At 38.7% G+C, this 288358-nt stretch overlaps 1 protein-coding gene and 1 non-coding gene across 3 annotated transcripts; both read left to right on the top strand.

The window, feature by feature from the left end:
- The first annotated feature begins 65213 nt into the window (after positions 1 to 65213).
- Sntb1 (syntrophin beta 1) lies at positions 65214 to 288122 on the top strand. Of its 2 annotated transcripts, none has more exons than XM_074069136.1 (7): positions 65214 to 66181; positions 162657 to 162873; positions 200768 to 200975; positions 253916 to 254055; positions 281428 to 281624; positions 284233 to 284423; positions 285034 to 287200. In XM_074069136.1, the coding sequence occupies exons 1-7, from the start codon at positions 65608 to 65610 to the stop codon at positions 285040 to 285042; spliced, it is 1536 nt and encodes a 511-aa protein (XP_073925237.1). In that variant the 5' UTR covers positions 65214 to 65607; the 3' UTR covers positions 285043 to 287200. The 2 variants fall into 2 exon arrangements, with proteins under 2 accessions (XP_073925237.1, XP_020025163.2); XM_020169574.2 differs by lacking the exon at positions 285034 to 287200 and adding an exon at positions 287298 to 288122 and having other exon boundaries at positions 65218 to 66181.
- On the top strand, positions 203402 to 203565 carry LOC141421910 (U1 spliceosomal RNA). The gene has a single exon (XR_012446600.1). It is a non-coding gene; the product is annotated as a U1 spliceosomal RNA (small nuclear RNA).
- Positions 288123 to 288358: the final 236 nt, after the last annotated feature.

Here is a 288358-nt window from a genome sequence, read left to right as displayed (position 1 = left end):
TTCTTCAAATAGTTTTGTTTTCCTTTCTCTCCTACTTATAAAATTCAAATTACACACAAGTTAACACTTGGCCTTGAGATTCTGTCCATTTTGTTCAGTCTTTTCTTCCCCCATGCTTTAGTTTGCATAATCTCTTTTACAATGCTTTCAAGTTTAAACACTTTTCCTTGTTATTCAGTTGTTAATTTTGCATTTCATGTATAGTTCCACTTTTAAATCCTTCACTTCTTTCATTAGGCTTTTACTTTCCTTTTAAATCTTGAAGGTGATTTGTAGTACACATTTCCAGATCCTAGTCTGCAACTTCCATTATCTTTTGTCATTTTGAGTCAGTTTCTGGTGAGGGTGGTTCTATTTGTAGTAGGTTAAATTTTTCTATTTGTTCACATGTTTATTATTTTATATTAGATCCAAGAAATTATGTACTTCACATTGTTGAATGTTGTATTTTTTAAGTATAGATGGCTTTTAAAAAAGGACTTCATTCTGGCAAACATGGAAGTTACTTTCCAATAAGCATAAGCTTTTCAGTTTTTTAATATATTCTTCACGAGGGCAAGTTTAGAGTGTTTTTTACTCTAGAGCTGGTTTCTTCCTCTTGTGAGGCATGGCCATCTAGTGTCTCCACTGAACACCCCAGCACTTCAACAAGGACTCTTCACTGTGGATGAAGAAAAACACCTCCCAGCCCTGTGTGTACTCTGGAAACTCTTCAGAGTTGTTCTTCAGCCTTGGTTGTTCTTGGCCCAGCCTCAGGGAGTCTTAGCCTTCAAATATGAGGGTTTGAATTGGACACAATACTCACAGGGGTATTTATTAAGGTTTTGGAGCTTTCTCTTGGCAGTTCCCCTCCTCTACTATTCCATTACTCAGATTCCAGATATCTCACTTTCTAAATCCTTATCTATCTCTTTCTAAGTAAGTTCCCCTCTCCCCACCTGCACTACTCTCCCTGCACTACAATTTGGAGTGCTTCCAGACAGAAAGTCAAGATGAACAAGAAGTTCACTTTGTTTAATTTTCCTTGGTTTTTGAGTCCTGCACTGCCTATTGTCTAGTAACCAGAAACAGTTGCCTCATACATTTCATTCAATCCTCTGTTTACTGAGAGATAAATCCCATCACAATTACTCCATCATCAGAAGCTTATATGAAATTGAGCAATTTATATAAATAAAAATGTTTCCTTTTTAAATGTAAATGGGCACCCCATAGAAGAAACCTCTAGTCACAGATTTTTTTCAAACTTGGCTGCACACTGGAATAATCAGGAGCTTCATTTCCACAATTTCTTATTTAAATGATCTGGGATGTCACTTGGGCATTAATAATTTTAAAAGACCCTTGTGATTATATTATTCATGCTTGAAAGCCATAGATTAATATGGCAATGTCCTTAGTGACTGACATTACACTATGGGGTGGATGAGATTTGTTTGTGGTACACGTGTGTTTGTGTGCACATGCAACTGAGTATACATATATACTCAGACCATACATTACTGTTGGAGACACGTTGCTCAAGATAAATACCTAGCATAAGACATTTTCCAGCTTGGGACATACCTAGCCAGCACTAAGAAAAGAATTGAGAATGTTGTTCAAAGGACTGAAGACGGTTAGAAGCAGCTGTTTGTAAGCGAGTAAGGGCCTACATTTTATGGATTAACCATTTGGTTATCTGTATTACATGAGTCTCAGTGGTTATCACTAAATCCCACCAGAGAAGGCACATGCCTGACATGCCAAGGCTTACAACTGAACACATATCCCTCTTCTCCACCCTCCAGTTGTTGCGGTGTTTCAGAACAAAGCCACATTTGGGGAGCTATTGGTTGTTAACCAAACTGTACTACATGCATAAAACTTAATGCATTTTTTTTCCTCTCTGGATAGTCTCACAAAGAATCATGTTTTTTATATGTTCAATCTCAATGATATTCACAACAATCCTATAGGATAGGTTAGCCTCATTTTAAAGGAGAAACCAAGATATTATGGTTTGACTATGAAATGTCCCCCAAAAAATTATGTGTTGAGGGCTTGGTCCCCAGCTGGTGGTGCTATTTTGAGAGGTGGTAGAAACATTAGGAGATGAGGCCTAGCTGAAGAAAGTAAGTCACTGAGGGTGTGTCTTTAAAGGGTATATCTTGCCTGGGTCTCTTCCTGTCTCTCTGTTATTTCCAGATGCCATGAGGTGAGCAACTTAGCTCTTATACAGCCTCCTGCCTCCATGAGATTCTGCCTCATCATGGCCCAGAAACAGGGACTAAAACCTCTGAAACTGTGAGACAAAATCAAGTTTTCTTCCTTAAACTCCTTATCTCAGGCACTTGTCACAGTGGCAAAAAGTCTGACAAAACACAAAAGGAAAACTTTGGGGACTTAACTCTTGTAATTTTGTTTGGTGAACATAAGAGGAAAAAAAATGATCAAACTAAAGTATAGTGGCTCTTGATGAAGCAGATAGGAAAATGTGAAATCATCCCAATATCCCATTTGTTCCTCACAGAAATTCTAAGCACAATGTGAAAACTGCCTACAGATAAAGGCTTTAAAGCCAGGTGGAACATTCCAAGATACTATCAGCACAGCATCTTGCCCAGGGTAGGCAGTAAATATTGATAAAATATAACTTTTTCTTACTTCATCTCTATCTTAGCCTGTTCTCACTTGCTATAACAGAACACTAAAGACTGAATAATTTATTTTAAAAAGGAGATGTTTTTGCCTCTCTCTTCTGGAGGTAAAAAAGTCCCAGAGCAGGCAGTTGTATCTGGTGAAGGCCACTTACTTCTTCATCTCAGGGTAGAAGAATGGAATCAGATGCATGCAAAACCAGCAAAATACTTAGGAGGAGCCTCCTTTATTACCAACCCATCCTTACAGCAACTAATTTGGCTCGAAGAGAGCAAAAACTCACTCCCAGAGAAAGACATAAATTGTGCTTTATGTCTCAATCATCTCTTTTTTTAAAAGGATTTTTTATGAGTGCATATTAATTATATAGGATAATAAATTTCATTGTGATATTGTCATGCATGCATATAATGTACTTTCATCATATCAACCCCCATTACCTACTTTACCCTCTCCTTCCCTTGATCTCATCCTTATTCTCTAACAGTCCCCCTTCTACTTTCATGCCATCTTTTCTGCCCCACTTCCTTCAGATTCCACATATGAGAGAAAGCATGTGATATATGTCTTTCTGAGCCTGGCTTATTTCACTTAATATGATGGTCTCCAGTTCCATCCATTTTTCTGTAAATAAGATGATTTCACCCTTCTTTATGGCTGTGAATGTCCCATCACCTTTAAAACTTGACCTATTTTTTTGCTGGTACAAACCATATCCAACACTCCAATCAACAGTGGTATTCCTCACAGCTACAAAATATTAGCCCACGAACTTTCCCATGAACTTTCACACAGATTGGTGTTATGCAAAGGACACAGGCATTGAACCCACCTGGATTAAAATCCCAGAGCCATGTTACATAAAAATCTCTAAAACTCACTTATTCCATTTATAAAAGGAAAATAAAATATAGTTCTTGGATCAGTCAAGGTAACAGTGGGATCCTGATTCGTAATTGAGCAGAATTGAATACAATGGCTATTCACCAAATACATGGACATGGTTTAAGAAACCAACAATATAAAACAATGGCCACATCTAGGCCTACAGAGCAGAGGAGGGAGCAATTAGTAGAACCACGTTGTTTGGAGAAGGCAGGCTGACAGGAGATGAGCCTTTTGGGAGAGGATGCAGCCAACATCAGTGACCCAGAGAAAGAAATATTCAGACCTCACTCCTCTCTCAACTTTCACTTGCCTGCCAGTGCTCCACACCAACCAATCCTAACAGCAGTCAGAGGACAGGGCGGAGAGAAAAGGGAGAGTAAAGCGTGAGCGAAGTGCAGAGAGGGCATATAAATAACATTATAACTACATAATGGTACTCTGAGGACTAAATGAAATAGCCTAGCTATTGTGGCTGTGTCTATGGCTACTCATTTCCTTTTGGTCTCTGATATTTACTCCAGCTCCCTTTCAGGCTTTGGCTCCTATCACCCTCCTCTTCAGCTCAAACTCCAGATTTCCCCTCCTAACTCTTCAGTCCTGACCACCAGCTTTTAGTAGTTCTACCTGTCCTTAAAAGCTGCCTTTCTTGACGAGTAGAAAGGTGAAAAGTAGAGAAGGTAAGCCAATTCTGGTTATAATACATATATACATGGAAAAGGCACAAGGAAACTCCCTGAATAGCTATCTTAAGCAAACAAAAATGTCCTTTTTTTTTTACAAAATCAGAGAACAGGAGGAGCATTGGTACCAGTGAGAAGGGGGAGATGTGGGGAAAGGGTATACTGTGTATACACGTATGTAAATGGAAAAATGAGATCTGTTGAAACTATTCCAGGAATGAGGGCAGGGAGGATAAAGAGAATGATGGAAGTGGTGAATTCAAGTATGATATATTGTAAGAACTTTTGTAAATGCCACAATGTACCCCAGCATAGCAATAAAAAAAATAAAAGAATAGATGCTGGATAATAAAATTCATCTCAGAGTTGAAAAAATTACCTTTCTTAAAAAATTCTAGTGTCACATTCACTCACACAGAGGTGGCTAGCCCTGATCAACAGCCCCACTTCCCTACCTTTTAAAACACACACAGTTTCAATAAACGGAAAAAGCCATAAACTCAGGCAAAATAGAAATAAATGACACACTTACTAAAATTTGTACTTTATTCTCTGGACATGGGGCCTTTTAACTCATTCAGACACCTGATTTTTAGGTCAGAAAGATTAGCATCAGGAAAAGAAAAGAATAAGCCAAAAAAAGAAAAGGGAGAAAAAGGAAAGGGGAAATAAAGGAAACCACTAGCATGGCAGAAGTGATGGTCGAGGACCAGGCTTAGAGGACAGAGAGAGACAGAAAAAACAAAGTCCTAAAAGGATAATCATTCAACAAAATACTGATGTCCCAATTCTTGAACAAAGGCAAGAATTCTTGACCTTCAAAGAGGTCTGGTTAAGAATGCAGAAAATAATATTGTCAGAATATATGATGAAAATCCAAATTGCATTGAATATTGCAGAGCACAATGTCAATTGCTTAGAAAATTCACTTACGTGATGTGTCTCATTCTTGTGAGGGGAAATACTTATGGAATTAATATATTATCTCACATTGGCCACTATTATTTCTTGTACTTGATTCTGTATCATCTTCTCACTGAATATTGAGTTCAAAGATTTACTTTTATTATGCCCCTTCCTAGGCTATCATAGAGGTGAATGCATGGTAGGTCTTTATAGCAAGAGAAGAAACAGATATGAGTCAGGCAAACTTGAGTTCAAGTTGCAGGGCTAAATAATTATCAGCTGAGTTTAAATGTGAGGGTTTTTTTTTTTTTTTTTTGCAGGTTGGTTCAAATTTAAGAGCAGAATGAGAAAAAAAGAAGATAAAAAATTGATTTCGTCATATCACTTACAACATACCAAAGTCAACACCATTCACAGATTGACAAACTATTCTTAAAAGTCTATTTTAATAAGGCCATCCCCCCTAGCATTTAGATGGTTTCCTGGCATATAATAATTATTCAGTAAATGTTTGAGTGCTGAAGGTTCAAAGACAATAATGTTAAGTCATTGGTGTCTAAAGGTCTTTGGAACAATGGAAAAGTCTTCATCCCTTCTCCTACCATAGTCCTATGTTCTTATCTCTCCTTGTTTACAAGGGTAAGAGTGAAGCTTAATGCTCTGAGATCCCTACTTTAAAGGGTCTCCAATTGACCTGGCTATTTCTCAGCAACATCTTCACCAGAGGTTTATGCCTTCTTTAGTGTAAGTCTGCTTTCTCCTACAAACCTGTGTTGAGTATTTTCTATCAGTTATCAGTGTAAGGTGCAATACAGGTATCATTATATTCAAACTTCATGAAATAATATTATATGCTAAGAGATAATATTATTTCCATTTTAATGATCATCAATCTAGGGATCTGAAAGATTAAGTAATTTTTCATACAACTAGAAATGATAGAACAAAAGTTGCAAGCAATACATCTGCCTTTCACATATCCAAAGGTTCATATTTCAGGCACTTCGGAATAAGCCAGCTAACTTCATTGAGAACCCCTGAGCTTAACTCTGCTTCCAAAACTTCATTGGCTAATACCAGTCCAGATGCCACACAAGATGACTATGACAATGTGGCAAGGGATGAGTTCACAAGAGTATTTGTAGCCAACCAAATCCCAAGGGTACAATGCTGAAGTAATAGAAAACACATTGGCAGTGAAGCTCATCTTGGTTTTGGCCTTGACTCTATCAATTAATGTTATAGGGTAATACAACTACTGCTGATTATATTTGTTAGAATAGTCACATAAAACAATGCAGAACAAATCACAATAACCACATAATTTCTTTTCAAAAAATAACAATGATAGAAATTAAAAGGTGTTTCTTTAGCCTTTTCTGAAAAGGTTTATTAGAAGAACTTGAACCGTTGAATTAAAATGAAAGTTTTGATCTTTGATTTTCATTTATCCCAGCTTTTGTTTTCAGCCATTCATTACCATGAATCATTAAAGTCTAGTCCAGTGTCCTAAACAAACTTGCATATTCACCACTATGTAAAAACCAAATGATTCATTTTTTAAAGACACTGGGAGGAAATATATTTGAATATTAATAGTGAACAGTGGTGATCACTTGAGTAATTCAAATTTTTTCATATTACTGATTTTTTTCAAGAATTTTTTATATTAAACATGTATTATTTTCTAAATGAAAAAATGGTCATTTTATATCCTACTAGAACTCACCCAAGTGTGTAACTTTAAAAAAGTTATAATGAATGAATAAGTAAGGGATATCTTGGAAAGTTCTTACTCATAAACGTATGATCTACTTGAAGATAACTCAAAGATGAAGGACAAAATACTATTATACACAATGTAGATTTTATAACTACATTTTATACTTATATTACAGTAATCAATATCCAGGGTTGGCACTCATATCTGATTATAAATATAGAGAACTCTCCATAGATTACTTCAACACTGTAAAATACTCAAACTATTACCACACAGAATCTTGACAATAGAACAGAATAAACCATAATAAGCACAAGTTACCTGGGTGCACAGTGTTGACAGCTAAAGATCTACTTAGCCTGGGTTTTCTCATGGATGCTCATTGAGTTGGATAACACTGAACTGGAAGTACATATGTTTGAAAAAACAATGTATGTACTTCAGTTTCTTGAAATACAGGAAGTATTTAGTGTACCAAGTTCAAGGTGCCAAAGTACACCCCTCTCCCCAACACACACACACACACACACACACACACGTACTTTAAATACTCAACATCCACTGATGCCCTGACAATCTTGTTGAAGGCTAACTGGTGTTCTGCACCTACTCACCACTCTTTCATCAGCTTCAAATATTTGTTCAGCTGCTACCTTGAGCTCAAGCCATTTTTCTAGAAAAGCACACAAAAGTACTTAGATTTCAACCTAATTACCACATATCCTGAGCACTGTAGCTGACCTTAAAAAAAAAAAAAAAGCAAACCCCCCAAAACAGGTAGTCACAGGTGACTGGGAACATTCTTAAATGATGCCACCAAATTTACAAACAATTCACCTTTCGACTAGAAATTTAGTGCCAACATATTACTTTAGGGGACATTAAAAATCAGCTGTCACTTTTTCAGTTTGGTACTAGTTTATTATTTCCCCTTGACTGTTGTATTCTTCTTGATTGAATATCGTTTTCCAGCAAATGTTTTGAGCAAAGCACTGTCATCTGTTGTAGTAAAGAGAATTAGGGCTAATTCAATGACACTTCTGTCTTTATTTCAGCTTCCTAAGGGAATGTGAGGCATGTGTGATTCTTCTTTTAGAAAGTTAGCTTCACTGGTTGTTACAACAGTCCACTCCTATCATTCCTTAATAATGACATGGATATAAAAAATGTTTAAATATTTCACATAATTTTCTCATTTAATATGATAAGATTGCTAGAAGTTATGTTTCATGATGTAGATTTACTAAATATGGCCTATGTTTTTCATTTGTTCTACAAACATGTCTAATACTGGGAAGTTAAAGTCCTAGAGATGAACTTTGACCAGTGGGAGACAGGAGACAAGAAGGAGCTAGTATGTAAATGACCCCACAGACACGTAGTAAACACCTAATATATTCCAGCCATTATACTTGTTTTATAAAATTAATGGATCTTTCACATAATTCATATCATTTTATTTCTTTTAACAGTGAAAAGGAAGTTTTTCCTTCCTTCTTCTAGGGTTAGTAAAAGTTGGAGTTAACTGCAATAAAATAAAAGGACTTGTATGCATGGTGTCTTTCAAAAACAGTCGTTTTCTCTAAAGATAGTCTTGGACACTTTGCTGGGAGCTACATGAGTCTTACAGAGTAAAAAAGATTTCATCTTTTTCTAATATTAAATGAAGAAGAAATCTCAGAGATGAGGTGGCCAGGGACATTTTTAAACACTAGGAACAAACACGGAGACACAATTGTCTTTTGTTTCTCTTTTCTTGTCAGTGGAAACATTCAAAAATATGCTCACCTTATGTTACTATAACTTCATAACATAAAGGATACTTGAACTCTGGTATAATGGAAATTATCCCAGAATTCTAAAATTATATCATAATTATAACTATATTTAGTATGGAAAACTCATTAAATATTCTCATATTTCTGATTTCATTCTCATTGTAATTTCCCTAATATTGGACCTTTTAAAGTTTTAATACATGAGTGTTGTCATAGACTCTGTTTTCTAAGAATCACATGCTTAAATAATAATGTCCTTTTATTCTGAAGATTAAGACAAATAAGACAAATTTGTTGAAGGTTACATAGCCAGTAAACTATATGATTAGGATTCAACTGCATTTTGCCTAATATTTCTGGTAGTTACACTATTTCTCACTGCCCTAATTATTTGTTCTAATACGGTAGAACCATTTCACTTCAAACAATGGCATATAACACATTTGGTTTTTTGTTGAGTAATTATAAGTTTTGAGAGACAACCAAGATGAAGGCTCAAATCAAATGTGTTAAGATAAAAATAAGAAAAATTTTGGTGGCCACTACTACGTATATACCCAATATTTCTTTTCCCCTTTTTCATTAGTAAGAAAATCTGATATGGTTTAGGAGAGCTAGGTGTTTCTCGGCATCTCCTGCAACTAACTGTACATATGTCACAGTTTTGACTGGAAAGATACAGCTGGAAGTCACCAAGAGTGGAATCTGTGAAAGTTATTTAAAAGGAGAATTGTGTAGCTTATACGTAACCTTTGCCCTTCACCTTCTCCCATCATTCCACCTACATTATGATGTTGGATAATCAGCATTCATCTTCCAACCACAAAACAACATTTTTGAAACTGAAACTATATTCCAAAACTGTATTCCAAAAAAAGATAAGAAACTGAGCTTGCTGTCAGTTTTGTTAGGTCACCCAATTAGGTCTCCACTGTTCATATCAGGATGTCTATTCATAGGGGAAAAAAGATTCTCTCATTGTTGAAGAACCATTGTGGGGGGATTCTTACTATCTGGAGCAGAATGTAATCCCAAACTAATGTTTGATGTGGATGTGTCTTTTTAAAAAATCAAAATGGTTGGAAATATGGCTGTACATTAAGAATTATAAGGGTATCAAGTAAGGAATTTGTATTCTCAAATGTAGGAAGTAGGAATTGTTGAGGGATGTGGGTAAAATTCCTTCCAAAGTGGAAACATGTAACAAAGAGAAAATAAAAAGATATTGTGCAATAAATGAAAGATCAAGAGTTGAGCTAGGTGGTAGGTATTAGAAGCAGAAAACACAGAACCCCATCCATCAATGGCTAGACTGAATTAGCAGGGGCTGGTGGACCACGGGCAGGTGGAGGCTTCTCATCCAAGCTGAGTTTCATGGGACACCTTGAACTCTACTGACAGTACTCTTCCAAAAAGTGGAAACAAACCCTCTGGGTAGCTGATGTGACATGAAATGATTGCATCTAAAGTTGTTAATGAAGAAATTAGAGAAGAGGTGGGGTCAGGACTCCAGGTCCACTCAATCTTCCACTTGTATTTCATGCCATAGTTTATTTATTCACTCATCTTTTTTAATAAGCCCATGCTGAGTGTTGAGTAAGTTCTAAGTATTATTAAACAAAGGTATAGAACTCCAATTACTATCAAAGTATGACTTTTAAAAGTTAAAGACATAACTCATATATGATATAAAAAGATCAATTTATTTAACTAATGTTAGAGAGAATCAGCAGAATCATAAAATATCATCAAAGAACATTCAAGGAACTGAAAATTTATAGAGATTAAAGAGAGAAAATTCCAGTAAAATTTCTAGGTTACATATAAAACTAGTAATCTGCCTTCTCCAGTTAAATTTTCTACTAGCCAGATACTATCTGCATCTCTTTTAAACAAAAATTCACAAATTAGAACATAACACCTCAGAATTGGGCACTCATGTGTAATAAATAGTATAGCTCACAGAGGCATATTCTCAACTGCTTAGTAGTCATTGGGTAGGTCTATTATACAGTGCTCTAGAACAACACTGGAAGGATGTATAGTCCTCTTTGCCTTGTTCTTAATATGCAAAAATTTTGAGAACAAGAAGCAGATTCTATGGGCTGTTCTACTATAATTCTTTCCCAACTCCAGGAAAGGAAAAAAGGGACTAAAGAGAATGAGATCCTCAATATTAATACACACCCAGAACTCTCATAAGACATTTCACTTAATTCTCACCCAACTGAGCAAAGTGGTTATTAAACAAACTCTTAAAATTAAAAAAACAGAAGTTAAAAGCATTGAGATCACACAAGAAGAAGGAGAACACCTCTCAAAGCTGCAACAGCCTGTTTCTAAACTTTAAGCTCTTTCTACTTAGACCACATGGCCAACACAAAATTCACAGATGTCTTGAGCCATTCACACTTTGGTTAATTCAGCAATCTATAGTGAACACTTCCTCATACCCAGCAGTCTTTCAAGCCCTGGCGTTATAGGAGGGATGGTCTCTGCCTTCAGGTAATTCACATTCTCAGGGACTCCAGCCTTTCATTTTAGTCAGCTGTCATGGCAAGCATTTCCCTCGGAAATATCGTTACATGCATGCTAATTTGAAGTGGTTCTCTTTTCTTTATTAAAATATATATGTTCCTCTTTCTGCCATCTCAGACCGTGGATGCCTGCCCTTCTTTTAACCATTGGCCTCTACTGTTTCCCTATCTAGTCCTACCCTTCCAAAACTATTTCATTGCCTGAGTTCATACCTTCAGAGTCTGAACTTCCCTCGTAAATCAGACAGACAATCCCACATGCTCTCTTCAAAAATTTCAGATGCCTCAATAACAAGCAGCTTCTCATGGGAAACCTGAACCAGGAGCCCTGGTTCAGGGCTGCATGTCTGCTGCATGAATGTCCCTCTTCACTGGTGAGTGGAATGTGCTAGGTCTGGGATGGACAGTCAGCCCAGAATGAACTTGGTTTTCACCAAGGACACATGACCCAGGAAGTTGTTCCTGACTGCAAAAATGTCCTAGCTTCATCTAGTCTGAGAATAATTCAGGCAGGGCTTCTTAATGGCTTTCCCACAATGAATCCTGTCCCTGGTAAAAGAGAACTTCAGCCCCAGCACATCCCCCACCCCTGCCACTGTTCCGGTGGTGCAGGTGTTAGGATGCTTCCTTAAGCATTCAGCAAAACTACAAAACAGCAAGAGCCCTCTGCTTTACAATGCATGCTGACCATTTCCTTACTTGCTTTCAAATTGTGATAAAACTCATTTCCTGCTTTTGAAGGGCAGTTATGTGTGATTGTGCAGTGATTAAGCAGCAGGCCATGGAATCTTTACCTTCTAGAACTGTAAAGATTATTCATAATCATATGCCTTGTTCCTCTGCCTTCAGACAGGACTACATCTGAGCCATTAAATTCAAATCAGAGAAATCCAACCTTAATGAGAGGAGACAGAGGCTCCCACAATTTTCCTCAATCAACCATTGCAAGACTTAAGAATACTCTGTTGCCGAATACATATTTCATGGGGCAAATATGAAATCTCTCAAATCACAGCTCAATAGTCTCTCTTTCTGCTTTCCCTGTGTTTGTTGAAGTGACATGAGACTGGTTAATGTCTACAAAAATATAACCCATTGCAAACAAACGCCATCTTTCCTACTCTGAATATTGTCAACTCCCAATGTTTGGGACTACATGGTTGTGTGTGTGAGCCATGAAATCGAACTGGAATCCAGTGCATTTATCTCAGGGAGTTTCCTGAGATACAACAAGCTATAGCTATCCTTTAGAAAATGGTATTTTTACTTTCTCCACGATAGTCAAGTTAGGTTCACTCATCATTCCTAAACCAAATGCCAAGTGAAAAATTGAGGCCCATGTACTATATATCAGTATATTTTAGAGAAATAAATCAAGGTAACAAACTATTGAAACATGGTCTACCTTCCTTCCTTGAAAAATATCCTTCATAGTACAAAAATGAAAAATATTTCTAGCACCATCTATTTTAAACAACTGGAAGTCAGCATAATACCAAAGAAAACTGAATTTCACTCAAGTCAAAGTGTTCAGTTGGTAAGTTGCCAATGTTAGAATTTGTTCTAGAGACACAATTTATAAATCATTATACTTTTCTCCAATAAAATACTTCCTTGTCTTTATTTCAGCACCTTTCTGATTATGTTGTTAAAGATTTTCATATAAGTTGTGTTTAACTGACAACAAAGCCAAATTAGAAAAACTTTTCTTGAGTCATTATAGTTCTTAGTTTTTTTTTTAAATTAATTCTCATTTAGAAGAAATTTCTCCTTTGAGGCAATAGCAATTGGAGTTGTCAAAGAATTCTTCAAGCACTATTTAGATTCAGAAATTAAGATTATTTTACATACCATGTTGAAACATTTTAATGTGGTCTCATGTAATCAATCATCATCCCATAAATATAAAAATCTCAATTTTCTCAAATAAGGCACAAGTGTATTGTACTTTTATCATTTCTTTATAAAATATTGAAATTCATATAGTACTTCTTAAGAACAATGTTTTATTTCTTTCTTATGTTTTGTGTGAATTTAGTTTCATAGCAGCATTTGGTTAACATCCCCAAGTGTGCCTCTGACTGTGGTTATGACCTCAGACTTGATCTCTGCCTCACCAAGATGTCCCTCCTTTGACTAGATCCAAAAAACAGCATACATAATCTCAGAATTGATGTCAGTGTCATTGCTACAGTCATAGAACATTCTCCTAGTGACAAACTCCAACTATGGACATTACACAGCTCACAATGCCTTTCTGCATTGCAGCAAACATCCTAATTTGCTCAGTTTTTCCTTTACCCACCACATTCATGCCATTATTGGAGGCTTGCTGTCAGTGATCTTGTAATTACTTCAATAAAACTGAATGTTTTCTACTGCATTTTGAGATATTACTAAGTTGTATTAAATAGTTTCATTAAAAAACAAAAACATACTGGTTTGCAATTCTAGATTTGGTACCAATCTAATAGCTGGGGAAAAGAACCAACATCATGATTCACAGGTGTTATATCTAAACCAGTATGTCCAGTAGGAAGGAGCCCTGCAGGCCCTGGGGAGGGATCTACTGCAGGTCTTGGCTTGGGGTAGCATAACTCTAGCTGTGTCCTTCTCCCTGTGGTTTTGTCTCTGTGTAAATTGTCCCTTGTTATTAAGATATCTTGGATTAGGGCCTCACCCTACTCCAGGAGGCCTCATCTTAGCTAACTACATCTGCAGAGGCCCCATTTTCAAATGATCCTTCTGAATAAGCACATTATTTTACTTTGAATTTGCTGGGGGAAGGGGTTACAATTCAGCATATAGCACATACTTTGCAGATTCATCTATTTTTAAGTATATTGCATTCGCATGGTATTTTTATCCTTTTCTAAAACTTCATAAATTTTCCAGATAGATTACATATCATGGCCATTTTATAACTACGTGTCAAGTGGAGTGAAAGGACATAACTGGTATTCTTAGACTGACACGATTATTTCCCATACTAGTTTCTCAGCATTCTAATTTCTACACTAGTGATTCACCCCAAGACTAGATGGTGTTGTCCTTTCTTCAAACATGATTTGTTTTTCTAAAGATACTTTATTGCTATTTCTCTAATTCCTATCCAAACTGAATGTTTAAAAACCACTTAGTCTTGTCTATTTTCTGTGCCCATAGAAATTCTAATGTGATCCTTTTTTTATCACTTGATCTGAAGAACTCTTCAGAGACACTGACAAGGGGTTCTCAGCCTTCCTGGAGGCTTGGTTACCCTAAGCCTCAAGGCGTGGATTCCTCAGTCACAGGAATATCCCTTGGCACCTGGCTAAAGGAATCTCTGCACCCATAGGGACTAATCAGAGAGGCCATAGGAAAGCTTAGGCATAGAAGTCAGGCAGAACCTGGCTGATGTTCCATCCTGGGCACTCACTGTCCATAAGTAATATCTCAGATTTAATCATATAACATTGAAAATATAATGAGCCATATAAAGCATTTTATAAATCATAAGATGCTACATAAATGTTATTTCTTCATGTAGTGGTGGAGTTATTATAGCCCACTGTTCCACTGAACACTTGAGCTAGTTGTTCTAGCCCCACCACCGTCTCCAACCACCTAATGCTTGGATCTCCACCTATTTGCTCAGCATCGTGACCATGGGAAGTGGGTTGTCCACACACCGTGCATCAGAAGAAAACTAAGTAAATCTGAGGCGCAGCTGAGTACCACTCTGCCGGATGACCAGCATATAGGATGTGGGACATCCAGAGTGGATAGTCTAAGAGCAATCTTACCCTGTCCTGCTTTCTGGGAAAGCTCTGGATATCCCTGGCTTAGACCCGGCATCATGACTACCTCATTCATGGCACCCTTACCTGTTCTCTCTCCTCCACCTCATGAAATCCTTATCTAGTCTGAAGTTGGAAAGATTTCAGTATGAGCTGAAGGAATTACACTGGATCATGTAATTTTCCAGTTTTAGACTTCTGGCCTCTAGAACTGTTAGAGAGTAAGTTCTTTGTATTAGTTTGTGGCAACTTGTTACATCAGCCCCAGGTAACAAATACAGTACTTCTGAGTCCAAATTTCCCCATCTACTGAATTGGGGAGGAGGAGCAGAATAGATCAGTAGTTCTCAAATTGAATCTGCATAAATGAAGTTATTCTGATATTGCCCCTCTCCAGAAATTCTGATTTCATAGTCCAGAATGAGAGCTGAGTATCTGAATTTCTAAAAACTCTCCAAGTAGTTATAAGGTACAGACAGGCTTAGGAGACAGGGGCCCTAGATTATCTAGTCTTTTCCAAATCTAACACACTGAACTTTCTCATTATGAGATGAGCAGTTCCTAGGGAAGAAAGGAGAAAAGAAACTAAAGAAAGACCGAATGGTCTGTGAAAAAGCCAGAGGGACACCATGCACTTGGTCTTTAATAGCTCTCCTGGGGAGGGTAAAATCATCACCCCAACTAAGAAGAAACACGTTAGAAGTTTGTGACTTTCAAAAAGTTTACATCAAATGGCAGGCCAATATACCTCTGTGCTCTACCATTATAAAAATCAAAAGACTAGCGTTCTAATGAGGGCAGATCTTTCTGGGCTTTGTTTACTATGAGATTTCAAGTTCCTAGCAGCACAGTGCCTGATACCAGTATGTAACCCACACGTTTGTTGAATAACTGAATATTGAATGTGCTGTAAGCACTCCAATAAACATTTCATGACTGGATGAATGAATTATTAAAAGGGGTTTTTTGAATTTCTGCTGGTCTTTTGACCAGTTCCCTAGGAACTGCTTATCCCATAATGAGAAAGTTCAGTGTGTTAGATTTGGGAAAGACTAGATAGTCTAGGGCCCCTGTCTCCTAAGCCTGTCTGTACCTTATAACTACTTGAAGAGTTTTTAGAAATACAGATACTCAGCTCTCATCCTGGACTATGAAATCAGAATTTCTGGAGAGGGGCAATATCAGAATAACTTCATTTATGCAGATTCAATTTGAGAACTACTGATCTATTCTGCTCCTCTCCCCAATTCGGCAGATGGGGAAATTTGGACTCAGAAGTACTGTATTTGTTATCTGGGGCTGATGTAACAAGTTGCCACAAACTAATACAAAGAACTTACTCTCTAACAGTTCTAGAGGCCAGAAGTCTAAAACTGGAAAATTATATGATCCAGTGTAATTCCTTCAGATCACATTAGAAAGCAATATTCTGTGAAATAAATAACATTCTGGGAAATAAATCAGGGTGTAGAATCAGGAATGAACTGGAGGTGGGGATGCTAGTGATGTTTGGACAGGGAAGGGTTGACTGGGGATAAATTTGAGCACAGACTTAAATGGATGAGGACAAGAGCCATGGGTACCTGTGTGAGAGCGTCAAAGCACAAAAGGAAAACCAAGCACCAGTGCCACATTTTCAGGAAATTACAACTTGATCATTTGATTGAAGAATAAATGTATTCTCATCTGCTTTCCCCTATTTCAACATTATTTGGAAGTGGAAAATAGAGCCTGTTTGAGGAAAGCTGGAATGTAGGGGATGCTTTGGGGAAGAATTGGTTCTGTCAACATGACCCTTTTTACCCATTTTCCCAGTTAAAAGAGCAAAGGGAGTCTTTTCAAGCTAATATCCCCAAAGTACAAGTTAAGCCATTGTAGGATTTTACTCTCTAAGGGCAAATTCCTCAGCAAGACATACAAGGAAGAAACAGCAACCAGGATGGCAGAAGCCTCAAAGCTGCGTGCTGATTTTCAGGACTATGATGTGATTTCTCTTTTATCATTTTTGGACCAGTCCCCTTTCCAATTAGGCATCACAGCTGCTAAGAATAAAGTGGTGTCTGTTTAGCTGACAAAAGGCACAATGGCCCACTCACACCATCAATGGGAGTCATTGTTCAGAAAATATTGCTATTGAGATTTTTTAAATGCTAATGGAATTAATTTCTCTTTTGCTATTGATTGTCACCCAACTCCTTTTTTTAAAAAATGGAAGAGGGGTTTTTATTTTCATTGCAATGGACTAAAAACATTTCTCATGAACACACAGATTCAGAATTTTAGAACTGCCAGGAACTTTTGATGTTATTTATTTAACCAACTCATTGATAGAGGAGAATGCAGAAAGGCTGAACCACTTGGTTCAGAAAACACTTCTACATTAATAGCAGAGCTGGAACTAGAATCCAGCCTCTTCAATCCCCATCCTGCAGTGTTTTCAATCAAGTACATAGTACCATCAGAAATATTTCTGTTAGAGAGATCTGTAATTCTCCATTAAATTTTCCTTGCCATGAATAAGTGCCAAATGAGTATCTTCCCTCAGCTATTTTTTTCTTAAGTTCTTAAAATAAAAAATTCAGGAAGATTTCTTATTGCCTTTCTCTTGTTAAATCAATGCTAGCTTTTCCATGCCAGGAGAGGGGGTCCTTATTCACTGGATAGCCTGGGGTTATGATGGGAATATCTTTCAGACAGCTGTATGGTTCCTGCTGCAGTATGTTCAGATGTGGTAGACTTCAGGTCTCAAGACTCATGGATTCATGGGTTGGTCCTCTTCAGGTGACCTGATCAGCACTGTGTTGCTGCTAAGTCATCCTCTCCAGGTGACTTAAGGGACAGCCATCTGAATGCAGTGCCCAAACAATGCATACACAATCAGCCTCAAAATGGCTTTGACATTCTGGAAAATAGCAGTGTGATCCAGTTCAAGAATAAACTACTAGGGCTGGTGGAGTGGCTCGAGTGGAGAACACCTGCCTAGCAGCATGAGGCCCTGAGTTCAAACCTCATCCACAATTCTGCTATCATTTCTAGTGTACATGATTCTGATTAAGATACGTTACCATAATAAAAATAATAATATTAATGAACTTGAAATTTAAAGAATTTTTGTTTTTAAGTTCTTCATTCTGCCATTTAGTCAACAAAGATATTAATACTTACTAAAAGCTAAACGGCATACTAGGCAAAAAGGAATAATATTCAGATGAGAACAGGCTTCCTGCTTTGCCATGATTTGCAATATGATTTTTGAAAACTTCATTTTGTATCTCTTAGACTTAGCTTTCTCAATCTTAACATGGACATTTTAATATTTTCCTTGAGATCTTCAGACACAGACGGTAATACTTTATACTGTGAGTGTTTCCAATGCAAACATTTTAAATGCAATCCTTTTGGGGGATATTTGTTAAATAACAGCAATATTTCAGGCACTGAAGCAGTGTCATGGTCAACTGAGGCTGCTGTAATAAAGTACCATAGACCAGGTGGTTTAAAAAATGGACATTCATTTCTTATAGTGGGAGACTGAGAAATTCCCTGGTATCAAAAAAAGAGAAAAAGCTCTGGAAAGTCCAAGATCAAGGTGGTAGTCAGTTTGGTTCTTGCTGAAGACCTGCTGTCTACCTTACAAAAGTCTAGCTCCTTGAATGTCCTCACATGGTAGAAAGAGAGAGTGCTCTGGTCTGTCTTCCTCTTCTTACAAAGGCTCTATTCCCGGCATGGCAGCCCTGAAGATATGGTTGTATCTAAACCTAGACACCTCCCAAAGGTCTGCCCTCCAAATACCATCACAATGGGGAATAAGACTTCCATATGGGAATTTGGTGGGGGGACACAATTCAGTCCTTAGCAAACAGGATCACTTGCTCATCCCAGCACCCTTCCAGGCATGCAGAATTACTGCCTTACAATTAGCAGTAACCAAGGTCAGCAAGGTGTTTGCCCAGGTTCCCATGGCCAAGACGGGGATGGTCTGGGATTCAAGCTATGTCCGCTGATTCTAAAGGCTCTGACATGAAGACCATGCATACGTGACTGGTACAAAACAGACCCAAATTCCATTGCGCAGGGACAGAAATGGCTAGACACTGAGCAAACTAACCAAATTGGTTTGTAAGATTTCATACACCTACAAAGATGTGCATCCTTTGCCCTCAACAAAAGAAATTGTTTCTGAAGGCCAAATGCCTTATCTCCTGACACAAATTCCAAAACCATCAAAAGCAATAATTGAAATCATATCTCCAGGTCAATCAGTCTACAAATTTGACAGCGTAATCAAAAGATGTGTGGTCTCCACTCTCAACAAAAAAAAATTTTTTGTCTAGAGCCAGGCAATTTTAGAATGATAAACTCAGATAAATAGTTTACCTGAGGCTCATACAAAAAATTCCAAGAACTGACCTTCTTTGCAGGCTTAGACATCATTTTTTAAATTATTATTGCAAGCAAAACACAAAAAAGAAAGAAAGGTCTGAAAAACTAGCAACAAAAACTTCTAATTCAAACTTCTTTATAGCACCAAATATCCTAGAGGAAATATCAGGAGCCACTCTTTCTGGGTTTCATCTCATCTTTCCTTTAAGGTGTCACCAGTGGTGTTAAAAGCAAACACAGATGGAAATTAACCTTGCAATCAGCTTTGCCTTCAGCCAGCAAGATGTTTGGTTCGGTCCCTGACTGACAGATATGCAGCTACACACACTGCAGTTCCCAGGTGATAATCCCCAGCCTACCCCCAGGTGACCTTGAAAAGCTACTTCCATTATGGCTCCTGCAGAAGAAGTGACCTAGGGGAGAGAAATAAACTGCTTGGGTGTGATTCTTCTGGAAGCTGGCTTTGTCTGGGAGACCAAAACAAGACCATCAAGTTAGAAATACACCAAATGAAAAGAGAAAACAACTAACAAAGAAGTCCAAATCCAAGGTCATAAGGTAATCATTGAACTCAGTTCCAAAAATCTGTCTAGAACCAATACTAACATCACTCTTTGTCAACTCTGTAATTGGCTTTTATTTAATTCATTAAATAATTCGATTATGCTAATTTTTTAAATTCTGTTTATTTTTTAAAAATTCTATTTATGTGCTTTACATAGTCCATGTGACAAACTCCTCTCCTGGGCACAAACCCCCACTTGGCCCATATACATCAAACAGATGTGCTGTTTTTGTCACGCTACATAGTCCAAAGTTAGATATGAAAATTTGTGAAATATATAACATTACTGGACTGTGAAATTCTGTATTCTTTTTTTAATCACAGCAAATCCCATACTCAGCCTGTCTTTTTATTTAGCCTTAAAACAACCCTGTGAAGTAACTGAGAAAGGAACTATCACTTCCATTTTACAAATGAAAAAACTAAAACTTTGCTCAGTTGTGGTTGTGCACACCTATAATCTTAGCTGCTTGGGAGGTGGAGACAGGAGGATATAAATTAGAGCTTGGGCAAAAAAAGAAAAAAAAGCTGGAGTCACCCTATCTCATAAAACAAGCCAAGCATGATTGTATACAGCTGTAATTCCATTGTAGTTACTTAGGAGTCAGAAGGAGAGGGTCTTTGTCTAAGGTGGGTCCACACCAAGGGTGAGATCCTATCTGAAAAATTACTAAAGCAAAAAGAGTTGGGGGTGTGGCTCGAGCGGTAGAGAGCCTGCCTAGCAAATGTGAGTGAAGCCCTGAGTTCAAACACTAATACTGCAAAACAAACAAAAAAATAATAAACCATAAGACTTCAAAAGGTTAAATGACTTGCATGCCGAGGACTAATAAACTTAGTGTTGTGTTGTAGAACTGAGCAGACCTTGTACCTACTACTTCTCCTTTCATTCTTCCTCTGTCCCCTGCTTCTTTTCTTTCCAGTAGTCAATAACTATTGAACTTCTGCAGTTAAGCCAGGCTGACATAAGATTGAGTCCTTGACTGGCAAATTTGTAGCTGTACTCCTGTTCCAATAACCCAGAAACAATAACCCCAACCTGACCCCAAGGGTCAAACTTGAAATTTTATCTTGGTGTCATCTCCCAAACCTGATCCTATCTTATATTTTAGCTCTCAAAGACATCCTTGTTGGATATTATAGATAAGGGTGTCTAGTGTTCAAGGGTGTTCAGTCATAATTTGCATCATAACTGTGTCTGTTGTGATCAGATAAGTATTTCTTTGTCTCTAAGTACCCTAGAGAACAATGATGCAAGTCATTAAAGTTTGGGGTTAGTGAAAAACTAAATAGAGCACCACCACTCACTGGAGGTGTCAAGGCAAGCCCACCAGTCTTCAATCCAGCTGCTGTCTTTTGTTTTCAGGACAAATGCCCTCTTAATTGCGGTCCTTAATTACATGGCTCCAGGCAAGCTCTGATCCCTCTACCCTTCATTCAGGAAATGGAGACACATACCTCACTGCTTCATTGTAAGGTCTGAATGGAACTTGTGTCTGACAGCAACCAGAATTTTATGGTTAATGTTATTAGCAGGGTTCATGGGCTAAGGAAATGGGAGACAGAGAGGGAAAGGAGGGGAAGGAGAAGCAGCAGCGTGGGAAAGCTTAAAAAAGCATTTGTAGGTCACTTACCTATTTCCTCTTTTGCTTCCTTCTAGAAAAAAGGAAAGTTAGTGTTTTGCAGCGTATGTGGAAAGACAGGCTAGTTCTGCCGGAGCTAACAAGGGTTACCTGAATGGAGAGAGTGCTGGGGGAGAGTGGGGAGGTCCAATGCTCTGTACTGGGCTAAATCAAATTAGGTTTCTGTATTTATCGTCTGTGATTTGTCAATGGAATTGCTGGGTGACAAGATGAGTAAAGTTACGTTACCCAGTGCATTTGACAGTGGAAACATTTCCTCACAGAAGTCAATGTTTCTCACAGAAAGAAAAATCGACATTTTTTGTTTCACAGAAATAGGAAATGGACAATGAGAACATGATCCCACGACCAATTTCACAGAATTTTCTCTGATGCATATTTTTTTTTACAAAAACAAAGAAACCAGAACTCCAGATAAAATACAGTCGAGTTTCTCATACTCACACAGTGACTTAAAGTTTATCAAGTACTTCACTGACATAATCTCAGCAAAACAAGCTTTGGTCTCATTGTCCCTCATACTTCCTGTTTGTTTCTTGGGTTTTTTGCTATTGTTTGTTCATTTGTTTGTTTTTGGCTTTTGAAACAGGGCTCACTGTGCAACTCAAGCTGCCTCAATGTCATGGTCCTCCTGCCTCAGCCTCCCAAGTGCTGGGATTACAGATGTGTACCACTATGCTAGGCTTGTCTCTTGAATTTTACCTAGTCTCTTAATTAAAATTACTCATGAGTCATGTGAATAACAACAGAATCCCTCCAATTCTTCCCATTCTTTTCCTTCTTGTTATATCTCCTTTTTCTGTAAAGACTGGCTACACACAGGGCTGAAGGGCAAGCTGCCTCCTTCCTGGACCTCATCAGGTCCAATATTTCCTTGTCTTCCAGTAGGATCCTAGATGAGGTGTGTGACAGGAATACAACTAGAATTGGTTCAAGTGATGTTCATCGACTAGGCACCACTCTTGGATTGGGTGGGGGTAGGGGATAAGTCTACATATGAAAGTAAATCCAAGTTAGATTAATATTTCACTTCATTCCAGGCACTGGACAAGGTGGAAACGAAAGAGGAGTTGTCCTCTGCCACTTTATCTTGTGGACACTGCTAGTCCCTGATTGAAGATAAAATAGATAAAAATGATTATCTGGTAACCTCTGAAACCTTTGTACTAATTTGCCATCTGTGTGTAGTAGGCATCAGGGTTTTTACTGCCCTGGCTGAAGGCCTGTCAGATTTCCTCCTTTTGGAGAATCAAGCCTTCTCCCAACTCTTGGTCACTATGGCTTGAAAAGGCTGAGCACTACCCCTTGATCTTGGGAGATAAAATTCAGGGAATTCCATTTTGGGCCTCAAAAAGGGATCAATTGGCATGATGTCAGCAGGTCAAGGATTTGGGCTGAGATTCTCAAGAAAGAGGAGCACTCTGTTCCCTGTCATCGTAACCACCAGTTACCAGGATGAGAAATTCTGTGGACCAAGTTAACCATCACACTAGAAGTACTCCTGAAAATAATCCCTTACTGGGGTAGGTAGGCTGGGGATGCAGCTCAGTCGGTAGAATATGTGACTAGCTTGTATGATGTTCTGGGTTTGATCCCCAGCACTGCAAAATCAAACAAAAAATTAAGGAGGATCTCTCTGTATTAATAAAATAGTTTCAAATACTAAGTGTGGTGGTGCTCATTTATAATCCCAACACTGATGGTAGAAGGCTGAGGCAGGGTTCTACTTACATAGCAAGATGCTGTCTTACAAAAACAAAAACAAACAAACACCTCTGCCCCCTACACATACACACACACACACACACACACACACACAGACAGACAGACACACACACACACACCCCAAAGATGGGGAAGGCAGGGCCAAAATACAGAGAATCCAGCGATTTTGTGATGATATCATTTGCACTAGTGGATCTAGACCTCATGAAGCTAGAAACACTCCCAAGTTCTAAGTTTTATAAAACTCATAAATTCTTTTACACTTAGAGAAGTTTGATTTGCGATTATAGCTAATTGGATTTTGATCACTGTACTTTAGAATTCCAAGTCTCTCATAAAGAAACTGAAATATGTATCATCTTAACCATTTTAGCATAGATGAAAGGGAAAGCTAAGTGTTTTCCTTTTTAAAGAAACTTAACATATTGTGAAATTTTTAGTAAAGTTGCTCCCTTGGAAAAATAATTTGATTTTCATTTTAGAAAGTGTCCATGTCCTGTTGGGCACGGTGGCTCAGTAGGTATTCCTACCTACCTGGGAGGCAGAAATTAGTAAGATCATAGTTCAAGGCCAGCCCTAGCAAAAAGTTAGTGAGATCCCAACTCAACAAATAAACCTGGCATGGTGGCTCACACTGTAATTTCAGCTATTCAGGAGGTACAAAGTCAGCCTGAGCAAAAGTGTGAGACCCTATCTAAAAACAACTAAAGCTGAAAAGGGCAGGCAAAGCATCTCAAGTGGTAGAGTGCAAACACTACTGCCCTCCAATTTAAAAATTTTACGGGCATGAAAATATTTATTATGTAGTTTTTAAAGTATATCTGTAACATACACTTATGTTGTATATCTCTGTATTTGTTTATTCTCTTTTTAAAATTGATTGGGTCATAGATTCATCTGTTTTATCCATCTTCACGGTGAACCAAATTTGAGGTTTCCATTACTAAAACAAATACCTGAGATAATTAACTTACAAAGAGAAAAGGGTGATTATGACTCACAATTTTAAAGGATTAGTCTTCAATTTGTTGGCAGCCCACGGTGGCAAAGCAAAGCTGCTCAACTCATAGCTGGGAAGCAAAATAAAAAAGAGAGGAAGGGACTGGGGTCTCACAGTCCCCCTCCGAGTGCACCCCAATGACCTAAGGACCTGCCGCTAGGCTCCAGCTCCTAAATGCTCCACCACCTTCACATAGGGCTGCCATGAGGAGCCAACCTTTGCCTCATCTTTCGCACTTTGAAAGATGCATAAAACACAAACTGTAGCAAGGCTATTGACTTATGCTTGTTGTCTTCTACTTCACTTATTTCTGCTTTCAAATTTATTATGTCTTCCCATCAGCTTTTTTTTGTGTTTACACTGCTGGCTTTTTTACCCCTGAAGCCAAAAATTACCTTATATTACTATTTTAGATATTTAATATACAAAAAGTTGATGTATTTAGGCTCTAAAATTTTTCTGAACTCCACACTTTCTTAGATTTCCTCAATGGGTAATTAAGATATTTATTTTTTTTTAATTTGCTTAGATTTCCATCTGGTTAGATTTTAGTTTTCCTTTGTGTTTTCTATGTGTTGTGGTTACAAAGAGAATTCAGTGCTGTGAATTATTATTCAGATCTTGATTTCTTCTGAGGGATGCTGTGGAGGCTGATGGGTGATTGGTTTTGACAAGTCATCAATATATTTTCACAAAAAATGTCCCCTTGTTAATTGGTTAAGTATAGACTTTTTTATATACGTTCACTTAATCAAGACTGTTAAGGCTATTTTGAAACTGTTCTCTATTTTTCTTTTTATTACAGCTCAATTCATTCATCCATTCATTCATTTATTCCACAAATGTTTAAGTGACTACTGAATGTCAGGTGCTACTTCAAGACATTGGGATACAGAAAAAACTTCTCTGTCATCAGGAAGCTTGATTTCCCATGGAAGGTATCCTGATACTTTAAGAGGGAAAGAAAGCCAAAGAAGGAAAGAGAGAAGAAAGGAAAGAATGAATAGAGAATGCCTGATAGGGATAGGCAAGGCCTTAATCATTTTAAATGCACTTACTCTAAGGTATTTGTATGCTAATTTTATCACTTAACGTTCCCTTTCCCTTTAAAAGAACTGGGCTTTGAATTCAGGGCCTTGCTGAGCAGGTGATCTCATGCCCCCCAGCCCTTTGGTTTAGTTCTTTTACAAATAGGGTCTCATGTCTTTCCCAGGGTGGGCCTCAGACCATGATACTTCCACTTACAGAGTCCCTCACAGCTGGAATTACAGATACACACCACCACACAAGGATTACGAGTTGAGATGGGGTGTCACTAACTTTTTGCCCAGACTGGCTTTAAATCACAATCCTCCCAATCGCTGCCTTGCAAGTAGCTGGGCTCAAAGGCATGAGCCACTACACCTGGCCTTCATTTGTAGTTCTTACCACTTGTTGTATCTGTTAATTCTCCCTTTGAATTTTTCCTCCACTGTTTTGTAACTGTTCATCCCGAGTTTTTGTTCAGAATTTGTCTACAAAACTCTACATGTCATAATTGAGAATACATCCTTCAGGAGAAAAGTTTGTTCTTTATTTTCTGACAGAGCCATTTTTAAGTTAATTTGTCACCATGGAATTATCAGGCTATGCATAGAATAAGAAGTGCAATCTCTCATCCAAGAGAGACATATCAATTTGCAAATTCATCTGAGGGAGCTGTGTTCCCTCTCAGAATCTAAACCAAGACAGGCAAACTTGCTCGTTGTCTCACTCTGACTTGTGCATCATTTTTTCTAGTTCAGTTTTTCCCTAAAGTTAGAGTCCCTAAAGATCCAGGCTTTGCACAAAGGTCTTGAGTTCAAGCTTTGATTTCATGTGAGCCCATTTTCTTCTGAAGGAATGGTGAACCAAACACTGTCTTTCCACCTGTCTGCCATATCCACTCGCTATTTTGTGGGTCCCCTGGCACCCACTCTCTTCTCTTATTTATTGATAATCTAAGCCAGTTTTGAGAAGAATGTTGTTTATATTTTAACTCTAATTATAAGTCGGTTTTTCTCATCAGAGTTGCAAATAATTCCATCATATTTCTATGGAAATAAAAGTACAACTATGATTTTAAAAATACGTTTTCCACAGTAAAATATAGGTTGTCCTCATTTTGACACAAACAGCTATTAAGAAGCTGTGTTGCGACTGGCACTACCACAGGCAAAGGAGAAATGTAATTTTCCAATTGATCGTTCTTCGTTTCTCAGAGTGCTTCTGTTAACTAAGAGTACTGGAGCAAAGAGCATAGTTTTATTTGAGCCTTCTGAGTCATATTAATTAGTCGATGTTTTCAAAGCACTTTTTGAGATGAAATCTTTATTCATCAGCAAACCAAAGTTTTTTGTTATCATGATGATCCCTCCTTTTATAGATGCTAATTGGCCCACCTGCCATGAAAGAACAATTCCACCTTTGCATTAATAATGAGAAACAATGTACCGATGCACCCTAATTATTAATGCAGAAATTAAAACTTCATAGGCAAGAAATATGTACTTTTACTGTTACAATAGCAATGCAAATTCACAGCAATGCAGAACATTCTGGCAATCCTCTGCAACTCTCAAAAATAGAATGTTGTTTATGTGGGAGCTGCAAGTCAAAACCCACGTGCCCTTTGCTTCTGTATATGAGAAATATTTCCACACTTTCTAGCAGAGTAGTCCTTATGGATGTAGTACATTCTCAACACCTGCCCTGTGAATATGTTTTATGCTATTTCTATTTTGTTTCCATAGACAGGAAGAATTGTCAAATGGCATGCTTAGCATTTAAATAAAAGTTGGTTGTTAAAAACACACATTCAAAAAGGATACCAGAGCCAGCTATATAGAACACTGAAAAACCCTCACCACCCCAAACAACAAGATTTTTTTTTTCAGATTCTTTTCTGACAGGCAAAAGGAGATTTTATGGTCTCTATACTGTTATCCAAATACTATTTCACTTATTTTTCTAAATTATATTTTTATTCATGCTGAATTACACTGAACATCAGATGTTTGATGTGGCATTTGAAGTGATTTTTTTTCTCAAAAACTAAAATGAATTTTTAAAAGTGTTTCCTACAGAATCAAGGTTATTTGGAAAGCAACGTTAATAGCCTTCTCATCTGAGAAAAATATAAAAATCTAGCATGAAGAGCCAAGTACATTACTGCTCTTATAAATCTTAAATCTAAAAATAAACTTTTCCATGCCACTTGTTTGAAAAGAGTTGTTCTAAAAGAATATTCTAGAAATAAATTCAATCCAAATGTCTCTTCTGAAAAATCAGTTTTAAAGCCTGTGTTCCATAATAAAGTAGCTTGGAAAGGAGCAATTTACTCCTGGAAGACATTTGTGGACACTGGGTTGCCTCTTCTGTGGTTCATGGTGTCCTATAATGTGCCAAAATATTCATTTGTTAAAATGGCGTCAGGGATCAGAATGGATAAGGGAACATTATAAAGCACCCAAATTATTGTCAGTAATTAGACTCTGGGATAATCATTTGTAGAATAAATCCAAGTGAAATTTTTGAAAATTTGATGATATATAATGTTGATAATCTGGCTTCTGAACAAGTCTTATTTCTTAATTTAAAAATTAAGCAGGATGGTTTATGACTTTCGTATCACCAAATCTATTCTCTACCATTTATCCTTTGCGGCTAAATAAGGAATTTTAAATAGTGGACAATAAACTGCTGTCAGGAAAGTTTGTTAGGTGAATTTTTGGGGCTGTAGAAATGTTTGTAATTTAAGCCTTGGCTGTTTATATTTTATGTGTTTTACCAGTGGTGGACAAGTGAGAGGAGAATGTGACATGTCCACTGCTCTCAATCCTAATTTTGAGAAGAAACAGAAACATAAGCCTGCAGTTATAAAACGGTGTAATGAGTATGATGACAGACTACTCCTCTGAGTGCCTTGCTGGCAGAAGGAGTAAGAGATTCCTTGTGTGAAATCCAAAGGAAAAGTCCAGAGGAGATGTTTTCAGTATGATTGAAAGGTTATAGGAGTTTTCCAGATAGACAAGAAAAACAAGAGGCATCCCAGCAGAGGCATGAGATATTATGGTTATTTAGCTCCATCTGACTGGAGCATTAACTGCACCCAGGGGAAGTAGGCACTGAGGGCCCAAGATGATACACACACCACAGGCACAACAAACACACCACACACACACATAACACAGTCATTTACAAAAATGTATCCAAAGATCACATTACATTAAGAAAAATGTATTATGTGCCACAAACTCCTACAAATTAATGACTTAACAGAATACATATATATTATCATACTGTCTGTGGATCTGGATCATCTGCTTAGGGTCTCACAACGACACGGTCAAGGTATCAATTAGCTAAGTTCTCATTTGGAAGCTTATCTGAAGAAGAATTCATTTCCAAGATCCTTCAGGTAGTTGACAGAATTAATTCTCTACCTGTTGACTAGATGCTGCACTCACATCCTAGAGGTTGCCAGGGTTTCCAACCATTTGGTTCTCTCCACAGGGAGTTCACAATATGGCAGTTTTCATTTTTCAAAGCTGGAGAATCCTTCTCTCCAGTCTGCTGAGATGTAATCTTAGCTAGCATGGCCTAATAAAGGAGCAGCAGCTCATCACCATTACTATATTGTACTGGTTGTAAGGAAGTCACAAGTTCTGTCTATGCTCAAAGCAAGAGAATGATATAAGCATGTGACTCACTGGTGAATAGTGTCAGCAGGGAGTATGTCACCCTCAGAAACCTTCAGTAGGGAGGATTCCAAGATGTCGGCTAGAGGGAGGAAGCAGAAAGCATGCTTCCTAAAGTAAAATCTTGGAGAGAAGCTGGAGATACACCTTACAGGAAAAACCACTGAGAGGAGGCAAAACTTTGACTCCCCCATACCCCCAGCCCGCATGTAGCATCCCCACTCCACGTTAAACGGAGAAACCAGGAGGGCTCCCGCACCGCCAGACGCCAGTGCCCAGACCACTGCGGAAGATGCACCACAAAGTGTGCTAAGCGGCACACAGTACTCCCACAGACAACCCTGGGCCAGATCAGCATAGCCCCCCGGACAGACAGACCCCCACACAGGGAAAAAAGAGGAACTGAATAATAAACAACAACAAAAAAGACATATAGCAAAGAAGGCAGGGCGCCCCAAGCACTGAAGAGGTGGGGAGGGGCAACCCCTCATGGAACTCTAAATAAACAAGCCTGGCTGGAGAAGGCAGGAGTGGAGGGCCCAGCCCAGCAACCAGAAGCCGGAAAGCTTATAAAAGTGGCAGAGGGAGGAAAACTCCACAGGAGAGGGGGGAAGGCGCACTTCCCACGTGAACTGTAAATAAATGAGACAGCTGGAGACGGCAGGAGTGGCGGCACACGCCCAGCAATCAGGAGCAGGAAAGCTTGTAACAGTGGCGGTGGGAGGAAAACTCCATAGGAGAGAAGGGAAGACCCACTTCCCACATGAACTGTAAATAAACACGCAGACCTGAGAACGCGGGTGCAGTGTCACCTTTCCCAGTGCTTGGAAAGGGGAAAGCTTGTAGCAGAGGCTCACAGGAAAACTCTGAGCAAACAAAGCCTGCAGGGCCAGGTGAGTGCTAAGCTCACCCCAGAGATCTGCATAAATAACGCCTCCAGCAACAGCAGGCTGACAGCAGTGGGCAGGCGAGCCACAGCCGCAGATACCATTCTCAGAACTGTCTCCAGACTCTTTTTTTTTTCCTCTCTTCCTTTGATGAGACAACAACCAAACTACACCTGCATGCTGAAAAACTTACTGAAACTGAATTGCATTTGAACTTGGGACACTTTGTGGTTTTTTGTTTTTTGTTTTTTTTCCCTTTAATGAGACAATGACAGAACTACTTCTGAGATGCCATCTCCAGGAGTGGAGGCTGGATGATCCTGGATAGGGTGAACCAAACTGTGCCGGAGACACTCAAGAAATGCCAAGACAACAAAAACAGAGAATTTGAAAAAGGACAAGAAGAAATAAAAGAAACCATAGAAGCACTGTATAAACACCAAAGTGAAACAAAGAACACAATTAATAAAGAGATAAATGAACTCAGGACAAAAATAGACCTGAAACTTTATTGCATTTGAACTTGGAGATTTTATTTTATTTTTCAATCCTCTCTCTGTCACTCTAATGCTTGTTTAGCTTACTGTTGCTTAGTACACAATCTCTCCCTGCTTATATCTTTAAAACTTTTTTATTTGTTTGTTTGTTTTTTTACTTGTTTGTTTATTTGTTTTTCCCTTTTTTTTACCTTCTTTACTTTCCCTCTCCACTCACACTTCCATTCTAAATATCACTATTGTTACTATTACAAGCTAGAAAATACTTCATAGCACACAGTACAGAAATAATAGCAATACCAAGAGCAATGATGGGAAGACAAAAAACAGGGAAATCAGTTTCCCCACAGCAAAACATTAGTACAGGAACCAGAGGGAAATGAAGAAAACAGATACTCAGATCCAGACTCCAACAAAATGAAGATAAATTATGCCAAAGAAACCAATGAAGCCCATAAGAATAATCTAAAAGAAGACATACTACAGGTAATCAATGAGAATTTTATAGAGATGATACTGGATATGGTCAACCAAAATGTACAGGAGACACTCAAGAAATTCCAAGACAACAAAAATAGAAAATTTGAAAAATCACAAGAAGAGATAAAAGAAACCATAGAAACACTGTAAAAACACCAAAGTGAAACAAAGAATACGATTAATAAAGAGATAAATGAACTCAGGGCAAAAATAGACAACATTAAAGAGGAAACGACTCAGAATAAGGAAAACCTCAGAAAAAAGAGTGAAACAGAATTGCAAAACAAACAGAAGGTCAATCCAGCAGAACAGAACAAACAGAAGACAGAATCTCAGAACTCGAAGATGAAATGGTAATTAAAGGAAAAACCAAAGAACTATTAATTAAACACAAGACCTGTGAAAAGAAAATGAAAGAACTCACTGAATCCATCAAAAGACAAAACCTGAGAATCATGGGTACTGAAGAAGAAGAGGTTCAAGCAAAGGGAATGTGCAATATATTCAACAAAATAATAACAGAAAATTTCCCAAATCTAGAGAAATCTATTCCCATACAGATGCAAGAGGCCTCCAGAACACCAAACAGATCAGACCAAAATAGAACTACCTCAGAGCATATTATCATTAAAACAACTACAGAGACCTGAGAAAGAATATTGAAGGCTATAAGAGAGAAAAAACAAATAACATACAAAGGTAAACCCATCAAAATCACAGCAGACTTCTCAACAGAAACATTAAAAGCAAGAAGAGCTTGGGGTGAGATCTTCTGGGCACTAAATGAAAATAACTTCAACCCTAGGATACTCTGCCCAGCAAAACTATCATTCAAAATAGATGGAGCAATAAAAGTCTTCCATGATAAGCAGAAACTAAAACAATACGTGACCACAAAGCCACCACTACAAAAGATTCTTCAAGGGATTCTGCACACAGAAAGTGAAACCCAACATAACCATGAAAGGGCACACAGCACCAAACTACACAAAAAGAAAAAGCAAGACAGTAGAGAGTAACCTGAACTTAGGTACACACAATCAAACCTTCAAACAACTAAGACAACTAAATGACAGGAATCACCACATACCTATCAGTACTAACACTTAATGTTAATGGACTTAATTCCCCCATCAAAAGACACTGTTTGACAAACTGGATTAAAAGGCAAGATCCAACAATTTGTTGCTTACTAGAGACCCAGCTCACCAATAGAAATAAGCATACACTTAGAATAAAAGGCTGGAAGAAGATTTACCAAGCTAATGGCCCAAGAAAACAGGCAGGAGTAGCAATACTTATCTCTGACAAAGTAGACTTCAAACCTACATTGATCAAAAGAGATAAAGAAGGACATTCCATACTAATAAAAGGGGAAATAGACCAAAAGGAAATAACAATTATCAACCTATATACACCCAATGTCAAAGCACCCAATTTCATCAAACATACCCTGAAGGACCTAAAAGCATATATTAACTCCAACACAGTGGTCGTGGGAGACTTTAACACCCCATTATCATCAATAGATAGATCGTCCAAACAAAAAATCAATAAAGAAATCCTAGATCTAAAAAATACCATAGATCAAATGGACCTAGTTGATGTCTACAGAACATTTCCTCCAACTTCTACACAATATACATTCTTCTCAGCAGCCCACGGAAACATCTCCAAAATAGATCATATTCTAGGGTACAAAGCAAGTCTCAGCAAATATAAGAAAATAGAAATTCTACCATGCATTCCATCTGATCACAATGCAATAAAACTAGAACTCAACAAAAATAAAGACAAAAAACATGTAAACACCTGGAAACTGAGTAACTCATTGCTTAATGAACAATGGGTCATTGATGAAATAAAAGAAGAAATTAAAATGTTCCTGGAAATCAATGAAAATGAAAACACAACCTACCGGAACCTATGGGACACAGCAAAGGCAGTCCTGATAAGAAAGTTTATAGCTATGAGTGCATATATTAAAAAGACTGAAAGATCCCAAATCAATGACCTAATGATACATCTCAAACTCCTAGAAAAACAAGAACAAGCAAATCCCAAAACAAATAGAAGGAGAGAAATAATAAAAATAAGAGCTGAAATCAATGAAATAGAAAACAAATAAAAATTACAAAGAATTTATGAAACAAAAAGTTGGTTCTTTGAGAAAATAAACAAGATTGACAGACCCCTGGCAAACCTGACTAAAATGAGGAGAGAAAAAACCCAAATTAGTAGAATCAGGAATGCAAAAGGGGAGATAACAACAAACACCATGGAAGTCCAGGAAATCATCAGAGACTACTTTGAGAACCTATATTCAAATAAATTTGAAAATCTTAAAGAAATGGGCAGATTTCTAGATACATATGATCATCCAAAACTGAACCAAGAGGAAATTAATCACCTGAATAGATCTATAACACAAAATGAAATTGAAGCAGCAATCAAGAGTCTCCCCAAAAAGAAAAGTCCAGGACCTGATGGATTCTCTGCTGAGTTCTATCAGACCTTTAAAGAAGAACTGATACCAACCCTCCTTAAACTGTTCCACAAAATAGAAAGGGGAGGAAAACTGCCTGACACATTTTATGAAGCCAGTATTACACTTATCCCAAAACCAGGCAAAGACACCTCCAAAAAGGAGAACTATAGGCCAATCTCCTTAATGAACATTGATGCAAAAATCTTCAATAAAATAAAGGCAAACCAAATTCAACAACACATCAAAAAGATTATTCACCACGACCAAGTAGGCTTCATCCCAGGGATGCAGGGGTGGTTCAACATACGAAAATCAATAAACGTAATAAACCACATTAACAGAAGCAAAGACAAAAACCACTTGATCATCTCAATAGATGCAGAAAAAGCCTTTGATAAGATCCAACACCATTTCATGATAAAAGCTCTAAGAAAAGTAGGAATAGAAGGAAAGTACCTCAACATTATAAAAGCTATATATGACAAACCTACAGCCAGCATTATACTTAATGGAGAAAAACTGAAACCATTCCCTCTAAAATCAGGAACCAGACAAGGATGCCCACTATCTCCACTCTTATTCAACATAGTACTGGAATTCCTAGCCAGAGCAATTAGGCAAGAAGAAGGAACAAAGGAATACAAATAGGTAAATAAACTGTCAAATATCCCTATTTGCAGACGATATGATCCTATACCCTAAAGACCCAAAAAACTCTACTCAAAAGCTCCTAGACACCATCAACAGCTATAGCAAGGTAGCAGGATATAAAATCAACATAGAAAAATCATTAGCATTTCTAAACACTAACAATGAGCAAACTGAAAAAGAATGTATGAAAACAATTCCATTTACAATAGCCTCAAAAAAAATCAAATACCTAGGTGTAAACCTAACAAAAGATGTGAAAGACCTCTACAAGGAAAACTATAAACTTCTGAAGAAAGAGATTGAGGAAGACTATAGAAAGTGGAGAGATCTCCCATGCTCATGGATTGGTAGAATCAACATAGTAAAAATGTCAATACTCCCCAAAGTAATCTATATGTTTAATGCAATTCCCATCAAAATTCCAATGACATTCATTAAAGAGATTGAAAAATCTACTGCTAAATTTATATGGAAACACAAGAGGCCATGAATAGCCAAGGCAATACTCAGTGAAAAGAACAATGCAGGAGGTATCACAATACCTGACATCAAACTATATTACAAAGCAATAACAATAAAAACAGCATGGTACTGGCACAAAAACAGACATGAAGACCAGTGGAACAGAATAGAGGACCCAGATATGAAGCCACACAACTATGAGCAACTTATCTTTGACAAAGGAGCTAAAAATATACGATGGAGAAATAGCAGCCTCTTCAACAAAAACTGCTGGGAAAACTGGTTAGCAGTCTGCAAAAAACTGAAACTAGATCCATGTATATCACCCTATACCAACATTAACTCAAAATGGATCAAGGATCTTAATATCAGACCCCAAACTCTAAAGTTGGTACAGGAAAGAGTAGGAAATACTGTGGAATTAATAGGTGTAGGCAAGAACTTTCTCAATTGAACCCCAGCAGCTCAGCAACTAAGAGATAGCATAGATAAATGGGACCTCATAAAACTAAAAAGCTTCTGCTCAACAAAAGAAATGGTCTCTAAACTGAAGAGACCACCCACAGAGTGGGAGAAAATATTTGCCTGCTATACATCAGACAAAGGACTGATAACCAGAATATATAGGGAACTTAAAAAACTAAATTCTTCTAAAATTAATAAACCAATAAAGAAATGGGCAAGTGCATTAAACAGAACTGTCTCAAAAGAAGAAATTCAAATGGCCAAAAAACACATGAAAAGATCCTCACCATCTCTAGCAATAAAGGAAATGCAAATTAAAACCACACTAAGATTCCACCTCACCCCTGTTAGAATAGCCATCATTAGCAACACCACCAACAACAGGTGTTGGTGAGGATGTGGGGAAAAAGGAACCCTCTTACACTGCTGGTGGCAATGTAAACTAGTACAACCACTCTGGAAAAAAATTTGGAGGCTACTTAAAAAGCTAGACATTGATCTTCCATTTGATCCAGCAATACCACTCTTGGGGATATACCCAAAAGACTGTGACACAGGTTACTCCAGAGGCACCTGCACACCCATGTTTATTGCAGCACTATTCACAATAGCCAAGTTATGGAAACAGCCAAGATTCCCCACTAGTGACGAATGGATAAGAAAATGTGGTACTTACACACAATGGAATTTTATGCAGCCATGAAGAAGAATGAAATGTTATCATTCGCTGGTAAATGGATAGAATTGGAGAACATCATTCTGAGTGAAGTTAGCCTGGCCCAAAGGACCAAAAATCATATGTTTCCCTCATATGAGAACATTAGATCAAGGGCAAACAGGACAAGGGGATTGGACTTTGATCACATGTTAAAGGGAGAGCACACAGGGGAGGTATGAGGATAGGGAAGACACCCAAAAAATTAGCTAGCATTTGTTGCCCTCAATGCAGAGAAACTAAAGCAGATACCTTAAAAGCATCTGAGGCCAATAAGAGAAGGGTCCAGGAACTAGATAAAAGGTTAGTTCAAGAAGAATTATCTTAGAAAGTAACACACATGCACAGGAAATCAATGCGAGTCAAATCCCTGTATAGCTATCCTTATCTCAACTAGTAAAAACCCATGGTCCTTCCTATTATTGCTTGTACTCGCTCTTCAACAAAATTAGAGATAAGGGCAAAATAGTTTCTGCCGGGTAGTGAGGGGTAAGAGGTGGGGGGGGTAAGGGAGGTGGTGGGGGGATACTCACATGTATATGCATTGTTTGGAACCACCCCCCCCACTTATGGGCAGAACCTATTCCACCCTCTTGTTCTCCAAATTTTTTGAAGAGAAAACATAACATAAGAGATAAGAAAGACATAGCGTTTTTGCTAGTTGAGATAAGGATAGCTATACAGAGAGATTCCTAGCATTGCTTCCATGCACAAGTGTATTACAACCCAAATTGGTTCATCTCTACCAGACCTCTTCACTACTTCCTGGTCACCTTCCCATAGTGGCCTCTGCCAATTTCAGATTACTCTATGCACTCCTCTACAGTGAGCACATCAGCCACATACAAGTTTTACATTTCCTTCCCTTTCCCTATTCTTCCCATGTGTGGTCTCCCCTTAGTGTGTGACCCATGTCCAATAATATTACTGCATTTGTTTTAGGTCTCTAATCTGCATATGAGGGAGAACATGCGATTTTTGGTTTTCTGAGCCTGACTAACTTTCCTTAAGATGATTGTTCTCCAGTTCCATCCATTTACTTGCGAATGACAAAATTTCATTCTACTCATGATTGTTTTTAATTCCTAGGTTTCTAATTACTGGTGTTTTAAAAAAAATGGAAGCATATTCTTTTGGAAAGTGATTGGCCCTTAGATACAATAACATGACACATGAAAACAGAGCAGACATTCCTAGATTAAAATAATAGGAAGAAAAATAAAGACTTGATGAACAAATAATGCTCAAAACAAGCCACAAAAACTTAACACAGCAGTGTTTGATGTAACAGCAGAAAGCTTGAAAGAAAGCAAGTGACAGTGGGAATGGATTCCATGACCTTGACCTCTCCTCCTGGTCAAAGCAGAATAGAACAACTATCCAGCACTTTGTGGGAACTGTTTGGCCTCCGATTTTTCTTTCTCTTTCACAAATCTAGTTTTAAAAGCTATCATTAGAAATTTTGCGTTGACAGCAAGCAAAAATAGTATTTTGCTACATTAAGTTGTCATAAAAATATATGAATAATAGATATGTTACAAGAATCAACGTCACCTAGTTTTTTAATATGGCTCACATTTTTGGCAGATATTATATTTTTATGTATTTTAATTGGATAGTGCTGTAGATTATGACTTCTCATTTCTGTTTGCTTTGCACCTAAGATGGTGTCCATTACATTGCTCACAAAACATCCATCAAAAAAAAAAAATAGGAAACCTGGTACTGTGTGAGATAGTAAAGGATTGCTTGTTATCAAATGGTATCTCTCTGAACCCTGGTGTTCTTGGAACTAGATTGTGACCATCCACCAAAGGGGTGTAATCATAATGCTCTCTTTTCTATTTTGAGGGGGAGGGAAGGGGCTAAGTAAAAGGATTTTCTTAAGTTAGCATTGTTTTCTTAAAGGATTCTTCTTAAAGCTTTGTTACCACTTGCTGCTTTTGTACTGTGATATAAGCAAATAGCAAGTTAGTATCAACCATCTAAAATCTGGAAACAGCTCCATCCACCAAACACTGACAGCTTCCTGGAAAGCAGTTTTCCAAATCCCTCTGCAACTTTTTTCAAACTTCTTCCATTGCAATCCAGTTTACTCTTAGCTTCTGACCTTTGATTGCATGTCCTGTTTTGGATCTTCTTCTGCTCTTTGGACAGAAGTCAATATTTGGCTTTGTTAGCCTTGATGTTTGATGCTGCTATAGATTTTGCTTGTCTTCCCCCTTCGGTCTTGAGTAGAGGAATCATACCTAGTTTCGGACTCTTACCCTTCCTAGACAATTCTAAATTGCACCCACTTAAACATAAAATGTTACATTAAGAACACATTGCTCTGAGCTCTTTGCCTTTGAGCAGTGTGAATTATTCTAAACAAAAAGAGCTTTAGTTCCTAAAGTCCATTTGATACCCCTGATGACATTATCAGAGAGCTTCTGCCCAGAAGTCCATGATAGTTAGGTGCTTTGGGAAGTTATGGAGCATCTAAAGAGTAACCTGATTATTTGTCAAAAGAGTGAGCTATAGAGAAGATTGACATAACCTAGGATGCAAAACTCAAAACTGTAATAAACCATTTCCCTTGTAGTCTATAATTCAATTTAATTCTGCTTCTTTACACCTTGCTACCAGGCTGGCAGAATATTCAATACTGTATACTATGATGGACCTTTCTCGTCTAGGATTGTACAAGAATATGGGATATTTAAGCAATATCTATAAAACAATGCAATAATAACAACAGAGCCAACCAGGGATAGCCTTCTGATCTCCAATCTCTGTGATAACCACTGGTGTCTTAGCCTCAGAGTCCAAGTCCACAATAGACCCCTTGTCTCCATTGATTGTCAAGTTGTCTGCCACTCTTGCAGCCTGGGGTCACTCTCTAAGGCTAGGAACATTCAAGCTACAGGTCCCACACCCAGGCTTTTACCATCGCCTTGACTTCTAAATTCATGTCTCCTCTTCAGGGCAGCTGCAGAAAAGTAAGTAGAACAGAAGTCTCTACTGTCTAGAGACACGTCAATCACTCTCTTTTTGCCTAATCAGGGAGTCTCTCTCCTTTGCCCTTAAACTCTTCATCCCCAGACATGATCTGTTTAAATGCTGATGTGATTTCATAAAGGACACAAAAAACTTTGACTTCAGGGTCCTTTACTAAGACTTCCACTCCTACCAGGCACAAAAGACATAATATAAGAGGACAGAATAGGAAATACAAGGAGTAAAAACATAAATGAGTGCTTTTACCAGGTAACCCAGAACAAGCACCATGGAAACTACACACTTAGACAGTGGTTCTATCTCTACCAACCAGTGCAGTGGTTACTTGATAAACACTGGTCATGCAAGTGAATGGACGAGTATTCGGCAAGATTTTCATTTGTCCTCACCTTTCCCAAAAGTCTGCCAAATTTAAACTATCTCCATCACTTGTTCAGGGTACCCACATTAACTGGTTTGTCAATATGACAGCCATCGCAACAGTAAAGAAATAAATGCTGTAGCTATAGTCTGAACCTTCAGTGGTGCATGCATCAAACTAGAGGCAATCCAGGACATATCAAACACCAAGCAAAAAGTTTGTGGAGCATTTTCTTTCCATCTCTTCATGATGAGTATCCTTGACAAGACAGCTCTATGTTCCCTACCAATTCTAATGTGGAAAGAGTCTGCAAATTGTTATGAGTCCAACAAACTCTGCAAAGTCAGCTTACATCTAAAGAAAAATAAGTGAAAAGATAAGCCTGAGTGTTGGGTGAAGCTCTGATGTCTTCAGTCTGTCTGTAGGTTGACAGAACTCAATTTCTTGCTTTACCCTCTGAATTGTATCTATCCATTACTATCTTTTCCTCCTTGAATTCCTCTTTGGCATAAGAAATATTTTCTTATGTTCCTTTGATTGTTATTAGTCAGCTTTGCTATAATAACAAACCTCAAAAATCTTACTATCTTACAACTTCAAAGTCACTTCTCAGTCACATTATGTGTCATTGGCGGACCCGTTGCGGTTCACTCTAGGTTGCAGCTCTGCTTTACAAGTCTCATTCCAGGACACAGCTACGAGAACAGATCCCAGGGAGAACACATCATCTTTATGGTTAAAAAACGGGAAGAACAGCACAGCATATATGTCAAGACCCACTCAGATTTTATTAAGCAAAGTATGTCAAGTACCAAACCCAAAGTCAGTGGGATGAAGATGTACACTGTTTTACAAGTGGGGAAGGAACTAATTTTGCATGATATTACAATTTGCCATATGATCCCTCTTGCTTCCTTAGGAAGTCTTCTCCATCAATCCCTCCATATCTTCAACTCATCTCTCCACCCACTCTCTTCCTTCCAAATGTAATCAAGCTCGAGTCTTTTACATTAAAATAAATAGCTCATCCTATAAATACAACTTCCCTCGTTACCTAATTAATCCCTTTTCCCCCAAGATGCTGATAAGAGTTACCAATTCATGTTGCCTCTATTCCCTCTTCAACATACTGCATTGTGGCATTTCCCACTCTACCCACAAAACCTTGACGTGGCTGTTGCCAAGGTTACCATTACCCTTTTAGTTGCTAAGTGCGGTAAGCACTTTTTCAATCTTCCTCTTTCTTGACCTCTGTGTCAATGCAGAACACTGTTAACAACTGCTAAGGCTGTTACTCCACTCACTAACTCTAATATATGCTTTTCAAGTGTGCTTTCTCTTCTTATACCTGCAAACTTTAAGTATTCTTTGAAAGCTTTTCCCTCTGTTGTGAATTGGGAGGGCAATAAAAAATGCCCCCTTTTGTACATCAGTTTAGAACCAGCTCAAAGGTACATGGGGAAGTCAGGCAAGTAGAGATAAACTGGAAGCTACATTTACTGAGAAAGTTATTATGGGAGATGTGGTTAGATGTACAGCAATAACGAGCTTCCTAAAACTGAAACCGAGGGGTCAACAGACATGCCCACTGAGTCAAGGCAGTGGTGAATCTCATAGGCCTCCAGGAGGGGACAAACATTTTTTGTTGCTTTCCAAAGTGCCCTCTTAGGAAGGCAGATGCCGGATGAAAAGGGATAGGAAGAACTTAGCCTTTCCTGTTTTAGAAGGACAGTTTGTCCTTCCAAACTCACCAGCCAGGTTAGAAACTTCTCTACCCTCTAATTGATAGGGCAGTGAGAGGTCATTCCTGTTCTTCTAATAGGAGTCCTTCAAAGTAAAACTAAAAGACCGGAGAGAAGATTCTCCCCTCATCACACTCTCTGACCCTAACAGAATTTGTTTAACGTTGGTGTTCCCCATGTGTATTCATTTGTGCAGATGGCATTAAAAAAATGCCACAGAGTGTGTTGCTTACACAACAGAATTTCCTTCTCCCCTCTACCCGACAGTTCTGGGGAGGCTAAAAGTCCAAGATCAAAGTGTGCATGATCAGATTTGGTTTCTCCTAAAGATTTTCTCTTTGATTTACAGATGATGTCTTCTTGCTATGTGTTCACATGGTTTTTGTTTTTGTATGAACAACCTTATATCTTTTTCTTCTTATAAGGATAGTCGCATTGGTTTAAAGCCCACCTAATGGCCTCATTTTAACTTTGTCTACTTGTTTAGCTTCTAAGTCCAAATGCAGCCATGTTCTAAAGGACTAAAGCTTCATTGTATGAATTTGGAAGGGACACAATTTCAATGCATACAGCAAAGTTTCATCTACTTCTTTTTTCTAAACTATATCAACCTGCTTTTTGCAGAATCTAGTCTAGTTACCTAGCTTCAAGCCTCACCTGTTCACTGATAATTCTATTAACATGCATTAATTCTCTTTGGGAGTTAGGGATTTTTAGGGAGAAATATGTATGAGAAGGTACATCCAGGAAAGATGACAATGGAGAGGACCATGATCTTTGAAGTGGATACCCAGTTCACTTCACGCATACAACCTTAGTCTGAAGAAAACGAGAGCTATGAATAAAAAGCAAAGGTGAGGTTTTATGGGCTAGTCAGTGAACCTCAGACACAAGCTGTTTTGGTTACAGTACCATCAGAAAAAGAATGGTTCTAGGCATGACTATATGAGGGACTGTTTAGGGGGCGGGGGTCAGCAGGAGATGGGAGGAGAAAAAGAAAGGATACTGCAGGGTGAAGAGGATGGAAGTATGCTTTTGATATATATGTATATGAGGACAGCATAATGAAACCCACCAAATGCTGTTCAAAAAGGAGGGAAGGAAGGGGAGGGGAAATGGAGATACAATGAAGGGGGTGAACTACATGCATGTGTGGAATCATTACATTGAAATTTCTTTGTGTAATCATGTATGCTAATTCAAAAATAAAATTTAAAAGCTAAAAAATAAATTTAAAAAAAGAAGTGGCATTTGAACTGGCATTTGACAGATGAATAGTTGTCTCTAGGTGGGATGGGGAAGAGGTGGGACTCTTGGGTGTCTCATAGGCACTAGATACTTTGAAGCACTTAATATCACATCAATCATGTTTAAAATATGCCGTGTTCTGACATTAGAGTATGCTTTAGATTACATGAATTTTAAAAAATGATGGTCCTGGTGGGGAAACAGGCAGTCTTCCCATTTTCTCAGGGAGGATGGATTGCCCTGAGTACAGTGAAGAGCATGCTGTCAGTAGAACCTCAGAGCTTTGTGCACACCCAGGGGATATGCAAGATAAAAAAAACAGCATGACCGTGAGTGTGTAATAGGCATAGAGGTGGGTGATGGAGACACAGGGCACGAGAGGAACATTTCTTGTGGCCAATGTAGGGAATATTAGAAAATATGAAAGAGGCTTGGAGGATAGACTTGAGTACTACAGAAATGCAATAAGGTGTCCTGAGCAGGAAATTTTAATGTGACTGTTTCAGTCACTGCTAGAATGAGACCTTAACGGATTACACAGAAATGACACACAGGCCCTGCCTTCCTTTCCTGCTACCTTTAGCCTTTACAGTTGACTAACACCCTAGGACCAATCTCCTGGAATTCCTAGAGCTCACTTCCAAGTCTTTGACACTCTCTTTTGAAATGAATGTTCTTGCCTGCCTGACCCCATGATTACTACTTCTAATTTTCTTTAAAAACTATTTAGACATCACTTAGCATCAGAGACTTTTCCGGAGTCCCCCTGAATTTAATGTTTTCTCTTGATATTGACTTCTATCCATTTGCTTCTCTTACTGTCTTGTAGTGATTCCTCCTGTAGGCAAGATCCCCCTATGAAAAATGGTCATCTTTCTGCTCTTAGCTCTGTATGGCCTGGTCAGCATGTATATAGTAGTCAGGTTTCCAATAAAAATTTGATAAGGCAGACTAAAGAGGATAGAACACAAGAATTTAGAGTGTTTCCTTTCATTTATGTTTTCATATATCATGAATGTAAGAGAATTTAAGCAAAAAAGTAAAAGAAAAATGTAGCGTATACACATACACACAGAGATGCTCATTGACTTAGTATGGGGTTATGTACAGTAAATTCATTGTAAAATATGATAATATTGTAAGTTGAAAGCGTATTTAATGCAACTAACATAGCAAATATTATAGCTTGGCTACACACTGTAGAGTATCAGTGGTTTTCTCTCATGATCACATGGCTGACAGGAAGCTGTGGCTCACTGCCACTGCCGACCACCACAAGAAAGTATTATACTATATATGCTGGCCTAGACAAAGATCAAAATTAAAAATTCACAGTATGATTTCTACTTAGCATGCATTACTTTTGTATTACTGTAATGTCAATAAATCATAAGTCAAATCATTAAGTTTGGGACCTTATGCGTGTTTGTATGTGTGTGTATTTGTGATGTGGAGGGAAGGTTTTTTTTTTTTAAATACATGTGTGTGTGTATGTCCACACACATATTCATGTAGGCAAAGCTCTGGCATTTGAACAGATAAATGTTAGGGAAAAAAAGAACAGGAAGTCTTTCCCAATGTTTTCCATAAACTATGAGGCTTGGGTGACTGCCTAAAGGGCTGTACCGGTTTTCTTGTTGTAAGTATGACCAATTCTAAAGCACAGTGAAAAGAGAGGGAGATGAGGTAAAGATCTTTTGTGTGAGCATCATTTATTTGGATTTTATATCAGGAGTTCCACTGACTAAGGGGGGGGCCATTATCCTCCATTATTTCATGTTTCTATATACAGGTAGCCCCACTAGAGCATCACTACCTTCTCCCCCATCTCACTCACTCCTCCCTGTTGGAGAAGTGATTTATCTAAGTGAAGGGAGTTGGGAAGAAAGGACAGGCCAATTCCATTCTTAAGAACTGTTGGACAAGATCTCCCTAGTGAAGGGAGGCCTGTCTTGGCTAACAGTCCTCATGAGTGAGTAGGGAGGTGTGTTTAATTTCGGAGTTTTGGATATCTTCCAACCAGCTGTGGGAACCTCTACAACCCTAACTATACTATGTCTAGCTTACTGACAGCCATTAGATATACAAATATCAATGTCACAGTCCCTTCACTCAAGAAACTCATGGTTCACAGTACAAACCAGTCACATAAACATGATTACAATACAGTGCAATAATTAAGTGATGGCTGAGATAAACAATGGCTACTATGTGAGCACTGAATAGAGACACCCAATCCAACTTGAGGGATTCAAAGTACAAACAGCAGACTGAGTCTTACATGACCAAAATTAGTCAATAAAATAGTAAATCACAGGTTGGAGGTGTGGCTCAAGTATTACAGCACTTGCCTAGCTAGCATGAAGCTCTGAGTTCAGACCCTAGCACTACCAAAAAAATAGTAAATGACAACTATAATTTATTGACAAGTTATGTTCTTGGATGTATGGTAGAACTTTCCATGAATTATCTCATTTAATCCTCAAAATAGTCTGAAATGGATTATTATTACTTGCATCTGAGCAATGAGGAAATTTAGACTGAAAAAAATTGTTTTTGTAAGGTTGGAGATGTGGTTCAAGTGGTAGAGCACCTGCCTACCAAGCACAAAGGCTCAGAATTCAAATCCAGTACTGCCAAAAAATTTTTTGAACTCATATAACTTTTAAGTGATGAGAATGGAGGCATGCTTGTTAGGCTTTTTGTTTGTTTTTTGGCTTTAAATGAGGATTTAGAAAACATTTTCTGTAAAGGGCCAGATAAATATTTTGGGCTTTGCAAACTATATCCTCTTGGTTGTCACTACTATGAGCTCCATTGCTACAGCATGCAAATGTCCATAAGTCATACATGATTCAGTGGGCTATGGGTATGCTCCAAGAATAGTTTACTTACAAACACTGAAATCTGAATTTCATATAATTTTCCTGAGTCATGAAACATTCTTTTCTTCAGATTTTTCCAATGATTTAAACATCTAAAGAAAGAGCCTCTCCTATCTGTACAAAACCAACTGTATACTAGCAGATTATACAAGCAGGAGAAGGCTAGATTTGGTCCATGGGCCATTGATCACGCTACACCCAAATTCCTTTCCAGTTCTTCTTATGTTTTCTTCATCCTGTGTGATGGCTGGGTCTGCATGGTTTTATTTTGCTTTTCTTAAAGAGTAAGTTGCTGGATTTTCTTTGATGTTTTCTAAAGTATCATAGTTTCTCATCTTCACAGATTCCTACTTAGCTGAAAGTGGGCTTATGGGGTTACCAGTTAGAATCCAGAACAGTCTGTCTGCCCTGCTGAAGCCTGGACACATTTGGCAGAACTTTATTTCTTGTTCTTTCAATCTTGAACTTTACTTTGTTTTCATTTGTTTTTCCCTTGCTATTCTCTGGCACATCTCTGAGTTAAGTTCTTTCCTTTATAGGTCCAAATGGATAAACTGATAATAATCCAACTGATTTCTTCAGAAAGTGACCCTCCAGTTGCTTATGACATGAAGGTACTGGGGAATTCTAGAACAGTCCTTGTGAATTCCAAAGATGACAAGTTAAGGCTGTTGTAGAAATTGTTGTTCAGAAACCTTATAGGAAAGGAACTAATAAAATTGTCAACATTCAATTCTGAGCCTTGTAAAAATTGTGAAGAGAATGATTAATTTCTGAGCACTTCCATCTTTTCTTAGAATAATTTATGACTGCTTGTCATCGACTTACACACCCTGCACTGTTAGCCACCAACCATCCTCAAAAACACCCTTTATCAACTACTTGGATGAAAGTCATGAGTGTAATGACCTTTAGTATTTTAAGTCTATAGGATGAGAACTCTGTCCTCAGCACCCAGAAATGGATTATATTTTGGCAGAATTGCTAGTTGCCTACTCTAAAATCCATTCTACCCTTTTCCTGAGTGCACTAAATTGTTACCCAGAAAAATATCTGTCTGGACTAAATACTAATTTTCCAAGCTTCCTTACTTCTGAGCTTCCATAGCTGTGAGTAGATGTCTAAGTTCTAAGTGACGATGTGCCAAGGGAACTTCCACTGAGCAGCTTTTAAGAAGCACACATAGGTGTCTGGTGTCCAACACTCCTGTCCTTCTTTCTACCCCATCTCTTTAAAATAAGGATGCTATGACTGAATCTCCAATAGCCACCTCAACCATGAATGTGAAGATCCTATATAAGGATAGTGGGTGAAGAGCCAAGAGGATATCAGTCCCTGATTTCATATGTTACCAAATGAGCTTGAGATTACCTCAGGATTTCTTTTACATGAGAAAAAAGTAAATTTTTTATCCTATTTAAGTAATCATTTTATTGAGTTCCCATTACACAACTCTTCCTCTCTTTTTTCTTTTGGTGGGACTGGGCTTGAACTCAGGGCTTCACCCTTGCAAAGCAAGCGCTCTGCTGTTTGAGTCACACCTCCAGTCCTCCTCCTATATCTCTTAACTGACACAGTAATCAAGTTAGTCAAACTCATGTGGGGAGAAATATGGTCTCTCTGGGTTTTTGAGGCAATTTAACTCATATAACCATCAAGTATCCAATGGTTGGTAAATGTGAGTGGGGACTCCTCCTAGGTTATGACAACAATCTCCTGCCCTTTTTCGTCAGTTCCAATCACTTCTCAACTCAGCTCCAACCTTGCAGCCCTTCTTCATACCTCAAGAGACATGCTAGGATAGAGGTCAAGATCAAAACCATAGGCTCCCTTCATCCATACCTGCACAACCACTTCCTAGCTGTATGACTTGAAAGAAGCTAACCTCTTTGTGTCTCAGTTCCTCATCACTGAAATGATAATCTGAACTACAATTAGCTCACAGGATTATTTTAAGTAGTTGATGAGTTAATTAAGTAACACCCTTAAAATACTATCTAGCACAAAGAAAAGCTATCCAAGTGTGTGCTATCATTATTGTTATTATTGCTAGTACCTTTGATGCTTTGGACTAGACATTGATAGGACTTCCTAGTATTGGGGCTTGCTTATTTAACTCCCTTATTTGTTCATTGAAGTAGTATTTTAATTACAAAAGAAATAAAGTTTCACTATTAAAAATATTCAAGTTGTATATAAGTCAGTAAAGCAAAAACTCAAAAGCCCCTTCCCATACTGGTCTTCCGACTCTGACTTCCACTGGCAACCATTATTAATTAACTACATATACATTTTTTCAGATATGTCCCATACCTAAGAAGCATACAGACATGTGGAGGGAGAGGGAGGGAGAGAGAGAGAGAGAGAGAGAGAGAGAGAGAGAGAGAGACTAGCATATACTAACACCTATATTGGTCAGTTACTTAGGCATAATGCTCATAATATACACAATTCAACTACTTCCTTTTTTGCTAAGTATCAGTTGAATATCTTTAAAAATGTTTACCTGATATTCCCTATTTAAGGGCATCTAAATCATTTCCCTTTTTCCTGTTATAAAAAAAGTTGCAATGAATTTCCCTGCCTAGTATATTTGTGCACTTGTGTGAGAATATTTATTAGGAAAATTCTCCAAAATAGGATAGCTGGGTCAAAGCGTACATGCATCAGAGATGTCACTGGAAAACCCTCCAAAAAACTTGTTTTCATGTTTGGTCCCACTCACAGGGAATGAGCGTTCTCACCACATTATTTTTAAGATTGGGTGTTATTGAACTTCCTCAAAAGATGAAAAATAATGCTTTATTGTCTCAATTCTTAGTATGAGTGAGGGTGAGAACCATTTTGGAAATTTATTATTCCTTTTATTTCTTTTTTTCAGTGAAATGTCTTTGGTTTATGCCTTTGCCTTATTTGAATCTTGTTTTTTGCTTGAAGATTCTAGGTTTCTATGCTCTGAGCTGCTTCACATAAGGTACTCCACTGTAATTCACTCCCTTTCTGATTTCTGACATCAGCTTTCCTTTCAACTGGCGTCTTGGCCTGAGTGCCCTGGCTCCAAATGCCCTGATCTAATTAAGTATATGAGACCATTTGGTGGACAAATTTAAACACACACACACACACACACACAGATGCATCCAGGTTCTTTAGGTGACAGAATAAAACACCGAGGCACTACTTTTCTTGGCCATGGCTTCCCCATGAGGAAGGGGGTTGCTCATAAGACTGTCTGAGCTGGCATGCAACCTCAACAGAGGTCCACTGTCCTAAACAATGTGACATGAGGACCATGACAACAGACCAGTAAGTCGTACCATCCTCTGTCATGCTCCCTTATAGCTCGATCTCTGGGAGTGGCTGAGAAGGACCAGGTCCTCCAGGCTGTAAAGGCTCCTGCATGGGCCATCTAGAGCTCACAAGACTAACTCTAAGTGATACATTTCTTAGGGAGTCTGGCATTACCGCCTAGCTTCAACTGCAGCTCTTTATGAAGAAGACATATCGGAGAAGGTGGAGTTCAGAAAACCATATTCTAGTTCCAGTTCTACCATCTTCTGGTGTAAGACCTTGGGCTTAAATTTGCTGATCCTCCATTTCTTCATGTGTAAAATTAAGACAAGATTTGCCTCAGAAATATTGAGGAGACTAATTGAAATAATATATTATGAAATTTTTTTGTAAACTGTAAAGGGCTGCTCAGTCACTATTATTGGTATTGTATATTATAATTATTATTATTTTAGTAGTGATATTCATACCAATAACAGTAACAGCAGTAATAGAGTTCTTTACTACTTCTCTTTAATAATTGCTTTCAAACGTAGAATCTTCATGGAGAGTCTCCTTGGGAGTACTTTCAGTGCTTTTCCCTGAACAAATGTTCAGTGTTTGTTAAATGGCTAATGGAATGTATGTATGAATGAGTGAAAGACATAAGTTGCTTTTCTTGGTTCTCTCTCTGCCTTCCTTGGAGCATCTCTAAGATACATTTATAGTAGAACACCAAAGGTTTCCCCTTACACCCCATCTTTGGAGCAGGAGGGAACACAGACCTCCACACTAAGAGCAAGGTAGCTCTAGTTGAAAATCGGTATAAAAGGCAATACAATTCTTGGTAAATATGTGAGTTTTAGGTCATACGACCTGGTTTTAAATCCCAGTCCTAATAACTCAATTGTGTTATTAACCCCCTCCTTATGCCTTGGTTTTTCCAATCTGAAACATGGGGGTAGCCATTATTCCTACTTATGAGATTGTTGCAAGAATTAAGGAAGCTAATATCCTTAAAACAGTGCCTGGAATATAATAGGTGCTACATACACATAGCCAGGGTTACTTGAGGAATTGTAGACTCAGTATGGATAGGAATTTGATTTTCTTATTCAAAAGAAACTAGAAAACCAATTTTTAGGTATTTCATCAATTTTCAAAATACACCAATCAAGTAAGATGTGTTGACCACGATTTTGATTGGGACAACATTTGAACTGTTTTTTCAAGAACTTGTGCAATCCCCTGGGTTGTGAAACAAATGTGCATAACAGCCCCAACAGGGCAAAAGCCCCTTCCTTCCACAGATGTTGCGAAATCTGGGTATTCATTCATCCCAGGTAGCACTTGAACACAGGAAGCTAAGGCACTTGGCAAAAGCAACAAATTCCTCTTCAGAGCAAAGAGGTACAGTAACAAATTGAGCTCCAAGGACATACCGTGCCATCCTACGGATCTCCAGCCAAGTAAGACACCTGGCCTCTGAGAATAATTTTGTATTCAACAGTGCTAACCAATCCATCCACCATTATTTATGCTTTCCCCACCCATCCCTGCTCTCCTTCCCACCAGCCAGTCTGCACCAACCCATGTCCATCATTTCTTTCAAGTTTCAACACTTTTCTGGCCCTGCCCTTCCCTGAAAGCCCAACTTCCCTATTTCCTGAACACATAAGTGTTCAGTCCCCACCACAATAGGCCCCTGTGTGTGTGTTCAGTGAGTCAGAATGGTGCAGGGAAACTCTCCAGGACTTTGACATCTGGCAGAAGTGGGGTTGAATCCCAGCTCTGCCATTAGCCAGCTATGACCTTGAGCAAGTTATTCAATAATTTTCCTCCACTGTGGAGTGAATAATCACAAGGCCTGGGAGAGTTGTTGTAAGGATTAAATCAGATAAGTACTTCATTCTCTGTTTGACACATGCTATGAGACCTATTATTCTTAGCTTTACCTCCATTTTCTGGTAGTTTTACATAATTCTTTTCTTTTAAAATCCAAATTGCCCATCCCTTGAGAACAGAAATTGAATTCTATGTTTTATTAATCCCATAAAAATGTCTAGCAGAGGCTGCTTACAGATTAGTCAATAATTGTTTCTGAAATTATTGGAATGTTTCCATAATACTAAGGGCAAAGGTGAGAAGGACACGTGAAGCAGGTTGGTGGCCTCGACAGAACTGGTATAGTGTTGTATAAAGCAGATACTCAAGTTTGACTCAAAACACCTGAGTTATAATAACCATAGCAAGGTCTCACAACCTTGCTAAGCTATTGTGTCTCTGTCAGTGAACCATGCTTGCCAACCTCCTACCCACATTTCTAGGGTGTTTTGAGGATCAGTGGTCAGGGTCTTTGTATTACTGTTTGAAATGAAAACATCTTCAAACAGTAACATAATAGAAAAATGAAAGACGTAAGAGTGGTCAAGTAACTTAGACTTCTTGTAATTACCTAGAAAAGGAAGAAAGAGATGAGGTAATTTTCCTAGAAACTCCCCAATCCCAGAGCACTGTTAGGATCTGAAGCCTTGAACTATGTACATAATATCATCCTTCCTGAAATGACCAGAGATGACTGATGATCAGGCTGTACTTCCCAAGGCTGCTTAGAACCAGATCTGCTTGCTCTCTAAATGCTACCCCTCCACCTGAGTTAACCTTCCTATGGCTAAAGATAATTTCTAAAATGCTAGGGGCATATTTGGGGAGCTACTTACCCAGAAAAGTTCTCCTTTAGATAGATTACTTGTGGAAGTATTTAACTCTTCACAACTAGGAGTTTGAGGAGCGATAGAGAATTTCCATCTGATTGCTTTACCTTACTTTTTTTTCGTTGGAAAGAACCTAGTATAAAAAAGCAAATAGTCTGCTGTAGAATATACAGTAGAAAACAAAAGGTCTAGTTATCTTATTTCTATCATTAGGGCACTAGTGTGGGTTGAAGGAATATATCAAGAAACAGAAGGCCGGCTGGATAGTTCCACAAAGCCTACCTCGCAGGCATTTATTATATGTATGAAAGGGCAGGTGGTCCTTGAGGCTCAGAGAAGTTGTTTTCTGAGAACATGAGCTTGTGTCACAGCGCTGAGGAGAGACAAACTCTATACAATCTGGCTGGAAACCCATGTACAAATCCAGACTGCAATTCAGTTACTTATTTGAGATGTACTTAGAGACCAAATCCAGCCTGTGGGAGTCTTTGTAGTTTGCCTGGCTTTTGTCTTATTTGTAGGGAAAAAAAGATGTTTTGTAATTTGAGCAAATTGTTAAAAATCATTTTTAACTGTTTTCTTTATGGTCTTAGAAAGTCACAAAATCCGGCCCCCATGTTTTCTTGAGTAAAAACCACTGGCGCTGAAGAGTGCTGGCTTTTTTACCATGTTTGTGCTTTCCAGCTTTGCACATCTCTCACCATTTCTGCTTATTACCCAACATGGGGCCTTTTATCATGGCATTTGCATTGTTTTTCTTGTAAATAGAGATATATATTCTGTAGTTATATGTCTATCAAAATTTGGAAAATTGAATACAAGACTAGAGGGCAAATTGTTTCCAGAAATTTGAAAGATATATTTCCCTTTGGAAATGAAGAATAAAACATTCTGATACAATCACATATATTACCTATGAATGCATAATATATGTAATATCTATATATAAATCTATATCGTCATTCTTGTCCTATCACAAGCTTCTCCTAATCTCCCCAAAGAAGAATCACAATAACTTTGACCTTGAAAGAGTTTCAGAACTCACTGATTATAATAGACTTTTTGTGACAGAAACTAATTTCACTGAGTTGATTCTATTGGACAAACAAAATGCTCTCTCTTAAAAAATAAGGAAAAAGAAAAAGGTAAAGGAAGATAGGAAGGAATGAAAAAAGAAGGAAGGGAGGGAGGGAGGGAAAAAGGAAGGAAGGAAGGAAAGAATTAATTATAAAACAAAATTTTCCAATAATTATAAAGCAAATTTCTCAGTTACTAGACATCCTGGAATGAAAAATAAAAGACAGCATGGTATTTTTGCATCTTACTGAAGTTTCATCTAAAGTCGCTTTTGCTTGGGTGCATTGGTTTTGACAATGTGGAGAGGAACAGTCACAATTTTTAATCTTGCAGAAAGCCGTGGACAGAGTTTAAGACAATGTTAGGGCTGCCAAGGACTCATTCTTTGGAAGAAAGGTTGATTCTCCTGGAACTTCTCTTTAAAATAATTTTAAAGGTCCTCACTCAGAAGACCAAGGATATAAAATCTGAGTATCAATTAACTGAATGCTGAAATGTGGCAAAAGCAGTAATGTGGCCTAGTACAAAGGGGCAGCGGGATCTGTAAAACCTAAGTCTGAATGCTAATCCTTCCACCCATGATTAATGTGACCTTTATTTTTCTGTGTTCCAAATCCCCATTTATGAGTCTTGGATGACCAATGTTTCATAGACTTGATATGAAAACTGCATGAGAAAAGGTAAACTGGCTCTAGTAGTTACTCTCAATGTGAGGTTCTGATTGTTTTGTTCTTGTTGCTTCCTTTACATGTGATAATGATACCCACCATAAATTGAAATGCTTACTCTTTGCCAGACCAGTATCCCTTACCCAGACTTCCAGTTTTTCCTGCTTTTAAAGTTGCTCCAGGGTTGTGGGTATAGCCCAGTGGTAGTATGTTTGCCTAAACATGTGTAGACCCTGCCTTTAATTGTAGCACTGCAGAAAAATGCAATAATTGTTTAGTGATGATGATTTAACCCTGCTTGCTGTTGTTGCATGAAAGTTACCATAGACAATGTGTAAATGAATCTGTGAATGTGTGTGGCTGAGTTCCAATAAAACTTTATTTAGAAAAACAGACAGCTGGTCCATGAACCATAGTTTGCCAATTAACTATGAATCTTCAGCATCCCAAAGTTCTTTCTATCCTAAGACATTGTTAAAAATTTAGTGTGTTTTAGGAAGGAAAGAAGGAGGCAAAAAGAAAAGAAGAAAAGAAATAACTAAAGAACTCAAACTGAATGTATGTAGTACATTGTTATTTTAACTGAATGCATAGATGTTTCTCTGTCCACCTGTCTTAAGCGATTTACTTTAGCTCAGACTTAGTCAAGTCCAGCTATCATTTATTGATCACTTAATCTGTGTGGGTCTTGTGTCAATCCTTACATGAAATATTTAATCTGTGCAACCATCTTATGAGATAAATTAATTTGTATACACATATTTTACAGATCAATAAGTGGAAAATTAAAAGGGTTTAATACTTTCCCTGGTTTCATAGAACTGGTAAATTGGGGAATTGGGATTTAAATCTAGTGAGTTTGGGTCGTCAATCTATACCTTGCTTGTTTCAATAGTAAAAGTATCTAAAAATGGTTCTGTCATAATCATAGAGCACTAAATCAGTCCTAGTTTTCTCTATCCTACTAAGCACTCATAATTACCCTCAGTTATTAAATATCTAGCTAGTCCTCACTATGTTCTCAGGTTTGACCAAGAATTCCTGATTCTTGGGAGAAGGAAATTTTAGTCCTGGCTCTGCCTCCAACAGACCTTGGGAAGTCTTGACCTTGGGTTTCCTTGGTAAAATCTACTTTTCTTGTCCCTTTCTAAGACCAGAATATTTTGGATGAGAATTGGGTTTTTGTACTATTACCTTCCATGATATTTTCAAAAAAATATTAAACCTACAAAAACTTGAAAGAACTATCAACAAATATTTGTTTACCTTTCACTAATCTCTTATTGCTATTTGAGTTCCTCTCTTTCTCTATTTGAAAGTCAATTACAGATATCATGTCATCCTTAAAAATATCAACACATATCTTCTAAGAGTAAAGATACGCTGCAACCACAATACCAATTGTCATATCTAAGGAACTTAATTGATATTTATGTAATTATATTATTAAAATATAGTCTATTTAAATTTCTTCAATTATCACACAAAAAACTTTTTAATTTCTTCTTAAAAATCGTTCAAGATTTTGCATTTTATTTGGCTTTCATGTCTCTAGTTTTCTTTAATTTAAAGAAATTCCATCCTGTCTCTTGATTTCCACAACTTGATAATTTGGAATAGGCCAAGACCACCTGGTTTTATAGAATGTCCCACAATCTGAATCTAGCTACTTATTTATATTAAAATGGTAGATTAAACCAGAAATGGTGAGGGCATGCCTATGATCCCAGGTACTCTGGAGGTGGAAGCAGCAGGATATCCAGTTCTGAGGCCAAGATAGTGGATTCAATCCCCAGTTTGGCAGGTTAGGTCATGCCTCTATATGATACTGTATGCATTTTTATCAGAATATATTCTAATGACAATATAAAACGCAAAGGAACTTTGAACTTACTCAGTAATTTTGTTGTTAGTATTGCTGTTGGAATAGTAAGTTTGAAACAATTTCCTTTTATATTGTGGACACAGAAAATGAATAAATATATTAACATTTTTGAAACAGATTTCTCACATATTGAGAGATACAAATATGGACAAGGAAAAGAAAGGAAGTACCTTGTGGTATTGGATTTGAATGGGAGATAAGAGTATGAACTTTATCTTTCTTAATTGCAAGTCCCCAGATGCTGGTTTTTAAATGATAGTCCTCACTACAAGAAACCAGAAATCCTTAAAAAAAATGGCTGACCCCAGGGCTAGCCAGATAAAGTGTAAGTTCATCCTGGATTAGTTTGTTATTCCAGAAATGCAGTAGGGAGTACTTAAAGAGAACCTGTTAAAAGGACACAGGAATGAGCTGATATCACTCATATTGGCTAGATTTGGGATCTCTAAATAGCAAACAGAATAATGATATTCAGAGATTACAGCACATTAAATAAGAATCTGTATTGCAGTGAAAGTTGAAAACAATGGCAACAAAAATAACTGCATATGGGAGAAAGTTCTTCCTTAAAGTAGTATAAATGCATGTCCTTCCCCCAAACCTGCATTTATAACATGTTCTCCCAGTGGTTCTAATTTCCTCCAGTTGTTTGGGAACAACTGCTGTATGTTACCTTGCAACTCTTTAAAAAGAGATAATAAAATCTTAAGTTTAGCTTTACCCTGGAAGAAATTAATAACATAAATATACACAAAGTAGAGAACCTAGTTAACCCAGCATGATTTGATTTTCCTTTAAAATGCTTCTGAAAATGTTTTTCTTCACTGCTCTCTAAACCAGTTATTCTGGCTACTCCTAAAACTTGTCATCTTATTCTAGTATGTTCCTAAGAGGATTCTTTTCTTCTACTTTCACCACAGTCCCTTCCCTCAGTAGTGAAAAATATATACAATGATGGGAAATGGAGGCACCTGCCTTGGATTGTCTCCCGGCAATGACTTTCATTTGCTCTGGTTTTTGTTGCCGCTTCACCAGGCACACTAGAACTTTGGGATAACTGATTGCTTCTTGGAATTTAATGCAGAGGACCGTACTGTCATGCGAAATGTAGACATGGCTTTGGAACTGCGTAATGATGGGTAGAGTTTACATTGTATTAGATATGGGCTTATAAGAAGAGTTGTAAACAGAGCCTCAGTGTTTTCAGAGATGGCTTAAATGGTTGTTTTAAGAATGTTGGTTAATGTCTAGGCATTAATGGCAATTCTGATGGTCTCTTAGATTAAAGTGAGGAAAAAGGTATTGGAAACTGGGGAAAGACCATCCTTGCTACAAAGTGACAAAGAACTTGGCTAAGTTGTGTCCATGTCCCAGTGCTATGTAGAAGGCAGAGTGTAAGAGCAGTAAATTAGCATTTTTGAGGAGAAGAAATAGCTATGCAAAGTGAAGGAACACTGTGTGGCTTCTTTTGATGGCTTATAGTAAAATGGGAGAGAGGAGAAATAAAGATAGAATTTATAATCGAAGGGGAAGTAGAACTTAAAAGATTTGGAAAATTCTTGGCTTGTCCATGTAAAGAATGAAAAGGCGTGTTTGGAAGAGAGTACTAAGCGTACAACAAAAGTACTGTTTGACAAAGACCTTAACATGGATGGACTAATGTACGGATGGAAGGCACCAGCAATGCGTGGAGGAGTCATGAGAGTGAGATCCCCATAGAGCCCCCCGTAGAACAATTCTTAGTAGATCCATGAGGCTGGGGCTTCCTACAGTTAGAGCTATCGAGCCAATGTAGAACTCCGGCCCACAAGAGCCAGCCCCTGGGAGCTGCTGCTGGTTTGAATACTGCCAAGGCATGGGATGGGGTTTTCCTGGAGCCTTGATGACCCAAACCCCACCTTAGTTTCTCTGAAAGGTGGTAGATAGAGTAAAAGATGATTATTCTAAAACTTTGAGATTAAATGTTTATCCTGTTGAGTTCTGGACATTCTTGAAACCTGAAATCCCTTTCTTCATTCCCTTTCAGAATGGGAACATCTAGCCTGTGCCTGTCTCACCTTTGTTTTTTGGGAGCTCATAAACCTGCTTGATTTCACAGGTTCACAGCTGGAGAGCACTTTATCTGGGGTTGAATCATGCTTTGAGTTTCGCTTACATCTTATTTAGATGAGACTTTGAACCTAAAACTTTAAAATTTAAATTGAAAAGAGATAAGACTTCAGGGAATTTGGGGATGGAATAAATGTATGTTGTATGAAAAAAGAACATGAATTTGGGGGAATCAGAGGTGAAGCCCTCATGATTGGAATTACACACTTTATAAAAAGACTGGATGGAAACAGAAAGGCTCCTTTGTCTTTCCATTTCTTCTATTTTTATAAGGACACAACATTCATCCCCATTAGAGGACACTGTAACAAGTGGCTATCTTGGAAGCAAAGATTGCGAACTCATCAAACATTAAACCTGCCCATGTCTCAATTTTGGACTTTCAACTTCTAAAACTGTGAAAAAACAAACTTGTGTTCTTTATAAATTATCTGGTGTTAGGTATGTTGTTATATCCACACACATGGACAAAGACAGTGTCATCATTTGTCAGACTAGAGTCTTATGTAATCAAGGGAAAGACTCTAGGGAGTAAATAGCAGTGGTTCCAGGGTAGTGATTAAAAGAAAATAACAAGTCAAAAGACACCAAACCTCCCAGTACTTTGATCTTGAACTAGCTGTTATCACCAACCTTTTGATAAGGTTGTTAATTCTATGCATGAGAAATTCACCCCTATGACTAATTCAATTCCTAAAGGCCCAGCCTCTTAATGCTGTCATACCTAGCCTTAAATTCCAGCACATGAATATCAGAGGGACACATTCAAACCATGTCAGGTACCCAAATGCCCTTGTCTAGGCCCTCATCTTCAATGCTTATAGACAAACACCTATTGCGTATTCCACCATCCCTCAAACTTGACAGATCTCAAATAAATCATATAACTTCCTGACAAATTCTTTCACCTTTCTGGCCACTAGCTTCATACCAGGTATACTATAATAGTTATAAACATAAACTTTGTTGTAAAATAAGCTTAAGAATAGATTTGAATTCCACTTTAAAAAAGAAGTATGACTTTTTGAACTCAACAAAATTTAACCTGCAACAAAAGAGTAATATCACTGTCTGAAGAATATTTACTGTCTGGAATAAATGCTCTATACTTTGTATATAAAAGGTATAACAGTATAAAAGTTTAATAAAAGCTAATTATTATTTCATTTGCCTTCTCCTTCTCTTCCTAGTTTTCTGTCTGGTAAATTATCACAAGCTGTTCAATCTTTCTCTAAGCCTTCTCTCTTATTTCTACACAAACACTAATCCTTACCTATCCTACCAGGATGTTGAACAATCTCCTTATCTTCCTACCTTCAGTTCGTTATAGACTTGTGTTCCTATTCTATGTGATAGATTATCCATTTCACAACTAACCCATTCTTTAGTCTGCCACTGGTATTTTACCTGCTCAGGAGGAGTCAATGAGCTTCCAGCTCTTTCATAGTAAATTCCACAGTAAGTTCTCAGTCTATCTACAGTGGACAGTTATCATTTGGTTTTTCCTAGCCTTTTTTCTAAATTTATTCTGATAAACACATCCTTTTCTTTTGGTGATTGACTTATCATCCCCTCTCTAACCATGGGACTTGAATGGGGGCTGTCAATCACATTATCTTTCAGTGGCCACCAGAACAGACATGTATCCCAACTTGAATCATATGAGTTTTTTTCTTCTTGTGGATTTTTTTTTTTAATTGAGATGAGGAGAAAAGAGTCTTTTCTTTCTGGTAGCCATGCTTTCAGGGCATAGTGAACCTCAGAACTGCCAGTTGCCATCATTTGGCCTATTACAGCCTGAAAGAAGGAAGTGTGCTAGGATCATGTTCCAGTTTTCCTTGAGGTCTGCTTTCCCTTGATCTTGCAGCAGATTGTCTACGCAAACCAATGCCTTTCCCACTTGACATTTACTATCAGTTAGGATGTTAGCATTTGAAGCCAAGCATTCTGATGAATAACTCTTTTTACCAGATCTTGTTTTCGTTCTCAATCTCATTCAAGCAGGTCCTCCATTCATCAATGAAGATGATCTGCACATCCTTTTCTTCTTGGCTTTAACCAAATTGGTCTCTCTGCTAAGAATGTATCTTTCATTTCAAGCTCTGAAGTCTGTATGTCCTTTACACCAAGCTCAAAACTTGGCTCCTCTTCAGGAGGTGTGCCTCAAGCAGTAGAGCATCTGCCAAACAAGCATGAAGTCCTGAGTTCAAATCCCAATACCATGGGAAAAAAAAAAGAGTCTTTCAAGGAGCTCAATTTGTCTTCCACAAGCACAAGACTAGACTTTAGAATCTAGACTTTAGACTGAACATCTAGACTTTAGAATCTAAAGCCTGGAAGTATTGAGATTCTTTCATGCAATTTACTAATTAGATCATTAGATATTTGGGAACTATCAAAGTTTCAGTTCTAGTTATGGAATACAGTAGTCCCCTTTATCTGTAAGGGTTATATTTCAAGTCCCAAAGTATATGCAGGAACCAAACTATGAATGTACCGAATTTTATATGTACTATGTACTATGCTTTTTTCATATATATACCTGCTATAAAGTTTAATCTATAAATTAAGAGTAGTAAGAGATTAGCAAAAATAATAAAATGGAACAATTATAACAATAAACTGTAATAAAATTATAAGTGTGATGTTTCTTTCAGCTGCCATGAGGAGATACCATATACAGAGTGGATACACTGAACAAAAAGATGATTCATGACCAATGCAGGACAGAGCAGGATGGTACAACATTTCCTAACACTACAGCACACCACTCAGAACTTATAAATTATTTATAGCTGAAAACTTCCGTTAATATTTTCAGACTGTGGTAGATTGAAGGTAACTGAAAGCAAATTGTGAATAAGGAGGGACTATTGTAGAAGAAAGAGATGAGAAATCCATCTGGGATAAAAGAGAATTTGCACACAGCCATACTGATGGACTAAGAGTTCAGTATAGAGTTAACAGAGAGAATGTCTGGAAGGAAATTCTGGGGCAGGAAGGAGTGGTTTGGATGAGTTATAAACAGAAGTGGGCTATCAGGCCATGAGGAAGGAAGGAAGTTTGCTGTTTGTCATGGATCAAGGGAGGGGACACAGAAATGCCTCCGTAAAGGAAATGGAGATGGTGGAGAAAGGAGTTAGACCCAGGTTCCTTCACACGTAGGCCCCTGAGGGCAAAGGATCTTTTGGTAACTTAATAACCAGTCTCTTTTGGAATCTGAAGAGTAGTTCAGCAAGGTCCTGGAGAATTACTTTAAATTTTATTTCATATTATTTTAAAGATGTGTGTGGATGAAACATTGATATTTTATTCCTCTCCACCTTTCCACACATAGCCTGCCTACTTCTGCCAAGTTGCTGAAGTTTCTAGTGTGTACTGGAATATCATATCTCCTAGGAGTTCATAGATTTACTATGTTTAACATCTTTAAGATGGACTCTATCTAACACATCATTCTGTACTTTTTAAAAAGGGTAAAATACGTAATCCTATAGAAAAAGTGACTTAAATTTTTATCACGGATATTAGAATGCTAGTATAAAGTTTGTTTCAATAGCAGATTGTTAGTGAAAGGAAAATAAAAGGTGAACTCAAGAAGACAAAAGATAAACAACTAATTACTTCATGATTCTCATTTGAGCCAGCCTGGAAAAGTCCCCACAGTGTACAATCAGATAACTATTAACTCCAAACTCAGTGAGCAACCAAATAGCTCTCACCTGATGGACTGGTTGGCAGAGGGTCTGGGTGGTGGACGATCTAGTTTGCCAAGGACCTGTCCAGATATGTGCAGTTATATGCAATAAAGGGTGTCTCCCAATGCTTTAAAAATGATGATGGACCTGTTAGCCAACTAGGGTGCACCAGAGAAGAGAGACATGCTCAGTTTTCTGTTCATGTGTCATTCCCTACTCTGTTCCACTATGGTCTCAGTGCTTCATCTTTAAAATAAGAATCAGTAACCCAGCATTATAACTTGGAATCTGGAGGAGGGCTGCTTTCATAGTTGTTCACACTCAGCACCACAGTAACCCCTTCTGTTTGTATACTGCTTATGTACGTCTTCCTGGCCTAATCAGCTCTGCATCTCTGGGTGTGCCTACCTCCAGGACCTACTTAGTACTTTGCAGGAGTAGGTACTCAGTGTTTGGCCAATACTTATTTACAAGGTCAGGCCTCACCTTAGGAGTTTTACATTTCAAGAACCCCTCCTTGCTCCTCTTTGATTCTGTTCTTTAATACACCCCGAGATATCAAAAAACTTTACATTTCCTTTTTCTAATGGTGTCCCAGACACTATAGTGGCACCAGGGTATGTGAGCAGACATACTGGCAGACCTGTTCTATGAAATTTGCACTGTAGCACTAGAGACAGACTTTAGATGTAATTTTCCAGTAAAAGTAAATACTGGATGATTTGTATCCACCATCTGTTTGTATACTGGAAAAATCCTCCCAAAGATGCTCATTTCTATTCTTTAGGAAACACTGCCAGGAATGCAGCAATGATATTTTCCAAGCCTAAATATTGCAACATGCATTCAAATAAGTACACATTTACTTAATAGGCAACAGAATGTAATATTTGAAATTAGGACTGTTCCTTAAAATCCAAAATACATAGCTGTTGAGGCTCAAAGAAGACAAGGAAGATGTGTATTTTAGTCCCCAAGGCTCTACTTTGTGATTGGTCCACCCATATCCTCTGCTCTTTTCTGCTACCTCTCTCTTCCTCCCATGTACTGTCCTAGTCACACTGACCTCCTTTTTGTCCCTTGACCTAGACAAGCTCAGCTCTGTCTCAGATGCTTAGCACTGGTCCTTTCTTCTCTCTAACACCCTCTTCCTTAGATCTTTGCAAGATTCCCCACTTCAATCATGTCTCAGTCCAAATGTGACCTTCTCACAAAGGCTTTCCTCGCTTTCACCTCCAGTATCCCCTGCCCCGTTCACTCTTGATTCTATTAGTCTGTTTTATTTTTTCCTAACATTTACATCTACATGGAAATTGTCTTGAGTCTGTCTCCCCTTCCACCCTGCCCCCTGCTACAATGCAAACTTCATGGGGCAGGTCTTTGACAATTTATCTGCTCCCATATCCCAGCACCTACAGTGGTACAGAGCACAATAGGTACAAAACAAAATTCTGTGGAATTGACAATAAGCACAGTTCTTTGGCCATATGATGCTCCTCTGTCATGTTTCTTTGGCTCTTTGGAGTACAGGACTGGGTGACATGCTCTTTCAAGTTTAAGTCTGTCCAAACATCTATAGGAAACTGCACATTTTATGGGAAAAAACAACAGTAAGAACCTAGTTTTGGTTAGAGGGGAAATAGAAGTCAAAGTTTAGGGGGGAAAGTATAAAAAAAAGAACTATGTGAAAGAATCTGGTTAAAAGGGGACTTTGGGTGTCACTTTTGGAGTGCTGAAATTGGACAACAGACTTGACTTTGCCGCAAACTCACTATGTGGCTTTGAGCTTCAAATACCACATTTATAAAATGAGGAAAGAGGAAGTCCCTTCAGTCCTTTCCAGTGACCATTCTTTAAAAGGAGAAACCTATAAGGACCTGGTAGAGCTTAGATCTGGAATGTACTCCCAAAGGCTTATACATTAAAGGCAGGTCCCCAGCTTAGTGCTATTGGGAGCTGGTGAAACTTTTAGTAAGTGGAGCTTAGTGACAGTTATTGGATTGTGCTCTTGAAGGGGATAGTAGGCAGCCCTTTCCTCTTCTGTCTTTTGCCCCCTAGCCATGAAGTGAACAGCTTTGTTCTCCCACATGCTTCTGCTATGATGTGCTGCTTTTCGTGGGCCCAAACCAAGAAGGACAATCTATTATTGAGCAAAACTTCTAAAACCACGATCCAAAATAAGTTGATTGTCTCAAGTATTTGCTATAGTGATGGAAAGGTGGCTAATGCAGGATCTATAGTAGGAAAGTGTACCCTGTCCTAATTATATTATGAAGCTGCTGTGCAATATTCCCACCAAAAACTGCCCCATAAAATGAGGTCAATAAGGTTTACCTTTGAGAGTTAGCATTAATAATCAAAGGCCAGATATGCAGAGCTGTCTAAGAGATAAGACAGGGCTTCTAAGCTAGCAAGAGAAGACCATAAATAACCACCAGTTTCAACACATTAACATGTTTAAAGAAAAAAAATGTGTCAATTAGAGGTGGGCAGAATGTTCTTTAGCAGGGAAAGAAGGAAAGGCCAGAGGCAAACTGCTGGTTCTATCATCCTTCTAGTATGGCAGAAGGGGAGGGCCTTCCTTCTCAGGGTTGCCCTTGCCTAGGAAAGGCTGACCTCAGCGCACAGAGTAGTCCTGGGGCTGTGGCTGATAAATGTGAGTATTTTCAACAAACTATAGGGTGATGGTTAGGAGTCCAGACTTTTCATAGCTGGTTTCAAATCCTAACTCTGTCATTTATTGCGTGACCTGGGTGGATAATTAAACCCAACTTCTTCACCTGTGAAATGGGAGTGATAATAACAACAAGTGTCCCCCAAGAATTGTCAGGAGGATTAGGTTAACATGTGTTAAGTACTTAGAGCAGGAGCTGTAGTTATAATCCCACTGGCAAAACCATCTCTGACTAACATGTGTGCCTCAGGTCTAATGATATCAGTATTTATCTCCTCTCATTTGGATGCAACTTTCAACAAGCATCATAATTCTTCCCATTCAGGTTTGCTCACAGAAAAAAACGAAACAAAACCCCCAAAACCTGCTTCTCAGAAGTTTTGAGAAAGTGTACCCCAAAGCATGTAATTTCTTACCGTTCATCCATAAAGTCTGGGTGTGCCTGACACTCGTATGTTGCTTGGCCACAGAGGCAAGATGCAGGCAAGCTACTGAAGGAAGACTTCTCATCCAGGGCAGATTGATTTTGATTTCCCAGTTTTCACATTGGCATTCTGGTGGCTGTTTCAGTCTCCATGTTTGGGGACTGGAATATGGATACATAAGCTCTGATTTCACTTAAGAGTGTTGTGTGAATGGAAAGGGTGCAATTGTTCAAAGTACACTGTATCCATGTGTGGAATTATCACAATGAAACCTTTGTATTATTAATGTATGTTAATGTATAATAAACTTTTTTTTTAATAAAAGAGCATGATGTGGAGGTCTTCAGCCTCCCAAGCCAAAAGCCATAGCTAACTAGTTTTTCTTTCCAATAGTGATGCCAGCTGTGTTAGTTCCCTGTGTGATTCTGCACAGCAGGCAGGACAGAGGAGGGCCTGATTCCCTGGTGTGCTTCACACGAAAGAACAGAGAACTTTTGGAAAACTGGCAGGTTAAAAAATACAGGGAAGGAGGGAGCTGAAAGCAGAAGCATTAGTCCACAGTCTCTCCATGACCTGCAGTGACTCCCGCTTCCCAGGAAAACCTCCAGATGTTTTCATTTCATTCCATGACCCTCCCTGGGATTCATGTGTGTTTTCAGGCAGTCTTGATTAAAAGTGTAAGTAACTCTGGAACCGGTAGAGAACTTCTGATGAGGATACCCATCAATGAGATGATGCAAATGTGTTCTGTAAGATTTCCTTTCTCCTGACACCCTGCTGGGTTGACTTCACCTTCAGGAATCAGCAGATTTATGAGTTTTGTTTGTTTGGGGAGAGAGGAGAGAGGAGTGAGAAAAGAACTGAAGCTTGAAACACCATGAGATCTGCTAAGGGTTGGGGGAGAACTTGGCAAGTCAAGGGCAGGAGAACTTTGGCATGTCCAGCTAAGAACGTGGGGGGAGAGGGGGTTGGGTAAGGGCAATAGTGTTATGTCTGGATTGGCCCTGGAAGGTAACCAAGAATTATTATATTGTTACCTTGGGGAAAAATTATAGTATTGCTTTGTTGAGATCCAAATAAACAATTTGTCAAGGAACTTCAGAGCTACAACCCACTCTGAGTTCTTAAATGGGGGACTTCCTGTGTGAGATCCGGGGAAGAAGGAGAAAGCCCAGGAAGCATCTGCTGTGTGACAGTGGGGGTGAGGAGGACCTTGAGAGTACATCTGGAAGAATGTACTTGTCTTTGGGCTCTGAGGAGACAATCCCCTGTAGAAAATCCGGGCCAGCAGAGGACCCTCTCCAGAGCAGGGTATAAAAGATGTCTTGCATTTAAGGAGAGGTTTAGGGCGCTCGAAATTTGCTGACCTAGGCTTCATTCTGGGTTCTTGGTACAGCTTTTCCTCTTAACTCTGGGACAGCCCAGGGCCTCGGTCTGTATCTAGCTTCCTTCCCAGAAGGCCCTTGAGGAAAGAAGAGATGGACAAAAACTCAACAAATGCAGCGAAGTCTTGGTTGGAGGAAGACCTCGATCTACACATAGCTGAGGATCAGGACCTGGAGACAGTTCTAAGGGCCAAGTTTTAAGGAAAGGGGGCTCAAGAGGATCCAGGGAGGGCACCGGGGCAGGACACACACACTTGGCAAAGGTGAGATGTAGGGGCCCAGGAGAAGGGGGAGTAGAAAAGAAAAGGGGGTTGCAGAGGGTGGAGAGGAGCGGGATCGGAAGACGCTAGGGAAACTGTCCCTGCGGCAACGTGCACTGAGAGGACGGAGACATCGAGGGTCTGGGAGGGCGGAGACTTGTGGCCGCCCAGGCTGCGGCGGCTGAACAGGTGAGCGGTGGCGGCTGGGCGGCCGCTCCCCGCCCTTCCCTGCGAGCGAGAGCGCCTCCTCCTACGGATTCCCCCCGCACTTATGGTCCGCGGCTCCCCTTGGTTTGGGGTTTTGCAACTGGCAGCTGTTTTTTTTTTTTCCCTCCTCCCCTGTCTCGGTCTCTCCTTCTTCTTTTAGGTTGCTCCACCCCGCCCAGGATCAGGGGAGGGGGAACCAGCTTGGCTGCGGCTGCCAACTGGCGCCGAGTGCGTCTGCGAACTCCGGGAGCGGAGCCCCGCGTGCTGCCTGTGCGCTGCAGGGCGCGCTCCTCTCGCTTCCTCCGGACCCCGCGTCCTCCGTCCCCCGCAACCCTTCTCTACTTTTCCCCCCTTTTGCAATCACATGGCATTTTAAGAATGCCGGAAAGATGGCGGTAGCGGCGGCGGCGGTGGCGGCTGCGCCGGCAGGCGGGGGAGGCGGCCGGGCGCAGCGGAGCGGGCTGCTGGAAGTTTTGGTGCGGGATCGTTGGCATAAAGTTCTGGTGAACTTGAGCGAGGACGCCCTGGTTCTGAGCTGCGAGGAGGGAGTTGCGGCGTACAACGGCATCGGGACTGCCACCAATGGCTCGTTCTGCAGGGGTGCCGGAGCCGGGCACCCGGGGACAGGCGGCGCGCAACCCCCGGACTCGCCCGCAGCCGGGGTCCGCACCGCCTTCACCGACCTGCCGGAGCAGGTGCCCGAATCCATCTCCAACCAGAAGCGCGGCGTGAAGGTGCTGAAGCAGGAGCTGGGAGGGCTGGGCATCAGCATCAAGGGGGGCAAGGAGAACAAGATGCCCATCCTCATCAGCAAGATCTTCAAGGGGCTGGCGGCCGACCAGACCCAAGCCCTGTACGTAGGCGATGCCATCCTGTCGGTGAACGGAGCCGACCTGCGGGACGCCACCCACGACGAGGCGGTGCAAGCGCTGAAGCGCGCTGGCAAGGAAGTGATGCTGGAAGGTAAGGAAGGGGTTAAGGTCGGCGTGCACACCATTGCTCACACTCACACTCACGGCCAGCCACGTGCCCTCACCCCCCACCCCAGGGCCTCCGGATGGTGTGTGTGAGGGTGGCGGCGACATGGAGTTTTGACAACTTTTACCCACCTGGGGGCAACTTGTCTCCACCCAGGAGTCCTTTTACAAGCTTTGGTCCATGGAGAGGTATGAAAAGGCCAAGGCGTGTAGGGTTTTCCTGAGAGGATCTTGTGCTGAGTGCATGTTTCATTTTTTTATCTGCGGCTAATCCAAGTTCAGGGCAGGGACTGAGAGGTGGAACAGGAAGTGAAGAGTAGACTTAACATATGCACCCGGCCACGTTGCGAAGCAGGGCCACTGACTAACTGCAACTCTGATAGTTTTCTGCTTTGGCAAAATTTTCCCCATCTTAGAAACCTAGGCAACCCAGCCAGAAAGAGTTCAATCGCAAAGAAACCACAGAGGTGGCAGTGTTTGAATGCTAAACTCAAGCCATCCTTCCCCACTTCGTCGTGCAGATTGGAGAGTGAGTGGGGCTGTGCCCTGGGAGTCTGTCACCAGCTGGGAACAAGGTTGCCAGTTAGGCACAAGTTCACTTCCCCTCCAGGGTGTTTGGCCCTTCAGTCTGGATTCCAGGTTACTCTGGGAGGAGAGCTGGAGAAGTGCTTTTTATGCCTGTTTTTTCCAAAAAGTGTTTTCAGAGTGGTATAGAATCAACTCTGCATTTGTAAACTGTTTGCCTGTGCACGTGAAAAACCTTAGAAACCATCTCTAATTATTGAATGTGGATAGAATGGAAAACATCATTTTGTACCTGTTCAGGACAGGTAGCTATATCAGCTGGAGAAGAGCAGCCGATAGCAGGGTAGTGAGAGCTTTCTCCCTTCTCCTAGCTGTGGGGTTTCTTGCTTGATATCTACAATTCTTCTCCTTAGCACTTTGTGCACACTGTGGTTGCCACTAATGTCATGTGACAATCTCATCTCTTTTCTCATCTTCCCCTTAACTACAGATTAGGCTGCGTGTGGGGTGGGGAGGAGGTTCAGTTATGGGTCTCTCTTGAGCTTAGGTACTCAATGACACACATGAGAAGTGAGTGAATAAATGAACTCAGGGCTATCAAAGTAATATTTCAACTGAGCTCTTACAATATGGAGACTGATTTAAGCCCTAAACTAAGGACTTGAGTGAGTTTCCTGGTGCTGCTGTGTGACACTGAGAAAGTTCAAAGTTGGGAAACCAACCAACTTTGCCCGTGTATGCCAGCTGATGCAACTCTATGGTATGTGATGGCCTAGCCTCCTGGCCTGGAATACAAAGAAGGTTTTTTTTCCCCTTATTTGTCTAGAGGATTTGTGATGTCTTCATATTTAATTGCCACCCTGGATCCAGAAAGTGGAAGGCTATTTGCATTAGATTGATGATTAACATAAGTAAAGAGAAAAAGAGTATTCTTGATCAAGTGTGTGATGGTTTGGGCAGCAATGGGCAGGTGGAATCTGGAAGAAGTATAGTTTAGGCTATAAGCTGTGGGGCACCTGCTCAGCTTGTAATAATTACTGAAAATATTGGGGAAGGGGGTATGGACAAAAGACAAACCAGTTTTTAATTTTAGGCACTGTCACTTATTATGCCCTTTCCTTTTTTCTTCTCCTTGGATTCGGTTTAATGAATAATGACTTGGCAAAAAGGTAAAAATATCTCTCACCCAAAAAGAGGAAGAAAAGGTGACTCCCTGTAGTTGAAAATAAACTTAGAAAAAGAAAAAAAGTAATAAATCAAGCAGTTATGTGACTCTCTTGAGAGCAGCTGAAAAGTGGAGTTTGGTAAAAAACCTCTAGCATGACATTCTTAGAACACTGTGTCAGATGTTGCAGGCGAGACATCTGGAGAGGACCTCGGGGCCCTGTGGAGTTGAAACACCTTGGCTTGGTGCCACAATCTTATCCCTAGCTCAATTTTTCAGAACTGGCAGCTAATAGGAGGCTCAAGTGTGGGTCCCACCCAAAACAGCATCTCTTATTCTGAGCCCAACTGTTTGTTGGTCCTTGAATGGTCCTGGATGTAGTCGTAGTGGTCAATACCATCAAGTCAGACATCACAGCCCTCCCTTTTGTAGCTTGGCCTGGTGCAGAGATGCTTAAGCTGAAGGGGATTGTTAGAACCACTTCCAAGGCTTTTTAAAAGCACGCACGCCTATTTCTTCAGGTTTTGAAATGCTGTGTTGATTCCAGAATGTCTACCAAAGAGAGGACTTGGAAATGCAATCTGGCTGGACTAGAGACTAAGGGAGATGTTTAAAGATATAGTCTTATGGAAAATACAGTTTTTACTTAAACTGTTTTTGGTGGTGGTGGTGGTAATTTTTGAGTGTGTGATGGACATTAGTTGAGTACCCAAACAAGCAAATTTGCACCCCATTGCTGGACATACGCCCTCTAGTGGACAATTACTGCCTTTACTGGCGGAACACCCTGCAATGGTGAAAAACCTGATCAAATTCCAATGTCCTTACTGTCCTAGAGTCTACCTGAGAATTTTATAATCTCCCTGAGCGTCAGTGTTTTTATCTGCAAAGTGGGAAAAATAAAACTGCCAGACCTGCTTACTTTACAGGGCTACCCTATAAAAGGGCATTCTGAGGATAAAAGTCATACATCAAATGCCTGTTGGGAGTATCGTTTACAATTTAAATGAAACAAAGATGAAATTGCCCCTTTTCTCCTCTTTTACTGCAGATTATATTTCTTAATTTGATTATTTTTGTATTAAAACTGTAATGCAGGGGGACCATTCCTTTGGAGACCGCAGGAGTTGAATAGAATCAGGGAAAGAGAGTTGTGACAATAGGGAACATTTCTTGAACTTAATATGTGCCAGGCTTTTTGTGCATTGTTCAGTAACTCCACGAGGCCAGTTGTTGTTCACTTCACTAATGAGGAAATTCAAAGTGTAACAACACTCGGTTATTTGCTTAAAGTGACAGCAACATAGCTCGAAGGCTTCCCTGTCTACCTGGCTTACTTTGCACACTGGTACACTTAACCTTCAGGCGACACTGATGCCCTGAGGGTCTACACGGAACCGTGTACTTGAGACACGGAACTGTGCACATGGCATTGTTCCCCACTGCTTCAATACGCTGAAGGGCCTAAGACAACCGTGAACAGGAAACAGCAATGGTGTGGTACACTCAAAAGGGAGATGGGACAGGAAGGGGCTGAGTCTTCAAAACCTAAATGCTGTCAAAAGGAAGCTGCTAAGATATGGGTCAACTCTACCAAGAGGCAAAGTTGAACACATGGTCAGCAAGGAGACTGTTGTAATTCAGATTTAAATAGTGAAAAACTACCAGATAAGCTGTTGCTTTAAACCATGTAATCATTAGACTGAAGATCAGAAATGTTCACACTATGAACTCTTTTCTCACCTTAAGGTAGAAAGGGGATGCAAGGGCCTTACATTCAGCTGTGCAGATACTGGGCTCTATAATTCCATGAGACACCATTCAAGTAGACTAGAATGTTCTGAAGTGAGGCAGACACCTGCATAAACACCCTTGGCATCACTGGGATGAGGAGAGAGGGTTTTTTTTGTCCTTACTTATTAGTAAATTAATAATTTGAAATATATCAGCCTTTTTTGTAGCTGAAACAATAATAAAATTAATTCCTGTAATTTTGTTTATATGGAAGAATTTAGAATGTTCTAGAATATTTGTGTTGAAGTGCTGAGGTGGGGGTAGACAGAAGTGTCCCTTGAGTTCTCCTATGGCACTGAACCAAAAAAAGTGGAAACTAAGGAGAAAGTCGAGGACAGTTCTTAACATGGACAGAGTCCATCAGGGCTCCTCTCTCAGCACTGCTTCCAGGAGGGTGCTGAGGTCTTCTGCAGCGACACTTTCACAGTCGTTGTCTCTGGCTGTGGGAATGAAGGTGATGGAGCAGGAAGACAGGGTTTAAGGATTGGAAGAGAATTCGAACTTTAAGGAATCTTATTTTATTTGGGATGTACAGATTCTTAAGGAATACCCCAGAACTCTGAAACCATGAAACTTGGGTTCTTACCTTCTAACAGTTTCACTTTTTATCACTTACTGTATTTCTTTGGACACTGATTTTTTTTTTTCTTCACTGAAAATCTAGAGTGTAGATTAAGCCATCTCCAAACCTTATTCTATCTTAAATCCTATCAATTCAGATCTAGCACATACTTAAATAAAGTTTGTTTATGCACCTTTAAGTATTGTGAAATGGGTTTCATGAATAATACAGTCTCTCTTTGATTTAAGTTTAAAATCAATAGAATTCCCTATTATTACTATAAACAAATGAAGGAAATTGTTTTTTGAAAAGGATTTCGGTTGATAAATCCTACACTAGAGGTCATAAGGAAGGAATTACATGCTAGCACCTCTAGCTAAGTCACCACTCATGCACAACTGAAGATGGGGAGGAGTGTGGGAGCTAGAAAAGTGATTCATTTACAGTGAAAGCACTGTTAAGGACCCCTGCAGGATGTCTAGGACCCATATCTTCCATCTGTGTGAGTATGACCCCTCCCCGTGCTCACTCCATTCCTAAAATACCTCTATATGTTTCTGACCTGCCCCTGGAGAGGGTCTTTTGGTCCTCCACTTTGAGAACCAGTATTTTTTAACAATGCTTATTCTACCTTACCACTACACTGTGCCTAGACTTTCTGAAACTCTATACCTGCAGCAATGGCTAACACTTATACAATATGTTGTACCACACACTGTTCTAAGCACTTCACCTGGGTTAATTCAGATCCTCATGGTAACCCAATACTGTTAATTTCCCTGTTTTGCAATTAAGCATCTTGCCAAAGACACACAGTGAATAAGTGCTGTCAAGCACAGGTCTTACAGTTTTCCATCCTCATAAACAGTCCTAGGAGAAAAAGGAGATTAGGGATGCTTACACAATTTGTTGACTAGGAAAGTAAAATTCCAAGAGGTACAGTGATTTGCCCTATTGAGTCTTGGACTTTGTCTTATGAATTCTTTTTCTACTGCTGCTCTGACAAGTTACCAGAAGAGGTATTAGAAAATCTGATCAGAAGCTGCATGATTTACAAGGTGAATCACTTACTCTCTGGTACTTCCGTTTCCTCCTATGAATCACAGGGGATCATAACACCTGCCTATCCTTGGTATGGAAAACAAATGCCTCAAGGCAGCCCCCAAAAAGAACTCTGGCATCAGCTGCAGCTTGGAGTGTCTAAGAAGGCAGAATGTGACCTTCAGACCTTACTGATGGGCAAGACTAAGGAATTGAACAGAGGCCAAGCCTTGTGTGGCTTGTTATAGATTTAAACTTAATAATGAAGGCAAACGTCATGCTTAGTTTTGCATTTGCATTTCAGGAAGATAAGTATCCAGAGGCATGTTTGTAACATGAGGTTGGCAAGACTTTAGTGGTCTGACTCAGCTTCCTCAGTCCACACATCAGCCCTTGTTCAGCCCTTCACCCTGAACTATACTTAGAAGCACTTTCCCCAGTGAGGCCCAGATTCATAAAGTGGCTTTGCTCGCATATGGTTTTATCATCAAATCAACCCCCTGGTTTCACGATCTCCTTTGATTTCACAAAGAAATAGAAGTTCTACAGACTGGGTGACTTACCCGAGGTTACATTGTAAGTGATGGCTCTTCTGATCAGATCACCTGACACCTACTCAAAGACAGCCTGCTGTGTATCAGACAAACCCTAGACACTGTGCAGTAGAAAAGCGATATTGGGCGTAGACCCTGACTTCAGGGACCCCAAGTAATCAAAAAGGTAGGGTATTAGAGGTCACTGTGAAGTGCTAGAGGTGAATAATAATAAATTGCTGTGACTGTCAGTAAGAATTAGTATAATTCACAGTGTTTGGTACACTCAGGCTGTTAAAATTTATTAGAAAGAAATAATGGAAAGACAGATGGGCTGGAAAGAAGGAGAAAGGGAGAAAATGAAGGAGGGAGAAAAGAAGAAAGGACAAAGGAGAATTTGGGGATTAGTTGTTCTTTTCTTACGACTCCAGTCACTCACCACTTAAACTGCTGTACTGGGGCAACAGACATTTCTCGTCAGGTAGTGAGAACTCTACCTTGTTCTGTAGAGAAGAATAAAGAAGTATCTTTATAGACCTGGGAAGCACTTACTTCACATAGACCAGTCTTAGAAGACAGTTGAAGAGCAGAGCCAGACAAGATTTTAAAAGTTATAGAGAAATGTAATTATCCTTTTAATGTTATATTTATAACTACCTTCCCCCACCCCCTGTGGTGCAGGGCCTACAAGTCTGAATATGTAAGAATGCTTTCTACCTGAGGAGATGAGAAGTGTCTGCTTGGATATTTTAATTGTTTCTTTTTTAAGCTTATACATCAGCATGAGGATTCAGACCATACTCCTTCCGTGAAGCTAATGGGATCAGCCCTTCAATTTCTTATTTCTGTGGTGGTAGGTTAATGCTCTTCGTGTTCAGAGGTGCGTTTTAGCAGTCACCCCATGGAGTATGTATTAAAAATAACTCACTGCACACAGCTCCATATTTGTAAAAGACATCTATCTGAAGCTACCAGGGGTCTGCTTGTTGAAGGAAAATTCATCTCCAGCAGCTTCTGGCCTACTACGTATTCTATTTCAAATGATGCATTTCAAAGCAGTTAATGTTAAAGAAAAGCCAGAAGTTCCCCCTGCATTTATACCATGTGTTTTATATACCAAACCTCATTACCCACTTCACTGGCCTTGATCTATAATAATGCTTGCCTTTAGCTCTGACCTGCAGAGTGAGACTTGAGAGGAAATACATATTACCCACCACGGAGTCAAAGTCCTCACAGAGGCATGCAAATGAGCTTTACTCTCAAAGCGGGCTAGTTAAGATGGAGAAGTTCCTGATTCAGAGTGGTGATAATGGAAATCACAGTGACTACCCACATGTACGTTCAGTGCATCATTCTTGACATGTTGATAGGTATGGGAAGATTTGTCTAAAATATGGCTGCTGAGTGTTTCTGCAGTTGAGAAATCCAGTTTATTTGTGCTAGGGTTCAAAGGACCATAGTTTCTCTCCATCTACATTTCTTCTCTACAGGGCAGTGGTTTAGTGGGTGGGCCGTAGGTTTGCCCTGTCTGGGCTTAAGTTCTTATTCCAGTCTTTCTAGCTGTGTAATCCCACACATGCTACTTAACTATAAGTCTCAATTTCTTAATCAGTAAAGTAAGTGCAAAGAGCAGTTAGCTCATTGCCTGGAGCTTCGTAAGGACTAACTAACTGCTAACTACATAATGCATCACATCGTCCATCATATAAGTTAAAGGGTTTAATCACATGTTAGGTAAAGTCTCTAGCAGGCACAAAGGGCAATTTTGGGTTGTGTCATGTTAGGGGCAATGTAACAGATGCCCAAGGAGAGCCACTGGCTTTAAAGCAGTCACAGTTAAGTTCCCACACGTGTGTATTTCCTTGATGATTTTTAGCAACATTGCATGTTTTCCATTAACCAGACCACAGTGTAGACTGCTGCGATTTTTGGTGGGCAAATGTGAAATCTGTGTTAAAATGCTGATTATACAGAAAATTGTTTTGTAAAGGAAAAGCACAGCAAAATTCAAATTTATTTGAAAAATTACAGAAATGTGAAGATCTCATTAGCTAAACAAAGTCTTTTATTAAAAACTTAATTTTACATAACTTTTAATGTAAATTAACATAGATAGATTTACATAACTACCATTGAACCAGCATTATATTTCAGTTTTCATTCTATTATATAATACTGTATTTTATGGAATCTCAGAGGTCATCATGTAGAAGGTATATCATATGTTGATGTACCTGTAAAAAAGACAAAATTGTCCAACACAAGGAGTCAAACAGGATCACTGCTTAAAGTTAGGACACCAAAGGCTTTCGCTTCTACACCAGGAAAAGTGACAATAAACCCATCAAAATGAGGGACAGAAATGAAACTTGTGAGTCTCAAATTTGACACTGCTAGAGGGAAGTTAAAAAAAAAATCTCCCCTAAGATTTTGAATGGATAATTGTTTCCAATAAATACTTAGGTTTGAGTTTACAGTGTGGTCATGCATTTAAACAAATGTTCAGGCAGATAATTTAAAATGGCTTCAGGTTGGTGGGGCCCTGGGTGAGGGAGAGAAACAGCTATCAATAGGAAGAACTCAGCTCCCACACGTTTCCAGTGTTTTCAAGATGCCAGAGAGTGTAAGGCACAGTCTCACTATCAGAGATGACAAAATATGAAAAAAGAAGCAGTTTGAATTGACTGACTATGATGTATAGTAAATATTATTAAACAGTACTAAATTGATTGAATTTTCTTTAAAGGTTTTAAAGATGGTACCCTTTTGGTAGAATGAAGCAAAAACCTATACTGGAATGAGATGAAACTCCTGTCTTTCCAAAATAAACCAGTAAAGAGAGGAAACAGATGTCAAATGATAAACTGCATTAGTACAACTTACAAATCCGTTTTATAAAATAATAATAAAATAAGCATAGAATTATAAATGCTGCCACAGAAAATGACCAAAATAAGAAGGTATTAAGAATTACTGAAGTTGAAATAAATGTTTCACCAAAGAGGTGACTTAATAGAGCAGGGTTACATGAGCAAAGATACAAAATACAGATAATTATGTGGCTACTTGGAGCCTTGCATTTCAAATGCTTTCATCTGAAACATTCTTTCATCTACAGTGGAAATCAAGGTTAATGACTTCTCCTTTTTGTTTTCAATGTTCCTATCTTTTCCTCTGCTCTCTATTTCATTTTCAGAAGTTTTCAAACTTGAAATAATACTTGCTTATTGCATTCCTTTGTCTACCCTCACACCCTCTGCTTCTCAGAATACTATAGCCTATCCAATTTTACCCAGAATGCAAAACTTAGAATATTAAAATATAAAATTAATAGTATTTTGGGCTGGACAAGGTGGTATATGCCTATAATCCCAAATAACTCAAGAGGTGCAGGTAGGAGGATATTAATTAGAGACCAGCCCAGGCAAAGTTAGCATGAGACCCTATCTGAAAAAGAAACTAAAAGCAAAGGGACTAAGGGCATGGTTAAGTAGTAGAACAATGTACTTACACTGCTATATTTATTGATGTATCAATGTTAGGCATTATTGACCAAATAAGTCTATGTTTATCAAATTATGACCATGCCAGTATAGTTCCATGTTTCTTTCTGAAGCACTGCCACTCTGTTCTGGTTTCTTCTTGGACTGATGTGTAACTGTATTCCATAGGCTGTCCTTAGATTTTTTTCCTGTGTCTGTTTTGCTGGATCTTCTTCCATTTTCACTCTTGGTTTCCTCATACTGTTTGAACACATTCTATAGTAGCTTCTTGAGAACGATGTTTGTGAGGCAAATGTCTGAAAATGTCTTTATTCTATTCTCTCACTGGATTGATATTTCGAGTATGATATTCTAAAGTACCTGTCATGTTTCTTTTAGCATCACCTGTTTCTTCATTCTAGAAACATTAAAAAACTCCTTTTTGTCCTTGGTATTCTAAGTTGTATAGAATGACTTACTTTGGTGTAGACCTTTTACTAATCAACTTGCTAAGTATTCGATAGGTGCCAGTTAGTGAAAGCCATGAGTGGAGAGGTGTCGTTAGGTGCATAGGGTGCCCCAGTGAGCTCACACGTGTGCCATAGAATATCTTAAAATTTCAAGGAAAGCATAGCAATATCCATTAGCCACCAGCCAGACCACTAACTTGAGTTTCCAACATTAGTTTGTTGCATCCCTTCAATGTGTGATGCAAAGTTGGGTTTTCTGCAGTAGCTATGAAGAAGAATTCATGTGAATAGTAGTGTTGAGCAGGAAGTGAAGGTAGTAGTATTGAATGTAATTCCAAGGTTTGAAAGTTGTGTGGTGCTCAACAAGTACCAAAAATTTAGCACATACATACTTACTATATTGTTTGGGCCCAACTACTTTATAAACAGAATTGTTAGATTTGGGGAGGGGCTTAAGGTATTGGAGAAAATAATTCAGATACTAAGGGTGTCATTTACCAAGAAAGTTGGGACTGCTGCTCTGAAGACTTTCATTCAGTTCTGGAACATTCTGTGAATAATTTCTGTGACAATTCCTTTTCATTTTCTTTGCCGTCTGCATGTGGAAATCCTCTTAGTTGGATTTTGGGCTCCCTGTATTGACCACTAATATATTGACTGTTGTTGTCTTACTGGTTTTCTTCCATTTTCCCTTCTTTTTTTATTTCTGTTCTTTTTTTTTTTCCTGGAGAATCACTATATTTTTGTCTACAATTCTTGTATTGATTTTTGTTCATTTTGCCTGCTATACATATCTCTGAGTTCCAAAACTATTTTCTTGTTCTCTAATTGCTCCTTTTCAATATAGTATCCTCTTGTTGTTTTGTGAATGAAATATCTTTTCTTGTCTCTCTGAACATGTTAGTAATAGTTTTTTGAAGATTTTTTTGCACTCAGGTGTCTCAGTACTTTTTTTTCCTCTTCTTTTTTTTGATGATACTAGGAATTAAACTCAGGGCCTCATGCATGAGAGGCAAACACTAAACCACTGAGCTATATCCCCAGCCCTCTTTTTCATTTTTGAGTGTGTTTTTCCTATCTGTTTATTTCTATTTTAAGATTTGTTTCATCTTTGTGCACCCCAAAAAGTAAGCATGGGAGATGAAGATCTAAGTGCAAGAAGTTTGTTTGAGTTATAATCTCAGGAAACACGGGGTTGAAGTAGGGACCTGAGACAGTAGAAGGAATGAACCAATGAAAGCCCCACTGTGAAACACTTAGTCCCTTTGCAGCTCAGCATGGCTCAACTGAAGGCTGAGGAGGTTTGGTAAAACTTAATCAATGCTCCATCCCCCTTTACGGGAAGGGGTACTTCTGGGTCATTAACTTTCTGATACTAATGGCTAGCATCTCTGTGAGGTCATGAGTACTCTCAACAGCTAGATGCCCTTAGACAGAGAGCTACAAGTGTTCCCAGTAAGTAGCTGTCTGCTTGTAGAGCTGAGTACAGAGGAAGGCAACATAGTGACGTTAGGCTTCATCACAATCACATCTCCTAATCTGAAAGAGTTCAGAGGAACTTGTGATGGAGGACATATTCCACACAGCTCTAAACACATTTTCATCTTAAATCTTTTGTAAAAAAGCTGGTTCACACCAAGATTGAGCATATTATCCTCAGCAAACCTTACAAGGCAATGCCTTAGGCCCTCTATACAAGCTTTTAAATTTCTATGAATGTGTGGCCAGCAGAGAATCTTTCGAATCCAGCTGATGGCTGATTGCACATTTCCTATGAATAAGTTATAAAGAAGTCAAACTAATTGAACTGAAAGGGACTATTGTGTACATCAAGATTTTGCAACCTCAGCACTGTGGTCATTTTGGACCAGACATTTCTTTGTTGTGTGGGACTGTCCTTTTTATTCTAGGATGTTTACAGTATCTTTGCAAAGATTATCCACTCCCTTTAGTTGTAATAAAAGTCTCCAAATACTGGCAAATGTTCCCTGGAAGGCAGAAGAGCTTGGGGTACAGCCTCTAGTCCTGGTTCCTAAAGTTGACCAGATCTTAGAGTTCCCTGGAAAGCTCTTCTCTGGATCCTTTCCCAAGAGGTTATGATTTTGATTAGTCTGATTTTCATTCTGAGCATTAGGAGGATCAAAAGCTCCCCAAGTGAGTCCAGTGGATAGTCAGGGCTGAGAACCATTGGCCCAAACTATCTGGTTAGTAACTATATAGTGGTGAAACAGTCCATGTCAGAGAGGAGGGCTGGGCCTGTTGTGAATGGAAGTGACCAGGACTGATTAAGGTGGCCACCTTAATGGCTGGAGGAGTGACTCAAGAGGTAGAGCACCTGCCTAACAAGCATGAGGCCCTGAGTTCAAACCCTAGACCACCAGCAAAAAATAAAAAAAAAAGGTGACCATCTTAAGCAACTTGTTGCCATATGGATGAGATCACCTTTCTCTTTTTCCTAGAGTGTTTGGTTCCTATGGATTGATTTTGCTTTATGTGTGTTTTGAGGCACATATAAGACATTAACAGCATACCTCTCTTTTGCTACTACTATTCTGTTATGGCCATAAGAGTACTACCAGGTCACAGAGTGACCATCAAAAGCTAGGCATGTAGCTAAGTGGACAAAATAGCTTTATGACTTTGTGTAGTCAAGCCACCTGTCTAGGCCTCTGTTTTCTCATTGATAACACAGGAATGGAAATGGTACTTTCCTTTTAGGGTAGGAATAAGAATTAAAGGTACTAATACAGAACTTAGTACAGTATCTAACATGTAGAGCTCCAAGTGTGTTGGATATTACCATGATTTACTTGTCTTCCTTTACTTGGCAGTCTGCTCCACACACAGAGAGGGTCTTTTAACACTTCAGTGTACCCAACAAAATTGACCCATTGATAATGGTCTGTTCATTTTTAAGTATGGCCTTAACACAGCAGGACTTGAGAAAAGTAACAAATAAGTGGATTTGGTTAGTGAAAATTACTGACCATAAAATAGCATAAATGGCTGTAAGTCAACAACTACCCAAGGATATTGTGAAAATACAGGCCTTTGTTTTACCAGTTCTGGTTGCAAAAGGGTCTGAATTAACAAAGTTTGTGAGCCATCCTGATCCTTATTTCTAACTAGAAAAGCAGAATGTTGAAATGGATTTCCTGGCTTTCAAATATTTTAAGCACTTAAAACATTTATATGGATACATTTTATTTAAAATTAGACCTGTGCCATTGAATCAGTATTTCTCATTCTCTACAAATTTATTTTTGCCTCAGTTGTAAATTATAAGTGAACATGTTCCTTGTATGGCATGCTTATTAATTCATATTTATTGGGGGAAAATGAATATAACATTATATAGCACCCATAAGCACTGAGTTAAGTAGATTATCCTTTGAAAATGCCCATAAGACCCGGAAGAAACTTTTCAAAGAGGGAATCTCAAGAAATGGTGTGTAAAATTCTACCCTCAGCCTTCTTTTTTGTAAATGGATATGTCTTTGTATATTTGTGTGCATGTAGTGTAAAATACATATACACAATATACTTTGAGATAATGGAAATTTGGGAAAAGTTGTAGAAGCAGAGCTATGTATGCACACACACACATATTTACAACACTCTATATCGCAGCTTTTCTAAATGAGTGTTACAAAGAGTAAATGCTACACATATACACAGGGAGGTACCCTGAATAGTGGGACCATAAGGAATGCTCTCTTGCAGAGCCAGGCCTAAAATAAATGCAGAATAGTTCATTTTTATGTGCCACTGCCCACTTCCGTGCTGTGTGATAACCAGGATGCTTGCCATCCTAAGAATTTTCAATGTCAGTCCCCTCCAGATTCACATTCTCAGTTTCCATATTCAGACTTACTTTGTTGAGTGTTGGTTCTCCTCTCCAGTCTTTCTACTTGTGCATATTTTATTCCTATTACACATGCCCCCCCATATTCATGTGGTAAAGTCTTAACCTTCAGTACCTCAGAATTTGATCTTATTTGGAAACTGAGTCATTGAAGAAATAACTATTTAACATGAGGCTATACTGATATAGGTGGGCCCCTTGTCTAATATGACTCTTATCCTTGAAAAAAGAGCAAATTTGGGCAAAGGTGCACATATGTAAGATGAAGGCCATGTGAATATGAAAGCAGAGGTAAGGGTGATACATCTACAAGCCAAAGAATACCAAGGACTTCCAGGAAACACCAGAAACTACCAGAAGGGCATGGAAGTGATTCTCACAGCCTTCAGAAGAATCCAACCTAGTTGACCCCTTGATCTTAGACTTCTAGCCTTCAGAACTGTAATAAAAATGAATTCCTGTGAGAAAAGCACCCAGTTTGTAGTACCTTGTTATAGCAGCACAAGGACACTAATACCCACTTTGTGAGATTATAGAATTCATTTCATTGAATTTGACTCAGAGTGGAGAGTAATCAAATTCTAGCAGTTTTTGTCATTGTCAGATGTCCAGTGATACACTAGTCTTTACTACATGCTCAAATAAACTTGTCACCATGTTGTATGGACAGCATGGAGAGATGTGGGCTATGGCAAAGGTTCAGGTTGATCTGTGAACAGGGTTTCTGTGGCTGTGCTTGTCACACCTCTGCATAAATGCTAACCTTACTGTGAGTACTGTTACCTGGGAGCAACTTGTCCACTTTCTGGGTGAGTCAACACCTGAAAGCCATTGATTGCATTTTTATTTATATATCTGACCATCCTCTCTACACAACTTTCAAAATAGCAGCCTTGCAGCTAGTCAATGCAGAAAACCAGGAGTCACTAAAGATAGAATAATCAGAAAGTGGATGGTTTTAAAATGGTTTTGTAAAAATAAAGGTTAACTAAGAAGCTGCTCAGAAGGTATGGCTGAAGTCCTTCCAGGAGAAGATTGAAGAACAGCAGGTGGCTGGCGTGGATCTTTCTCTAAAGCCTCAGGTTCTCATCACAACCTTAGAGGAGCCAGAGCTGAGAGTTGCAGCTAAGAAATGGGGCAGAGGTTAGGAAATAAAATGAAAGTAAACCTAGACTCAGTCCTAACTGAATTACTAATAAAAATGAACACTGTACCACTCACATAGCCTAGAGTAGTTTATCAACTGAAAAATTACAAATTGGCACGTTGATGCTGTAGATATAAATCTAATAAAATGGTCATTAATAACAACCTTTTTTATATCTTTACCCTGCTTTCTTTCTAGCACCTCATAACTCCTACATGTACTACACACGGGAGTATATATTACATATAGTGTATGTTGTTTGTTAGTTTGTTGTGTATCTCCCCCTGTTCACAACTATCTTCCTAATACCTAGTAAATGGAATTTAGTATGCACTCAGTTAATACTTATTGAAGAGTGAATGGCTTTTCTTTAAGTAACCTAAGACTTTACAGAGGGTGCTCTGATTAATTGATTTGAAAGAAGGGGCTTACCCACTGATTTTTCTATGTGAAGATTTGAGAAAAGTCTGTTGTGGTAAATTAACTTAGGCTGGTAGGGTGGGGGCTGGGAACAGTGGTGAGAAGGTTTAAAGAAGGAATCATCATTTAAAAAAAATTTTCAGCACTCCATTCCAACTTACAGACTTGTGTCATCTTTCAGGACATTGTATGGTATAAAGGTCTTCTTGAAGTCTTTCCAGTTTTCTGCTGACTGGTCACAAAGTTCCCCTTCTTAATACTGAATTCATCACATTGTTGTTTATTCTTGCAGTTTGATTCATGAAGGGGAAGGGAGACGTGTGAAAAGAAAGCTTTGTCTCTTGAACTTCACCCTATTACAGTTATATTAAATCAATTGTATGATTATTTTTGCTTCCACACCATAAAAAATTGCCTTGCCTGACCTGTATTAGAAATAAGTTGAAGCAGGGCTGATGTAGCTCGGTGGTAGAATGCTTGCCCAGCATTTCAAGGCCCTGGATTGGATCCCTAGCATTGAAAAAAAAAGACTCAAGCATTGATTTAGCACTGAGAAAGACACAGTAAGCTGGTCATACATACATACATACATACATACATACATACACACACACACATACACATACACACACACACACATAAAGCTCTCATGTAATTTAAATAGCAAAGATATGAAGATTTAAAAACTAATATTTTTTGTTGGCAGCATTAATTTCAGATTAATTCTTTGGTTGTTAATATGTTCTAGAATCTTGTAAGTGGAATTTTTTAAATCACCTTAGAAAACCCTATATTTGACTCATTAAAACAATGTAGGGTTTGAAGTTAAATAGGCTGATTCATAGTTGCATAACTCCTTGGACCCCAATGTAAACTATTTCTAATTCCAGTTCTCAGAAGCCCAGGACACTGGAAGGGAAAAAGGTTTTGAACTGGAGTTGGTCTCTCAAGTGGAACTCTTAATAGATTATACCTGTTGGCTTACCTTGGAGAACAGCATTTCTTCATGGGCAGCCTGTGTCCTGTCTCTTGGATCTCCACTTGTCTTATCTTTTAAGCAGCATGATTAGAAGTGATTATGGCAATTGCTGTGGAAAAATCCACCAGGAGGTTATCGTATTTAATGTTTCAGAAAACTTGCTTTTGAAGGTGATAACAGTATTTATTAATCGTTGTGCCATTGGGCAAGCACAGGTGTGTTGCCTATAGTTAAATCACTCTTTCCTTAGGACATAATGTTGTTCTTTGAAAGTATTTGGCTCTCCTTCCACCTGTCTTCCTCCCACCTTCTCCTTTTGCCAAAGAAGGCACATTTCCCAGTCTTACTCCCCACACCCAACAAGGTATTCTTTCAGATAGCCTGAGTTTGTTCTTTTTAACATATTCCATCCAGTGCATCTCCAAGCTCACGATGCATATTTGCAACAGCTTTTTTAGATTAATATACAATTTCACATTACAGAACTATTAATTAGATAGGCCTAATAGGAGGAAACTCTTCCCTTAAATTTTTGTGAAGAGATGTGTCCTTGTTGTGAAGACCAGTATGTGAAGGGTTGCCTGGAAATCAAAGAGGACCCTGCAATCCCTGTTTTTCTTTTGGAGTGAGAAAGCAAAAAGTAAATATCATAGTTGAATGAAAAAGCAAATTGGATTTTAAATTTTTATGTGTGTTTTCCCACTTTGAGGTGCTCAGACTTCCTTCAGCTGTACAGTTAAAATTGGTAAGACCCCTTCATATGTGACATGTCTACTTGAGAGTTGAATCTTAGTGTACACCTGGAAACAAAACTGTATCAGTGACACAGCCATGCAGGATGCTAGATCCTTCATCTTAGAAGCAGACCTTCATTTTGGAAATTCCAACTCCATACCCAGCTCCTGAAACTTTGTTTGTTCGTTCCTTGCATGCTAGACACTCATAATGTCTAGTGAAACTGAGCTGTGAAATAATTTCAAGGAAGGCCTACAGAATTGATGATTTCCACATAGGAATACATCCATTTTCTGTTTTATGAAATTCACATGGACAAAACACAGACCTAGTAGAGAGGCTGGTTCTCAATTTGACTCTTTGTTCCATAGCCTTGGGTTGCTCACTTAGTTTATCTGATTACCAGTCTTTTTATTTGGAAAATAGGAGATAGTCTATCCTTTTAAGACTCTGTGAGTCTAAATTCAGATGTCTATGTTACATAAGACAAAGTATACATGTAGTAGTAACACTTAATAGTTGTTCTTTCTTTATAATTTTCATTTCGTCCAAGTAAAAATGCCCTTGGTTTAAAACAAAGTTGCAAAGATGTCTTATAATGCAAAGCGCTGTCTCCAGCCTCAGCCATTCCTGCCCTCCTCAACTCCCAGCTCACTTCCCAGAGGAAGTCACTTTTAACAGTTTCCATATTTAGCTCTTCCAATGGTCACCACCCTAACTTTAATGATGTGCTTCTGTTACATTTCCTTGATGACCAACCCTGGACATTATCTCTTCACTCTCTACCACTTACTACTTTTAAAGTGAAGAATCACTGATTCAGCAGACATTCCTGATAGCCTGCAGGTCCAGGGGCCTCATTCAGAGCCTCACTCACTGTGGATCTAATTTGAGCGAAGAGCTTTAGCTTCAGTCAAAGAGAAGCTAAAGATTCAGTGATTTCCATGGGGTATAACAAGACAGGAAGGGATTTGGTTTAATTACTCACGCTCAAATTGGGCCTGAGTTGTTATGTCTTTATACTCATATTTTTGTCTGTCCATATTTATTTTAAAGAATGTAAAAGAAAAGCCAGACTTAAAATATTGTATGTTATTTTTATAAAAGGGAAAAAATATCTGAGAGCTTATCATTTAAAAATTCCACTTATTAAAAAATGCTTAACAGGGAAGACCTTTGTTCTTTAATCTTAACTACTTAACAAACTGTGAAAAAGAAGTCAACTGATGTTCATTTGAGGCACTAGTGTGATTTGTATGTGCAGCTTTCACCTTTCAAAGAGTAAGACATATGAGAGAAAAAACAGAGTTGAAGAGACTGTTACTGTCTCTTGCAGACAAAGCACTGTGTTAGTCTGATAATTCTGAAAAGACTATTACATAAATGACATTGACTTATTATTTGAAATAATTTCTTTACCATCCATAATGGCAATAAAATATATTTTACAAGAGTTTACACGTTGACCACTTTGGGTTTGTTTGAGCTGCATTCAATCTGACACATTGATCGAGACTGAGATAGTCATTCTCTTTCTGGAAACTCTCTCTTGTCTTGTTTTGTTTGTTGATTGTACTCTTTCTAGGTTATCCTGCCTTCAAAAGGTCTTGTTTCACTCCATAATCCTCCATGTGTCCCTAACAGGTGTTTGGTTAAGTTTCATCAGTAATCTATTTCTTTTCTACCTCCACATTTTCAGTTTCTTCTTGTTCATAGACAACTCTAAATCTCTCTCTCTCTAGCCCCAGCCTGTCTGTACCTTAAACTTCAGGCATGTTCATTGCATGATTCCTGCGTGGGTCACCAAAATCATCGTTTTTCTCTCCTGTCACATTCTCTTCTCTCAGTGCCTCACAACTGGCTAACAGACTCATATTCTCTCCACTTCCTGAGTCAGCAGACCACATTCTAGCTCTGCCCTAGCCGTCTCTCAGAGGGCCTTTTACCTTATCCAGTTTTCAAATCCTCATGCCTCTCTCCATGAACACGGTCTTGGTTGGGTCTTGTCATTCTAGTTCTAGACTGTAGCAGTGTCTTCATAGTTGGCTTTATCATCTTCTTTAATCCCCCATTTTACAGTTTTATTTTTGGCCTCAACTAATTTACTTAATAGGCGTTACTATCATGTTGTCTTACCTCTCAAAAATCCTTGGTGAAATCCCTCCTGACTATCAGTATACAACCAAAACTTTATAGCCTGATACCCACCACTTTTTCAACTGTCCCTCTGGGCTTTCATGAATATAATATATCTAGGGCCCCTTGTAGAGTCTGATATACATAGAGGCATGATGAATAATTAAATAACAAGTAAATGAATAACTGAATGGATGAAGAAAAAAAAAAAACCTCAACAGATATTGAACCTGCTTAAAACATAGACATGTCCCATCCTGCCAGTAAATTTATTTCCCTTCTTCCCAAATGAATGAAATCTTATTCAATATGTCACTTTTGTTAAAGTTTTCATGACTGTTTCAGTCTCGATCAATTTCGTCTTGATTTGTGACTCTGGGGCACTTTATTCACAGTACAGTTATAGCAGTTAATACACATCATGGTTATTTATGGGTGTGTTGGGTGTTCACAGAGGCAGAGACCTTTGACAGCAATGAGGACTCAGCTCTAACACACAGCCTGGCACCTGTAGGAAATCAATCCATGTTTGAGTTTCCTCCATCCCTGATTTCATTCTATGAACCATTATATTTCTCTTGAAATACGGCAATAACCACACAAGTGTTTGCCTCTTCTCCACTCTTCATCCTAAAATCTAATCTTCACAACTCTACTTGATGAATCCTTTTGTTCTGAAAACAAGGGTAAACTTTTTCTCAACCAGGAATCCTGATTTAGGAGAGGTCATTGCCTTTTTAAAATCATCTACAATGGGTGGCAGGCATGGTGGTGCACACTCTCATCCCTGCATTTGAGAAGCAAAGACAGGAAGATCTTCAGTTTGAAGCTGATCTGGGGTACATAGCAAGACCCTGACTCAAAAAAAAAAAAAAAAAAAGAAGAATCTGATGTTCTCCCCTTTTTGGTGACTCTGGTCATTTAGGACTTTAGGCATCCTATGTTGCAAAATAGCAATATAATTTCATGGGGTAGGAGATATCATTCAGTAAGTTTTTAACTGCCTAACCATTCCACATTATTTGTACTTTCAGGGTAAATATAGAGTCCGGAAGGAATATTCCTGGAAACAGCAAGAAACCATAGCTAAACCTAAAGGAAACTTAGTAACTGTGTATTTTACCTGCTAACTGGAGTCTTGGAACCCACCTGAGTTGTATGTAAATGAATACAAATATTTAAATTTAACTATATCTTGTTCATGTGCATATGATGTCTGGATGTGGCCAAATGAAATGACAGGATACTCACAGAACTGTAGGTTGCAAAACATCTAAGGAAATTTTAGACTGAGAGAGTTAGTTCAGAGAAACATCAGTCTAACCAAAGCATTTCTGCTGCCTCTGCAAAGGCTCTGTTAATTGGAATCACTTATTATTTCATTTACTTTCAGAGTACTTTGGGGGGATATTGTTGCCTTCATGTTGTTCAAATCTATCCTTGTCACCAGTGACAGGACAATGTGGGGCATTTGAATGGGCATCCTATTACCTGAGACTAGGCATCTAACTTCTTGTATTAGAAGCAGACAGTTCTCATGGGATTTATTCTTCTGTTTAAAGCTGGAACCACCTTGGTAGAAAAAAATGTAGTCCTAATAATGTTTGCTAGTCACCTGTGGTTTGCAAAGTACTTGTGCTTATTATCTCATGAATCCTCCTCCTGAACTCCGTAAAGAAGGTAGATGTCAAGTGTGTTTCCCTTCTTCCAAGGACTGAATCTGAAGTTCAGACGGGCACAGTCTGTTTGGGACAAATCCAGAGAAGAGACCCTGCTATTTTGAGGCATCTAAAGCAAATACTTAGCAGCTGTTTTCTTTGTTTTTCCTTTTATTTCTCCTTTTTCTTTTCGCTGTAACTCTAAGATAAGTCTCCTCTCCATAGCCATCAATTGGAATCCTCATTAGGTAAATCTAGCAGGAGTCATTTGCTGAAAAATAAAACCTTGAGGGCAATAGAACTTGCTCAGTTGAGTGGAGAATGGGTACTTGTATCATCAGTGCTGTAGTGCATGCTGTTGGTATTTTTACAAATTCCACCTTTGTCAGTCTTGTGAGTCTCCTGTTTGTCTGTGGGGTAACCAAGTATTTCTTCCTAATCCTCTCATTAACACTTAGGAACACACAACAGCAGGTAAAACCATGTAGGTGCTCTTTCAAAAGACCCAGTTTCCGGCTTCCAAAAAGTTCTGTTTTTCCACATTCTAAATCTATGTAGTAGAAATCATCCTAGTTAGAGTCTGGTCCTGGATGCTTATGGCTGAAACTGGGACATTGTCTTTACTTCTAATTAAGAATCTTATTTTTGTCCTTTAGATCCATTGACTAGGGGTAATTTCTGGGGATCTGCCCAGCCAAAGGGCCTGACTTTAAGTGGCACATTTCTCAGAGAACATATTGCCATCTTATTGTTTTCCGAATGAAGTATGCAGAGCCCAAGGACATGGGCACTGTGTATTCATCCATGTGTGCATTCATTCATTTAGCAAGTACTTTTTCATTATCTACCATGTGTCAATGATGTGCTCCATTCCTGTGGGCGCTGAAATGACCAGTGACTTAGGAGGGAGCGGCAGCAGGTGGGCCATTTAGCACTAGGCCTCATATTCATGATTCATGTCATGCTTGACATTGTTCCTGAGTGAACTTTCATTCTGGTTGCAAATACAGGTAATTTATGGAATATAAACAGTTAGAAATAGACGAGAATCTTTGTAATTCTACATTAGCATTTCTTAATTTTGCAATGTGCTGGGAATTTTAACAGTGAAGTGGCCTGGGCCCCTTATACACTTCTGAGACTTGTAGAAATGGCTGAAATGCCCTCCCTGTGTCTCATTACCCTGTAACAGATGAGGCATCCTTCTCCCTAGGAAAGAAAGGAGATAGTGTGCTCGGATAGAAGAACATCTCCTGGAAGCAGCCGTGGAATATGCATGTTAACCAGCTCAAGGGTCACAGAAGACTTCTGGTGCTTGCACGTTAGTTGAGGGAGTAGACCTGAAGAGGTGCGGGGATATCCTGAAGCCCCATATGCAATTAAGGGCCCAGTGAGGCTAGAATGCTGGTTTCCTTTTCCTATGTGCCCTGCTTCTTTTTCCATGGTTTGAGGCCTTCAGCAAATGAATGACACTGATATTTTGCTTTACCTTGCTATATGGTCCCTTGCATCTAGGACATACGCTCATTTTAGTTTTCTCTCTTCATTCTCACCTTTTCCTTCCTTCTTTCCTCCTTTTTCTTCATCTTTTTATTCTTTCTTTTTTTTTTTTTTTTTTTGAGCATAGAGGTAGGAAAGTTTATTAAAGAAAAGAATGAAAGCCCTTCTAGGAAGGGAGGGGTCCCGAGTGGGTTGCCCTTATTCTTTCTTTTTTTCTCTCTAGTTACTCATGCCCTCTCTGTCTCTCTGTTTCTCTCTCTCTCTCTCTCTCTCTCTCTCTCTCTTTCTCTCTCTCTCTCTTTCTCTCATTAATGCCAGTCTTTTTTCTATATTCTGCCATTGTTCCTACCAACAATAGAGGATGGCCCACGTCAAAAGCAGAAAGTTTGGTCTTAATCACAACAATATTTGTACTGTGAGCTTTGATTTTGACTTCTCGTGCCAGGGCCAGACAACTTCACCACAACAGTGAACTCAAAGCCTCACATTCTCTGAGCTGGGATTGCCTAGATGTAGTTAGCTCTGTAGTTGCAGAACCAGCATCTCTTGGAATAAGACAGAACCTGGATTCAGTTTTATTCTCAGTAAATCTCAATTGCATGAAGAAGAAGGGGAGAAAAAAAACGCTACACAAACAAGTGGCTCCCTTTTCAGACACAAAGTAGGTCAGAGTGACCTTTTGTGTTTTGTTTTTTATTATTTATTTGAGTTTTAGGGAAATGCAATATAACAAAAATTTAACTCCATATTTTCTCCCAGAGTTCCAGAAGTTTAAGCGCCTCATGGATAGTTCTATTCAGTGTACCAGTGCCTTTTCAAACTCAACACACCAAGGCTGAACTTACTCTTTTCCCTAAGAAAACTGCTCTTTCTCTTCAGTTTTTATAATCTTCCACCAGGCACCCAAGCTAGAAATCTTGGATTCATACTACACTCCTTTCTCTCATTCAGTGTCAGTTCTGCCATTGAATGACATCCAATTACTGTCTCTCCTCCACTCTATATGTCACACAGTCATCTGGAAGATCTTTCTCAAATGCAGATCTCATTGAGCCATTCTCCTTCTTTAAAAGCTTGGAGCATCCTCCAAACTCAGGATCATATCCACACCCTAAGCGTGGAACAGCCACATAGAACTTCACACCCCAGCTGTAGCTTTCCAAGGTTCCAACCCCTGCTACAGCTACACCAGATGTCTGCCCCTGCCTTTCTGAAGTGTGATCTCACATCCCTCTGCATCCTTGCTCCAGTAAATCACACACCTGGACATTGTTTTCTTTTTACAACCAGTCACATTTTACTCTTTCTTTTAGATTCAGCTCAATTCTGTCCACATTTCATAACTCTTCTGAGACTTCCCAGGTAATTAGTTCCTTTGCCCTTTACTTGGGTGATTTACTGGAAAGAACATGAGCTTCAGAGTTAAATAAACATATCCGAAGAAGCCATTCTATTCTAAATCTCAGTTGCTTCATCCATAACATAGGCACAGAGCCAATTTCATAGAATTACTGAGGGAGTTAAACAAAATAACATCAAGTTTTCAATGAACATTAGCTCCCTTTATATAGAAAATAGTACACAGCATCTTGCATAGTGGTTAAAAGAATATGGCTCCAAATCTAGAGGGTGGGACTTTGAAGCTCAGTGCTGCCTTATTTGTTTGGGTGACCTTGAGCAATTACATTTGTTTTTGTAAATTACTCTGCTTTCTCTGTCTTTATCTCTTTAGTAAGAGACCTACTTCATAGGGTGCTTGGGAATATTTGATGAGAGAAAGTCACTGTGTGTGGTACCCAGTGATCACACAATGGACATTGACTGTAATCATTTGTTTCCACACTTGTCCTATGGTATTATAATTGTTTGCTTACATAGTTCTTTCCTGGTGAACTTGAGGATTCCTAAAGAGACCAGGTAGTGCCTTCCTCGTGCATATATCCTCAACTACTACCATGAAACACTGTGCAGGCATTCCAAAGTTGTTTCTTCAAGTGGATAAAGCCTGAAAGAGTCCATCTCAAGTTTTGGTTCTGGACTGTGGTTAACAGTACAGTCACTAACTGCCCCATTCTTAAGTCCATTCCAAAATAGTCTTCTTAAAGGAGCTTTTCCCTATCCTAGCCCAACTCCATTCAGATTGCTTCTTTAGGTGTCATGTTTTGTAAGTTATAATTTCATACAAGAGTCTTAAATGGGTTTGTAGATGTGTGAACCAGAGGACTACCTTCTTCTCTTAGCCCATGAGTGATCGTGTACCATTGCTGGTAGCCTGCTTGGTGTAGATTCTTTGAGTGAATGCTGTCACGTAGTTAAGCTGCCTCAGGTGGCATCTTTTTCCCTGTCCCCCTTTTCTCTCTTCTTATTCTCTCCAAGGGCCCCTCCAGCCTGGAATGAGTATTATTGACCCCTTCTCCAATGAGAATTTCTATTCTTGCTCTAGATCCCAGAGTCTATCAATACAAGACCTATCTTTTATGAGGTGGGCACACATAATTTGGGGATATTCTCCATCCTTATTTCATCTTGTTGATCCCACTGGTATCAGATGCCAGGAGACATTTATCTCCTTCTTTTGTTATGTGTGTATACATATGAATTTTTTTTAAAAAGCATATCCCTAACCTGTGTCTGAGAGGCTATCCAGAGGGCTTTGGACAGATACAGAACAGAGATGAAACATGTATTGAGATATTGTTAACCCAACAGAACTGAGAGGAGCATGTGAACTGGCCATAAATTAAAGATCTACGTTTGAGGTTAAGTTTCAAAGAAAATAAGGCCCGATTTTGTTTCATTGTAAGCATACTTTTCCACTGCTTTCAAGTCAGAGCCTCGAGTTGAAAATGATTCTTGCTGAGGAAGAATACCAAAACCAAAAAAGATTCTGTCCCAGCTGTTTAATAGAAAGAAACATGAGCAGCTCCCACTTGCGTCTATGCAACCTTAACTGCATTTGTTTTCTTAGCAAAGAAATGTAAACACTGTGATAGAATTGTTTACAGCATAAAAAAGAGAAAATATTTTGCATTTTCCCCTCGATCTGTTCTTTTCTTTATTTTGCTAAGAAGCTAGAACATTTTGCTAAAGAATAATTGTTTCTCTACTCTTCAGATGACAGAAATAGCAGAGAGTAAGAGAGAACACGTCTCCCTCATCCCCCACAATTCTTTTGAGCTCTACATCACTTTTCTGGATCTTAAGACTCTAATTATTGACTGGATCCCTGTGCCTTTCTCTTTTCCAAAAACCTTGTTCACCTCCCTCTGGGGCAGAGCAGTTTCCATTCCTGGGGATGTTGGGATGTTGATTTTGTTATGTCCTACATGCAAATCTCTGTGACCTCCCCATACAGGTAACTTCTCTGTCTTCTGTTCAGTGACCAGTCTCCTGGTTAAGAAATGACAATCCAGAAAAACATGATCCAAAGTGACTCTTCCTGTTAGGATTTCAAGATAATTACTCCTGTTCCCTAACCCAATTAAAATGTAGGTAAATTGAGAGCTGAATCAGTAATGTAAATTTAATAATAAAACTTTGGTCTGGAACATTGGTTACTTCTCAAGACCCTATGACAGAAAAACAAATGTAGGTAAAGATTAAAGCCAGAAATAAACTGCATAAGAAAATAAGCATGGTCCATTTAAATTAGATGAGTCCTTTTGTATAGGATTTAAATTCTGTCTTCCTCTCTTTTTATTCTTTATATATTTTTTTCTTTTTGTCATTACTGGGGATTGAACTCAGAGCCTCACCCTTGCTTTATCACTTGAATCACATTCCCAGCTTTCCTTTTGTTTTTAGTTTGTTTTTAAGATAGGGTCACTGGCCAGCCTTGGACTGGGATCCTCCTATCTCTGCTTCCTCAGTAGCTGGGTTTACAGGTGTGCACCACCATGCCCAGCCCTAAAATCTCCTTTTTAATATGGAAGGCTGTAACACTTATAAGTTAAGCACTTGAAATCAGTGAAATAAATGCTCTGTTATTAGGCCTGGCCCATATTATGAAGTCAGGACAGAGAGCCATCATAGGGAATGTGTGGACGTACAAAGGGAATACTGGATGCTCTTCTTGGCTCTTTGAGTGAGTCCTTCCATCAGGATCAGTATGTTTTTTAGGAGGAAATGCTACCCAGCAATACAGGATTCATATGTCAGAGGAGGCAGCTGAGGAAATGACCACTGTGGTGTGTCAGATGTTGAAATAGTTATAAATGTCACCTCACAGGAAGAAATGAATTTCCTGGAGGACAGGACTAGCCTTTTCCTCCATGTCCCTTAGTACCACAGGCTACCTGAACTTGTTCATGTGTTTGCTGTCTTCCCTCACTGAAGTGTGCTCCTACGTAAATCCTGTTGGAGTGAGGGGAGGAACACGAGACATACCACTGTGTCTAGGAGAGTACTCAGAAACCACCTGCCACCTGTAGAGTGTCCTCCCATGAAGCCCTGAGCAAGTGAGCCCCTGGCCTCAGGGTTCTGGCTCACAGCCCTAGTTGTAGTGACTGATGCTAAGTCACTGGAACCTCAGTGAGGACGACACCTTCCATGGGAGACTGTGGTGTGATGTGCAGATGGGACACCTCTGTCCTGGATAAGTTCTTCCTTGTTTCGCTGCTGTTTTCTGAGACAACTTTCACAGACAGAAACAATTGCCTTTCTTTCCAACAATGCACTTAGAACATCACACAATAGTCTGGCTTTTGGGTAGATCAACAAATGCATTGAACAGAGTAACAGTTAAATTTTCTGGGTCATGGAAAGGTACCCTGCATGGTTGGACTGAGGCCATGCAATGACCTCAGGACTTTGGGGAAAGTAGAGAAGTGACATTTTTCTTTTCGTCTGTTAGAATCAAGAATGAGAGGAGAGCTGGGCCTGGTAGTTCATGCCTGTAATCCCAGCACTTGGGAGGCTGAGGCAGGAGGAACTAGGCCAGCCTAGCAATAACAACAGCAAGAAAGCAAAAAAACAAAAGGGAGTTAGAGTTGGAAAGTACAGACAGGTTTAAATGACAATCTTACTATACTGATTAAATACAGCTGTGACAAGGATACAACAGTGCATAATTAAAGCTTCATAATAGAAGGGACTTAGTGTTGAGGCATACGTGTAAAAGCTTTATGTAAAGGGGAACAGGAACTAGAGAAAAGGTGAGATCAAAAAGAATTAACCTAGAAGGTAACACCACGCACAGGAAATCAATGTGAGTCAATGCCCTGTATAGCTATCCTTATCTCAACCAGCAAAACCCCTTGTTCCTTCCTATTATTGCTTATACTCTCTCTTCAACAAAATTAGAGATAAGGGCAAAATAGTTTCTGCTGGGTATTGAGGGGGGGAGAGGGAGGGGGCGGAGTGGGTGGTAAGGGAGGGGGTGGGGGCAGGGGGGAGAAATGAACCAAGCCTTGTATGCACATATGAATAATAAAAGAAAAATGAAAAAAAAAAGTTTTGCTGTGGAATATAGACCTAAAATAAATGCAGAAATATTATGGGACACAGGTCACACAAAGGGGAGGCCGTGCACAGGAGGGATAGGGCAAGAGAAGGAAACTAAAAACTTGAATGAAGTTGATGTGCTCAATGTACAGGAATGAATATAGAAATCTTAAACTGGCTGGGGCCACCATGGGAAGGGGACTAGGGAGGAGTGAAGAGGATTAAAGAGATGAACCAACTGGTGGTGTAACACATACATGCATGGAAATAACACAAGGGAACTCCCTGTGTAGCTATCTTTATCTCAAACTAGCAAAAATGCCATGTTTCTCTTTTTATGTTTTATGGTTTTTCTTCTACAAAATCAAAGAACAGGAGGGCAGAACAGGTTCTGCCAGAGTGGGGTGGGGGGTTGACACCAGTGGGAGTGGGGAAGTGCCTGGGAGAGGGATAGGAGGATGACTATGGTTCATATAATGTGTACACATATATGTAAATGCAGAATGATACATGTTGAAACTGTTCCAGGAACAATGGCCGGGGAGAATAAAGGAGGGGGAGATGAATTCAAATGTGATATATTTCATACACTGTAAGAACCTTTGTAAATGCTACAATGTACCCAGACCCAGCACAATAATAAAAAGTAAAAACTAAAAAGTTTTGTTGCATTTAAGGCTGAGAAGAGCCCTCCTCAGTTACAGACAAGGAGGCAGAGGCACAGAGAAGCTAAGTGGTTAAGCCAATGTCACACAGTGTCAGAGGCCATATTTGAACCAAGAAAATCTGGCTATTGAACCTGAGTTCTTAACAACTATACCACTAGAACCTTCAACTACCTTTTTTGTTGTTGGAATTTTTCAGGTCTAAGGAGTGTATAAGCAAACCAAATAATGCATCTAACCATGCACACTCGTTGTATTATTGCAGTATGCACATATGGTATGTGTGTGAACATTAGATATGTTGTCCACAGTTATAAAATACACTGGGATAGGAAGGATTCTTAGAACCTGCTTATTTTTGCTTCCTTCTCAGTGTGGAGGTCCCCCAGAGAATTGTCTTTCAGCTTTGCTTGAACTTTGAGGTCAGTTGAATGAAAATACTAAGGGCCAGCATAGGAGCTGCTGCTAATAATTACTGTAACCATGGAAACAAACTAGAATGCAAAGGGCAATAACAATGTTGAAAAAGAATTTTAAAGAAGAATCATATACACATAAGACAGTGACTAGACTTGGGAACCCCAAAAAATTAGTAAAAGTTGGATGATGGGGTGAGGTGAGAGATAGCTAAGCGCTAAATTTCCTGCCATCTAAAATCGTAATTGGGCTGGACTCCTGTGACTCACACCTGTAATCCTAGTTACTCAGGAGGCAGAGACCAGGAGGATCATGTTTCGAAGCCAGCCCTGGGCAAGTAGTTCATGAGACCCTAACTTGAAAATACTCAACACAAAATAGAGCTGGCAGAGTGGCTCAAGCTACAGAACTCCTGCCTAGCAAGTGTGAGGCCCTGAGTTCAAATCCTAATGCCACCAAAAAAAAAAGTATAAGTGATAATAAACATACCTTTAAAAAATAAAATAATAATTGGACACTTTTGTTTGCTCATTTGTTTTAATTAGATAAATAAGATTTTGCATTTATGAAAAGCTTTATGATAACCACTCATATAGTTAAAAATTAGATGATTGGTAAAACCATTCATGTAAGTAAAACCAGAAGGCTATCTTCTAAATGAGTATGGAATATAAAATATAGCCTTCACAGGGGAAAAAATAAAACATCGAGAAAGAACAGGGAGGAAGCAAAGGAATAGCAATGAATTCCAACATGTAAGTATGGCAAACACGTAATTTTAAATTCCTCTAGTAAATCATAGGTATTTCAAAGTATATTAAAGAGAAATATGCAATGATTTGCATTCACTACCCAGTGAATAAAATCATCACATTGTATAGTGTTTTATTGGTTAATACCTTCTGGAGGGGGGGAGCGGGAGGGGGCGGAGTGGGTGGTAAGGGAGGGGGTGGGGGCAGGGGGGGAGAAATGAACCAAGCCTTGTATGCACATATGAATAATAAAAGAAAAAAAAAAAACCTTCTGGAATTATCTTGATAGACTTTATATCCTATTCACTTTAGTATTTTCAGTGTGTAACTGGTATAGCTTGGTTTTCAGATCTGTTAAATGGTTTAATGAATTAAAAAAAAAAAAAAGATCATGGGTGAGCACCTGTGGCTCACACCTCCTACTTGAGAGGAGGAATTCTGGAGAATCACAGTTCGAAGCCAGCCCAGGCAAAAACTTCCAGAGGCCCTATTTCAACCAATAAAAAGCTGGGCATGGCACGTGTGCCTGTCATCCTAGCTATGTAAGAGATGTGTGTTGGAGGATCACAGTCCAGGCCAGAAGGGTCAAAAAAATGTGAGACCCTATCTGAAAAATAAGTAAAGCAAAACAGGATAGGTAGCATGGTTCACATGGTTGAGTGCCCGCCTAGTAAGTGCAGGATCCTGAGTTCAAATACCAAATGCTGAAAGAAAATAAAAGGAAAAGAAAGAAAAAACTCAGTGGATAACAGCAAAGCTCAGAAAATAATTTTTAGACAAAAATATTACACACGAGAGAGTAGGAGGTTTCACGCTGATGGTATAACTGTAGTGACGTTATGATAGATTTGAAGCATTATAAAATATATAGCACAAAAGCTACTGGAAACACAAAGTTAATTTGGTGGTCAGAGTGTGGGCTTTGTAAGTCAGTTCTGTTTGGATTTGAGTCATGGCTCTGCTATTTATTAGCTCAAGCCAATTATTTGCCCTTTCTGTCTTATTTTCAACATGTGCAAAAAGTAAGAATAATCTTGTTATTAGGGAACTTAGGTAAAAGGGAGGGAGGGAGAAAGGGAGAGGTCCTGTTCTCAGCGGTTCTGCAGCACTTGTGAATAAATACCCTGAGTGCGAGTGCATGCTCTTCTGGGGTTCACAGAGCCCCAGTGCTGGTAGAATGCCTCATTAATGCGGCATTTCATTGCCTAATACTGAGTAAGTTTTTAAAAGAGTGCATCACTTAAACTCTGCTTTCATAGTAACAGAGATCTGACTATCGTAACTTTCAAATTAGGGACTTCTTTTCTTACATAAAATCCAGACATAAGGTTTTCGGTGGTTCCATGAAGTTACCTAGGACTCAAACTCCTCTCCTTAGTCCCACTGACCTGAGAACTTTATTTCTATGCTTGAGGTTGCAGAATGTCTGCTGAAGCTCTAGCCATCATATTCACAGTGCAGGTCAAAGGAAAGAGAAAGGCAACAACAGTAAAGAAAAATGCTCTCATCTCAGTTATCGCTCTTTAAAAGCTCTCCTAGAATTCCTATCTATTATTTCTGCTTATCTTTCATTCCATCTAACACTCCCTTTAAGGAAGGCAGAGAAATGTATTGTTTTGTTTTTAAGCTAGGCACTTGCCATCCCCCAAAAAAAATAATAATTCTAATATTAGCAAAGAAAGGAAGGATTGACATCAGAGATGTCAATTTGCCCAAAAGACTGATGGTTTTCTTGGATGGGAATTTCATGCTTCACCTGTAAATTTGTATACTTTGTTATTCATTGGTTTGTCTCCAAGTAGCTTTGCTCCACTGGGCAGGGCCTGGGTGGGATCCTGAAGTGACCCATGGGGTTTTCCTGTGTTGTTTACCTGATACATATTCTCTGAGAAATTGAGTGTGAAGGTCAGGGCAAGTAAGGGTGCCTTGGATTATCGAAAGGTATTTATTAATTTATTTGACTGGGTAAAACATATACTAAACAACAGGGGCAAAAGAAGAGAAGTGAGAAGTAAATTTTCTTCCCACTTTGGCTTCCAGTTCATTCAGCTCATTTTCCTAGAAGCAGCCACTGTTACTAACCACTATTGGAATTTTGCACAGACTTCGGGTCTCTGTATAATCATACACTTAGGGTATAGTGTATATTCTAGTTTGTTTTTTAAGTAAATGAGACCATACCAGGCACACTTCTCTGCACGCTTATTATTTCACTTAACAATATTTCTTGGATATCTTTCCAAATCATACTTAAGAAGCTGTCCTTGTGTTTTAATATCTGCCTACTGTGTCACTGCACAGCTGTACCACTACTTATTCTTGATGAGTCTGTGTGTATAATTTACTTGACTATAGTCTTTGGTCTGGTAGAATCCACTATTTTGCTATTATAAACAAGACTGTACTGAATATTCTTGGAAATACTCCATGCATTAGAACTATTCTGAGTCAGAAAGTATGTGTTATTTTAACTTGAGAATATTATCAGCTACATCCTTTCTGTAAGCATTGTGTTAGCATATACTCCACCAGCAATGTGCTAAGAATGTACGTTTTCCTCAGATCCTTGTTACGTTGTGTTATAAAACCTTTTGGTCTTTGCTTATCTAATTGATAAGAATGATGGCAACTGGTAACTTTGATTGACATTTAACTTATTTTGAGAGATTGAGTACTAATGTAGATGTAAGAGCCTTTAAATTCCTTTTCCTGTTTCAGTTCTTCCTCCATGTTATTGAAATAGGTCATCTTTCTTCTGATATTTTGGGGGTTCACTATTTGTTCCATCATTACCTATCTGTAACTTATTTATTTACTTCATTTTGTTACGAGTGTATTTTTAAAAAACCCTACAAATACACTAAAAATATAAGCTGTCCTATTAATACGTCAAATATCAACCAGGTGGTTGTCAAAAAAGAGTGAGTCACTTTATTTCTCCAAAGGGTAGGATGAAGATCATCATAACCACGAGTTACAGGAAGCCAAGCTCAGCTCCTTCAGGAAGAAGAACATTTAAACAATTAGGGAATTGGACCCTTTTTTAGTCTTTAGCCATTTTTTCTGAGTATTCTGGAGAGCCTGAATTCCTTATTTCTGTAGTCCTCTTTTTGCTTTTTAAGAAGGACTTTGCATTTACAATGGGCATCATTACCAAGCAGTTCTTGGAAAATAAGCACAGGTAGTAATAAGATATGCCAGCCTGGTAATGTCTAAATGTCAAAGGAAATTTCATGAGAATCATTTATCTTGTGCTAAAGAAAGAAATTTATGAGATAGTTCAGGCAGAGTCAGAGACTCAGCCTCAGAAGCAGAGGCATGGTCCAGTCCCAGCTGTGTGCCTGGTTCTCTACCTCTGAACCTGTTTTCTCAAATACGCAGTGGGGATTTTAATATGACCGTCAGGTGGGATTATAGTTGTTTAGCACTCTTCAGACTTTCCCATCATTATTTCCATCCACAAAGTGTTTATTTTAAAGGATTAAATATTCAATAAATGTTAGCAATGTTTATTAGTCTGTCTAGATAAAATTTCATTATCTAGTGTTCTTTTTTATTTTTCCCCATCAAGCATGAGTACCTACTATGTACTAAACTCTGTACTGAATTCTGGGGCATAAATAAAAAAGATTAAACAACACACCTATTCCCAAAGACCATAGCCTTAGTTTTTTGCACTAGTATGGAGACAAAATATTAATGAAATCACCATTGGATCAATCAGGCCAGACGCAGTGTACGTCATGACTCGAACCCGGGAATAAACAGAACATATGGCAGGATAACTTAGCTGACAAAGAGCCTATGAATGCACAGCAGCTGGATTGGAAAATTAAGAAGCTTTCCCATCCATCCACCCCAAACAATCCCCTTCTTTCATGCAGGTAACAAGAGATGACAGTGCTGGGATCAGGCTGTAATGCACAGTCTTTCATTGCCACAGTCGCTCTTTTCATCTTGATGAGAGGATAATGGAAATGGGTTTCCTGGCTGTTCTCATCCTGGTAAACATTTTGCCTGCTTTGCAGAATCACCACCCTAGTGAAGTGCAATCTGCTGGACCTACAGTTGGTGAAAACAGCAGGGCTTTTGTCAGTGAATAGAGCTGTAGTGACAGGGAGGACGTTTATAACAACGCTGGTGTGTCCCATGCCTCATGCCAGCTGGTGCTGTTAGTATTTTTTTATGTGCCTCTTGAAATGCACTTTTCTCACTCTGTAAAGTAAATCCTGGACATAGTGAGTAATCAAATTTGGGTCTTCAGAACCCATAGTTGTGGTGGCCTCTAAATGTGGATGTCCCACTGACTATGGAAAACTGAGAAGTTGAGGGAAATAGGTTCTTCCTGAAAATGTATGAGACATTTTTGGTACAGGATCATGTTGGCTCTTGTGTGGTGGTTTTATTTTTATTAAGAACCAGCAATCCATGAGCTGAAGTACATGGATAGCTGGAAGTCAGTCTTGATGTGATTTGTGATCTTCCTTACTATTTTGATAAAAAAAAACACTTCTGTGGAAGGTCTCTGGTTACTCCAGCGAGCATCCTATACCTACTCAAAATTGTCGTAAAGACTGCACAACAGGGGAAGTGAATTGAGAAAGCCAAACTCCCTCTACCGTCTAACTTATGACTGCCTACATGCATATGGACAGAGTTCAGAAGAGACCTCTCCAAGTAAAAATACTGGTATGTTTGAATACTAGAAAGTATTCAAAGGGGTTTTTTTCTTTTTATATTTTATGTGCTGCAAAAAAATAGTTTAAAATGATTAAAAAGAAAAGAACTGCAGTTGGGTTTGTTTGCAGGCTCTTCATTCTTCCTTCTTCTGAGAAGGGTTCAGGTCCAACATCCCATATGAGCCATAGCATCCTATTTGCTGCTATAGAGACTAATATCTGCAACTAGAACAACCAACTTCGAGCTTAGTACAAGGATTACTTAACTAAAGTCTGTGAGCTAATTCAAATTCACTACCTCTTTTTTATTTATCTGCATAGAAGTTAGGCTTTGTTTATTGTTTGCTATAACTGGTAGGCATCAGAGGCTAAAATATCCCCGATGTCCTTGTTTTGGTGTTCCTTGTTGTCATGGGTTTCCCTAGAGACTTCTTTATAAATAGGATCCGAGCCCTGCAGTTCTTTTCATTGATGTGGTAGCTTAGTGGAGGATGGGGGTGGAGAAGAAGCAGTCAATGATCCTATGAGGAGGTCTTGGTCATTAGTGAGCCTCTGTCATTACAGATTCAAGAGGCTTTGAATTTCTTTCCTTGATTATATTCTTTGCTCATTTTTCTGTTAGGTTGACTAACTTGTGAATGTTCTCTGTGGTTTAAGGAAATTAGCATCCTGTTAGTTGCGAATTTGTTTCCCATGGGTCTTTTGACTTTGCTATGATATTTTTTGCAGAAAAATTTAAAATATTAATAAACTTGACTTATAAAATCTCTACAAGTGTTTTCAGATATTTTTATTTATTCCCTGGATGAGACAGGAAGGGTAGAGGAGGCTGAACTGGGTGTTTCTCTACTAAAACCCCACAAATTAGGCTCTGATGGAACAGTCATCCTTGAGCACAGGCCTTGTTAAGGAGAACAGAAATATTTGGGTATGTTTAAAACTTTACTTTGGGGCCGTGGTACATGCCTTATAATCCCAGCTACTTGGGAACCAATTATAGGAGAATCACAGTCCTAGGCCAGTCCCAGGGGTGGGGGAACACAAGATCCTATCCGAAAATAAACTAAAGCAAAAAGGACTGGGTGCATGGTTCAAGTAAAGCACTTGCTTTCTTGATGGGCCTTGCAAGAGTTGTTGATTTTCAGTTTCTGTCTTGTTGTAAGGATGGCAGTGATGACTTCTTAGCTCTTTACATATGAAACCAAAGTCCACCTGCTGTTTTTGTATAGCTTGTGGGCACATAATGCATTTTTCTTTGCATTATTACATGATTGAAGAAAATAATAATTTTATGACATGCAAAATTGTATCAGATTCAAATTTCTATATTCACAAACAAAATTTTATTGAAATTTAGCCACTGTCTTTTATTTATATAGTCTATGGCAGAATTGCATATTTGTACAACCAGGAAAGCCTAAAATATTTACCATCTGGCCTTTTAAGGAAAATTGTTGACCTCTGACTTACTAAGCATCTGTACACAGGACCTGGTTGTTTGAACCCTTGATACTGTGCTGAATTTTGGAGCATTTTGTCAACTGCTGGAGAGCATCTTCACATTTGGATAAGAGTGAGGACATGGCCTGCCCTCACAGGCTCGGGAGAGGAAGTCCAGGGTCAACCAAATAAGTATTTACTGGAGTGGTGAGTCTTGGGCTGGAGTCATTGTAGCTCAGCCTATTCATGGAACAGGGCTGGATCTCCTTAGCAATGCCAACGAAAGGCAGGAGAATGTCACTGTGCTGCACTGACCTCACTGTTGTAGTGCCACTTCCAAATATGGATTCTATGTTCATGTAGTTTTCAGTTTTTTTGAATGTCTTTCTGTGTAGCCCAAGTTGGCCTGGAACTCATGATCCTCCTGTCTCAGCCTCTTAAATGCCGGGATTGCAGGCATGCACCACTGCACCCAGCTTCGTGATTTTCAGTTCTTATTTAACCAAGACATATTTCAGTTTGGGGAGTGAGTGGGTTTATTTATCATAAAAGTATTCAACGCAAACCATCAATCTAATCCTGGGAAGTAATGACTGCGGAGAATTTCCTAAACATTTATAAATTGTTATAAATGCTTGAATATTTCTGAGTTGGTCATTTACCCTGCTGGTTTACCCATTTGCTGTGTTTTCTGAAGCCTGCTTTGGATTTCATTTAAAAAAGAAACTAAATCACAAACACTTTAACTCATGTGTGTCCTATAGTACATGTCTATAGGGAGCAGAAACTTCTGAAGTCTTGTGTGTGGCCTGTATGTAAGCTCTTTTAGTCTTCATTGTGTACGATAGCTATCAGATGTCAGAAATACTTCCTTATATAAAGTGGGTTGATGCTGAGAAGGAGAGTCTGTTCTGGAATTATATAATAGGATGGATGCTGACAATAAGGTGATACACAATCTGGATTTTATTATTTATTAATGAGGACTTTCCTGAGGTACAGCATCCTTTAGCAAATGAGGTAACCACTCTTGGATGCCCCCATCCTCGTGGGGGCGACAGTATTAAGGTTAGCCTTGTTCACAATAGCGTAGTGGCTTTGAGTCTTTCTGGCAATGTCACCACCCTGCAACCTTGATTATACACTATGCAGTGGTTTGGCTTAGAAACAAAGGTATATTCATTTACTGCCTTCTTATGCTTTTTATAAGAGTGATTGTAAAATCCACCCAGGAGGTCTTGTAAGTTGTCCATTGACCAATTACATTTTATATTAATGGAGTTTGAGAAATAATGAAGAAAATGACCCATGCAGAGATAACTAAGGCCAAAAATAAAGAACATGATTTTGACTGTCTTGTAGCTCTTACAGCATTTAAACTAGATGAGGGCCTCCAACTCAGTGTGAAGATCATCTTAACAAACCCTGTGTCTTAGTATCATTATTTAGTTCCTTCCTGGATATATTTCAGGAAGGCAGGAAACTCATATTGTCCCCTTAATCCATGTACATTGGGATTGATTAATGCTACCGTGTTAGTTAAGGATTGTGTGGTTGTAAGTGCCAGAATCCAATTCAAACTTGCTTAATCAAAAAACAATGTTTATTGGCTCTCTTGACAAAACGTGGGAAAGGCAAATTTCACAAGGTTTATATATTGAAAAAAATCAATCCTTTAATTTCTCTCATTACCTCCTTTATTCCTCCTTTCTTCTTTCCATCTCTGATTTTCTCTGCTGTCTTTCATTCTTTCCAGTTGCCTTCTCTACTTAAGTAGCCTCTCAAGTTCATGTGTTCTTGCTTCACAATCGAAAAGGTTGAGATCTGTCCTGTCTGTTTCTGTTTTCTCCATGTGAGGGAGAGATCCGATTAGCTTCGCTTTCATTCGGTGTGTGTACTGCTGTGATCAGGTCCCAGTCACAGTGGCCAGGAATGAAAGATGAGAATGTTATGGTTGGAATAAAGGAAAATTTTTGACAGAAGAAGAGAAGAAACTGGTCACCTGAGGCTCACATTTATAATTCTAGCTACTAAAGACATTGGGAGGATCACAGTTCAAGGTCAGCCCAGGCAAAAAGTTTGTAAGATTCCATCTCAATGGAAAAAGTTGAGCATGGTGGTACACACTTATCATCCCCAGCCATAGGTGCGAAGCTTAAAACAAGAGGATCAAAGTCCATGTAAGGCTTGGGCAAAAAGCAAGACCCTATCTTCACAATAACCAAACCAAAAAGGGCTGGAGGTGTGGCCCAAGCTATAGAGCCCCTGCCTTGTATCCAACCCCTCATAAAAAAGAGGGAGAGAGAGAAGAGAAAGAGAGAGAGAGTATTAGGCCAACCAAAAGACAGTGTTAGAGACATCCTGAGTGATCAGGAATGCTCTCACAAACTAAAATAGCAGGCTAGTGCTTCCTAGTTTTGCTTTTTCTTGAGATACAGAATGAGTCAGCCTCTTTTCTCTGTGACCATTTTCATATTTAAACATAGCTGCCATGTCTGACCATTTGGCTTGTTTCTAGTCTCTTGGCCTAGGTCTCTGGTCTCCATGCTATCTTTCCCTCTGGCTTTTAGCACTAATAGGACCCTCTTAGACTTCTCCCTGCATTTTTTTCTTTAACCTCCTTGACCACCCTACCATCCCACCTCAACTCTGCTCCAGTCCAGTGAGGTCCCCTTAATCATTGCTCAGTTGACCTGGCACCTACACCAGTCACAACTATCATGTAGGAATGCAGTCCTTTCAGTAGAAAACAGGTTTGGGAACCTGATAGATTTGTTTTCACATCTCTCCTACTGAGTAAAAAAAAGTGTGACCTTGAGAAATTGACTAAGGCTTTTGCAGTGAGGTGGTAAAGATTAGGGACCAGTTGTACACAGTACCTAGCCAAAGGCCTGTATGCAGTAGACATATGACAAATAGTAACTGTGGTTACTGATACCATTTTAATCTCAATTCCTGGCATCACACAGGAAGGAGATATGTAATTAGACCTTGTACTTAAGCAGACGTGGTGATGCACACTTGTCGTCCAAGCCCTTGAGAGGCCAAGGGAGGAGGACTGAGAGTTGAAGTCTAGCCTAGGCTACGTAGGGAACACTGTCTAAAACAACAGCAGCAACAATGACAACAACAACAACAACAAAAAGACCTTACACTCCACCCTGTGCCCATGGAAAACAAAAACAAAAACATCAAGTTCTTCCTATTCTGAGAAAAAGAACCTCAAGAGGAAGCTTGACTAAGTAAGGTAAAAGTTGGGCCTTGGTGCTTCAATATCCACCCACCCATCCACCCACCCCCCAAGTCCTGCAGGCTTTCGATTTCAATCTCAGTGCTTAGGCCAAAGTGAAGGTAGCAGTTACTTTTTATTTGTTTTCCACCTCAGATTTTAAGCCCATTGTCTAGAAGGAAATAAAAGTCCCATTATTCCAAGCCAGGGAGTTTGGCAGAATGTGAATTCCATCCAGATCAGCTATTAAAGGTAGAGATGATTCTACTATTGGGCTTTCCTTGAAAGTGCCAACTCAGCTCACTCAATCACCTGAAGACAGATAGTTTTCATATTGCTATTCGGATTACATGTCTTGGCATTTAGGGTTCTTCACATGTTGGCTCTAGCTTACCCTTTCAGCACTAACTACCCTTAGTTATTATGCTCACCTTCTATCTATCTATATCAAATCAATTTACTGTTACCAAAGCCTGCTGTGTGAATAGCACTGCTGACCATTTTCTCACATCGCTGCCCTTGTGAGTGTCCTACTCCAAACTAAATTCTATCCACCTTCAGTATCTTAGACATTTATCCACCCATTCACATCTGTCTATTCGTCCATTGAGCAAAGTTTCCGTTTTAGGCACCGGGGGTACAGAGTTTAAAAAAAAAAAGAAGAGCAAGATCTTGACCTCATGGAATTTACATGCTAGTGTAAGAAAGAGACAACAGACACACAAATCAACATTTTAATGCCAGGTGTGTTAAGTGTTGTATTGAAAATTAAGGCAAAGTAAGGAAACAAAATTATGTTGGGAATAGGTAGGGTAGGACTTGACCATGTAAGACATGTTCATTATGGTTCACAGAATCTTCTTAATTTGGAAGAATAAGACAGGGAAGTTCATCTTTTCCAGAATTCCCCTGATTTAGGTATTCTGTGAAAGATCACAATCCACAGAGGTAACACAACATTGCTGTAAAGGTCATGGGCATTGGAGCTGAACTGACCTGGGTTTGAATTTCAGCTTAACCACTTACTGCCTGTGTAACCTTGGTCATTACTCACCAATTCAAAGACTAAGTATTTATCATCTGTAACGTGGAGGTAAAAATAGAACTACTTCATAGGGTTGTTATGAGGATTGAGCAAAGTTATATATGTAAAGCTACAACAGAAGCCAGAACATAGTAAATGCTTAATGTATGTTATCTGCTGTTGTCCTTATTTCCTTGGATTGTCATGAACAATAATTGAAATAATTCATCTGGCATAATACCTGGTATCACCACCATGACCTGTGCTATTATTATAGTTATTTTTTATTTTTATCTATTGACAGATTTTCAACATGAGAAGTTCATTATATAGTATTTTTTTGATATTCTGTTCACTGAAAATACCCTTTTCCTATCAACCGCAAGCTTACTTTGCATAAACACTTAACTCAAGGTCCCAGTTCTGATTCCTGGATCATGACTTCTGGAGCCCATGTTTTACAGCACAGCACAGTTGACTCTCCCTGACCATGACAGCCTGTGACACACTCTGCTCTTCTGAAGTCTTCACATTGTTTCTGTTAAAATTACTCCCTGACACTCACTGTTTGTTGTTCTGTTGGATGGATCTCTCCCTCCCTCCTTCCTTCCCTCACACACACACTACACACACATACACCACACACAGATACAGCATAGTTTCAAAGTTTGTCCACATGACATTATGAAGAGTGCTCAACGGTGGTAAAGTACATACTTGGAATGCACACACACACACACACACACACACACACACACACAATCCCAAAACACAGCAGTTCAATTTTTATTTAATAAAGCAAAGGGATAAGGAAAGAATGGTGTCCTCAAGTGTCCTAAATTCTTTTGAGGACTTTAGGATTACTTCAGGATCTCAAATTATTGTTTTAAAAAGATTGTGTCTAGTTGAGCTATGGAAACAGCAAAGATGCCCCACTACCAATAAATGGATTAAGAAAATGTGGTATTTAGACACAATGGAATTTTATTCAGCCACAAAGAAGAATGAAACTTTGTCATTTGCAGGTAAATGGATGGAACTCGAGAACATCATCTTAAGTGATGTGAGCCGGGCCCAGAAGGCCAAAACTCTTATATTCTCCCTCATATCCAGCTAGACCTAAAACAAATGCAATAATCTTAGTGTGCATCACACACTAAGAGGAGAACACACACGGGAGGAATAGGGAAAGGGAAGGAAACCTAAAACCTGAATGTGGTTGATATGCTCACTGTAGAGGAGCGAATATAGAAATCTTAAACTGGCTGAGGCCACTATGGGAAGGGACTGAGAAGTAGTGAAGAGGTCTGGCAGAGATGAACTAATGTGGGTTGCAATACACATGTGCATGGAAATAGCACAAGAAATCTCTCTACATCGTTATCTTTATCTCAAACTAGCCAAAACGTTATATCTTTCTTATTATCTCATGCTTTCTCTTCAACAAATCGGATACAAGAAGGCAGAACAGCATGGGGGGTGGGGAGGGGGAGGTGGTCCAAACATTGTATACACATGTGAGTAAATGTAAAAATGATAAAATAAAAAGAATTTAAAAATAAAAGGATTGTGTCAAACAGTGAAAAAAAAAAAAAAAGAGTGCTCAAAGCCATAGCCAAATGTAAGTCCTAGTGAAATGGGAACATCCTCACGGCCTCAGATTGAAATGTTGCTTGTGTTTCGTTAGAGCATCTTTTCTTAGTCCAGCTTCTCCCATGTGCAAGTCAAAATTGTGTCTTTTTTAAAACTTGTTCTTCATATTTCCCCCTCATTTACAACTCTATAGTCTATAATGTGTTCAATGATTCAAGCTTCTGTCCTCGTGTTCAGAGAGTAGAGGTTGAATTGCCATGCTTGCATACCTTTCTGTATCTACTTTGACATTCAGTATAGTGAAGAACAAATAGACTTTCAAACTTGATTGCTTCCATTGTTCCCCTAAGGATAAGCAACACTTAGTAAGCATTCTTTTTGTCTTCATCCACACTTTAACTAATGTACTTTATATGCATGACCTCATTTGATCTTTCCAATCACTTTATTAATTTGGGACAGTTATTATTCCCACATTATGGATGAGAAAATTGAGGCTCAGAGAGATTAAGAATGTCAATCCCAGAATAGATTTCTTGACTACTCCCCTATATGGTTCCACAAGGATATACGTGGCAATGAGCTGATTTTTCAGCCTCTGTTCATTTACTCAATTTCAGTTTTAAACAGGAAGTAAATTACTACTCACAGGCTAGAAGTCAAAGACTTCGCAAAATTTCTTTCAGTTATGCCATTAATCTCCAAATTTAATTTTAGTTGTCTCTTTATGTAAGAATTATGCTCACAAATTTAGGTTCCTGAAGCAAACTAGGGTAAATATATTTGTTTTAGCAGGAGTAATCATAGAGTTTCTACAGTACAGCATGTTCTCCTCTATGTTTTGACATTTAGTTTGATTATAAAAATTATATACCCTAATTTTCAATTTCATAACTACTGCATAAATTATATACCCTAATTTTCAATTTCATAACTATTGCATAAAGTAAGATACATGAGTTGTCCCACTGGCTAAACACACTAACTGGTGACTCATTTCATTGCTGAAGTCCTTGTAATACAGCAGCTATTTTCTGATCTCTTTCTGCCATCCCTGCATACCCTCTTGACCCCCCTGACACTTCTCTGTCTTATCTGCTGCTACTCTCTGCCTGGCTTATTCTTCACAGCCACATGTGTGAATGCAGTCGTCCACAGGGACAGTGGACCTCACAATGGTCAGACCGAAGTACTCTTCCTGCCTTCAATTTCCTATTTAGTTGGGTGGTAAGATTAAGTACACTGGCACATTAGACAGTTCAGAGATATTGAGAATTAGGGAAGGACTTAAGAGAGAACTTGAAGTGGACTTCTCACAGGAAGTGAAGGACTTAAGCTGGAGTTGGATTCAGTGGGTGGAGTGAAGGGTTTGGGGATCCACCATGGGAATGGCAGAAGCCTAAAACAGTGTATGTTGCCTTACTTCTGCCTTACTATGTTCTATGCTATCTTGAAGATATGGTGCTAGAAGGAGCCTAGCATGTGGTGGGACTGGTGTGATATACTTACCATTTTCTTTTGGTGTGTATGGGATGGGCTTCAGAAAGGAGGTTTATGTGATTAAGATTGACAGGAGCTTTCTGTTCTCACATGGACACCAGCTGCCTGAATATGGTGCTTATATAGGGCCACTGAAACACCCATGTGCCATCAGGCTTAGTGACCCCAAAAATGATTTTTAGAAAGGAGCAAATATAATTTTATTTCTTTCCCATAGTAATAACTCCTATTAAGATGTCTAGGGTATTTTCACTTAATTAAAAAGGAAATTAACATTCATATGCTAAGACACAGGATGTGATTTTGAAAAATTATGTAGACATAATATATATGAAGCAATATAAAAATTATACATACATATATATATATATACATTTTATGTATACATACATACATAATATTGTGCTAACTCCAGTGTTTCTGGCTAAGGTGCCAAGATGCTTGACCTGAGATTGAATTGGATTTTTCATTATATTTCGGTCTAATGAACCATGTAAACCTACTTGACTTCTGCTAATTATCTCCTTCAATTTGGTGTTCTTCTTTTCTCACTGCGTGTATCATTTTTTAATGAGACAAATCAGTGTTTGGGGAGGGTTATGGGCAAGAAGAAGACGACCATTATGAACAACCTGTAGCAATTTACAATGCCAAGACTGCGTACAACATTTTAAATGCCATACTGAGCTATGTGCTGATTAGAACCATTTGTGGGCAAGAGCTTTAAGCCAGAACAAGGTGAACAAATGAGAATGGCTTGGGAAGGCTACCTGTCGTCATGTTTCATATTTATTGGGCACCTATTAAGTGCAGACACTGCACTCAGCCCTATGTGATTTTTTTTCCCCTTTAATCCTAATACTATTATTGTCCCCATTTTACAGAAAAAGAAGTGGAAACTTTAGAAGTTAAGTAGGTGGCTCAAGATGGTGTAGCTAGTAATTGATGGAGCTGCTGGCTGAGTTTACGATTTTTTTTTTAATGAAATAGTTCATTGGAAAGAAGCTTTAATCATGAGGCAAATGCATAAGTGTAAAGGAAAATGGGTGCCATCTGTAAGACCAGACGTTTTCTTTTCAGTGCCAATAACAATATTGTCACTATAGCAGGTGCAGACATGATCATAGGGACAGACTTCTTGCACATAAGACATGTCGTTAAAGATTTAAGTTGTAATAGTATCTGAATGTGCTTTAATAAACAGAAGCAGAAATAGACACATAGAAATGACTTCAGTGGTTTCACAAAGTCCTTCTGTCTGCAATGATCTCCTCTACCCAGTTGTCGTGTAAGAAATTCCTTCATTAGTGATTAATAACCTTGTGTAGTGTTTCTAGGTGTCCTCTTAATGTGGGCAAGGCATTCTATCACTCATCAGAATTCATTGAAATTCGAAGTTTGTGATTTCACATTTGCCTTCCCTCTGCTTCCTCCCTGAGATAACTTATACTCTTCACCAGGCTCTTTGCTTATTGTGAAATCTCACCCCATTCTATGATTCCGTCCTCCCCACCTTGTTCTCTACAGCAGTAGGTTTGTTATTAGACGGAGTCTATTAGCCATAGATATGATTGCGCTCCTTCTTAGAAAATTGTAGTGTTAATAGTTAAGCAACATGCCTATTCTGTGAGTTTTCAACATCTGAATTATAGCATTTTGGAGAAGGGGAATCGCTACAGGAAAAGGAAGGGAGGGGTTCTTTTAAATTCGCAGGAAACCTTTCTTATCCTTAAATCAGAATTCCCTTTGCTCATGCACAAATCTGTGTCTACTTGAAAAATGGAATCCAATCTTTCATTTTCCACCTGACACCTCATACAAATGGAAATGTCCCTTCTTCTTCTCCTCCTTATCTCTCAGCATCATCCTTCTCTGAACAAATGAGCATTCGTGACCCTTACTGAGTCAGTTTAATTCAAACAGAAGGCCAGATACACTCCAGTGTACTCCATTATTTTATAATCAATTCTTTTTTCTGCAGCATCATTTTTCTGAGAGTCAGAGAGCATTTTACAAACTGTATTGACAACATTATTACAAGTCAGAGCCGAGGGACCTGCATCTAAGGACATCGATTTAGGAGACAGTGAATATCAAAAGACAAATTTGTATTTGTCTTTTGTGTATGATTTGTCTTTTGTATTTGTGTATGATTTGTGTATGTATTTGTCTTTTGTGTATACACAAAATGTAAGCATTTTGTGTATGATCCAAGCGAGGTGACACCTAGAGAGCCCAGCGCAACAAGTAAATCACTAATGAAGGAATTTCAGGCAAGTCATTTGGTGTTGGGGCAGTGAGGAACCTAGCAAATTGTTTATCATTGTGGACATTTAATAAATCTCTGTTGAATGATTAATTGTATAAATGTATGAATTCAAAGTATTTGTTGAGCTCCTGCTATGTGGCAGACACTGGACTCTGTCAGGGAGATACAGAGATTTGCAGTGGTCAGTGAAGAAAAATTGGGTGTGGTGGTGCATATGACTCCTTACCTCTGTAAGAATTTGAATTTGAAAATGCTATTAGAAGTGTGTAGAGGGCAATAAAGAAGGGAGACCCCGCCAGTTCTATTTTGAGAGGCGTTAGTAACCAAGTGACTCTGGAGTGTTGCTGAAAGTTGAAATGTTAATTAAGTGGAAAGTGGCTGATGGACATGCCATGCAAAGGGATTAGAAAAGGAAAGGCAAATAAATGCATGAACTGCGAGGAGAACTGTTAGTTCTTTGCTTGAAGCTTAATGCTGGGGAAGGGATTGGAGAGAAATGGAAAGGCCAGATCATAGGGGATCTTATTTGGCAAGCTAAGGAATTTATACACATTTACAGCCTCTTTCTCTTTGCAAGACTTTATGCCAAAAGGTACTAATCCAATGAACTAAAGATGAGTGGAAGGTAAAGCCACTTAGTTATTAGGGCCAGAATTCTGAGCCCATCCTTGACCTTTCTGTCTATATCTAGTATAGCCAGGTCACCTTGCAAATATTCCTTGATTTCTACTTCTTTCTTTTGTCACCTTCTCTCTCTCCCTCAGACTTTCGCTCTCTCTCTCTCTCTCTTCAGTCTCTTCATTTCGTCCAAACCCTCTCATACTTCCTACATGTGTTTCTTCTCACCCAGGGCTTCTTACATACTCTGTCCCTGTCCTAATCATTATTTCCCTATGGTAGGTTCCCTGTCTACCCTTCAGGTGCCAGTTAAACTGTCACCATCTGAGGGTGCCTTGCCTTTCTTGACCAGTCCTACTGCCTGCCTCTGCTTAGACAAGTTAGCAATATCCATATTAGTCTAGCAACATTCTTATGCCTCTCCTCCATGGAACGTGTAACAGTTTGATTTCTTGTGTAATTGTCTGCTCAGTGGCTCTGACCATCATTTAATGAATGAGAACATGATCAGGAAGGAAGGAAGGAAGGAAAGAAGGAAAGATGGATTATTAGCCTTACTAATGTAATCTTTGTCTTTGGTAGGGAGGGCCTTAGAAGCTCAATTGAACTTTCTTAACAGTAATCAAAATAATCATGCCATATGATTGAAATTGAAGGTGAAAATGTTTGATATATCCCGTGATGTGTGTGTGTGTGTGTGTGTGTGTATTGTTTTTCCTGGTGGCACTGGAATTTGCTCTCAGGACTTCATACTTGCTAAGGAAACTCTGTTACTGCTTGAGCCACTCCGCCAGCCCTTCCATGATTTCTAGAGGTTTATAAAGTGAAAACTTAAAAGCTTGGGAAAAACCATGCATGGCTTTGATTCAAAGACTCAGATAGTCTTTTCAACCAAAGAAGAAACAGAATCCTGATTCATAAGGAGTTAGGTCAGTTTACAAATGGGCATGCAGCAGACAGGGATTTCAAGACCATCACAGACCTTTCTATCTAATATTTTAGAACAACCCAAGTATTGCAGTTGCTAAGCCACACCTATACTTACAGAGGAAATACAAAGACAAGAAAGATACTTGATTTCTAACTTCCCCTAAGTTCAGTTTCCTTCTTTGTAAACCTTTATCAATATTTGTTCACCAGACTTTCATAATAACAAGAAACTCAACAGGCAACCGCAAGGGAGAGCCTTTTCCCAGCATACAAGCAGCCAGAAGTTACTATCAGAAAAGTAGAATAAAGTATATACATAGAGGGAATTGTAATGACTTTTAAGAGTATATTGATCCAATGCATACACATGAAAAATCAATATATTTAAGACTTCTTGAAAATGAGTTGACTTCTCAGAAAGCAGTTTGATCAACTACTCACAGACAATGAAAAAAATAATTTAAGACTTTACTCTTGGTCACAACTGGATTCTGAAAACATATAGAAGAAAGAGAATTATTTTCTTTTTTCTCTACCACCTCTTATAACCAGTGGACTGTTTAAGGTTTGCCCAAGCAGTTGACTTAAAAAGCTAGGAAAAAAAGAACATTGAAATAACTAACTAGAACTAGGATACAGCCCAGACCTCCTGAAGAGTGTCCTCTAAGTTTTTTGTAGACCTTCCTCAGATTCAATGTTTGAAAAACCAGGCAAACCAGGCAAACTGACTATTATGGTAACCAGTGTTAGGGATAATAATATCTTTTATTTATATTATACCACTTACAATATATTATATATTTAAATTATTACTAGGTAGTCTTCATTATTTCCATATTGAGTGCCAAGCACCATACTACTTGTTAAATAAATTATCACTAACAACAACAAAAATCACACTAAGGCTGCTAGTATTATTTCTCTTATTTGTAGAAATGGAAATTTAGGGTCAGATAGGTGAAAATCCCCAACTCAAAGTCCTGCAGCTGTGAAGGACTTGCATGGCTGAGGACATAAACACTTAAATCTGTCTGTCTCCAAAGTGTGGGCTGTTTCCTCTACATCATGCTTAATGAAACCGGAACACTGCACTACACAGTAAAAAAAGAATATGTCATTAGTGCCATTCTAGTCTTTTGCTGTGCACTAAAATAGTAACTACAGTACTCTCAGAAGAAATGCTCATTTTTTCATTTTTGCTTTGGGATTCTCTACCTTCAGGTACAGGTAAATTGGAAAGCTAATACATTTCCCCTTCTAAGGGCAGCTCCATTGTGGTCCTGCAAAGGCCCCCTGATCCATGAGTCTGACTTTCTCAGGGAGCAGATCACCTCATCGCCTCCTTCCTTCCAGTCTTTATAATTCCTGCCTGTGCCAGATGCATTGTAAAACAGACCCTTTGTATTAAATTTCCAGACCACAATTCCCAGACCACGGAAGGGTGAAGACCAATTTTTTTTATTCCATCATCTCTATTTATGTGGATAGATATATTTTTAGAGCAGGTTAAAAAGGAAGAAAAAATCCACCTTCAAACAAACAACTTCCTGATCTAATACTAAGGATACAGGAGTCTTCCCCATCAGTAGAATGGCAGGATGTCAGCTGTTTGCTACAACAGAGCTTGTTTGAATAGTAATTTATCTGGAAGGATGTCTGATTGCATAGGGAAAGGGAGTGAAAGGTTTGGGTTATTTAGAGAAGCACATAGTTATTCTTTAGTAGGCACCACACATCTAAAACTCTTGCGAGCAAGTCTATTCAAGAGGTCATCAAACATGAAATGGTTAGCAATGTATAAAATACATTTCCTTTGGGGAAAATAGAGGGGGAAAAAACAGGAAGATAGTTTTATCCTTCCACCCAGAGACAACTGTATTTAAAATATATGTGTATTGTTCTGGATTGTTCTGTTTGTACATGTCCATATATGTGCATGGGTATGCTTTTATAAGATTTTTATTTTTTTGAGAAAACAGTAGGACCATGTTACATATCCTGCATTTTCATCCATATTTTTAAAATTCACCGTGGACATCTTTCACTGGAAAAAAAGTCCATCTATTCACATTTTACCTTGAGCAAATCTGTAAGTTATTGGCTACGTATATATTGCTTTCTACTCACCTTTTAAAACTATCCATAATGACATCTTTGTAACTAAATTTTTGTTCAGTGCTTACTCATTTCCTTAGAATAAGTTAATAAAAGTGGTCTTAATGGACTAAAAGCTCTTCACAAATTAAAGATGATTAAACTGGACCTCAGAGAAGTAGTTTCACTTTAACATCTACATGATGGAAATACCACTGCCCCCAACTTTACTAACATAGAATGTTTATGACACAGACTAGTAAAAGGAAACCATTATTTTTAAAGCTGGCCATATAGTCATCTCGATAATGGTAAAATAGAATAATTAATCTTAGGGAAATAATGTAACCTTTTCAGAAAAATACTTTTTCATCAAACAGTTTTTCTTTTTGGCTTTTTGTACCTGTGAAAGACATAAGTGGGGCTTGGCAAACGTTTTTCTGTAAAGAGCGAGATAGTAAATATTTTAAGTTTTGTGAACTTTAATATCTTTGCTGCAATGATTCAACTCCAGAGTAGCAGGAAACTGCTGTAGATAATGGGTATGTCTGTGCTGCAATAAAACTTTATTTACAAACTCAAGGAGATTGGATTTACTAAGCTGTGGGTTTGTGATGCTGTGGCAAACCACATGGTCTTTAAGGATAAGATTGAGAAAAAAAATAGTATAATGGAATATACTCTTGGGAGGAGTAATGCATAACAGAGTCATTACTCCATTACTGAGTAACTCTTAGGAGGAGAGGCAGCATTAGAAGATTCATAAAGATTTGGAAAAGTGAGAGAGGATTTGGGGGTAGGAGGATATGTCTAGTTTCAAGGAAGTTAGCAGGGCCAAAGAAGAAGACTACTGGAAAGAAATTCTGTGTAGTACAGGGTGCCTGAAGAAATCTGGCTAAGGCATTGCACCATATCTAAAATTAACATTAACTTGTTTCCTGTTGGGCTGTGAAGAGGAGGCTTCCTCCATCTTTCCCAACTCTTCAATACAATTTTGCTAAAACTCATTGTGATTTGGAGGGATGAAGGAAAGCGGCATAGTCCATGGGTGGAGTAGGTGGAAAGAAGAGCCCATCCACAAGAGGCACCATGATGAATAGAGAAATAAGCTAGGGATGGGAATCAAGACAAACAGTGATAGGAAAATGCAATTCTGTGTCTCTTCTAAAATCTTCAGAAGTTCTGCTGGAATCCTGGGCATCTCTCCATCTTGGGACTGTATGAGGCAGGGTCTTATAGGAAAGTAGATGGCATGCTGGAGCAGTAGTCTGGCTGGGTTAAGGGAATCAATCAAGATGGTGATAGGCCCAGCCATAGTTGGGAGCCATGGGCAACCCTAGGCGTGGGGACCAAATTTGGGTGAGGGAGCTGTGTAACAGGAGCTAGTGAAAGCTGGAGTCATGGAAGACTGTCCCCCAGCTAGCATGTGTAGTTCTGTGCAGCCAGCACAAGAGAGGATACATGGCTGGTTGGGTCTGTTGAAGTAATCAGTCTGACTTCTTTCTTTTCACCTTTGGTCTGCCTGTGGTTCCAATGTCTGGACCAAATGGAAATCAGAGGGCAAGTGGGACTAGGTTATGGAGTCCGCAAAGGTCAGTCTCCTAGGACACCCAGAAGGACAAAATGACTTTGTGGAGTTGTAATGGAGACTAGCCAGCCATTCCATTTGGTAGCAAAGGAAAGGATATTATCAAGAAACAGGGAGCTCACACTTTAAAAAATCTGTCAAATAAGTTAATGAAAAATGGTATTGTATTATTGTAATTGTATTTTTAAAAAGCTAGGTGTTTGGATGTGAAAGAAAGGGATACTAGATACATGTGTTTTGTACTTGCTGCTTGCTTTTGTTTTGATTTTAGGAGTCTGATATATTCACTAAATTAATCTACATTGGGATCTATGGAATGCTTTCTTTTTCTGGGAAAAGCTACCAACACTAAAAAAAGTAGAATATTAAAAAAGAAGGGAAAACTGTGCCTTCCAAGACTCTGAGCATTTATAGGACTATGTTACATACACTGGTAAAATGGAGTTGAATTTATGCCAGATCAAACATACTAAGGGTAATTGAAAAGTTTCTGTCTGTGTTCTGAGGGAGTGAGACTGATCCGTTTTTTGCAGATAAGTCAGCTTCCAGGGTTGACAGAGGAGCCAAGAAAAGTGATAGTTCAAATTTGTCTTCTTTGTGTATTTTTTTTGTCACAGGGAATTATATTGGTAATGATGACTTTCATTTGTTGCAATGGACCTACTGACTTTTAGAGGGAAGTGAGAAGTGCAAATTGGTTTTTAGTATAAGACATTGCTGCACCATTTTCAAGGCTTTTTTAATCAGATTGGCTTTCAAATGAAAGCAGAAAAAAGGGAGAAAATACATGAATTTCTCAATCCTTTAGCTTCTTGTTTGAGGGACTCCCTGCTTCCCTTCCCCAGGATTTTTTTTAAAGACATGACATTTTCTCTTTTCATTGGGCCCTGGAGTGTAACAGTAGTGTGCTCTGTGTGTTAGTCTGAGATGCACAGATTTAGAAATAGATTTAGGCTATTTCAGTACCATCTGCCAACATGTAATGATGACACTCACAAAAGTCTCACTCTTCTCCAAGCACCTGGATCCTTAGATTACCTGCCATTTATTTGATGTTTTTATTCATAGATTTAAGTGGATCTTGCCTTATCAGTAGATAGAAAATTACTACTTGTTTGCCACAAATAAAACTCTTTTAGATTTTCAACTTCTTTTGCTGACACACACAATCTTTTTAACACAGGCCATTGCATGACCTCTTACTCAACTTTCCATTAATGTGGCTGATTATTCCTGTCTGCAGTACAGCTATCAGATAAAGAGGGTGGCGGCGTTAGTCAGGTATCAGGTATGCAAATCAAGCAGTTCTGGAAAGAATGTTGATCTTGTTTTTGTAGTCACCTCTGTGTTCCATGCAATTACCACACTCCAAGTGATAATGAAACACAGTCAGCCAGTCTATAAGATCTGTATCCTTTGACAACTAAGCATCATTGGGATTGTCCTCACATACTTTGTCCCTATTTTTGAGCAGAAAGACTGGTAAAGAGTTTCTGCTTTCACATGGTACAGTACTGACTCAAAGCCCAAGACTGTCATAGAATTGATGCCAACTCCATACCTTTTTTATTACTCATAAGAGAAAAGGGAACCTATTGATTTGTATTAGGGCTATATTGACAGAATTATCAGAAACCCAACTAGTAGGAACATCACAAACTTTAGCTATCCTATATTGATAGCTACCTAAAGGAAGTCCAAATATCTGCTTATACAATTTTCTTTTGGATTCTGTTGCTCTCAGGACTTAAACATCCATAAGAACTTAGAGGTTTATACACAAAAAGCCATGCAAAATGCTTTGAGAAGTTAATTAGCAATAATTTTGGCCCTTTAGGGCTTTTACTTTGTATTTTTGGAACCAAATGTCAGCTCCTACCAAATGCATTTAAGATCCTTGCTTGACAAAATAATTTCTGTAACTTTGTTGTACATACAATTAAGGGTCTCCAAAATACCTTGATAAATATCTATTGATTATAAACCAAAACCAAACCCAAAAAGCATTTTATTCATTTCATGCCACTTTAGTTACACCATTTTGTTTTGTTTTGTGGTTAAAACATTTTATGGAGTCAGTGAAAAGTGACAAAAAGAGTAAAAGAGATTATTTGCTATACTGAACTTTTTGTCCAGCTTGGGTGGTGTATTTAGGACACGGCATCATTGCTTCCTTCATATTTTTCTGTGTATGCAGAGGAGGGTTCAGTATCCTTTTTCTATATTTATCACCTTTCCCAAATACATTGCCTTGTTTTTGACCTCAGGGAAGCACAGCCCCTTTTTGACTTCCGCGGGGCCTCAAGAGAGCTTCCTGTAGTTGACTCTCACCTCTCTTTACTGTGGTTTGAATATCTTTTTTTTCCACACTTGAAGTCTCTATACAATTTCTCTTAGTAGTCATTTACAAATATGATCATTGAGGTTTGGCTTAGCTGATCCTCATGGATCCCTCTGGGTTTTACCTGTCTCTCCTTCTCCCCACCCTCAAGCTGGGAGTTGTTTTGCCTTCCTGCCTCCTTTCTGCAAGCCCCACAGAGAGCCCTAGTTTGGTTTTCAGAAATGCATGCTGTTTCTAGTGCCTTCTCTGACTTTTGTGTAAATTTTCCCATCTAAAAATTACCTATCAGTCTGATGATTTCTGGAAAGAGGAAGGAAATTTCTAAGAAGAAAATCCGTAATTCTAGTCAACGTCAATGACGGTGTCATTTAAAGCCCCGGAAAGGAGCAGCTTAATGAAATGCCACCCATGTGACTCTCAATGATTAGCAAACATCTGAAAGTTGGGGAACTTCTTGCCGTCACTGTGGCAGGAAGCTCAGTGTAGGAGTCCTGTAGCTTAAAAGCCACCCCATCAATGCATTGCTCTGCATTCTGTAAGAAAGCAAGTTACCTCGATGAACATGATGCTTTAAGTCCCTTACATCCTCCAAAACAGGTGAGCCAGGCACCTCTCTGTCACTTATCCCTCACTCAGTAGTCCTGGATTGGTACATTTGCCCTCACATATTATGAAAACATTGTTTTATTGCTTTTCAAATCAATGGAATACAATCCTCAGGAGAGCTAAGAAACTTTTTTTTGAAGGTATGCTTAAGCCACTTCAGTGAGCAGTCATTGTGTGCTTGGGTGTCATTTTTGTTTCAATTTGAATGTCTTTGGTTATGTTCACTTGTCTCCACCTGCCCTATCATTTCCCATTGTTTTATATCAGGTCACGCACATATGTATTCTTCTTGCCCAGTCTGCAAATATTAGGTTTATGACTGACTTTTGAGTTAAAATCTTTCTTTCTCACCATGGTTAATAGAAGACACTTAATATGGGAGCTTTTGCCTCCTTTACACATACCCTATATCAATGTAGACCCTACAATATTTTTGAAGGAGACATTGTAGGTTTTGTAGGTCACATCCGGTCTTTATGACATACCCTTCCTCTGTCTCATCTTCCTCCTTCTTTCCTATTCCTTTTCACAAACTATAACAATATAAAAATGACTGGACATATGGTTCAGGTGGCTGAGCATTTGCCTAGCAAACACAAGGCCCTGAGTTCAATCCCCAGTACCATGAAAAAAAGAAAAGAATATAACAACTTTTTTTAGCATGGAGACCATTCAACAGCAGATTAAGAGCTAGATTTAGAAAAGTAAAAGTGGGAAAGATTCTCAGATTACTTTTTGTTGTTGTTGTTGTTGTACTGGGGATTGAGCTCAGGGCCTCACATGTACCAGGCAAGCACTCTACCACTTAACTACACACACACACACACACACACACACACCCCTACCTCAGATTCATATTTTTAAAAAATTACAAGGGGGGGTGTAATATTAAAGTTCTAAACATTTTGATGAAATATCAGTGCACAGAACACAAATCCAATCTACCTAGAGATTTTTAATACAAGGAAATAAAATCAATGACTAATTGTCACCATGACGTCATAGACTTGGACATAAATCTGGAATCTGACCATGTAAGGGTAATTCCTAGTGCAAAAGGAAAAGAGCTGTGAGAAGTGGACTTAGATATGTTGAACACTGACGGGATGCATCCTTGTGTTTGGACAGAAGGCTAATGTGGTGTTATTGTGCCTTGTGATATCTGGACTTCAGTTTTCACATCTGCAAAATAAGAGTAACAATTTAAACCCACTTCATACAGCTACTGCAAAGATTGTGATTAAGTAGATTTAAACTGTTTAAGATGTGTATGGCGCATGGTAAATGTTCTGTAACGATTATTCTATTGTGGTATTTATTTTTGTCACATAGCAAAATCAATTGAAAGAAATGGAAGATTCCTTTTTGAGAGGTAACTGTAGAAGATGTTGAATTGAGGAGAACCTGGATACTTTATTCTCTGTAAAATAATGTGTGCCAAGTTCATGACCATGGCAGTTCCATGGTTCAGAGGGAGAGGAAATGACCAGGACCGAGATATGGATTTTGCCTTGTCTTCAGCCATATACATGGGTGGTGCATCACTTTCTTCCCTTTCAGCTTTCCTCATGCCACTAAAGAACTTCAAGTATTCTGCAAAGCAGATCAGTGAAAGGAAGCAGGCCATTGCTTTCCTATTGAATTTCTTTTAGGGTTATTGACTGATTTCCTCTGTGACTGGACTGGTTACTCAAGGCATATGGGTTGTGTATAACTGTTCTGTTTTGTTTTGTTTTTTAAATCATGCCAGCTTCAATTCTTCTATTAACTTTGCAGTTTGAATAAGTCACATGACATTTATGATCGTCTACTTCCTTACCAATAAAATAGGAGTAATAGCAACACTTCCCCATCTGGGCAGAGAGCAAGAATTTAAAGAAGAATTAGAAAGCACTCTGCAAGCCCAAGTGCTTAGTAAATATTTAATACTTTGTAGTTGAGGTAAATGTCAGGAGAGTGTGGAATCTAACATTAGTCTTTTTGTTATGACAGCTCTTTAGATGTGTTTAATTCCCCCAATCCAAACACTGAGGACCCTGAACTTTTCTGACTTGCTCTCCTTTTTTTTTCTTATTCCACTATGTCCAAATATTTCCTATCCAACATCAAATAATTCCATTCTAATTCTGCCATGAAAAGTGATTTTAGTTCATTAGGATCCCCAATGTGCCACTGTCTACTTTGTATTCCTAAATGCTTGATTAGGAAAACTTGGGTTTCTTGGGAAATTCCCTTTTTAAACAAAAGGATCCCTTTGTGTTTGAATGGGACTGAATGTCTTTCTCCCAGAACAATCCTCTTGTTTGATGTCTTCTCTTCTCATTAAGCTAGATTATTTCTATAGTTAGACTCAAGTAATTCCCGCTTAACTTCACAACCCTATGAGTTCTGATTCATCATCTGCTACTTACTGTGAACAAGATTCGCTGATAGATAAGAATACAGGTAAATTGGGTATAGAAAAATAGATGAAAATGAGATTACTTTTTAAATACTTTTAAATAATGCGTGGAGCTCTCTCCAGGTTAGCTTTTTCTTTCTCTTGAAATTGCAAGAGCTTTTCAGTAAACATTGATCTCACAGGGGAGATTTGCCACCATCTACGGATAGCTTTAGCCCTCGTTGTTCATTGCTATGCCCTTGTCACACCCACCTCACTGCCAAACAGAAGAACAATTCTTACAAGCAGTGATGTGCTCTGCAGTAAAAGTCTTTTAGTCGTGTTTTATTGGAACAGAATAAAGAATAGATTCTGGAATTCTTGAGGCTGCAATGAATTTACTGAAAACAAATAAATACCATACCATTTTTGCTTTAAAAAAAGCTTAATGGTGATGCATGCAGTTATCTGAGACTAGTTTATATTTGCATTCAGCTTTGCAGTTTGCGTCAAGACTTTTGTATCCATTATCTTCTTTCCTTTAAAGTGCTGTTCCTAGGTTCTGCCTCGAAGCGAGGGGGGAGGGGGGAGAAGATGGAGGGGGGTGCAGGGGAGAGAAATGATCCAAATAATGTATGCACATGTGAATAAATGAATAATAAAAAATAAATAAATAAATAAAGTGCTGTTCCTGAGTCTTTTGGTTGATGATGTCTTGGGATAACTTTAGAGATGAGGTAGGGTAAAAATGGTAATTACAGGGAGAAACATTTCTATTACATTAAGGAGGAAGGGCTGGATGAAGAGACAGATGGAGGGAAGAAGTCAGTCACTTAGCCTCAAAGATTTGCTCTTCATAGCTAAAAAATGACTTGCTTTCCTTATCTAAATAATGAAGGTAATAATAATCCTTATCCTATCTGTCTCACAATGCCTTAGATCTTCTACAGTGGACTCTGAAACTACTTCATCCAAGAACTTCAGTAGTTCTAATGAGCACCATTGCTTATATTATTATGATTCATGAGAAGTTGGTGTCTTGGCAGGAATGTTTTCACAGTTCTGAAGGCTGGGAAATGCAGTATCAAGGTCTGTGTGCTCAATTTCCTTTTTGCTGTGTCTTCACATAGTAGACGGGGTTATGGGTCTCTGTTTTCATGTGGAAGAGCAGTGAGTCCATTCATGAGGCGTCTGCCTATGACCTCTTCACCTCAATAAGACTTTCACCCTCCTAAAACCATTACTTTGGGAGTTAGGATTTTAGCAAATGAATTTGGGGCCCAGGTGTGTGTGCAGGGGCACAAATGTTCAGACCATGGCAATTGGCCCACCCAATAGTTTGATTTACCTCCCTATGGTACTATAAAGTTCCCATCTTTGGAGGAAATTCAGCACTTACTGACACATCAACTAAGGTAAGTTAGTCACATGTGTGATACCTTCTTAAAAGGAGACCTGGTAAGGATGAAAAATGGGATTACACATTATAATAAATGCAAAGGAGTTGAAAAAAAATTCTGACTTGAGGGAAAAACAAGAAGGAAATGAGGACTGTATTGCAAGGGAAGGTGGAGAGCAGGCTAAAGCCTGACTTTGTGAAGATGATCTTCGACAAGCTGGCCCTGGGTCTGTCCTCAGCCATAGAAAGCAGCAGCTACTCTGCTCCCAGAGTGATTTCTATACTTTAATATCAATCTCAAGATATTTTTTGCAATTAGGTCTGCTTGGGTTTGTTTGGGCTTTCATTTCTTTATAGGATATAATGTCAGATTTGTACACAAATTGCTTTTCTTTCCTTTCTTAGAAAGTACCCGTAGAAGCAACATATACTACATGAGTCCTAAGATTTGTTTAAACTGAAAACAAATGTATAGCTAACATCAATTCTTTGGTGCTTCATAGTTGACAAAGTGTTTTTTCAGATACTCTGTAGTTTATTAAGAGCATTAGCACTGGGAAGTAGACATCCCCCATGTTATGGAAAAAATGAAGGTAATAATACATACCTACCTCACAAGATTGAAAGGATTAACTGAGGCAACATTTGTGAAGGACTTTGCACAGCCCTGTGGCATATAAAGCACTCATTTCTTTTTTTATTTGCATGTTATAGCTGGATGGGGGTACCTTGTGACATTTACATAAGTGCTTACAACGTATCTTAATTAGATTCACCCCCTCCTTCTTTTTCCTTTATTCCCTTGTCCCTTCTTAGAAGAACTTCAACAGATCTCATTGTTCTGTTTTCGTACATGAGTACAAAATACTTCCACCATATTCTATTGCCAATATTTTATGGATAAGGAAACAAAATTTGGAGAGTTTGTGATAGTCAAGGTCAATTGTGGATCCATTCCTCAGACTGTCATTTCACCATGCTGACATGCTGATGAAGACTTAAACCACTGGATGTTTAAGTTTAAATTCCATGTCATAAACTGCTTAGAAAGAGAGAGGGAAGGAGAGAGATTTAGAATGTTGATGGGTTAAGACACAGGAGAGAGATAATGAATACCTCACCCAGGTGTGATTAGCGTATCATGTAAAAATTACATGTGCCTGTAGCTTAGGTATGGCTATGTAATCAACAGCGCTGATGAGAATAAAGTGCTTTTAATTTTGCTCCAGCTTCTGGCTTATAAGGCTTCCCTGTGTTTTAGTCCTGTCACACCAGTCTTTGCATATTAATAGGCAATTGATGATCCCTAGGGAACACAGGTGAAGGAAAGGTCCTCTGTAATAAAACCCAAGCTGGTTCCATCAAAGGTATTTGTGGAGCCTTTTTATATCTACTTTATTCCATCACCTCTCAACATACATCATGGAAATATTTCTACCAATGGGAAGTTTTGCTCTCAAGCAAAACCAGCTCCTGATAAGAGTGCAGAGGTAAGCAGACTGACACCCCCCCTTTTAGTTACCTATCTTCTGGAATATCTACCTATTGCAAAAAACCTGATGGTTATCTTGGTCCTCTTCAGTATACCTATCAACTTTTGTTCTGGGCCTTAGCTATTATATCTCCAGTTATCCATGATTTATCCATGATTTACCATTCAAGGAGCTGCCGTCAGAAGAGCTCAGTTAACAATAACAATATTTGGGGAAATACTGAGAACTACCTTTGGAACTGCTTGAGTTGACTTCTTTCTGCCTCCTGCCAATTCTTCCTCGCAATGGAGAACTCCAAGATGACTCATTTGTTCCTTTATTTATTTACTGGGGCTGCCGTGACAAAATACTGTAGAGTGGGTGATTTAAACAACAGAAATTTCTTTTTTTTATCATTTTGGAGGAGGCTGGAAGTCCAAGATCAAGGTGTCATCAGGTTTGGTTTCTCCCAAGGTCTCTCTCCTTGGCTTGGATATGGCCACCTTATCCCTCTGTCTTCATGCAGTCTTTCTCTGGGCACCTGCATCCTTTGGATCTCTTTCTGTGTGTCCTAACATCTTCTTATTATAAGGACATTAACCACTTATATTGGACTAGGGCCTATCCTAATGGCCACATTCTGAAGCACTGGGTGCTAGAACTTCAACATACAATTTTTTAGAGGGAGGAGGGAATGACACAATTCCACATGTGACACTGTGTCTGCCATTAAATCTCCATGCCTTACTGCTTCTATTTTCTGCTCCTTTGGTACTTGTGCTTCCGTTCTTCCAGTCTCATCTCTGGCTGATCTGGAGGTCTTTGAGCTTGTCTTCTAAGCCCCTCCCCAGGCTCCTGCAAAATTTTCCTGTCTTCCAGGCTGACTCTGGGTTTTGTGGTATCTTTGTAGCATTGATGTCCATTGCTGTCACATGGTCACAGCTACTTACTAGGACTATGGCTGTCTTCTACCAGAGTAGAGACTCTAAAGAAAATGTTACAGACTGATGTACAAAATGTACAGACTGACTCTTAATGCACTAATTATTTCGGTTGCTTCTCCTGGCTCACTCTATTTTGTATAACTCTCCCTCATAGAACCCTATGTTTTTTATGGGCTGGACTGAAAAATAGTTGGGATGTGTTCAACTCCAAAGCTTTCCTGTCAACCTTCAGGTAGTCATTCTTCAACCATCTTCATCAAGTTCTCAGAAATCTCCACACTGAGGGCAAGGCAGTGGGGTGGGTGGGGTGGGAGCCTTCCCAAGCAGTTACAAGGCAGCTGTTGCTCAGAATAATGCTGGCCATGTGTCCAAATGATCCAGTCAAACTCTCTTGTTGGAAGTTATAGCAACCTGTATTACAGAGGGCCCCATTTAGCTTAAGGGATCATCCTTTCAGTTCTGGGATAAATCTCAGTTTGATCCTAGAATTGCCATCTACATGTTTGATAATCCAGCTTTCTTTCCCAAAGTCTCAGCTTCTTCATCTGTAAAGTGGTGATGATGAGAATAACTACTTCTTCATGTTACTGTTACAGCATTAGCTAAAGTGACATAAAGCCTAGCACAAAGCATGTACTCAGTAGATGTTAACTTTCATGATACTTATGCAAATAAAGCTTGGAGACAGACTTGAACTTAGATTATAAGCTTCCTTCCTCCTTCGTGTTCCTCTGTAACTTGCATTCAGCAAAATATTTATTGAATATCTGCTATATTCTCAGCACCGTGCTAAGTTCTTTACATTCACTGATCTTACTTGATTCTTCATAGTAAGCCTTGAGATTGGTATTGTTCATAACAGAACTTCACAGTTCTGGACATACAGTCTTAAACGGTACAGATACAGTCCCTTCCTGCCAAAGCTTATAGTATAGTGGAGAAGTGAGTTGTTAAGCTAGTAATTATGATAAAGTAACTATACCAGCCTTCTCCTCAAGTCAGTGCCTGCTTCTCCGTAGTGATCACCCAATCCTGGCATTTAAGCAGAGTTTGTCTTACTATTGCTAAGTTCTGCATATCGTGACAGTTTCATCACCAACCAGTGCAGTCCTTAGGGTTGTTGTCAATGGGAATCCTAGAAAGGTTAGAGATGGAAAGGAATGGTAGGGAATTGTTATGGTAGAGCTAATTGTTTGTAATTAACCCAGTATACAGAACCATACTTTATTCCTTTTGCAAATAGTTTTGAAATGCCAGGCATCACCCTTCAGAAGTCAGTTGGAGAAAGAGGAACATTACTAAGTTAGCTAAATGGGAATTTAGAAAAGATCTATTGCTTAGAGATACAGGATCACTGAACCTGGCACCTGCAAAGCAGTGTGCTGACTACAAAACCAGTGCCTTATGGAGGAAAATGATGCAGATGCCTCTGTGGGTAGCACCACTTGCCAGACAAGTATACCTTTCTGAGCCCTCGGTGGAAAACCACAGCCAGGTCATTTAACACAGACAGACATTCTCATCCATACAAAGCGATCCGTTGGGTATTATGACTCACCCTAGGAAGAAGAAAGCAACAGGCCACATAATGATTATGAAATACCTTATTGCATTTATTTAGTCATTTTGAGAGTGTTTCTCAGAGAGGCCATTTGTCTACCTCATACTTTGCATACATATAATTTTACTCCCAGTCAGGGCCTGTTACATAAAAGCCCTCTCTGTCACCCCTGTAATGTTTGTCACATGGACTGGCATTTTGGATAGTGGCTAATAGCTATAGTTGTAACAAATAAGCTCTACTAATATTGCTTCTTGAAACAGATGTGTTGCAACCCAAAGTAAAAGCTTCTTAAGGTACAGGCAGACAGTTGATTTATGCCTGTCATGTCAGTTGCCATGCTCTTCCTAGGGGGCCCCCTGCTAGTGTCTCCAAGATATGTTTTATTTGTTACCTATTCCTAAACTATTCCTTTGTTCAAAGTAGAGACAATCAACTCTGAACTGAAGTCAATGGTATAACAATCTGAAGAATGGGAGAAAAATCTTTCATGCTCAAGAACCCTGAACCCACATTCCCTAGAATTAGGCTTCTGTTTTTCTGCTTAAATACAAGGAATAGCCAGAAAAATCTACTTTTAGGACTGTGCTGTTAGTCAGCTAACTGCATTTTGGATGCCTTTGTTTCTTTTATAATCATAAACTGAAATGCTGCCTTTCTTTCAGTGGTTCAAGGTTGCAGAAATGTGTAGAGTTAACATACAAGTCATAGGAAGGCATTTGATAACCAAAGGAGAATTGTAAAAAGGAGCTGCTTTACCCACAAGTCATATCAGCACTTTGAAGAAAAGAACACAGCCGCAGTGCACTATTAAAAGTGTCAGTAATAAAACTTTCCACAAAGCTTTCAAGCTTTCCAACTTTTAATTTTCATACCCTCATGGAGAGATAAGCATCTTGAAAAGAGCCAAATGGCTTCCTAAGGCTGTCAAAGGAAGCTCTAGTTTTGAAACACAGCTCACTGCTTATACAGTCCCCCATTTTCATGAAATAAAATTGTTAGACTAGTCCTCTTTGCAGAAATTACACAGCACAGGGGAATGCTCAGTGTTTTCAGTTGAAGCTCATTTTAGAGGAAATTAAAAATTCAACCAGTCATAATCATAACCCGGAATTAAGCCCATGGTATCTAGTAGCAGCTGGGGTGCTGGATGACAGAGAGGAAAGAGTTCTGCCCTGGGCATCTCCAGGTTTGGCTTTGGCTCCTGTCTGGTATTTACTCCCTGGATAATTCTGGGCCAGACTCCTCCTAGTAGGCACCAGTTTCCTATCCCTGTTCAGTACAGTGAGCCTCATATCTGCTCATCACAGACGGCCTTCCTTGCAGTGGTATTCTATGACTCTTGGCAGGGAAAGGGAGCCAACCTTTTCTAATTAAATATTGAGCAAGCAGGCTTAGACATCTTAGAACTTGTCTCATTCAAACCTCATCTACTCAGGCTTGCATAAAGAGGCCCAGGGAGAGTTTATGAGTCCTTTTGATCCTGTGTCTAATGCACTGTTGTTGCCCATCTTTCACTCTCTCTGGACCAGGACATAAGGAGTTGCTCATTTTTTTGTGGAACACATGTGGCTCCTGTATATTGTGGTTGTTTACTTCCTTTAACTTGTGAAAGAAAACAAGAGAGAGTTAAGCATTCTTTTTTCACTTCCCTCCTTGAATAAGCTAAAATAGGGTATAATTTAACTTGGGCTTATAAAACTGTAATTTATTCATTTAACTGAAAATACCTGTACTTTTTCATCTTCCCCACTATTTATTAAGTCACCTCACGGCAGGTACTGTGCTAAGCTCTATCTCTCTCTAGAGCTATATTATTTGAAATCTTTAAATCACCATGAAAAGAAGGTGTTACTGTTCCTGCTTCACAGATGAAATTGAAGTGCAAAGATAATAAGAAACTTGCTTAGGGTTACCTGACTTATGTTGGAAGTGAGATCTCAACTCATCCCAGCGATCCTAACAGTACCATGCAAGCATATTGTACTTACTTCTGGTAAGTAAAGGGTTATGTTTCTACTTTCAAAACACTTTGTTGTTGAAGAGCTAAACTCATTGTGCAGTCTTTGTAAAGTCATCATTTGGATAATATGAATTCTTTAGAATAGTTCCAGGCATAAGGTAGGTACTCAATTTGGTTGAACAGGCACTTGGGTCTATGAAAATAGGATTTATATATGGAACATCACTATAGACAGGACAGTGCATTTGTTGTATGTTGAGTTGAGAAGATTGCTTTTGCAATCTCTGTGCTGGTGTTTTCATCTGATGCCATAGTCATACAGGGGCAGCAGCCTAGCATTCAGAGTGCTAAAGCACTGACACACATTCTCTGTTAAACATGTGTTAGTGGAAAGGCTGGATCTAACAAACAAAATTTCACTTTAGTTTTTCAAAAGTGCCTCTGTTCTACGAGGTTGGTGATAAATTGGAGATGGCTTCTCCAGCCTGCTCTGAAAGCAATAGGACTTCCATTTTCATTTTGGGGCCCTTTGATAAACATAGACTTAAGTTATATCAACTATAATTATAGCTATGTAGAGAAGTAATCTGAAAATTAATTTTAAATAATTAATTCATGCATAGGGTACATAATTCAAATACCCAATGTCTCAGCCCTAACTCTTACTCCCATTTACTTCATTCCCCACTCAGAACTAACAACAATTACCAATCTCCTCCAGAATATTCCACACATTCTAGACATCTATAAGCACTTGTGTATTTATGCATTCTTTTTTTTTTCCACAAAGGCTAATGTATTTTCAATAATTACATACCTTGCATTGAAAAGAAAATATTCTAAAAAAAATCATCTAACACCTTGGGAACAATTAACAAACATTAATTCACAAAGACAACTGGCAAGAAGGAGGGGCTGGTAGAAGGCATATCTGCATAGTAATGCCACTTGACAGTAAAGCTCAGGAAGATTTGCCCTGGAAGCTAGGGCTGTAATCTCTGTAATTCTCTGTACTTCAGCAGGAAGCTAGGTAGAGTAGCAGAAAGATCACAGAACTTCAGATCAAACTCACACAGAATTTGTTAGCCATTTACTAGTCTTGTGATCAGCACACTGAGAATTCTCATAGGAAACTACTTATCCCAGTGCTGGGCACTTGGTGATTTTTACACAGGAATGGTAAGAACTTCTGCTCTGTCATGCACCTTTTCTATAGTTATCCAGGTTCCCGTCAACCCAGCTCTTGTTGCAGTATTCTGAATACTGTGAAAAACTCTTCTCTGAAATCACAACCTAGCATTTATTGTTATCGTTGCCAGACACTGTACAAAGCACTGTGTATAGTTGATCACATTTAACACTCAGAGCAACTCTTTAAGGTAGTTGCTATTATTACCATGGTTTTAAGCCTGAAAACTGAGCAGAAAGTAAAATAACTTGCTCCCAGTCACTGATCAGTTAAATATCTCTATCTGCCTACCATTAACATGCTTGCTTCTAACACTCCTCACCTGATTCTTGTCTGTACCAATGATTTTATTCTCTGTAGACATAGTCCTTGGACACCACAGAAAAGAAATGGACTTGTTACCACATCAGCCCAGTCCCAGCACAGTCCCAAAGCTTTTTGCAGTCTTTTTCAGGTTTTTATTTTAATTTATTGTAACTGCAAATAATAAGATGAGGTAGATGTGTTCCATGTGTCCCATATTATCCTTCAACCAGCGGTAAAAGATTTTACTGAGATGAATTTTGTAACCTCACCTACTCCTCCCAGTCCACATCTCCTAGCCCCTATCTCCCAGCCCCTTGTATCGTAGGAGAACTTCCATTCTTTTCAATCTCTGCATCACAGCAGGCTCCCTGCAATTCCTGCAGTGTAATGCAAAATAAAGGGAGAAAAGTGTTGACTGAGAATACTGGCAAACATTACTTAAGCTGAAGAGGAGTATGGCAGATTGACTATTAGACATTAGTGCTGGTAATGCCAGGACACTAGCTTGTCAGCATTCCAGTTTCAGATTTTTATGACTGTTTAATTATCAACACTATTCCACATTGCCAAGATGTGCCTCTTCAAAACCCTCCTCCTAGAAGTTCAGCGTCAATTACAACCAGCTATATGTACTCCTACATAGTAGATCTTTAATATCCTTCTTCACTCAGTGGCCCTGCTAGAAATACTCCAGATAATGTCTCTGATTTTCCTCTTTAAAACTCATGTTTTTATCCTTATGTGCCATAAAAAAAAAAAATCCAATAGAATTCTTTTCTTTATGCTGAAGAGCAATTTTCCTTGTAACCATTATTTAAGCAGAGGTCTAGTTCAAAATGTCCACCTTAATCTTCACATGCTATCTGGAATTCATTCATAAGTTTACTTAGCTATTTGAATAATTGTGGGAATTACGTGATGTTGATGCTGAAAGATAAATTTAATCCACAGAGGGTGATTTTATCAAGAAAATAGCTTTCATGTAGAAATAGGTAGCTCTTGTATTTTGCAGAATAGCAAATAGAATCCTTATGCCTTGATCAACAATGTCTCTGAAGATATAAAGGAAATTCAAGAGGAGGAGATATCTGAATACTAAAGTAATATTCAGGGTTTTACATGATAGCTTAGTGATTTATTAGAAATGTAGATGTTCAAAATAAACCTTTCAAAACTGGAAGGACACAGAGTCCTTAAACATAATAATTTTGCTCTACTGCACCAATGAGCAGAAAAAACTTTAGTTCCTAGCAAATATGTAGTGAAATAGAAGCTCTTAAAGCAGGAAGGGAGGAAGGTCATTTCACTATGTTGAATACTGAACTCTCAGGCTCCTCCTTCACAGAGTTGTCTGTCGGATTGAACAGATTAGTTTATAAAAAGTCAACAGGGATTTTTTTTTATGTTTTTGGTGCCAATGGTATAATTTATTATCAGTGTTGATGGTGGGTATGCACTTCATATATTTTGTTAAAAATATTGAGGAATTTTCACAGGGTGACTTTTCAGAAAAACTACTGCCTGAGTATTCACGATAACCAGCCTAGGTGCCTACCAAAAGATGAGTGGATAATAAAAATGTGCTCAATATACATAATGGAGTCTTATTCAGTCATAAAAAAAGCAATGAAATTATGTCATTTGCAGGAAGATGGATGGAGTGGAGATCACCATGTTAAGAGAAATGAACCAGACTCAGAACGACAAAAATCATGTTTTCTCTTATATGTGGAATCTAGATATTTTTTGTTAAAAAATGACATGAAAGTAGAAGAGGAATATTTGGGAAAGAGGAAGGAGACAAGTGGGAGGGTAGATGGGGTAACGAGGTAAATACTAAAAAGACGGCTGTCTGAGATGACAAAGTAGCTGCTTTAAAACAAGAAAACAGATGAGGTAGTGTTTTAAGGTTCCTTTCAGCCCATGGTACCATGATGAATATTGTGTATTGTAGAACCTTCCACTGGCATACCATCTTTTCCTTCTCTGCTGTGGCTACTGCTGCCACCAACTTACTTTCTCCAATCCTATGTTAGTTGGAGTTCCCTCCAAAGTAGTCTGCCTTTTGGACCTAGTTGCAGGTAGTGTATTTGTGAGGTGAGCTCAAGAGGCAGAATGAGGGGCAGAGAGATTGAGATAGCGAAGACTGGCAAGTGCATGAAGACTGTGATACTCAACTGGTTACCACTTAGGGCAATGGGGGCTGACTCTCACTGGGACCCTGGGAAGAACAGTTCAGACTACACCTAAAATAGTATCACACACACACACACACTCACACACACACACACACACACACACACACACACACACAAAAGGCTGGAGTGTTAGCTCAGCCTCATCCCTGCTCTCTCTCCTTTGGATCTCCCCTCCCAATCTCCCGTTAACTCCTCTGTGGAGATCCCAGGGTCTGAAGGAACTGTCTACCACAGAAACAGCCCAAGTTGGATCTAGTTCAAGTCACAAACAGTGGAGGGGCTGTTGAATGGGACACCATTAGTGATTACCACATATTCTAAGTCCTCTTACCCACTGCTCTTCTCCACCTCCTAGTTTACACACTGGGGCTCCCACTCCACCTGTGTGTCTCACCCCCAGGCTTCCGTGGTCCCTCAATGACTCGCTGCTTTTCTTCTCATCCTTACCTCAACCTTCCCACTATGTTCCTAATCCAGCAGTACAGTTCTGCCACCCTGCTTTTCTTTCTTTCCAATTTAAAGACTTTATCTTTCCTACCTGCCTTTCATTTCATCAAAACAACAACAGAAATGGTTTGCAAAGCTGGAGAGTGAGGAGTTAACTTGAATCTGTCTCTTTGAAATGTGGCACTTCCCTTCCATCACATCGCTCAGACCTCATCCTCACTCCCTGTTCCCTAGAAGAGAACCTCACCTAGAAATAGCTTTCCGAGTTTGAAAGCTGGAATGTGGCTGGGCTGAGGAGTTCGGCTCAGTGTGCGTGTGTGGAGAGAACTTTCTGCTGAGAGTTGTGGGAGACGCCTACGCCTGCCTTGCAAGTGATGCAAGATAATGGGACCCCTTGCTCTGTAGCAGTGAAAGCATGGAGGAGATCTAATCAAAGCAGGCCAGCCTGGGGTCATGACAACGCTGACAGATCTTTAAATCCTTTTGCTGTCTTCTCTCTTCCATTGGTTTCACTTCTAGCTTCTGGGACCCAAAAGATCTTGGCAAACCCTGCAGTAGTCTCTTTCCTTCATGGTGGATGAGCACAGTTTCAGACTCCCTAGCTCGAACTCCAGTAAACATCTCTTTTCAGTTTGTCCATGCTTTTGTAGCAGTGATAGGTGAGTTGTAATACAAATTTACCTATTCGCATGTCTGCCACCTTCCCCACTAGACTGGAACATACTGTGGCAGGAGTCATTCCCTAGGAAGAATACCTGCCATTTAATAGACATTTGTTATGTGCTCATTACTAGACATTTATTATGTGTTGGGCGTGGAACCAGGGCTCCATGCTAGTCAGATTTCCATTCCTATAACAAAACACATGAGCTAATCAACTTATAGAGAAAAGGTTTATTTGGGTTCACAGTTTTAGAGGTTCTAGTCCATGAATGGTTGGCCCCATTGCTTCGGGGCTATACTGAGGCAGCACATCATGGTAGGAGTGCATGGAAGAGCTAAGGTACTGAGCTAAGGTACTTACTTCATGGCCAGGAAGCAAAAGAGAGCAAGGAAGAGGGGTAGGTCCCACAGTCTCTTTCAAGGGTATGCTCCCAATGTCTTAAACACCTCCCACTAGGCGCAGTCTCTTAAAGGTTCTGCCACCTCCCAATATTGCCACCAAGCCTTTGACGTTTGTGCCTTTATACAATATATCTAACATAATATATTTAAAATAACATGCTGAGCCAAGTGCCTATGGCTCACACCTGTAATCCTAGCTACTTGGGAGGCTGAGATTTTGAGGATTGAGGTTTGAGGACATCCCAGGAAAATAGTTCACAAGACCCCATCTCCAAAATAACCAGAGCAAGATAAACTAGAGATGTGGCTCAAGCAGCAGAATGCCTGCTTTGTAAGCATGAGGCCTTGATTTTAAACCCCAATCCCACTAAAACAAACAAAGAGATAAATACACACATACATAACATAAAGTAACATATTGTATGCAGCTCATATAAACCTATGTTTTCATTTACCAACATAATACCATGAATATTCTTCCATTTTAAAATATTTTTCTGATACAGTTTAAATAAGTGTGATAATCAGGCTGAAAGGAATTTTGAACTAGTGGTCTCAAAGTTTTAATTTTTTTAAAATCATAACATTTTTTACAAAGAAATCTATATTAAACATCAATAAGTAGCATAAACAAAAATGGCATTAGGGTTGTATTTATATGTGTTTATTTCATAAGGTGTAGCCTTGTCATGCTTCTTAAATAGCTAGCCCACTACAATAATAAGAGATTTCAATTAAACAACAATTTTTAGTTGAAAGTTAAAGATAACATTTGAGATTTCATGTAAGCCTAGCATCTTGTTGGATTTTCTAGGAAAGGGAGGATCATGGTCCACACAGGTAAGTGTTTATAAGTGGTCATTATTGTTTAACAGATGCCACCATAAATTTGCTAAGTATGTGCTGTAGGAGAAACTTAATTTCAAGGTCTGTAAAAAACAAATTAACCTTGGAGCGACAGCCTAGACCTTGTTGCTTCAGTCTGTCAACATTTTAAATAAGACACATTGAAATAAATGAGCACCACTTTTTATTGCCATTTTTTATTACCATTTTTTATAACAATAAAAAGTAAATTTTTATTAAAAAGTAGTATCTTAACCAAATATTTGTAGAATCCTTGAAAACACCCTTCAGAAATCTAGGGTTCCATGACACTCTGGGGTTTTCTGGAACCAGGAACTAGGAAATCAGTGATTTAGCTTCCCTAAAATGTCTAACACATTTTCAAGAGTTGTAAAGCAGGAAGACTACCAAGACTGCCTCAGGAATACACCTAAGAATTTAAATCCCCTAATTATGGTCAAAAAATTCTTCCTCTTGCCTGATTTAAGTCTCTTAATCTGCTGCCTAAACTCAGCGTAGTCTGTCAAAGGATTTTGGAAAACACTTGATGATTGGTAGATTGAAGCTTCTAGAGAGGGGAAAGGTAAATTTGCCACCCCATTCTCACCAAATAAATATGCTATATTCTTCCACCCACTCCTCACTTGGCATTGTGGTTGCTACAATTGGGCAACACCATTTTCTGATTAGCCCAATGTCCTGCCAAAGCAGTAATGACTTCAGTAAGTCATCTCTGCATAGACATTTGATGCAAGATATTTTCAGATTTGGGTTATTAAGATTCTGGGCAAAACCCTTCATAGCACTTATGTGGGTTTCTAATATGTCTTGCTACAACTCAGATGGGATAGAGTTGACTGTAGTGGGTCAGGCAGAAAGGAAAAGCCAGTAATTTGACCTGCCCATTTGTGCCAGTAATCAGCTGTTCCACAGTTGTTTGAAGAGTTGGATTCATTTGCAACAGATAGAAACGGGATGGTAGCTCATCTGAGGACTAAGGCACAGACCTAGTTTTAAGAATGGGGTCAACGAGGTCAGAGTCGGAGAACTTGATGGTGACTGGCTATGTGTTGTCCTGAGGGTGCTTAAATCTGTCTTTCTGGCCCTTGTGTGAGAATTAGGGAGCATGCTGGGGTCAAGTGGGGAAGAACAGCACCAGAGTTTGAGTGCCAGAAAAGGTCTAATACACTCAGGGTCAGGCTACGCCAAGTGAATAAGGGAATTTGTCCCACATTTATGACATGGTTGGGGCTGTCCAGACATAGCAGATGAGGAGGTGATGACCCCTGTGGCTGCTGGCTCTTAGGCCTTCATCTATATAATTTATTTTGTCACCAATCTCCAGAAGGTCTGATGGTAGCCCAGACATCTCTAAGAATTTGAAAGCTACATTCTACTTCTAGTAGTAAGCATAACTTTTTCATTAAAATATATAGATTGCTTGAAGTTGTTTTACAAATAGGAAGGCAAGAGCTTTTGACTTTCTGAGGCTTGGCCACCACCTATGTAACTGGATTTTTGCATGACAGAAAGAATAATGTCAGATACACCCAATGGTTGGAGGAATGATGGGAACCAAGGATAAATCTGGGTGAATAAGTAAACTTAGCGAATAAGAATATGGCAGACACTAGAACTGTCATGGTTTCTCTCCCTTCCTTACCTTTCTTTTCCCTCTCTTGGCATATGTGCTTCTTGGTCTAACCTCCCAAGTAAACCATCTGTACTCTTTGTTTTGGGCTCTGCTTTTAGGGTGAGCCAAAGTAAGACAGTGAATTCAACAATGAGAACACCTTCAACTGAATGTGTCACAGCTTTAGGGGAAAAATTACATGGTGCCATGACAGATGGCAGAAACATAAATCAGCCAACCTGGAAAACAATGTAGAGACTAGGTAGAGCCAGCTGTCCATGCATCCACAAAGCTTGGAGTGTGCCTGGAGCTGTGCAAGGTGCAGGGAAGGAAGGCTGGGAAGAGTAGATAGAAACAGAGCTGTGGAAAATTCGGATACCAATTTAATGAGTTACTTCGCTACTCACTCCTTCTACTGTTAATACTGTTAAACAAGCCTTTCTTTTTTCTTTTTCTTTTCCTTTTTTTTTTTTGTTTTTTTTTTTTTTGTGGGACTGGGGTTTGAACTCAGGGTTTAAGACCTGCAAAGCAGGCAGTCTACTGCTTGAGCCACCTCTCCAGTCCATTTTACTCTGATTATTTTGGAGATGGAGTCTCATGAACTATTTGTCTAGACTGGTCTCAAATTGTGATCCTTCCAATCTCAGCCACCCAGTTAGCTAGGATTACAGGTATGCACCATTGGCATCAGACTGAATAAGCCATTCTTTTGCCCTGTTGTGTGCTTCTATGATAGTGAAGAGTTGGGGTTTGAAGCAGATCCCCATCTGACTTTCATTGAACTTTCCTGGTAACATAAATCAGAGTTGTTCTGGAATCATAAGGTCAAGGCAGAGGGGAGTATACATCCTTCCTTCCTGTGTGCAGTTGAAACTCTTTTGCCTTCATGCTCACAACATTTGGAGTTTATAGGGAACTGTGGGGGAAGGATGTGCTCTATTTTGATTCCTTCCTGATGCTTTTAATTCCTCTTCCCTTCTCCATTGGTCCTAGTAGCTGCAGAGTGTCTCCTCCCTACTTCCCCAACATCCTCACTTCCAACTGCCCAAATCTGAATGACTAAGAAAGTACTTTTTTCCCTTCCTCTCAGTTAGTGGGCTGGAATGTGGTTAGAACCAGGTCCACTTCTAATATTTTCAGAGTTCAGGACATCAGAATGAATGTAAGTCTGTGTACTTTAGGCTTAATTAGGTTAATTGTATTAATCACACGAACATTAAGTAAAATATATTAGGTCACCTCCTTTGTTGGATTATATTGCAATTCCTCAGGTACCTTGAAATTCTACTCTAAAACCAAGTGGAGGGAAAGTTCACAGGCAACCCCAGGGGAGAAATGGCCCTGAACTGAAGCCTGCTCTCTCTTCTCTTCCCACCCTTGATTCCATAGGCACTGGAACACACTTCTTGCCCACATGTGGCCATCCATCCAAGTCCATACAACTCTGTCCATGCCCTGTCTCTTTTGCCCCCCTGGGTCTAGAGGTTGGCCTCTAGAGGGACAGACAGGGAGAAAAGAGCTCACATGCCCTGCATTTCAGCTTAGGACCTATTAAACAAGCAATTCCAGGGTCCTGAAGTACGACACAAGTTCCAATTGGCATATCCCCCTGGCCTGGAGGATTTTTCATGCCACAGGGATGGACGTGATCCAGAGCAGAGCCCTCTAAGAGTAGAGGAGATAAGGCCTGTTTTGCCTGGTTCAAGAAGAAGGACTGCTCAGGGATGTTGGACAGGATGTATCTGTTGCTCTTTCTTTCTGCCGCAAGCCTATTATTGGCACTATTGAAATATTATCTTTGCGCCACTAGAGGAAAGAGATCTTATTTTTGTTTGTCCTAAAAATGCCCTATAGATGCTCCCTTTAAAGGGGTGTGGATTGATAAGCAGTGTCTGGCTGTGTCTGTGTCAAGAGCAATGGGATGGGAAGCTTATCTTTACCTGGCTCCCTTCCACCCTGAATGTCTTTTTGGCCATTTGCCATCTGTGCTGGGGGGAGGTCCCATCTGACAACACAAGTCAGCTGTGTAGACTCCTTCTGGCTTCTGCTGAAGGCCAGCAAACATCCTCGTGATGAAGAAAGGCAAACTCAATGCTCTCAAGCCTTAGCATTATTTGCTAGTCAAAACTCCCCTTCAGTAGAACTGAAATCATAGGGCATATTATAGCAAATTTAGGACAAAAAAGCAACTGGTAAGCAGGAGTTTCAAACTATTCCCTGGGCCATTTACATCCAGCCACAGCTCTGCAAGGGCTCCATGTTTTAGCTCTCAACTTTTGCAGTAGAACACTCTTAATGTAGAGTGGGCCCATTTGACTGGGGTTCAGTGGGCTGCATTCCAGGCTCTGAGATAGCAGGTGATATTTCATATTGTCTAGGCAGAACTAAATGGAACATTAAACTGCATTTCCATTATCAGAAGGTCCTTAGTGGCCTGAGGATCAGAATCCCAGCATTCTAATGAGTCTGCCTAATGTTTCTTTGGGCAGCCTCCTACAGGCTTATGATTAGCTTGAATAGGAAGGCTGAAACACCCTTCTTAGGGAAAACAGGGATCTATAAGAATGCCTGAGGAGCAATAAGCCAGAAAGAGTTTCAGTGGCAAATTAAAGGGCCTTGTGCTGTGAACAAAAGGGTTACTTCTGAAGAAACTAAGGATTTCTGCAGAGGAAACCTCAAGATTTCTACAAGGTTCCCTTGACTGGTGTTTTGGCTTGGATGAGTGTCTCCCCAAGATCCGTGTCTTTTATTTATTTTTATTATTCATATGTGCATACAAGGCTTGGGTCATTTCTCCCCCCTGCCCCCACCCCCTCCCTTACCACCCACTCTGCCCTCTCCCTCTCCCCCTCCACCCCCTCGATACCCGGCAGAAACTATTTTGCCCTTATCTCTAATTTTGTTGAAGAAAGAGTATAAGCAATAATAGGAAGGAACAGGGTTTTTGCTAGTTGAGATAAGGATAGCTATACAGGGAGTTAACTCACATTGATTTCCTGTGCATGTGTGTCACCTTCTAGGTTAATTCTTCTCAAACTAACCTTTTCTCTAGTTCCTGGTCCCCTTCTCCTATTGGCCTCAGTTGCTTTTAAGGTATCTGCTTTACTTTCTCTGTATTGAAGGCAACAAATGCTAGCTAATTTTTTAGGTGTCTTACCTATCCTCATTATCTCCCTTGTGTGCTCTTGCTTTTATCATGTCTTAAAGGCGTGGTCTTTGGGGTGGTTCCTTTAAGAGATAGGGACTAGTAGGAGGACCTTAGATCAATGGGGGCATGCCCTCAAGGAAGATTATAGGATCTGGGCCTTTTCCTCTTTGTTTTCTGACCATGAAGAAAGCACTGAGACTCTGACACACACTTCTATCACGATGTGTTGCCTTACCCACCCAAAACACTGGAGCAAACTGATCGTGTACCATAACTCTAAAATTGTGAGAGAAAATAAACCTTTTTATTTCATAAGTTAATTATCTTAGGTATTTTGTTATAGGGATGGAAAGCTGACTAATACAGCTGGAATATTAAAATCCATGAAAGCGAAAGGTGCTGTGAGAGAGCCAGTGAGGAAAATACTATTTAGAGAAGCCCAGATTCTGGACCTCCTGTCTTTTGACCTTGTAGAGTTATTTAGCCATCCCAAACCAGTAGTTCTAGAGGAATCTTCTATTTCCCATAATAAATCATGATATCTTTGCACTTCAGATTGAAAAGAAGGCCAACGGCATCTAAATTGAATAACAGAATCATGCTTAGTTCCTCTCTAGATGCTGCCAAGAAGATTTCCAGCCTCCGTGGGACTGGGAAATCTCTGATGAGAAGGAACTCACTGCTGGTAGCATTTTTTATTGTTAAAAGTTCTTATTATCTATCAAAATCTTAAGTATTAGCTATCTGAAAACAGAGACTTGTATTTTAACCTAGAGCATCCTTCTATTGGAGGATGTACCTTTGCAAAGTCAGCTGCTGGAACAGATGATAAACTGCAAGTATTGACTTTCACAAAAATAGAATAGTCTGCCTAGAATATTGGATAAGGAATCAGTTTTGTTCTTATGTGAATGGGTAAAGAAAATAATATTTTAATATGTGAGTAATTTAACAGGGATAAAACATTAAGGTTGCTAATGTGAGAAAACACTTTGAAGTATATTTCAAGTGAAAATTGTCAACAAAACAACAACAACAATAATAGATTCTGTACCCTACATAGGCTTTGTCCTCAGAGAGGCAGTGTGTAGCAGGTATGCTTGAGGTGGAAAATTTGTTCTCATAGTCATTCATTTATTTATTTATACATTCATCAAATATTTATTGAATATCAACTATAAACTCAGTCCTAAAACAACAGGGATGGGAGACCTGAGCTTATTCCCTGAAGCATTTGCTCAGATCCTAGTAGGAGGGATGATGATATTACACATTCATTATGATTTATGGAGATCGGGTGCCACAGGGGCTGAGGAGTTGCATCTGGATGAAGCCTGAAGGAATTTCTCAAGGTAGAGGATCATCATGGATCGATATCAGTTGCTTCTCTTCATTGCTTCCTCCAGAATCCTTAGTTCCATGAGAAGTTAGAGGTTTGACTTTTTAATTAACCCAGACACTAGTTCCTTCCTCAAAACATTTCCTCCACTGCTGTGCAAGTAGATTAGTACGGCAAACAAAGGGAGTGTCTGATAAATATGAAAGAAGAGAGGAGAAAGGAGAAGAATGCCACTCCTTTTACCTATCCCTTCATCCTCCGACAGTTGGCTTCTCTGCTCTTTAATAATGAACTCTGACCCAGTGCTTGATATCACATAAAATCCTGTGCAAAAATTTATCTAGGCATCGTCTTTGTTATCACTCCTTTAAAAAGGAATTTTGCCTTTAAATAGTTAAAACCCTATGTATTTTTCTCCTTTTTAACCACTTTTCTCTGTCATACACAGCTCATATGAGGAAAATTAATTTCCTTTTTGGTTCCTTGGGTCTATTGATTAATGACCAGACTCATTTTTTGATGAAAACCAAGAAACTTGAGCATTGGATAAAAATAAAATGTAAGCCATACTTAGATGTAAGCAATTTGTCCTCCATTAACAGTTAGGATAATGAGCCGAATTCCTTGCTTCTCCCACAGGATATTCTATGCTTAATGAGACCAAACAAGCCCATGCTTTGACTTTTGTGCATTTAAGCTAAATTTGTTTTGGAAAAGTATATGAGTGTGTTAAAGTCCAGACTGAGTGACCTTGAATACACCTTATTAAAGGAAATAGAGCAATGCATGTAGAGGGAAATGAAAAGGAAAAAAAGAGAGAAAAGAGAAAGTTAAAGGTTGAATATACATTTTATAACTTCTAAGGTTGTATATTGGAAAAGAATTCAACTGTGATGGGGATTTATGTCTTTTAGATACATGAAATTTCTCCAATTTGCACTGTTACATGGCTCATCTTTTCACAGAAATCCAGGACTGCTGACAGATCAAGAGGTTTAACATTTCAGATCCTTTCAGCATTCAGTAAATGCAATAAATATCAGAGGTGGCTTGAACTGGATGTAAGAACAGATGTAATTTCTACAGGAAGCAGGATGGAAACTTACACCCATAGCCACAGCCTCACAGTAACTTTAAGGAGGTTTTCTTCTACACCTTGCTCTAAATGTGACTTGAAAACTTCCACTGTGATATTTTAATAAGCTTTGTATCTCTTGATGGTTCCTTGAAGGACATCTTCCTTGGCCAAACCTGGACAAGAGGTCATTTCCAAAACTTATCTATTAATTAGTTCAGCTCATGGCAGTTTCTGAAGGTTTTGCTTGAGTAGATGGAATTTCTATTTCCACATCACCCTCTAAGAGTAATTATTGGGAATAACCTTTGGGAATGGTGCCTGCTTCCTATCTAGATTTGATGACTGATTCTAATGAGGAATGTCTCTGCCAGAAAGAAAGGTCTCAAATGTGAATCTCAGTGATTCTGTTTCCTTCTGGCATAAGCATTTATTTACTAGGGTCAACTTCCCCTCTGTGAGAGGCATTGTTGGTAACCTATTTGTAAAGACCAGCTTCCAGTTCTCTTGGAAAAACTGAACCACACAGCTGACGAGGACTGACAGCACAAGTTTTGGCTCCTGCTAGAGATGGCTTTATGATGACTGTTCACACACTGTGCTCCCAGTTGTAACCTCATGCTGGTGGATCTCTGTCTCTGTTGAGGACAAAAGGGAATGTTTCAAAAACACACTTGGAAGGTACCCTCGGTGTCTCTACAGAGCAGAAGAAGGGCTATTTCATTTAGTAGGCTAAATTTAACTCAGTTTAACAATGACAACAAAGCCTAGTATTCATGATTCTGGTGTGGAATGACGTTAAACATAAAGACTGTAATAGGAGAGACATTAATATTGAACACCTTTCTCCAAATACTCTAGCCAGTGACAGATTTAGGTACACCTTCTCCTGGTTCTAGTACTGTTCTTTTTTGGGGTGGGGGGGAGAAGAGAGGTTTGCTTCTTTTGAATAATAATAGTAATTTTTATAGAGCCCTTTACAGGTAATATTTTATATTATCTCAATGCTTCTATCAAGTTGTTGATATTGGTAATTAACTGAAACATAGATGAATCTCAGAAATATCACACTGGGTGGAAGAAACCAGATATACACAAAAAACTACATGTCATGTAATTCCATTTATAGAAAATTCTAGAATAAGCAAATCAGATCAGAAAGTAGGTCAGTGGCTGCTTTGTGGTGTGGTTCGGGGGTGACTGGAAAGAAGCATGAGGGAAATGACTTTTGGTCTAGTAGGCCAATATTCTGCTAAGAGAAATTTTCTGTGTCTTAACATGTGTTCTTCCAAACTGACTGGGAGATATGCTTAAGAGCTGAGTCTGTCACCGAATTAAAAATGTTATTCCTATGGGGGCATTTGTAAATAAGGAAATAGTTAGTCCTTAAAAGATTGAGTTAGCCATCCTCCTACAACTAAAAGATAATAATCCGCTTACTCTAACCCTTGAGTCCAGGATTTTACACTCTAAAATAATTTCCAAGAATGACAATATTTACATTACTGCACTAGGAGGGCAATGTATATGCTATCCTCCCCCAGATAGGGATGGGTTTCTGAAACTGCATGAGTGAATTCTGGACAGCGGAAAGAGGAGAGGACCAACTTCGCAGATCCATAATGTGTGATGGTCCGTGGCTAATGCTGCTTCATAAAGCCCTGGGTTTGAATCCCCATTCCTCAACTCTATGCATATGATGTCTGGCAGGTAATCTGTCTGAGATTCAGCTTCTTCATATGCAAAATAAATTGTAGTTAGGCATCAGTGTAGTCATTCATTATGCATCTAGGCACCTATGAACTTTCTGTGAATGTTTGCTGTTACTAATCTTCACAGTTTTGTTTAAAGGAAAAATAAATATCCTATAGTGCAATTTGTTTACTGTATCATTGCAGTGTCTTACAATGAGAAATCTTGCTACTGTGCTTTTCTGAGTGGCTACATAATTTATCATTATATCAGAGACATGTATATACAACTAAGATTTAGTAGCTCTAGTGCTTTTCTCTCTGACCTGTTTGGCAATAAGAATTGTTGAAAATTTCAGGATTGCATGTACTTTATTCACTGTATGAATAACATTCTGTACTTCTACGTTCTAGCAGAAAATTCATTCCAAGTGCAATTCACTTATAAAGCTGCAATTCCATGAACTCTGAGTATGATTCACTGAAGTATGTCTTAATGTTTGGAAATGATTGCAGACCTGGAAGAAACTGTTTCTTGGAAGTAATTAGAATATTATGTTGTATAATGTGGGTGGACATTCTTAAAGCAGAGATTCTATTTAAAAAATATTTGAACATTACCCAAGGATTTTTTTTTCTTAAAAGAAAGAGAGATGGGAGAATCTTTTCTTTTTGACATTAAACAAAAAAGATAAATTTCTTTGATGATATAAGTATGGTTTGGGGTTCTCCCTTTCCCTCTGTTATTATAGACAGCATATTAGACTGTAAATATCCAATTACTTATCAGCACCATTTTTGAGTCTGCTCAGGTCACAAATCCTGCATGACTTGTAGGCTTGCCCAACAAAGTATCATATTTAGATAAGTTTTATATGTTAAACAAAATATAAGAAGGAGTAAGAGTTTGTACTCTGCTAGAAAGTAAAACACAGATTTTCCAGGCATAAATACTTAATTTTAAAATTTTTAAACATTTTGTTATGTAGAATATTGAACATATTGAAGAGTAAACAGGTCAGAGTGCCTACTATCCTGCTCTAACAACCACCACCAAGTGGCCAATCTTTCAACACCAACATTCTTAACTACCCCTGTCCCATATTATCTTTTTATGATTATTATTATTGTTGTGCTGGGAATGCACTGTGACATATACTAAACTTCTTACAATATTATCATAGTTGAATTCACCCTTCCATCAGTCCCTTTTATCTCCTCTGTCCCCATTCATGGAATAGTTTCAAGGTCTCATTTTTCCATTTCCAAACATGAATACATAATATTTCCATCATATTCACCCTCTACACCCTTTCCTTATGTCCTCCCCACTTCCACTGGTATCAGCCTCCCAGACAGGACCTGTTTTACCTTCCCATTCTCTGTTTTTGAAAAGAAAAAAGACACTTTTGTTTGTATAACATAGCTGTACAGGAAGTTTCATGGTGACATTTCCATATATATATGTATTATAACCCGAATTGGTTCAACCCCTCTATTTTTCTCCTTTTACCTTAGTCCACTTCTTATGGTGATTCTAAGAGGTTTAAAAATTTTATATTCATTCTTGTCTGGAAAGTACATTGACCATGTTCACCTTCTTAACTTCCTTCTTTTACTTTCCTTGCCTGTTAGTGACCTCCCCTTAGCATGACCTGTTTTTCATAACATTGCTGTATTTGTGTTGGTCTATATTCCACATAGAAGAGAAGGCCATTGACCTTCTGAACTTGCTAACTTCACTTAAGATGATGTTCTCGCCTTCTATCCATTTGCCTGCAAGTGACAAAATTTCATTCTTCTTTATGGCTGAATAAAATTCCATTGTATATAAAAACCACATTTTCTTAATCCATTCATCAGTTGTGGGGTATCTTGGCTGTTTCCATAGCTTAGCTGTTGTGAATATTGCTTCAATAAACATGGATGTGCAGGTGCCTTATTGTAACCTGACTTTCTTTGGGTTACTCAGGAGTGATATTGCTGGATCATATGGCAGTTCTATTTTTAGTTTTTTTAAGGGGCTTCCATACTCTTTTCCATAGTGGCTGTATTAATTTACATTCCCACCAACAGTGTATGAGGGTTTCTTTTTCTCTACATCCTCACCAACACTTGTTGTTGTTTGTATTCTTGATGATAGCCATTCTAACAGGAGTGAGGTGGAAACTTAATGTGGATTTGATTTGCATTTCCTTTATGGCCAGGGATGGTGAGCATTTTTTCATGTGTTTTTTGGCCAGGCAGAAATACTTTGAACTCTTTAGTGCAAGTTGCCTAACTGCATCTGTAGCTGCTGTTCACATGACAGATTTGCATGGAGGGAAGCCTGGAAGCAGTGGATGTTAAGAGTATTCAGTCCGTCATTCACTTCCAGGTTGCACACGTAGTAGCTCTTGAATTTCGGTCTGAGGGAGACGTGGAAACTTGTGGTGTTGAGTATACTTTGCCTTAGAGCAATAATATTTAGAATGTATAAAGACTTTGAACACTGATTTTTAATTATATAATATGGAAAGGTGTCAATACATTGAGATAGTTCAAGTCCTCTTTCTGGCTGTAGAAATTATTGAGTTTCATACCTAGAATCAATTTACCAAATCTCCATATTAGTACTTGTCTGCAACAGCAGGGGTAACAAAACTGATTTTTGAGAAATTTTTCAGGCTGTTTTGAGAAATACCAGGCTTCTTAAAATTCTGGTATTGTTCTCTGCTGAGGAATTTCTGGGTTCCGATGTTCTACTATAGACAATGGTGTGTCCTTTGCACAAGCAAAGATTTTTGCTTTGAGTTATTCTCCAAGTATAGGTAGATACGCTCTCAAATATTTTCTGGTGATTGTTTTGAAATCATTTGGATACCTAGGCAAGGTTGATTATTAGGACGTTTCTAAACGTGCACTATTATCTAATGTAATGTTTACAACAAATATGTCAGTTACGTGTTATTTTACTATTTCAGATACTGAAACTTAGGGAGGCCAGGAAATATCCCTTGAAGCCATTTGTGGAGCAATCAGGGGTATAAACCAGTCTTTAGTTTGTTAACTAAGCAACTGATTCTTGAATAATCTAATAGGCTTCTTGTTTAGTTTGAGCTTCCCTTCCCAGCCCTCAAGACCTCCTTTTCTCTTGCTCCAAAATTAGCTCAGAGAACTAATTAACTTAGGAAAGAAGGAAGGATTTCAGTCATCTGTTCAGTTCAACAGCTATCTTCCTTTCCAGCTTTGATCTCTACATTTGCCCTTTTGGTTGGCTCTGGACTGTCTGTAGCACATGAGGGGAATGACATGGGTATGGGTAACTTGGAATGTAAGAAAGTATCACTGAGATTGGAATACCTAATATGGCCCTAAGATGTTGTACATCTACCAGCTCCCACTGTCCTTGCTCTCTGTGGGCTTCTGGAGGCTGGTCTTGAGTGGAAAGAGAAAAGGAGACTGCTATTTATGGTATTTCTTTTTGTGTGTATATCAGATAGTTTACATGTACTATCTGGTTTAATACACACAACAATTCATGACATTAGTGTTATTCCCTTCTTTTACAATAGAAGCAATCTCAGACTTAGGGAGCTTTTGTGACTTGCCCAACATCTCACAGCTCTTTGGGGACAGAAGACGCTAAATCAGAAGAGATTCCAAAAGGCAGATTAGCACAACAAATGAGGAAAGAAAAGACTTGAGTGGAGAACCATGTTTTTGAGGCTGTGGGTCTTAGGGCAGTTTTTGGCTTTCTGTCACCTCATCTGAACCCTATGAATGAGAAGAGAACTATTTAACATGTTGTTGTGAGAATTAAAAGACATCATCTACCTAAAACCCTGAACCTTTAGTTAGCATTCAATGCAGTTTGACTTCAGTTCCAAGACTGAAGCAGAGTTCTTCCCAAAACTTCTTTCATAGTTCTATGTCCATAGATCTCTGTCCCTCAATGTTCCATCTACATCTCAAACTTTACACCCACCAAAGCTGAAAGAGCTCACTGTTATCGCTCAAGTTTGTATGTTTCTCCCTATTTTCTGTTTTTGTTTTAAATGGCATCACTACCTGCTTAACTAACCAAGGTAGTTAAAAAGTCTAATATTATAGATAAGGAATCTTAAGAACAGTGGAAGATTAAGTAATTTGTTAATAACCGCATAGAAAATTAGGACCCCAGCCACGATTAAAATTCAGGTGTAATGAGTGCTCTGTCCTATTCAGTCTACCCTCTTCCCTCACTCTGATTTATTTACCCCTATATCCATTTGTTTAGTTTTTAAACCTTTCTTTCAATCTTTATGCCTTGAATTGCTTCTTCTTGTCTTTTAACATGGCCTGGGACTTCAATGCAGTGGGGCGTAGAGTCCTAGCAGAAGGTGATATTGCTGCAGTCCTGAAGTTCAAGGAGATGCCTACAGGATTTCTCCATTTCAGTGTTTGCTATCATTTTGTTTTCCCTTAGTGGATCCTCTCTATCAAGTTAACAAAAGTTACCTTCTATTTCTGGTCCTGGGTTTATTTTTGGTTTGTTTCATAATAACTGCCTGCTATATTTTATAAAATGTAAAATGAACTTTCCTTACTTAAGTAATCATTCATTTTCTCCTTTTATCTGTTAATCTACTGAATAATAATTAAATATCTTCTAATATTTAACCAATCTTGCATTATTCACATATTCCAAACTTGGTCATGCTGTACCAAGTCTCATATATGTGTATATACATACATATATATAGAGAGAGAAAGTTGGACTTAGTTTATTGATATTTTGTTTAGCGCTTTTGCATTTATATTTATAATGAAATGGGTTGCTAATTGTCTTTGAAATTTTTGTCTACTTTTTAAAATAAAAATTATATTAGATTCATAACTCAATTAGAAAGTTTCTTTGTGTTTTCTTTGAAATAGCTTAAGATCAAATAAGCTATTTTTTTAGTTGGTAAAATTTGGTAATAAATCAAGTTCTGAAGTTTTTTTGTGAGACTGTTATCCAGTGTTTCCATTCCTTTAAGGATTATAGGATTTGTGGGTGTGGTGGCAAAGCTGGGGGACTGTACAGGAGGCTCAGACAAAAGAGTCAAAATCATGAGTTCAAGGCTATCTTGGGCTATATAGCCATACTCTATCTCAAAAATTTTTTTTAATTTTACTCATATGTGCATACAATGTTTGGGTCATTTCTCCCAAAAAATTTTTTTAGTAAAAGAAATGTAGGATTAACTATGCTTTCTATTTCTACCTAGGTCAGTTTGTTTAAATTTATTTTCTGGGAATTTGCACACAACATCAAAGTTTTTGGTTACCATATTGCTATCAGAAGGGTTCTTTTACTTTTTTAGAGATTACTTTTTGTTTTTATCTCTGTTGAGTTTTATTTTGCCTTTCATTAACAATAGTGATTTTTCTCTTCCCATTTTTATTTGATGAAATGTGACAGAGATTTATCTATCTTTTTTTAGTCTTTTCTATATGGTCTTTAAATTTTTCTCCCTTCTGACAGATGTGAAATATTTTGATAATTTAAATTCAAATGTGATCATAGTACAAGGCATGTTTATTAATTATTTAATTATTACCCTTCCACTATCTGGAGATTTTCCTAGTCTCAATCCTGACTCATTGCGCCTTAGCCACAATAACCTAGCCCCCCATCTCCATGTTGCTTGAACGAGTACATTATTATAGCTATGGGCATGGTAAACGGGATTGTCAAATTAGACTCAGAAAATGTAGGATCAAATTCCACTCACTTACTTGAGGTAAGATATTGGTAATATTTAACCAATCTTGCATTATTCACATATTCCAAACTTGGTCATGCTGTACCAAGTCTCATATATGTGTATATACATACGTATATATAGAGAGAGAAAGTTGGACTTAGTTTATTGATATTTTGTTTAGCACTTTTGCGTTTATATTTATAATGAAATGGGTTGCTAATTTGAAATTTTTTGTCTACTTTTTAAAATAAAAATTATATTAGATTCATAACTCAATTAGAAAGTTTCTTTGTGTTTTCTCTGAAATAGCTTAAGATCAAATAAGCTATTTTTTTAGTTGGTAAAATTTGGTAATAATTCTCAGCCTCAACTTGCCTGTATTTTTATTGCTAATTTTCACATCAGTTAATTTATCATAAAAAATTGGACTCATTTATTCATGCTCACCATCATCCCTTTCTTAGCCCCATTAAGAAAAAAAAAAGCCTCTCCTATCTTGTCTGCTCAGGATCAAGTGAAGCTTCTGTGGGCTTAGGTTTAAGTCATGTGAGGTCTTATTCTCTTGGCACTGCTCATCGGATCCAAGAGGGTTGCTTAGGCCTCTCCTATGTCATCCTGATTCAATTCTTAGAAATTGCTCTCCTGAGAGAGTATTAGGCAAGACCAGGCTAAGTTTGACCTTTACGAGAAAACCCTGTGCAGATGCCCAATGAAGTCAGTTCTGGTGAGTCCTGCAGGCAGTAGCTCTGTGGTGCAAACTGTGTTTGTGTGAACACATATGGTTTGGAGAGAGGTAGAATTTATTGGGGGAGGTTGTTAGTCTCTCACATCCTGGGCCATTGAATTCTCAAGCAAATAGATGCCTAGTTAGATTCTAAAACACTTTTAACTTATGTGTATTTCAGATGCAATGAGAATAAACAATAAAATTGTGTTCATGGGAGTGCTATAAGTCCCTTTAAAAATAATAGGTGTTCATCACATTGTTTGATGAACCCCGATGTTACTCTCAACTACCACTTTCTTATCAAATGCGTCTACAGTTACTTTGAATGCACAGTATACCCAGGCTACGGTAGAAAAAATTCTTAGACCTTGCCTAAGTTCCTCTTTGTGGTATTTTGTTTGCTTAATGATGTTTCTGTTGGAAAAGCTTCGTGACTCTGAGCTTCTGCCACTAAAAAGAAACTGCAAGTTTTCTGAGCCTTCAGTTTGATTTTCAGGATGTTATTATCAACCTACACCTGGAATAATAGTTGTCTCTTCCAGAGAAACCCATAAGGGGAAAGTGAGAGAGGCACTTCCTGCCTTTTGATGTAGGACCAGCTCACTTATGATCTTCTGTCTAGCAAAGAGTGAAAACAGAATCAGAGTTCTGCCTGTTACTCACTTCTTTTCTTCTGATGTTAGTGCATAGTTGTTGCAATAGTTACTCTGTTTTCCCAAGGAAGAGAAATTAAGATTATTTGTCATAGTGAGGGCTTGCTGACCAATCATCCAGGATCATTTCTGGAGATGTCATTAATGCATGTCTTCTCAGTACTTACAGCTGAGGAATAAACTTTAGAATTTTTTTTTGTGTTGATTGAACTATGTTTTATAGCATTTCTCAGATTTTAGGTTTGTGTGCCTCTCTTCCCAACATGACTATAAAATCTTCAGAGACAGGAACTTGCATGTTCAACTGATGTATGTCTATTCCACACAATGTACACAATGGGGCTTAATTTAGGTGCAGCAAATGAATGAATGAAATGGTATTTTCTAGCATTTATGACTCTGATAGTTCCTCAGATTAGAAAAGAGATTGGTTTTCTTACGCTGCATTTTCTCACTGAAATCTCCTAACAATGATAACACTAGGATCATAGTAATAATATTTAAATTGAGGGCCAAGTTTGTTCTAGGCCCTGTTTCCAGAGTTTTATATATATATATATATATATATATATATATATATATATATATATTTTAATTTATTTAATCCTTATGATGATACTGTGAGATAATATAGCTATTATTATGATCAAATGAAAAACAGAGTTACAGTACAGAGCCATACCTTGCTCCAAAAAGCTCAGCTTGTAAGTAGAAGACTGGGATTCAAACCCAGACCTTCTGACCCTGGAGCTCATATGTGAAAGTACTACATTGTAGTAGAAGATGTTGTTCTACTCGTTTTATAGATGAGGATTCTAAGTCTCAGAAAACTTTACAAATGGCCTTGCTATTGCACAACTAATAGGAAACTAATAACCATATGATAATGAAGAAGTATACAGCACGATTTTACATGGTAAAACAATTGTGTATTGACCTCACTATATTGTAGTGTTTGGATTAGGCACCTTGATTAACCACATTCCAGAAGGAATCATAGGATGGCACATGACAACTTAAAAGATTTGAGACATAATCTACTCTTCCACAAAGAAGAATTCTTCTCTGCATCATGGCTTGGAGATATCTCATCCAATTTCCGCTTAAATGTTGCTAACAATAGGGGAGTCAACACCCATGGTATTTTTTTATACTAAACCCCAGATTTTACCTCTATAATTTGTGTTCACTGATCATGACTCTACTCTGCAGAGATACATACATGAGTTTGTCCCAACGTTCAGTTATTTAGGTCTCCTAAGCCTTCATCTTTGGAAGCGAAATAACTCCTGATAATGTTAATTGACACAATGTTTGCTATGCCACGTTCCTTATAAATGTTTTACTTACGAGTTCATTTAGTCTCACAACAACCCTGTGGGATAGATAAAATAACTGATGTGGGAAGCCTAAGAATTTGCTCCAGACTACACAGCTGAGCAACAGAAGAATTGAATTCAACACAGCTTGGTTCCTACACTTGTGCTCTCACTACAGTGCCTTCATGTCTCTTATTTAATGTATGGCTTCTTTATTTCTTTTAAAGAACCTGGTCACCCATTTGCCTTCATTTACACTTTGTCTAACCTATTAGGGTTTCAGGTATGGGCTGATCAACAAAGTAGATCTCTGCTTTTCTGAACAGTGGGGTGGAGTTTAATGTTCTATTACCTCATCATGGCAGCCATAGCCCTGGAAAATCCCTGAAACCTTCCTTCACATGAACTGCTTACAGTACAGTTCTCCCTATCATACATGTTACAGTGATTTTTTTGTCTTTTGAATACACAATAACAGAACTTTCTCTCTTATTCCTATTATATTCATCCTCTTAGTGGAAGCCTGGGTAAAACTCTTAAAAATCTTAATTTTTTTTTTTTTTTGGTAAGGCATTAGGTATCCCTCCCAGCAGCTATCCAGTAATACAGAGCCATGAAAGTCACACCCCTTCTTCATATTGTCTGTTACACTCATCTGTTACCACCACCTGTAGGGGTGTAACTTTAGAACTAGACCACCTCATTTCAGACCTCAGGGCTGCCAGGTGCCTCTACTGACTGTGAGCAAGTCACTTCCATTCTCCATGCCATGCTTCTCTTGCATGTAAGATAAGCAAAATAATATTCTTATTTCATAGAATTTCCCTTGATGAACTAATATACTTCACACATTTAGAGCAGTGCCCGATAAGTGGAAACTAATCAATAATTGGTAGTTATAATTATTGTGTTAAAGTGAGAGCTGGAAAACTACTGAAGTCATGACTGGAGTGCTGCCTGTTTTTATAAATGAAGTGTTATTTGGAAAACAGCCACACCCATGTATTTACATGCCATCTACAGCATCTTCTGTGCAACAGGGACAGAGTGGAGTTGTGACAGAGACCCTGAGGCCTACACAGTCAAAAAAAAAAACAATTCCTATTTGGCTCTTTCCAGAAAAGCTTGCCAACCAGCATTGTATAGGATAAAATGTATGAATATCTGATCTTTGTACTCAGTGGACTTGTAACCTTGGAGGAATTACTCTCTGGTCTCTGCTACTTCATCTGGAAGAAAGATCATTTATAACTCTTCCTTGTGAAGAACAAATCTGTGAGAAATTCTATCTCAGAAATCTGATTTGTCATTCAGTTCCTCAGTAATTCTGTGCTTTATACCAGACATTTGTGCTAATTACTGTGATATAGATGTGAAGAGTTTTTATTTTTTCTAAATCTAATGATTATTTCCTGTGTATTAAACACAATTCCAAGCCCTTTGTGCATGTTATTTAATCCTCATAAGAGCTCCCTGAGGTAGGCACTGCTGTTATACTTATTTTACAGATGGAGAAATGGAGATGTTAAGAAAAATTTCCCAAACTGTTGGGCAGATAGCAGAGCTAGAATATGAAACTATGTAGTCTGGCTCAAGAGTTTAGAATTTTAACATCCACTATGGAGTACTCACCCAACTTTGAGGATGGTATGGGTTCCCTAGAGTGACCTGTGTGCAAACAAATAATTGCATATACTTATTTCTTTTCAAATATTTGTATATTGAGCCGTATAGTATAATTTGTGTACTAGTACCTTCTGGTAAGGAAGAAGCCATCATCATGGTCCTGAGGCTGCTGATAACAATGCAAGTCACCACTGAAAGAAGGCTTTTCTGGAGGAGTTGGTAGCACTTCAAAAAAGGAGGACCTACCTAAACTGCAACTTAGAAGATGAGGAGAGGAGTTTTCCAGAAAGAGGAAACTGCATGAGCAAAGGACAGAGGCAGGAGCGAACTTGTTCAGGGAATTAAACAGTACTTCTCTATGGCTTGCACTGGAACTATGAGGACTAAGTAGGTTAAGGACAGGAAGAAGTCAGAGGTCAAATGTTGAATGATTCTGGATGAACTGGGACAGACCCAAGTCTTGATGTGTCCCTTTTAGAGCAGTGCCCTACACTTGTCTGTCTGCTTCATTTCTCTTTCCACCCCCATCCCCCACCATTCATGTGAACACTGGAATATAGACACCTTCAGGGCAGGGAGCCAGGCTGTCTTATTCAATGTGGTAATTCCACACTCAGAGCCCTACCCATCCCAAGACCTCACTAAATGTTTGCTGAATTGATGAGTAATCAATCAATGTGCTCTGGGTGGTACAGTACTACCCATGGAATGAGATACTTTCCCGGATACACTGGCTTAGCCTAGGCAATGATCTTGCTTGAAGAATCAAGGCAGGTCCCACTGAGTAACTAGATTATCTAAAATAAGGTAATTTTGAGATGGCCTTTTACTTAGAGCCAAAGATTACTCAACAAAGTCATAACCACTTCATTTGACTCCTGACTCTGCATATTAAAATTCAGCACCATCACCCTGAGAGTCCTCATGACCTCTTCAGAATCTCTTGGCTGTCCTTCAAATGCCTTTTAAAATCCTACCCTCAGGAACCCACCTGATAGAATGGAAGCAAAATAGATATTGATAAGTGAATGAAAATAATGACTCTTCTAGACAAGGCTGCCAAGCCAAAGAAAAAGTAACTTGAGTATGTAATCTCAACAGAGGCTTATTTTCATGTGTCCAGTGACTGTAAAGCTTCATAGTCAAAAGACACATCTGCCCTAGCCCTTTATCTATAATTTGGCACCCATTTAAAAAAGGTTATTTGTTGGTGATGACACAAATAGGAAGATGAGGTAAAGGTAAGGTATATTCCTTTTTTTTTTTTTTAGTTCAGGCAGCTTCCTAAGGAATCGTAAAATGTTTGAAGGGTAGGGACCTTATTTCCTTCCCTTGACAGGTAATGAAAATGAGATCAGGGGAGGTGAAGTGACTTGCCCAGGGCTGGATAACTAGTTAGCAGCAGAACTGGAACTGTAATCCAGGTCCCTGATTCCCAAGGCCAATTCACTTTCTACTACACCATCAGCCTTCTGAGAGATTAGGTATGGTTTCTGGGAAAGTCATATTGCCTCTTTCATCATTTCTTGTTCTTTTTGGAAATATAAATGACCTCCCTCTGCATCTTTTCATTCTAAGGAGACCTAGGAAAACACCATTAAGGAAATGCCTGATACTATATTTTATCAGCAAATCCCACTGTCAACAATCTGTCTTGGCATGAGTGTCTCACCAACAGTCTGAATACCCACGTTTCAAGCCACCAGCTGATCGCCTTTCCTTCAGTCACATTAGAAAGTTCACATTTTGTGTTCACTACCTCTAGAGTAATGAAGTATTTCTTTTCCTTCCTGTAACCTGAATCCCTTTTGTTGCTGCTGTTGTTTTTTTAAGGCAACTTGAACGTATTAGTTGGGTTTTCAGGATCCTTAGAAACCAGCTTGGTAGGAAAGTTGATTGGATTGGATTTGCCTAAAGCATTTCCTCATTAGGAGCCTGTATGTGCTCTTTCTTTCAAATGTCATCTGGCTGCACCAACAAAGGTTTAATTGTGACAACTCGGGGCTTTAACAAACTTGGCTTTACCTAATGTTCTTTTGAAAGCTTCACAATGGCCTGTCTGCCTCTTGTTCAACTGAAAAACTACAACACAGTCAAAGTGACTGATGGATTGTTGGTTTGATGACCACTTCTTACAAGTTCTCCTCCCTCTTTTTCTTTTCTCTTGCAACTGAGGATTGGAATTTTAATTACTCAACCACAATTTTTAATTCATGATGCCCAGAAAGGGCATGGTTTATTAATTAGTTCTGATTATTAGGTGTCCTGAACTCAGCCTGGCTGCTTCTTGATTGGTTTCAGCAGCTTTTTGCCTGAAATTACTGTGTGTAAGCACATGGAGGTGTAATTATGCAGACACTGGCCATTCAGTTCTGCCAGGTTAAACCCTCTATTATGAATCATATTATAGTGTCTTAAAAGGCATTTATTGAAATGCCATAGTTTAATAGTTCAGGCTTACAAAATCAAGCTCTTTTATATTATAGGCAATAGCCTCTTAATTGGATGTTTTCTCTCAGCACAGAAAAACATTGGCTTAAACACACACTCACACGCATACACACACACACACTTAAAGTAAAAAGAAGTGTGGGAAATAGTATCACTTCACAGTTAAAAGTAAGGAGCTGGTGCCAGTCCCCTTGGATTTGCCTCTTGCTTCTGCCATCTTTTTGCACTATAACTTTAAGCATATGACTTTGACCTTCCCTATTGCACTGTCTTTGGTAAAGCAGAGGTGATTATAATGCTTGTATCATAGGTTGTTGTGAGGTTCAAATGAGTTAGTACATAAAGAACATGGAACCTAGCCATTGTGTTCTTTACTGAATGTTCCAACACTTTGATTCTACTTATTCTAAAATCTAGTTTTTTAAACCCTGACAGAGTTAGGGATGTGGACCGGGTGTGGTGGCCTTTGCCTGTGACCCCAACTAATTATAAGGAAGAGAGAGGAGAATTTCTATTCAAGGTCAGCACAGGCAAAATTTAGAGAGACCCTGTCTCAAAAGCCAATCAGGTGTGATGTGTATGCCCATCATTTAGGTACCTGGGAGGCAGAGCTAGGAGGATTTCAGACCGAGGCAAGCAAGGCAAAAGCACAAAACCTTATCTGAGAAAGAAACTAAAAGAAAAAGGACTGGGGGGTGTGACTTAAGTGGTGATAGAGTTAGTGCTTGAATTAAAACCCCAGTACTGTCAAAAAGAAAAACAATTAGGGTTTTATCCATGTGGTAAAAGCTAAGAGTTGTCTCCTAATATCCATTTTCTTCCAGAAAAATTTAATTCCCTGCCCACCAATTTTCAGCTGAGTGTCCACAGCACTGTTCAGAGTAAAGAATAAAATTCTTTCCCATCTAAAAGTCATCATGTGACTAAGCAGAAATAGTGTCAATTTTTGAAAAGTGGCCTTAAAAGAAGAAGGATAGTGTATTCACTTCTTCCTTCCAACGGATGGGAATTTGGTTAAGATGAGTGGAATTCAAGCAGCCATCTTGGATCATCAGGTGGGCCTACTAGGGATGCAACATAGTAAGAGGGTCCCTGGAGACTTTAGGAGGTAGAGCTCTCCTAGCAGTCTTTTTCTTTCACCCTAGACATTTGGTAAATGAGTAACACACCTTTATGCTATTTCATACAGTAAATTTGCATTCCCTATTGAAAATAAATCCAGTCTTAGGTAACACCTTCCTTTCCCTATGTTAGGCAATACTCAGTATTTTGACTGCAACATGTAGAACTTTCAGGACATTGTCACAAAGAACCAGGGTAAGGTTTCACGAACTCTTTTTTTCATACTACAGGGACCTCTTTACCACCCAAAACATGGTTACATCTTCTCATTCTCTGCTTGAGGTTACTTAGCCTCTGGCCTCAATCAAGAATTGGAGAGGACTCAAAGTGTCTGACCTCAAAATTGCTTATAGCTGACAGGCAAGTCTTATGGAAATTGCATGGAGTCTCTTCCAGCAAGGAGTGACATTCTGGTAGTCTCATTACTTCCTCTGGACCAGAAATCATGGACCCTTGGAGAAATCCAATGGCAATTTTATTTCCTTTCTTTGTTACACACAAGAACAAGTTTCTCCATTTTCAATACCTATCAAAAAAAGAAAGCAGGGCCCCTGAATAAAGGGATCTTAAATAGGGATGTGTATCCTGTTACTTATTCTTACTCAGAACACAAGGAAACAAGTCCCACGACCCCAGCTGTCTTGCTTAGGAACAGTGATGACAACCTCTTTGCCTAACTTTATTTCTTTGAAATGGAAAACATGTTTTCTGCCAGAGTTCTCCTGACTCATTGAGGGATTTTACTGAGTCTTCCTCACAACACTAGTAAAATTCAGAGGTGGTATATAAAGATCTCAAAAGAAACATAGGTTTCAAGTACAATGTTAGCCTACTCAAAGTACAAAGAATAAAGGGTACCTTATTTCTATTTGTCTTGATGGTGAAGCTCATAGGTGTTGTTCAGCAAACCAAGCTAGGTTTCTTGTGATTATAATTTTTTCAAATCTGCCCTATTCTATCTACTCTACTTCTTTACAATTATAGTTAGACGTATGTTAGACTTTTTTACTTCATTCTTTTCATCTCTTAACCTCTATTTCATATTTGCCATCTTTTTGAATGTTTGTGATACATTCTGTAAAATTTCTTATCTACAGTTCAGAAAGTCCTTCTGATGTGTCTCTCTGTTGAAGTTTTAACTGGTAATAGAATTACATAATATTCTGTTGTTTTTGTTTTACTAAGAAGTTAAGCTACTTAAAAAAAATAATCTCTGGAAAATTCTCTCAGGCTTTTGTTTGTTTGTGGCTTTGCAAGTGTTACTGCCATCAGTTGCTTGTGCTAGTTCTCGTTCATGGTACCTTGTTTCCTTGTGCACATTTTCTTTGATTTTTATGCCAACTCATGGCTCTTAAAAATGATTCATAAGAATTAATTGAAGCCTAGAATGAAATTGCCTTCCTCCAGAAAGGATTTGCATTTAATTCTGGGAGGCCACTGGAGATCTGTGGAGTTTAGGATCGCCTCAAATCAATTTTAAGATTTAATACAAGCACTCATGTCACCTACTTTCTTTTCTCCCATTCTAGGCTTAAATTTCATTTAAATCAGGGACTATTTCTTATCTCTCATGAGCAGCACAGTCCTTCACACATAAAATTGACTGAAACATTTTGGCTGAATGAATGACTCTTCAGATTTTAGCACCTACCTGCTTTGTTAATTTATTCTGTCTTTGTCATCAATTGGTCAGTTAAAAGGAATACTCTCCATTGAATATTATTCCTAATGAGGTGTACTTTCTTCAAGGCCTTGCTATGCCATCTCTCTTACATACATTTCCCTAGTTTTGTGCCAAATAGCAAGTAGTTTCTTGGTAAATATTTGCTTCCAGGCTAAAATCTTTGATATCCTGCTCTGTCCATGAGTGGATCAAACCACACATTTTTTTGATCCCTCAAATCTAAAATGATATCTAGAGCATTGCTTAGGTTATCTCTCCTGTAATACTCTGTGGATCCAGAACTGGTTGATGTACTCCTAATATCTTTTTCTTTAGATATATCCAATTTCATTTTCCAGGAGTTCTCTCTAAAGCTGACCATTGATTCTGCTACTATCTTGCTTATAGACTACATTATTATCACCACTGTCTATAGAATATAAAGTTCAAACCTATGAGCCTATCATTGTGCATCCTTCATCTAAGTGGAATATCTAGATTTCATGAAAGGTAGGTCTCTGGTTAATCAACTACAACTGCGCCATAACTAACCATGTGACTCCATGTAAGACAAACTTCCATGCATCAGTATGCTGATGTATACAATAATATTAAACCTTCAAGAACAACCTATGGAAAGCTGCTAGTGTTCAGAAGAATTAGAGTAGCCCTACAAAACATTTCTGAAAAGAATAACAATATATTTTTATTCTTGTATTGCTTATGTGCACATAAACAATAAATGAAAGATACATTAGTATTTCTTCTCTAGACCTTATCATATATAAAGTGGGTTCTGAAGTGGGAATTATGAAGCTTAAATATGAGAATGTAAAGATAAATGAAGAATCTGATTCACTGGTTGACACAAGATTAAGTTTATCACAAGTGTTCCTTCTTTATCCCTCTTCTTTTTTTCTTTTCTATGAAATTGCAATCAAAATTATTAATCTGAGTACCTTACATAAAAAGATTGTTGTTCTTATTCCTACCTTTTGAAGTTCTAGCTACCCTTTAAAGTCAAGTTTGAATGCCACCTTATTCCAAGAAACATCCCTGATTCTACCTCCCAAAACACTCACCTTGTACTTCAGCCAGAAGGATAATAATGCAATCAAAGGAAAATCTTCAAACCATACCAGCTGATGCTTGACTTTCCTGTGTATTAGTAAACAGAAATCTGCAATACGTACAGCTAACTTGTTTTGATGGTACTGAGCTTTGAGTCAGGATTTTAAACTTACCTAGCAGGCACGCTACTGCTTAAACTACACCCCAAGCCCCACTGACAGTTTTAAAGATTAAAAAAGGAAGTATCTTTAAAAGAAGTCTATTGATTTCAGCTTTGTACAACTTAAGTCAGTCCCCCCAAATTTTTTGAATTTGTTCTTAGGTACATACATGCTCCTCTTTAAATACAGTCCCCAGAAATAACAATATTTCTTAAAATACACTGCTTGTGAGTCATCTTTCTCCTGTAACTGAAAACTCTGCTAACGGGTTTGTAGCCGCAATAGAGGCCAGCAGTTCTCTTAATGGTGCTTATATTTTTAAAACCCTGAAATCTTTTTTTAAAAATATGTTAGTGCTAAAGGGCAGCCCCTCTGTCTTTTATTAACATGGCTGTTTTTGATACTTGGGACTGAATCCTCATGGGACTCACACTACATACATCTGAGTGTATCTGATTTGGTTGCTAAGTGTTGTAAACCTAATCTGTCTTTATGCTATTTGATTCATTTTCCCCCCCTTGGTTTTTTGAAGATACTTTATTCCTACTATGAGATTTAGCTCTATTTGTACCATAGTTTGCATATTAATCTTGGGTTCTATCATAGGTGGACTTTCCTTGAAGCAGAAATTCTGCTTGGGGGTTAGGCAACAACTCCGCAGCCTCCTAGGCTCTGCAGCCTCTGTTTGGCCAAGAGCAATTAATTCTATGGAGCAGGGGAGCAGCTAAGAGCTGTTTTCAGTCAATGCACAGCAACTGGGATATAGTAAAAGGGATGCAGATAAGATACCAGGGCACGTACTACAGTCATTCTTGATGTTGCAACTCGTGCGTGTGGAAACCACGTATTGTTCTCTGAAGTCTTGCTCTACATCTTGCAAAGCAAAGGCACTGGTTTGTGAACTGATTCATCAAAGATCTAGTTTGCATTCATTCCAAGCCACGGCCATTTGTAATAAAAGAGATCTCTAAGAGGTTTAGCTACATTCCCCCATACAGCAGGGTACCAGAGTGTGAGTAATAAATAGAAGGATACAGAAGTTTATACTGCCTGTTCCAAGAATCAGGTTCCCCTGTTAACTCAAAAGGACCAAAGGTTTAAATTCAGAACTGGCAAATACTTTCTTAATACTAAGGCAAACATATCAAAGAGCAGAACTTCAGAGTGCTCTGCTTGAGTCTTAAGTTATTTTTTTTTTATTTTATAAAAGTAGTATATGCATATTATTAAAAATGAAAATGCCAGAAAAGGGTAGTAAATGTATAGGGAAGGCTGATTTCTTCATCCTCTCGGCCTTTATTTCCATTCCTCAGAGCAACTATTGTCAATGCTTTTTTGTGCCTATATGTCAAAATAATTGGACACAAGCATATGTGTTTATGGTTTTATACACAAAGGTATTATGGTATAGAGACTGTTGTCTATTTATGTTTCCACTAATAGTAGATTGTGTGTGTCTTATCACACCAACACATTTATCTGTCTCACTTTTCAATGACTGTGGGAATGTCTTACAATTTATTTATACTATCATTTTTTTTAGTTTTCTCTTCTGACAATGTTTGTGCTACTCCAAAATTTTTCCACTATAATATATATTTTCACATGTATTTCTTTGCATACATGCTCTTAATACTATTAAATTGAAAACCCTACCCTTGCATCTGAACTACAACAACAAAAATGGCAGCATGGACAGTGAATGAGTTCACTGGGTTACTTGCATGAACATTAAATAATAAGACTTTTAGCCCAAGTTGTGCTTCCTAACTCTCTGTCCATTTGGTTTCAGCCTTTTTCCCAGACTGTGACTTATAATCAGAAAAAGATAGACATTAGCACAGCTGCAAAAAGCTAGAAACATTCTCAACTGCAGGGCACTGTGATAGCAAGTTCTGAGATCCACACTGGCATATAATATTAGTAATGCGATAACTCTATGTTGAGAGGAACAGTAATTCTGAATCTTGTTCTGAATTTAAGAGGTTCTGTTTTACGAACTCGTCCAATGCAAGTTGTTTTCATACACATAGTCAGACTTTCCAGAAACTCAGCCTTGATGTACTTAACAGCATTTTTTATTGTCTTTTTGCTTGTAGTGAAGTACATGAGAGAAGCCACACCTTATGTGAAGAAAGGATCCCCAGTATCTGAGATAGGATGGGAGACACCTCCGCCTGAATCCCCTCGGTTAGGGAGCAGCTCATCAGAACCTCTGTCATCACAATCCCTCTCCTTCCATAGAGACCGGAAAAGTATCCCCCTCAAAATGTGCTATGTCACTCGGAGCATGGTCTTGGCTGACCCTGAGAACAGGTAAGGAGAGTGGAAACTGCTCCGTGTCTCAGCAGCAACTTGGCCTCTGAGTAAGAGGGACTTTTGCCAGGTTGTGCTCGGGATCTGAAAACACTCCATGGTTCCCAAAGAATAACAAAAAAGGTGGGGGGAGGGGGAAGAGAGAGAGAGACACACAGTATGTGTGTTCCACTCAGATCTTCCTTCCTTTCTTCTTTCTTTCTTTTATCCTCATGTGGAACATGTACACTGATTCTGGAAAGAGTGGAAGAACTGGACTCAGGTTCTCTCCTGAGTGTCTGTCCTGGCTCTACCATTGCCAGTCTGTGAATCTGGACATTTCTCAAACTATTGTACTTCACTTTTGTCATCTGTGAGGGTTAAATGAAGAAATCCATGAGAAGTGCTTAGCACAGGAAAACATTCCATGGATATGAGCTACAGTGATGTATACAATTCAAGTTAGATAGTAATAAGCAAGTCTGCCTCTCTGGGCCTTAGTGACCTCAACTATGTACTTGGAGGGTTAAATGAGAGTAGCTCTTTGCTACTCTAAACCTCTCTATACTTAAGAAAGAAAAGGAGGTGGCTTTAGTCCAAGCCTGGAGTGCAGTTTCCCAAACTCTGCACATGACTTTGCATGCCAGAGGATGGATAGATCACCCAATCCATGACAATTAGGAGTCCAGCCAAAAGGAAGTAAATGTTTGGGGTGTCCTTTCACCCAAAAATCTTATTTTAATTCCTTTGAACAAAAAGTATACATTTTGGAGGAAAATAAGAGATGTAAAGAAGCAGACTCACTAAGCTAGCAAATGAAGACTGTTGGTGACCTTTGCATCCATATTAAAATGCTAAGAATAGAAGCAACTCTAGTGGTTCTTATTTATATCATGTGTTAGACAGCTGCAACCCACCCGAATAGGAAATATTTGGCTAGGTAGAGAGCTGCTGATGGGGAAAAGCCAAATGAACTAGGGGCAGGGAGAAAATTGCATCCCTGGCTCTTAGCCCAATGTCTTTATTTTTTTTTCTTTTGTCCTAATGCCAGTAAGTTCAGTATAAGGAAGCTGCTAGGGTCCTCTAGCTCCCACCAGCTGCAGGATCTCCCTGCCTAGCTCCCCAATACCTCCTATGTCAGTTACATCTGAAAAGAGATTGGCTGGTCATATGAGAAAGCCAGCAAGTAGCAAGACAGGGGTCAGAGCAGGCAGAACCAGCAGGTAGAGTCCTTCCATGATCCACTCCCACTCTGTTCTGTTTTGTTCTCACTTTATTTTTGCTAATCTACTGAGCCTGCAGTTGATGTCTTGGTTACACACCTTATCAACAAGTCCTTTCTCCCAGGAATCTGACATCTAGGTTTCAGATGTGATAAGTTTAGTCTGTTGAGTGCTTGTTTTGTGTTAAGCTTTATGCCAAAACATTTAGAGACTGCAAAGTGGCAGCCTACATACAAGTGCACCCAGAACACAGAATTTTTTAAATAGTTTAGCTGATGTTTTAAAGAAATTTGAATTAGTTGCCATATGGAATAATTGGGAAATTCCACATAAACAAGATTTCTGCTTTTCTGGGAAAATTGGCAGAACTAGTGATATTATTGGGTACACATTGCCTCATGCAGGGCTTTAACCCTCAGGAATCCCTCAGAGTTCTCCTTTGATAAAGGAAAGAACTTTCCTCATCATTCCTATTACCTATACTTGGGGATTCAGTTAATTACCTGTCACTTTATCAACCTACTTAGTACTCTTTACACCTCTTTGAGTTTCCACCATCATCCCCATTCTCCAGATAAAATAATTGAGGCTGAGTGCTTACATAAATTCCAGCGTCATAGCCAGTATATGGCTTGGCTGGTCTTCAAACCCTTGCCTACAGAATGAATGACAATATCAGGCAAACCTTTCTAGAAAATGCAGAGACTGGAAAACTTGCTGGAGTACCTTAGAAGTAATAATAATACCTTGGGGAAAAGGTTCAAGTAGTTTCTATGATTCCTTCCATCAGTAAATTTATATACTATAATGTTACTTTCAGATCAGTCAAGTATATTTTAAAGAATATTTTCAGAAACATCAGGCCTTATTTCAAATATTGGAAACTTTATTCAGTGTGTCAAGCCAGTAGAGAATGGGTTTTTTAACGTTTATACTGGTGCTGTTTGAGTCCGCTGTTGATGAGTATCTGCAGGGCCTCTCATGTGGGAAAGGGGAAGGGAAAAGCCTGCTCAGCTGTGGAGTGAGAACCAGCAGGGCAGAATTGAAAGCGAGGATCCAGCAAAGCCAGATGGCTCAGGAGGAGACCTCAGGTCCAGACATGTCCCAAACTGCTGCTAACAGGGAGATTAAGGGCCTAGGCGAGACTTTCCTTTGGTTGAGGAAAATAAGAAAAGAAAAAGGAAACAAATATTTTATGGAATTCTAATTGTATGCTGGGCAGAGTATAGCATACCAGTCATAAAACCGGCAAAACACAACTCTGCTGAATACAAGAGATACACATAACACGCTATGATTTTTAAGAGAGGGTCATAGGGTCTGGCAAAAGCATACAAGTCAAATACAAACTAAGAACAAAATGCACTAATTTTGATTTTGATACAGACAAGATAAAGTTTTATGTTGAAAAGCATAAAATAAATGAAGGACTGATTCATGCTGAAGATTAGCATTTGCAAAGAACATTCAATAGTTATGAATGTTTCCCAAATAACAAAACAGCAACCTTTATGCAGAAACTGCAGAAAGTTCAAGAAGAAATACACAGAAATATTCTCAGATGATTTAGCAGGCACCACTCTCAGTCCAAAACAAGGCAAGTAAAGGACAAAAGATAAATAAGGATAAAGGAGACCTAAACAACATAATAAGGTAGATCTGAATACATCACAAACTTTCCACTCCAATAATAGAAAATAATTGTCATTTTCAAATCCCCATAGATCATACACAAAAGTAACCATAGTTTAGGGCACAAAGAAAAATGCAGTAAATTCCATAAGGTAGAGGGAACACAAACAACATCTTTTGATGATAATGGAATAAAAAATGATAAAGTAAAACTACAGAATGCCTTTCTTCTTGGATTTTTAAAGATTCTTCATAAAATACCTCTTGGGCGATTAAAGAAAGTTAAACCAAACTTGTGTCATAAGTTAAAAAATAATAATGAAAACAGTACATATATTATATATGGAGAGAAAGTAGGAAGAGTAGACCCATGGTGGAATCTTAATTCCAAAACATATGCACGAATTTTAGCAAGAACCTCATTTAATCCAAATAACCATCCTAAGTAGTAGATACACTAATTACCTCATAGACATTGAACTAACTGATAACTGAGAGATGAAGCAAATAGTAGAACTGGGCTTCTAACCCAGGCCTTGCTGACGCCAAGCCTGGTTTCTGAATCATTACTCCCATTGCCTCCAACTTCTGCATCTGGCAGAACAGCTCACCTGAATTGTCAACCAGGAGTTAATGGTCTCCTGAGTATCAAAACCTGAGAACTAATGACAAATGCCACAGCATCTTGGGGATAATCCCCTCAGTGGGTGACACCCAACTGCTGATAGTTTGCATTAAAACCTGTAATGTTCAGTTTCTCAAATAGAAACAGCCATAGAACAGCAGGCAAGATTGCTACTCTTTCTATGAAAAAGGTCACTCAGCAGGCGTTGAATCCACAAGAAGATTTCAGTGATCACAATGTATCTTTTTATTCTACCTCCCACATACCTCTTGCTTTTCATATTCAGCTCTGCCTTCATAGCCACTGCCCCCTCATCTTTGTCACAGACTCAGTCCTCCAGAGTATTTTTTTCTGGGATGCCTTGTTTCTTGTTTGCTCCTTCTTCATCCTCTACCATCTATCTACTTTATACCTTATTAGTCAAGGGAATGAGAAACACTCAAAATTTACCCACTTGGTTAAAAAGACTGCGTCCCCCCTGTACTAATGTTTAAACTCCTCATCATTGCATAAAATCTCCATTAGGTGTTGGATCTTCCCTAAGGGTCCAGCTCCTCCCCACCCCATCCTTCATGCTCTAGCTGTCCTTAAGCAATTTGTGTGCTCCCTGCAATTGCCTTCCTCACACTTTAAACCTCAGCATAGTAAAGAAAAGTTTGTCAGATCCCATCTCAATGGAAAAAACTGAGCGTGGTGGCTTGTGCCTGTCATCCCAGTGAGATCAGGGTCCAGGCTGGCTTGAGGAGAAAACAAGAACCCATCTTCAAAATAACCAGAGAGAAAAAGGCTGGAAGTGTGTCTCAACACATGCCTCATAAGTGCCCTAGGTTCAAAAACCAGAACCACAAAAAAAAAAAAAAAAAAAGTTTTTATTTATTTTAGAAAAATCTCCCACTAAATAGCCTTGAGGGTAAGAGAATAAATAAAAACATAGTTCTAGGAAACTTAATGAAATCAGGACAAACCATTAGCCAAAGATTGAGAGTAGTGCACCGACTTGGGTGATGTACTAGGCTACAGTCACAACCATGTGCACTGACTGTGACATGACGAAGTCTGCTGTGGACTTTCACTGTTAAAGTATGAAGAGTAATAACTCAACCTGTCTTGGTTTACTTATGGTTCACAAATGAAAAGCTCACCAGAAGGGAAGGTACTGTCCTGGCTTTAAATGCAAATGCTCTACTTAGCATACTCTTGATTCAGAGAGGTGTGATCTGGTAAGGGCAACTGGATACTTTCCCACAAAGTTCTCACACACAGCACAGTGCCTAAACTTCAGCCACAGACGATCTGAAACTTGCTTTAGTGGTACAGTGAGAATGGAACCATCTCTAAGGGGCAGACTCACATTAACCTCATAGCCAGAATCAGTTCTGATGATCAGTGCAGGTGTCAAGCAGAAGAGAGTGCTCACCTGGGAGTAACTGTATGTCTGTGTGGGCAGGCTATATTGGGGACAAATGTAAATACAAAAAGAATAGCTGAACACCAAGTAACTCAAACAATGTGGATTTTCATGGCTACCTAAGCAATGCATTGCCTCCATGCAGGCAAGCTTTGTGAGAAATTTAATTGTCCCAAAAGTTATTTGGGGAGTGTGGAATTAATACAAGACCATGTAGACCACTAATAGGCCTTCAGAAGTCCTTTCAGACTTAGAAAACATACGAAGACTTAGACTAAATACTTCATAGATTTTAAGAAGTAGTTCAGACAAAGAAGCTGAAAGTCTCCCTTCCATTGTGGGCAGAGACTTGCCAAGGTGACCATTATACAAATTTCTGTTTTTTTGGGTAATAAATAAATAATCTGGATGTTCCCATGTGGTTCTCCTTTGTCCTTTCCTGGCTAATTAGCCTCCTTCTCTTCACGCAGTTCTTTATTCTTGATCAGGAGAGTTGGTTTTTTCCTTATCAAATTTAATCACTTTCCTGTCCTGTTCCCTGAATTTGCTCTTATATCACATTGTTTGGAGTTCTAGATAATCCCAAGAACTTCAATTGCACAGTCCTTTAGTGACTATTAACAAAAGAGTAATCATTTTAGTAGTTTCACCTCATTCCTTCCTTTCCCTGTGTTTGGGAGCATGCTATGCCATCTCCTTCTTACTCAGAGTTTACTCATTGAACTCTGAACACCACTGAAAATTTCCTTCCTTAAGTCCTTCCAGAATGAAGATTTATTATTCCTGTCTTTTCTCCTTCTAAATCGGTGAGACTTTTCCTGTTAAGAAGTTCACAAAATATGTATTTTCTTGCTCTGTTTTCTTCGTTCTTGATTGTACTTTAATGGTGACTGCAATTATCACCAAGGAGAATATGATTGATGTTACATTTTAGAAATCAAAAATGTAAAATCAATGCACAACAGTGCTGGAATAAATGTTTACCACAATGGAGGCCCAAATGAATTACATGCTAATATCAGTGAATAAAACTCAAACATGGGTTTAAGTCTCAATGCTGTCACTTATTCTCCTTAATTTTAAGTAAATAATCTCTGATTTCCAGGTTCCTTATCCGCTATGATATGAATGTTTGTGTCCTTCTCAAAGTCAGATGCTGAAACCCAGTCTTCAATGTAGTAGTACTAAGAGGTGGGGCCTTTGGAAGGGGATTAGGTTGTAAAATCCATCCCTCTGGAATAGAAATAGTGCCCTTGTAAAAGAAGCTTAAGTGGAGCCTCTTGGTCACTTCCACCCTAGTGGACACACAAGAGTTGCCATCTATGAGGTGCAGGTCCTCCACCCAACATATAATCTGCTGGTGCCTTGATCCTGACATCCAAAACTGTGAGTGATAAATTTCTGTTGTTTATAAATTACCAGTGGAAGGTATTTTGTTTTAGCAGCCCAAACAGACTGAAACATTACCTATAAAATACAGCTAATAATTCTGGCCATGTATAATTGTGACGATTACACAGTTTAATACTGACATCCTCTAATTCCTGTGAGGATAACCATGCATAAATATTGGTAGACTTCAATAAAAATATCCTCATTACTGGGTCCAAGAGTAAGCAGAGTTGGGTTGTTTTGTTTGTTTGGTTTTTTTTTTTTTTTGTGGGGGGAGTCTCTCTGCATGCTAGTCCAGCAGAGAGAACTTTCCAAGTCATATTTCCAAACCATTGAGCAGAGATTATTTCCTAAAACATCCTTTCACAGAGATTTTTAAGTCAGCTGAGATTTCTGGGGTTTTGCAGGGACCTCAGTTCCAGTTTCCCAACTCATGTCTCCCCAGTTAAGTAACATTTGTGTGTCAAATTTTAAGTCCTCAACCTACTTATTATTTCCTGACCTGATATCTACTGTCGCACCCAATACCTACCCCACTTTCCCAGAGACATCTCATGTTCAGCTTAAATATTCAGTATTTCTTTGACACCTGTGAGTTCCCATTTCTTCCTTGTAAGATCAGCTTTACATTAACTCACAAAGAAGCAATCTTTTCTTATATACTTTAACTAGAAGGTCTAGGTGTTAGTAGCAGAGGGTTTTGAATCCATAGAGACCATCATTTTGCTGGAAATGGAAACTTCCTGAAACACAGCAATGAAATTGTTTGTAAGTAACTAACTATGTAGATGATGAATAAGTCAGTGTTCTGTTTTTCAACCACAAGTAAAAAAATAAGTTAAACATTTACCATCACATTTAAAACTTCAAAACAAGCTAAGTGTGGAGGTACACACCTGCATTCCCAGCTACCAAGGAGGCTAAGGCAGGAGGATCACTTGAGGTCAGGAGTTCAAGACCAGACTGAGCAACATAGTAAGAACCTCATCTCAAAAAAAAAAAAAAATGATTAGTATCTTTTGGATGAGTGACTTCCTCAATTTTGAAATTATGGACTGCCATGGCCACCAAAACTACCATTTTGGTTATGCTTATTCATCTATCTATTTCTGTCAGCTGTCTGCCTATAATCATGTAGCCAATCCAAGTGAAATATTTTTAATGAAGAAAAGGGATGTGGATAAAAAGAGAGATGATCGTGGTGCTTGATTCAACAGTGGTACATTTGAGAAATACAGGAAGTAGAGTATGTAGTAATTTTTCAGCAACAGATTCAAAAGTGATGAGAAAGAATTTCAGGGCAGTTAAGTTGCATTTCTCAATAATTTGAAATAGGGGCTGGGCACAGAGCGATACACCTATAATCCCAGCTACTAGGGAGGTTATAATCAGGAGGATCACAATCCAAGTCCAGCCCAGGCAAAAAGTTAGTAAGACCTCACCTTGACCAATAAAAAACCAGGCGTGGTGGCATACCTGTGATCCCAGCTACATGGGAAGTTTAAATAAGAGGATCACAGCCTGGGCAAAAACATGACACCATATTTGAAAAATAACTAAAGTGTAAAGAAATGGGGGCATGGCTCAAATGGTAGAGTACCTGCCTAGCAAGTGCAAGGACTTCAGTTCAAACCTTACCACTGCCACAAAAAAGAAAGAAAAGAAGAAAGGAGAGAAAGAAAAGGAAAAAGAGAGAGAAGGGAGGGAGGGGAGGCAGAGGAGGGACAGAGGGAGGGAGGAGAAAAGATGAACTAGGAAGCCAGTCCTAAGGAGTTCAGCATATGAATTTCTCATAGTGAGTAAGAGAAAGTAAAGAGGCATAGTCTGGCTACAAGATAACAGACAAACAAAATAGGTCAGACACTCCTTTTTTAAAGCTCTTTTTTTCTTTTCTTGACAATTTAAATGTTATCAAAATGAGAAAGGCAGGTAGTTTTAAAATTCAAATGAAGCCAAAAGATTTTCTTAGACTGGGCATATGGCTGAAGTGGTAGAGCTCCTGCCTATCAAGCATGAGGCCCTGAATTCAATCCTCAGTACCACCAAAAAAATAAAAATAATGATTTTTTTTAAAGCAATGGGTGCTTATCATGTATTTTGCTCCTTATTTGTAGGCCAATCTAGAGTATCACATCTGCGATCTGGGACATTTACTGACATTATTAATTTGATAGTGTCCTCTTTGTTTTCTCACTCAGCTCTTTCTACCTCTCCTGTTAGAGGGACGTTGGGCCTTCTGGATTGGTTTTCTCAGTCTGTTTCTTTCTCTTTTATTTCTGTAACTTTTTTTACTTTATTTTTGACCCCTCTCATGAATATATTTTGGTTACATTCCAGCTATAATATTTTAGTTTTTTGTTGTCTGAATGTTCACTTTCCATAGAATTTTGTTCTTGCCTTTTGGATGCCACATTTTCTGTTAATTTTTAGGGACTATTAATTAGTTTTGTTAGTTTTTATTTGTATTCTTAGTTTCTGTAGTTACCTTTTTTTGTTTATTAATTGGTTCCTTGTTTGAATCTTCATCTTCCCTGCTAGAAGTATTCCTCAAATATCTCATGATTCTTTATAGTTTGTTCATTATTTAGACTTTGTGTGTGGGGGGGTTCAATTGATAAGAATTTCTGTAGAGTTATTGCTTGGAAAGCCTCTTTTATTAAGAGACCCATGTGAAATATCAGTGCAAATGTCAGTGTTTTCCCTGGGTCTATTCATTTACTTAGGAAAGAATCATTCACTCTCCTTCCTTGGGTGTGGATAGAGGTTGGAGAGTGGGTAAACACTTGGCTGTGAGCTTTCCAGAAGTTTGGACGCTTGGCATGTGAAATTTGTACAGAATCCTTATTTCAACCCTAACTCTCTCTCCAGGTTCTGAGCCCCTGCCTGCTGTACACAGGCAAGGGGCTCACACTGCACTGAAATCCTTTCTATGCGCTGTTAGGTTTTAATGCCCTCTACTCTTTCTTCACTCTGCAGATTCAGTTACCTGGCTTCATTGATGTCTGTCCTTCCAATATATATTGAGCAATTGACTTTCCTATTCTTTTGTGGGTTTAAACCTATTTTACTGTCCTTTTACTTATAAGGCAGAGGAGAGTCGCATGAATGGCTAAACCTCACTGTTTTGCTCAGTAAGAACCCTTACATAATTTGCATCTTTATATACAACAGAGTGCTCAAAAGGTTCATTTTAATGAGCTTAAAAATATTTTCATAGCCTTGTTATTTTTAAGAAAATCTATTTCCTTCATAAATAAACTTCAGGATTCACACTAATTATCATACATTTTTAATCAGTGGGATATGAATTAGTAAGGTTTCTGTAGCAACAGTGAGCTAGTTAAAAACTATCTCTGGTTCGCCTTAAGAAGGAGTTGAGAAGCCTCGCCAAGCACGATTCCATGATTTCATCAATATGCAGCTCCATTTGAGTTCATTTTAGTCCATTCCTGTGCCCTTTAGCACAATTCCAGGAAAATTTCACTTCCCCTCTTGAAAAAGCACTTGAAGAAGTTGAACTTGACCATCTCAAGGCTGAAACATTTTTGCTAATGTTGACTCTCAAAATACAGGTCTTAATTCTTTGCTCTTGATACATTATAATTGAACTCCATTTGGTTTGCAAATAGCTGCCCCAGGATTTTCCAGCTGAGATAATGAAGCCACTGAAAATAACCCCAATGCTATCATGCAGGCATCCTCCATTCAAGTGGGTGTCATCTATACTGGCAATTCTATAATGCAAGGTGTTGGTTGCGGGGCGGGGGGTGGGGGGGGTTGCCATAGAGAACCTTGGCCTCCCTTCTTTCCTTCTTTAGACACATGTGGCATTTTGTTTTCCTCAATGGAGAAAGGGTTTGGGTTCTGGAGCACTGCAGATATATTTAGAACTATACCTTTTGAACATGCAAGGCATGTGTCTATTGACAGACACGCCCTTTCTTCCTAAGTAATACTAGGATAGGAATTTTGATGGGTTTGATCCATTAAATCTGACTGTGATGTTTTTGTTTTGTTTTGTTTTGTCATGTTGCCAAGATTGACCTCAAAATTGAAATTCTCCTGTCTCAGTGTCCAAGTGCTGGGATTATAAGGCATGTGCCACCATGCCCAGCACTTTCTGTCCCTTAAATTTCAACTTTTAGACAGTTTCTGTCTTCCTAGCTCTATGCTATGTCTTGTTTTTCTTTTGTGTTTGCCACAATTCTTAGAATAGCACATAGAAATCACTCACTAAATACGTAAGGGTGTTATGACAATATCAGCCTCAGTTCTGGCAAGACACAGTGTCATTCATCCTTGAAGTACTAACTAGACACCATTTAATGTAGGGACTTTTTGCAGAGGAGTAGATTGTGTAAAAAGAACCGACAAGAGGTAGGAAGGACCCAGGACTTCACAACAGCAGGAGGCTGTTCCACCCTTTGGCATGGGAGAGGGTCATGGACCCAGCTGCGGTAAGGCCAATGGGCCAACTTTCTTTCCCTCAGCCTGGTGAAAGGAAAGTGAATAAACTAGAAAGAAAGACATACTGAGAACGAATCTGTGACCATCATAAGCAGTAGATCTTTATTAGGGAGAAGACACCTGAGAGGGACCTGGACTCTCACCCATCAGAGTAATCCTCAGGCTGTGGATTTTAAACATCCTGTGGCAGGAAAAGGGAGTTTGGAGGGGGATGGGCATTAGGTAAGATGCTTGGGAAGGAGGATGGAGGGAAATGCTGGGCATTAGCAGGAATGTCACTGGACTTGGGCATGTATGCGTGTTATTTTCTCGTCATTCCAGCATTTGCATTATTTCAGTGTTTCTCAACATTCCAGCACCTGGAATCTCCTATTGATGCTTCCAATTAGCTGTACACAAATGGAAGCCAGAGGCTAGGGAGCCTGAGTGATGACTTTTAGTTGATAGAATTTGATATCTTAGAGCATTGCACAAGGCAAGGAAAGGCAGGGAATGAATTTGCAGGCCAAAATAGATAAAAATCACAAAAGCATATTTACATTCTGCCTCTTTGAAAAAAAATAGGTCTGATGTGTAAAATACAAGTGATAACTAGTTACAAGAAAAAGTGTTTAGCTCGAACACTTTATTTCTGGACCTTGTTGAAAAAAAAAAGAAGAAAAAAACATCTTGGACAATCCCAAATCAATATGCATAGGTTCCTGTTTAATAAAAGAGTGTTGTTCCCCACCTAGCATTCCAATAAAGATTTCTTTTAACCTATTTGATGTAAGCTCTATAGCAAGGTGACAGTCAAGAGGCTGAGAAGATAACACAGAGTTTATTTTAGTCAAGCCAGAAACTTGGGGTGGTGCGGGGACAATGTAGCCAGGTGTGTTCGGGGCAATTTAGCTCTGGAATGGGCTGGGAGTAGAGAGTTTTAAACTCTTAGAAAAGTGGGAGAGGTCAAGAGGGAACCTCTTCTTCCACAAAGCAATAGGCTGGGGAAGGCACAGGTAAGAATATGCTGTCACCATACCAACCTGGTTTTGACAATGAAATACCCATAAAAAGGCATTGCATAGACAGAGGGAGATGAAAAGAGGGGAAGCAGGTACATTTGAGCAGTAACCATTCATCAGTGGAAACCAAAACTCTAGGCTGCAAAATCTTTATAACATTAATTTGCTTTCATCTAAAATGCCAAATCATTCACCCTTTTATGCGCACACTTTCATTTACAATGTGGCATGGCTTTTTTTCCACCTAGAATAAAGCCCTCTCCACTGTCTCTGTTATGAAACACACCGTAAATACCAAGTAGTGCAATTCGTTTTCCTTGCCGGCATTATTAAACATTCAGACAATTGGAAAATGTTTCCTTGTGTTACCTGGAAACAAAACACCAGATCCAGAAGTTAAAATTCATGGAACTGTTCCTTCAAGCTCTGTGGCAATATTTTGAATTACATTCATTGTGCAGTCATGTAAAGATGATCAACTTGCAGACCCGGCCAGCCTGGTTTGATTACTAGCATTTCTACCTATTATCTGGGTGACTTTGGAGAATTAATTTGTGTGATTTTTTTAAATATATGAAATAAGAGTGATAGTATCTGTATGTATGTACTTCTTCTAGAATTAAAAAATTGATATTTCCCTATAATCTGGGACATAATAAACCCTTAACAAAAACATCTCTTCCAGCTTCCCTTTTTGTTAAAAAACATCCACACCTACAAAGAGTATAAAAAGATTGTTCCAATGTCTTGAAGATATGTTAAGAATTTTAAGATAGTTTTAGCAAGTGCTGGGAAAGCCTGGGTGAAATACTGAGTTGAAGATGATAACACAGCTGTTGCAGTAAATGAAAACCACACCATGATTTTTAAAGTTTCTGACTGATCCTGTATCTATAGTAGCTGACAGTTTGAGGAACTGGGTCAATTTACAAATTGCATCTTTAAATTAATTGCTCCTGGAAACACAGAGACAGGCTTTGAATTACTAAAAAGGTGTGGAATCTTACCAAGGCCACATATGGTTTTATAGAAATACTCCAATAAGTTTTGATGGCACAATTCTCCAGCCTGCTGTCAGAGATGAAAGAGAGAATGATATAGAAAGCAGGGAGCATGAGCCAGAGTGGAAATTTGAACCCAAATATTCCTGCTGATGCCATAGTAATCCCAGGATCCTGTTGGTTTCTATTTGTGTCAGGTGTCCAGGTTCCCCACATCTATATCATTGTGCCTGGGTACAAAGTAATAACATTGTTGTTCGTGTGTAACCAGCAACACAGAACATGTATTTTAGTCATTTTCTTCTAGTTCTTCAGATGTTTCTGTTGTGGTCTGTCCACCTTTTCTTTCTAAATTCTTCATAGGGTGACAAGAACATTATTTTGTATCAGATACTTATAGTGTTTTGTGTTTGTAGAAGAAAAAATAACTAACTGGTACGTCCCAGCACTGAGCTAAAGGAACCATGAAACTCCATTAAAAGTCAGTGTTCATAGCAGTTGAGAATTTTTGCTCTCTTAGAAGTCTATATGTTGTAGAAGAAAGAGAATGTGATTTTGAAAATAAAAGTACATAGGTTTGAATCTTAGCTCTTTGCAATTTTGAACACTCTATTTTATCTCTCTGATCACCAGTTAATCCACAGATAAATTGGTCATAGTAAGGCCTACTGTTCAGAATTGTTACTCTGTTTAAGAGCCTCTCAAAGTGCGTATGTAAGATGGGTTTTACCAGGTTGTATATAAAGCCTCTGAATGAAAAGATTTACCTTTCAGGAATCTGAATTTTATTCTGAATTTTAAGGAAGTTGAATTTTTTAGAGGACTAATTTATATGAAGTTGAAAGCTAAAGCATAGAATTTGAAACAAACATGCTTATACAGATTTTAGTTCAAACCTAGACTCTCCAAAGGTACAAGTTCACTTATTTTAACAAGAGTTCTCAGAAATGTGTTACAACTTATATATAGATCAGTATTTAGTAAAGTTGTCAGCCAGCTTAAAGTGAAAGAAGTAGAATCAAGTCTATGTAATTTAAGCAGAAAGAGATTTAATATAAGGAATTAGTTGCCTAGAAACAATCAGAAGAGCTCAGGGAAAACACTTTGGACTGGGTTACCATTAGTGATGCTCAGAAAGCTGTAAGACAGGTATGATCAGGAAGGTGGAGAACCAAGAGGTTGCTATTGGAACTACCAAAACTATACAACATGAGAACAATGTTCCTGGAGTCCAGAAAATGGGAAGAGAGAATTGGTACTCTCCAGCTGCTTCTTGACATACAGAAAAATGGTGACTGGACATTGGGATTCCAAATCAGCTGCCACTGCCATTCCTGTTCAGATTCATGGCTTTCCTTTCTAGCAAAGTAAGACCTTTCCTTTACTTCTACTTTCCATAGCTCATGGGAATGCACAGAAATATGCCTGGCAGAGCATAAAATGCCTCCTGCAGCCTAGCTGCAAGGGAGTCTGTAAAGATAGACTTTTTGAAGCATCCTATCATCTGCAATACAGTAAAGTGGATGATAAAGAAGATGTAAGGTACTTGAATAAACCCTTTCACAGTATCTATCTCACAGTGTTGGCTACATGATGGAGGTTCAGGAAATGTGAATTCTCTTCCCTTCTCTTCTAAACAATCAAAGTAAGAGTTTAAAGGAAACTCTGTGCCTTGTTTATGGTTTGGGGGAATTGTGGCAAAGATATTCTTCCCCTATGAGACCAGTTTTGCAGCATTCTGGAAATAGATTAATAGTCCATCTTTTCTCCTGCATTTCCAGGCCTTCTTACGGTTATTCTGGGTCTTGTGACTAATTCTGCATAATGAAGCATGAGTAGAAGTGATGTTTGCCCCTTTGGGCTGAGACAGTGATGTATATGTGCATTCCTGGAGGTACAATGTCAAAATGATGGAACTTCCTTTAGCCTGACTTCTCAAATGATCCAAGAGCAGATTCCCTATCCCAACTACCTCGGACCATTTTTGGACACATAGCATGCCATTTTTCTTAAACTTTAATTATGCTAGGTGACTGAGAACTCAGGATAATTTGATACCAAAACATAAATCCACCCTATTATGACTAGCATAGTCATCATGTAGATGTAGTAAGAGTTCAGTCAACCTGATTTTTACTGAGACACCAGTAATTCCCATGAAGCTAAGAATCTTCAGTAAATGATTTTTTCTTTCTTTTCCTCACTTTATATCATTTTCTTACTTTATATACTTCTTCCTTCTTATTTAGAGTCATCCAAGTAAAAGACCACTGCCCAAAGTTACTAGATGAAGGACCACTGGTCTTTTCACACTAAGAGCATGTGAAAAGTATCCCTTGTTATTGCAATTATAGCTGATGCTTTTAAATATCTTTATTATTTGCAACTCAGACTCTTCCCCTCTTGGTCTTGAGGACACCTTTGTTTAAAACAAACCCATGCATTTGTTCACCTAGAAAAACCAGGTGTGACTACAGTATAACCAAATTCTGCTGCAGTTAAAATGTTACGTGTTTGTGTCATTTCTTCTGCCTACCTAATTTATAATTATTTGCATTTGAAGATAAGAGCAGCAATTGTTAATAAAGAAGAGAGACTTGAAAATACTTTGTTCTCTCATTTGTTCTTACACCTTTACCCTTTCTCTCATATTTTCATCTGAATTGGCTTCCACTACAATAACTTTCAAACTTCTTTTTTCTTAAACCTTGTAATTGCAGTACTGATGTGAGAATTGAATGAGAAAATGGGTGTTAGAGTACTTCATAAGCTATGAAAGTATAAGAATGTAAGAAAAAGCATTCCTCATTGATGATATCCATGTATTCTTCTCCCTCCCCATCCCTTCAACAGCAAGAAACCCAGGTTGCTTCAGCAACCATGTGGTATAAGCTTCCACACCTAGGGTCCATGTAGCACCACTTCATAGCTGTTATGAGGTGATAAGTTTACCTTTGTGACTTTATTTGATTGACATCTGTCTCTCTCACTAATTCCTTAGGTATGGCAGCTTTGTTTGATGCTATAGAGTAAACAATGAATATTCATTGGATAAATGGACTGATGAGTGGCAAAAAGAAAGAGAACACAAAGAAGACCCAGGAGACAGAAATGAGCTTCTCAACCTTCCACCCAGCATCCCTCTGGTCTGAATGTTAGCATGGGCAGGTCCAGACAGACGTTGGGAATTTCTTCAGTTGTGATCTTTGCAGTGCCTTGGAAGTTCCCCAAGATAGTCCTAGTCCCCAGATGGAAAAATTCTTCTTTACAATGATTGCCTCAGTCCAGCATATTAATTCGCAAAAACTATGAGACACCATTTATGAGAAAAAATATCCTCCAACTATGACCACAGGGCAAAGTATTTAATTTTATTTTACAAGGGAACTGGAACTGTGACCTTGTTGACCTCTTTGAGAGAGTTGGATAGCTTTAAGATTGTCATGAGTAGCCTCCCTACTTCCATGTGGCAGGGTTTAAAATTGCATTTGTAGCTCTTCAGTTTGGAAGTGTTTGTCCTGAAGAGCCTTAAATTCTAGGCCAGAGGAACTGATGATGAGGAGAAGATGGTATGGAGTTGGTCTATAGAGAGCAGTGTTCATTCCATTCTAGGAAGTTCTGAAGGTGACCAGTTGTAATGCGGCTAGAGGGCTCTTGCTATGGGCAGTTTTGGGAATTTAACAGAGTTTGTGCTGCACCAGTTTGCCCAGCTGTCTTATAGGAGCTGTCATCATGTAGAACTTCCATTCTTTTGGATAAGACTTTCTAATCAGTAGCTTAGATTATCTTGACCCCCACACTACCCTGAAAGTCACTCTTCTAAATGAGATCTTAATGTTTAATGGCTTTAATACAATTCATTTCTTTGGTGGAGTGTGAGAAACCAATATACTTCTGACTGATGGCTCCAGTCCAAATAACTTACATGTTGCTATAGGATATCACTTTAAAATATTTAATGATTTACTCATTTATTTTTCAATAGGTAATACATGTACATGGTTTAATATTCAAAAGATATAAAGAGCCTGCAGTGAAAAATAAGTCTATCTTTAAGTACTGTTCCTAAAATACTTGGTTCTCCTCCCCAAAAGCAAACACAACTACTGGTTTTTTATATTTAAATGTTAATTTAAGTTTATTAACTGACTTTAACCAGTTAATAAATCCCCCCATGCTTCAGTCTTTAATCTGTAGAATAGTAATAATAATAATAGTGGAACCTACCTTTTAGAGTTGCTCAAAGTGAAAAGAATATTGTGTCCATGATCTCTGAATGCTGCAGCACTGTTAGTATACTGATCTGATACTTGAACTCAGAACCTGAGTCCATGTCCTGTGTGAACTTTCCATTGAAACCTGACGACCTTTTGACTTCAAAGAAGAATCCTCCACAGATTCTTTTGAAGAAACAGATTCAACCAGGGAACTTTTTTACTTGCTTATATTTACAAAGCTATAACAAAATACACACTTACTAGAAAGTACTTATGGAATAGATCAGTCTTGTTATTTGACACTCTGATGACCTCTTCTTCGAACCATCTGTCCATCAGTTCCTAACAGATCTACTTCACAAGCCCCAGTCATCCTTCAGTCCTCACTCAGATACCACTGGCTCTGGGAAGCTCTTCTGCTTGCTGCCCTCAAAACAGAATAATTGCTGTTATCATTCTGGAGAAGCCTGATTATCATGTTTCTAGCACTTGCTGTACTAAGACCAAAGCAGTAAGTGTGTTTAGATCCAGTCCTTTCTGACACAGAAGCCCATATGGCACAGACCCATGATATCACACACTCTGTCTTCAATCCTTTCCAAAGTTACCCTTATCCCACTGTGTGGGGTGAGGGAAAGAAAGCCTATTTCTTTCACCAGACTATCACTCCTACTTATCCGACTCAAAGTATAACTGTACCTTTCGTTCATGTTTATGCACAAAAGCTTAGAACAATGCCTGAATGTGGTTCTCAAATGGTGGTCCCAGACCAGTGTCCAAAACATTAGCATCACCGAAAATTTGTTAAAATGTAGGTTTCAGTGGGAGGCCTTGGAGTGGAACCCAGTAATCTGTGTTCTGTTAAGCCCTTCCAGTGGTACTCATGCATTCTACAGATCCAAAAGGATGTCACTTTTCTCCTGCCCTGCCTCCCTGCTATTCAAAACTAGAGTTCAATTTTCAGGCATCTATGTACTCTTAACTATTGCTTAAACAACTTTTTAGCACCCATGACATCACATTATTATTACCTGATTCTCTCGGATTGATTTCTTGGTGCAGGTGTTTGGTTTAGTCTATATTTAATTAGCTGGTACCTGACTCAGTGCCTGACACATAAATGCTTACTAAATGTCTGCCAACGGAATGGGTGAATTCACAAGCAACAGGAATGCTAGACTCTGCTTTTTAAAGCATGACATATTTTTAGGAGCTAGGCAAAACCTTAGAGAATATTTTATACTGGAGAAAACCGAGGTCCAATTGAGAAGGGTTCCCAGGTTTCAAAGTGACTTAGCAGCAAAATGAATGGTGTCTTGTGTTTTCTAGCTCCTTGCTTAAAGGGGGCTACAGGGAAACCCACAACATCACATCATCAAGGAGTTTGTAAGAAATTCTGAATCTCCAGGCCTGTGAAATCAGAATCTGCATTTTGATCTGATTCATCCCATTACAGTTTGACAGGCATTTTCATTTTGACTAGATAATGGAGCTGTCACCAAACTAACCTCTCATTCTTTAGTTGAATGTCCTCTCTTGTTTTCTAGAGAGGACATTCAATTTCCTAGTGTGAGAAATTTACTAAGGAGGCGATGGTGGAGGGAAAAGTAACTAAATTCACTCAGTGCCATGGAAGTAAAGTTTTAACAAATGATCAGAATAAGTTCTTTTGGTGCAGATGGGAAAACGGATTTCTCCTTTAGAAGAGCACCCACCCTGGCCCAGATGCAGATAGAATGTCAGATGCACCAATTGACGAAAAGTCAACAAACTGCTTGAAATGTTTTAGGAAATGCTTGTCTTAACACTGGAACTACTAGAGAAGGTTCTATGTATCCAATGCCATGATATCATCAATCACATACCCTTACCTCAGCCTGCTTCATTCCTTCAGGTCCTAGGGTGGAGTCATTGGAAGCTTCATTTGCTCTTATCTGAAGTTTCTAGTATGGTGTTAGGAGTAGAGTGATAGCAGGTAACGAAGAAACCAACAGCTCATCAGGATAAAGTATTTCCTCTTAGAATTTCAACTCTGTCCCCCAAGTTTTTTGCTAGAGTTTCTTATGATTAGTAAAACCATGTGGGTTTGGTTTTGTATTTCCTTCAGCTGTCCTTGATGTGAAATTAGTGATGGTATTGATAGGTACCAGGAAAAGGGAAGGAATACTAAAAGCATAGATATGCAAGCCTGTAATTGGTCCCTTTTAATTATCTTTGTTTGTAAGCTGATTTCAGTAAGACAGAGACCGTCTGGGGTTGATTGATCTTTATAGACACAGCGTTAGGTATAAAATAGCTCCTCAGTAAATACCTTTGAACTGACTTGAAATTAATACAACTTAGGTGACAAAAATATGCCATAATAACAACTGTCATGCTGAAAGATGGTATCTTTTTTCTCCGTGCTTTGGAGTAACAGCAACTCTCAATTATTGCTGGTAAAAATGCCAAATAATATGACCACTTTGAAAGGAAAAGACTACATCTTAAAGACTTACCTTAAAAGTCAAGATATGAAACTTCCACTCTGACCAAAGTAGAGTAACAGAAACTAGATTTACCTTCCTAACTGAAATAAACAAAAAATAGGCAAAATATATGATATGACAGTGATCAAAACCTTGGATATCATTCAATGATACCTGAGAGATGGGAAACAAATTAGGTGACCCTTAAGTTTGCCCCAGCCTATGGGCCATGGCTCAGAGAGCAGGAACCCCAGTAAAGCCCAGAAGACTCCTTGGGTTGGAAAGACAGAGCTGAGAGTCTGACAAAATAGCTGAGTTCTCAAGGCAGATAACAGAAGAAGAGAATTGCACATAGAGAATTCTGGAGGTTTGAAGAGGGTCCTGTGGAGTTTTGCTGATACCAGTCCCAAAGGATGAGAGGTGACAGTGATAGGCACCCACAAAAGATCAAGAGTAATGCCGATCCTGACAAATGTCATGATTCGTGGAACATTGGCTACAGTACACATGAAGGCCTCAGTTCAGCAAAAAGACAGTGTTACCCCTTACCACAGGGGGAGCTCCACCCTGGTCCCACATACAAGCCATAAAAGCAGCACCTGCAAAGATCAAATGATTCCCAAATAACTGTGTCCTAGACAAGGAAAAAAAAAAAAACTGAAGAATATTTTAGGCATATAAAAATATCTAACACTCAATAAATTAAAATTCTATAAAAACTTATCAGGCATGCAAAAAAAAAGTAGGAAAATATGATTCATGGTATAGAGGAAAACCCATCATTGAAACTGACCCAAAACTGATATGGATGTTAGAATTGTCCAAAATAGATGTTAAAGCAATTAGTATGTACCCCATCTGTTCAAAATAAAAAGATTCAAAACAAAATTCTGGAGATGAAGAATACATGAGAATAAAAAAATTCAGATGAAGATTGGATGAATGGCAGATGAGACCTAATAATAAAGAGCTATCCACAATGAAAGAGAGGAAGGAGAGATTTGGGCAGCTAATATACTTATGGCTAGAGTCTTCAAAGGGGGCACAGAAAAACATTTCAAGAAATAATGGCTGAAAACTGTGCAAATTTTATAAAAACTGTCAATTCATAGGTCCACAGAAGCCCAATAAACCCTATATACAGAAATATGAACCAAATGACACCAAAGTACGTTATAATCACAATGTTGAACAACAGTGATAAAAAAGAACTCTTCAAAAGCTACCAAAGGGGGAAAAAATACATTATATACAGAAGAATAGAATGGCAGATGATTTCCCATTATAAGCAATGCAAATGAGGGATATTTGAGCAACATCTTTCAAATATACAAAAAAGTATCCAGTTAGAATTCTATATGTCTCCCATCCCCTCAAAACCTTCAAAGTGTGAGATAATAAACTTATTCAGACTTAAAAATGCTCAAAAAACTTATCACTTGCAGACCTGCAACCGAGATGTTAAAGGAAGATTTCAGGCAGGAAGAAAATGATATCAAATAAAAGCAGGTATATACAGAAAGGAATGACTGTGTTGTGAAGCATGGTTATTCTTTCCTCGTTGATCTGGATCTGAGGACTATTACCACCTCATTCCAGACCTTTTATAAAGTTAGAGCAATCAAAACAGTGGAGTATTGTCGTCAAAATAGACAAATTGATTGATGGAACATAATTGTAATCCAGACATATGTGGGCAACTGATTTTTGACAGACGTGCAAAGGAAATTTAATGGAGAAAAGAAAGTCTTTTGTTGTACCAAATGGGAAGGAGGCCCTGCGCTCAATCCCCTGTACTGAGAGAGAGAGAAAGAGAAAGACAAAGAAAGAAAAGGAGAAGGAGGAGGAGGAGAGGAAGGAGGGAAGGAAAGAAGGAAGGAAGTATTCAAATGCAAGTAAGTGACGTCAGTCATTTTTTGCACCATGTACAAAATTTACTTCAAATATTTCATCAGCCTAAATGTAAAACCTTAAACTATAAAACCTCTAGGAGAAAATAGAAAAAAACTTGTGAGTTTGAGTGTGGCATCAAGAGTGCAATCCCAATGAAAAGAATTATAAATTAGATTTCATTAAAATATAAAATTTTATTCTTAAGAGAATTAAAACATGGATTGGGAGACAATATTTGCAAACAATATTTATTTATCTGATAGATGGCATGTTTTTTTCAAAAGGGGGAAATTTATGCAGACACTTCATCATAGAAGATAGGAGCCCAACGAGTAAGCACATGCAAAGATATTTTATATCATTAGTCACTACAGACATGCAAATTAGATACAATGACATACCAAATACCCACAAATAACCTAACTTAAATTAAAAAGACTTTGTTGGCAAAGATTTGCAAGAGCTTGAGCTTTCCTACACTTCTGTTTGAAAATAAAAAATGGTGCAAACACTTTGATAAAGTTTGGCAATTCCTTTAAATGTTAAATACATACCTACTGAATGAACCAGCATTCTATCCTGACTGTTTACCCAAGAGAATTGAAGGCATGCATCTAAACAAAAACACAGAATGTTCAAAGCAACATTTTAAATAATCAAAGATTAAAACAACTCACGTTTTCATCAAAAGGTAAATAGGTAAACAGTAGTGTCTCCACTGGTCAGTAATCAAAGGGAATGAGCCATTAATACCTGCAACAATATGGATGACTCTCAAAATAATTACGCAATGTGACAGAAGCCAGATAAAAGGAATTAAGGGTGTATGATTCCATTTATTAAAATTCTAGAAAACAGAAAGTAATTCATGGTAAGAGAAATGGGGAAAGAAAGTGTCATAGAGAATATACATATGTCTAAGATTACACATTTAAAATATGTGCAAGTTATAGTATATCAGTTATCCCTTAATAAGATGGTAAAAATTAAGTGCAGTTGTAGAAGTAGTTTTCCAGATGAACTGGACTATTTGCTCTTCCTAAACCATCTTTCATGCCTTTCAATTTCTAGTATAGTGACCCTATAGACTAGAATGCTTTCTCTCCAGTCTTCCTTCACCTGTCAAAATCCTTTTTTTTTTTTTTTTTTTTTTTTTTGGTAACACTGGGGTCTTTGAACTCAGGTCTCACACTTGCTGGGTAGGGGTTGTACCACTTGAGTCACTCTGTCAGTCCTTTTTTGTGTTGGGTATTTTTTGAGATATGGTCTCATGAACTGTTTGCCCATGCTGACTTCGAAATACTGTCCTCTTCATCTCTGCCTCCTGAGTAGCTAGGATTACAGGAGCTACAGTTGTCTGACTTGTCAAAATCCTCTTATTCTTTAAGCCCTATCTAAAATGTCCTCATCTTCCTGAAGGATTTCCTGATCCTTCCCCTCAGCATGCCTTTCTTTCCTTTGATACCCTATGCTTTTTTAATGGCACACCTGTTTTACCACGAATTGTAATTATTTGGTATCATCCTCCTCACTGGTCTATAAATGACCTGAACTACATATGACCTTATCTTTGTTGACCTTATCTTTGTATCCACTTTCTCCCTATGCCTAGCAGTCCCTTGTGTCCATGGATGGGTATTTCTTTAATTCAATGGGTATTTAGAAGACACAGTTTCAAAGATGCAAGAATTAATTCTGAAATTAAATGGTCATAATATAATATTCTCCTAAGCCTGCTCTAATCTAACTTTTACTATCTACAGTGTTCTCTCCTTTGCATTTACACTGATGTTACTCCAATAACTACAAAGATTTTCTAGAAGTCTCTACCTCCAGTCTCTTTCCCATCTAACCCGTCTTCCCAGGCATGACCTGACTTCAGTATAAGCTTGATCATGTCACTTTGCTTTCATAAATCTGTCAGTGGATCCTGTCAGACTCTCTCCCATGTTTGTGCCTCCGCTTCCCTGCCTGTCTTTTCCTCACACTTCCAAGAACTCCTCACAGATCCCACCACGTACCATGAAGTTTGCCACTTTTTCTCAGACTGCCATATTCCTTTGATGCTCCCTCCTTTGTCTCTTTCCTTGCCTCTGATATAAACAACTTCACTCCCTTCTAGAGTTACAAGATCATCACTGTTCCAGTCATTACCCTTGCTGTAATCCAGCTCATTTCTATTTGTAGATGAGAAACTGAGACACACAGATGTTGAGTTCTTTGCTCAAGGGTGTTTAGCAAATATCCAGTACATGGACCTAGCAAGTCTGGATCCACTAATGACACTGACCACTGTGCCACATGTGGTCATCGTGTTCTTTGGCTGCCCACCTCTTAACCCCCTCCAGCCCCTGTGGACAATAAACTTCTTGAAACCCGTGCTATGCTGTTTGACTCAGTATCTCTAGCACCTAGAGGGCTGCCCAACAGAGGACAGATATTTGATAAATGTTTTTAAATGAATGATTCCAATGTGATTAGAGTTATCTGTACTTGCCCTATCTCAGAATCTGACTTCTTTCAGTTTCTATTTTTGGAGTGGGTAAAAGTAGTCCATACTAATTGATAAGCAGCCCTTTCTCTGTAGCCTGCGGTGCCGTGCTGGATATAAACTTCAGTCACTTGACTCACACATCTGGAGGGAACAAATGCTTGGAATACTGTGAGACAGAGGCAGACATGTGACCAGCCCAGGAGCGAAGGTCTCCCTGGCAGCAAACAGAAGGCGGCATTCGCCTCTCCTCCCCATGTACCTCATGTCAAGAATTAGTAAAGCTTTGAATTAATTTCCTTCATTTGTAACAATTTTTCTGCCTTACTGTTTTCACACATATTTTACTTAAAAAAAAAAAATGAAGTCAAAACAAAACAAATCTAAACCCCCAGCTTTCCTGCTTCAGAGAGACTGACTTACTTGTCTGGCACCTTGGCATTTACCATAAGAATGAGGAAGATTGAATTTCATGTAATGTGACCTTTTAAAACTTGGGATGAAGATTTGCATTATTCTGATTTTCGCCTTCTCTTGCAACCAGCTCTGAAATTCATGACAATTTAAGACTTGTCTAGATAGTTCAGATATAGATTTTAAAGAATAGCAATTTTATGGGTAGCTGATTTATTTGTTTGTGCTTGTTTAAATCCTTCAGGTAATGAAAATTATTATTGCTATCTACAAAAGAGGTCAAAATGTCTTTGAGCAAGGGCTTCTACAGAAGAAATAATTATGAAGCTGTCATTTTCATAAAGACCTTGACAGTGAACTGTCTACAAAATGCTGCAGTGAATGTTTCAAATACAGAAAGAGCTACCAGCCCCAAATTCAGTACCATCCTTCTAGAAAATCTTAAAGAAGTTTATATTTGCTCAACATGAGTTTTCTACTCCTCTAATCACTGAACTTGGATCAACTTTATTGTTAGCAAATATGGACTCTAAACTGCATAATATTACTACCTGCAAGTGTAACCTTGGATAAATCACTTCTCTCCAGCATTGAGGCTTTTCACCTCTACAACGAGTGGATGGACTAAATAACCTCTAATTCTTTCCAGATTGTTAATTCTGACTTAGATCATTCATTCATTCATGCTCGTAACTGAATTGCTTTGGTTTCTTTTTCTCTGTATCTAGATCTCCCAGGCTAATTCAAATTGCTTGTGATCTTTTCAACTTCCTGAATCCAAATCTCCTGGGTCTTTTCATGTGGTAGACTCTCTTCCACTCCTTACTGAGCCACAACTTATGCCTCCTGTTTAACACTCCCTCAGGACCTTCCTCTCTGTGGGTGACAATGCCTAGTAATCCTTGGAAGGATTCATGGAAACTAAACTCTTAATGTGCTGCCTTCCATAGTGTGTTAGTCAACTTTCTGTGACTGTGACAAAATGCCTGAGAAAATAAACTTACTGAAAGGGAAGTTTTTATTTTGCTGCTAGTACATGAGGCAGCTGCCAACTTCATGTAGTTATTTATTGTTTTAGTAATTTATTGAGAGCTGAATGAAAGATTCTCTGCTTCTATGACAGATACAAATTATTTTCTCACATCAGGGAATTCTTATATGTTATTTGAAAATGTAAGAAACTATTTGCTTTTCCCACATGGATGGACTGTAATCTCAGTGATTGTTTCTGTTACAGCTGTTCTGAGTTGTGCTCCCTATAGGCCTTACGTTGTCTGGTAGGTGCTAGGAATTCGAAAAATTGATAACGTAATGAATGAAAAGACATTTTCCTCTCAATTTAGTAAGTGGGTCAGATAGATAATCTCACCATGTTACATAAAACTCTTCCATAAATGAGTTAGATGATATCCACTGATGTTGTTACCTCTTAGATACCAGCACTTTGCATTAATACTCCTAGTTAGTTGCTTTATTTCTGTGTCATCTTCCTGTCCTGCTTTGCACATTTGTAAGGCTGCCTGCCTCTACATCTAGTCTGGTAAAGGCTAAAAAGATCACATACTGGTTATTTTAACCCGAAAAAAATGATGTGTGGTAAATTGTTTGATAAACAATATAATGTTAAGGTAACCATTTTGGAATCAATCAGTATTGGATATTATCTGTGAGAATTAAACTTCTCATGGCACATTAAAATATGTTTAACTTTATTTACTATACTAAGCAGGTTACTTTAGAACTGAAGGAGTTTGTGCTATGGAATTAAATTCCATTATTCAAGACCAAAAGTGTTGAGTGCCAGCAAAAGAACAAGACAAGTGTAGAGGGAGCAATATAGAACATTCACTGGAAAGGAGGCCACCAATACAGATAGGGCAAGCTTTTAATGGTAGATATGGCTTTCTATTCACTTACCCAAGCAAATACTTGCAGACTATGCCCCCACCCCCAGTATTATGCAATGGGTATGATAAGATAATTTTGTTATAAACCATGCTTTCAAGTAGTTACAGTCTAGCAGGAGAGATAAACTATAAAAGGGACATAAGCCTTGAAAAAGAGATGATTAGGTGATTAAAAGCCAGGACTCAGAGTATAGAGTAATCAGGAGAAGTAGAAGTGGTCTATTTCTAGAGAGCTCTATGCCAAAATGCAGTCTACAAATGCTAAACAGGTGTCACAAATGCTGCCAATCCCCACTTCCACGCCCATGACAAAGTCAACAAGTGACTACAACACTTTTCCTAGTTAAGCCTAGAATGAGGCCTCAGTCTCCTTTTTCAAGACATTGTTTCAGGCAACCACTCCCATTTCATCAAAGTTGGCTTAGAAAATAAAATTCACATTGCACACTAGATAAGTGATTGTCTCAGCAGCACTGAAAACACTTGGTAACTTACCTAACTTATATTCAGGCTAGCTCTTTCAAAAAGGAGATACCACCAAGACAATATTGATAAAATTTGGAGACTAGGTACCATTAAAGAGGACAGGAAGCATCAAGGAAGACTGGGTTATCCAGCCTGGAGTATTGACAGGATGTTGCTGTCATTAAAACAAAACCATAATAGGATAAACAGATTCTTGGGGAGGATCTCGTATCTGTATACAGTATAGGTTTGAGGTGATAATAAGACATTTCAATGACAATGGGGATATTTAATCAAATACATATTTCTCTCCAAATGTGGATCATTTAATCTTAGTGAGTGGCACTGTCGCTCATTCTGTATTCTGTTCCAGAAACCTAGGCAACAAACATCTTGGCATTCCCTCTTCCCCACCCATCATAGCTTATGCCACAGAGCCTTATCAGTGTTATCTTTCGTACATTTTTTCATCCATGTACTTTCCACCAGCTGCACTTCACTGCTAGATACTACATGAGACACACTTGCACTAAGAAATCATTCCTTGTTTTTCTGAAATTCAAATTTATCTGGGCATCCTACATTTTGATTTGCTAAATTTGGTCACCCTATCCCAAATAATCTAATTCAAAGTAAAAACAGACTTTCAGACTCCCAGGTCTACACTCTAGATTGGGCTGTGGGACAGACTGTTATCAGTGTCGGGTTCTAAGAGGTTAGAGGCTTGCAAGATCAAGCCATAGAATATTTTGTAAAGTGCAGATGAAGTGTGCAGTGAAAAAACAAAATGTTTTCTCTAGTTTTGACATTAGCTAACTCCTCTTCTAAAACTTTGATAAGGATATCATTCTTCTAGGAAAGGTCAATGTACTGAAATTCTTCACATATTTTATAAATTTACGTGTTGCTGAAAAACTGAAAAGTAGCCAACATGAGAGAGAGTGTCTGAGCTTAGCAGAATACTGTATCATGCATGACCTGTTTTTGGAATAGGATTTTTTACACAAAATCTGGCTTCTTTTCCATTAACTGCTCACACTTGACACATTGCTTAGATGATCTCATTAGCGTTCATCATAGCAACTTGTTTCCTAAATCTACCTTCTTAGCTGAGGACTGTAGTTTCAAGCAGTAGGATCGACTCTGGTTAAGGACAGTAGGGTTCTTGTATATCTCCCAAGGACTTCAGAAACTAGACTAAAAAGCTTAACAGCCAACCACAGGATGAGGGCTGTACTAGGAAAATATCATTGTTACCCCTCTAGGCAACTCTCACAGCTCACACAACTGCCCTAGCTTGCACAGAGGACATGTGACACTGGCCAAGCTCTGCCACTGACAGCTGAATACCTCCACTGCCTTATCTGCCAAGAGATGGATCACATGCACAGCTATGTCCTCACGTTACTTCCTTCAGAAGTATTTTGTCTGAATGGTTCTGTTCTGGAGCAGTAAAGAAGGATAGAACCTTGAATTCTGACACGTACCACGGTAGAGTTCACCTTATAATTTGAAAAATTTTCCAAATGCACAAGAAGGATGTTCAAAAACTATTGAGCAGCAAACGACATGAAAAATGTTCTTTATTGTTTTAAATAACATACCTCATTTTGTAAGAATCCTACTAAATGGAGCAGACATTAGTCACATTCACGACGACTACTGAATGCATGAGTCAACTAACCTATAAGGAGAAAAGATTTACTTAGCTGACAATTTGAAAGTTTAAGTCCAAAATTAGGCAGCCCCATTCATTTGGGCTCTGGTGAGAGTGGCACACCATGGTAGGAGCACTATGAAAGCAACTACTCACATAATAAGTCAGGAAGCAGGGAGAGACTAAGAGACTGGGGTCCCACAGTTCCCGGTGGGGGTAAGCTCCAGTGACTAAAGACCTTCTCATAAGGCCCGCTCACTTAAAGTTTCACAGTACCTCTTAGTATCATCACCCTGGAGACTAAGCCTTTGTACATGGACATTTGCAGGGCATTCTACCATATTGAAACCATAGCAGAACATAATGAATAAGATGATGAACTTGGGTTCCAGTCCTAGTTTTTTCTATTACTGACTAGAGGAGACTGGACAAGCTAGCCCCCCAAACAAGGTCATCCACCTCCTACGATGGTTGTGAGGACAAAATGAGAAAAGTGAATACTTTTTCGGATGAAGTTTGTATCCCTATGGGCAAGTCCTCATTCTCATTATGAATGTTGTTACTACCAATTTTCCTTTATCTCTTTCAAGTCTTTTATTTACAACCCACTTTAGGGTTTTTAAAGAATCTGTTCTTCCTCAAATGCTATCTTTTTCACATAAGTATATTTTTTTCTTAATGGATTATTTCATCCATGAAACATCTGCTAAAGGCTTATAAACATCTATTTTACAAAAGGGACTTTTTCTTTTTTTTCCAATTGCATTGCAGAAATTTTGGAAAATGTAGAAAAGCTGAAAGGTAGAAATAAAACATATGTCAAAATTCCACTACCCAGAGATAACAACCATTGTCTGCAGTGTGATATTTGCTTTTCTGCTAGGAGGTACTTTTAATCAGTCATAGAAATCATAGCTGTGTGGAATTAGAAGCAGCCATGATAACCATGCGCTTTGCATCTGTTTGATTCCTGGTTCTGCAAGCCAGCAGGCCTCAGCCTCTCGATTAGCTTCATGTATGTTTTCTCCATCTTCACATTAGAGGGGAAAGTCACCTGCAACCTTTGTGGCCAGGTCACAAGTTTTGTTTTATTTATTAATTTTCTGTTAGGAGGCCTCAAGTTTTATTTGTGAGCATGGTGCTTTGAAACAAGAGAACTAGGGAATGCTGGGAAATGTTCTTCAGCTCTGTGGAAGCCTTTGAGTGAGGGAAAGAAAATCACTCTTTTGTTGTGAGGTTTGCCAAATGATCTCTGAGAAGCTGTGATATCGTTCCTGTGCTGTGCCAAGCTGGATTGAAACTGTTCATCTTAGCAGACATCTAGAGTGAGCATATAATTCCTTGGGGTTGGTATGGGTCTTTATCAGAAATAGTTCCATAGGCAGTATTTACATAACTGTGGTGGAGTGTGAGAATAAACACAGCTGTGGCATTGCCCTAAATACTTCTATTCAGTAGGGAATTAAAAGAGAACTTTATCGCTGAACTACAGATAAACACAATTCATCAAGCAGTGGTCAGTTCAACTGGGGAACAAAATTGGAGTTATAAAAGACTGGCCTGCTGAAAATAGCGCCAATCAGCCATCCTGACTTTATTGCTCCTATACTCCCTCCTCCCTTCTCTTCCCCAGTTCCAGAAATGTAGGACTCATCAGCTAGCAATGGAGTTGCATAGATTTTCTTTACCCCAAGAAAGAAGTCACAGGCTTGCTCATTGACTGAGTGGAGGCCTACCATGAGCCTGCGTGCCTCCAAGGCTTTCTTCATGGCCATTTCAGAATGGTTCCTTTAATTCTTTCTGGGCTATAGGATTGAATGTTGTTTAGAGTAGGACTTTTGGCCAAAGAGGAGACCTTTTAACTCCAAACTGTGTTGAAATGGATGTATGATAGGTACAGTTTTAAGTAACCTATGTCTTAAGAGTTTTTTCAGCATCCATGGATTTTAAACAGCAGTGTAGTCCTGGCCAAGTCATGTGCGAGAAGGTAGTTACAACATGTTTCAGTTTTCTAGGATTGCCATAATAATGTACCAAAAATTAGGTTGCTTAAAACAATAGAAATTTATTTCCCTTTAGTTTTGGAGGCCAGAAATCTGACATAAGGGATTGGCAAGGTTGGTTCCCTCTGGAAGTTTTGAGGGAGAAGCCCAACTTTGCCTACCACTAAATTCTGTGGATGCCTGAAAACCTTGTCTTGTGTCTACATCCTTCCTGTTGCTTCCTCCATATTGACATTGTCTTCTTGCTGTATTTTCTTTGTGTCTTTTCTATCTCTTATAATAACACCATTATTAAAGGTAAGATCCATGCTAATCCAGCAGGTGGATTCATGAGCTAAGACATAAGGATCTAATCTCAACCCTTACCTTACATCTACAAAGATTCCATTTCCAAATAAATCACATTCTGAGGTTCCACATGGACCTCAATTTTGGGGAGACACTACTCAACTCACAATATTTGGTAAGGTTTTTGGAGATAGGGACCATGTAATCCACTTCCTTCTATAGCACCCAGTGCATGCTACAGACCTTATAAGTATACAGAATAGAAGAGTCTTTTAAAGGAAGGAAGGAAAGAGAAAGGAAGGGAGGGAGGAAGGAAGAAAGGAAATATCATATTTATTTCTAACTCCATTTTGTAACCCAAGACAGTTGCAAAGTTGCTCTGTTTTACTCTGCATGCCTTGTCTTTTTACTGACAGTGTCACTAAGAGAGAATTAACTTGTTTATATATGTGTCCATAGGTACAGAAAATACAAAAGCATTATGTTCACTAACATAGTTCTTTTTCCCAGTTACTAAGTCATCTTAAAATGCTAAAATCATAAATGACAACTACCGACATGAGAATTTATAGGTCACAAAGCAGTTTCATAATTATTTTCTCATTTGATTCTCTAGTGACCTTCTGTGGGCTATTATTATCTTCGTTGTCATCATCATCATCATCACCACTTTCACCATGATCGCTACATTCCTGCTTTACAGAGGATGAAGAAATGAGAGGCTTATAGGAATTAAGTGACCTGTTTGGGGTCAGCGTATAAGTCAAGGATTTTAGTTGTATTTGACGGTAGCCCAACTCAACTGGCTTTATAGGAAAGTCCAAGGGTATATGGAATGTCAGTTGCGAATGGATTTCTTGTCTCAGTTCAGTTTTCCTCTGTTGCTTCCTATCCTAATGCCAAGATTATATCTAACCCAGATAAGTTCAACCACCAATAGCCCAATTCCTGACATGCTTCCCGCTTTAATGATTGGAGCTTTAAGTCACTCAGTTTTGGAGGGATTTGTTACTTAGCAGTACATAACTAACACTCTGTCCATGAGGAGTCTCCTCTGTTGCCCCTCTGGCGACAACCACCCACAGGCAACACAGTGCTTTAGGGGGCTTGACCCTGGCCCGTGGCCTTAGTCTATATAATTTGTGAAATATTTGAAGTATGTATCCAGGCTTTAACCACTGCAGAGTCTTACTTGGTAAGGTCTGGATGAGGTCTACGCATCTGCATTTAACTAAATGATTTTTAAGAGAAAATCTATTCAAGGGTTTTTAAGTTATACTTTTGATTGAGAACCTGTGCTGCTTTCTTTCTTTGACTATAAAACACCACAGTCTTCTCTATTCTGCGTCTTCTGTGTTCCTTCTTTGAGGTCTTGGGGGAAACTCAGCTCACCATTCAGCATGTCCAGTGCAGCCACACAGAAGCCTGGCAAATAGCCAAGGTCAGTGCATTTTCTTATGAACCTACAGAATAGCTCTTTGCAAACTAAAGTTGCACTAGGCTTACCTGTTAAGTGATTGCTGGACCCCACCCCTAGGATGTCTAAGTAAGTAGGTCTGGGGAGGAAACCCAAAATGCTTAACTCTACTAAGTTCCCAGTGGCAGAATGCTGCTAGTCTATGACCACACTTGCAGAACCACTGTTGAAAAGGATAGGCTGGTATTTAAACTTTGCCCTGGAAATACTTCAGGCTCTCCCTTACACTTCAGACAAACACAAATGAAAACAAACAAACAAAAACAATTCTCATCCACTTTGCCTACTCCCAAGTCATCCATGGTGACAGAAAGTCTAAGAGTACATTTTGGAGGAGAATCATTGGAAAGACAGGGCAAAGGGAACCTCTGGGATGCCTGTGATTTTTTATTTCCTGATCCAAGTGATGATAACATATTCACTTTGCAAAAATACATTTAAAGGCCAGTCATGGTGATGCATGCATGTAATCCCAGCACTCAGGAAGCGAGGCAGGAGAACTGCGAATTCTAAGGCCAACCTGGGCTACACAGCAAGAGCCAGTCTCCAAATGAAAAATAATGATATATAGATAGGTAGATTGGTAGGTAGAGAGATAGATTGCTGATAGATTCAACCTGTACACCAACAATTTGTGTGCTTTTCTCTGTGCTATGAAGTTTACGTAAATTAATACTAGGGATAAATGCTGTCAAAACCTGGAAGAAATAAGTCTCCATATCACTAGACTGTACCTTTGTTTGCAAGTGTGCTTTCTTCTAGGGATGCACTGATAACCAACAAAATATCCCTTCTTTTTTCCTTCCTTCCTTTCTTTCTTTCTTACTGGTATCATTTTGTGTGTGTGTGTGTGTGTGTGTGTGTGTGTGTGTGTGTGTGTGTGTTGTGTGTGAGAGAGAGAGAGAGAGAGACAAGAGAGAGAGAGAATCTGGAGAGTTGTCATTTTTTTAAAACAAATCCCAATTTTCAAAAGAAACTATCGTAAATTAAGTACTTGCGCATTTTAAATTCTTAGAATAAGATTGATAGAATAAGTTTAAAAACAAGTTGAACGCTCTTCAACACTTTTCAAGAATCCTAGTTTGTGTCCCGCTCTGCAACTTTACTGAAGAATAATGACATTTGGGAGGGAAGGAAAACCTAGACTTACTGCCCAGCTCTTAGAAAAGTACCTAAGAGTCATGATATTTTTAAATTCTGGTGAAGACAAATGTCACCTGCAGGATCCCCCATTTCATCACAGAAAGCCTTCCAACTTTTACTGGGGAGATTTGTTTTGAAAGTTTCATATAAAGACAGCTAATTACTGCTAAAACTCCTCTAGAGACATCCCACTTTCTGAATCATTTCATTTCTACAGTTTATGTGTTAAAAGGTTTGCTCTCAAAGGTTGGTTTCAAATGTTAATGAGGCCAGGGAATCTGCAAAATTGTTATTTTGCAACTCTGGAACTAAGTAGGACTCTTGGAATTTTCTTTTTTGGTAGTAGTCGTGTTGAACTCAGGGCCGTGCACTTCCTAAGCAGGTTCTCTACCACTTGAGCCACACCTCCGTCCCTTTTAGCTCTGGTTACTTTTGAGGTAGGGTTTCATGATTTTATTCAGGCATGCCTGGACCATGATCCCCTGATATCCTTCTCCCAAGTAGCTAGGATTGCAGGAGTGAGGCACCATGCCCAGACCTCACACTGTGCCTACTCTTGATGACAAACACGAGTCTTCAGACTGCTGCAGAAGACAGGGGCTGCCCCCCTATGAAAATTGTCTAACTTAAAGCAGAGACATTGTGATACAGTTTTTGAAATTGTAAGCTTTCTTTCTCTTAATTATGTTTATTGAGGAGCACTTCCAAAGGTATAATAATAACTTTAAAGTTTTTGTTTACTTTCCTAGAGGTAGCATATACTCAAAGCACATGATGACCTTAAAGTCTGGGAGACAATTATTGTTCTTTTAATCTATAGAATGTGTTGTTATGAGTAGTAGAATATGTTTCTTAATTATAAAGGAACACATGAGTTTGTTTTAAAAGAACTCAACTACCACATAAAATCTTTAGGTTCTTTTTTGTTTTGTTTTGGTTTTTTTTTGATTTATCAGGGATTTTATTTTTTATTTTTTTTTTATTATTCTTATGTGCATACAATGCTTGGGTCACTTCTCCCCCCTGCCCCCACTCCCTCCCTTACCACCCACATCACCCCCTCTCACTCCCCCACACCTCCTCAATACCTGGCAGAAACTATTTTGCCCTTATCTCTAATTTTGTTGAAGAGAGAGTATAAGCAATAATAGGAAGGAACAAGGGTTTTTGCTTGTTGAGATAAGGATAGCTATACAGGAAGTTGACTTGCATTGATTTCCTGTGCATGTGTGTTACCTTCTAAGTTAATTCTTCTTGAACTAAACTTTTCTCTAGTTCCTGGTCCCCTCCTCCTATTGGCCTCAGTTGCTTATAATGTATCTGCTTCAGTTTCTCTGCGTTGAGGGCAACAAATGCTAGCTAATTTTTTAGGTGTCTTACCCATCCTCATATCTCTCTTGTGGGCTCTCACTTTTATCTTGTGATCAAAGTCCAATCCCCTTGTTGTGTTTGCCCTTGATCTAATGTCCGCATATGAGGGAGAACATACGATTTTTGGTCTTTTGGGCCAGGCTAACCTCACTCAGAATGATGTTCTCCAACTCCATCCATTTACCAGCAAATGATAACATTTCATTTTTCTTAATGGCTGCATAAAATTCCATTGTGTATAGATACCACATTTTCTTGATCCATTCGTCAGTAGTGGGGCATCTTGGCTGTTTCCATAACTTGGCTATTGTGAATAGTGCTGCAGTAAACATGGATGTGCAGGTGCCTCTGGAGTAGCCTGTGTCACAGTCTTTTGGGTATATCCCCAAGAGTGGTATTGCTGGATCAAATGGTAGATCAATATTTAGCTTTTTAAATAGCCTCCAAATTTTTTTCCAGAGTGATTGTACTAGTTTACATTCCCACCAGCAGTGTAAGAGGGTTCCTTTTTCCTCACATCCTCGCCAACACCTGTTGGTGGTGGTGTTGCTGATGATGGCTATTCTAACAGGGGTGAGGTGGAATCTTAGTGTGGTTTTAATTTGCATTTCCTTTATTGCTAGAGATGGTGAGCATTTTTTCATGTGTTTTTTGGCCATTTGAATTTCTTCTTTTGAGAAAGTTCTGTTTAGTTCACTTGCCCATTTCTTTATTGGTTCATTAGTTCTAGGAGAGTTTAGATTTTTAAGTTCCCTATATATTCTGGTTATCAGTCCTTTGTCTGATGGGTAGCTGGCAAATATTTTCTCCCACTTGTGGGTGTTCTCTTCAGTTTAGAGACCATTTCTTTTGTTGAGCAGAAGCTTTTTAGTTTTATGAGGTCCCATTTATCTATGCTATCTCTTAGTTGCCGTGCTGCTGGGATTCCACTGAGAAAGTTCTTACCTATACCTACTAAGTCCAGAGTTTTTCCTACTCTTTCCTGTATCAACTTTAGAGTTTGTGGTCTGATATTAAGATCCTTGATCCATTTTGAGTTAATATTGGTATAGGGTGATATACATGGCTCTAGTTTCAGTTTTTTGCAGACTGCTAACCAGTTTTCCCAGCAGTTTTTGTTGAAGAGGCTGCTTTTTCTCCATCGTATATTTTTAGCGCTTTTGTCAAAGACAAGTTGGTTATAGTTGTTTCGCTTCATATCTGGGTCCTGTGTTCTGTTCCACTGGTCTTCATGTCTGTTTTTGTGCCAGTACCATGCTGTTTTTATTGTTATTGTATGTAATATAGTTTAAAGTCAGGTATCGTGGCACACTTTCTGCTTCCTCCCTCTAGCCGCCATCTTGGAATCCACTAGGTTCTTAAACTAATTAGAAAATTTCAGACCCTTGAGCCTTATTTTCTCATTGCAGACTGGAAGCAAAGGAGTGCCTTCACATTCCAGTACAAAGCACAGTGTGAGACCACCTTCCTTTCCTCAACAGAAGGAAAATTCTCACTTGACTGTGCTTAGGTGAAGTGCTTTCAAATACACATGTACAAACTTCACAGTGAGATCAGTAGGAACTGCAACACGTAAGCTTAAAACAAACATACCTTATTTAAAGACAGAGTGTCATGGCTTTAAAAAAATTATTTTCATTACTGTATATTAATGGCACAAAGCAAGCAGTTTCTCTGTGATATTTCCATAAACACATTCAATGTCGTTTGATCATAGTTTATTACTCTTTCTTATCCCCCTCCCCACCCGTCCTCATCTTTTCAGCTTTCTTATAATTTAAATGGGTTTCATCGCAGCCTTTTCATATATGCATGCACTGTACTTCAATCATATTTTTATAGGTTTAATCCCCGAATTCCCAGCAGTGTGGCCTTGGAGAAATTATTTCTCTCCTTTTTTCAAATTTCTTTTTTTTTTCTGTTAAATAAAATCTGTTAAACAGGAGTGTTAGGGACATTAGATATAATAATGTAAAAGAATTTAAAACTTTGTGTAGCACATAGTAAATTCACAATGGATGATAGTATAATTATTAAGAGATAAGGAAATTAATAAATGGCTAATGTTATTCAGTTTTTAATTTCTCAATCTTTGTATCTGTCTAATACAAATATGAGTGAATAAATGATACTTGTGTATATGTATACATGAGTAAATAACTAAAATATTTTCTCTGTAATCAGAAGTATCTGTCTAAAAATTACAGCAATGAAGAAGAGGTGGTGATTTGGAATGGTTGTGAGGAAGGGGACATGTGTCTATAATGAGATAGTTGGAGGGCAGTCTTCAAGGTGATGGGCTGTTTCCGTATCTGGATTGCAGTGGTGTTACACAAATCTCCACATGATAAAATGGTGTAGAACTGTACATTCACAGCATATTAATACTAATTTCATAGCATTTCTGTTTGTTTATTTTTGAGGCCAAGTGTTTCTATGTAGCTCAGACTGGCCTGAATTCACAATCCTCCTGCCTCAACTTCCCCAATGCTGGAATTGCAGATATGAGTACCAAACTCTGCTAACTTCGTAGTTTTGATACTGTTCTATAGTATTTAAAATATAGCCCTCAGGGAAAGCTGGGTGGAGGGTGTACCAGACCTCTCCATACTGTTTGTGCAACTCCATGTTAATCTGTAATCACTTTAAAATGAAAAGTTAAAAGCACAAAGATCTGCCTAGAACTTCCTCCTTTTACCATAATTACAGTAATCAGATCTGTCACTCTGGATTTCTGGTGATCCAACTTGAGTTCTGACATAAACTTTGATACTCGATTTTGAATATACTAATCCTTGTCTATCTCTTTTCACACTAATACCCTTTCCTAGGTCAATTCACTCCTTCACTACAGGAGTCCAGTGGTTAATGGATCTAAACGTGCCATGGACAAGGCTTCTAAAGAATACCTAGTTTGATCATTATTTATTCTAAAATATTCTCAATTGATTAACACTGGTAGAAGAATTAAACATGTGTCTAGCTATTTCATTCTACATCCTACTAATAGCGGTGATCTGACTATACCATTAAAATCCTCCATGGATTGAATTAGAATCTGCTAACAATTTGAAAGTCTTGATATGATACTGCTAATCAGCTAACCAGCTGAAAAACAGGAAAACCAAATATCCTTAAGTCAGATGATTTGGTGGTTACACAACCATATTCTTAGATTATAGACTAGTGCCCAGGCAATTGATAAATATTTGTGGATGAATGAATGTATCAGTAAAAGAATAGTGGGACTGTTAAGGTAAATTGTGAAAAAGAGCAGTCCAAAAGAGTAAAGAATTAGTTCACCTTTATGAGGCAAGTCTTGATGAAGGAGTGTCTGCTAGGAAACCTTCTAACTCCTCTCTGCTTCTCTAGGCAGCTTGAAATTCACTCTCCTGATGCCAAGCATACAGTGGTCCTAAGGAGCAAGGACTCAGCCACTGCCCAGGCCTGGTTCAGTGCCATCCACTCCAACGTTAGTGACCTCCTGACTCGAGTGATTGCTGAGGTCAGAGAGCAGCTGGGAAAAACAGGCATTGCTGGGAGCCGAGAGATCAGGCATCTTGGCTGGCTTGCAGAGAAGGTAAGGAAGAGGATTCCCTCCATCATTTTCCCTTTGGCTCCGCCAGCACTGTACCACTGTCATCATGTCACTCCATAGACTGGTTCTCTCTTTCACAGTATACTTGAATGCTAGACCATTCCACCAGACTGGCATGCCTTTTGTATTACATAGAGGATTTTCCTTAATCAACATTCATTTCCCCAATATACAGTCAAATGTGGCAAATTGCATGTGGTCACTAATTATGGAATGGATGAAAGGATAAGTTGATGAAAAGTTTGATTTTCATGGTTATGAATGAAGGGCAGGGAGAATAACACAAACTCAGAGAAGAGCTGTTGCCTGGAAAGCAGGAAAATTGAAATTGTTGCATGAAAAGAGCTTGTGTGGGTTTTGATGAGCATCATTAATTACACAGAGCATTTAAGTTATGCATTTACAAATGACAGCAAGGATTTCTTGAGCAAATACTATGTGCTGATTTAGTCATATACAACCTTTTATTTGTGCTTTTAGGTCAGTAGATTCTAAATGGCATCAGTAATGAGCTATTTTATGTGAGGCAGTGTGAGGTAGGAGTGGGGAGGGTTGCATTTAAAACAAACAAAGACAGTCTCTGTCACAGGGAGGACAGCTGCTTTGGAAAAGACTGTGTATACTAATACTGTCACTCTGATTTCTTTTTTTGAGGTATGTGACATGTTGATGGTAGCAAAGCTTACTTTGTGACATTCTCTTGAGAGTTACCATTCTCTTCATTTCAAAGGATAGAGCCTTTGCCATTGTCCTTACACCCAATTGCTGTCCCTTGAACTTGGCCTTAAGTGCTCAGGAATGCTGGGCTTTGGGACAATTTGACCTCCCAGTGACTCACATTCTAATAGTCGGTAAATAGGAATAATGATTGTTGCAATAACAGCTTTCCTGCCAATGAAGCCTGTCATCTGAGAAGGCCCAGTCAAATGGCACTTGAAAGTAATACTTGAGCACAGCATTCAGCTGTTTTCCACCATTGTCCTTTGTCTGCACCAGCTCATGCATGGGTCTGGGCCACTAAGTTCAACACAAAGTGGGTTGTTTGGTTTGGATTGTCCCATCTCTCACAGATTTCAGAGAACTGAAAGGATAATGCAGGTGTTGGTAGTATTAACATCATAGTAAACACAAAACACAGGTAGTATTTCATGAATTTATGAGTTTGTGTTCTTAATGAGAAAAACATCATAAATCTGGATGTTTGATATATTTTTTTGAAAGTCACAGTTTCTCACATTCCCATGTTTTAGTCTCTCCAAATACATGTTTTTTTTAGAAGGAAGCCTATTATTCAGGGATCTTGCCATCACAAGTTATAGAAAGTGCAACTCAACTTAGCTTGGGCACAAAGAGGCTTCTGATGACTATGATATCCAAATGTAAGCTTCAGGCATGGTGGGATCCAGTGATTCAAATGAGATTAGGTGCACTGCTTCATCTTTTTGTTCTCCTATCCACTTTGTTGGTTTGTTCTCAAGCAAGCTCTTTCTGCTTGACAGCTCAAGTTTGTTTTCCCTTACAACTGGCTGTCTCAGTTATCAGAGACCTCTTTGCCACAAACTTTCCAATACAAGTCTAATAGATTGACCTGGATCATCTGTAGAGTCCCAGTTGATGCTGCGATCACTCTTACCCAAGTCATGTGCACCAAGAGCTGAAGAGGGGTGGATGGTTCTCAACTGTGAAAATGGGGTGCTGTGTAAGAAAAAGAGTGAATGGATAGTGGAGAGGCAAAAGCAATAGACATTCACGATAGAAGGACAAGCATAAAAGCTGATTGTAAGGAAAAATGTCTTCACTTGATTGAGGTCTTGAGTGGTCCTTCAAGTGGAAGTGTACTTTCAACCTTCTGGTAGAAGACAGTTGGGAAATTCAAAAGTGAGGATTACAATAGAATTTGTGCCAGGATAGTTTGTAAGGTGGAGCCAATGTGAGGGAAACCAATAAGAAATGAAGAACTCTATGGCTAACAATAGTGAGAGGCTACTACCATCTCTTGACCTGATATGGGGAGGGGAAGCAACAATTATCTGAAATTAGTGAGCTTTGAAGTGGTAGAAAAAGGCCACCCATTCCCAGCTATGGTCTTTGGGAGAGAAACACAGCTCTTTCTAAACCTTGTCATTGGTGTTCCCCAATGGCTGAGGCTGACTGGAAGCCAGAGGCCAGAATATCCTATTGTTGGACTCTGTTGAGATGAGTGGCCTCCCAGGGCACAGAACAAGATTTAAAAATGTAAAGAGCGGATATGGAGGGCACAAGGAGCTGGCCAGCATGCGCTTGAGCGCACACACACACACACACACACACAGACATCCCCACCCCTTTCAAGTACTGAGATGATCTCCTTTCTCTCATCTCACTGTGCTTAAAACCATTACTATTTGGTGAGTTGAAAACTGCTGTTGATACTTACCTGGAAAGGGAGATACCATGATCATGAAGGTGGTTTTCCCAGGGCTAGGCTTATCCATTGCACTCCAGATGTGCTGACCCCTGCGATTTCCCCAAATGTGGGAAACTCGACTGCATAATTTGTGGTAGTGGGGGACTGCATTCACACTCTCCCCTGAAAAAAGAAAAAGAAAAAGAAAACTGCTGTTGAATCATTTTAAGTATACTGACAGTGTCTCTAAAGGTTCCAGTTTTTTTCAATTATTCTCTATATTATGCTTTGTGCTTATCCCAAGTTGTTAGTAAAACCATTAGTAGGCATTCCCATGAAGCAGTAATAAAAGCATACAAAAAGCTCTTTCTGGTTTTGGAATGTTATTGTTATGATATAATTCCAGATGATCACTATAGATGTCTGTAATTATATTATTTAGCATATCTATAAGAGCAGCAATGACTTATCATGGAAAATTATTAGAAGCAAGAATGTCCTTTACTGCTTTCATCTTCAAACTTCTCAAAAAACTACCATAGATCAAGTCCAAGGGAACAAATTGAAACTGGAATATTTTGAATAGATATTGAATATCAAATACTAGTGTGGAGACAGATGAATGATTTTTAGCCAAATGATACGGTGGCAAATCCTTAAAATTATGCTTTTTTAGATTATCACAAATATCAGTGATTTTGTTTGGTATTTGTAAAGATCGTGTGATCCTATATATACTCAGCTATAATTTATCTTAAATTGGTGTCCTTTGTCCTTCTCTATACTGTTAAGCTTTCATTTTATACTGAATAACAGTAGTTCTGTGACAAGATTGTACTGATTATATTGAATTTCAGTTTTTTAGAAGTAATGTTTACATGAACTAAAATAATAAGAAACAACATCAACTTCCCTTTTAAAATCCTACTCAAGATTTTAAAGCTTCCTTGACACTACACAGGAAAAATACTTAATATTAGCATTATCATTATCTGTGGGAATGACTCCTGAGAAATGATGAGCTTTCCAATGACTGGAGAGAGTTCATTACTCTTGCAAAAAGAAGGAGAGTGAGCAGAGAACCGAGTCTACAGCTTGTGAGGAGAGCAGAGGTCTGGCCAGGAGCCAGGACTTTTCAGTTGGCATGAGCTTTTTCTTGGAGAGAATTCATTGGATACCTTTGATGGCACCCAATTATGAAAGATTTTGAAAACTAAACAGAATGGTTGAAATTTGATTTGGTGGGCTTTGGAGAACCTTCGCATGCAAAATCAGAAGAGAAGAAAACTTAGAGGTGTTCTAACTCTACAGAGGAGAATTTTGGGACTTGGAGAATGGAAGGTGTGTTATCTGAAGTCACACTCAAAACTAAAGAGAGTAGGATAATGCTGGGAAGTTGTTATTTCTTTGCTTTAGTGATTGAAAGAGTCTAATATAGTAACTTCCATTCTCTCAATCAGCTCCAGTATCTTTTCTCTAGACTCTACAGTATCAAGTTCAGTGAATGCTTCCAGCTGGGCCTTTTTCCTTGTTTCCTTGGCCTCTGGGTCCTGTGAACCACTGTAGTGTCAGTCCTAAACTGCTTCCCATATGAGCACTTTCACCCATGGACAAGCCACACACATCAATGTTAAGTCTTCCTGTGATCATATTAGTCCCTAGAGGGCCCTCCCACACAATTCCTACCCTGAGTAATAAAATTCATCAAACCTCAAACATCTTTTTTGATCATTTGTTAAAAAAAATCTTACTTAGTTATCTATACATGGAGGACTTTTCAATGGTCCTCTTTAAAACTAGAGAAAAACAAGCTGCATTCTGACTCTGGCTGCATAGAAAAACAATATGAAGAAGGGACATGGCAGGATTGTGAAAGCTTTACCTTGGTATCTCCATTTTCAAATGATTTCTTGTCAGATAAAAAATGCAAAAACTCAGCACACCAAAACAAGAAACCCATTTGGGAGCTCTGAGAGGCAAGTTCAGTTCTCAGCTCTCCTCACTCCCATTTCAGATTCTTTCAAATGGGAACGTTTATGTAGCTGCACCTCCCCATGGTGTTATTGGAGGGAAGGACATTGGTAATTCATATTTATTATGTGCTTAGTCTGTTTCAGGCAATGTGCTTTAATAATCCTAGTCCTATGAGGTACGCCTGGAGAATCTGTGTAACATTTCTAAGATCATTCCTCTAATACTTGGCAAAGCTAGAGTTTGAGCTTCTCCTTCTAACACCAAAGCTCAGCACTTTCCACTAAGCTGAGCTAATAAAAGGGCCCAGGAAACATCTGCCCATATGAGTAAGGTTTCCCAGAGGCCACTCATAGCAGTATCATAGATCCAAAGCACAGTTTCAGAGCTAAGACATATCAAAATAGTTTAAATCCTCTATCTACAATTGTGAGAACAAGAGAATAGCAACACTTACTAAAATCTATTCTCTCATCAGTATTCATCCTAAATCTTCAACTGATCTCATTCCTTTCTGACACTAAAAGAAGAAAATCAAGAAGTGATTCTCTTTTCTATCTTCCCTTCCATTCTTGACAATGTCATTCAACTACACCTCCCTGCTTAAGCCTTTCCTTTAATTTTCCACATAATCCTTCTACCTTCTCTTCTTTATCATTTTGTACTGAAGAAGTACGAAGTACAGCCTTACAGAGACTGAAATAATTTTTGATAGGAAAGATCAAGGGGAGACAATTTGTATAGACACACATACACACATTTCCATCACTTACAAATTTCAGTTGCCTAATAAGCATGAATAAGTTCCTAAAGTGCAAAGTGCATTGCTGGCTCCACAAATCATTATGTAGATAACATATGTGCATACTGGCCAGTGACCAATCATGTCTCTTCTTTCAAAGTCTGTGGTTGATTGGTCACCACACTTCCGTTACTCCACACAGAGGCAGCAAAGTGCCTAGGTGTGTTTCCTCCTTACCTCCCAGGGATTAGTGTATGTGACATTTTACAAGAATGGGTAATAAAAGAGAAAGCTGTCCATAAGGAATGAAGAGTGACAGTAAGAAGGAGAGGAGAAGGAATAGGAGGAGAGTGAAAAAGTGATAGTGGTGGAAATGTAAGTTGAATCAAACATTAATGGAATTATGGAAAAAGTGGCTGAAAAAGAAGTGTTGACAGGGATACTGTTCAAGAGCCTTGAATACAGCTAGAACTTGGTGTGAAGGTAAACTTGGAACCATAGATGAAGAAAGGATCTGTGCTCACAAGATTAAAGATGCCCCAGAGGTGACAACTTCATACTGAAGGCACTTTCAGAGATATTTCACATCACTGAAAGTGAAAAGGCTATGGGCCAGGCATGGTGGCTAATATCTGTAGTCCCAATTAGTTGAGTGGTAGAGATTGAGGGGATCATGGTTTGAGGCCAGCTCAGGTTGGAAAAAAAAAAAAAGTTACTGAGAACTCATCTCAACACGTAAGCCAGGCATGGTGGTATACTTCTGTCATCCCAGCTACCTGGAAAGCATAAGTAGGAAGAGCATGGTCTAAGGCTGGGCCTGAGCAAAAAGTGGGAAATCTTATCTGAAAAATAACTAAAGCAAAAAAGGACTGTGGTCTGGCTCAAGTGGGAGAGCACCAGCAGTACAAGCAAAAGGTCCTGAGTTCAAACCCTAGTACTACCAACAAGCAAACAGAAAAGTGTAAAGGAAGTTGGGCACCAGTGGCTTAGGCTGGTAATCCTAGCTACTTGGGAGACTGATCAGGAGGATTAAGGTTCAAGACCAGGCTGGGCAAATAATTCACAAGAACTCATCTTCAAAAATAACCAGAGAAAATGGACTAGAGTTATGGCTCAGGTGGTAGAGTACCCAGTTTGTAAGCACCAAGCCCTGAGTTCAAACCTCAGTTCCACAAAAAAAAAAAAAAGTGCAAAGGTACAATTTTGCTAGCTGATTCAAATTTAGAGACAGATGTTTTGTCTCATAAGTTATATGAAGCAAAGAACCCAACAAGTTCTATTCAAAGTACCATTGATACTCTTCTTTTTTGTGTGTGACAAAGAAATAAAGCACTTTAATTCCCAATCTTTCTAATGTTTAAATGATAGGTTGCCAAATAAACATTAACTTTACTGTATCTCCCACTTCCCTATACATTTATAGCAGACAGTAAGACAAATTATCATATTTTGATTAAAATTGTAAAGGTCATGGAAAAATTCTAATTTTTTCAAATGACTATTTAGATCACTTAGTGTGGTTTCAACTTTCACAGTCAGTTTATTGTTCAGAGGTACTGTGAAGACAAGAATACCTGTCTTTCAATCTCACTGTCTTTCTCTGTCTCTCTGTCTATCTATCTATCTGTCTGTGTCTATCTACTTACCTACCTACCTATCATCTATCTTTCTAATCTATCTCATCTGTCAATCCATTCATTCATTTCTCCATCCATATCTATTTATGTAAATATACAAATCTTTCTACTTATAGATGTATTCATACATATCTATATTGTTTTTCTCACATAATTTGTACCACCATTCATTTTCAACAATGATGTACCCACCACTCCAAATTCCACATAAATGTAACCCACCAAGTCTTTCCATTCTCAGCTACATTGCTCAGCTATATTGCAAGAATCTCAAGTGTAAATGTAAAATAACCATGGCCTGAGTAAAAGAGCCTGCTGATAATCATGATCTTGACAGTGTAATTAATGTGCTGATATTCCTGGAGTCTCTAAATATATCAGCCCCACCATCTGCCTAAAAAACACCTAAGTCGGAATTTCCCACCACTTCTTCCAGGGAGAAAATAGTTTCTGACCTGAGGGGACTCCCATCTGATAAGAGGTAGAAATAGAACTACTGTTCAGGCTACCCCTGGCTTGCAACATCCCTAAATCAAGACTGTTGGTTATGCTAGGAAACACAGACTGTGAATGCAATTAAGTGCTAATAGCTCTGTTGTGTTGATTTAAAAAGCAGTCTTCTTGAGTTCCTGAATGAATCACCTCTGAGATGGAACAAGGCTGAGAAAAACCTGCCAACAGCTTGGGTATTTTCCTGTTAGACTTTTTGCTGCAAGTGTTTAAACTAAATGTGCCAGTGTGAATTTCATTCAAATTGCCCCCATTTTCCAGGGATGGGTGGGTGAATGTGTGGCAGAGGTAGCCATAATGAAAGTATGGAGTGCCCCCTTGACAGTGTGATTTTGTAATGGTAGTCATTCTGACCAGGTGAAAACATCAGTACTGCCTGTGTGAAAGCCGTGGAGCATGCTGCCTATAGACTGAGACACACAACCTCACATGGGCCTGCTTCAGTCTCTCTAGAGAAGATAGTATAACTCGAGAGAAAACTCCTTGTGCCCAGTTGCATGGCACATACAGCTGGATATCACAAATTGTCTTGTCCCTCTTATAAAACAGACGTCTTCAAGAAAGCTACCTTGCTCCAGTAAAGAAAAATGATTTCTTTTGTGTGATGCTGGGGATCAAACCCAGGACCTTGAACATGCTAAGCAAGTACTCTACCACTGAGCTACATCCCCCTTCCTGACTTTCCAATTGATTTCTGTTATTTGATTTTTCTGTTTGTTTGTTTTGATCACCTCATATTCACCCTGTTGGTGAGGGAGGGATTCCCCATCTAGACAGCATGAGATGTCTGAACACTACCTCACACTGGAGAGGTAAGGTCAGGCAGCTTATTAGTCACATATCCTCCCAGCCTAGATGATAAGGACACCACATGCCACAAGGTGCCACATGGGGGTTATATCAGGGATTTGAGTGAACCTCAGAGGATGAAGGAAGCAGGTTTTATAGGTACAAGACAGGGAGTTACCCTGGCTCCCATGGGAAGATGTGATAGACTTGTTTGAATATTTTGGATATTCATATTTGGCCTGTCATGGAAATAAAACCCATTAGGTAGAGGACCAATTGGGGTCTTTAACGTAGTCCAGCTGATATGGAAACTAACCAGTGGACAACTTTTTCTGCTTGGTGTGGGCACATATCAGGTAAGAACAGGAGGCTCACAGTAGGTCATTGGAACCACATGAGAATGAAAGCAATACATGAAAATTTAAGCTTACAGTGATCATTAGGGTCTTGCCTTCCCAATGTCTTAGTGAGAATTCTTTAGTCACAGAGTGTGAGAGGGAGACTCTTGGGGAGGGACTGTTGATGGAAGCTCTTGGTAGCAATGTAAAGGGAAGTTGAGTGAACCAAGAAAGACAGGGGGTGGGAGAGGGTGCTAAGCAAAGCAACGATACCAGCTGAAATGTAGCTTCAGCTTGATCCCCCGGGCTCTAAAGCGTGAATGTTGCCCAAAACTTCCCACCTTAAGCCAAAGGAGGAGCCATTAGCTGTGGACTCCCTAGAGGTGGAGAGGTTACTTGTCAGGCAATCAGTTCCCTAGAAGTAGATAAGGTTAGGCTATGAGCAGTCAGTGCTTATGTCAGGTGAGTCATTTTATCAGAGGACCAATGATGTCTACTATAATGGTTGGTGTGCTCTGGCGAGGCAGGAAATTCCAACAAATATACCTGCTGCCTTTAGGTGGGAGAGAGACAAAATAGTGGCCAGTTCTGGATATGCTGAAGGTGATAGCCACCACCTACATGTTTACTTTTACTTACAAATGTATTCAGATTCTAATAACTCACCCTGGCATTTACTGGTTCTTCCTCTATCACATCCTGGAATAATTATGTTTTAATGCTTTAAAATTCCAAATGTCATTTTCAGAGTCCCTTTGCACCCTTAAATTTTTTTTTTTATGACTTCTACTAGGACTGCAATGCACTATTGCCAACATAATCAATGCAAATAAACACATTTCATTTTCCATCTTGAAATTCCCTGAAGTTGGTATTTTCAGGTTTCACAGGCTAAATCAGTTGTCTGGTTTATCAAGCAAGTAAATTTTGAATTTTTCATTCATACTGATTTTATTTACAATTGGGAATAGAAATACAGATTTACCTAGAGTTCTAGCATCAAGTCTGAGTCCAGATGAAAATGAGGAACTTTATGGAGCATTGGTGATCAAGCAGAACCATCAGATTTACCTCACTCGTGTCTCTATCATCACAAGTTGAAAAAAGGCCCTAAAATATTCCCTGTTCTGTTTTTGTCCTACATGAAAAGGGATGTTTCTTACTTAGGTCTGTAACTCCAGTGCCTGGATAGTCTCTGGGAAATATGCAACCACTGTTTTTCAATGAATGAGGCAGTGGGCCAGTGATATTCACAGAATATGATTCCCTGTTGCAATAGATACTATAATCCATTTTCTCTAGGAACAAAGTACAATTTACATCATGTCTTAAAAGTGGCTTTGCTGGGGATTGCAGAGAAGAGGGAGCGGAAGGACCTCCTAAACCTGGCCATCTTTTCTGTGTTCTAAACAATCATACTTCCACAAGAAAATGCTCAAATCCTGACCTATGTATAATTTAGGAAATTCCTTACTGGAAAGTGTCAGGTTTCTCCATTTGGAGTGAAATGTAGGTGCGATGATTTTGAATGGCTGTTCTTCATTTTCTGTAAATTTATCATCGTTTTTAATGGTAATACTGGATTGGAAGTCAGAAAATGAGAGTTCTACACTTAGCTTGCTAGTTGCTCTGGTGCCCCCAGCAAATACAACTCAGATACGTGCCTTACTTATTCCATGGGTTCTAAGAACCATGAATTCCTACAGAGCCGTAGCGCTCAAAGGGACAGAAAAAGAGAAGGGAATATGAATTAGCCATTTTATGTTAGTTGGCCATAGATGCGAGGCAAAAACTCCCATCTCTCTGACTTCTGTCCAGGCCTAGTTGACTTTACCCGGGTGCATCTCACCGATCACGTAAAACATTATCAGAACTATTTGAGATTATGCAAATACGTGATCCTGGCATCATTGTTTTGCCATTGGAAACTGTGAGGGATTTCTAGGGGAGCGTTTGGAACTTCGGTGATATCAGAGGTAGGGATAGAGATTAGGATACTTCCTCTTAGAAAGGAAAAGCTTTCTGGGAAAATAAGAAATAGAGAACAAAAGAGAGAAAGCTTGACTTGCCTCAGAAAAAGGAAGACAGTTGAAGTCTGGTCACTCAAGAATTGACTTGAGTTCTGAAGGGCTTCTAAAATAGAAATTGTGGTATAGGTTATTGTGTTTATTTGTCAAAATACTCTTATTTTGGCTCATCAAACATGGGGCTGTACAGTTCATCTGACTCTCTCTGGCCTCCCTGTCCTGCCTCCCCATTCCTCACTCCTTGTTTTCATTTTCTCTGCTCTGTACAAAACAGAATTATAATCTGTCTGACTCTTTTCAGTTACAGATTTCCTGGACTCTTTACTATATCTTCTTTTCCCTAGTTAGCTGCCCACTTGCAGCCATGCTGTATTGATCATCAGTGCTCCCCTAATGGCTATGAAAGATAGAAAATGCAAATTAACCTAATTGGATTTTTGTCAAAGGCATTGAGGAAAAAGCTGTTGGGTTTTTTCAGTGAAGATAGAACTCCCATCTCAATATGTAGGAGGCAGGGAAATGCACTCAGGGTTGAAATATAGCAGACAATAACAGAACCGCCATAGGTTTTGGATGGGGGCCTCCCTAGATTTTAATCCGCATTTTGTTGGTAATTGGGTGGCCCGAAGCAAATTTCTTAATCTTTACTTTCTTTAATCTTAAACTTTTGTGAATGTAAAAAAATAGAGGCATTAATATTTACCTATGGCTTAAATGAACTATTTCCAGTTGGATGTCTGGCCCTGGGCTGCCACAGAGCTCCAGTGCACTGAATGCAGCAGGTGAAGCAATCTGCTCTCTAGCTGTACATCGTATTGGAAAGGTAGCATTCACTTTGAGGGAATATTTTTGGAGTGGAATTTGTATAGAAGCCTTTAGAAGTCCCCAAATTTGGGAATGCTTCTAAGTATCAATATATACTTTCCTCTATTAAGTAGAGTGAAAGGGTTTACATTGGTTCTTTCACTAATATAGTGACTTATCTTATGGCTACCAATTCTGCATTCTGATATGAAATTTATCCCTAACTTCTATTTTCTGGCACAGAATTAGCACTTTATTTTTAAATTATTTTTTTCTCTTTTTTTGAATTTTTTTTATTATTGTTGTACTGGGAGTAGATTGGGATATTTACAAAAGTTCCTACAGTATGTCATAGTTGAATTTATTCCCTCCATCATTCTCCTTTATCCCCTCATCACCCTATTCCTGGAATAGTTTTAACAGGTATCATTTGTCCCTTTTCATACATGAGTACATACATTTCCACCATATTCGCCCTCCTACACCCTCCTACGCCCTTTCCTTACATCCTCCCCCCTCCCACTGCTACCAACCCCCAGACTGGGCTTGTTTTACCTTCCTGTTCTCCATTTTTTGAAAAAAAGACATTTTTGTTTACTTAATAAGAACTATCACTTTATAGCACTTCCATTGTCAATTCAGTCATTTGGATTTGGGAGCGATTATATGAAAAGAAACCAAGTGTACACGTGTGGGGTGTGTGTGTCTTTAATGACTTCCTGCAGCGGAGCCATGCTGACGCCTACGTAGAGTGGTCAACCAGGCTTCTTCCGGTACTGGTGTCAACCTACAGTTTCAGAACTGGCCCTTCACAAAATTACAAATTACTGCAGGTCATCTGCATTCACAGTCACACACAATAAAAACTGTATGAAATCAATAGAAGCTAAAGATCCACTGTAAGTGATAGAATAAAACCTAAACTTGATAAAGAATCCAAATGTGAAGTAGATGCTGCCACAATAATGCTGCCAAAATGAGGGAGGGAGAGAGAACAAAGCAGTGTGAATTGGGGCTTCCAGGGAAAGTTTGAAAGGCAAAATCAGGTGTGAACACATCTTCAAAGAGTGGAGAGGTTTAGAAACTTTCAGTGGGTCCTATGTGACCCCTTGCTTAATTTCCCAGATGAAGTTCTTAAGTAAAAAAGCATAAGTGTATAATCATATTTTTTTCTTTTTCTTTTTTTTTTTTTCAGTCTTTCATTGTCTTACCCAGGTTGGCCTCAAAGTTGCAATCTTCCTGCTTTAGCCAAACAAGTGCTGGAACTATATATAGGTGTGTACCACCAGGCCCAGCTAAAAATGAATTTTTAACAACACCATAAAATAATAACGTCTTCATAATTCTTGTCCTTTTTCTAGAAGAGTTCAGAAGTTGAAGTTTGGTGTTCTTAATTACTTTTGTAGGAACTAACCCACAGATGTGTATTTTGTTGTTTTCTCGTTTTTTTCTTGTAAAAACCAAGAACCTTAAAAATAATTACAAGTTATTCTTCTATATTTGAAATGGACAGTATTCTGGAAGTTTTATATACACTTCATATTATTCTGAGAAAACAGGCCTCACAAAGGTGGAAACCAACTTCCCTGGCATGAGGCGTTCCACCATCTGAGAATATGCTGCATTGATTTCCCTCCACCCCAAACTTCAAATCCTTATTGTGAATTTTATCCCAAGTTCAATAGCCATAAGACCCAAATGAAGCAGTAATGAGAACCTATTTTTTAATTTGCCCATCATCTTTTAGAGGATGGACATCTTTTTGATCATAAATAATACTGATATTTTTAAAGGCAAAAATAGATTTGCTAAACATTATACAACACCCATAGTTCATTGATTTGGTAAATAACTATTGAATACATGCAACAGGCCAAGCAGTCCTAAGTATTGGGATGATGATGGTAAGACAGACAAATTGCATTGCTGCATTAGAGTTTCCACAACCATCAGGGGAGGAGGATAATATGTAACAAAAATAAAAAATAAATACTTCAGTGATAAGTGTAATAAAGAGAGGGGGTGATGTGACTGTAAGGGAGGAGGGGAATCTGTTTTAGGTCATTGTTTATAGTGGTTGTGGCAAAGAGTTGAAGATACAAAGACATTCTTAAGGAACTCACAAACAAATGAGGTAGTAAACATAGAAACTAGGAATTTCAAATCTAGAATGGTGCATGCTACACTGTATTTCTGCATTATTACTGTGAGGGCTCAAAACACAGAATCAGCTAACGTGTTCTGGAAGTTCTTAAGCTGAATCTTAAAGACCAGGTGGAGAGAGACTTTCTGGGTTGCAGGAATGTCATGTACAAAAGCTACAAAATGTATGGCCTCATTTAAGAATAGTCATTAATCTTGTGTGGCTGGAACACTGAATACATATATTCAGGTGATACTGCCTTTCTTAGCAACCCCCTTAGGCATTGTACCTTCATTCGTATGCTGCTGTATTGCATTTTTAGAATTCTTCTTTGGATTTGTCTTCAAAGGCAATTCTTTAGCCAAGTATGAAAATCTACTTCAGAATCACATGGCCATCCCAATTGGTCCAAATATATTTCTCTCTCTCTCTCTCTCTCTCTCTCTCTCTCTCTCTCTCCTTCTCTTCCTCCCTTTCTCTCCCTCTCCCTCTTTTCCTCTCTCCTTCCCTTCCTCCCTCCCTCTCCCTCTCTTTCTTAGCTACCTTCCCACCTCCTACCCCCTTAGACAATAACTCCAGCCTCACAAAATTAGGGATTAGAGGTCTGGAGGTAAATGTTGAACAGGAAATGACGTTGAGTCTGCTGTTGTGCCAACCAATACTGACCAACAAGGACTTCCTCCAAAATGCTTGAGAAGCAGAATCTGTTAACTTCTTTGGAAAATACTTAAACAGCATTTTTGAGTGCCTACCACTGGGCCAGGGACTCTGTTCTACTTTACCACTACTTCTCATGACTTGTACATAGTAATTCAGTCTTCAACCAGTAAATATAAGTCTGTAAGCTTTCTTTTAAAAAGTGAGAAAGCTGTAGCATACTGCTTTTTATGACATACAGTCTAAGACTTTATGGATGGTACCAAAATAGATTTGGAAGTGAACACTCCACTGTCTCATCCCACGAAAATGTTCTGCCTCAGTATCTTAACTCTACGATTTACACAGAACTAAATATTTGCTTGGTACTTTATAGAGAGATTTAGTATTCATCATTTTCTTACACACTCCTAAAACCTCACCAGCTCTACACCTTTAATTACCAGAGCACTGTGTACTTGATGAGCGAGCATATGTCTGTGTACAGGGCTGAGTACACAGTATAGAGAGGTAGGTTGCCCAGCTCTGCAGGAACCACATCCCTTCGAAAAAAAGCTAAGCATTGTCACTGATATTGAATGTATTTCGTGGCTGTCATGGTACAATGTGTTTATTGGGATTCTGCCCAAAAAGAATGTGACTTTTGAGACTGAAAGTATTCTTTGAATGTGTTGACAAGAAAGCTGATCCTCAGAGATAGAGGGATTAGCATGACGTTTTCTTCTTAAGTCATTTTCTGAAAATGTGAACACTGCATACTCTGTAATTTTAAACATGAAGTTTTTCTGTTTTTGCATTTTTCTTTGTCTAACCAGGACTATGAAAATCAAGCTAATTTTAAACACCAGGGTTGGATCAGGTAGTCTTCTCTAAAATCACCAACTGGTAGAAGAATATATATCATTGTTCTACTTTTAAAGAAAAGGGAAATTAACAGTCTCAACCTAAATGTACCACTTAGCAGTTAATTTGAATCGTAACAGACCTGGAGATGTATACAAGCCTCTCTTCACTGATATTTCTACTTCTACTAAGGTTTATTGTCCCCCCCAAAAAAATGATGATAAGAGGTATATAAGAAGTATTTGTGTGCCAAATGAATTACACATGATTCAAGACCCCACCAGAGAAGAACGTTAGTTTTTAAAGACCTATTTATTATTACATCCACTAAGGAAAGAAAGGGAAGGGGAGGGGAGGAGAGGGAAGGGAAAGGGAGGGAAAGGAAGGGAAGGGAGGAGAGGGAAAGGAAAGGAAAGGAAGGGAAAGGGAAAATAAATAAGGAATGAGAAACACATGCTCCAAATCATTTTACCTCCATTGGATTTAAGTCAATTTATGCCATTCAGATGATAAAAATAACATTTGGACTGAAACAGACTTGCTTTAAAACTTTGAACCTGATCCTGTGGTTGCTTACTTGGATCCCTAATAAATAATATTTCATTTCTGGAAATATGATAATGCCATTTGGATATTCATCTTTCTCTTATTTTGGTGATAAACCTAATAAATTCTTCATGTGAGCCAAAAGGCAAATCAATAACTGTGAAGCCCTGGGGGTCCTACAAAAGGATTTTTCCTCCCTTGAATCTTTAATGAGATCCCATATTCATCACCTTCCCCAATGAGTACTTTGAGCAAGTTGTGCTCTGTGTGTACTGAAGAGCTGATGCCAAGCTGCTGACCTTTGCATTCTGTGAGCCCTCGGTTGAGACTGTGACCTGAGTTCACACATATTGTTGGATCCATCATGTTGATTCTTGGCTCTGATACTAATGTGCATCTAATGAGTTGCATGGCTTAAGTATTCACCCTGGCTCCAGCAGTGCTAATGCCAGATGCACAGTGAGATGGAGCTGGGGGAAGGGCAGCTAGACGCACAGTGCACAGGCTTCTTAATAGACATGAGCAATTAGAAGAGCTATGTTGCAGAATGACTGTTTCATGGCTTATAGGAAGTAATAAGCAATCAAAGAGTGGAAAAAACATGCTGTCTTATATCTCCTCTTAAATAAAAAATCCCACCACATCAGAGATGTGCTTTATGAGCTGTGAAATAGGGAGGAAAGTTGAAATGTTTAAAGAGTCAGGTAATGGTTTTTATTACCAAAAGGAAGCTGACATCCAGCCCTGCTGTTGAGTAACAGTAGATTTAAGACCTACAGGCATGGCCATGTGGCACTGACCACAAGGACACTGGTGACATTTCAAGGCGCTGCTGTGCTGTCTGTTTTTTCAAGAGATGGCGGGCCAGAACCAGTGTACAAAAGGGCATGCCACTCTGGCCTTTGCAACGATTTTTCAAAAGGCAGTTAAGTACAACATTTCTACCAGCACATTCTGGGAGACATAATGTGCCAGACAAAGAAGTGTGTCTAATTTGTCAGTGTACTCATTGTGCCGACCACTCTTGCCAGCTCCTAGTTCAAGGCAGATTGGCTGGCCTGTTTAAGGAGTTGAGAGAAGTAGTTATAAGTCATGGCTACTAAGGATAGTCTAGCTTATTTGACTTTGGACAAATATTCCAGTTGAGGCTCAGAAAGGATGAATGACCTTGCACCATATCGCAGTATTTCCTCTAAGCACTTGGGTTCTATGGGAAAGAAGGGTACCTGCTATTCTACTGTGGATAAACAGGGGACACCAATCCTGAAAGATCTAGTTCTCATCCTCACTTTACTCTTTGAAGCTGCTGCTTCTTATGCAAACCACTGTCTCTCTGAGCTCCCATACCCTCCCTTGTAAATAATTAGTCAAAATGTGAAAGCACTGTGTAAACTTTAAAGCTGCATAAAAATGTAAGCTATTACTGTTAATGTATTTACCAAGACATTGGTTTCCAAATTCGGTCACTGCAGCTGAAAATGGGGTCTGCATGAGGAAAAGAATGGAATCAGTGATCAAATAACTTCGGAAATAATGCTGTGTTTTGTCTTTTTTGAAAACATTAAAGGCTCTAAGACAACCTGATAGAAAGAACCCATTTGTATTTGTTTGACATAGTGAGGCTAAGTCAGTCTGACCATTGTAATTCCCTAGCTTTACCCTTGTAGAGAAAACCACAAAGAAGCGACATATGCTTATTTTGCATAAATTTCAATAAATGCTCTATGTACTCATTCATCATCGCTTATTGGGCACCCATTGCATTGTCATTGTGCACTGTGTTATTATGGTACGGCAGTGATACACAATGGCTCTCAAAACTGTCCTATGGAATTCATCAATATTGTCTGGAGAGGGTTTAGTGCTATTCAGAGATGGAGACATGGGCCCTACACCAAACCTACTGAATCAGAACCACACCACTGAGCTGGAAATCTACATCTTCAGTCCACTCCCAGAAGACACTGAGGCACAATGAAGTGTAATAACTACCACTGTATACTGTAGTAAAGAAAAGAAGTTTAATAACTACCATTGTATACTGTAGTATAGAGTTAGTCCCTTGGTTTTATAATTACAAACTGTGTGACCTGGGCACACTACTTTATTATATGTAAGCTCCAGTTGTCTTATCTGTGAAAGTTGTATAATAGCCACTTTGCAAAGATTTTTGTGAAGACTGGATGATGCAATGTATGCAATATGGTTATCAGTACATCAAATATAATAAGATCTCATTCATTCTAAAAACCATTGCTATTCTTATTGTGAGTACCACTGTGCAAAGTGGGAACATCAACTAAACACAACCACTTCCCTATGATACACACTGTCCAGAATTGAGTTAGGTCTTAGCAGTTCACTACAGGTACCATGCTATGCACCACAATGGACATGTGAATGAAATCCAAGGGCAACTCAGTGGTTCACTGTTTGGAGGGACTCACGGAAGGCTCTGCAGAGAGGACAACTGCGCTAACCTTGAAGTAGATGCCTTCTAGGTGAGTACGGACCCCACTGATACACATGGGAGAAAACCCCCTAAAAGTATTTCCAGGAAATCCAAAGGAAATTTGTCACATATCTGGCACTGCCTTCTTGGTAGCTTATGTGGCTTGCCTTCCTATCTATCACCTCAAGTCTCAGAAGTAATTATTCTTTCTCTGATTTAATTTTCTTCAGTTTTCTGTACACAATATGGGGGGAAACTGTGAGTATTCAAAAATAACTTAAAATAATAGCTCAGTTTCTTCATTAACTGATTTTTTCCTACAACTTTTAATTGGTATTTGTTAACTTTTATTTTGCCATTTCTTTTTCCTTCTCTACTCCTTGATGGATGTTTAACTAGCTAGATGGCCAAAAGTGACCATGAACAAAGATCAAATTTTAGGGGGTGACTCCAAGAGTATTGATGAATATGACTAATAGTAATCAACACTAATTTCATAGGCACTCTGTTTAGTTTTCTCAAGAAAATTCAGCAAATTTATGTTAAGTGCCTGCCCAGGGCCTCGAGTACAAACATGGCTCCATCTTCAAGTGTGTATAAGCTGATTAATGGAAGAAACAATAAACTGAGAATTTTGAGAATCAGTTAGTGCATAATGGAGAAAATGTGTATGCAGAGCATAATCACAAGGGGTCGAATCCCTGTATAAATCTTCATGTAATTAATTAAAGCAATACAAGATCAAGGAGCTAAGAACATTGGTCCAGCCTTATGGAGAATCCCAAAGAAAAAAGTTTGGATGGAAAATGCTGCCTTTAAGGATTACCCATTTTCACATGGAGCAGATCTCTGCTACTATTGCAAATTTTCAAGGGTGTTTTGCAAAGCCCAGGCACAACAGTACACAACACTGCTGTAAACCCTAGGTACAGACATGCAGTGTGCAATAATAAAGTAAAACACTCTCGTTTTTCTCCCTCCCACCAGAAAAAAACTTCTACTAAAAGAGGATTGGCAATTTGCTTTTTCATTTGTTTTGGAAACTTTTAAAAACTCAATTTTCTTTTAAAAATTAATGTTTCTTCTTGTGAAAAGTATTTTCCATTCACTTTTTAGCATTATTGTAGATTCCACAAAAGTGGATCTGCAAGATCTGGCAGATGTCCTCAAAGATGTTCCCTTGGGAACAGGGTTCTCCAATACCCTCAGGTGATAGGTTAGGATGAAACATCAAGTTTCCTAGCAGCCATCTCTTATGATGGCTCAGGGTGTTCAGCTCCAGTGCCTGATGCCTGCTGGCAAGTGCCCATTCAGCCACCGCATAGGTTAGTGAGAGGAACACTTCAGCATGAAGTCGGACACCTGGTCTACCCCACAGTTTTCTTCAGCTTAATGGACACAAAGCATTAGCCACACAGGAAAGAAGTGGGCACTTTTACATGGAACCTCCCCATGTTGGAATCTTTTTTTTTTTTGTCTGCTACTAGATTTATTGTTTTTATTTTGTTCTTTTTTTTCTCTTTGTTTCCCTTTGTACTTATTTTGGACTAAAACTTATACAATCTTTATTCTTTTAATAGGTACCCTTACATTTTAATATAGGACTTAAAATGTGGAAATTAACTCTAACTCATCCCCCATGCTTAAGGATCTTGAGTTCACTCAGTTAACTCTAACTCATCTCCTACCCCCAAATACAAGGATCTAAAGAAACTTTCACTCAACTCTTACCTTATATGTTATTTTGTTCAATGTCTTATTTACCTTCTCACTTCACATTCCCAAAATTGGTCCTTAGTTCTTTGTCCATCTATTTTATGCAATTGATACTTGCATACAAGTCTGTTTCTTTGCTCACCATTGCATTCTGTATCCCACTTTTCCTAGAGATTTCTGTTTCCTTCTTCATGAACTACTTTGTTTAGTGTTATTTTTTGTTTTTACAGCTAGAGTACGTTTCTTCTTTTTTCAGAATGTCTTATTCCATGTGTTTTAAATAAATAGTCTAAACTGACTTCTATACAGTCTCTGTCTTTTTGTTATGTAACAGTAAGTTGTACTAGGAACTAAGGCTTTGGTATCAACAACCAAGGGGCTTAAAGTTTATTTTCTTATGGTTTTGCAAGCTAGAAGTCTGCGATCAAAATGTCAACAGGGTTCTTTGGAGGCCTCTCTCCTTGGCTTCTACATGGCTGTCTTCTCACTGGGTATTCATATGTTCTTCCCTTTAGGATATTGCCTGTGTCTTAATCTTCCCTTCTCATAAGGACACCAGATATTGGATTAAAACGCAACCTTTATGAGCTTATTTTCCTAAAAGATCCTGTCTCCAAATATTTTACATCTGAAGTACTGGTGGTTAAGACTTCAACAGATGAATTTGGCGGGGTATAAAATTCAGCCTATAATATAAGTTCTTAGTCTTCTAATATAATGTATCTGCTAACTGTACTGATGATAGGATTTTATCTCATCTGTTTTGAAGTTTTGGACTGTAAGCTATGACCATTAGTTGTTTAATTGTGGGAATTCTGTGAGCATGGGCCAAAGGTGTGTTTCTACAGAACAGAGCAGCTTTGTGCTAAAGGACCTGCCAGGTGGCTATCAGAGTTTCAGTGATTAAGGCCAGTGCCAATGACAATTATCCAGCTTGGGATTGCCTGGATCATGTAGGTAGTATAAATGCTAATTCCACATCCTTATGAGACAAAAGCCTGTGCTTATAAATTATCAGAGGAGATCTTTTGTTCTATCAAAATCACAGGGTGTTGGGGAAAAAAAATCTATCCTTTTTATTAACTGTGTAGCCCTTCAAACGTCTAGATTATACATGAACATCAGTTAGAACTTCACACTGTAGATATGTGTAGCCCTCAGTTATTCCCAAGTAGTGCTGAAAACTGTTCTTGTTTATAGATACCAATAACTTCTCCTTCCTTCTCCCCCATCCTCTCTCCCCCGGCACGGGCATAGTGTCAACTCATTCCTTCACGTCAATTTCTTCTATTTTTCTTGCACCAACGGTTTTCCTCTTTCCTTTAAGGGCATGAGCTAAATTTTATCCAGTATTTTTAGGTATTTGTAGTGCATGGCTTTTTGAGATATCTAGTCCTCCATTATTGGAGCAAAAGTTAGATAATGGATTAATTGGGATTACATTAAATTTATAGATTAATGTAAGGATGAACAACATGAATATTCTCTTCCAAGAAGTGGATATTTATTTAGATTTTCTTTATGATCTTCCATTGGATGTTTAAATTTTCTTTGTATGAATTTTCAGTTTTTATTTTTTATTTACTTTTAGCTATTATTCTCAGAATCTTTTCATTTTAACTTCTACTGACTGTTTTATATACGTATATATGAAGGCTATGATTCTATGTATTAACTTTGTGCCTGTTCTCAGATTCTCGTGCCAACTTGGACTCTTCTGTTGTTTATAACAGTTTTCCAATTACCTCTCTTGAGTTTTCCAGGTATAAAATCATCTCGACCCCAAGTTATGATAATTTTACATCTACCTTCCAATTTCATACTCCTATTTTGTCTGTCTTACTGAATCAGTATGCCTTTCTTAATAACATTGTATACTACTGGGTTTAGAGAGCATTCTTGCATTTCCACTAACTTAAACAAGAATGTTTCATGTGGTTTCTGGTTAAGCTTTATCTTGCGTAAATTGATTAAAGTAGTGGACATTTATGTAGTTCTTTAGAATTTAAAAGCATTTTCCTATACATTTTCATATTGAAATCTCACCATCACCTTGTTTTGTGAGACACAGAAAATGCCCACTGTGTTTAATTTTCTTTTAAATACAAGACACGGAAAGTTTTATCTCAATAGCTGATGGCCTTCAATGGACCAGTAGGTGAAGGTCTTATTTACTCTGGTTACTAGATACCTGACTATTCACAGTGATTGTTTTCACTGAAAACCCAAATCTGGTCTTTTCTTTAACCTAAACAAAAATGCAGTGTGATGATTTAGATTGAAATGTACATATAGCTTAGTATAACTGTGCAGGGTAATCACTGTTTCCTTAAGTTCCTTGTGTGAAACCCTGCAAAGCCCTGTGTTCATGTTTGTACTTACACAGTTAATAGCATTCACTAAGAACCATTGTATAAGGTTGTACAGTTCATGTATTTCACAAAATTACACAGATGCAGGCACAAACAAGAAGGGATTAAATTTAAATGACCTTCTACTTGCCAGTCTTTACATGTTAGCAATGACTGACCCCACCAGAAGTAGGGGCTCCTTTCCTTAAGCAAAAGGCGTAGCTTGAAATCACACCTGCATTTCCAGTAGGGGCGCCTTTTGGTAATCAGGTCAAAATTCCACAAAGCTGATACCACAAGCCATGGATTATCTTGACTCTCCTAAAGCACAATTCCATACATAGTTACACAGCTCATGGGGATTACAGAGCTTTCCCACATGAGCATAATACTGGAGTTTTGCCTCATTTGGACTTTGTATGTGAGATAATCTTTCAGGAAAGTTCCCACTTTGTAAATCTTCATATACCATCTTCATAAATGTCAACAACAAGTATCTACTGGGTATCCACCAAGTGGGGATTATTAACAAGCACTAGATACAAAAGGGGTCAAATGTATAGCTTAGCACAAACACTTAAACTCTAGCCAAAGACATGTGTTGTCAGTTGGCTTGTGATGTACATGAGATTTCTAAAGAAGCAGAATGGAACATGGGAGGGACTACTGGAAATCAGCACCCTCCTGGGAGTTTAGTTGTCCCCATGTGATGTGCAGAAAGTAAAAACTCCCTTCAGAGCAAGTTGCCAATAAGGGGAGGAGCATACTGACTCCTGGAAACAGATTCCCTGACAAAGGCAAAGGACTCAATCATCAGAGAAATGAACTGCTGAGTCAGTCCTGCTAAATCAAATGAATATAGAGATGGAGGGACCCCCCCACACCTGTCATACGGGAAGAATATGTAGTGACCAGCACAAGAATCTGTAGTGAGCAATCCAACCCACACAATTGTTGGCAGAAAAAGAGACTAAAATACAGGAGCTGTCTCTAGGTGAGAATTCAAGATGCTGCCCCTTGTGAGAGTTTAACCACTTTGGCTCATGAAGTTAGGGCTTATGGTCTGCGTACAATGTGTATCCATAGTCTCTGGCTTCCCCACAGCTTGAACCTTGACGCACATCTTACAGGAAACTGTTCTCTGTTTTAGAATCTGGAGTTACAGCTTTCTTATCAGAAATGGTTTCTACACAACAGTGCAGTCTTTGGACCTGATGCTTCCATTTTGGGAATAGTTAGATGTTTGAATTTTAAAGTCCCAGGCTTCCCACTGTTGACACTTGGGAAGATCACAAGAATGGGCCACATGCTAACTAATAATTGACTGGGACTCAGGTAATTAAAGCACCAGCATGAGCCACAAGAAAGCAGAGGATGTAGAGATGGATGACTGCACAGATAGAGAAGTGGTGATACTGAAAGAGAAAGAGACTTTCTCTGCCGCTAATGTGCTCTTGGGAGTATATGGGCACAGAGGCCTTCATTTCATGTCCTGTAAATCAGTGGTTCTCAAACTTTTGCACACATCAGAATGGCATGGAGACTTGTTAAAGAAAGATTACTTGCTCCCACTGTAAGAGTCTCTAATTCTGTGGGTTTGTGGGGCTGGACAAGAGTTTTTATTTTGAACAAGTTTCCCCCAACCATGTTGATGATGCTAGCTCTGACTCACACTTTGAGAAACTGCTTTAGAACAATGCTTCTCAGAAAGACACATGGCAATGGAGAATGACTGCTGAAAGGTCCAGGGATGATGAAAATGTTCTAAAATTGGAGTATAGTGTTAGTCCCAAAATTCAGTAAATATAATAAGAACCATTGAATTGTATACTTTATATGGGAGAACATTGTGATGTATAAATTATATGATAATAATGAAGCTATATTAAAAATCATATATGTAGATAAAGAGGAAAGGAGGGATAAAGAGAGAGAGAAATAGTCTTTGGAAACCCTTATTTTCTCTTAATGCCTTCAACTGATTTTAGATGAGGCTTATTCACATTATAGAGTATAATCTTTGTTTAGTCTGCTGATTTAAGTGTTGGTCACATCCCCAAAACACATTCACAATAATACGTAGAGTGTTTGACCAAACAGTAGGGCACCATAACCTAGCCTAGCCAGGTTGACACATAAAATTTATCATCACACCCAATAAAAACACCATTCTGTGAAACTAGTTTTCATTTTTACATATGTACATACACCCACACACCTGTGCAAGAACTGGCTTGTGGTTTCAATGTCTTCATTACTATAAGTCTTAGATAAAAAAAACAAAAGAAACAGAAACCCTGCTTTGATAATTTTGGTGAAAGCACACTAAATGGAATTCAATTTAAATCTTTTTTTTTTTTCCTTTTACCTCTAGCTTAAAGACCCAGTGGAAAGCAGTCCCAGATTTCAGGATCCATATCTGGCTTTCGCCTTTATTATTCTAGACAGCCACACATTATAACTGTTTCAGGGCTTGTAATACCAAGCCTGTGCTGACTGAACCAAGTGGAAAACATGTGTAACCTGGCAGGCACATCTTACAGACAGATCAGAATGATTAAGCCTAAGTGAGTCTCGGTTTCATTAACATGCGGCCGAGTGGTTCATTTTGAGGAGTCTACTTTGATATGGCAGTTTCAAAACCATAAAAAAAAAATGTGATTTCTTAACCAGTTATATGCACAGCTGACAGGCTGACCTCCCACTCCAACCCCAAGCACACAATGACAGTGGAAGACAGTGAGGCATAAAAAGTGAATGCTGTCTTAGATATACATCACCTTGCATATTTTGTTTTGTAAAGTACTTTAACATTAAGGTCTTTGATTTCTTTAGTGTAAGGAACATGACAAACTCTCAGCTCAGTTATGGGGTAAGAATGTCTGTGAGGTATTTTTGGTAAAACACAATTTAGATCAATTTAAAGATTACTTTGAATGGTCTCATCCAAGTAGACTGTCTCAGAATATCAGCGCTTTCTATCCTTATGAGACTAATGAAATCTGAGTTCTGACATCTGAATTCAGCACCTTGGGTATGTCATTCCCAACACATGCTGACCACTCCCCTTCTACCTTAGGATCCTAGCAATCTCTTTGCTAGGATCTGGGATTTTTTCCTCTGACTGATCTGTACTGCCTGCCAGCAGTGCTGGCAGATAGCATCTCTTGACTTTGCCCATGAGGAGCCATCCTTGTTGCTGTGCCTTCTACTTTTGTCTGGATCTCATGTGCACCCACCTCTCTTACCTACTTAAGTAGTGTGTGGAAGTAATGGCATGTGTTTTTCTTTTTCTGAAATGCTGTTTTTTTCTTCTGACCTCAGTTGTACCAATCCCCTTTGCTCAGAATGTGCCAGGTGGGGGATGGTACCCCTCTTCTGTCATATTTCCCAGGAAGGCCCTGCTGTGTGTGCTGTTCTTGTGCCTCTTCACCTCACAGTCTTGCAGTCATGCCTCATCCCACTTCTCTTCTGTCAAGCCCCATCTCCCTTTATTCTTTTAGAGCTCTTCCCATCTCATGCCCAGCCTACAGCTGGACCCAAAACTGTGCAGTCTTATGAAGAGCTACTATACTAAGACAAACTATAGGTTCATTAAATGAAAGTCAATAGAATAATTGACAAGTAGGGAATTTTCGCCATCCATTTCTGAATAACATCTACCCCAATTCAGTGATTTTCAAATTGGGACAGTACCTTAAAAACCACAAGCATTTTTTTATCTCTAAGATTCTGTTGGAGGACTGCATTTCACGGGAAAAAACGTTCCATCTGCTATCAGCCTGGGCTAAAGTCATCTGGAGGCTTGACTGAGCAATAACATCCAAGATGGCTGGGAGGTCAGCTCAGCTGGGAGCCCAGCAATTGGCCCTCCTTGAACCCTTTATGAACTGGCTTCTGTCATCATGATGGCTGGATGGCAGTGGGAAGAATTCCATAAATGTCTTCAAACATAGTTACAGAAACCACACAGTATCATTTCTGCTGCATTTTCTTGATCAAAATACATTACGAGACCAGCCCAGATGGGCTCTACCTCTTGATGGATTGATGGTCACTTTATCTACCACAAAAAACACAGAAAAACAGATAAAGGATAGATGAATCACAACATTCCAACTAAAATTTTGAGGAGCTAGATATTGGTAGTTTTTGTTGTTGCTTCCCTGCACTATCTGATTTTGCTAACAGTAAAATTGCTATTTTTTTCGCTTAAAAAGTATAGCCGACACATAAATGTGCATGTGCTATTAGTGCAGCTTGATGAATTTTAACTAACTGTATATATCCATGTAGCGAGCATCCAGATCAAGAAAAAGAGCATTAGCTGCACTCTGGAGATCTTCAATCATTACCACTTGTGCAAAGAGAAAAGCAATTAATATTTAAAGGGAAGTATCTGTCATTTGAAAAGGAGCAATAAGCAATACAACTCTTCTTTTTTTTTTTTTAACAACTAAAACACATCTTTGACACACACACAAAATAACCACAAACCTTTAACTACTTTTTAAATTATGCATGTCAGGGCTTAACTGGCTAATAACCAGCAATTTCTAACAGATGAATAGGAGTGGGTTTTCTCGATACTTAAATGGCCATTCATCAATGATTTGATGAATTGGTGGATCATCTATTTCTTTACCAAAGTTTTTATCACTGTCAAAGTGATATTCAATTCTTCAAATTTGTTTTGAATTCAGGCGTAAATAAACATTAAATCTGGTTTTATAGCAAATGCCTCAAGCAGTAAATAGCTTCAGAAACACACGAAAAATCTACATGTGCATACAGTGTCATTTTATCTGCCTTACTATTTCAAGTGAGATTGAAATCACAATTATGTAGCTGTTAGTATAAATTATTTATTTCATTAACTTTTAATATGTATTTCTAGTTTGAAATGGCCACAAATGAAGAGTCAAGGATCAAGACTTTAGATATTGATTTTAAGTACCCCATACCATTCTCTTTCCCTGCCTTCTGAGGTAGAAGCCTCACTCTTTCCCTCCACCTGGTTTATCTTCCTCTTAATTCCTGTGGTGTGCTGAATAATGTCCTACAAAGATATTCAGGTAGTAATGTATGAGTTTTGCCTTCCATAGAAAAGGAGTCTGTGTATATGTAATTAAATTAAGAATCATGTGATAGGGAGATAGTCCTGGGTTATATTGATAGGCCCTCAATGTAATCACAGGTATTTGGGGGAGGAGGGAGCAAGGGAACATTCTGGGGATAGGACCCAGGGCCTTGTGCGTGCTAGGCAAGCATTCTACCACTGAGCAACACCTCTAGTCGACAAGTATCTTTACAAGAGGGAGGCAGAGAAAGGCTTCCAAGGCAGATATGCCATGGAAACAGAGTTAGAGAAAATCCCATGCCTTTGACTTTAAAGATAGAGAAATACAAAGAATATATATCTAGAAGCTAGAGGAAAAAAAAAAAAAGGCAAAGGAAAGTTTTCTCCCCTAGAACCAATGGGGAAATGAGGCCTCTAGATACCATGAACTATCCAGAAACATAATTTTGGATTTCAAGGTAGTGGGTATGTACAGACACACATAAATGAAGAAGGATCTGAAGATGTTGTCGGTGTGAGTGTACCTCAGAAGCAGAGCATGGTAACGTACTCAGTGCTGAACCATCAGACCTAAAGAAGAACCAAGGACAGTTAAATCTGAGGACAAGGTATATATCAAGCTCTTAGACTACTGCTTGACTCTTTCCTTCACTTTTTGAAATTATTATCTTAAAATGTGCATAAAAGAAAATTTATCATCCTAACCATTTTTGTGTGGTTCTGTGCCAATAAGTAGACTCACCTTATCGTGAAGCCATCACCACCATTCATCCACAGAATCTTTTCATCTTCTCAGATTAAAACTCCATACCCATCAAACAATGACTCCCATTATTCCTGGCCCCTCTTGCCTTCACTTCTTCACATGAGATGTGGATAAGATAGATACATCCCTCTGAAGTGTTAGAACAACATAAGAAATACAAAGCTTGAAAACTTTGAAGCCAGGCATAGTGGTGCACACCTGTCATCCCAGTAGTTGGGAGGCTCAGACAGAAGGATTGAGAGCCAAACCGGTCTGGGATACACAGCAAGACCCTGTCTTTAATAAAAAAAAAAAATTCAGAAATATCAAAATCATTTTACATATTAAGATGTTAAAAACTTTCACGTATTAAAACCTTTACTGACCTCACAGCTCTCTTTATTATCCATCCTGTGAATCAATACTCCATTTTACATATTAAAACATGAGCTCTGTAGTAGAGAGCCCTCCCTTTGTATATGCGGTAAAGGTATAAAGACTCAAACAATACAGAGTTAGGTAAAATCCCTTCTCTCTCCTGTCTGATGCCATGCTAAGAAGGAACCTCTGAATCGTTTGCGTGTGTCCTGTCAGACAGGAATTTGTATTTGTGAATTTGGTACAGCCTTAAAAATAGAATCCCTAGATAGCTTCCTAGATGAGATAATTTACAGAATTAGGAAGACCCCTATCCATTGTGCCATCTCCCCAAATAATTTTCTCATTATGCCATTTTATGCTGAAATCCCATCATTAACTCATTTCTTTGGCCTAATGGTTTATTCCTTCTTCAGATGCAAATACCTTTTATATTACCAGCATTTTAAACTCTTGAATCCTATAGGAATGAGTTTGTTTAAATTTCATCACCTGTGTTGCTATTTATTCCACTTTGTCATCACTTATTTGCTTATTTCTTTTTATGGAAGTACTGGGGTTTGAACTCAGGGCCATGTGTAGGCTCTCTAACACTTGAGCCATGCCACCAGCCAATTGTTTGCTTCTTTTTCTGTCTATTACCACCTAAATTCCATAAGAATAGGAACTACTTATGACTTATCCACTATCCAGTTCCAGAGTTGAAATGACAAGATATACTTAATCAGTATTTGATTGGGTGCAAGACCCTGAGATAATGGAATGAGACAGGAGCTTGCAGGGTGCTGGGACATAATGGAGGCAGAAATGTGGGGTGAGCATAGCAGGCCTCTCCCCAGTATGGCTCTTCAGTGGCTGCACACTGCCTGGACTTTGAGTATTTTTGCTCATGGCCCCTGCTTCAACTGCTGTCTCTGTTGCTTCTTAGATGTTTGGAGCATTGGCCCTTGTGCCACAATTAAACTTGACTCACCTCACATCTCGCTTCATTATCCATCCTGTGAATCAAAACTTCAGAACTGATTGTTTTAAGAGTGAGATGATAGAAAATCAAAGCTAGAGGGAAGTGTCCAGTTTTGTTTTTGTTTTTGTTTGATTCTCAAATGTTGGTTTTATTCCCCCATTATCCTTTTAACAGCTGTCTAAATATTTGACCAAATAGGCCATGGGAACAGGGTGTGGGTAAATGATCACATGCAGAGGAATGTGCTGTTTGCAGAAATATTTACAGAAAGGCAGCAACTTCCATGCACCTGTTATTCCAGGTGTGTGTATCACACTCAAAGACCATGTTAACACTGCACCAGTAGCATGTAATGGATAGGGGATTCTCAGATCAGCAAAACCCCCAGAGGAAAAGAAAGTGGGCTTGACTCAGTGGAGCTCTTATGTAATCCTCATGATGAATGACAACAGTTACCATGGGTTATAATTATAAATTTTTTGTTTGTTCAGCAGCCTATACAGTTCATCCAGGCAGTGTTTATCTGATTTGGCTTCCCACATCATTCTCAGAGCCTAACACAGTGCCTGGTACATAGCATATGCTTAATAAGCATTTGTGACATGAAGGAGTACATATTCTTATTTAGCTATGATGGGCTGCTCTAATAGTGTAAAGGAATTTTTATTTCTCTTCTTATTAGTTTGAAATAAGATGGTTGTATTTTTGTTCCAGCAGCTTTCTATCAAAGTTTTCCATACTCTCTGAAGAAATCTATGCTCACAGATGATTAAGCTTTTCTCATGAACGCGGTCAAACTGTAGATAATTAGTGACTATTGTAATCGAAGCAGTAGAAAGAGATTGGCTCTTAATAATCCACTTATGCAAAAGTGGTAAAATTAAACTGAAGTGGTCTGTTCATTATTTACGTTATATTGTCATCATCTTCTTCTTCAATTGAACCATCTCTTTTGCAATTTAATTTAATGAGAATAGATTTTTGTAGCCACTGAGATTAAAATGTCTAATTATCAAGGAAATCACCTTCTTTAACCTAAATCACATCACCCTTTTGTACCCTATGTGAAAGAGAGGAGACTGAGTTTTTATGGGACAGGACTACATTGAACACTCAGAACAAGGCTGTAAATGCCCCAAAAATTCACTGGGGGCTAAAAGAAGAGGTGCTAGATTTGATGCAAATGATACATTTTTAGTTAAAACAGGACACCAGCTCATTGACACCAGCTACAGTACATCTACAACCCACTGCGTTGTCATGGATAATGTGTTTTATACCCAGAACCTTTCACTCCCATCATTGTGATGATAAAGGTAGAGGTATTCTTAGACATTCTTCCTAACAGACAGCAAGAGGTCCCGGAGATGCTATGCATCGCTAGCAAGTCTATCTAGAAGAATGTATATGCCTTTAACCTCCGTTTTTAACATGGATAGAGGGAAGAGGTACCTATGATGAGAAATGTCACCAAGTCTCATAGGACAGAAGCAGAGATGAAGGGGACTAAATCTAATGATGTTTTGGTAAATGAAAAGCACAGAAGAAGTTGTTGAGAGAAATTGTCAGAAGAAAAGGTGAAAAGACAAGAGGCGTGCTCTTGAGGAGGAGTTTGGTGTGACTAATTTTCATAGGAAATTCTTGGAAAGGTGTGTCTAAGAACCCACCATGCTGAGTTCCAGGCTTGTTGCCCTGTGAATCTTGTGCATTCCTCCTCCCTGCAGTTGCTCTCTCAAAGGAACATGAATGCTTAGCAGGCATCCCATTCAGAGAACCAAAAGCAGTGCCATGGAGGTAGGTTGAAACTTGTGTTTAACACGGGAGTAGCAGAGATCAGACTCAACTAAGGAAATGCTGTTAGGACAGTGGAAATCCTTTCATATGTAATGGACCCTGCAAGACCAGCAGTGGGAGTCAGGACTCCAGAAAGCCTTTTCATAATGGTAGACATTTTAAAAACATGGACCCTTGCAAGTATACAATGTAATGTCTACTGTACTTCCCACTTTTATTTGCAGTAGTGGGACTTGAACCCAGGGTTTCTCACATGCTAGTCAAGCCCTTTCTTACCTGAGCTGCACCTCCAGACCTTTTGTTTTTGACACAGGGTCTTGCTAACTTTTCCTGGGTTGGCCTCAAATTTGCAGTTCTCCTGCCTCTGACTCGTGAGTAGCTGGAATTACAGGTATAAATCAGCGTGACTGCTTCTTCCCACTTTTTGCATGTTACCTCACTGGATTCAAACAGTAAACCTGCAAAATAGATACGGATGCCTACTTAATGTGAGGTGCTGGTAGAAAATTGAAGGACAAAGGCAGAGCAAAGTCAAAGAATTTCTTCCTTGAAGGCCATCTACAGGAGAAGACATGCCTCATCTCACTCCAGCTCCTACCTGATAGTCCCTTCCTCCTTGTTCAGCTGGTGTTAACAGCTCTCAAACAGGCCTTGGGTGTTGGGACCCTCAGCCCTACAGTGATAAGTATTGCTTGTTGCTCTTAGGAAACCAGTAGTATAGATCTCAGACTGAAAGTTTTGTGATTCTCACCCCTTAGCAGTGGCTGCTGTTATAACTCTCAGGTCTAGAGTGTCTGAGACCCTCGACCCTCGAAGATTGGCAGCTTCCTGGAATTCTTCCAGCACCTGGGACCCACAATTTCTTGTCTTCAGCACTTCACATCCCTCTTTATCCTCATTACCTCTGGTTTTGCCCTGGCTGCTCTCTGGAACTCTTTAACTCCCCTCTCGTCACCATGGCCGCTGTCAATGCTACTGCCACCTCCACTGCTGCTGCCGTATTTGTCACTGTTGCCGCTTCTGCCATCTTCTCTTTGCATTCTCTTCACAGCCCACTCTCCTAATGAAAAAGATCAAAAGCGGGCAAGAAAATTCAACCACTTGAAAGAAGTCTTTTATTGCAACTCTAGGGGGCAGCATACAAGAGTGTCTCTGGCTGGCTCAAAAAGTGGGCTGAACAGCTTGCTTCTGTAGTCAGGCAAGGATGCTTGCACCAATCATGGCAGACTTTCATGTAAATGAAGGACGTGTTTGCACCAATCATGGCATAATTCCTTATGCAAATGAAGGATTACAAACGTGCACCAACTACAGCAGTCCTTCATGCAAATAAAGAACAATGTTTGCACAAATCATAGACCTTCTGCTGGGCCATCTCAAGGAGTGCCTCCCTTTTGTCCTGAATGAAAAGGAGTACAGGGTCATCTAGAGTTCAGTGGAGCTTATGACGGCAAATGTCTGGTGCAGCTGTTTGAAACAGTATCTGAGATAAGAGTAGAGGGATTCACCTTGTCCTGTTAGAACACTGTTAAATACTGCTAAGTTACTGTTAAGGTTGATAAGCCTTTATCATAAGTACACATTTTAATGTTTACTTTTCCTTTAAATAAACTGAGATGTAGGGAGCCAGGTTGCAACACAGTCTTCATTTCAGGGAAATACTTTGCTATTAATTGTTCCCACATGGTCTTCCATATAATAAGCACATATTGAGCTACTACTTTGTGCTGGCACTGTGTTAGGGCTCCAACATCCTTTGCATATCCATATACAATAAACAATAACGTATAGTGGTATAATACATAATAAAACATAGCTGTGTGAACTTGGCATGAGGCATAAGATTTCTGAGCCATAGTTTGCTTAATTGTACAATTAGGATAATAATTGCATATCTCCTAGGACTGCTTTGAGGATTACACAATATAAGGCCTATGAGCAAAGTGCTTGTTAAATGCAGAAGCTCCTCATCTTATGGTGGGGTTCCATCTCGATAAGCCCATCATTAGTTAAACATATTGTAAATCAACACCTAATGTATGGAAAATCACAACTTAACAACATAGTACACAGCAAAGCATTTGTTGTTTCCCTTTGTGATTGTGTAGCTACCTGGGAGCTATAGCCCACCGTCATTGCCCAACATCTCTGGAGAGGATGGTACAGCATATTGCTAGCCCAGGAAGAGAACAAAATTAAAAATTCAAAGCACAGTTTCTGCTTGCATGCTCATCGGTTTTCACACCATTGTAGATGAAAAATTGTAAATCGAACCATTGCAAATCAGGGACCTTCTACACTCAAAAAAATAAAGAAGATAATTCTTAACCAAAACATTTCCAAGACTTATTGCAAAACTGCTTGGCTTACAAGGCGAGAAAGCCTGGATCAATTCCCTGTGTAGCTATTCTTATCTCAACTAGCAAAAACCCTTGGTCCTTCCTATTATTGCTTATACTCTCTCTTCAACAAAATTAGAGATAAGGGCAAAACAGTTTCTGCCTGGTAGCGGGGGTTGGGGGGGTAAGGGAGGGAGTGGGGGGTGTAAGGGAGGGGGTGGGGGGAAGAGGGGAGAAATGACCCAAACATTGTATGCACATATGAATATAATAAAAAAAGAAAAAAAAAGAATACCAAACAACCTTCTAATAAATCCCAACCTTCTCAGAAAAAAAAAAAAAGGGGTATATCATAAGCATAGAGTATGTAGATTTCAGGAAGTTAGATCACTTTAAATAAATCTTTAGTGGCTCCCTAGCCTCAATATGGCAATGGAAGGCTGTTCAGGGGATCACTGCTACATTTCCTGCTTTGTCTCTACTACTGCTCTGTTCTTCAACCAACATTCCTGTCCCATGGATCTGCTGGCCATTCCCTGGATACATGATATTTCCTCACAAGCTTTGGACTATGCTAATTCGCTTATATTCTCAGGTCACTCAAACCTGAACAAATGATATCTCCATGACAGCCCTCATATCACCTGGGCTTTGTCGGTATTTTCTTCTGAACCCAATGAACGTGCCTTAAGTGGCAGGTATGTCTTCCTTTATTTATGTTATTGAGAATATGAGTCTCTCAGATGTACAAGTTAGTCCTTTTTTTCGTGGAAGCTGGTCACGATGCTTGACCTGTATTAGAGATCTGATAAAAATTTATTACATGATTGAATGACTAGATGCCTCCATTCATTGAAGTAATTGTCATATTATTTTGTAGACTCCAAATTTTTAATTATTTTGCATACTCCAAACTCTCTGAATAAATATTCCCAAAAACTATAGATTAGAGAATTGAAATGATTACAAATTTTATCACTACTTTTGAAGACATTAAGGAAATACTCAGCACTTTTGCAAGTGACACAAATTTTAAATTTAAGTAATTCTCCAGAGTTAGAACATTGAACTTCCATTGAATAGTAAATGGAATGTTCCTAAATGAAAATTTCTTTTCTATTTTATAGAGTATTTGAATCATAGGAACCAATTTTGTTTCTTTATAACAGTTGACAAGTTTATTTTGTTGTATTTGTTTGTTGCTTATTTTTTTTCCCCTTTTGCACCTCATCTCCTAGTACCATCAAGTAACACTGAGGTCTTTGTCTGGTGCCTACCACACAATGTATAGTAAATAAACACTGAATGAGTGAATGAGTTCTTATTGCAAGACAGAAAAAAATCATAGGGAAGTGACATCTTAAATTTTTTATAGAGTTTACTACATTACCAGTTTTATAAATCTGAGTTCTAGCTCTCATGTTTAATTAGTATCAGGGTAACTTTACATGAGAACTGTTACTGAAAGCCCTCCCAGGTCTAGGATTGCTTAGAAAATGTCTATATTCAGAAGAATTTAAATCTTGACATGGCACTGTTGGAATGCCACTATCTATCGTCTTCATTTGGTTCTATTGAGCTTTTGTATAATGTTCAAAAAGAAATTTTGGAAGAGGAAAAATATGGCACTGTATATTTTTACAGCTACTTTTCTGTTTAGAAATAACATTTATGCTGTTTTCTGTTTGATAACTAAAGAGTTTGCCAGCAGGCATACATATGCTACATGAAGCAGACACTTTCAGGGTAGGTTATGCCTATACATGTGATCCAACCAAGTGAAAGTGAACTTGGATGTTGAAGTGAGGCTCATGAGCTGCAGGTGGAAGATTCGTGTGTGTTGGGATTGTTATAAGAGAATGAATGTGCAAGATAAACAGGAGCTGGAAAATAGTATTTTAGCTGGACATATTATCACTCCTAAGAATTTTTTAGATCTTTTAGGAAAAATAAAGAGAAAAGTTGATTTGGGGTTGTACAATGTATGGAATGTTTGTGTTCATCTCAAATTCATGTGTTGAAATTCCAATTCCAAGGTGATGATGCTTGAAAATGGGGCCTTTGGAAATAATTAGGTCACAGGGGTGGAGCCTTCATGAATAGGATTGGTGCCTTTATAAGAAGAGGCCAAAGAGGTCAACTATCTCTCCTTCCACCATGTGAGACTAAAATGAGAAGATAAACATTTGCAAAGTATGAAGCAGACCCTCACCAGACTCCAGATCTGCCAGCATCTCCATCTTATGCTTCCTAACTTCTAGAACTGGGAGAAATAGATGTTCATTGTTTAGACTATTCAGTCTCTAATAATTTGTTATAGCAGTTGGAACCAAGACAGAGAGCCAACTAGCAATTATTCCCATAACAGTCCAAGTGGATACAGCAAAAATATGAAAATGGTACACTAATGACTAGAGTTTGGAAAAACTGAACAAATCAATTGTTCATAGATATAACACTAGAAAGAAAGGAAAAAGAAGAAATTTCAGAGCAAAGCTTGTCATACCTAGGAGGTTTACATTGGTGGATATACCTTTCTGCAGGTCAGCTCATCTCAACAAGCACTTAAGTAGTACCATAGATACTGATTAATGGTTAAATAATGAGGGGTTACCATCCAGTGTCCAATTGAATGTCTTGATTAGTGAATCCCAAAGCAGGATGAGCATCAGAGTCCTCAGAAGGAGTTGTATAAATGAAGACATGTAGTGTTAATTTCAAGATATTAGGAGTCAGTGGATCTGAGATTCAAGAATCCTTTTGTAACAAGTACTTAGTGACATTAAGGCAAGAAGATTGGACTTTGGAAATCACTGGTAGAGCAGAGTGTAGAATACATTATGAAGACTATGGTGGTCATGGCAATTGACCTTATGACAGATGTTTACAAACAATAATATGCATAAGACTTACTCTGGGCCCTGACTATAAATGCAGATTGTGACCTTGGAACTTTTGAATAAATGATCCTAAAAGCAAAGATGTCTGAATTTATAACCAGCAACCTAGCTAATTCTGACACAAGTGATCTATAGACAGAACTTCAAGAAACACTGATTTTTAAGAACTTTGTTATGGCTCGCCCTGCCATAAGTGTGTATAAAGTCCTTTATACACATTATTTGATTTGCCTTCTCATAAGAACCTTATAGAAGATGGAGGATTATTAACCCCCACTTCAGAGATGAGGAAACTGGGCGTGGAGAAGATAAGTAACTTGTTCAAGATCAGTCACATTGAAAACATTTAAGGTGAGTCACAAACTAGAAGTGGGTGAAAAGACTTATGTTCTTAATACTCAACTGCCTTGATACCAAGAGGACAGAGAAAAAGAAAATTAATAATCCCATTTGGGGCAGAAAACAGGATACAAGTGTATTGAAGCATAGACTTTTTTTTTCAAAGAGTCTGCTCCTTTTGAATTTAGTGATAATGTTACACACTTTTCAAAAGATAGTTTTAAAAAATTGTGAATTTCTGCTGCATATCAGCATCCTTTTTAAGGTCATGTTTCCAGGGTGTTAAGGAAGTAAAGGCTGTAAGTCAAAGATAACTTGTTTACCAAACAGAGACAGTAATTGAAATGGCCCTTTGGAGTTAATGAAAGTATAAAATAGCTTTCCCCCCAGACTGAAAAAAGTCTAATTCAATTATCCATGAGCATCACAGATTAGAAGCAGCCTTTCATCCATTTTTGGGACTGAATATGGACAGTTCAGACCTAGTAAAGGGGAAAAGGAATTAGAGCCAGGGATGGATGAATAATATCCATGAAAGAGCACAGAGACCACAGGCTTCTAAGCTCTTCACACAATGCTGCTTAAAAAGTGTTTACATGTTTATTGGGGGCCTAAGATAGTGACTTTGGTTGTTTAATGTTTAGCCAAAATCTGTGGAGACCCACTGTATCCTGGGCATTATGTAGGTTATATATATATATATATATATATATATATATATATATATATGTACACAGATAGATAAATAGATAGATAGATAGATAGATAGATAGATAGATAGATAGATAGATATGGAACCATGATGCATGGAAAATAAGTATTCCACACAAAATGAGAATTTCTCAAAGAAATACCAAAATTTCCAAAGGCTGACTTTCAAAGGCTAGAATTTAGTAAACAAGTGAGGGAGTGAGAAATGGGTAGCATGTTAGGGCCAGAATATTACTATGAGGACTCTGTCATTGCTGAGAGCTGTGTCTTAAGAACTTTGAAAGGTTTTAAACTGTTGAAGCTACACAACACACAGGAAACTTTCTTTCTATAAAACCCTCAGTTTTGTAAGATCACTAGCATACAACTTTCCCTATCTCTTCACTTGCAATTTGCATCACCTGTATTAGAAGTCTTTTTTTTTCCATTTAGAGATGAAAATGGTATTCTTTCAAGGGAGTCACTAGCTACAACACTGTGGAAAAAGCCCACAAAGCCATTCTACAGATGTAGAGTTCTCTTCACCAGTTCCATGTAAAAGCCAGAAGCCCCCAGTCATACCTCAGGTCACACTAAAACTTCAGAGGAGTGTCAGAGCATTGAGGAACACTAGAAATTCATTGAAACCCTGAGTAGCATTGTGGCTGTGTTGGCCAGAGTTGTCCACAGAAACAGAGCCAATGATACTTATCGATACATAAGAGATTTACTATGAGAACTGATGCCTGCAGTTATGGAGGCCATAAAGTCTTACCACCTGGTGTCTGTTAGATGGAGAACCAGGAAAGCTAGTATGGTTCAGTTCACTTCAGAAGGCCTGAGACTCAGAGAAGCTACAGATGTAAATCCAAGAGTCTAGAGGCTGAGAAGTAGAAGTCAATGTCCAACAGCAGAAGAAGAAGGGGGTCCTATTTCAAGAAGTGAGAGAGGCCAGGTGTGATGGTGCATGCCTGCTATCCTAGCACTAAGGGAGATGGCTGAGACAGGAGGGTCACTAATGTGTAGGTTAGCCTAGGCTGCATAACAAGACCCTGTCTCACAAAAGAAGAAGAAGAAAAAGAGAAGGAACTGGAGAGGTCTGAGAGAGGGGGAGGGCAAAGAAGATTGGTGCCAGTTACTTAACAGTAAACTGTCAGTCTGTGAACCATATTTGGCTTGCTGGTATTTTTTCCTTGGTCCTCACACTGTTTACTTTTAAATTTTCTTATTACAGGGATTTTAAAATTTACACAAAGGAAAGAAAAATACAATTATCCATAATCCAGTTTCAACAATTATCGATATTTTGCCTACTTTGTTCCCTTATCTACTCATTATTTAGGGGAACAAGCAAGAGATTTAAAAACAAATCTCAGACTTCTTATTGTTTCAATCTTGAAGTAATTGCCAACTAAGAGGGAACAATGCCTTTACCCTCGAGGAAGTCCTCATCTTAATCACCAGAATCTTTGGCTACGTTACCTTAAATAGGAAAAGGGAGTTTGGGTCTCAAAATTTCAGATCTTAAAATGGGCAGATTATCCAGGTGGGGTCAGTGTCATCACCTGTGTCCTTATAAAGGGGAGGCAGAAAGTTCGGAGTCACAAGAAGAAAATATGACAACAAAAGAGGGAGACATAAAAAAAGAGACATGCTGAAACTATTCCAGGAGTGGGGGAGGGAGGATAAAAGAGAATGATGGAGGAGGTGAATTCAACTATGATATACTGTAAGAACTTTTGTAAATGTCACAATGTACCCCCAGTACAACAATAATATGATAATTAAAAATAAACAAGTCTGAGACATCTGAAAAAACTAAAAAATAATACATTCTGGTTTTTATAATGTAAAAAAACAGAGTGAGAAAAGACAATGTGACACAGAATCAGGAGTCGAAGAATGAGACTCTAAAATCAGGAAAAGGCAAAGCTCTTCTAGAGCTACTAGAAGAAACTGGCTTGTCAATGCCTTGATTTTAGGACTTTTGACCTTCAGAATTGAAAGATAGTAATTATCACTGTACTGTGGTAATTTCTTATTGCACCAATAGGAAATTAACATCCTAACTTTTGAAAATAGCAAAAGTTCACATTAAAATCCATATTTCTCTTGAAATACTGGAAAGTTTGACAATACCATATTCATTCCTGGTAATCACAGGCTAATCCTAAAAAGCGGCTACCCTGTCAGTGAGATGTAAGTTGATCTTCTTATATCTGGTCTCCTGTAGTCATTTGAATTTGTGACTGTCTAAAAGATTCTGTGGTTAATATGGCCACTGTAACATTGCTGAAATCTTCTGTGTTTTGTATCCAATATTCTCTAAGCCGTGACCTAGAAAGGTTGAGCGACACTGAACTTTATAGTAGTGCAAATATCTAGAAAAATTTGGTGGTTTTCCAATACCCAAATGAATGCTATTTCAAAGCTTACTCTACTCATCTGTTATATGTTACTAGACATATGATATGTGATTTAATACTGCACAGCACATTAAGCTGTACTTCATTATTCTTAGAATTTGCAAACATTTGTGCTTGGGTAAGCATGATCAGAAAAGAAAAGTAAAGGGCTTGATAATTATAATGAAAACATGCAAATCAGATTGATAATATAACAGAATGTTTTACCTCCTTTAGAGAACAAGCCATGTTTCATTTACCAGCCCTTAAATTATTCAATGAAGAGTAAACAGAAGAGACTAATTTTGTCCCAGCAACTTGTTCTAAATAGAGAGATCCCTTAAAGGAACAACAAATTAAGGGTGATGAGTCATTTACACCTTAGTCTTGAATTACTTTAATCAGATGTGAGGCATAGTGAATAAAAAGCTTTGAGGGGAATTTAGGAACTTGGACTACATTATTATGTCTGGTCTCCGTAAAGCCCCACATACCAGGACATAAGAATAAAGAAAGACAGGAAGGACCTCAAGAGAGGGCATGGCCTGCTGCATTGCTTCTGCGAGTTGATCCCTGTGCACTCCAGCCAGCAGGAGGCTGTCCAGCTGAGTCGCCAGCTATCTTCCCACCTACATTTTTCTTCATTTTTCCCACATTGTTTCTCAGTTGCTTCTCATGGGAGGTAAGTTTTTGCTCTGGAAATAGCACAGGCTTTTGACCTCAAGAAGGCACATCAGTGATTTTATTATAACTTTAACTAAATAATCTTGGCCACAGCTGAATCTTTCTGGACGACAGTTTCTTCTATAAAATGGGAACAATATTAAATGCCTGTAAGGGTTGTTGAACAGCCTAAGGAAGTGAAACAGCATGGTGACAGTATTAGCTTGCTAGGGTTGCAGTAACACAGTACCACACACTGGGTGGCTTACAACAGAACTACTGTCTCTTGGGTTTGGAAGCTAGAAATCCAAGGTTAAGGTGTTGACTGGGTTGGTTTCTTCTGAGGGATGTGAGAAAGAATATGTTCAATGTCTCTCCGATAGTTTCTGGTCACTGTGAGATTAATGGCAATCTTTGACATTCTTTAGCTAGAAGATCTATTGCCTTGTTCTCTGCCTTCATATTCCTGTGTCTTCTGGCCTGTGTGCATGTCTGTGTGTACACTTTCTTTTATAAGTACATCACTAACATTGGGTTAGAGGCCTTCTAACTTAATGAGTTACATTTGTATGGCCTTATTTCTAAATAAGGTCACAGTCTGAGGCATCAGGTCTAAGACTTAGCATATGAGTGTAGGGTGACCCAATTTAACCCATTACAGTGCTCACTGGAGAGAGGGATCTCTTGAGTGTGTACTCCCCAGCCTTAACCTCCCATAATAATTGGAATTCTTTTTCTGTCATGTCAATTTTTAAATCCCAGATTTCAATGACTCAATTGAATATTTAAGTGTTCTCTATACTTTTTTCTCCCAACTTCTCCTTGTAACTTACTACTGTTTTTAGGAGACCTAAGTGCTGAGCAAATTCCAAACAGTTCTAACCTTACTCTGATATAATATTGTATAATTCAGGTAGGACACAGACTTGAAATTTACTTTTGGACTCAAAAAAGGATAAAGTAAGCAAATAAGTAAACAAGATTAAAAGGAAGTATTTACAAGTTTAAAAGAACAAGTCATCATCATTTCATACAAACCACATGTCTTCATTTCAAACAGCTAGAGTTTGAAACCGTCCCAGAGGAAGTAACCATGTCCTGTGAGAGACCAGAATATTCCCTGTTGGTCCAAGGCACCGAGAGTGGATGAAAAATACATGTGACTCTAAATAGAATGGCTTCTGAGATAGCCTTCTAGGCGTCAAAGCTCAGTAATGAGAGAAGGAACTGACCAGGAGAGGCAGGTCTCATCTGGAGAGCTGGGTGTGGGGCATGGGTTTCTCTGGAAGGACAAACGTGTGTTGGGGGAGAGAACAAGCTTCTAGTATTAAAAACCAATGTAATCAGGGAGAATGCACGTGAAATTATTCAGTGTAGACACACAGTAAAATCCAGTTGGGTCCAGATTCGTGGGCAGGATTTTACTAAGAGTGTCAAGGTAGGGTTCAGGGTAGGATTTGAGTAAGTAACTATTTGCCTTTTCTCTTTGGTGGGATTTCCAACCTAGATCTAAAGGGACTGGTATGCTAATAGGAAACAAGAAAAAACATAATACCTGAACACACATCTAGTCAGCACTAATGCCAAACTTTGTTAGATACTTTGGTAGAACTTTGCCTAAGTACTCCGTCTTGCCTCCTGTGCACTCCAGGATGCTGGGGTGTACAAAACAAGTTAATGGCCAGGCTGCTGCTAGAATCAGCCTAGTGCAGATGTTCTCGCCATCCTGTTAAAGGCACACGAAGTAACAAGTAGTGGATGATCATGACAATACCTAGTATTAAAAGACACCTGATGACATTTTCTAAAACTGAGCGATCAGATACCTAGCACCTCTTGCCTTGGTAACTTTGCTCAAGCTGGCCTCAAACTTACGATCTTTCTGCCTCTGCCTCCCAAGTAGTTGGGATTACAGGCAGTATAGGATTGCCAGCATACCTGGCTCCAACTTGCTTTTAAAAACAAGAAGAGGTGCTTTTCAGAATGATGCCATTTTGAAGTGCTGTCTCATTAGTGGCAAGCAAATGAGGAAGAGCAATTGAAAGGTCAGTTTGTGTAGTCAGCATGCCCCTGTGCTGTGACAGAAACTAGACCTTCTTCAGTCTCCCACTTCATCTTCCTGTAATGCCACGCAATGAGAAGAGATTTAAAACCAGGCTACGCACTTATCTCACTGGTTATGTGTGCTCTGCCCTGAGGTTGACTTCATTACGAAATCCCAGAGAATGGAGCTGTCGAAGGTCTCTGTTAGGGTACATTAGCATTGGACCTTCTGCACACTCAGTAAATAAGATAACCTGCAAAAAGTTAACTCTGTGTCTCTGAGCTTTCAGAGGGAATGAAGAAAACTGGGAAACTGACTGAAAATGTAAGTTCTGGCCATTTTCTTATGACTAATTTCCTGTCTCTGTTGCTAGGAAGTTCTGAGGATAAGGTGTTCTAGCTCCTACAAATTTTGGTGATCTTGTGACCTTCAAACTATGAGATACTAGGCCCTTCTTATCTATTCCCCCTCAATGCCATTTATCTTGGGAGAAGCTATGTTTTTTAAAAAAAAACATTTTTATTGTAACATTTTAAATATTAAATAAGTATCTTGGTGTTGTAAAACATACCTGTAATCCCAGCATTCTGGATGCTGAGGCAGGAGGATTGTGAGTTCATGGCCAGCCTGGGCAATATAGCAAGACCTTGTCTCAAAAAACAAAAACGAAATAACTAATTTTTTGTTCATGATTTACTTTTAGCAAAATAATAGAAAAAAAATTACCCAAAATTTTATCCTTCAGAGATAATTCCTCTGTGTATATGTTAGTTATCTAATTAATGTACTAGGGCTTGTACTCAAAGCCTGTGCTTGGTAGGCAGCACTCTACCAATTGAACACCCCCCAATCCAGTGTGTGTGTTTTATTTTAAAAAATCTATCATGTGATACTGTTTTAGAGGCTGTTTTTTCCAAACTACACTGTCTAACTTTTTCTCTCTCAGAGAATCACTGTCCTGCTTTCTGTCACTATAGATCAGTTTTCATTTTCTAGAATTTTATGTAAATGGAATTATATAGTATATACAGTTTCTTCTGGTCTGGTTTCTTTCGCTCTGAAAAATTATTTTGATATCTGTCTATGCTGTAGTATGTACCAGTAGTTCATTCCTTGTTTTTTTTTTTTAAGTACTTTTCCATTGTATGGATTCATAGTTTGTTTATACATTATATATATTAGTAGGTGGACATTTGAGGTTTTTGAATTATGGATATGAAAAACAGAGCTACAAAGAATATTCTTATGTGTTTGTATGACCATATATTTTTATTTCTTTTGAGTTAACGTCTATGAGCCAAGTGGTTGTATTGGCAGGATCAAATGGTAACTTTAACTTTTTTTTTTTTGGTACTGGGGCTTGAACCCAGGGCCTTGCACTTGGTAGACCAGTGCTCTGCTCTTGAAGCCAAGCCTCCAGTCCTTTTTTGCTTGGTTACATTTCAGATAGGATGGCACAATGTATGCCCTCCAGCCTGGACACTGTGATCCTCCTATTTACATTTTCTGAGTAGCTGGGATGACAGGCACATTCTGCCACCCCCAGCTTATTGGTTGGTATGGCGGGGGGGAGGTCTCACTCACTTTTGCCCTGGCTGGTCTCAAACCACAGTCCTCCCAATCTCCACCTCCCAAGTAGTTAGGATCACAGGTGGGATCCACTGTGCCCTGCCTACATTAACTTTTAAAGAAACAATTTTCCAAAGTGGTTGTACCATTATTTATTCCAACCAAGTACACGAGACATTCAATTGCTCCATGTTCTCACCAACACTTGATATGATCCATCATTTTAATTTCAGCCATTTTAAGAAGAATGTAGGAAATTTCAGGAGGTTTAAATTATATTTCTCTACTGACTAATAATGTTCATCTTTGATGTGGTTATTTGATAACTATGTGTATCTTCTTTGGTGAGCTATACATTTAAAATATTTGTTCATTTTCATTGATTTACTCACTTCTTATTACTGAGTTTTGGGAGTACAGTAGGTATCATATAAATTGACTACCAGGTATATACTCCTCTCCAAGTCTGTGATTTGTCTCCTAATAGCTTTCAGCCAACAGAACTTTTCATTTTGATCGATTCTTTAACTTATGGATTGTACTTTCAATACTGTATTGAAGAAAACTTAGCCTAACTCAGAGCCCAAATATTTTCTCCTGTTTGCTTCAGAAAGTCTTACAGTTTTGTGTTTTCTAGTCTGGTATTTGATTGATCCATTTTGAGTAAATCTTTGGAGAAGGTGCAAGATGTGGGTTGAAGTTAATTGTTTTTCCACATGAATATTCATATTCAGCAGGATTATTATTAAAAAAACTACACTTGCTCCACTAACTTGGTTACTTGTTATATGAATTCTGTTCTCTCTACTCTGTTCCACCAATCTGTTTATCTTTTTTTATTGCACTGGCTAGAACTTCCAATATAACCTTGAATAGAAGTAGGCAGAGTAGGCATCTTTATTTTGTTGCAAATTTTAGAAAGTGAAGCATTTGGCCTTCTACCAGGAAATACAATATGTCAGTTGCAGCCTTTTCACCATATACTCTTTATCAGATTGAGGAAATTCTATCCCCAGTTTTATTTGTGGAGAGGTTTTTTTGTTTGTTTTCAAAATTGCATGTCAATTTTGTTTTTACTTTAATATGGCAAATTTTTGACTTTTGAATGCTAAACCAACCTTGTAATTTTTAATAATCACTACTTAGTTATGATGTATTGTCCTTTTAATATAATTTTGAGCTGAACTTACTCAAATTTTGGTAATAACTTTTACGTCTATGTTCATGATGTCTCTCATCAGTCTATACCTTTATGTACTTTTATTATCTTTGTCTTAATTTGGTAAGATCGGCCTCTAGAATGTGTTAGAAGTATTCCCTGCATTTCAGTTTTCTGAAAGAATTCTCTAGAATTGGTAAAATTCCCTCCTTACATGTTTTTCACTTGGCCTTGAGTAATTTTTTTGTGGGATCATTTTTATTACAAAGCCAATTTCTTTCATAGAAAGACTTTCTATTCCAGTATTTCTTCTTCAATTACCTTTGGTAGTTTGTATTTCAAGAAATTTGTCAGTTTCATCTGAGTTGTCAAGCTTATTGGCATAAAACTCTTCACATGTCCCCTTAATATATCTTTAATAGTATCCTTAATATTAATTATACACAGCCTATGTAGCTATTTACTCCCTCTCATTTCTGGTATTTGGACTTTGTGTCTGCTCTCTCCTTTTCATGACCAGTGTAGTTAGAGGCTTATTCACTTCATTGATCTCAAAGAAACAGACACTGGTTTCACTGGAGTTTCTGATGCTTTTCTATTTTCTTTTTATTGATTTCTTTACTGAACTTTATTATTTCCTATCAGCTGGTTATTTTCACTTAGCTTGCCTTCTTGTTTCTAGGCATTAAGTATTATAAATGTGTCCCTCAGTACCGCTTTAGTAGAATGTCACAAATTTTATTATGTTTTATTTTCATTCAGTTCTAACTACTTTCTCAGTTTCCTTTTTGTTAACACATTGATTATTTGGAAGTTTCTTATTTTCCAAGTGTTTGGAGTTTTCCATAGGTCTTTCTGTTATTGAGCCTTTATTTAATTTTGTTTAACCCAAAGAACATAAATTGTATAATTTGAATACATCTAAATTTGTTAAAACTTGAGAGGTTTTTTTTTCTTTTTTTTAGCAGTACAGGGGTTTGAACTTAGGGCCTCATGCTTGCTAGGCACGCACACTACCACTTGAACCACTCTGCCAGCCCCTGAATAGCTATCTTAAACAATCAAAAATGTTTTTTTTTCAAAAACAGAGAACAGATCTTGTCTGGGGGTTGGTACCAGTGGGTGGGGGAAGGATATAAGGAAAAGGTGGAGGAGGGTGAATGTAGTGGATATATTATGTACTCATGGATGAAAATGGAAAAATGAGACTGTTAAAACTACTCCAGGAATGGGGGGAGGGAAGGTAAAGGAGGGAGTGAGTTCAACTACAATATATTGTAAGAACTTTTATAAATGTCACAATGTACCCCAAGTACAACAGTAAAATGATAATAAAAAATAAAAATAAATAAAAAATTTTTAAAAGAAAACTAAAATAAATAAATTTACTAAAACTTGCTGGGTGCCAGTGGCTCACACCTGTAATGCTAACTACTCAGAGATCAGGAGGATCAAGGTTCGAAAGCAGTCAGGGCAAATAGTTCATGAGACCCTATCTCAAAAAACCCATCACAGAAAATGGCTGATGGAGTGGCTCAAGGTGTAAGCACTGAGTTCAAACCCCAGCACCACAAAAAACAAATTATTAAAACTTGTTTTAAGGTCCAGAATATAGTTTATCTTGATAAAGCTTACTTACATATGACTTAATGAATTTTTGCCATTCTTAAACATATACTAATGTTCTTATATATGAATATATTATATTTTATTAACCCATTTATCTACAGTTGTGTATTTCAGCATATTTCAAATTTCCTATTATTGTAAAGCATTCCAAGGTGAATATTCTTGTAGCTGAATCATTGTGCACAACTTCATTGGTTGTTGTAGTAGGCTGAATAACATCATGTTCACCTGAGACCTAAGGTGTGACTTGATTTAGAAATGGGACTTCTGACCTGTTGAAATGAGAAATGGGGGAAGGGGAAAGATGGAGAACGATGGAGTTTGGTTAATCTAACTAATATATATATTGTAAACACATATGTAAATGTCACAAGGCATCCCCTGTTCAACTGTTATATGCCAGTAAAATAAAGAAAAAAATAGGGTTTCTGTAGTTATGATTATTTGAGCTCGTACTGGATTAAGGCAGACCCTCAACTCAATGAGTGGTATCCTTATAAAAAGGCCATATGAAGACACATAGAAAGAAGTCTATGTGACAAAAGAGGCAGAGATTGGAGTGATGCAGCTACAAATCAAGGAAGCTGGAGCCACAATAAGCTGAGCAACATCAAAGGAGGGTTCTTCTCTGGAGCCTTCAGAGGAGATGATCCTGCCAGCACCTGAGGTGATGATTTTTTATAGCTTAAGTACCAAAGTGTCATCATGTTGAGTTGTACATTGACTCTGATCAGTGTTCCACTTATGAACCTGGCATTTGGGCTTTATTAATTATAAAAATCTAGAGCTAGTTTGAGGTGTTGGTTACTGGAAGAGCTGGCATATGAAAAGGATACCCTCTTTGGTGACCCATGGTCAGAAAAGGTCTCACTGTAGCCCAGGGTGGCCTTCTCATGATCCTCCTGCCTCAGCTTCCTGAGTGCAGGATTATAGGTATGAACCACCACGCCTGGTTTCCATCGTTGTTTTAGCATCCATGGAACACAATGGAGCACTTAATCAGCTCTCTTTTAGCCATGCTTGAATTCAGTGCCTGGTTCAGATACCTAACAACTTGGGACTTGTGTGACAGGAAAGTAATTGGTTCCAAAAAGCTAAGGCTCCCACAAAACATTTTTCTGAACCTTCTTTTTCTAGCTTTCTTCTCTTTCTTCCTTTGTCTCCTGTCTCTTCCTTTTGATTCTCCTTTGCATTCAGTTGCAGGTATCCTCTGGTCGCTAGGCCCTGGGAATTGTTCGGGCCAAGGTAGAAGAGAGTTGGAGACGTGAATGGCCTTGCTTAGCAAGGCCTGTATCCCTGTGTTCCTGTGGCTGCCTTATTTTTTTTGCTTAGGTGTAGAAGATCTTTATCTACATCCCTGAGACTTGGTGTTAATTATCTAGTGGTTGTAAAGCATTTGAAGTTGATAAATGTTCATTATTTATTACACTGGTATCTTGTCCTTTGTTCTCAATACCTGGAAAGCTGAGGTGAAATAGACAAATTTAAAAGTTGTCCAGATAACCATGATTTCCAACATAAAAGTTGTGATTAGCCTCCTTTCATAATACATTTCACTTGCTATTGTCACTCTCCCTACATCTGGATCTTGCTTCCTGAACTGTGTAGCTGAGAGGTAGTGTCTACTTGAAGTAAACCATGAGGGAAATTGAACATTTCCAGTACCTACCAGATGAGAAGTGCTTTCTGTGCCTTCTCCACTTTATCCTCATGAAATGGACTTGGGCAGCCATGTCACACATCAGAGAAGGGCTTATTGTAGTTCAGTAGTGTATCCATATCCCTCAGTGGCGATGCCATGTTTTGAAGAAACAGTGTTTTGACTCTACTGACCACAAGGTCATTTGGCCAACTCTGTTCAAATAGAGGATAGGAAATATGTGTGTTAGAGGCCAGGCACTGCTACTGCTCAAGCCTATAATCCTAGCTATTCAGAAGCCTGAGATCAGGAAGATTATGGTTCGAGGCCAGCCCAGGCATGAAGTTTGTAAGCTGGGTACAGTGGCGTGTGCCTGTCATCACACCTACACTGAGAAACACTACAGGAGGATCACAGTCCAGGCATAAAGCAAGACCCTATCTCAAAAATTACCAATGCATAAAGGGCTTACAGAGTGGTTCAAGTGGTAGAGTACCTGCCTAGCAATCACAAAGCCCTGAGTTCAACTCCTAGCACTACCAAAAAAAAAAAAAACTAAAAGAAATAGAATCATAAAGCAAGAGTCTTAGTAACTGAAACCATTTGAGCCTAATTAGCAGAGAACTTTAAGTTTAAGAATGATAGAATTTTGAAGTTGAAGAGGCCATTAGCAATAATTTAGTCCCACCTCCTCATTTGGTAGATGAGGGAATTTAGACCTAGCAAGAACAAGTGGTTCTTGTCCAAGTTCACCCACATCTTTAATTTGATATTCACTATCCTTTCTTAATGTAATAAGTGAATACTGTAATGTAGTTAATATTAAAGCTTTTGCTTGCTTACCAAGTCCTCTATGTATATTAATTCATTTAATCCTTACAATTCTGACTTAGAGTCAACAATATCATTCTTTTCTTTGGAAGTAACTACCAAAAAACCAAAACATAAGGCACTGAAAGATTTTGATAGAAACTCTCTTTGGATGCAGTCTACATATTTTAGATATTTTAGAGGAGACATGATCAATAGTTTTTAATCTGTTCCAAGGATTGGGATTGCTAGCAAACCTATTCAGAGGTGTGGGTGGTGGTAGGATAAAGACTTAAAGTCACTGAGGTACCAAGATCCCAACAGGATACTACAATGCACTGACTCTCAGTGGGTTTACTTAAAGTTCTACAACTTGTGATTTGATCTGAACAGAAGGTTCATTGAATTTAAGGAGTTTGAAAGTCACTGAACTAGACTCACAAGATCTGTCTCAAAAGGAGGACCCAAGGTCTGCACTCCCCACAGTTCTTTTTCTTTCTTTTTTTCCCTCCCAGTACTGGGGTTTGAATTCAGGCCTACAGTCTTCAGCCACTGCACCAGCCCTTTTTTGTGTTGGGTTTTTTTGAGATAGGGTCTTGCAGAACAATTTGCCCAGGCTGGCTTAGAACTGTGATGCTCCTGATGTCAGCCTCCTGAGCAACCAGGATTACAGGCGTAAGCCACTGCCCCTGCATTCTTTGGACCATTCAGTAAATCTTTCCTCTTGTGCTCTGCAAAAGTGAGTATGGACACAAGACTCCACTCACCAAAGCCACACTTCAGAGTCATTTCAGAAGTTAATGTCTACCCATCTCCCTTCCTTTGCTTTCTTCATTAAAAACATGCTTAGTTCTTCAGAAACCAATGACTACAGCATCCAAAACAGGATGTTGTGACCGAAGGGAAGTCTTCTGCTTCAGGCATCAAAGTTTAACAAAATGCAGACACATCCCCAGACTGTTTCATTAATGCTGAAATACCTGTGGGTGCCAGGAAATCTGGACTTATAATACAAGTTGTCATGAAACCAATAGTACAAATTCTTGAGCCTGATGAAATTTGTACTTCAGAGGCTTAAGTGTGGGGCATGCCTAGCACCAGGTATGGCTTTTAAAATCACTGTGACTTTTTTGCCTTGCAAAGCTAGTGTTCTCATGGGCAACCTGCAGCCCTCAATCCTTTACATAGTATTAAAATGACAGCTCTGCACCCAGGGATGGAGGGAAATGCCCCTGGCGTGTTCTCAAGCATAGATTAACATATCCGCACAGGGCTCTCGAATAAACCATTTAGGCCTTTATTCAGACCTACACGTACCACTCAGCATGCGACTGTGTTTGTGACTCCAGCAGGACAGAGAAGCACCTCAGTGTTCACCGGGGAGGTTTATTTTGAATTTAACATGGTTTCTGAGGAATAACGCATTGTCTTGTTCACAGTGAAATGACCAATTACGGTCAAAGTTAATGAATCAGATCTGACTAGGTAAGTAAGATAGTCATTTTGGGAGGATCATTTGTAGCTTCTCCGGTCCTAGTTAATGAGCTGGAAAAGTAATTTTCTAAGTTTAATGTAGAAGCTGGAAAAGATTTATTTTCAGCCACCCCCCCTTCCCCGCAATATTTTAAGTCTTGAGACTATAACTTATTCACCTTGTAAGGTCTGGCACATTGCCTTCTTGAACAATCCATTTTGGTCTCTTCAAGATGTTTTTATTCTGTTGAAGAAAGTCTTCTTACAAAAGAAATAAGCTAAAGCTAGATTTAGAAAATGTGCATAAAATATATAAAGGGGGAAATAAGCCAGGCAGTCATTCACATTCTAGTATAAATAGCTTTATCGTTAACAAGCAGGGGTGGATATTCTTTAGAAAAGGAGTTTTTGTTTGGGATTGTTGGCAGGGAGACATTAAAAACTAAACATGATCATTGTACAATGAATTCTTCCTGGGAGAACTTTGGAAAGGAGAGAGAAGAAGCTACTGAAATTGTCAGCTTCAAAATATTTTTTTAGCTTGCATTACAATTTTTCTCAAGGAAAGTCGTTACCGTGTCATAGTGATGCATTTTCAAAGGATGCCTTTTTTGAGATGTTTTAAACAGCTGGTAGTTCCGCCACCCATGTTAAGTTTTACTGGGCTCTTACCATCTGCCAGTTCCTAACCCCATCGTGCACTCTGACCCATCCATCCCCACCATAGCAAGAGGAGGAAGTGCTGCATGATGCTGGCTTTGCACTGCACTAGCCTTTTATAGGTTGTATTTCAGTCAGTCGTTACAGGAGCCCCTGCTATGGGTTCTATCATTTCCCATTTTACAGATACAGAAACTGAGACACAAAGGAGCTAGCTGACTTCCCCAAGACTTTACAGCGAGTAAACTATAGATCAGGGATTAGTGCGCAGGCAGTCTGGTTACAAAGTAAGCAGGCTTTAACTTCTGTTGGGTGTGATGTTACCTTTTCAGTCAGGAAATTGAAGCACAGAGAAAAATAACTTCACATGGGACATAAATAATGGACTGACATTCAGGTTCAGGCTGTCTTTATATAGAATTTACAAAAGTCACCTTGTTCACCAAGCTGCACGTCTTCTCTACTTTGATCACTCGTTCCTAATGCACTGGTCAGTACTGGTTATGAATGTTAGCGTAAAGCAAAAGCCATATATACATGGTTCCACCTTGATAAACATTTCACTCTGGTACTTATGATATGGTATTGGTAAGTAGAAACTGAAGAAATTAGCTGTATTGTGTATTTTGCTTACTATCTCCTTTAATTCTGAAAAGATCTTGAGTTGTGGCTTGTTGTGAGAGGATTGTCTTCATTGAATTAGTTAGCAGTGTCGAAGGCAATCTTGACATGTACAGCAGTGCTTCTTAATCTTTAATGAACACACAAATTACTTGAAGGTCCTGTTAAAATGCACATTCTGATTCTGGAGGTGTGTATGGGCCAGAGACTGCATTTCTAGCAAGCACCTGGATGAGGCTGATGCGGCTGGAACACAGGCCATGTTTTGAGAAACAAGATCAGAGCGTTGAGTTTTTCTAACCAAAGCTTAAAGATGAATCTGGAGGTCCAGAATTTAAACTGGAAGGAAAGTATGTTCATAAACAGAAAAACATTTAGGGGAATGGGAGGGTTAACACTGAGCTAAGAGGGATGGCTCATGAAATAAGAGCAGGTTTCCACAAATTCTCAGAATTGTAAGGGATGTTATAGTGTACATGGTCCAATCATCATACAAATGATGCTTGAGTCCTCTCACATCCCTGCATTCCTGTTCGTCATCTGGCCTTTGAGTTAAAGAACTTTTTCATAAGTGGAACTGAATAGTCAACAGGAGAAGAGAAACTTGGCAATGGTGCCTACGTCATAGAAGCAATTTAAGAGTAAAACACATAGAGGCTGTGATGTCTCACGTCTGCCTGCATAGACATTAGCCTCCATAATATATTTTTCAGTGTCTTTAGATAGTTAATAAAAATTTTTCATAGTAAAAAATGTACTGTTCTAGAGAATAAGCTGGAAGTGTGGATTCTCCCAGGCATTTGCCTCCCACTGGGAAATAAAGATTCAGTGCTGACTGGCAGGTGAGAACCAATGACAGATGTGCAGCAGATGGGCTGCTTCTTGGCTGTGCTCACTGTACAGAACAGGGCCCTTGAGAATCACATAGTTTCAAGAATTAGGAATCATTGGGGTCATGATTGTGTTTTTTCTTTCCATTTTGATTGTACATCCTCAACCAAAAAGACACTCGAATTGCTGGGGCTTCCAATGGAGGGAATGCCAGCTTCCCTTTTCCAATCACTCTGTTCTGCAGCTGTTGTTTGACAGTTCTCTGATTTCTGTTTCAGGTGCCAGGCGAGAGTGAGAAACAGTGGAAACCAGCCCTGGTTGTTCTGACTGAGAAAGACCTTTTAATCTATGACAGCATGCCAAGGAGGAAGGAAGCCTGGTTCAGCCCAGTTCACTCATATCCTCTTCTTGCCACCAGGTAGCTATGGCCTTGTGTTTGGGCATGCTGTGTTTGCAGATCGATAGTATTTTAATCGATTATAATAATTTCAACACATTATATTATTGCCTACTGGTGCAGCAGGAGCTAAGAGTTCCTTAAGAAAAGAGCCACACATTTTTAGTAGATGCATTACTATTTATAGCTAAACATAAGATTGTACAGAGAAAGAACAAAATATTCATCCATCATGAAGGAATAGTGACATCTGTGTGACGGTCCCAGTTAGCATTTTCTTTGAAAATGAACTGGACATATGTTTGCATAAGTACAAGTAGAACCATCAAGCAAGGGTCTTTACTTGTGGCACAAAGAATGTCATATATGTGAATGTCCCACTATTGCTTCTTAAGGGTTTCTTAACACATAGTCATTCTTCCTCCGTTCTGTGATGCTCCCTGGAGAAATGTGACCACCAGGCTCTGTTTCTCAATACCTTCAATGCACATTTACTATTCATGTGAAATATAGTATTTCATAAACCACTTCATTGAGCTATGATTGACATGCAAAAAGTTGTGCATATTAATATATATAACTTCATGTCTTTTATACATACACCTGTGAAATCATAGCCACAATCAATACAATATTACATATTCATCACTTCCAAAACAGTCCTCCTGTCTCTTTATGGAGTTACATGACTGAAACTTTGCAGCTTTGATCAACATACCTCCCACACACCATTTTCTACTCCCCTCAGACTCTGGTAACCACCATTTTACTCTCTGCTTCTGATTATTTTAGATTCCTCAGGTAGGCGGGATCATGTTGTATTTGTGCTCCTGTATTTAGCTTATTTCACTTGGCATAATACCCTTCAGTTCATCCACGTTGTCACAGATGGCAGGCTTTCCTTCTTTTCTAAGGATGAATAATATTCAATTGTATACAAATATTACATATTTCTCATTGAGAATTTGGAGTCGTCACACTTCCTGATTTCAAAGTGTATTACAAAGGTAATGGTAATCAAAAGCACATGAAACTAGTATAATATATACACAAAAGGAACAAAATAGAGAGCCCAGAAATAAATCCACCCATTTATGGTCAACTGATATTTCACAGAGTACTAAGAAGAGAATACACATGGGGAAAGGGCAATCTCTTCAATAAGTGGTGCTGGGGAAACTGGATATCCATATGCAAAAGAATGAAATGGGATCCTTATCTTAAACCATACACAAAAAGCAACTCAAAATAGATTAAAGACATGTTTAAACATAAGACTTAAAGCCATAAGAGTCCTAGAAAAAACAGGGACAATGCTTCTTGACATTTTCCTTGGTAATAGTTACTTGGATATGATACAAAAGGCACAGATGACAAAAGCAAAAAGAGAAGAATGGGATTTTTTCAAACTAAAAATTTTCTGCAGAGGGAAGAAAATAATCAACAATTAAAAGGCAACCTACAGAATGGGAGAAAAGATTTGCAAATCATATATCTAAAAAGAGGTTAATATCCAAGATATATAATGATGCCCTACATCTCAATAGTAACAAAGTTTGAGTTTAAAATGGGGAAAGGGAGGATCAAAAGTGGTGGCTAGGGTAGGAAATCAGAAACTCTAAGCTCTGTGATGCCAGAAACCTCCTTGAGACATTGGAGCTAAAGTTGGGTAATTCTCATTGCACCTAGCTAAAAGAATAACTGCCATCACATTAGGTGCAGATAAAATTCAAAGACTGACCCTAAAATCAGTTTCTAATTGCACCTAAGAGCTACAAAAATCCAGCATGGCATAGCCAGCAAGGTGTGTCTGACTTCTGGCCCTGGGTAAAAAGTGCCCCTGCCGTTTCTCTTTCTGTTTTCTTTCTTTCTTTTCTTTTTTTTTTTTTCTGCTTCTTTCAACAAGCAGAAGACAGAGCATCAATCAGAATCAAACTCTGTGACATCCTGGACCCCTCGCCCATGGAAAGCCTCCCTGCACCATGCTGCACTGAAAAAAGTGGGCATTTCTCCCCACCAGCCAGCTCAAAAGTTGCTTATGTGAAGCTGCAGACCGAATAGTCTTTCTGTCCTTTTTTGTCCACTCTTTCCTCCATCTCACCTTCCCCTCCTATCATCCTCCAACCTGTCACCTCACTACCCCTCCCTCCTATACACTCTCCACCTGCTGACTAGCCCACTGTACCAACTATACACAACCACAGCCCTCCCCCCTGCAGTCCCTCCACTACAACAACAGAAATACACCCAAACACACACAAGGGCCACAAAACCCAGCAGTCCCCACACCTCTTCCCCCACTCACCCATCCCTTTTCCCACCATCCCTTTTTAGTACCACCTTTACCAATTTCCCAAAATCTATAACTAACCTAATAACCATCACCAGCCTCAACTCCCACTGTTTATTGATATTATCATCAAGGGGTTTTTTAAATAATATGTAAACAACTGGTCTGTCATTGAACCTATGAATTTGTTTTTGCTATATTTTACCTCCAGTCCAGGGACAAAAAGAGCACATCAACATAGCTAACAACCAAGTCAGTCACAATACAAAAATTAAATCAGGGAAAGAAATCAGGCAATCAAAACCATCAACTAGCCTGTCAAAAACATAGCTGCATAGCACCAGCTGGAGCAATGGGAAGAAGAAAAAGGGATGGAAACCACTCTCCTCAAAAAAATAATTCAATACAGGATTCAGTGGGAAATGAAGAAAATGGATACCCAGTTCCTGACCTCAACAAAACAATGATAAATGTCACTAAGGAGCCCAGTTAAACCCACATAAAAACCCTCAATGAAGAAATTTTGGAAGATACTAGACATGGTTAATCAGAATGTACAAGATACACTCAAGAAATTTCGAGACACCAAAAGTAAAGAACATAAAAAGACACGGAAACAAATAAAGGAACTCAGAGAGGACTTCAGCAAACACCAAAGTGAAACAAAGGACACTATAAAAAAGGATATATGAATAAAAGATGACAACACAAAACATAAAAGAAGAGTTAAACAAAGATATGGAAAACCTCAGACAAAAGAATCAAACAGAAATCCTGGAAATAAAAAGTCCCTTTAGTCAAACAAAAAATATAGTGGAAGGCCACTCCACAGTCTAGAACAAGTGGAAAACAGATTCTCAGAGCTTGAAGATAAATTAGAAATTAAAGAAAAAACAGAAGAAATCTTAGTCAAACAAGTCAAGAGCTGTGAAAGGAATATGCAAGAACTCAGTGACTCCATCAAAATACCAAACCTGAGAATCACGAGCATTGAAGAAGCAGCCAAAGGCATATATAATATGTTCAATAAAATAATAACAGAAAATTTCCCAAATTTCAAGAAAGTTTTGCCCATTCATGTACAGGAAGCCTCCAGGACACCAAACAAACTTGGCCAATATAGAAACTCCCCACAGCATATTATCATTGAAACAACAAGCACAGAGAACAGACAAAGAATATTGAAGGCTGTAAGAGAGAAAAAACAAATAATGTATAAAGGTAAACTCATCAAAATAACAGCAGATTTCTCAATGGAAACTTTAAAAGCAAGAAGGGCATGGAGTGAGGTATTTCAGGCACTGAATGAAAATAACTTCAGCCCTAAGAGACTGTACCCAGAAACACTATAATTCAAACTTGATGGAGCAATAAAAATCTTCCACAATAAACAGAAACTAAAACAATACATGACCACCAACCCACAACTGCAGTAGATTCTACAAGGAATTCTGCACACAGAAAATGAAAACAAACAAAACCACAAGAGGACAGGAAGTATCAAACTACAGGAGAAGAACATGCAAGTAATCAGAGAATAGCATTGATTTGACTGCACACAATCAAATCCTTAAACAACAAAAACAACTAAATGGCCGGAATCACCACATACCTATCAATATTAACACTGAATATCAATGGACTCAATTTCCCCATCAGGAGACACCGTTTGGCAAACTGGATGAAAAAGGAAGATCCAACAAGATCTCACAAGACACCCATCTTATTGACAGAAATAAACACTGGCTTAGGGTGAAAGGCTGGAAGATTTACCAAGCCAATCGCCCCAGAAAACAGGCAGAGTAGCGATACTTATGTTAAACAAAGTAGACTTCAAACCTACATTGGTCAAATGAGATAAAGAAGAACACTTCACACTAATAAAAGGGGCAATACATCAAAAGGAAATAGCAATTATCACCCTATATGCACCCAATATCAGCATACTCAGTTTCATCAAACGTACACTAAAGGATTTAAAAGCATATATAGACTCCAATACAATGGTAGTGGGAGACTTTAATATCCTCTATCACCAATAGATAGGTCATCCAAACAAAAAATCAACAAAGAAATCCTAGAACTAAATGACACAATAAATCAAATGGACCTGACATCTACAGAATATTTCATCCAACAACATCACAATATACATTCTTCTAAGCAGCCCATGAACCTACTCCAAAATAGATCATATCTTAGGGCACAAAGCAAGCCTCAGCAAATATAAGAAAATAGAAATAATCCCCTGCATTCTATCTGATCATAGTATATTAAAACTAGAACTCCACAACAAAAGCAACAGCAGAAAATATGCAAATAATTGTAGGCTGGATAACACATTGCTTAACAGTCAGTGTGTCATAGAAGAAATAAGACAGGAAAACAAAAGGTTCCTAAAAGCTAATGAAAATGAAAACACCACCTACCAGAACCTATGGGACACAGCAAAGGCAGTCCTAAAAGGAAAGTTTATAGCCATGAGTGTATATATTAAAAGGACAGAAAGATCTCAAATAAACAACCTAATGCTACATCTCAAACTCCTAGAAAAACAAGAACAAGCAAAACCCAAAGCAAGCAGGAGAGAAATAATAAAAATAAGGTCTGCAATTAATGAAATGGAGGCCAAAGGAAAAAACAAATCAGTGAAACAAAGAGCTGGTTCTTTGAAGAAATGAACAAGAATGACAAGCCCCTGGCAAATCTGACTAAAATGAGGAAGAATAAGACCCAGATTGGTAAAATCAGAAACATAAAAGGATAGATAACAACAAACATCATCAGAGACTACTTTGAGAACCTTCATTCTAATAAATTGGAAAATCTTGAAGAAATGGACAACTTTTTCCATTGACCATCAAAAATTGAACCAAGAGGATATTAACCACCTAAACAGGTCTATAACAAGTATGAAATTGAAGCAGCAATAGTCTCCCAAAAAAGAAAAGTACTGGACCTGACAGATTCTCAGCTGAATTCTACCAGACCTTCAAAAAAGAACTAATACCAACAGTCCTTAAAGTTTTTCACAAAATAGAAAGGGATGGAACACTGCCTAACTCATTCTATGAAGCCAGACTTACACTCATCCCAAATCCAAACAAGGACACATCCAAAAAGGAGAACTATAGGCCAATCTCCTTAATGAACATCGATGCAAAAATCCTCAATAAAATAATGGCAAACTGAATCCAACAACATATCAGAAAGATTATTCACCATGACCAAGTCAGCTTCATCCCAGGGATGCACAGATGGTTCAACACATGCAAATCAATAAATGTAATACAGCATATTAATAGAAACAAAGACAAAAACCACTTGATCATCTCAATAGATGCAGAAGAAGCCTTTGATAAGATTCAACACCACTTCATGATAAAAGCTCTAAGAAAACTAGGAAGAGAAGGAATGTACCTCAACATTATAAAGGCTATATGTCACAAACCTATAGCCAACATCATACTTAATGGAGAAAAACTGAAACCATTTCCCCTAAAGTCAGGAACGAGACAAGGGTGCCCACTCTCCCCACTCTTATTCAACATAGTACTGGAATTCCTAGACAGAGCAATAAGGCAAGAAGAAGAAATAAAGGGAACGCAAATAGGTAAAGAAGTAGTCAAAGTATCCCTATTTGCAGATGACATGATCTTATACCTCAAAGACCCAGAAAACTCCATCCAAAAACTTCTAGACACCATAGACAGCTTCAGCAATGTAGCAGGATACAAAATCAACTTACAAAATTCAGTAGCCTTTCTATATACCAACAGTGAACATGGGAAAACAATTCCATTTACAATAGCCTCAGAAAAAATCAAATACCTAGGAATAAACTTAACAAAGAACGTGAATGACCTCTACATGAAGAACTACAAACCACTGAAGAAAAAGATTGAGAAAGACTACAGGAAGTGGAAAGATCTCCCCTGCTCATGGATTGGTGAATCAACATAGTAAAAATGGCTATACAACCAAAAGCAATCTACATGTTCAATGCAATTCCCATAAAAAATCCCAATGACATTCATCACAGAGACTGAAAAATCTACCCTAAAGTTCATTTGGAAACACAAAAGACTATGAATAGCCAAGGCAATATTGAGCAAAAAGAGCAATGCTGGAGGTATCACAATACCAGACTTCAAACTATACTTCAAAGATATACCAATAAAAACAGCATGGTAATGGTACAAAAACAGATATGAAGACCAGTGGAACAGAATCGAGGTCCCAGATATGAATCCACACAGCTACACCCATGTTATTTTTGACAAAACACCAAAAACATATGATGGAGAAAAGACAGCCTCTTCAATAAATGTTGGTGGAAAAAGTTATTATCTGCCTGCAGAAAACTGACACTAGATCCATGCTTGTCACCCTGTACTAGTATCAACTCAAAGTGGATTAAGGACCTTAATATCAGACTTGAAACCTTGCAGTTAGTACAGGAAAGATCAGGGAATACCCTAGACACAAAAGGTATAGGTAAGGGCTTCCTCAGTAGAACTCCAGCAGCCCAGCAACTAAGAGAAAGAAGGTTCAAATGGGACTACATGAAATTATAAAGCTTCTGCACAGCAAAAGAAATGGTCTCTAAACTGAAGAGACCACCCACAGAGTGGGAGAAAATATTTACTAGCTATACATCAGACAAAGGACTGATAACCAGAATATACAGGGAGCTCAAAAAACTAAACTCCCCAAAAATCAATGAACCAATAAAGAAGTGGGCAACTGAACTCAACAGAACTTTTTCAAAGGAAGAAATCCAAACGGCCAAAAAACATATAAAATAATGCTCACCACCCCTGGCCATAAAGGAAATGCAAGTGAGATTCCACCTCACTCCTGTTAGAATAGCTAGCATCAAGAACACCACCACCAACAAATGTTGGTGAAGATGTGGGGAAAAAGGAAACCTCATACAATGCTGGTGGGAATGTAAGCTAGAGCAACCACTTTGGAAAACAATATGGAGGCTTCTTTAAAAACTAAACCTAGATCTGCTATATGATCCAGCAATACCACTCCTAAGGATATACCCAAAGGAATGTGACTCAGATTATTACAAAGGCACCTGCACACCCATGTTTATTGCAGCACTATTCATAATAGCCAAGCTAGGGAAACAGCCAAGATGCCCCACTACCAACAAATGGATCAGGAAAATGTGGTATTTATACACGATGAAACACTCAGCCACAAAGAAGAATGAAATCTTGTCATTCGCAAGTAAATGGATGGAACCAGAGGAGAACATCATCTTAAACCAAGTTAGCCAGCCTCAGAAGACCAAAAATCGCATGTTCTCCCTCATATGCAGATTACGGACCTAAAACAAACCTGCAGTAATATTATTGGACATGGGTCACACACTAAGGAGAGAATATGCATGGGAAGAATTGGGAAAGGGAAGGAAACCTAACACTTGAATGTGTTTGATATGCTCACTGTAAAGGAGCAAATAAAGTAATCTTAAACTAGCAGAGGCCACTCTAGGAAGGGGATTAGGAAATAGTGAAGAGGTATGGCACAGATGAACCAATGTGGGTTGCAATACACATGTACATAGAAGCAATGCTAGGAATCCCTCTGTACAGCTATCTTTATCTCAAACTAGCAAAAATGCTATGTCTTTCTTATTATCGCCTATGCTTTCTCTTCAACAAAATCAGAGAACAAGAGGGCAGAACAGGTTCTGCCTGGAAGTGGGGTGGGTGGAGGGTAGGGGAGAGGTGGTCCTAACAATGTATACACATGTAAGTAAATGTAAAAATGATAATATAAAAGTAAGAGAAAAAAAATGGGGAAAGGACCCAAGTAGAAATTTCTCAAAAGAAGACATACAAAGAGCCAATAGGAGTGAAAAACATGCTCTGTATCACCAGTCAATAGCGAAATGCAAATCAAAACCACCATGTGTCCTTCGTATCTGTGAGGATAGCTATTATCAAAAAGTTAACCAAATGTTGGCTAAAAAATGTAGAGAAAAGAGAAAACTTGCACATGATTTCTGGGAATATAAACTGGTATAGCCACAGTGGAATATAGTGTGGAGATTCCTCCAAAAATTAAAAATAAAATTACTGTCTTAACTAATAATCTCACTTCCAGGTTTATATCCAAAGGAATCAAAATTAGGATCCCAAAGAGATATTTACACTGTCCTGTTCATTGCAGCATTATTCACAGCAGCCAAGACATGAAATATGGTCTCAATGCATCATATTCTTGTCCCTTTCCTTGAAAGCCTGTATCCTGAGAACAAAATTGAATCGAACCTGAGTCTGACCTTCAAGCAGCTGACAAATCCCAGACCTGGCCTCTGTTGCCAGCTCTTCATATATGTGCTTTATGACAGTGGGCTGTCTTCACTTCTTCTATTCTGCTGTGTCTTTACCTAGAAGCTGGGATGCTAATGTAATACTTGTGGCCATCCTGGCATAGTTCCTGGCAATAGTGGCCCTCAAATGGCTGTTGAATTAATTATTGAACAATGTGGGACAATCCCTAGATGAAATTTGGTCCCAAAGTTTGACTCAACATATACAACAAAGTGCATTTAGATTTGGAGGTATCTGTCCTAAATAAGAGGCAGACAGAAGTAAGGCAATGTCTTTCATCCTAAAAGTACATATATAAAGAATCAGAGATGCACACAAGAGACTGAGACACAGTAGAACAAGAGATAACACAAGATTAAAATGGCAACAGTGAGTAGAGTTGAAATTCCTTAAAATCTGACTTCAATCATGGTTGGTAATAGAGACCAGCAAAGTTGACTTAAGATGGAAAACATTGGCCTCAAGGTTGAATAGAGCAGATTTTCAGAGGCTAGAAGCCAGGTATAGATCACTTTAAAATTTTTAATTTTTGAAACTTCTAAGCTTCAAATTATTTGGCAGAGCTGGAAAAGTAGCTCAATTGGTAATGTACCTGCCTAGCAAGCTTGAGGCCCTGAGTTCAAACCCCAGTATCCTCCAAAAAAAATATTTGGCAGAATGGCTACTAAAGTAGAAATTGAAATAAATTAAAGCATTATAACATGCCCTCAGTATTCAGAATCTATACATCCTAAAATGTTCACGCAAAGATCCAGGTTATACTTTGGGGTTCATTCAAATTCATCCCAAGCACTATCACTGTGATTAACATCTTTAGTTCTTATCCATAGGGAGTAATATTCAGATTTCTAGATATTCCCACAACTAAAACTAAAGAAAGATTAGACCACAGTCACTGTATTCCAGTTACTAAGGAGGAAAATTAGACTCACGCCTCTGGAAATAATTTTCAGGAACAAAGTTGAAATAAGTTAGACTTTCTAGATAACCCCCAGGCAGCAAGAACATAAAATTAATCCTAGCTCATACACAGCTTTCACCACACAGTTTTTGAACTGACTAATGGAGACTGCTTTCCTACTTATTCATTCATTCCTCAACATATATAAATAATTCGTGTATTGTGTACCAGGAGTTAGAATTGAGACAAGGGATGAAGAGGTATAAAAGAATTCAAACTCATCATCCTGTCTTTACATGCCATGCCATTCTGGAACAAATCACACTGATACACAGGGGTATCCAAGGACACATCTGAAACAAATACAGCAAAAAATGCCAACTTCTGGCTGGAGAGGGACTGAGGCGTCCTCACCAGGGAAGGGATTTAAATTGGAGCTTGAGTGAGAACTCACAAGAGGACCAAGGGATGCAACCTGGAGAGAGGAGCGGGGGAGAGAGGAGCAGAGGATTTCCAGGCAGAGGGGAAACTCATGTTCAGAGATCCCGCTATGTGGCTGAGTTAGAGCATTCGGTATGGCCTTGGGGAATAAGTAGAGGCAGGTTGCTGCCCACGTACCCACTCTCCACACGAGTTACCTCCTACAATTCTTGTATCTATTCTACAAGGCCTGTGTTAGTGTGTGGTCTTGCAGATTTGGAACCTAAGGCACAGAAGAGTTAAGAAATGTGCCCCAGGTCACATAGCTTTTGGCTCTGTGGCCCTGTGACTCACACACACATGCCGTGGTGTGGCATGGGAGATGGACAGGAAGACTTTCCACTCTTACATTCTTTTGTATCCTTGGAAATCTGACAATAAGGAACATTAGGAGCTTTTGATCATGAGCATCAGCTGGGTAGATATTTTTATCTTTGGTATAAACTAAAAACAGTCCAAAGGGTAACTGCTAAATCCAAACAATGACCCCCATCCTGTGGTAAGAAAGAAAATCATTAAGAGGAAAGCCAGATTTCTTTGAGTACACAAAGCGCACAGCTGCTCCCTAGGAGTGACTTTCTGCTCAGCTTTTTTGTCATATAGCTAGGCTCAGCAGTGTGACTTCAGACCCTGGATAAGAACTACAGGACAAGCTCTACTTATCTCTTCTTCTGCAGAGCAGAAGAGAAGATGAGGAGTGTGATGGAAGGGGGTAATTGAGTAGGTGCTCCCAAGGGAAACCTAGAAGGGAGTTGGGGAACACCAGGCAAGGGAGAAAACAAGGGAAGGTGTGGTTCCTCACCCTTAGCCTGACCTATAGGAAACTCCATTGCTGTGCTTCCTAATATGGGAGCAACTAGTCACCTGTGGCTATTTAAGTGAATCAAATGTAATTAATAATTACATTTCAAGTGCTCAAACGCCATATGTAGCTAGTGGCTTCCATATTGGGGAACTTAAATCCAGAACATTGCCATCATTTTCAAAAGTTCTACCGGTCAGTGCTGCAGTGAGTGGTAGCTCCCATTCAGCCACTTAGTCATGAAGGGAATAACCGGTAGTTACCGTGTCCTGTGTTGCTAAGTTGTGATGCTCAGGAGGTTAGGTATAGTCAATGCATTTTTGACTTCAGATATTTTCAATGTATGATGAGTTTATCAGTATGAAAATCCACCGTGGTCATGGTCTGTAAAGCCACAGTTTGTCCCAACACAAGCTAGTAACTTATTGTGTACACTCCAACAGCAGTCCTTCAGAAGGTAAAGGTGCTGGATGAATGTCATTTTGCAGCTTCTCAGGCTCAGCAGCTCCAGGGACTCAGGCACATTGACAAAGAAAGTAATTGATGACAGCCATGAAAAGCAAAGTCCTCAGAAGGAGAGATGGATTCCCAGAAACAGTCAATGGGATGTCAAGCCTTTGTTTGGGGCACTACAAGTATCTGTTACATGCTCAGAGGAGACAGAGATGCCAGGTCTGGATTGTGAGCAAAGCATAGGAATAGCCTAATCCATTAACCCACATCTGACGGGAAGGGAAAAGGGAAACACTTCAAGTGCCTATCTGTGGTCATTACAACAGAAGACCCAGCATTAAGAAGTCAGAGTTTACACTAAACCTAAAGGACGGCCAAGTGCTCATAGTTGTTCCCTCACTATCCTCCTCCAAAATTACTGAGCCTAACCACTGAAGTGCAAAATGAAACCCATTGTATATGTGTACCAGTGCAGCAACCAGTGCTAAACTCCAGCTCATAATTATTACTTTGAACTTCCTCTGGGAGCTTGTGAAGCAGAGGATGTCCCTAATGTTCCGATGGCACCGGCCATTCATCCCTTCAAGCTAGCAGGTAACTTGCTTCTTACTTCTGAGCAGCAGCCTGGAAATCTAGGGGCTGGGAGCTTGCACCCTAGTCTTTCTCCTGCCAGAGCAATGCTTAACCCCAGGCAGAGCCCTCATCTGTTAATGCACTTAGTAGTACGCCATCTCTAAAGCCCACAGGAAACGTATGTTGGTGAAATAGGTCTTTAACAGATATTTTGGCTTGGGCATCGTAGTTCATTGGTCATGTCTCATCATATAGGGCACTAACCCTATGGACGTGGGGCCCCACTCTAATGACCACATTTACCTTAACCAGCTCTTTAAAGGCCCTGACTCCAAATACAGTCACATTAGGGGAGAAGACTTCAACATGTGAATCTGGGTGTGGATGCAAAATCCATCCATTCATTCATGCTTTGCTCAGAGCAATGACCTATGTAAACCTTGTTTAGCATAATGCCTGTCACTTAGCAGGACTGGATTATATCAAGCCCCTTCCATTCCCCTTAGTAGTGCCAGGAGCTTTGCTCAAAATGTCAAAAACAGTCTCTTCCTTCATACAGAGAGATGGGCTGGGACTATAGCCAGTAGGAAACAGGTTTCTCCTAAATCAAGTTACTACCTCAGACAGTTCACAGTTGAATTATTTGTTGTTTTTTTTTAAGGCCCAGGCATATCTAATTTATATTTTTCTGGATGATGAAAATTTGATTGTGTTTCATAGCAGTGGCACCAGAAATGTTCACAACATGTTCTTGGTGCTGATTGCCATCCAGAGAAGTTTACTAGCAGTCATCTCTCCTACTGAAAACTTCGATGGTGCCTCTGCTCATTGATGGTGTGATTTATAACGGTACACTCAGGAAGTTTGCAAACATGTTGTAATTTTAGCTATTTTTACTCCTCAGCTTTTTATGAGTCCTTGGGAAAACAGTTTTTGCTTAGCCAAAGTTTATTTGATGTTGCTGAACATTTAAAAAAAAAAAGGTACACTTTCCCATACAGAGTAAGAATGTTGATTTTTGGTCACTGTTATAATTGGCAAGTGAGATGGGCCTAGAGAGAGTGAAGAATCAGGTCACAATGTTTCTGGAAATTCTAGAAGAGGTTTAACCCAGAAATTCAGTGGCCATAGCCTCAGTGACCGGAAGATTTGGGAACACGGAGCTTGTAAAGAGAGCTGCTGCTCTGAACCCAGTTTGCCAACTGATAGGGTTGGGGTGGGGAAGTATGGAAAGAGGAAATGGTGACTGTGCCCTTCTCTACTTTCCTGCCACCTGGGAGCCAGGGACCCAGCATTGCTACCAAACTTGTATCATAGTCTTTGCTGCCTAAGGAATTAATATGTTTATAACTGCTAAAAGAATTTGCAGCCTCAGGCCAACCTTCCAAAATTTTAGGAACTGTTTCAATTGGAGATTGTCAAACATTAAATTATAATCAGACTGTGATTTTCATGCTAAGCCCGGGAAACAGCCTCATTCCGGGATGTGGGCACGTTCTGTGGGGAGGAGGATCTACATGCCCACGGTTGTATACCTTGTCAGATCACTAAGAGTGGGGTTTGCCTTCCCCTTCCAACCATCCATCTGCACCCATATGCCTGGTGTACTCACTGGATGCTGACCTCTCACCTCTCTCCCGTCTGTGAGCTCCTTAGGGTCAGAGGTGGGAGATAAAGGGGGGTGAGAGGAATCCATGGACTTTGGAATCAGACAAATCAGAAGTTAAGGCCTCTGCTTGCAGTGTGATCTCAGGCAAAATGTCATTCTCTCAGAATCCAAGTCTGTTCATCTGTGTGATGGGACAATAGTCACTTTTACTTCCTCTATCTATTGATTGGATTGATTGAAGTTGAACATGTAAACATTAATTGTAAGAATGAGACATGTTAAATAAGCGATTGATAAATGTTAGCAATTGTTAAGATCAAAGAAAATGATTGCATGACTGGTAAGTAATTCGACATATTTGACTCTAGAGGAAGAACTGCATTTTATCAGGGGTGCCTGGTGTCTTCAGGTCATTGAGATATAAGTACTGAAGTTGAGAAGAGTTGTTGTTTGATCTGTAGGGAGTAGAGAATGTGGGATGGATGTGGAGAGACTGGAACACCTTCATACACACCACAAAGCTAGCTCTGACTGCCACAGGTAACAACACAACAGGTAGGTGGCCTATGGATGGCTTCCTCCTTGGGGCAGGTATGCTTAGTTCAATTTAAGAAACTTTTAACAGGCTCCCTGTTAGTATTAGGGGCCTGTGGTAGAAAATTCTTTTTAAAAAGCAAAATGTGAGACAGACAAAAAGCTGAGTGATGTAAGAGCTGATTGTTCAGCTCATGTTTCATTTTCCCAGTAAAACAGAAATGATTTTAATTATTTTACCTTACATGGCGACATTTATGAAGACTTTTTCTAGCATGCATTCTGTACACACCGTGGCATATGTTAAACTAATTCAAGCAGAGATGCAACAAAAGAATGTTGAAGAGTTGCCAGAAAAATGCAAAGAATTTACTTAAAAATTATAGTTCTAACAGTGATAAATAGTAAAAAGACAGTTGACTTCAGAGGAAAACTTTCCCAAGAGTTTGAACTTTATGAATATTCATGGATTTCAGTCTTGTTTGGCCCTAGAGAAGCACAGAAGGTTGATAAGTAAACCCATGGTTGACCTGAAGTCATCATTTTACTTTTTATTGTCAGTTGCCTTTTGTCCCTGAAGCTGATGAGCTTGAGTGTGACCCCCTGTTCTGGTGTGATAGAAAAAGTATAGACTCTGTAGAAATATGGACCCAGTTCAAATTCTGAACCCCATGGGATTCTGGGCAGCTAGTTTACTGCACAGAACCAGGGATGCCTTGGAAAAGTTGAGCTCCTAATACCAAGTTCTGGCCCTGGAGACTGAGATAAAGCATCTCTGCAACTTTTCACATGGCAAGCATCCACTTTCTTCTTCTTACTTCTCTGCCCACAGGCTGCGAAAGTTCTTGACATCATGGCTAAAGGAGTGGAGGACAATCACATGTCTTCACCTGGTTAATACCATTTATTGGTCAAGAATGGGCTCTAGCTGGGTACTGGTGGCTCATGCCTGTAATCTTAGCTACTTGGGAGGCTGAGATTGGAAAGATCTCGTTTTAAGGCCAGCCTAGGCAAATATTTCACGAGACCCCATCTCCAAAATAACAACAGCAAAATGGATGGGAGGCATGGCGCAAGTGGTAGAGTGCCTGCTTTGCAACTGTGAAGCCCTGAGTTCAAATCCCAGTCCCACCAAAAAAAAAAGAATGGGGTCTAAACTGTTTTACTGCTTATTCATCTGCATAAGGATGGTCTTTCCTGATTATCAGCATCCCTCAATAATGTCAACTTTCTGAAAGATGAGGTCTTGTCTGACTTTTGCTACCATATTCAGCTGAAAGAAGTTTAGATATTAGAAATAGGTTAATAGATCAGTGCCTCCTGACTGGGGGCCTGGACAGCCCCTCCTGCCTGACAGCTTGGTACTCTTTAATTCTTTGCTCTTCCATTTTTTCCTAGAGCATCTATTGACTGCGGGCCTCCATTGGGGTGGCCAGTGGGTAAAAGTATTTGAGATCACCAGACTAGTTAAGGTATCTAACAACTTTCTTTTCTCCTTCCTTCCCTTCTTCCCTTCTTTCTTTCTGTCTCTTTCCCTATCTTTTCCTTTCTCTCTCTCTCTCTCTCTCTCTCTCTCTCTTTCTTTGTGTGTATGTGTGGCTTCCATTGTGGCATCTGCTGGGAGATGCTAATTACAGCAATTAAGTAAAATGAGGATGTAATATTGCTTAGCAACCCAGTTACCTAATATGTAATTTTCCTAATTTGGCTGAATCTGTGTGCTGCAACTGTTGGTGCTTTAATTAAGGATATTAATAATAATGTTTTTGTATGGAACATTTTATGCAACATTCTCTAACACCTATCCAGAATTAAATTAGTACATAAGCATTCCTTGTGAGATGGAGTTTTTTGCTTTTTTGTTTGTTGTTCCACTCAGGCTAGCTCAGAGCTATATATTAGGATCCAGAAACATTAGGCAGCCCAGTACCTCAGTTATTGGTAGAGAGAGAGAAACACTTGTCCTGGGCTTCTGCAAGAATGAGTACCTCTACTGCAAGTTCCCCTTAGTCTGGAACAAAAATTTGACCTAAAAGTGGTCTTGTCATGCAGCCCAGTTCTAGGTATTATGAAATCTACCACTTTGGGTATTCAAAGTAATTTAAAGAGATTTTATCCTTTCTTTTTATCTCACTTAGGGACCCACTTCTGTACATCTCTTCGTATGGGATCCATGCCAATGAATGTGAAATCTTAATGAGCTTCATTCTTTTGGAAAAAAGTCATCTTCTTCCCTGCAGATTGAAAAAAATAACTCTAATTCCTTAAGCAGCAAGGTTTTACTAAAAACACCAGTTGCTGAAGATAGAATTAAAGGAAGAAACAAGAAATGGCTTTTAGACTTTCTCATAAAATATTTCATCCTATTCACTGTTTATGGTCACTTTTCTCATAGCAGGGGATGTGGCTTAAATGGTAGAACACTTGCAAGAGGCACTAAATTCAATCCCCATACTGAACTAATCTGGAAATCAGTATTTAATGGATGCAAACCCAAGTTCTTTGGATTGGCATTAGCTACTTCTGCTTTGTGTGTGAGGGGCTGAAGGTAAGAAAGGAGTCATCCACACTGTCTTTAATCACAAAATTTTTATACAGACACTCACAATGTCATTGATCACAAACTTCTTACACAATCATCTTTTTTGTATTCTAGCTCTCCATTTAGTTACTTATTTAGCAAATATGTACTGAGTGCCTGCTTTTCATAGGTAGTAAGGATACAGTGAGGGGTGAGCACATAAAAATTTCAAACTTATGTTCTAACGATAATGATGGTTATTACAATCTATCCTGCACTAGCTGCTATTTCATGCAGTGTTCACATATTACTGTATTTAATTCTCACCAATTTCATAATGCAGGCAGATTATTATCCTCCACTTGGAGCTAAAGAATCTGAGCTACAGAATGTTTAAGAAAGTTGCCAAGGTCATTCAATTAGTAAGAAGCAGAGTTCTTATGACCTATGGCTTCATTCCCTTGTCCCACTCCCTGCTATTATACAGTCCGATTCACTTTTTCATTTATTCTCACTCCTACCTAATAAGAAATTCAAAATCTTGCTAGGGTTTGTGGCTTTGCTTGCAACTATGGGAATGTGCATTTGCATTTTTTAGACAGGGAGCAAAGCATGTCCTTGAGTTTCTCAGGAAATTTCAGATAAAACTTGGAAATAGGGTGTCAATGGCAGCTTGAAAGCTTATCCCAGTGTGCCAGTATTTCTTCCTGGCTGGGTAAAGAAATTATCTTCTTTGGGGAGACAGCATTTTCTTGGTTGCTGTAGTTTAGTTCCTGCCACAGATAAGAGACAGATGGTCATATTTTTAAGGATACATAAATAGCTTAAAATGTAAAATAATTGAAAGATAAATAATAGCTATTTCAGAGTCCCCCTGAGACTGCAGATCAGGGCATATCTTTGGGAAGAATCTTGGGAGGAATGTAAAAAGGCCATTCCTGGCAGAATGGGAAAAAGCCAGGCAGACAGAATTTAGCCCTACCTTTTCAAATGTCCAAATGGTGACTTGTAAAATCTTAATGTCTGCTGACATTTACTTGGCACACAATTCCCAGAATCTCGCTATGGTAATATGTTCCCAAGTGTGGTCTACAAATAAAGAGCCCATTGGGAAGCCCTTTGCTGGCACCCAGTTTCAAAATAAAGCAACTCTGTACTTTCCTTTGAAAAATCAAACATGTTTTTTTTTAAAAAACATGCATCCAAAAGTTATTCCAGCAATACTTATTGAACACCTACCAGATGTTTGGTGGAGTGCCGGAGAACATAGAATCAATGAGGGATGAGACCAGGCTCCCACCCTGGAGGAGAGCAAGGTCAAAGAGGCAATGGTCATAAAACAGTAGAGTAAGTGGATTGATAATGATATGTGGGAACCCAGAGGAAGGGCCTATAGATGTAGAGGAGATCAGATGGTGACATGTGTGGTTGTGGGCTCCACGTTCCTATCAACAACAAGCTTGTTTTCCCCACCATCTTCTTATCCAGCAGCTGTCAACTTTGATATCTGAGCAATGACCCTTATAAAGTGAGCACCCAACACCTGTTGACTGCCAACTGGGACTGCTCTGACCTCATTTTAGTTTCCAGGAAACAAATCATCTGATCCAAGTGTGGTTCTCTCTGAATGTACCAGGATCTAGAGATGCCTGTCCAGGGGAGAACAGTCTTTTTTTTTTTTTCATTTTTCTTTTATTATTCATATGTGCATACTAGGCTTGGTTCATCTCTCCCCCCTGCCCCCACCCCCTCCCTTACCACCCACTCCGCCCCCTCCCCCTCCCCCCCCAATACCCAGCAGAAACTCTTTTGCCCTTATTTCTAATTTTGTTGTAGAGAGAGTATAAGCAATAATAGGAAGGGACAAGGGTTTTTGCTGGTTGAGATAAGGATAGCTATACAGGGCATTGACTCACATTGATTTCCTGTGCGTGGGTGTTACCTTCTAGGTTAATTCTTTTTGATCTAACCTTTTCTCTAGTACTTGTTCCCCTTTTCCTATTGGCCTCAGTTGCTTTAAGGTATCTGCTTTAGTTTCTCTGCGTTAAGGACAACAAATGCTAGCTAGTTTTTTAGGTGTCTTGCCTATCCTCACCCCTTCCTTGTGTGCTCTCGCTTTTATCATGTGCTCATAGTCCAATCCCCTTGTTGTGTTTGCCCTTGATCTAATGTCCACATATGAGGGAGAACATACAATTTTTGGTCTTTTGGGCCAGGCTAACCTCACTCAGAATGATGTTCTCCAATTCCATCCATTTACCAGCGAATGATAACATTTCGGAGAACAGTCTTTAACATCCCTAGCCAGCCAATGCTTGAACACTTCCACATATATTATGGATATTTGTGTTCGCCCCTTCCTCCTTTCTACTCCTCACAAAGTCTTCTCTTTTGCAGGCAAAATAGCTCTAAACTATGCTCTTTATGAAGTAGTTTCAAGTACTTTACTGTTTCCATCATTGTCTTCTCACTCCATATTTGAGTAGAACTGTATTCAGTTTTACTGTTTCCTTTGTAATTCTAATCGCTTTATACATTTACAAACTTTATTCAGAGGAAATGTTCATAGGTTTCATTAGACTCCCCAAGGTATTCATGGCACAAAAAAGATTAGAAGCTCTCACTTAAGGCGTGGTGCCCTGGTGCCAAATGCTACGTCTTAGGCATGATGTGGCTAGTGCAGGGAACACAGGACTCCCACTGGCTTAGCTCTGGTCATGCAGCTCACATTCACACTGGTGTTCTTGGCAGCTCTGGGTCGAGTTAACCATCAACTAAATTTCCAACAGTGCTTTGCCATTATGTCTTCCTTATTCTTACTTGTTAGCGATAGTGCATAACTATCTTACATCCTGATCCTATGTTTTTTTCTTCTCAGTTTTGGACCATTTACTGATTAGATGTCCACATCCTCTACAACTTCATAAAAAGTCATTGATAAAAGTGCCTAACAGGACAGGTCTGGGAACATCATTCTACCTCCAGCCCTCATTAAATTGAGCCTGAAGGTTGTGGTCCTTTAACAAAGTAAGCTTTGTACTAACACTACTTTTTTAAAAGCCCAATATGAACATTGAAGGAAATTCTGTAAATATGTTCTTTCTAAATATTTACTTCATCTGTTACTTTTTTAGTGATCTTGTTTCTGACTGAAATTGTTAAATATGAGGAAGCCATGTACCTTGCCATGAACAACTATGTATTCTTTTCCAAAGTAAAAAATGAACATTTTAAGATACATTGAAGGATCTTAGCTAAAAATAAGATTACAGAATCTACTTTACTCAATGTTTTGAAAATCAGGATATAATGTCTACTTTTCCAATCTTCTAACCTCTTGCTTTTTCTCTCTGATGTCCCAAAGAGCCCTACTGAGTTTCACTCATGCAGTGTGTAAGTCCTTCCCTACTAGGAAGGACTAATGTATAATCTTCCCAAGCAAGGACTTTGAAGCCGCAGGTGCCTTTTAGAACTGTTACTCTCTTCTGGCTCCATTGCACCTTACTCAGCTTCAAGTCAGTCTCACTGTTAGCTAAAGATGCAGGGCTACCTCCTGCTAATTTATCTGCTTGTCCCAGTAGATATCTAAAGAATAACTCATGTTGTCTTTGGCACTGGTAGGAAACTTTTCCTCATTTGGACATTCTTTTGAATACTGTTTAGACTATGTAGATTTATCTCTTTATGTCCTGTAGGACATGGATTCCTGTGGGAATCCTGGTGTTATTTCACTTAGAACCAAGTATAGTGTCATTCAGATCTTAAGGCCCTTATGTGGTACTGTGATAGCTTAGGCTTAGTTTGAGTTGCCTGTGAGCCACCTGAATGGAGATGCTTAATGACCAGCCTATTGGATAATCAGTTTCCAGTATTGCATGTCCAATATTATTTTATTGTCTGCTAGCTGGCAAAATACCAATGTAAATCATCTTAAGAGAAACATTTCACAGAGCACTTACAAGTTGAATTATTTTACTATTTTTCCTTTCTCCTTTCCTAGTAGCTGATACTCCAGTCACCATGGTTGTTCACATAACAAAAGAGTGAGGGAGTGACTTTTGAGTTTATCTCATTCAGTGGCCTTGACTCAGCTTTGAAGTGCCAGATTTATAAAATCAGCCAGCTCTCTGTTCAGTTCCTCAAGGTGTATAGTGGTGAATGTCCACATTTCTGTGTATCATAAAAATATACCATGTTTCATAAATGTAGAAATGTTCTGTTTCATCCCAGTTTATTATCCTTGACAATTAAAATCAGTTGGGGGTAAGCATAAAGGAAAAGGAGATTGTTATTTACAACATGTTGATAAGAATGAAATAACAAATATTTTGATAAATGGCGTGACTCTTCTTTGTGCCAGAATCCATTGCTTTCCATTCTCAGAATAGAGCAGCTTGTCTGGAAAGTTCAGGTTCCCCCTCTGGAGGGCGCTATTCATAATTATCAGGTTTCCTCAGTGAGAAGGAATATTTCTTTACGTACTTGTCACACCCTGGCTCCTATTCTACCAGTCATCTGCTGGAGGCTGGTTTTGAGTCACTTTCATACTCCAGGAATAAATTTCTTAAGCGCTGAGGCTGAACCTAGAGTAAAGAAGCTATGTGAATTAGACAGGGGAGAGAGTATCTTCCCTCTTAAACTGTGCTATTCAAGGCTAGACCCGTGTCTATACTGTTCACACTACGCCTCGAGTTTGTGTGGATTATGTGTAGAGTGAGCTGCCATTAACATGAATGAATATATATATGTATATACCATAAACTGGGTGGCTTAAACAACAGAACTTTAGTTCTCATGCTCTTCATGCTAGGGAGTTCAAGATCAGATGCTGGCAGTATTGGATTCTGGCAAGGGTGTCTTTCTAGCTTGCAGATGGCTACCTTCTTGCTGTGTCCTCTCATATTCCTTCCTCTCTGAACACAGGGAAGGAAAGAGATCTTGGGTGTCTCTTCCTCTACTCAGGAAGACACAGTGCTAATTGGATTAAGGCCCACCCTGACATCTACATTGAACCTTTATGACCTTCTTGTTAGCCTTATTTACAAATACATTCAAATTAGAGAATAGAACTTCAATATGAAGCCTTATTCAATCAATAGCTTTATTTATTTTTTTGGCAGTACTGGGGTTTGTACTCAGGACCTCACATTTGCTAGGCATGTGCTCTACCACTTGAGCCACTCCTCCGGCCCTGTTTTTGTGTTGGGCATTTTCCAGATAGGATCTTGCAAACTATTTGCCCAGGCTGGCTTTAAACTGCGATCCTCCTGATCTCTGCCTCTTGAGTAACTAGGATCATAGGCATGAGCCACCAGCACGTGGCTCCATAGATTCTTTTTTTTTAAAGCTCCATAAATATTGGTTAGATAGAAAAGCTTGGGAATGGTTCATTCTTTATTGATCGATGGAATGAATGAATTGGTGACTTTTGGTGTTCACTTGAAAGGAGGTGAGAAGGGACTTGAACAGAGCAGGGAGCTCATCTATGGCCCCTCAGAACACACCTGAATCCAAAAGGATCCTATCACTTCAACTGGCAGGTTGTAGTGCCTCACCTGTCTCATTTTCTGGAGGCCAGCTGGTTAGTGTAAGGGATTAATGGGGCCACTGGTGTTGTTTTCATCTCATGTGGAACAATTAACTTGGAGAAGGTCTGTTCCATAGCCACAGACCACAGGTGCTATGTCTTTCCCTGAAATGGAAAGTTTAAAATAACCCAGACACAAACTAAGGAAGGCATAGAATTCAGTACTGCAACACTGACTTCCCACTAACAATAAACAAACAATAAATGAAACTCTCAGAACATTGTGAGTCAGAACATATATGCTTGCTCAGTGCAATGGAAGTTCTGATTCTAAAAACTGGAAGATTGGGGTTCATTTCCATTTCATAGTTTTTGTAAGGCAATCTTTTGTGTAGTATATGTTTCTTACAGGAGAACTTAATTTAAAAAAAAGAAGAAATGAAATCATTTATGAAATTTCTCAACATTTTAATGGTTTTGTTGGCAAGCTTTTCTTTTATATAGTTAAATTGCACATTCAGAACTCTACAATAGCTACACATTCATTCCCCACATTTACACAAATTAGTTAAAAAATAATTTTAAAGGTCTATGTAATACTCCATCCAAAAGATGTGAGCCATTTTATACAGTAGGTATCTGATGTATTTTCAGTTTGTCTGGAAAAAGTATCCTTTTGTTACCTAGTATATACTTGCTGTCACCTTTTGTATATACTATCTAGTATATACAATAGGTAGCAGAAATTTGCTTTTATCTTAGAGTTTACATACAGTACTATACTAATACCAGCATATTCGAAAGCACACATTAATCCAGCATATCTACTTTTCCTTAGAAGGCAAATCTAATTATTGTTTAGCATAAATATTAGATAATTCACACTTGGTTGGTTGAAAAATATAAAGTTTTCTTCTTCCTTTTCTTTTCAATTAATGAAAATTTAGTGATGAGATAAATAAGAACACCAGTAGTCCAGTTTGTAAGGCTCTGTTTTTCACCATTACTTCCTGTGCCCAGCTGGGTTTTCCCAAAAGGACTCCCTGTGCACAGCTTGGGTTGCCCCGGTTCAGGACTTTCTTGTTACATCCTGTTAGTAACTACATTTCCCACACTCAAAATACCCCAAATATGAATTTTCTAAAAAATTTCAGTTTCCAGTTATTATTACTGTCTCCAGTTTCACAGCTTGCCTTGAGAAGAACAAGTACTGGTTGGAAATTACACACACACACACACACACACACACACACAGAGAGAGAGAGAGAGAGAGAGAGAGAGAGAGAGAGAGAGACCTATTCTCCATGACACTTATACATCTTTTTCTCATTTTGCTTATGCCTGTACAATATATACTGGCCCCAGAGTGTGACAAAGTTGAGTTCATCTGGATGGAAAGTAAGAACAATTTAGTCTAGGCAAGGCATAAGTAAACTAATTTTTATTGAATGCAGACTGTGATGTACCAAATACTGAACTAAATGTTCTCTGTATTTTATTATACATGATCCTAATCCTATAGGGTGGGAATAATATCTTTAATAAGAAAGCTGAGGGTAGATTTATGGAATAGAAGTACGTATTAATATAAACCACCTGTTGGTTTCTGTGCTGTCCACACACAGCGCATCGATTACTTTAGTTAACCTTTGCAACACTACCTGATGAGGCAATGGTTCTTTAAAAAGTAACACATGGCAGATACAATAAATGAGGTTCCAATGCAGCTTTTTATGTCTACCAAATATATGACCCTGTTCATTTTAAATGCAGCCAGCAACCTGTGCCCAGCTGATACAGATTTTAACGTTTACATAGGAAGAGGTGAATACACTTCTTAAAACAACTAAAATTTAAACTTCTTTGGATGTAAAAACACTTTTGAGCACCTAAGAAAGCACAGTGGTTCCTGTTTCACCACACTGTTGCCAGCATTTGTTGTTGTTATTATACTTGATTATGGCCATTCTAACTGGGGTGAGATGAAATCTAAGTGTTGTTTTGATTTGCATCTCTTTTATAACCAGGAAAGTTGAACACTTCTTCATGTATTTACTGGCCATTGTACCTCTTCCTTTGAGAATTCCCTGTTTAATTCATGTGCCCAGTTTTTCATTGGGCTATTGATTTTTGGGGGATTGAGGTTTTTGAGTTCCCTATAGATTCTGGATATTAGAACCCTTATACACTGTTGGTGAGAATGCAAATTAGTACAACCACTGTGGAAAGCAGTATGGAGATTCCTCAGAAAGCTAAAGATAGAACTGCCATATGATCCAGTCATACCTCTCCTGGGCATCTACCCAAAGGAATAAAAGTCAGGATACAATAGAGACACCTGTACACCAATGTTCATTGCAGCACCATTCATAATACCCAAGCTTTGGAAACAACCCAGATGCCCTACAACTGATGAATGGATCAAAAAAGTGTGGTATATATACACAATGGAATTTTACTCAGCCATAAGGAAAAATGACATGAAAGTCAGTGGATACACTTGGAGGACATCATGTTAAGTGAAGTAAGCCAGGCTCAGAAAAACAAAGGCCACTTGCTTTCTCTCATATGTGGAAGACAGATCCAAAAGATAAACATATACACAAAAATAGGCATGATCATACCCAAACTCATATGCATAACGTTTGCAATGTTCTCTAGGGAACATGGGGAAAGAAGAAAAGGAAAAGAGAATGATAGAACACCAGTAATGTTGTAAAGCATAACATCTGTGAAGGTAGAGAATATAAGGATGTATATTGAAAACTGTTGAAAAATGGAGGGCGGGAGGTAAAGAGGTAAGGGAGAATAATGAAAGGGGTTCAATGGACCCAAGTAAAGTATACTCACAGTGGGGATACTTTGAATATCAACTCAAATATTAATAACGAAAAACAGAACTGTAAAATAGGTACAGTGGGGGGGTACTACTGGGAGGAGGGATGGTGAATGAAGGAGATTAAGGTAAGGGTTCATGGTTGAAGGGCTTCATATATTTATATGAAATAGAACAAAGAAACCTCTTGCTTTACATGGGGCGAGGAGAGGTTTGGGAGGACAGAAGAAGGGGGTGATGTAAGTAATGTATAATATAAGCCTAACTAGAATTTTCATTATGAATCCCCTCCTGTATAATAAATATATCATAATAAAAAAACCTGCAAAAACAAAAAAAGCACCATGTAGTTTCTTGCTTCCTATAGGAAGGTATCTACAGATACATTTTCCTGCCAAATTTTTATCTGATTCTCAATCCCTTCAAAACCTATGGTAGGCTTTAAGAAATGCTTTCTGTTTTCTTTAGGCTCACTTGATTGTGAAGCCTCCAGCAGCTCCTCAGTCCGTCTTCCCATTCCAAAGTGTCTTTGTCCCTCTTGAGCTAATTGTACTCAATCTCTACTCATTAAACCCGTTTGTGGACACCCACGTCTGCAGCCACTTCCCTTCACATTGCCCTGGGCTCTGCTCTCAGTGAGATTCGTGGAACTTCCCTATCACTAATGAACCTCACAGCCAAACCGCTTCTCAAGTAAGCTTTGTCTTCAAGTTGGCATTGCAAACCACCTTCCCACCAAATCTCAACTTTGTAGCTGAAATAAAGCTCTTCAGAGTGATACAGGAAACTTGTTACTAGACCGTCAACAGGCTAAAATAGGCTTTATTCCACTGATAGTTTTGTTCTCCAGTATTTATGTTTACAAGAGAAAATAAGCTTGATTTCTGTTGAGCATATTTTAATCTAGCGGTAACAAGCTCTTTGCCTAAGAAAATAACTCTCCCATCCACTGTGGGAACAGACACCTGGCATTTCTCTAGCAAACAGTAAAGTGTTGCTTTCTGTATTAAAAGATAAGGATGAAAATGCAAATTCCCTGGAGAGAAGTAACAGTTACAGAATTATACTTATGCTGCCCTGCAAATGACTGATATGACAGTCTTTGCCAAGAGGGGATTGATCTCAACCCCCTTGGTTGATATCAAGCAGGAGGGAGCATGAGTGTTCAAGGTGACAAGTGAGGAGAAGGAGCCAGTGCCTGCTCAGGAGGTGGAACTTGGAACACTGATTCTTCACATTTCAAGTCTGGTCTTTCAGAAAAGTGTTTACTGTAGAGGTCACATTTTATGCAGGGGGTAAATTCTAAAGTCAGTGTGAACTTAAAAAACAAAACAAAACTCTTCTAACTCCCTTATATATCTTCTGAAGTACAGTTCTTTATCATTTCTCAAGAAGTCTAGCATTGCAAGTCTTTTCTCCAGCAAAAACAAATCTCAGCCTCCTCAGTTGAGTTCAAGGTTATTTGCTTGCATTTAGAGGCTATTTGCATACCCAGAAGTACATTCAGTGCAGTCAGATCCTCACAAGTGTGTGTGTGTAGGTAGGGGAAGACACCATCTGTGTAGTAAGTTGGTATTTGCAGTCTGATTAGAAGATTCTCAAATTCTTTGTGTCCCACATGGAAGCATCCAAGTAGGAAATAAGGTGTGTGGAGTTTATTAAAAGTTAGGGAAGGAAATTACAAAAGGCCATGGAAGGGCCAGGGGGAAACCGGAAGCAGAATCTTTCTTTTTCAGGTGCTTTTAAAATTTGCAATAACTTACGGGAAGGGAAGAACCTGGTGATTCCTAACCCCAGTAATGGATGGGTAGGGAGAGTTGTGGGTGAACACAACTGGGTCAACACACCTGGGCCAGGTGAGGTATTTCTTTGAGTTGTTCCCACACCAGCCTGTGAATAACCTAAACACATTTGCAACTGAAAAGAAGGCTCAGAGAAAGAGAATGTTCAACCTGAAATACAGTATTAGGTGATACATGTTCTAAGAGTCCTAAGCTTTGCCCAAGTCCAGCCTGCCTCAATCACTCAGTCTCATAGTCATCCAGCAGGACATTTGTTTTCCCATCCATGCTCACTTACTCTGAGACTCTGTACTCTGTCCATGCTCAAGAATGGACTAGCAGAGAGAATTTTGCACAGAATTTAAATTATTTTTTCTCTCTCACATTTGTTTATTTTTTATTTCTTTTTGGCTGAATGAATGTAAACTGAAATTACACAAGCTAAAGTCTTAATATTCAACTTTTCTGCACATTTAACCAAATGCTCCAGTATTGGCTGCTTCATAATCTCATTCTACCATTAGGGAGAGGATGGCAGAAAACCACTGAAGTATAAAGTATGGTGGATGCCTTTGGTTTGAGATCACAAAAATAAAAGAAGATCACCTATTTGGGGATTTTACTAGGTGATATTCCAGGTAGATAACATAGAGCCCAGTTTGATGATGTTATCTCTCTCTGTCTCTCTCTCTCTCTCTCTCTCTCTCTCTCTCTCTCTCTCTCTCTCCAGGCTGGTCCATTCAGGTCCAGGGAAGGGATCACCCCAGGCTGGTGTGGATCTGTCCTTTGCAACACGAACTGGTACAAAGCAAGGAATTGAAACACATCTGTTCAGGGCAGAGATCAGCAGGGACCTCTCCCACTGGACAAGGAGCATAGTACAGGGGTGCCACAATTCAGCTGAACTCATTACTGAAGTCACCACAGGTGAGTACTGGTGGCTATGGGATACCAATGTCACACTATTATAGGAAGGATACACTCTCTACTCCATCCTGATCCCAAAAAAGTTTCTATTACTGGCCTTTTGAGGTACTTACAATTCCAGAGGTAAATTTGAATTCTTCTCAGCTTAGACACTGTATACCCTACTAAAATATAGCCAAAGGTTTTTATTGGAAAAAAGTTTTTATTTCATTATCATTTAAGAAAAGTTGGTAATTTGGATAAGTCAATCATTATTCTCTCACCTGTCACTCTTGGATGGTTCCCTAGAGCAAGGGAACTTTGAGGTGTGAACTAATAGGGTTCGGTGATAAGCAACAGAAACTAAATCAGAGTATCATTCAGAATAATACTGAAACTATATTAGGCAGCTCAGAGAATTGAGCAGAAAACTGGAGGCCCAGTCTGTGAAAAAGAGCAGGAACCAAAGGCATATAAGTAGAGGTAAACAGAGCAAAAGGAAAAGCCTTGAGAAGAGTCACCAGAGACCACTGCCCATGGTGTGAACACAGAGGCAGAGACGGGATGGAGGAAGCATAGAAGGAGCACAGTCCATGGTCAGGGAGAGCTCTCAGCGAGAACTAGAGAGGGATCTGTATGTAGAAGGAAGAGTCTTTCTATACTACACCATTTATTGAGCACTTACTGTATGCTGGGCTCTTTCTATAATGTCTGTTTTGGTTTTTTTCATACAGTGAGAAACAATCCTCTGAATGTCCTAAGTCAATTAGTTGAAGCAAAGCCAATATTTTAAGAATGAAGTAAAATGGAGTAGAGACATCAGTGTAATTACTGTCTTAATGTCTTATGGACTTTGGGTTCAAGGGTATATGTGTCCTGGGTCACAGTAATTGCTAGTTTGTCTAATCCCACGATCCTTTGTCATTCTATCAAACCAGGAAACAAATTCTTAAGAATGGATAAGTAATGTATAAGCCCAAGATTGCCCAACTCATAAATGACAGAACTGACTTTAACTCCAGACTGTGTCACCTTAAAGATGATAACTCAACTACTGTAGTGTCTACAGAGACATGAACATCCCACTATTATGCCAGTGAGTCAATAAACAATTCTGTACAGCTGCCACGATCATTTTCATTCCTATCTAGATAGGTTTCAAAACATACATAAATATGTGGGTGCATATAGATATAGATAATTAAAATTTTCAATTGGGCTAACGTAAAATAAAAAACTAGAAAAAGGTAAAGTAACATGCAACCTTAGTGGGCAAAATACATGCTGTAAACGGTTGTCCATGTGCTAAAGTAGACTCAGTATTTAACTCAGTGCTCCTGAGCAGCAGCACAATTTGCAGTTGGCAGGGTCCATCATGCTACTGTCCCTAAGATGCAAGACAAATGTTAGCCAACCCCTCTCCAAAGTCTCCTGTGGACACACAAAGAAACCATTGATGAGACACTGTGGCTCATATTCTCATAAGCAGTCTTCCTTTGCATTCCTTTCGGCTGCTTCTAATAGTCTCTGTACACTGTCTTCTATCATGCTTTCTTCCATTTTTCTGTGCCACTTCTCAGGCACTCAGGAATATTCTGAAAGATGGGACACACAGTACCATTTAGAAGGGTTTCTCCAAATTTCCTCTACCTGTGTAAGCATGAAACACTAGATATTTTATCAAATTTCTTAAGTAACATATCCAAGATAATCAGCATTTTTATTCTGTTTTATTAAAACAGGATCTCACTATGCAGCCCAGGCAAGCCTTGAACTATTTATTGATCCTTGTACCTCAGCCTCCCAAGTACTGGAATTACAGCATGTGACCTCCAAACTCAGATTAATCAGTGTCCTTTAATGATAATCTTGAAAGTAATTTGTGACCCCAAATATTTCCCATCTTTTTTGGAAACCCTTTGGGAGTATTCCTTAATTTTGATGCCTGGGAAATCAGCAAGAAAGACTGAGGTTGTGAGCTTGGGAGTTGGTAAGGCCCAAACCACCACAATACTAAGTTTAATAAAGTTATATGTATAAAGCAGCGAAGTTTAGACTCAATACAACCATTTGAGGTGTATTCTAGGAAAGAAGAAAGATATCCAAAAGGATTTGGTTTCACTTTACATTCCACAAATTATATAAAATCTTTTTCTCTCAAAAAGCTGAGCACTGCTTCAATAGGAAAATGATAAAGGTGGTGACAGACTAGCTAAACGAGAATAACAAAGATTTTTGTGAACTGAGCTAGCTGAACAGTGGCAGAGAAGAAATTAGGAAGTGACCAAAGGTACAACCCAGTTACAACTTGAATGATGCCTACAGATAGTTGGGGAATATGGGTTTCTGTTTTAATCAGAGCTTCAATTAATATGATGATGTGTTCAATTTATCCTATAAAACCTGAGAACATCTTTAGATAACTCAGTTCGATGGGGCTAGTTAAACAACTATCCAAAATCTATCCAAGGAGAATATTTTCATGATCAATTAAGATTTGTTTGTTTGTTTGTTTTACTTTAGTAAGAAATCTGTGATTGGACCCTGGGGCTGAGGAGACTAGAAGTGTTAGGTGCCTGGGTAAATGGACTGATGGATTGACTCTCCCTCCTCACCCCCAACCCTCCAGCTTGCACCTACAGAAACCAGGAGTGTCGTTTGACCGTACATTACGAGAATGGATTTTCTATTTCCACTGAACCTCAGGAGGGTGCCTTTCCCAAGACAATCATACAATCCCCTTATGAGAAGCTCAAAATGTCTTCAGATGATGGAGTCCGCATGCTGTATTTAGATTTTGGAGGCAAAGAAGGAGAGATTGTAAGTGTACTTTTCTTTTGACAGTGTTATTTTATATATTTCATTATTCAACATAACTATAATAACTCAGAAACATAATACTGCCTTACATTTATTAAACATTTGACTGTTAACAAACTACCTGCAGGCCCAGATTTTATTTGATTGAAAAACAGTAATTGGATTCATTTATTTCAAGTGGATTCAATTATTTCAAAGTTTTTTCCTTTGGTCTCATTTTTCATTAGAAGACTACATAAATATTTGAATCAAAGGAAAGAATCACTTATAAGGTTAGCATTCAATTCTTATCATATGGGATCCTGGCAGCTTAAAATATGTACCATTCAGTTTTAAAATTATCAAGTATGCAATATAACCTTGGCATTGAGCCAGGTGTTAGGAATATAGTAGGAAAATCAAACAATCCTTGCAATCAGGCAGACAGAGGACAAGAACAGAGGTAGGAATAGACTAGAAGGTGCAGAAGGTAAACAAAAAGAAACTGGACAATGTTACCTGAGCAGAGAGGGACAGACAGGGGAATAGAGGTTTGGGGCTAATGTCAAATAATATCCAAGAAAATTAGGAAATTTATCAGCTAAGGTAACATTTATGTCTCTCATAACAGTGCAAATAAGTCCTGTGTCTAGGCTCATGATTTCCTGTGGTCATTGCTGCCTGCCATAATGAAAAAGAGGATTCTATCAGTTCCACAGAGGGTGAGAATGGCACATTCTTCCACTTCTGAGCAAGTATAGTTCTTGGCATTTCTCAGGAAAATGTAGCATCTCATCAAGCTATCAATACAGGGCTTCAAAGAGGCCCTTGATTTTATAATAACTAGTCTCTGTTCAGGTCCTCCTAGCTACCCATTTAGTCAGCATATATTTGTTGACTTTCCCTCAATAACAAGGATGAACAATATGTAAAACACACATAAATCTCCATTTGCAAAAATCTAGTGATTTCCAGTTAGCTACTGGCTTTCTATATTCCCTGTTCCCTCTACCCCCATCTCTCCAGTGAGTACAGTCATTTCTCCTGTGAAGACTTATTGGTAATTTTCTCTAGAGCATTTGAGTTTTCCCAGAAGGGGCTGCCTGAAAGAAAGGGCCAAATACACACTGAACAGAGTTAAAGGACCTTTTTGCTCAAAATTTCTCACCACTGTCCTACATCATGGGGTACTGGTAACCTCAGCACAGGACCAGGCTGTCGCTATGGCTACCCCAGTCAGTCATGACAAAGTCCATTCCCCAAGACTGACAGTTGATCCTCAGTTACTTTCAGAGAACTCTTCCAGCCAGGTATTTTTCTAACCTTTACAAAGGAGCTACAAAATTTCATTGGCTTTTTTTGTTTGTGTGTTTTAAGTGTGGTCTGAAGAGCCTGTTTTGAAATAAAGTGGTGACTTGAAAGTCCATTTTACTAAAACTACTTCTACTTTTTTTGCCATTTATTAATCACCCAGCTCTGTCCTTTTTTTTTTCCCCTAAAGGTGACTACTCCTAACAAAGTGGAAAAGAATAGGAATTAGTTTCTTGTTTTATCCTAAGCTTAAAAATTCAAGGCTATTTTTGTACAATGTCTAAATTTCACCCTTTCTGCCTTTAATTACCCCCTCATGTGGAAGATTTAGGAAGGACTTTTTAAAAATTTTTACATCTGGTACATTAGTTGATAAGCTCAATTCATGCTCAGATATACAATTAAGCAACTCCAAGAGGCAAGGAATGGGCTTTTCTGAGGTGAGAAGGGAGCAAAGATGGACCAGGTTTTCTGGGTTCTCTCTGAGTCTGCAAACAAGTCACCAGTTGTCTTGGGAAAGTACTTTTATTTCTTTGGCTCTGAGTCTCCCTATCCAGAAACTACAGGGACTAAAGTGGGAAATCTTTAATATTACTTCTGAAAGTTGGATTCTGTGTTAACATCATAGAATGTGGTGGTTAATTTTTGTCTATGGCATAACTCATATGTGAGTCATCCACACTTTCTATTTACTGTAAGATCTACAGTTTCAGAAAGTTTAACAACTTCTCTAAATCTTAGCTTTTCCATAAAATGGAGATAACAATAGCTACCTCCAAGGGATTTTGTGAGAGGAAATTAACAGATATACGGAGCATGGTACCTGATTTATAATGAGTACGATCTTCACTTTAGTAGGTGTTCTTGTATGTTCAGATTATTCTTATTCCTAAGAAAAAAACTGATGAATAATTCTTTTGAATTAGGAACAGTTCCCCCAATTTTTCTAAATTAGACCAGTTGATAAAATTCAACTTCTGCAGGATTTTTACTCTTTGACTGTGCTGAGTTCTGTAGGAGCCACTCTGACTTTATGAGTGGCTTTCATAGAGGATGGTGAGGATATAGCCGATTAGCATGGGCTCTGTGTTCACAGATTATAAGGAATTTTCACATGAAGTACCTTAGTTAATACTCTAATTAATCTGCACATTAGTAGAACTGAGAACTTAAAAGTGACTTGGCCAAGATTATACATCTAAAAAGTGTTGGAACCAAGACTCTAATCTTCAGATGTAAAATTTAGTACTGCTTCATGCTGTACAAAATCCAACATAATAGCACAATTGTAGAACCAAAAATAAATGGTTTAGACAGTGGAGAAAGGCAGCATCAATATTTATGGAATTGGTATGGATAAATTTCACAGACCTGTTTAAGAATAAAGGATGTATGAGATGTAAGGAACACGTTCAAAGAGTGATTCCTTGATCTCATTGGCGGGGGGCATGATTTTAAAACATAATTGCTCCAGTTAACACTTAAAAGCTGGAAGTGCATATAGATTCTTTTGATGTGTAAAACACTTTTCTGAATCAAGAATTAATTTAAAGTCTCTCATGCTCTCTTCTTTTAAAATTTCAGCAACTGGATCTTCATTCCTGCCCCAAGCCGATCGTTTTCATCATTCATTCCTTCCTGTCAGCTAAGATTACAAGACTGGGCTTGGTGGCCTGAACAGAGGGGCGACTTGCCTTAGGAAAGGAGGGCTGTGATGCCACAAGAGTGATGTCAGACACCACCCGTAGTGAGCAGCGCACCAGATGTAGCATGCTACAGTCAGCTTCGGGTCTTAGGAGTCATGTGTAATGTTCAGAGGCTCCTCTGTCAGTTTCAGTGACTACAAGGGGTACCCTAAGAAAATACAATGAGGAATATCAGAATAAAATTTCTTAGAACAGAACAAGGTTGGAGAAGTAAGGGTGATTGGATATACATGACATAGCTTCCAAATAATGACAGCCAAGGACACGGCCATTAGAACAGCAAGTGCTAATCTTAATCATACCAGTTTCTAAGCAACTGGTTTACCCAGGTAAGCAGGGGCAGAAGAGTTAAGAAAAGGATATTTTCATCTACTCCCTCCCCACTCCAGTAACAATGATCCCTTATTTTATTGTGATTTATTTCCTAATTCTAGTTGAGTTGACTTTCACTGGTAGGGAAAGAAAAACACTTCAAGTGAAAGCCCACCTTTTATTTGAGTATGAAGCAGCTGTTCCCTTTTTTTTCTTAATGAATTATCTTTCAATGGTATAGAAGGATTCCAAAGTGTTCTCATTAGCTTGTGTGAACAGAAATTAAATAAAGCATCAGATACTGATCTGAGCTGTGAGCTGGTGGAATCTGAGCCAAGGTAGACTGTTTAAATTGTAAAGCTTTGCTGAGGAGTTGTATGCACAAGATTAATTCTGGGACTATACTCACACCAAGGTCTGCTGTTTATAGCCAAGACTGTTACCTTTATTTATAGAAAGCAAATTATGAGTATTTTAAAGAAAAAAAACAAGACTGTCATCTGAGGTACATATATCTCACCTGGTTGGGGTTACTAACTGTCTTCATTTCATGGCTTTCAGTGGAAGTACTGAGCACTTTGACTCTTGTTTCTGCCTGTGCTTGTATGCATGCATTTTCCAGCCAGT

The sequence above is a fragment of the Castor canadensis genome, chromosome 3 (genome assembly GCF_047511655.1).
Source record: "Castor canadensis chromosome 3, mCasCan1.hap1v2, whole genome shotgun sequence".
NCBI classification, from domain to species: domain Eukaryota; kingdom Metazoa; phylum Chordata; class Mammalia; order Rodentia; family Castoridae; genus Castor; species Castor canadensis.
Note: the sequence above shows the minus strand (reverse complement) of the source record. Positions and strands in the feature narration are given on the sequence as shown.

Bases quoted from the DNA above. Each gene is read 5' to 3' on its own strand.
- Sntb1 (XM_020169574.2), top strand. From the start codon at position 65,608: ATGGCGGTAGCGGCGGCGGCGGTGGCGGCTGCGCCGGCAGGCGGGGGA. The intron at 254,056-281,427 runs GTAGCTATGGCC...CTCTCTCTCCAG, and splicing joins TATCCTCTTCTTGCCACCAG to GCTGGTCCATTCAGGTCCAG. The intron at 281,625-284,232 runs GTGAGTACTGGT...CCAACCCTCCAG, and splicing joins CATTACTGAAGTCACCACAG to CTTGCACCTACAGAAACCAG.